The sequence below is a fragment of the Diplotaxodon limnothrissa genome, linkage group LG9 (genome assembly GCF_057381915.1).
Source record: "Diplotaxodon limnothrissa isolate DT_005_m linkage group LG9, D_limnothrissa_male_GT1.1, whole genome shotgun sequence".
Lineage (NCBI taxonomy): Eukaryota > Metazoa > Chordata > Actinopteri > Cichliformes > Cichlidae > Diplotaxodon > Diplotaxodon limnothrissa.
In genome coordinates, this window is record NC_140604.1 from 12,883,518 (window position 1) to 13,162,840 (window position 279,323).

Genomic DNA, 279,323 nt, shown 5'->3' on the forward strand with positions numbered 1-279,323 from the left:
GTATACCAGTGCGTACATTTTAAAGTTTTTTTCATAGTAGAAGTGAATGAATAAATACAGAAAATGTAGATGATAAAATCGACATTGAATAGCTTCTGATTCCATTTTATTTGCTTTCCTTTTCAGATTTTTGTAGGAATTTTGGCTTCTTCTAATATTCTGTTATCATTTTTAGTTTGCATGTCCTGCCTCTAACTAAAGAAGACCAACTATATACTGCATAGACTCATAAAGACCAAACCCTTACACTATAAAGTATATTGTGTCTCATGCTATCATCTTATGTGCCCTTGCTACTCGTTCTTTCTCATCATAGATGGGTGGTCAGCCTCCTGGAGAGCGTCGCTTCTAAGCCAGCTGGCAGATCAGATTTTCAGAGACGGCGAGAGGTCTTTCCAAAACAGATCAGAGAGATTAAACAGCAATTCACACTGAGATATGATCAGGCCACCGCTTTATGTGCCGTCACCCTTCGCAAAATATAGACCCAGCAGAAATAGTCATGTAGACTGATGAGTTTACATTAATGGAAAAATGTTTTATACCTATAATCACATCATTCAGTTAAACATCAAATTTAAGACTGTGTGTGTATTTCATTGTTTTTCTATGTACCGAGAATGAAAATCGCACCAAATGTCAGAACAGTAAGGCTGAAATAATCACTCAGTTTTCACTAAAGACCATCGCTTTATTTTCACGACTTGATTACTCAGCCACTTATTTAATTTGCTTAGTCAAGCAGCACAAAGAGACAACATCTGTTATACAACCCTGCGTATAATGGGGATTACAACGATTCATTCATATTTTAATCAAACTTTGTTTGCTTAGGTTAGCTGATAATCCTTTCTATCCGCATTTCAAGAAAATCAGTTTTCCACACATCCATTTTACAAATATGCCTCCAAAATGTGTACAGAATAGGAAACGTGGATCATTGGGGTATTGATTTGGATATAGATAAACCCAAAAAGCCTTGTTAGCAACTGTGACGGGGAATATGTGAATAATATGACACCAAGAAACCTCTAGGCCAACTAAACCCAGAGTTACATGACCTCTAAAACATCATGGAGCACAGGACGAGGACAACATGCATGAAAAAGGAGATGCTGAAATTCCTGCAGAACAAAGAAGAACGGACAGGAAGAAACTTTCAAAGTGATTCTTCAAATGAAGTGTATACATCAAGGTTGCCCGAGTCAAAACTGCTCACATCATACGTTTTTTAATCAGTTTTATTTGACATAAAATCAGGCTATAGTTAATTGCATCACACTCATCATTGAACACATCATCAATGTTGTCAGACATAACATTATTCGACCCAAGTTAATCATAGTGATAATAATTATCAGTGTATAAGTGTTAGGATTTGAGTGCAACGTACACAGGAAAAGAAAAAAGATGTACCAAAGGCTGACGGGGAAAGAGACCATCAGCTGAGGTGTGCGTCCTTCATAATTAGTGCTCAGTGCTCAGAGTCCAAATTAACCAAAACCTCCATCCTGTTTAAAATCACACACACACACAGATTCACACTCATACACACACGGTTGAATTTGTGCCATACGTGATACGGCTTCAGCCAGCATACTAGAGACTGAAAACCTCGCAGGAGCGTGCTTGAGGAGGAGGAGTCAGGGGTTAATTTGGAGCTCCGGGGCCCTCTGCAACTCCCATTCAAATCCAATGGAGTGTAATCATCAGGTCCTTTCTCCAGCATGAATAAACATTCATTTAAAAATAACAGACGACCTCCATCATAACTCCACGTTCAGCTTCAGAAAAAATAAAGTAAGTGTGCCGTTTAAAGCACGTTTAAAAACTTCTACTAGAGTTTGTGGTACCCGTCTGTTCTCTTACAGCTGAGACTGGTCATCTAGAGACGTATTGACTATTAGCTTCTGAGGACATACATAAAAAAAGCCCTTCAGTGATTTCAGACATGCAGATAGGAATGTTGTGACGGTCAACAGCTTGACTGTTATTGAATAATGACACCAGAGAATGGAAGGTTCATTCCATGTCAACCCAGTTTAGCTTAATGCTTCTGGATAATTTACTAATTAAGCTTAAGAACAACATAAATATAAACAGACATATAAACACCGCTGGCTCCAGGCCAGAGTCAGTGAGTGGATTTCCACCATTTGTTCTCTGCTCAGAGAAGTTTTAGCCTTTGTTCCAAATATTTATAATAGCTGACTTGTTATTCCCTTGATTTTGAAGACTTCAATCAAATGATTCAACATTATTTAAAAAAAAAAAAAAAAAAAAAGGAAGAGAGAAAAAAGATTCAAAGTGCTTTTCCTCACTGCATAGCATACTGTACTGTAAGGATCCAGCCACAGGGTCTGCTTTAACACAACTCAGATGCCCCAGGAAGTTAAAGAAACTAACTCTAGAGTATTTACAAGGCGTTTAACCCCAACAATCCTGTCAAGTGTTACATCACACGTCTGAGAACTGTGGTTCCTCCTCCGCTCGGAGAGCTAGACGGTTTTACGACAAAGGTCACAGAAAATGGTACAAAACTGACTTTTGTACAGCTCTGAGGACATGTTGTGTCGTCATACGCAGCAAACACACGCAAAAAAAAGAAAACAAACACATGATTCCAGGTTAAAACAAATGCTAGGAATAACAAATATGCTAAGCAGCTAGCATCTCTGTGATGGACACACTCAGGATGGAGGATGGCGTGCAGCAGTGGGTGCTGGTGTGTTTCACGCGGCGGGGGCGGGAGCCGCCGTCCGGCCAGAAAGAGATGGAGATGCGTGTGAAGATTGTGTGTCTTCACAAGGACATTAACACACATCTGAACGGCGGGAAAAAGAGAAACACGAAGATGACGGCAGCTCCACCCAATCGCTAACGTCTGTAGCGATGATATGTTAAAAAGCTGAAAGTCTGATCGCTGTCATCAGTGTCGTGGATGCTGATCGGTGATGATCTGTTGCAGCCCTTTTCTCTCCGTCGCTCTGGGTTACCTATTAGGTTTTTATATTGCTTTGTCTGTCCTCTACATGAACATGATTGATGAAAAATGTCCTGGCTGTAAAAGTGAGTGGTGTTAACAGAGTGTATTTTAGGTCTCTGGGTTGGGGGTCGCCAGCAGCGGCACATTGTCCCGTCTCCTCCTGCCCAGCGGGGGGCGTCTGTACTGCTCACCGTCGGCCAGCGTCTGGGGCAGTGGCTTCCTCTTGCTCTCGGGCAGCAGCAGGATGGACAGCACGGCCAGCAGAGCCAGAGAGGAGTAGACGACGTGGTGCAGGAAGTAGCCGTAGTGGTTTCGCAGGTCCATGAGAGGGGAGCTGAGACGGCCCACGCAGCCCAGAGCGAGCACGGCTCCTACACCGCTCCCTCTGCACACACACACACACACACACACACACAGTTAACTGACAAGATTTACTTACACTTAATACAATTTCTGCTTATCTTTTCATCAATTATCATTTTTAATAATAATAATAATAATAATAATGGATTGCATTTATATAGCGCTTTTCTAGGCACCCAAAGCGCTTTACAATTCCACTATTCATTCACACACTGGTGCAGGCAAACCACAGTTGTAGCCACAGCTGCCCTGGAGCAGACTGACAGAAGCGAGGCTGCCATATCGCGCTATCGGCCCCTCTGAGGAACACCAGTAGGCGGTAGGTGAAGTGTCTTGCCCAAGGACACAACGACCAGGACAGAGAGAGCTGGGGGATCAAACCGGCAACCTTCCGGTTACAGATGAGCTTCCCAAAACCCCTGAACCACAGTCGTCCCATTTTTCCAGTTTTCTTTAATGGTAGTTTCTTTAATGGTAAACATGGTGACTCAGTTAAGCCTTTTGTTGATGACTCTATAACTAGGTTCAGCTGTTGTGTTAGCCCAAGCTTATTGTAGTTAATTACAACTAAACTAAATGTGAAAAAAACATTTTAAGTCAAAAATAAAATAAAAAAATTTGAAAAAGAATCTAAAATTAAAATTTTGTGAACTTAAAAACTTCTTAGTTTTAGTATCTGTTAGTTTGGCCAAATTTATTATCCCACTTTGCCTCATGAGGCTGCCACGCTCGCGATTATTGAGATTTTCAAACAGTGTGTTTTTTGTTATGCCTGTACTGATGTTCCTAAATCTTGCCTCTGGTATGACACATTAATACTTGATAAATAAATAAACAAATAAATAAGCAAAAAATAAATAAAACTAAAGGCTAAACTGAAATGACTAAAGCTGCTCTGGAAACCAATTAAATTTAAGTGAATTAAAACAAAAAGTCAAAAACGAAAGAAAAAATATTTACAAAATGCAAAACGCACAGCTATAATAACTATAAAGATTTGATGAACCCAAACTCATTAAAAGTCTCAGCTTATTACATCTGTTACAAATAATGATTTTTTTTAAGGGGGGACCGATGCGTCCTTTTCAGGCCTCGGGGAGGTTTTCGGAGCAGGTCGTCCTTCCCGTCGTCTGTTGGGCGCTGATTGTTTTGCCCTCACACAGAGTTAGAAACGATGCTTGTTTGTAGATCTCACTGTACTTCAAAGTATTCTCATCTCTCTTCTCCACAAAGTCAATTATTTTCTTAGATAACAGATCGATTTTTTTATACTAAATCTGGAAAAATACTTCCATTGTTTTTGAAACTCCTCCTACTTAGAAAGACAGCTGTTGTTGTGGTATCAAATTGTTTAATTTCCTCTCTTTAACATTTGCTGCATTTCACATGTTGTGATTCATTCTGGCAGCCCGCACACGCTCTTACTGACAGAAAAACATCAACGCCTTCTACGCTGGCATTTCTTTTTCACCTACACTACAAGAAGGACAACATCGTAGTAAAAGAGCTGCAGAGTGACTGTAGAGTGCTGCTGTGTTACCTGATGATGGTAGGCATGACCTCTGCAGTGAAGAGGATGCAGAGGGAGGCGGTGGCTTGGGAAGAGAAGAGACCCAGCACTGAGAAAATCGTGATGGCCGTCTCACTGAGATCTAACAGGGGGGAGGAGAGCAGGGATAACCTTTGAGGTGTAGCATTTCTACCATGCATCTATTATGACATTAGTTTTTCTAATTTATGAATCAAACTGCAACATCTTGCTTCCATGAGCCTTTGCAGATCATAGGGACCAATAAACATCCACTGAGAGGATCCACAACACTCACCACTGTCCTCTCAGGCTTTGATGCATGATTAAAGCTCAGGGCCGGACACAGCTTTGACTTTGCTGTCACTGCAGTGTCCTACATAAACTGAACGCCATACTCGGTTTCAGCCACAAGGGGGAGACCAAGATTTGGGCAACAGCAGATTTTCCATAGACAATGTTGTCGAGGGGGAGCAAAAATTAAAAAACACAGGTCGGGTTTTTCCATTAACAGGGCTGAGTGGTTTGCTCCTAATACACTTCATAATGCCTGAAGTGAGAGCAGTAGGATGTGTGAGAGGGATGGATCCAACATGGCCCCAGAATCAGCATCAATTTAAATTCCAGTCAGGATTTGAACAAACAAAGATTTTAATCTGAACATAATGGCTCTCTAACAGCAGGGTACTGAAGTGAAACTGTGCCCACCTTGACTTTTATTAATAGCCTTCCTTACTTGACTCTAGATTTACTTGGAGAAAACTATTCTGCTACCAAGTAAAGCCGGCTTACACTCCATGAGTCCCAGGAGGATCAAAGAGGCCAGCCCCGTCATCGTCATGGAAAGAAGCAGGATGCCGCGGCGACCGCACCTGTCTACGGTCATCCAAAGCAACAGCCAGGCCCCACCGCCTGCACACACAGAGAGCAGGTACGTCCAATAGAAGCTGGGGGCGGTGCCCCTGACGTCACCTCGGAAAGAGCTGTAACAGTGACTAATGCCGTGAGAGATGAATCTGAGGGAGGAAGGGCAGAGAAACAAAAGAGTAAGCACTCGTGTTTCCAAACAGGTTTTAAATAGAAAAGATGAGCGAGCAAAGGTGAGTCTCGCAGCACTTTAAGCATGAAATATGAGGCAGCGGCAGCCAGAGCTGTAAATGAGACACTGCGCAAACACAAAGGAGTGACTCCAAACTGCTGCGTTGCTGAAATAATGTCAGGAGTGTGAGATGACTTACGAGGTGAAGCCGAGCACGCACATGTTCTTCCAGATGTTCCTGCTGTGGAAGAGCTCAGGGAAGGACAGGTGGGGCTTTGAGGAGGGGGCTGGCTCTGAATCCAGCTCTGCAGAGGAGAAAAGAAAAATGACAGTCGGGTAACACAGACGAGGACGGCCTGACCTGGTTGCTCGCTGATCAATCGCTCGCTGTCAGCTTATTACTAGGGGGAAAAGAGACGTGCAGGAGGACACGCGTGGAGTCTCAATCTGGCCATAAGGAGGCCATTTAATAAACCGTACAATTACAGTAGGAACCACAGTGATGTGTTCATTACATTAGCATTTGTAAGCTGTGCAGAAATGTTTAATAAAGGATCCAGAACATGAGACAATTTAACTGTAAGTCAACAGCCAGCTGTGAGGTTTAAGAGGAAAGTCTAAGAGAAAATGTCTCGTTGATGTCAGAGATCAGAGGAGTTCAGCCAGACTGCTCTGAGTTGATATGAAGGAAACTGAAGCTCAAATAACCGCTCATTACAACCAAGGTACGCAGAAGAGCATCTGAATACAGCTAAGAGCAGCAAACTGAGATTACAATTGACAAAGCTCAGCAAAACTGCCTGCTCTCATGGGACGGGATTTCTGCCGTCACATACAGAGGGACGTGTCCGAATTTGATGTAAACATATACACATCGATCCGTCCTGCCTTGTGGTGATGATGTAATGGTGTAAAGGATATTTTCTTGGCACACTTTGGACCCCTTAGTAGCAAGTGAGCATGCCTGAGTATTGCTGCTGACCCCGTCTATTCCAGAGTGTCTGACGGCTACTGATGGCTGCTTATCGCAGGACCACGTCACAAAGCTGAGAACATCTGAGAACGTCTCAGACTGGCTTCCTGAACATGAAACATGAGTTCACTGTCGTTAAATGGCCTGCACAGTCACTGCAGTCTAACAGACAAACATGCACGTTTGGCTTGTGGTAGAACTGGAAATTCGCATCATGGTTGTGCAGCCGACAAATATGCAGTTATCAGCCAATCAGGAACACTGAGTGTGTAAAAGCATAGGACTAAGTGGAGAGAGAAATTCAAGGCCTTTAATGGATCATATGAAACAAATGAAACATGATGTTCTTCATCACCTCATACTGCTACACTTTTTCCGACTGCAGCGAGACCTCACTACAGAACTGTGTCCTTGATCTGTGTCTGCCGCTCACAGACGTCAGCTATAAAAACATACAGGGAGTGCAGAATTATTAGGCAAATGAGTATTTTGTCCACATCATCCTCTTCATGCATGTTGTCTTACTCCAAGCTGTATAGGCTCGAAAGCCTACTACCAATTAAGCATATTAGGTGATGTGCATCTCTGTAATGAGAAGGGGTGTGGTCTAATGACATCAACACCCTATATCAGGTGTGCATAATTATTAGGCAACGTCCTTCCCTTTGTCAAAATGGGTCAAAAGAAGGACTTGACAGGCTCAGAAAAGTCAAAAATAGTGAGATATCTTGCAGAGGGATGCAGCAGTCTCAAAATTGCAAAGCTTCTGAAGCGTGATCATCGAACAATCAAGCGTTTCATTCAAAATAGTCAACAGCGTCGCAAGAAGCGTGTGGAAAAACCAAGGTGCAAAATAACTGCCCATGAACTGAGAAAAGTCAAGCGTGCAGCTGCCAAGATGCCACTTGCCACCAGTTTGGCCATATTTCAGAGCTGCAACATCACTGGAGTGCCCAAAAGCACAAGGTGTGCAATACTCAGAGACATGGCCAAGGTAAGAAAGGCTGAAAGACGACCACCACTGAACAAGACACACAAGCTGAAACGTCAAGACTGGGCCAAGAAATATCTCAAGACTGGTTTTTCTAAGGTTTTATGGACTGATGAAATGAGAGTGAGTCTTGATGGGCCAGATGGATGGGCCCGTGGCTGGATTGGTAAAGGGAAGAGAGCTCCAGGCCGACTCAGACGCCAGCAAGGTGGAGGTGGAGTACTGGTTTGGGCTGGTATCATCAAAGATGAGCTTGTGGGGCCTTTTCGGGTTGAGGATGGAGTCAAGCTCAACTCCCAGTCCTACTGCCAGTTTCTGGAAGACACCTTCCTTCAAGCAGTGGTACAGGAAGAAGTCTGCATCCTTCAAGAAAAACATGATTTTCATGCAGGACAATGCTCCATCACACGCGTCCAAGTACTCCACAGCGTGGCTGGCAAGAAAGGGTATAAAAGAAGAAAAGCTAATGACATGGCCACCTTGTTCACCTGATCTGAACCCCATTGAGAACCTGTGGTCCATCATCAAATGTGAGATTTACAAGGAGGGAAAACAGTACACCTCTCTGAACAGTGTCTGGGAGGCTGTGGTTGCTGCTGCACGCAATGTTGATGGTGAACAGATCAAAACACTGACAGAATCCATGGATGGCAGGCTTTTGAGTGTCCTTGCAAAGAAAGGTGGCTATATTGGTCGCTGATTTGTTTTTGAATGTCAGAAATGTATATTTGTGAATGTGGAGATGTTATATTGGTTTCACTGGTAAAAATAAATAATTGAAATGGGTATATATTTGTTTTTTGTTAAGTTGCCTAATAATTATGCACAGTAATAGTCACCTGCACACACAGATATCCCCCTAAAATAGCTAAAACTAAAAACAACTAAAAACTACTTCCAAAAACATTCAGCTTTGATATTAATGAGTTTTTTGGGTTCATTGAGAACATGGTTGTTGTTCAATAATAACATTATTCCTCAAAAATACAACTTGCCTAATAATTCTGCACTCCCTGTAGTTCAGTCTTATTGTTAACTTTGATATGCCAATCATGTGTAGGTGGTGCCGTGAAGGATTATTTTATAGCATGTCCTTACAGCACATCTTTATCATCTTGTTGTGATAAATATAGGTCAGAGTTATGTAAGCCTCATCTAGCCTCAGGTGCTGAGATACTTCTCCAGGAGAGAAACACGGCCAGCAAATACATTCACACCATTTCTCTTTAAGACTTGTTGCTACATGAAACATTTCCGCACGTCATCAGTATTCCTGAGTGTCCTTCCTGCTAGCGTGACAGCATTACAGTAACCACCCAAATAAATCCCCATTTTAATTTGATCTGAACTGTAATCACAACAAAAGGGGATGTTCTTTGATCACTTTATCTGTGAATGAGAGCTCGACATAAAAGAATATGGACAAATTTAGGTTAAAAGCTTTGTGGGGGGGTTTAATACACTCAGAATGGAAACATAAAATGTAGATTTTGCAACTATTAACAACTATCAACCTCAGTACAGCTAATGCTAGCAGAACACAGAGGTCACTGAACAGTGCAAAGTTGACACTACGTAGCTGGAAACATTTGACATGTAAACAGTGGCAGAGCTCAGTGGTCGCCTGGCCTTAGGCCACCTTTTAACAGCAAGTCATTACGTCCCATTATGTTTCCATTTTAATGCAGGAACCATCCGCTCTTAATAAATCATGAATAGTAATTGAGCATCATTACCGCTCTTGGAAGTGGTGCGTGAGAGGGTCATATACATTGAAACACACGGCCGCAGTTATTCCATGAATAATGCAGGCTTCGTAAGCCGAGCGCCTGGCGCTGAACCCTGCAGTGAGGTAAAGTGGGAATTTGTTCTCCGTTTACAGAACGAGGATCTAACGTCAGTGCTGCAAACACACCTGTGAAGCTCTCGTCGTCCCTCACGTCTCTGTTGGAGTTTCTTCTCTCGCTGAATGCATTCATGTCTGAAGATCGCTCCGACAGAAGGAGCCAGCGAGGAGATTCTGGAAACACCCCAGGAACTCTGCAGGAGGAGGAGGAATATACTTTAACTCTTTGATCTCAGGTGACCTTTACTCAGCACTAAAACTATTTAGAAGCTTTAAGGTTTTGTTGCTTTCACCTGAATTTGCTGCTTCAGTATAAAAACTAACCAGCACGGGTCACAAAGAAGCAAAGTTCTATAATCCTCTTTTATTAAAACCTGCAATTCGCTGCCAGTAATCTTTTTATAATCTCTGATAATGCGGTATGTTACCCAGATCTGAGAGGGACTGCGGACCTTAAACAAAGGAGCTCTAATATGTTCTGACACCAGCTCAGTGTGAAAAGGGGATTGGAATCAATACCATCTAACAAAGCTTTTAATAAGTCAGCTGGCATCAAGGCACTACGCAAAACCACTCCCAGGTTCCTTCATGATTCAGAAAGTAAAAGCCTGAGTAAAAATAACAAGAGACACATTCCTACCCGTAGCTGAGAAAGAGTGTTAGTGGGGCGGACCCAGCTCCCAGCAGGCCCCTCCAAGATTGGCACCCGAGGGCCACGGCCAGCAGCAGCAGCTCCCCGGCTACAGTCGTCAGGCCAGCCAGTGTGGTGGCCATCAGCCTGAGAGACGGCTCACACAGCTCCAGACCTGAACAAACAACACAATGTCAAAGCTAACTAATCTTTTATTTACACTTTTCAGATTCTGAAAGGTTAAACATTAAAAAAAAACAAGAGAATATAAATATCATGTGCCCCAAAACTTGGTTCCATTGAAATATAATGCAAGCTAGAAGAAGTAGATTTGATCACTAGGCCTCATTAGCGGCACAAGGAAAAGGAGAGAGGAATTACTGAATTGAGACTCTCTGAGATTTCAGGTGAAGTTCAGGTAGGTGACTGTACTGTGGAGGAAACCATCTGTGCATGACTGTTTGCATATTACAGTGTTTGTTCCTGTGTGATGATCCGTGGGTTCTGATGAAACAAATGACGCCCATCCTTCAAGGCTGAAACACTCACGGGTGATATACAGAGTAAGATAGACTCCCGCGCTGGCCGCCGCCAGACAGAAACGCATGACGATGAAGACAGAAGGATACGGGGAGACACACACGAGCACCCCGAACACCACCGAGAGGGTCAGAGAGGTCAGAAGGGTCTTGGACCTGCCCAGCCTGCAGGGAAGCACAGAGATACAGACACACGATTAAAACTCAGCAAAGTAAGCAAACACAGATTCAAATTAACAGGGATAAATTAAAACACATGTACAGGAGCAGATGCACAACAACAAATCACACTGTACATGCTGATAATGCAGCAGCTGCTCGTGTGCTTAAATATTAACACGGAGAGGGAATAGAACAGAAAATAGGACAGGAGTCTACTGACAGAGTTTAGACACAACAGGGAGCCACCCTTTGAAGTCTACACTTTTACAGCATCATTAAGCATTAATGCTGCCATTATACTTCCAGTTTCATGTAGTTTACCAGACAAACAAATTAATCAGAACAATTTAGAGCTCGCGAAGAGTTTAGAATAAAAAAATTAATAAAAGAAAGAGCCTAAGAAATGCTGCAATCACAGAGGCTTAGGGAAGCTGCGTTTCCAAAAACAGCTCAAGTGGAAAGCACGACTGTTCACTAATGAACGATTAGCCAGTTTTTGTTTGCTTGTTTAGTTTCTAACATGCAGCTTAGCAATGCTCCCTTTTCTTCTTCATGTGCCCCCAAGGAGGCACCATTAATTCACCGGTCTAAACAAACAAATGCTATGCTCAATTGGTCAGCAAATTAATGAGAGCTGTTAGCTGTGGCATCATCTCCCTCGCAGTTGCCCCCAAAAACTAGAGCTTCCCCTTCAAACGACACACACTGGTTCACTTGTGTGACTCATCCGAGGCCACTGAGCAAAATAAAGCATGCAAATTTAGCATAAATGTATTTGCCATTAATTGCTTGTGGGAGGTAAATTGTTTGTAATACAGCCATGAGATTTTCTTGAGTAAACAGCAGTATTTTTCCTCCATCACAAATTATATCTTACTGTGATAAATAAAAAGAGTTTATGAAATGGCATTTGGGCTGTTTGATAATAAATTTCTCTTTTGGCCTGAGGCCACAACTTGCTGTTGGATAGAGGAAGCACTGGCAGGCCACAGTAAATCTATAGAAAATTTCATTCTGCAAACCGTGCTACTTTTTCTGAGTGTGTCTCTGTGTGCTGCATGACGACTGTGAGGTAATGAAACTGCAAAGTAAGAAGAGGACAGAGAATAATGAGGAACAAAATGATCTGACAGCACAGATGTCTGCACACAGACGGGCTGGCTTTTATTGGAACATGTTCCCAGGAAGCATGCCCATGTGGGCCCACGGAGGGTAACTGTGGGTGAACTGTGGGGCTGTGCACAGAGCACGCTCACATTTATTGTGCACAGATGCCACAGCGGTGTTGTCCTTCAGGCTAGTTCATGGAGGTCACGGTTCAGTTTTGTCCTTTTGGGTCCCCACTATGGACACCCCACAGAAATGGGCCCCTTGTAGGTTAGCCCATAGCAGTTTGGGGTCCCTGTAAAGGGTTTTCTGTGGGAAACCCATAGTGGGCCTACAATGGGTCCCATTGGATGCTCCTCTCTGCTAAATGTGAGCAGCCCACAGTCAGCCCGCACTATGGGCTGCTTCACGGTGTCCAGATGTGCCCTACTAATCACCCCAGTACTCAGCCCACAATGGGCTGCCATTGTGTGCCGTGTGGGTCTGTCCACAGTGACCAAACAAGAAAGGCACAAACAGTCTCTCCAAACTGCCTCAGTAACTTATTAACTCACTTTTTGGCTGTATGTGTTGTCCTTCCGGCTGCTGAGTGTTCATTCCTGATGTTTGCTTGCCATGAAAAACAGACCTGCAGGAAACCCTGATGGGGGTGTGTGTGAGCATACATTACCTGTCAGCGGCGTAGCCCAAGCAGAGACAGCCAGTCAGGACGCCCAGGATGAAACACACCTCCTCCACTGGGACCAGCCAGTACTGACCACACACCAGATCCCACTGTGAAGGGAGAGAGGTCTTTCAGTTAATATCCAATCAAGTTAGCAACAAGCAGTTTCATTTTCTTTGTAGATGGTTGGTCTTCCATCATTTCCAACAAAATCTGCAAAGCTTGTGACTGTTTGGTAACTTGTAACATTTCCTAATGGGCGTGACAGTAGACAGCCTAGCCTCCACTGAACTGCAATAAGCCTTCTCTGCTTTCTTCACATGCATTGGGTAAAAGGCCAACTTTAAACAACATCCTGCAGAACTACTCAAAATGTGGGACAGGGAGACAAGAAATAAAAATGGTGACATCTGGTCAGCCTGGGCAGAGGTGCAGAATCGCCATGTAAAATTACTGAAATAAACTGTTAGAAACAATGATCCCATTATTGTCCATTTTGAACCCAACTCCGAAGCAATATATTTATACACCTCACAAGTTCAGGGACTGGTTGAATGCATCAGTTGTCAAAGATTGCTTCACTGCTGATATTTTGGGGGCATTTAGCAACAAGACACCTTGTTAATTATACTTTGCCCACTTAGTGCTTTGTCGCTTTTACAGTTTCATTTGGTAAATAATTGGCGTATTCAGCAAAACTCTGCACAAGACAGTACCTCCTTTTTTTCCTCCTGTCCAGTTGAGCTAAAGATGAATTAGGTTTGATTAATGGTTAGTACTGTACAACATGGCACCAGTGTGGAAGTCTCCATTCCTGTGTCGGACAAATTTATAAGCTGAAAAGCAAAAAAGATTTTTGCTTGTATAAAAGTCTGTTTCTGTGTAGTTTAGAGAAATCAGCCTTTGGCTCCTTCAACTCTAACATCACTAAACACTTTCGTAATTATTTGATGGGCTCACTCACTAGTTTCAGGTCATTAGAGGGAAAAATGCTCAGCTCAGGGATTAATAATTAACCTCACTAACCAATGGATGACATCGAGGTGACTGCCACCATCTTGTTTGTGATCTGTGTTTTTCTTTAACCCCCTGATCATTTAACAGCATGTTATCCCCACATTTGTTCATTTAGAGGCTGCATAGTGTCTGCCATCTACTGCAGTGTAAGTATAAAAATAAAGAACATCAGCTAAAGTAATTAAATCTAAATTGTTCACATCCCTCGGTAATAACCACCACACAGCAGTGGAGTTAAAAGTGGCTACACCACCCTCAAAAGACAGCTCAGTAGCACAGTCTAATAAAGGGAGCCAGTACGCTTGACTTACTAATTAATAAATGTGTTATTTGACTAATTAAATTAACAAAGTCAGAGATTTTAGTTTACAAAAAAAAACAAAGTTTTTTTCTCTGACATTAGTTCTGGCCCATTTATGCATTTATGCAAAAATGATATATACACTCCCTGGTGTAAACACAGCTGTCTTACAATAGGGATGAAAAGCCCATTAGACAAATACTAGAAACACAGGAAGATGTAACGACATTACACACATGCATGTGTGTGGTCACGATACATATAGTGGGTGTATTGCTATAATCACTCGTTAGCACCGCAACAATAAAATGGTACGAGGTTCACTGAGTGGATTAGAAAACAAATGCCCGTGTGACTGCATGAGTTAGCCACACAGAAAGTCAGCACATCTGTTAAAAAGGAAATAAAAAAATAAAGATCTCTGCTCTCAGATCCGAGTTTAATCACATTAAGCCGACCCACTGATTTGCATTTACAGCTGAGTCCTGCTAACGTCGCTTCCTGTTGGCTGCTGAAAGCAAAATGGTTTTAATGATCTAGAGGGAGACTGAGCAGAGGGCCGTGATTTTTTTTGTTATTTAAGCGGCCTTACATAATTGGAACCCGTGCACAGAAACATTAAAGCCCGTCACATAACATCAGCTGTCCCGTTGCTGAGACACGCAGTCACAACAGTGAACACCATGCAACCCGGAGCGCTCGTACGCGTGGAATGCTGTGGAAGACGAGGATGAGGCGAAAATGCGCACAAACAAGTCCTGAAAGCTACCAGGCTGGTTTAGAGAGAGAGAGAGAGAGAGAGAGAACCAGAAAGCAGCAGGTTTGTGCCTCCAGTAATAAACAAAACCTGCAAGCATGTCCTCATAATATCAACATGAACAACCGCTCTAACAAACTCGCAGCTCACACGTCACAAATTCATAGTTTTACATTAAACCAAAGACAAAGGATGTTAAATATCACTGTTTTATATTTCAACAGGCATGGCAGTTTGTGTGCATTAGTTTACAGATCTACAGCATAGAGGTGGTAAGTAAAGTTTGCCTGTATTAAAGTGATGGTCTTTATTGACCCGTGGAAGCGATGAGGCTGATCAGAGGCGGTCCTGCTTCCTGCTTGCCAGACTGCCAGCAAAGCAAAGCAGCTCTGGAGGAACGCTCAATCACCCTCCAGCTAGCTGATGAAATATGTTAGCCTGACTCTAAAAGCTCAGGGACAGAGAGGACTACAGGCAAACACTTCTGCTAAAGTCTTCCAGTGTCTTCAGCTTGCTGCAGTGGTATGGGGTGGGTTACAAGCAAGCTGCCCTTACACCATAAATTAGAGCTGGGTGTGGTTCCCCACATGTGGGCACAAAAAAAGAAACAGGCCAAATAGTGATCAGCCTGGTGAGAAAGGTTAGCTGCCATCAAGGACTGGGCTGACAGTCTTTGAAACAGAGGTCTGGGTGAAAACGCACATCAGCGTATGTCAGAACATCACACACAGAGTGCCTGATATCAACAAAAACAACCGAGACAGGTAGAAAACAGCAGTGGTGCCGATGACTGGCTTCATTGTTGTGAACAAAACGAGCGACGTCAGTGAGAAACAAACCTCCACTAGCATAATGAGCCACAGTTCTTTTTAAAGGACAAATATTATCATATTCCACTGAAGATAATCTTTCAGCCTGCCTGCTGGCTGTGTACACACAGATTACATGAGACACAAACTGCAGTGTAAAGACTGGAAGTTGTTCTCACAGCAGTGAAACAAATGATCAAGGCTACTCAGTTTTAACATCATAAACACTTAGAAAATGCACTCCTGTGCTTGTGCACGGCTTGTTCCGTCAACTTAACACTGGATTATAATGTTACAGCATACAATACGCTGTAATAGCCTTAGTTTCCAATCATTTTCTTCTCCTTCTGTGGCAGAGTTAATGTGATTGTAAGCAGGGTCTGTTCTCCTTTAGCGAGGTGTTGATCTCTGACATTCTAGGCATGGTTCTCTGAAGAAACATGTCTTACAACATGCCAATATGACGTGGGTTAACACACATTTCTGAATGAGTCACCGGATTGTCGAAACTCACTTTGCAACCATCATGTCAAGCAAATTGTAAAAACCAAAAACATCAAGGTGCTCTTCTCCTCATGGCCAAACTGGTCAAATGAAAGAGGAATAAGCACTGGGTGCTTAAAGATCCACAAAATGGGCTTTGATGTGTGAAATTAGCACCTTTGAGGTCTGACCTCTGACAATTCAGACAACACATCCCTGAAAGCCCTCTCTCTCTCTCTCTCTCTCTCTCTCTCTACCTTGATGGCATCGATTGAACTCACATTTGTCAAAGACTCCGTGTCTATTACCCATCTTGGCTCAACAATCCTCCACACGGCCAGAGCTGAATGAAAGTCTGATGATGCTGTGACATCATAGCAGTGGCCAAAACTCATCCCTAGCAGAGCTGCGAGGGCTTCGAAATGATACCAAACTACTCAGCTTTACCAGTGATTCAACCAGAGAAGGATAAAGACCCAGAGAGTGAAAGTGCTGTACTTGAACACGAAAGAATCGGTTAAGCAGTATTGCATAAGGAGCAAGAGCAGACTGGGATATGCTGTACACAGGTTATGGTTACAGTTATGACCAATCAACAAGCTCTGATTTCTTCACACACATGCATGAAGAAAACCTGTGGTGAGAATAAAGCAGACCTCTGAAGGGTCAAAGTTTCTGCTCCGGGCTCTACAACCTTCTGTTTGGCATTTTTTCAGAACTAAGCTGGTTCAAAGGGAGCGGTGCTAAAAGTGTTTGTTCTAGATAGAAGATAAACTGCACTGAGGCCAAGTATAAGATACGGAAGGCTTCTTTTTTAACATAAACCATGCAAAGCTACTTGAGGAGGCCCAGTAAAAAAAATCCTCCGAGCATAACCGATCCATTTAAGTGTGCAATGCTGTCAACATCATGCTTTGAAAAACGGTGAAGGTAAGAAAACAGAGGTGCCATTTAAAGTTAACAAGACGACACATTTTAAAAAAAAAGTGATCCTTCAGAGGAGCTGGCAGGAGACTTTTTGTCCAAGTCGTTAGTATATGTGCAGCTGTATCATAGTTCTGCAGGGCATTGCAAAACAGTGAGCGTTCATGATCTGCAAGGCTATGGTGAAACAATATAGTATAAAAAAGTTTTTTTATGATTTTAAGGCTCTTAAGCTACACCTGAAAAGAAGTTCATCTTCCCTTCACCAAGCTAAAACAATCATCCAGGCCAAGACCATAATTAGAGAGCTTCAAAGGATCCCACAGTAAAGCTTTACCTCAGTGACGATGTTGTTCTTCAGCCCCTCTGTGACATTGTAGTCCCATCCATTCTCGCAGTCCACCACAGCAGACTGACTGCTATTGGTATACTGCTTACACTGGGACGGGCCCCCGCTGTCCCCGGGCCGTCGCCCTTTCTCCCAAGGTACTGAGGCGTTCAGCACTTCAGGCGATGGCACGGGGCCCGGCAGGTGGCAGTGGTGGTGAGGGGGGAGGGTGATGAGAGGGTCCGAAGAGAGCAGGAAGGCCAGGAAGAGGTTGGGCAGGATGGAAAGCGCAATCAGCACTCTCTGCTTCTTCCGGCCCAGAGCCAGCACCATCACTTCACCGGTGGGGGGCAGCGAGGGCGGCGCGGGGATCGAGGAGGAGGATGGCGCTGGGGAAGAGGGCACAGGGGAGGAGGGGAGGGATGGAGGGGGAGCTGGGCAAGGAGATGGGGAAACTATCGGCGGGGAGTCCGGGGATGTCATTGCCGCTGGAGTACTGAAGGCAGAGGACCAGGATGGAGGACGGTGAGCAAGCTGGTCCCCGGGCAGAAGAGTAGAGCTTCGGTAAAACTGTGTGAGCAGAAGGTTACTCGTCATTATTACAGATCAAGCACCAATATGGGACACAGATATGACGCTCTGACATGTCAACACCACACAGTCCACTTAGCTGCTTCAGTTTCAAAGCTAAGCCCATCTTAATAGAACAAACGCATCCACTGTTTATAGATAATAGATAGAGATAATGTTATCTGCCAGTGCTGCTGTGATATCGGAAGAGACTTCCTTTCCTGTGTTACAGATCCTCTCAGAGCTCTCTGCATCACGCAGCAGAGTAGCCACCACTTTGATATCATTAATATGTAATATTCACCCAATTTTTCAATATCCTGCCCTAAACATTAGCATCAGCTCAAGAAATCCAGCACTACTCAGGCTCTACCAGGAATTCTTCATCAATTCAATTTCCAACAAAACGAAAGAGATCCTACATTTCCCATGATGCAACTCGTAGCTGCTCTCATCGCACCTCCAACTTTCTGTTTCTGTCTTTGAACACAGGCCCAATTCATGACAACCCCTGAAGGTATCACTGCATGCTAGTTTTGAAGTGATCACAATGTGTCTGAGTGAAACAGCAGCTCTGGTGGACTGCACGCTGCATAAGCTTTGCAAAGTTTTACGATGACAGGTCAGTGAGGCAGTGCACTTACTCCAGCCACTGCATTCGTATTTATGTGACATCGTCAAACAAAACCTAAACGCTCCGTTTAACCTGATACAATCAGAGCTGTGGGTGTGTGTGTGTGTGTGTGTGTGTGCAAACACCTGTACAGGAAAAGAACGAGATTCTTTCAAAACAAAGCCTGATTATCACGAAGCCAAGTATGTCTCAGTGTGGGATTTTTAGACAAAACCACCAATTTTAATAGCATCACATTGAGCTTTAGGGAAGTATAATATATATACTCATTACTATTATAATCCATAGCATAAGAAATGTCAACATAAGCCTCTAATTAGTGTGTAGAAACTGTCAGCTACTGGCTATAACACATTTCACAGGCTTTGTGATGCCAGTCACAGCCTGACATGTTGTTGTTTACCCTGAGCTAAATGGAAAAGCGGTGGGTGTTCTCAGGGACCCCACTAGCAGCCCTGAGTGCTCCCCCTCAGCAGCAGTCTCCTCTGCAGGTGCACATGGTGCCCCTCCGTGGGTCAACGTCATCGTGTTTTCCTCGCACAGGGCCAGGAAGTGTTGCTAAGAAAAAAAGGAATCCCACAGGGTTATATAAGAGCTTTCGCGCGAGGAGGGGAAAGGACACGGGGGGGAGGGGGGTGAACAAAGAGGGAGGGGGCTGGCTGGGCTGTACGCCGGACAGAAGAGCAACGAAGCAACGAGGGAGAGAACAGCAGCGTGATGTAGGGGCGTTAGAGCAGCTGGGCCGGGCGGACTGAGCAGACACCTGCCCCGGCACTCTGGACCAGCACACACAGCCAGTGTTACACACCCCTGTGCGGCCTCAAAACAAAGCGCACACTGTTACTCACCCTTTAAAGCGACGCTAACTGTGAGCCAAAATCCTGCCACCCGTCGTCTCTCTGAAACATCCCAAACATCGCGGGCTTAAGAGAGGAGGACAGCGGATGAGTTTCACCGCGTTCACACCGTCTCCTCCGCTCTGTCTGCCACACAAACAGACATGTCTGTCCCGGAGAAGTACCGCAAGGCTCGGATGAACACAATCGTTTGCCTTTGACACAGGCAAGGACACCGGACTCTCCGTTAGTCCCTAAACACAGCCAACGTCCCTCCGCCGCGTGAGCATATGATGATGCCGCCGGAGGAGGGGTTGATGCTCCGCTTGCTCCTTCACTCCCACCGTCGGTTGCTGTGTAACGGTGTTGTTTAGTCCAAGTTTATCCCTGCCGACATGACACAGAATAATTCAACAATAACGCACAACTGTGCCCGGCATCACCTTAAAGGGGCAGGCGTCGGCAGGAAGTGGAGCGAAGGACAAAGACCGGGTGGAAAACTGCGGAGAGCCGTGTCTGTTTAAAGGGCAGTAGCTCCGCCAGCGGCGAGTCTCACTTCGAGAAGAATCGGCAAACATCGCCAGAGCGACAGCCCCCCTCCCTCCGCCCGCGCCACTCAATCAAAGATCGTGTACAAGGAATGAGGCGATGACTCAGCAACAGATTTAGCCACATTGGAGAAGGATTAGTTTTATTAACAAATGATTTTTTTTAAGCAAAAGCATGAAATTATTAGAATCAGTAGTTGTTTTAAACACTTCTGTTAGGAATTCATTTATTACAGGGTTAATTAATGAATCACTCGGATAAAAGTCTTACCGGGAGGAAACTTGTTGCTCAGTAAAAGTAGCATACAAAATCAGCAGCGGAGTGAGATATCTGTTTATGATTGCTCTCTCTCTGTCTCCTGCAGAATGCCTGCATGGAGCTGCCTGCCGCATGGTGGAGCCATAAATCATAGAGAAGAGGCAGGTGTGAGACACGAGAAAAACGCTGCTTTCAGGTGAAAAAAAAACGAGAGACAGTCCATCATAACTTATTTATGATATAATTTAAATGTGCACTCACTCTAATGGTTGATAGTCCAGAAGAAATCAGTGATCCACCATATTATCTTATCCTATTATCTTATCACAACAGATTTCATTAGTGCATCCACATGTTTCATCATGACTCCTGATAGTTTTAATCTGCAATAGAGGACAAAATATCCATTGGCACACAGAGATAACAGCACTTTGTGCTGTGTCAGCCGGTAATGACTGAAAGGCTACACATGATGGCACCATCACGGTTTGTTCCTCTGGTGATGCAGCAGCAGCAGCAGCCCGCCATTAGTGCAAGAAGTGTGACTTCTTTACATTTACAGTAGCATCAAGTGACATTTACTGAAGTCTGTGGCGATGCTTTAAACAGCAGGGGTTCCGCTTTATTCCAAGTCACTTATTCATGCCATGCATTTGAGCTGCGAGTCCTCATTAGGTTGTGTTTGTTTTAACCAAAAATGGCGACAGCTTCCACTTTCCCTTGAAGTGTTGCATGTGAGCTTTTCAACAGTTAGAGGGCCTCTGTTGGAAGCTGTGAATGATATCAAATAAAAACAAATGGTATAAAGTAGAAAAATTAGCCTTCGCGTCATAAAAGCACCTTCTCTTATTGATTGTCTTAGTGAGACCAGTAAAACAATAGATCTCAGCCCTTAGAGTCTTTCTAAAGCTAAGAAACAGCATCTCTGACTGCAGCGCTTCGCAGCGAGCGGAAGTACTGCAACAAGTGGTGAAACACTCATCCTGGCCATATTTGGACTACAGATCATACTGCTTTGTGTGTGCGTGCGTGTTGTTGATCTCTGGAGACAAAAGTCCAGCCAAGCCATCCAGAAAGCACACACACACCTTTGATCAGCAGCAGCTTTGAGATTGGAGCTACTTCAGTGGGGCTGTGCGGTTCGTATGGTCTGCAGCTGTTGAGTAACGCGATAGGGATTAGGTGAAATACGGTCTTTCTTCACTCTGTGGAGATGTTGCAGTCCTGGGACCACAGATTGCCCCACACAACGCTGTGGGACATTTCAACAGACATGGTCACACAAGAAATCTTCATATGCCTCTGAGGACGCAGCAGGCTTCATGAAGCCCCCATCACACTTTCACTGTCCTTTCTGATTAAAATCCAAATACATGAAGATAGTTCTACACATCTCCCCCCCGCCCCCTCCCCCCCCCTCCCAGGGGGCATATATTTACACAACTGCTCTTTTGAAATCGTTTTAGTGGGAAACAAGCAAAATCAGGGTACCAAAGTTGGGTTACTTGTATAATCTGTGTCCACGAGATACGATCTTAAAATGATGCCGATATAATTTTTCTGCTGCCCTTATGTGTCTAATAAAGCCTTCAAGTGCTGAACTGAGGTCAGCCTCTACGAGGAGGTTATTGACACATGTCCTATTGTGTAAAAATCTTTTCCCATACCACTTCATTCGGTCCCACTTATCAGTCGTGTTTTGCAAGTTTTGAATATGTGTAAAACATAAAAATACATCTGAATTTCTTCAGGGGGAAAAAGCAAATGGTTTGTTTTTACTATTGAAATGTTATACAGGACCATGAAAAAAATTAATACATTTTTTTAAGGGTCTGGCTCGTCACCCCACCCCCTCCTCCTCCTCCTCTCTGGCTCCTATCTCTGTGTCCCTTCACTACCATCACAGCCACAGGAAGGCCCTGGCAGCCCAAAACACTGATACTATCTCTGCGCTCCTCATCTCCGTCCTCCGCTGTGTCGAAATCTTTGCCCATCCCACAAAGGGAAACCGCTGGTGCACAACGGTCCATGGCAATGACGTCCGTTTCTGTGGGTAGACAACTTATGGTAAATAATGTGACAGGCGTACGCCGTGTCCCCGGGTGAAGGATGCCCCGGAGGACCAATGAGACGCATCATTTACACAACTCGGTGTTAGATAAGGCAGAAGAGGGTGAGGAGTGGCTCTGCAACTATTGCACAGAGTATCTGAGGAACCCCTCAACCTACAACCCGTGTGTGTGTGTGTGTTCAGATAACATGACACATAGAGGACAATGACTTCATATAGGCACAAGCAATCATTTATTTATTTAAAAAAAAACATTTGGCAGCACTGCAACTTTTCACTTTAACAGTGTATTACTCGCTACACATTTGAAAACATTTCAAGTAGTCACACATGTATTTAGTCACAGCTATTCTATTTACTGGTGATTGATGCTGTATTTTAGAAGAGAGAGGCTCTTTTCTCTGTTTCATCGAATCCTCTTCAAACCACAGGTTGTTGTGCAACTCCGTTGGGCAACAACACTTACAATCAGCTCTGACGAAGACGGTAAAAGTCAGGTAGATGATTAGGCAATGTTTATTAAATCAAATCATATCCTTCCGGTCCAACGCACATAGCGGGACTCTTCCCCCCCCCGTTGTTTAAAGGGGTCCACGAGTTATACCCATATGTGAACAGGAACCACCATTTCCAATCTGGAGATAAACAAATGACCAGGTTGTGTCCTTCAGCGCACTGTTTTACCTTTTATTATATCTACACCTGCATTTTAGTTTAAACTCAAGTCCTCCATCACATGACTAAAATTCGCTATTGACTCTGTCTCTTTTTTTTTCTTTTTTTGCTGTGTGCCTCAAGTTCCTGCATTAGAAAATAAATAGCCTCTACATTCAGACCAAAGAGTAACAGTACCTAAAAACGCTGCTGTGCAGCATCATAGCTACTGAGGCTATTTACTAGCCAAACTTTTATTATTCCAATTGATTTCATTTTTCTACTGATCTAATTTCCAACAAAACATGCTGTTTTCCTACACTAAACTACACTCACTGACTTTGATTGTCCAATCACAGGAGGTGTATCAGTAGCCAGTGTATCTACATGTTCTATATTCAATAAAAATGGAGGATGGTATAATATTATTTCTGTGAAGGTTCTCAGTCATCCAGGTCATCGTAGTCAAAGGAGCTTGGAAAGAAAAGCGTCTGGACTTCTTTAAGTTGCTTGAAGACGTTTCACCTCTCATCCGAGAGGTGAAACTGAAGAAGCTTCTCGGATGAGAGGTGAAACGTCTTCAAGCAACTTAAAGAAGTCCAGACGCTTTTCTTTCCAAGCTCCTTTGACTATAATATTATTGTTGTTATTATTATCATTATTAGCCTTTACAACCCCATAAACTCTCATTTTAAAGCAAAGGTTTGGTAAGGTTTAGCTAACTAACGCTTAGCTTAGCTACCAAAAGTACAACAGGATGCACTTTAACAGTAGCATCAGGTTAGCAGGTTAGCATTAGTTACATACAGATCATAAAGCCCACCTCCTGCAGCAGTCATTATAATTCACTTCAGTTCATTTTATTTATATATCACAAAACGAGTTGTCTGAAGGCGTTAGTCTACTTCAGCAGATAATCTTGGGTGCTTGTCATGAGAAGCTACATTTAGTGCTCCTTTTGTGTGACCCTGAATGTGTCAGAGTGTATCAAAGCTCTCAGCAGATTGGAAGTGTTCATTTTGCCATTTTGAATCTTTTACGCTCAACATGTGAGGTGCAGAAATGTAAAGTTTGGGGGTAAGAGAACAATTAAAAATGTGGACATCAGTGTACTAAATAGTAGCTACAACACTGCCAGTAAGCTATGGTTTCCTTTACAATATAAAACTACAGTTAACCACTTTTATACCCAGCATTACCTCCTCTAAGTGACTTTGTCATGATCACAAATGTTTGTTGGTGAAAATGCTCGAACAGGTGCTTCACTGTGACTCTCGCAGGCCTTACTGAGGCACACTGTGAAGCCTGTAATCAGACGTTAACATCAGGTACAAACGAGGCTTCGGGCTGTGCTCAGATGCTGGACTGCCCGGCTGCTCCCTCCTCGGCTGCCTGCAGGTGCCGCTGTGACAGGATGTGTTTCAGAGTGTCCAGCTCCTGTGTCAGCTGTGCTATCCTCATCTGCAGCTTCTGGTTTTCCTCCTGCAGCTGGCCGGCCCTCTGCTGGGTCATCAGGATCCTCCTGCGGGCTTTGTCCCTGCTCTTCCTCACCGCGATGTTGTTTCTCTCACGCCTCAGGCGGTACTCTGCGCTATCCTTGCTGATGCTCCTCTTGGTCACCGGGGCCCGCAGAGTGGGCAGGAGGAAGGGGGAGAAGTCCTGGAGTGAGCAGCACACATGCGTTAAAGCCGTGGGAGAGTGGGGTGGGTGAGTGTGGTTTGTATGAAACACTTCGTGACCTGCTGTTAAATGCTTCTCTCACCTGCTGAGTACTGGCGTGGCTCTGGTGGTGGTTTGTGCTCACCGGGCTGGCGGCGCTGCCAAGGCAGGACGGCGGGTACGGCAGGTACGATAGTCCCATCATCTGCTCGGCCCCTCTGTCATCGCCACCCCCCCTTATCATCCCCTGAGACTGGCCGTACGAGATCATGTCCATCTGCGTCATCTGATTGGTGGAAGCAGCCGAGTTGGAAGCAACAGAATTGAGGGTCTGGCTGTGCACCTGACCTGGGAAGGAGCTCACCCACTCCTGGATGACCGAGGACACCCTGGAATCAGACATCTGTAGAAGAAGACAGAGGAAGATTCGGTTTACTTCCAACACTCATTTAATACTTTAAGCATTAAAAAATACATATACTGCTTGAATGTTGCTGTCAATTAACTACAATATATAAAACAAACTTTCAGCAACACAAAACATTGACTTGCTTAATTACGCGGTCACACATTCTGTCCTGATGCTACACGTTGAACATGCTCGTTCGTTCAACCTTACACTGCCTGCTTGCTTTTTTTTGAGTGATGTAAGACGGATAAAGAAGTTATTTAGGTGTGGCATCTTCAGAAAGAAGATTTCAGTGTTTCTTCCACCGCTGATGGTAAATGGGGATGTTTCTGCCACAGTACACACGTTCTTCTATTTTAAAGGTTACTACACTCAGATACACCCTAACACAAAATCAAACAGCATCATAATAAATTAAACTACAAATAAACCGTGGAAACACTCTGACAGCACTGCTGTGAGCCTTAGTTTGTAAGCTGCTATTGCCATCTTCTCTTTACCCTCCCTCTTCTCTTTTAAACGTACAGTCTTTGCATCATAGACTACAAACTATATTGAAAGAGTAAATTATTTCATGCCACTGTCGAGCTCTTCTTCCTCATGATTTCAAAGAAACGTCGAATCTCTTGCGCGCTTCGTCTTCCCTGACGCTTCGGTAAGGTTGCATTTCTCACCGATTTGCTCAAATTTCTCCACAAATTCACAAAGTTACAGTTTCACTTACCATGACCGATTGCTCCACAAACTCTCAGGATACTCTTTAGGTCCTCCTCAGGCTGTGTGGCTGACAGTGCTCTGAAAGACAGGAGATAGACAGGTGGCCCTCAATTATCACAATCACTTCCCCTCTCTCTCTCTCTCTCTCTCTCTCCCTGCCTCTCTCTCTCTCTCTCCCCCTCTGTCACACACACACACACACACACACACACACACACACACACACACACACACACACACACACTTAAATTAACAAAAAGAAACAAAGAAGTGTTCCCATTTCTTTTACATTTACACCATCTCCTCTGTACAGATACTTAAGTGATCCCATAAGGTTAAATTATTGTGTTACAGCAGCTGGATAAAGAATAAAATACTAGTGCAAAGATTTCACACATATATACACATACATAGTACATAGTATGACTGTGATTGTGCAAGAGAGTAGTGCAAATTGGATTAAGAAATAATGTAAACACTCTAAATCTAAGAAACAGCTGAATGAAGCTGTAATGCAGAAGTTTGTGTGTGGATTCTTGTGCCGGACAGGTGAGTTCATCCGTCACAGAAACAAGAGTTATTGCAGAGTTTTATGGAGAACAGCAGGAATAATTTTCTGAAGCCTTCTTCACAGCAATAGACAAGCTTCTCTGAAGTAACTTCATCAAAACCATCAACATTTAAGGCTTTGAGGCTGGTGTTGTTTAACTCCTTCTTATAAGCCTGTTTTTGTTTTAAAGTGCTTTATAAATAAAGGCGATGATGATGATGATGATGATGAAGCCTTGATGCAGTTGCAGATCATATCTGATGGGTTTCCATCAGGAATTCTAGGTCACCATAACACGGACACAGCACACTGGACCTCAGCACAATGTCAAACCACTGGTCACAACACAATGAGAGCACAGAGAGTGGAACGTCACTGGGATTAAAGAAAATGTGTGGCACTTGTTTGAATAGATTCTAAATTGTTTATAAAGACGATGAGCCTTCTTTACACCTTAAAGTTACTCATGGTGGTTCTCAGGGTCCTGTGCTGGGCCCGGTGCTTTTCATGGTATACATACAACCCTTAGCCACTCCAACACTGCATACTAGGGATGGGTACCGGTGGCCGGTGCCATGATGGCACCGGTTCTGACATAAACGGTAGTAACCAGACCGAAAAGCAGCGCACATTTCGGTGCTTTATTTCGGTGCTTTTTTTTTCCTGAGCTGTGATACACTTCTAGCCAATCATTTTACGTTTCCCAGGATAGTAGGCGGGGCCAGGTTAGAGCAGAGCTACAGATTAAAAATGTCCAAGGCGAAGCGGTCAAAAGTCTGGTTGTACTTCACAGCAAAATATGCAAACTCAGCAGCAACAAGTGCTTTAAGCTGATACTGTGATACTGTCAAAGGAGGTAACACCTCGAATCCGATGAAACACCTGGCGACGCATAGCGTTTTTTTTAAAAGCCGAGAAATGTGCCGTATTTGATAGCTTGCTGCGAGACCTCACACTGTGCACGTTGGGTGGGTTGCCAATTATCGGACCCGGAGCAACATCCCCCAAAAACCCGAAGAATAGAGTCCTGGCCCCTAGCCCTGCCAGTGTAGCAGAAATGATGAGGATATTGATGCAGCAGCAGCCGTTCTTCTCTGCGTGAGTCGCTTAATGTTGTTCGAGTGTAATTTACGTTGAGTAGGCTAACCACGTTATTACATTAATGCATGTAAGGTGAACTAGCAAACATCATCATAGCTACATGCGGCTGTCTTCTTGTTTGATGGCAGATACTCCCTTCACCCTGGCCAAAAAGGCTAAAATGACCAAAGAAAAAGTGGGAAACAGTTAAACATGAGAGGTTTTTGGACAAAGTTTGTGTTTTTTTCCCATTGTTTAAGCACTGCTTCCAGCCAAGAGTCATACCATATATGCCCCATAGCTGCAGAAAAGGCTAACATTGTTATCTTTTTACAAAAAAACAAAACAAAAAACAGCTGAACATGAGAGGTTTTTGGACAAAGTTTGTGTTCTCCATTCTTTAAGCACCGGTTCGAGCACCGTTTAAGCACCGGCACCGTTTCAAAAGTACCGATTTGGCACCGGTATCGGATAAAACCTAAACGATACCCATCCCTACTGCATACAGATGACACCCAGTTATATTTATCTCCACGGCCGGAGAGAAACCCAAATCACTAACATCCAGTTAAAACCATGAAATCCTGGATGACTGCTGGATTGCTTTTATTCCATATTATGTTGTTCTAATGGCTCTCTGAAAAGCCTTCAGCGGATCTGAAATGCCACAGGGAGAGTATTAACTGGGACTAGAGCGATAGATCATACTGGTCCCCTAGCTTTATTCAGTTCTGTGAAAATCCTCACATATGCTCGTAAATAACCAATCTCCATCATATCACGATTACCTAATCATATCCTATTTTCAGTCAGAGCATTTTATTTGAACTTAGCGGGCTTCCTTGTGATGCCATTTTGGAATCAGCTCTCGTGTGGGGTTGAGGAGACAGACACTTTCTCCACTTTTAAGATTTGATTCAATTTTCTGATTGTGATCAAACTTGTGATTGGGCTGAATCAGAGAACCCTGAACTATTGCTTGGTTATGCTTCCCCCAAGGATGCTCTGCAGACTCACAGGGCACAGCAAATCTAACAAGTTCAAATTTCAGCAGCTGTTTATGTACAGACACCAAACTTTGCACCTTTACCCGATCTCCTCAAAACAAATACAATCATGTGTGCTTTAAAAATGATTACATCAATTTGCCACTGCTGACGGGCCCTGTTGAACACCCAGGCCCGTTCAGTATGTAAAACACTACACGATGGATAGATGTAATATAGAAGTGATTTAAGCTACTGGTGTCCCATTCTTTTGCCTCACTCAGTAGTAACATCTGTAACCGTTTTAGAGCTATCACTGCTGTCCCGCTGCGGCTTCCGTAGGGTACAGTGGCGTTAAAATGGCTGCTCCTGTTGACAACGTGAGTGAAATTGAGTTACCTCCTTGTTATATATTAAGCCGTTATATCGTGTTTACATACAGAACATTATACTTTAGTATGTACAAATATACGAAAACGCTTCTCGGTGCTTTAAAGAGGACCACAGCGGTTTGTTAGCTCGTCAGGCTAGCCCGTCAGGCTAGCCTGACGAGCTAACAAACCTTTATGTCGAACAGCTGGTATTTCAGTACGGACACTGTTTACAAATTCGGATACTGTATCTCTTACATGTAATTTAACTGCTTTCTAGGATTTGATTGAAAGCGATTTGCCCAAAGCTGTAGAGCTGCTGAATAATCTCACTGAACAGGTAAGAACTTAAAAACAAAAAGAATAATCCCGTAATGTTTAGTTTAACTCAGAAATAATGTGTTTGTGGCCGTAATAAAGAGATAAATCTAAGTTTTGTTTTTAGGTGGCCTCGGTGACGGGTCTTGTCCGTGAGCTGCTGACTAAAGTCAAAGATGGGGCATTGGAAACGTCGAAGGTGCGTAACGACTATTTGAAATGCTAGTTCTCCTCAGGTCCAGTCTTTACGGTAATCTGACCAAAGTGCAGTTTGGTTTGAAAGGAGCAGGCAAGACTGATGCATCCTCTTTAATGAGGCTGTGTTAAATAAAAGTATTGACACACTTCCTGCAGGATTTCTCATTTCTCTAGATCAGGGAAAGAAGTGCAGTCTGTAGGCCTTTCTGACCATCTGTCCGCCTTCTCCTCCTGCAGGGTTTGTCTTTTTTGGACCTTCGGTACCACCTGCTGCTCTTCTATCTCCAGGACCTCACTCACCTGATCAGCATCAAGACGGAAGGAGGCAAAATAAAAGACAGTGATGCCTTAGACCGAGTGGTCACAATCAGAACGGTAAGAGGCTGTAAAAGTGACGCTGTTCGATTTCTCTGCAGTCAACGTGTTATTTTAATCTTGATTTGTTGTTTATTTGAAGATCCTGGAGAAGATGCGACCTCTAGACCACAAACTGAAGTATCAGATTGATAAACTCGTGCGCACGGCTGTTACCGGCAGTTTAGGTAAGACCGAAGTGATCAGATTTTCAGAACTGTGCAGTCTAAGAAAGCTTTGACTGAAAGGATGCGTATCAGATTCAATGCACAGCAAGATTTGCATTTATCCACTTATGGTAGGCGTAACCGTGTCTGATGCTTTTGTTGATTTCAGCTGAAAATGACCCACTGCAGCTGCGTCCCAATCCAGAGAATCTCGTCAGCAAAGTAAGACCAGAGTAACACGACGGCTCCGGTTCCTTCTTTTCCAGTCACATTATCAAACTGTAAACACATGCATCCAAACATCAGCTTCCTGTATTAGTAGGAAAGATAAATGCTTGTTTGTTTTTTTGCAGCTCAGTGAATCTGAGTCTGAAGACGAAACAGAGAACGAGGCAGCTTCAGAAAAGAAAGCAGCCCACTCTAGTGGCAAGAAATATATACCACCAAAGATTGCCCCAGTGCATTATGGTAATGTTACCGGTCTGCTTTATAAAGTACTTCAATACTGCTTTGGGGTTTTTTGTTAGGTTCTTTTTTGTTGTTGTTGGGGTTTTTTGGGTGGGGGGTGGGATTGTTATAGCAAGCTTATAAAAAAATTTTTCTTTCTCCTGCTTGTTTGTTAACCAAAAAATAAACCCGTTACATCCAGATGGTGACATGACAGAGGCAGACAAGAAGAAGGCCAAGCTGGAGCGTCATCGACAAGCAGCACTCCGGAGTTCTGTGATCCAGGAGCTGAGGCAGCAGTACAGCGACGCCCCAGAGGAGATCAGAGACAAACGGGACTTCCAGAGCGAGCGGGAGAGCCGCGAGGAGCTCCACAGGTTCCTGCTCATTTACTTTACACACAGATGGGTGTTAGGTGGTCATAATGTCTGCTACTTGATTTAGATGGGAAGTGTTGTGAGATAAACTTCTAATTGAATTCAGTTTTATTTATACAGCAGAATATCCCACCAGTCACTTCAGGGTACTTCATATTGTGATTTAAAGACCCTACAATAATCCAGAAAAAAACCCGGTAGTCAGAGAAGGCCTTGTGAACAAGCATTTGGCAACAGTGGGAAGGAAAAAATCCCTTAAAAAGGAAGAACTCTCCAGAAGAACCAGGCTCAGAGTGAAGGGAGAAAGACAAGTCAAAATACATTAGAGATTAATAACAACTAATAATTAAATGCATAGAGGTGGATAATCACATAAAATCTAGACTGGGAGCTGGTTTCACAGAAGAGGAGCCTGAAAGCTGAATGCTCTGCTTCCCATTATACTTTTAAATGTCCTGGGAAGTGCAAGTAAACCAGCAGTCTCAGAGTAAAGAGCTCTACTGGGGTGATACGGTGCTGAGGGGTCTTTCAGCAAGACCTTGCAGCATCATCTTTCTTTTTTCTTTGCTTGGTGGTTTGTGTAAATGGTATGTGTTTACCTCAACACAGGAAGAACTACGAGGAGTCGATGATGGTGCGTCTCAATGTGCCGAAGCATCAGAGGAACACCAAGAAGAGGGGCATGATGGCCATGTCCAACCAGCTGAGCAGTATAACACACTTTGGTGACATCACAGCTCTGACCGGTGGTGAGGCGATGCAGGTGTGTTTGCGTTATTGTATTTTGATTTTGAGCTTCTGCCTTGTTTATTGGTTAATCTCTAAACCGAACTGAGACTTCATCATTTATACTGACTGGGATTAAACCTGAGCTGCTACCAGCACACAATCGGACAGAAGGCTCCAGTTGGATATTTTCAAGAGGTTTGGAATGTTTACCTTAAAATGCTGAGTGCTGTGGTGACTCAGTTGTCTGGTGCAGTACTGCTGGCAACAGCTACACTTCGTGCCTACATAGGTTTGGCATGCTGTGGCTCTGTTCTGTTTCCTGTCTTAACTGTCTGCTGTCATAAAAAGCACTAATAAGTCAGAGTAATGGCCGCTCAGCCTCTTGCCGATAGTCTTCTCTCCTGCCTGCAGATGTGGAAAAACCCCTGTGTGTATTTAGGAAGTCTTGGAAAATCGATGTGCTATGTTTAGATTTTGTCCTGGGCACCATGAGTAGCTACAAAGTGTTGCTAACAGGCCCATCTTTGTACAGTATGAATGGTAGCTTTGTGGCTCAGTTTTATTTAGATTACAGTCTTAATGTGGTTTTGATGCATTTTCTGTGTACGTGCAGGATGGGGATAACCCACGACCCAAGAAAAAGAAGAAAATCATGAAGAAGAAAACCAAAAGAAAAGGTAAGGACTTTGAAATACCACGAGACCAAATTAACCTGTGAACTAGTATTATTAAAAATTTCTCTTTATTCAAATAAAATGCAGCAGTCCTTTTTTTTCTCCTCAGCTTTCAAGAAACGCAACTAGACCTGAGGACAGCATGTCAGAGGATGTTACCAGCAGCTAATTGTTATAAAGTCTCTGTAAACATTGTAATAAAGAAACCATTCCTCATGACCTGTATCCTACAGTGAATGCATTGTAAGACCTTTTTTCCTCATGTCAGCAGTAGAGGGCAGTCATGTTGCCCACTCAAAATAAACTGGCCCTTGTAATGTTAATTGGAACAAAAATATGACGTTATTCTTGTGCCACTATTCTGAGCGCACGTAAAAAAAAAAAAAAATTGCAGTTGCGACTGTTGCATTTTGAGGAGAAATTTATTTTGAGCGAAGAAAAGCTAAATTTGAGTGAACAAACTTCATTGCTGCGTGCAAAAAATGTATTTCAGTGTTTGCTATTATCCCCACACACACACACACGCAGCCCCTCTCGCTCAGTTTTTGCATTTGCGCTCGCTCCAATGTGTTGCTTGCGCTCTCAACATTTCTGCCCGTGCGCGCTCAACCCTTTCTGTACACAGTTATATTTGTGCCACAAAACCAGTCAATCACAGACTTGGATGCAAAAAAAAACGTGTTTGGCTGTTTTGGTCTCCAATCAGCTCGACGTGACGAAATGCAATATCCCAGAATCCATTTCGTCCAAAACTCAAACGAGGCAGTGGCGCAGGAGCACAGAGTGGCAGAGTTTGAAATATTACTCTTTCTGGGTCACAAAATAAACTTTTAAGATATTTTCATGCGAGAATGGTGCTGTGTAAACTTTAAATATCTGCTCGATTCATCAAGACATCACATATTTGCACAAGTGCTCTAAACGTTTTCAAAATAAATTTCTCCTCAAAATGCAATACTTGCAACTGCAAATTTTTTTTATTATTTTTTTTAACGTGCGCTCAGAATAGTGGCACAAAAATAACGCCATACAAAAACAGTGGAACTTTTGTAGTAAACCCCTACTGAGGGACCTGTGATGACATGGGGGAAGTAGTATGCAGTCAACTTGGGTCTAACAGAAAGCCCAGTCAGCCTGGACAAAGCTGCACAACTGCTGGACATTATATATACACAGTATATTATACACCCAAGTAACGTCACGCCTCATAACCTCAAGAGCTGTTGGTATTTTAATGACTGACTAGAATGAAATGATTCATTCTGAAAATAAAGCCACACCTCCCATTACTTCCTGGAAGTACCACCTAAATGATGCATGCTGAATACTGTTAATTACATTTAAATACCTTGAATTGGTGTAAAATTCAAATAAACGCACACATGCACACTTACTTTTTACACAATTTTTTTATTTTTTTTTTCTAATTACAGACTCATGGGTTAAAAATAAAAATAAAAAAGAAGCAAAACATTTGTTCAAACCCCCTTCCCCTTTTCAAAAAGAAAAAAAAAAAAAAAGTCTCCACACAAACCCCACCCCTGACTTCCCCCATTCTAAAATAACAACTCCAGCCCACTCCTTTCATTTAATTAATAATCGATGCTGTTAGCTCGTCGGCCTTCCTCAGACAAGCCGTGACTGCACTGCGCGTAGTCAGAGAAAGGGGGCGCCCCAAAAAACACCCTCGTCTCTGGTCCTGCCTTCCTCGCTCTCAAGCAAACCTGCCTGCCACTCAGCTATGTTGGCTTCAGCTCTCTGTATATAAATCATGTGTTGGGTTGGCTGCCTGTTAAGTGCCATCTGTACTGCCGTGTGCTGCGGTGCATGTTGAACAGGTGTGTGTGTGTGTGTGTGTGTGTGTGTGTGTGTGTGTGAGAGACATTTGAAGTGTGAAAAGGACTAAAAGCGTCATCAGCGTTTGCTGTTGTAGTAAATGCCCCCCGCGGCGGGCCTGTGGTCGCCCTGTCCCCCTCCCCCGCCCCCCCACACTGACAGGATGGGGTGAGTGTGCATAGCGGGAGCAGAGAGAGAGAGAGATGCTGCAGAGACAGTGGGAGGGGCCGGCGCCACCTGGGGAGGGGTTGTCAGCCTCCACTGGTCCTGAAACCTGAAACGACAAGAAGTGGTCTAATATACAGAGAGAGGAGGGGGGAGGGGACAAGGTGCACAAAGGGAAGGAGGGGAAGAACAAAGGGGCGGGAGGGGGAGGGATTGCACGAAAATAAAGAGTAAAAACAGTAGATGCCTGTCAAAAGAATTTACAAAAAACAACAAAAAAAAGGAAAGAGAAAAAAAAAAAAGAAAGAGCTGTAGCCATGCCTGAGTTGAAGGTGACAAGGATGGACGAGCGGCAAGGATGTGGCAGCACAACCAATAACCCCCCACAAAAAAAACACCCCAAAACAAAAAGAAATACAACTCCACTGAACACTGAAGGTCCATCACTGTCCACAGATCAAGCTGACAGCACACAACATAATCCATGTTGTGATGAAAGGAAGAGAGGTTGGAGGGAAGGAAACGTTAGAAAAAAATAAAATAAATCAAGGGTGGGGGGAGGAGGGTTAAGAGGGGGCAGAGAATGGGAGACACACAAGGGGTCGGAGAGGGTGCGAGCAGGTAATGACAAACTCCAAACCACAAACGTAACACAAATATTTGATAGCTAAAGTAAGTTTCACATATCTATGTTACATTAAAAAAAAAGAAAAAAAAGAGAACAATGTGTATTCTTGTGTATGTTTTTTTTTTTCTCTCTTCCCCCCCCTGCTGTGGAGGCGGTGGTGAGTGGGTGGGCTGTGTTGATGATGGTGTGAAAGCAGGAGGTCACAGCCAGACCAAAGGAGACACATCTGCAGCCTGAGATTGAGATACCTCATCCCCACCTTTCCTCCCTCTTCCAAAAACAAAAAACAAAACAAACAAACACTGCCATAGTAATCCTCCCCTCCCTCCCCCAAGAGGCCAATGTATACCTTACCAGGGGTGACCGCATCAACCTCTGCACAAGCACGCTCACACACAATCTCACACTGCGGCCAGCCAGTCTCTCTGTCCAGGAGAAGTGTGTTTTTGTTTTTTTTGTTTTTTTTCCTTTTTTGTCTTTTTTTCTCTCTTCTGGGGTTCTCTTCTTTTATTGTTGGGGAAAGGGAAAGGACTTTTTCATTGTGTGTGTTTGTATTTTTTTAATATGGGAACAGAAATAGGGGGAGAGGTTTGATAGTAAGGAAGTATTTGGGATGGGGGGGGAGGGTGTTTAGTAAGGGGAATACCACGATGTTGTTCGCCCTCGGCCCCTGGAAAAGAGAGAGAAAAAGAGGGTGAGTTTTTTCTGTTTGGCTTAAGAAGACGGACACCAATTTCCTGGTGCGATGTAGTAAATAAATATGTGCATGTGTGCGACTGTGGGCAGAGGAAGGGTCTGAATTTCAGTCCTGGAAGTAAAGTGAACGGGGAATGAATATATTGACCTACGTCAAAAATAAAAGAAAATAAAGAAAAACAGTGTGTTTAGGACAGTGTTCACAAATCACTAAATAGACATCTTTAAAAAAAAAAAAAAAAAAATGTGCCTTTGATCTTAGAAACAAATCAGTGTGGAAGAATAGTGGTGAAAGAAGCTGAAAGCAGCTTTGTCAAGAGAGGAAAAGTGTTTAATTTCCAGATAAAATGATTAGTGTGTGGGTGTGAGGGGACAGCAAAGGCACTCTCTCGCCCTCTTTCTCTCTCTCTGTGTGTCTCTCTGTACGAGAGCCGCCTCTGGGGTCACTGTGGGGAAAGACCTTGAGGACAAACAGCACCACACATATACCCCCAGCAACACAGTGCACACAAACATTCACAGTTAAAAAGCGACATAAACTGCACTATTATTCTGCACGCATCACCACCCGATACACAGCCAGGCGGCAGTGGCAGTGACACACACACACACACACTCGCGCACGCACACACACACACACACACACACACTCAGCAGCACAAACACAAAGAGGTCACACTGGGACTCAAAAGTCCAGCGGTTGATGGGCTAAATGCTGAAGTCAGGCTGCAGTAATGAACCTTCGTTTCTGGGAGTGAACGCTGGAAGGCTGAAACTGAGCTGGAAGGTGTGTGCCATGTCTGAGGAGGAGGTGGTTAAGGAGGAGGAGAGGGGGAGGTGGGGGGTCATGTACATGCAAGGACATCCACAACAAAAGGCACAAACAACAGGTTCTTCCACATCATCTACTCAGTACGTGCGTCTTCTGGCTCACATCAAGATCTTGGCTTTTCACCACAGCAGCTTGGGAAGATGAGGATGATGTTAATGGAGGCAATATCAGAGAAAAGACTTTGTGCAGCCAGAGGTCAATTAAGTGCACGTTAGCATGATTGATCATCTTTGTGCTCTGGCTTTCTGTCGGGGTTTCAGGTGCAGATTAGGAACAGAACACAAAGCGGGGCTTTGATAAAATCTCTGCTTCTTCTAAAACAAAGCCAATCGAAACACGCGTGACTTACAGACGTCACACGGGCTGTGAAATCTTCCCAAGCTTACAACAGGTCAATGCAAAGACTTTTAGCTACGCGTTTGTTCACCATGGACCTTTCCCACAGCAATACAAGGCACCAGTGAAACTTGGTAGGATGACTATGAACTGCAGGCTAGTGATGAATTCACAATGTAGCAAACGCACAGCTCTTCAGCTCGCCTCTGCTATCGAGGCCAGTTCAGCTGCTCTGTGGCTGATTGTTACACGTGAACCAAGGCTGTAAGATAATAAGATGATACACTGTAGTATTACCAGTAATACCCAAGAGGGGGGTTTCTATCACTCTGAGTCTATTAATTACATCAAATCACAGATGGAAACCACAGAAATATTTATACATAGTTAATGTGAGTCAAAATGAGCAGCATATTTAAAACCTCAGATAACGTGACTGGAACGACTGGAGGCCCAAGCTCACTTAAAGCTTTTAAAGTCAAATAACGTTTACAGGCTCCTTTCACTTTTTTCAGCTTGCAAACACTTCATTATGAGTGCTTTCAACTTCAGGAGACTTCATCTAACATACAATCCTCTCAGTTTCTGCCCAAGTCTTTGTGTGCCTTGTCGTGCAACGCAGGCCAAATCCCAGTGAGTAAACTATCAGGGTTAGGGTTTCTTGGTATGTGTGGGAGTGGCTCGAGTGAGTACACAGACTGATTAGAGAGATTCTGACCTTGAGGTTCAGACACTTTCTCACACACAGGAACAAATCGAGATGGAATCCTTTCCTGCGGTTATTTAAAAGCAGCCTTGCTGAAATGGGGAATCATTTCACAAATATCCCAGTTAAGTCCAAGGGCAAAAATGAAACAATAGAAAAATCACATGATAAAATAGGCTAAATAGGGCCTGTCAGAAGAACTTGGCAAATGGATTCATTGTTACAGCAGCTTTCTACTGGAACATGTTGTTTGTTAAACATCTAGTATTAAGAAAGAGCCTAGGCCCTCAAGGTTCCAGATGATTTGCAGAGGCAATCAAATCAGAATCTCTCAGTCTTAAATCTGAGTGGATGTGAAGAAGTTGGCATGCTGATCAGCGCGTTTGGCACCACACCTCCTTTCTCAGTCTCAACAGAAAAGAAAAAAAAATACAAGATGGCTCCAGACTGAGCTCTACTCTACTCCGAGAAGCTTCTTCAGTTCAGTTCAGAACTGAAGAAGCTTCTTGGATGAGAGGTGAAATGTCTTCAAGCAACTCAAAGAAGTCCAGACGCTTCTCTTTCCAAGCTCCTTAGACAACACTCAGAATGAACTCATTACTTTTGCAACACTAGATCTTAAAGACTTTCGCCCCAGGTGGAAAATGGTAACTACAAAATGCTGCAAACTTGCACTGTGACCAAGTCTGCAGAGACTACCTCCATGTGTAGCACAAGATGCACAACAACCCACTGACAGGACCCCAAAGCAGAACTCTGAAGTGGAGCTCATCAAAATCATGATGTTGTGTGCAACTGTGAAAATACTGCATGTAGAGAGCCACCAGAATCCCAGTGCACAACACACTGATCAACACCAGGCTTTTTCTCTCATTCTTTACAGAGCCACATAACAGTAAACTGACTTTGCTGGATTTTCCAGACAACACAATCATCAGTGTGTTCACTACACCACTGCTGATAAATGCTGTGTTTAAGTAAACCAGTGCTACAGGTGAGCGAATCAACCATCACAAAGCCCAAACATCAATTATTAAAAATGGTTTGCATGCTGCTGCACAATTAGTGGCCCAAAGAAGTTAAAAACCTCACCAGTGCAAGTAATGCAGCTTTGCACCAGTAACTTTCCACTACAGTCAAGTTTGCAGAAACTTCATTGGCAGCGGCCCAAACAGATCCAATTTATGCAGAGTGCATGTGCAGCCTGGGAGGAAGAAGGTGGTGTGCAGCGAGTCCGTAAGCCTGTCTTGAAATGGTCGTAATGTGATGCAGCATGCAATGAATCCCACAACCAGTTAGCCCTGCTACATGTTGTGTTTTTGCCTTTATTATTACAGAATACATCAATGTGTGACCGTCATTCATTTATTCTATGAATGTAACCAAATAAAATAAAGAGGAAAGGGGGGGGGGGGGGTATAGCAACTGATATACAAGTAATAATATCATGATGAGTGTTTCTAATTCTATGCCACAGCTCGCACAGTTTTTACTTCTGTATCAGATAGGGGTGGGCAATCTGATCAAACTTTGTTACTGCATTGCGCGGACTTAATCCCACATGATCGATCACATGACTAGCTGTTCATATGGTTGCCAGGATACACAGCGTATATGTACAATGCAGTTGTCAGCTCTGGTACTGAGAAAAGCTGTAATCGTGAGGGGAAACGATAGTTAATGATGTCATCTTCACTAAATTAGATTTGTACATGATAATCTTTTCAAATTGGCCACCTCTGTGTACAAGGGGCTTTTTGCCCTTTCTGTACTTACCTTCTCTATACTAATCAATTTTAATCTTAAAGACTTAAACACTGGACAAGCACATGCTCAGATTAAGAGGGACGTGACAAGTGTCACCCATCAGCCCTCTGTCCAGTCAATCATTATTTTCTGATTTGCAAACTGAAAATCTGCCCCAAATTAATTAGGCAAGTTGTCTATTTACTTTATTAAAATCCCTGTCCTCTGCCAGACTACCGGTGCCTTCTCTAACGGGGCCTCCTCAGGAACTCTAAATTCCAAACATTACAAGAAGCTGTAATCCATCTTTAACAGTAGTGTCAACTCTGGCTCATCATGACTGTCTGCCTTGCTTTTCCTGTGCTCCCTTTCAGTGCAAACAGTGAGTGGGATGCATGCAGGTGATGTGCTCTCCCCTGGTGTCAGACATGACGATGTCTCTGTGTCAGCTCACCTGAAGGCCCGTCCTCTGCCTCTAGGTGGCGTGTAGCCACTGTAGTAGCGTGCACGCAAGGAGAAATTTCCTCCCCGTGATCGGAACCGAGCCCGTGGAAAGCCACGGTCTGTGGTGCTGATGCCTGGTCTGTTTGTTCTCTTAGCGCCCACCTAAAGAAAAAGGGGACCTTGCATAAACCACAACATCCAAACAGTCTCCTGTGCTTTCACACTGAAAGAAATTTGTTTCCTCTTAATTCGTAGTAAAAACTCAACAACCTTGCCTTTTAGCTTCAATTTTGTGTTTTTGTATTTTTAAAATCAGTGCTTTTAATCATCTGCCACAGCAAGAAAAACAGAGAACCTTCTAGTTTAGACTGGCCAGTCTCAATATTGGGGAAACTCTGACCAGAAAAGAGCCAATAAATTGAAGGTCAGACACTAAAGCCACATTTCTACAAAACAAAAAAAACAACAAACACATTAAAATCTTCTTGTAGACATGCAACCAATCAGGACAATCCTATCCATGACAGGCAGAATGGCCAGTGACTATTATGACCACATCAGCTAAATGTAGTCAACCGTACTCCTGTTACTGCACTGGTGAGGTAGCTGCTAATGTTGCTCCCATTAAGTTCATGCTGCAACTGCGAAGTGTTTTGAGATGGACGATCATCATGTTTCTGTGAGAAAGTCTCAGGTTTAAACTGACACTTCTCAGATCCACACACTGTAAAAAAAACCACTACCACCTCATTCAAGGAGCTGAGATATTTAACCTCAAAAATGTCTCACCTTTATCTGCCTTCCTCTGAAAAGTGACTCATCCAAAGCCATGGCTGTCCTAACAGACTCTTTGTCTGCAAACTCAATATAGGCAAACCTGCAGGGGGGGAAATAAAATCAATCACTTGGCTACAGTAAAACTAATCTATAAACAAAGAAAGCACTACAAAAAAACCCTTTTGTAATTACTAAAGAAAAACATATTTTTCCAAGGATAAAACTGATTTGCAGGTGATTTATATGAAATGAATAAAAGGAATCATAATCAACTTTCCAGCTCTAGAGAAGCTTTTAAAATGTGCTCATACTCATAATTGTACTGTGCTCATAATTGACTGATCCAGCTACCAATATGCAATAATATCATTTCACTGTAGAATTTCTGATCATTACCCCTTGGGATGCCCTGTGTATTTGTCACATAGGATGGTGACTCTGTTTACTGAACCGCAGCCATGAAAGTGAGCTTCGAGCTCTTCTGCTGTAGCACCGTAGTCCACCTGCAGACAGAAAAATATATTAAAAAAAAGTGTTAGCATCAAGACAGCTGCGTCACCAGCGCTGTATTATACATTAAAAACACAACAACAACAAAAATATTAAAGCACAAAAGTAAAAACTAACTCTGAATGTATTTACAATGTGACACAAAACCAGGTCAAAAGTAAAAAGCTGCCTTAAAATTGTCTGAGATACCAGTGAGGCATACGCCCAAAGGATTCCCACAAACCACCAGACTTGGGCTACGTTCACACTGCAGGTCTCAATGCTCAGTTCCGATTTTTTGATCAAATCCGATTTTTTTGTCTGCTTGTTCACACTACAAATAAAATGTGACAGCAAAGGCGCTTTAGTGTGAACGCTCAAAGCGGCCCGCATGTGCAAAAGAAGACTTCACACACAACGCGCTCTGTTTAGACCCAGACCAAAGTTGCAGATTTCTGTCAGAATCTGCAGATTATACAGTACAAATAAAATGTTCATGTTTCTCCAACGTTGTCTTCCCAACAGTTTCACTAACATCTACACTGGATGGCCAGGAAGCATTCACAATGTCTTCTCCAGCACTGATAATTGGCATCTGTTTTATGTCAGTGATGTAAAAGACTGATTTAATGCGACGTGACCATTCAAAAAGCAGTCGCTTTCTAAAACATCAGATATGTATCGGATTCAGGACCACATACGAAAGTGACCCAGATCGGATTTGTGCTGTTCACACGGTCATACCATGATCGGATATGGGTCAAAAAAGTCGGATTTGATGCGCTTTCGCCTGCAGTGTGAATGTAGCCTTATTGTCCGAGATTGGAAACAGAAGGTGTTCCCTAAACCCTGAAGAAGAAGTAGCAGCTCTGTCCCAGAATTCATAGCGCAGCCCAGCTCAGTTTCCAACAATCGCAGCAGCCAGTTAGTTTTAATATTATTCTTATTATTCTTTCTGGGTCACAAAATAAACATTTAACATATGTTCAGGCGAGAATGTAGCTGTGTAAACTTCAAATATCTGCTCGGTTTATCAAGACACCACATATTTTCAAAGGCGCTCCAACGTTTTCGGAGACGTCTGTTACCCACTAGCTCGATAGCTAGCCGGGGGCAAGGCTCACTAGAGCCCGTAAGAACACCGGACACCCGGCAAACAGTTTTCAAACCCACCGCGGTCTTTCGCTACTCGGGTTAAACATGATATATAAGTCACTTAGATAACTTAAAAATGTTATTGTTTGGCTTTTTTTTGTATTTTATTTGTTCCTGAGTAAATCGGTTTGGCTGAGATTAAAGTTATAGTTTTTACACAGCTGAATAAACGTCAAGCAGACAGCTGATTATCAGAAGTGTGAGATGCTGGAGAATAAACTCCGGTGTCCTGTTATATTTTAGATAGCAAGGAGTTTATTAAACTCCACCGAAACAATCTGCAAATTTCATTAAAATTTAATAAACTATCATCTTGTCTTTATTATTAGTTTGCACAGATCTTAAACACTAGCTGTAAGCTAATGATAGTTATATAAGAGCAGATGCATGCTGGTGCAATAAGCTGTACATCCAATGGATGCATGATCTGATTAGTCGACTAATCGCAAAAATAATCGGTGACTAGTCGACTATCAAAATAATAGTTTGTGGCAGCCCTAGTTTAAAGACTCTTCAGAGTATCACGAATGCTTAAATACTTAGTAAGAGTCCAAAGTGATAACACCTTGAATAAAGTTTGTACTGGTTGCAGGATTGATCAAAGGCACAAAGTGATTTCTATGCACAGACTCTAAAAAAAAAAAAAAAAATAGGAAACCCACGGGAGCGTGATTTTAATAGGGCCAGTACTTATGATTCAGTGTCACAACTGGTTTTCCCCCCGTCATATTATTTCCATAATGTTATGTCAGACACGACAACAAGAATCAAGATACAATGTGGCCAAAATAGAATCTGCATGACACAAAGAGTTACTCACATTTCCGACATAAATAGATCTGCCATCTGCCTCCATCTTTTCCTCGATGGACATGATGACAGGGCCAACTGCACAGAGGAGAGAGTACAGAATAAATCTACATAGGAAACAACATTGAAATGAAACACATATTAGGACAAATTACTATTTTTAACTCCAAATGTGAGATGTAGCGCACCTACAATCGAAAAGTCCATGAAAAGATGAGATCAAATGGATGGTATAAAGTAGGGCTCGGCGATATGACCCAAAATTCATATCTCGATATTTTTTTTAGCTGGGTGGCGATATAAGATATATATCTCGATATTTTTTTAAAGCCATAAGTTAAGAACAAAAAGAGAGTTCTTAGTCAAAGCTGTGTCCCAGATGTCACACAGGCATTTTTATTTACATACAGCATAGATTTACATGAAGAAATTACTCAAAAATAAATTATGAGCATTTATTAAATAATAATGCTCCATAAATAAAAGAAAACAATGTTGTTTTTGTGCATAACAAAAAGCTCATAATTGTGCCGTCAAAATGTAAACTAACAGACGCTGAGCATAATAACAAAGACAGATTTCACAGCTGCTCTGTTCCCAACTTCTACTGCGTGACTGACAGCCTTGAGTTTGAAATCCACTTCGTAACCATGTCTCTTATGGTCCTTATACACATAATATTACGTCGAAGCACAGTACGTATCACTCCGCGAGGCTCCAGACTACGGTAGCCGTAATGCTCCGCCAATTCATCAAGCGCTGCAGCTCCGTAGCTTACCAAAGTCGTAAAACATTTTTTTGACAGATTGCTGAGCGCTGTGTACCACCTAAAATCAGTTCGCGGCCATCAAGCACAACCAGAATTCATACATAAGGCGCGCTGTCAACTTTTGAGAAAATGAAAGGATTTTAGTCCGTGCAACCCCTGTGGGCTGCATGTCGTTAGCGTGGTTAGCTCGTTAGCTCGCTAACACGTTGACGCCGTCCACCCCCACAACTCGCTAACAGAGATTTGCCGTGTCCATCTGCTCGCTGCCTGCAGGTGAAGCTATGGGGGAGGAGGAGTTGTATTCAGTGAAGGAGAGGCGAGGCCGAGTAACGTTGCGTAGAGACAAAAGTGGACGAAAGAGAGGCAAACTTGTGGCTCCACAAGTATAATTATAACGTAACATAGACTATATCGATATAAACGATATTGTCACATCTTATATCTCGTATGAAAATATATCGATATTTTTTAAAAACTCGATATATCGCCCAGCCCTAGTATAAAGGCAAAAATGGAGTTGACAATTGATTCACGAGTTTTGTCATTACACAAGAATGACAAAATCATAGTTTCTTCTTCACATGGGGCAATTAAGCAACATAAATATACTGACACAGACACGCATTCAGATTCGTGCATTATATAAAGTTCTGATGGATGTAAACTATTTTATCATTTATTTAGATTTAACCTTATAAAATTGGACATAAGAGCATTGCAAACTGGGACTGAACATAAGTTTTTTTGTTTGCATTTAAAAAAAAAAAATCATCTCTGAGGGTTAAAAACATGGAATTGAATATTAAAATAATGTACTTTAACCAAGCATTAAAGTGAACCCATATTTTAATGCACATCCTAAACTGGTATGGGGTTACTGCTTGAAAATGAGTGTAGCATTTACATTTACTAAGTGAGATTATTTCTAAGCGAGCACACAACAGACAATAAGACAAATGATTATGGGGCTTTCCCCTCACTGGATAATGTGACAGCAGAACGAGACGAGAAGGCAAATGTGGACAGATGGGGGGAAAATGAAGGCGTCTGCCTTGGAAGGGGAAAAAAAGAAGACGCACCTGGTGGGGGGCTCAGATTCATCTGTTTCTCCACCTCGTTCTGTAGCTCCTTCAGCTTCTCTGCCTCTTCCTCCATCTCTCTCACTCGGGCTTTGATTGCCTCCAGCTCCTGCAGCACAGACACAGATTCCATCAGAGCCGTCAGTCCATCATGTGCACAGCTCAACACAATATCACAATGCCAGTTACTGCTGGATCCATCTTCACCAACTTCCAAATCCAAAATGATTTAATGAATAAATCAGAAAGAGATCTAGTGTGTGCACACCCTGGAAATATTTTTAGGCACCCATTTGGCAAAATAGCAAAAGAAATGGTGCCGTGACCGTGACATGACCTCAGTATAAAGAGAGACTTTATATCAGCTACAAGTCGTAAAATCCATATGTGCAAGATTTAGGCAGAACCACAAAAAGTCTTAGGGAAAGAATGCAAGTAGCTCCGAGGACGCTGTAAGCCAAACAAATGTAAAGAGAGGACTTGGAGTAAAAGTAAAAACGTTAGCAGCATGAAGTGCTTCCCCACATGTCAAAAAGGAATGTCAGTGTTTCCAGGTTCAGTGGGAGGATGAAGTAGATACTGCAGTGCATCACTGTCCAGCTTGTCTTGATAACCCAGGTATACATGAGGCTACATTTAAAAACGCCAAAAGGGCAACTTTGTTTATAAACTACAACTGGGAGAAGATGTGTGGGAGGTTGTGTGTGTGTGTTTGTGATAACAAACCTGCACTTTCTGAATAGCAACATAATACTGTTTGGACAGCAATACATATCAGGCAACAGAATCAAATCTCGGTGTGTATTTAGTTCCTGCCTATTGCAGGAACTAAATACACACAAAGTTGGTATTCACCCATTCTATAGACAATCATCATATGAAACAAGCTGAAACATGGTGGGAAATTAGCCTCAAAATAGTCACCAATCCATATGACCAGGTTAACCATCTCTGTGTTAATAAACTCTGGTTGTGATGCAATTGCAAAATACTGCTTTACATAGCTTCAAATTAATTGGTCTCTCTGTGTGGATTGCTGCATTTTTAAACACCTACATCATAATTCCCCTCTATAAAGCACTGTAGCTGGAACTGTGTAATAATTCACATTTAAAATGGCTCACAAGTTTCTGGCTCCATGGAGGTCAGGACCAGCTCTGGGTCAAACTAATATTAACATGTGTGACCGACAAGAATTACCAGCTTTAAAATAAATAAATAAATAAAAATCCAAATATGGTAACAACAACAGTCAAAAAACATAATCCAGACTTTGAATAAGACCAACATTCCAACCCCAGATCCCAGACAGGATCTAAGCCCCTTAGATAATCTCAGGGAAAACCCTGTACTGGGACTTCTTCCACCTTTAAGTGCACCCTCAATCTAGTCCTGCACTGCTGCATGCGCACTATAGTTATTCTCATGCCCCACATTTTGCAGTATACCCTGCCATCCTGCCTAAATTTAATAGTAGGTACCTCCCCCAAGTCAAAAGCAGACTTTAAAGCCACTACAAAGAGGACCGCCAGGCCAAGATATGCGTGAGCAGAAATAAATATATATATATATATATATATATATATATATATATATATATATATATACACACACACACACACACACACACACACACACACACACATACATACACACACAAAACGAAAAGGTTACCAACGAAGGTTAAGTATCCAGCCCGAAAGCAGTGTTGGCAAACAGCACTTCAAATGTCCACATGATTAAAAACATCATGTCCAAACATGGTAACATTCACTGTTTAAGTGCTTACAACGCAAAAATATATTTATAACAAAAATGCCACCTTAGCCTAAAAATGAACTTCTGTTATCAGTTTATGTTGGAACAGCATACATCACTACATGGTCATATGCATATTAATTTCCAAGAAAATGTGTTTATTTTTGCTGGAGAGCCATTTTGGAAAGATGAAGCAGCGAGATGATGAAGAGATCTGCGGTCAATCCCGCTAAACTAAATAATGCCAATAAACTTATATTATTATTATTATTAGATAAACAGTGAGCTGGCTGTGCCCTCATGTGGAAGTGGACCCTCCTGTCTGACAGTGGTGCACTGCAGCACAGTGGGAGTCACTCCAGCTCGATCCAGAACTACTGACAGGATTGTAATGAAAAAGCTCTTTGTGAAACTGGGTGCAGCGACACAGACGGACTGTAATAAATTCAGATCTTCTCACCGCAGCGGGCTATAAAACTGCACAGCGACTCGCTGCACACGCTAATAAAGACATCATTTCTCGGTCGGCGTGTATTCACGCGACTGATGCTCTGACACATATCACCAACACTGAGATGATGGATGGATGGGAAGTGATCAACATTCAAAGCAGGACCGCTGGGATGAGCCATCCACCGCTGGCACGTTGCGACTCCAATTTTTCTCTCTCTGTCCCTTTTTTTGTCTCGTCTTGTCGCATATTCAGTGCAAGCTCTTTCACTCCCCTCCCTTCTCTTGCTCTCCTTGCTCTAGCCAAACACTGAAGGATGCAAACCCAGCCCCTCAAATACCGCAGCCCCTTTCTTCTGCGTTGTACGCCACGCTTTCACTGGCCGACATCCTCAAAACCCTCACCTGGTCACTCAAGACAATCCCAGCCATTGTGCACTCGTGTGTTAGCTGCACGAGGGAAAAATAATAATAATAATATATATATATGCATGTTTAAAAAAAACCAACTAACTGGGCTGATTAATGCAAATTTTACATTTTCAACAATTACACAGGGTGTGCACCAACAAGCAGCGATTCACGACTCTACCCCCATTGTCGGCTGAAAAATAGGCGACAAAGATGGTCAGGTGCACGTCTGCCACTGCCACACCAGCTTTGTTAAAATCCGCTAGCATGTTAGCCCGTTATCACATGCTTAATATTCACGGCTACTAAGCCAGCTGCTGTTAGGCCCAGCAGCTTGAGGTGCAAATGCCGCATTTCATCTCGTGACTGCTGATTACGGCTGACAGGTCCGCTGGTCATTTTATCCGCAGCCTTTAATGGTCGGGCTTGCTAAGCTAACGATAACCTGCGGCCGCTCGCTCGCGTGTGCGCAAACCGGCGCTTGAAATGCAGCAGCCACAGCCGGTTAAATGATAAAGGTAAAAGGGAATAAAAAGAGGTCATTACCGTTAGCAGGTCGCCTTCTTAAGGAGGTAGACTCGCACAGCGGCGGCGGCTAATGGCGGCGGCCTGTCCTACCCTCGCCCCTTACTGTCTCCTGCATCTCCGTCTCGCATTTTTTCGCGACAAGGACCCCCCCCACCCCCAACAAACGGCTCGAGCTGCTCTCTGGCGCAGAGAAACTGGCGTCGCTGTTGCGCCAAGATGGCTGCCGACACCACGCATGTCACCACCCATTTCTACTGCACTGCGTGAACCACAATGGCGGTTAACACAGACCTGGCGATAGCAGTAACGCACACGGCATGTGACCCAAGATTCGTGTGGAGGATGAAAAAAAAATCAACAAATTGTTCACCTGCTTTTACTAGCTGCTCCGCCACGACCACAAAGTGTCTCGGTATTCATGTGGGTTTCCACTTTAGAAACAATGCCCTTCACTTACCGGATCTTCAATTGCGGCCTCTCCCTCTTCTAATCCCGGCTCTTCGTCACCGACACCCGGGTCTTCCAGCTCGGGATGTCCGGGGTCTGAATCTAGCAGAGATTCCTCCGCCAGTCCGTTACCGAACTCCGCCATCGCCCTGTTCCAACTGTACCGACGCGCCTCGTGGCCAAACCAACGTTGCAGGCCCCTACTCACACACAAGGGGGTAGAGTGAGCGGGGCGGCGAAAAGAAAAAAAAACGGCGGAAAACGCCGCTTAGTAAAGTTAAAATGGGGAATAAAATGCTAGCTTCACTTCTAGCTACTACTCAAACAGCATACCACGATGAACGGGGACTACTGATTTACGCTACCTTTAGGAAATGGTCCTAACTTACGACAGATAACCTAGTTTATTTACTTAAATGTGTGTATAAAAAAAGGCGAGGGCTATACGCGAGAGCGGCGGCGTCCCTTCAGTTCAGAAATGGAAGCTAGGGGTGGAGCCATGGATCACTGCAGGCGTAAGAATCTCCCTCCCATTCGCTAACCGAGGATTCTAGACCAACCTCTTCGGTCTTAGCCGCATTCCTATTGGTTAATGAAACAGGACGTTCCGGTTCCGAAATCGCATGTGTGCCTCTAATTGGATTACGCTTCTGCCCATTATATCGAATCAATCACAAGTAAACTGGCAAAGGTAGTTGAGCAAATTAATTCCAATCACATCTGAGTGTGTCACATAGATTGTCTCCCCCAGAGTGACCTTTGTTTTAAATATGCCACTCAAACAAAGCTTCTTAGATGAAGTAATTCTTCCGTTAGGAGAATTAAACCTTAGTGACACACAAATAAATGCTTCAGCTGCACTTCAATCATTCGAGATATGCTTTGTTCTTCAATGATTTTATTTTCTGTATATCAAAGAAAGCATAATGGAGACCAAACACAAAAGGCAGGTACAAGTGAGGAGGAAAAATAAGCTTAATCAAAAATCTAACAATTCAGAACAACACTGCCACTATTATTGTTCAATATTCATAGGAATACCATACTCTTTCTGAGCAGAGTGGTGGCATTTAAAACCATTATGAATCAATAATCAAAAACAGTGATGAGTAGTAATAATAAATCGTATAAGTAGTAGTACAGTTATAACAATAGTGATAATCAAAGTGACAATGAAACATAAGAGAATAAAAAGCAGATCTCCATAAAAACGTATCTAGTTTGGACAGTGCAACACCATGTCTATGTGTGTGCGCGTGTGTAATCCCAGTCTTGAGGATCAAGCACTCCAGTCCCTGCTTTACACACAAGATACAGTTTCCAACAGGAGTAAGAAATTATTAGTTGTCAAAGGACAGCATTACCCTCCTTGTTTCAAAAAAACCACACCGAGTGACTCTTAAATGTTGTGGTGATGGCTGTGTTCATTTGAAATGCCTGTAGCTTGTGCAAAAATTGTGGACTAGTGCAAGTGTCAAGCCGTGGGACGTCCTTTACAGTTTGCATTTGCGAACACCTCTCCTGCTCTCTGTCAACCTAAAGATTGCTTTTTGGTTTTTGAATGACAGAAAGCAAAGGGAGGATTACTTTGGAATATCAGGTTTTTTTTTTTTAATATATTTCTTTACAAAAAAAAAAGTTCATGTTTAGTTTTGCATTTTGTTAAAACTATCAATAGTAACATTAATATACAACTTAAATTGAAGGAAAACATCTTTAGTATGTTAAGTGTCCTTCAACACAGCACCATCTTATTAGCTCTCACTCCACACACTTTTTTTTTTTCTTTTAGGTTTCCTAATTTGCTTCCTAGATTTGAATATCTGTTTGTCCCTTAAGGATGCTTGTAATACCCAGCTGTCTCCCTTGTTGTGGTTTCAGATATTAGCTCTCGTTTCACAGCACAAACATTACAAGAATCACCCACTCTGCTTCAAAACTGAGGGGGGAGGAGAAGAAAAAAAACAAAAACCCAAGAGGAAAACAAGTATGGGGAGGAGGGGGACAAACCATTTCAAACCCTGCTGTCTCAGTCTAGAGTTTTGGCTTTTGACCTAAAAAAATCTTTTAAAAAAAAATTAAAAATAAAAAATAAAAAAAAAAGAATAAAGATCTGTTATGCCAGATTTGAATTGCTTTTTGTATCATTTGTATAAATATTGAAATGATTACAGAAATTCGTAACTTTGCTGTCTAAAGCCCCTTTCAGTGGTGACGGCATCCGTCGGCTCCTTGTCCGAATCGACATGCAGGTCACCTGTGTGTAAAAGGTAGTGCGCCAGCCTGGTTAACACTCAGGTATCACTTTGAGCGCGCGCGCGCGCGCGCACACACACACACACACACACACACACACACACACACACACACACACACAGCATGCTGTTGGCAAGTTTTCTACACAGTTTGTAATCTGCTATACATTGAAAATATTCTTCTATGGTGCATTTTCATTAATCCCAAGTCAGAAGGGATGTGTTTCGGAGCCTGTGTAGGAGGGATGGGGAATCATCAGTCTTAGCAGCACCATGCAGCACACAAAAGTGACCTACAAAATGGGGGGTTAGCCATCCTTTTTTAAAGAGACTAGTGAAGCCAGGAATTTTAAGTCTGAAAAGGGCTTTATACATAGTATTCGCAAAAAAACCAAAAAACAAACAAACAAAAAAAAAAACCCAACACACACACACACGGTGAGGAAATCAGCCCAATTTGTCAAATTCAGACTGAATTCTCCAACAGGAATCTCCTGGACTTGGACGTGTATCCCACAGTAGCAGTTTAAAAAAAAAAAAAAGTAATCTTCACCCACCAGTCTGAAGAGCTAAATTCCAAAATGAGACGCACACATTTGGGTAGGAAGTGAAATTTACAGCAAACGTGTGAAAGCATGATAGTTTGTAATTCTACACCTTGGCCAAGAGATTGCTGACAACTTTATAAACATGTGACATTCACAAATATTCTCCCAAAAACAAAAAAACGTTAATGTAAAAGCATTTTGGAATAAAGCTCTTCTTCAATACGCCCAAGTATTATACTCACACCTAAAGCATGTTTCATTTGATTAGGGAAAAAAAAACAAAAATCAAAAAAAAAACCAAAAAAAAAAAAACAACAAAAAAAAACTATTTCACTTTATATTAAGGCATCCAACATGCATCAGCGTATCCTTCCATAAAAGACACCTGCATTCGAATGCTTAAAAACATTTCAAAACAATGTAAAATGTGTCAAAGTGCGGTATGCCAAAGATTCTACTTCCCTCAGCCTCTTTTTGCGCTGCCTATTTGGATTGTCGTGAAACTATGAACATGAATATGGGAACAATTCAACAGCCCTATTCTCTCCAAAGTACCTCCTTTTATATCCCAAAGTAGTGAGTAGACAAAACTCTTCATTTCACCCTTCTGTGGCAATTAAAAAGGGTGGCGGTTAAGACCAGTTCTTTCTCTCCCAATGATTTAGTCCAGTCGTATTTTATCCAAGCAATCTTTGCCCTAAAAGTGAAAGTAGGCGTGAGAAAAACAATTCCACAGGAGCAAAGTGGGAGTTATACATGTCAGCATTTCCATGTTATCCCAAAAAGTGTTTCCCAAAAATCCCCCCATGGCCTCTGCCAAAAAAAGAAAGAAAAAAGAAAAAGGAAACACTTGCATCAGTTTTTAGGGTACAACAGCTCAAGCGTGGCAAGCTGAGTGCCTTTACAAATTATAGGAAGGTCATAGAAGTAAGGTAATACATAACCACAGGGTTAGGACCAAAAATGTCTGGATAAAATGAGGATTAAGGGAACTCTGAGGAGGGTGGGGGTGTTATCACTTATCAGACAGCAACTGATTATGTGACAAGCAGCAAGAAAAGAGTCTGCTGTTGTATTTGATACCAGGTGAGCTCTACAGATAACGGATATCAAGTCAGTGTAGGTTGAGCAAAGGATAGCGGGTGCAAGGGGGGAGCAAACATCAAAAACTAAAGAATATTAGTTTTTGAGGATTAGTGCTCAAATCTGTTTATTAAAATCTGAGGAGCCCAAATGGGTCCAACAATAGTCAGTGTGCAGACCAATCCTGATCTGAGTCTTTAACTGTTGCTGGTGGCCATCGCTGGAGGCAACTCGATTATTATCTCCCCTTCAGAACCACCGCCAGAGCTGGTTACAGTAGTGGAAAGAGCAGCACTGCTGGTTCCGCTCTTGTTGACGAGCGCCGTCGGCTGGCCAAAGTTAGTGGTTCTCAGGGTTGCCAGGTGACGCGGAGAGAAGACGTGGGCCCTTGCTGCAGCCCGGGATTCAAATGAGACGTTGCAAGCATCACAGCGCCCCGTCAGGGTCTCCTTTGGCACCGGCTGACCGGGCACTGGGGAAGCTGGAGGTTCGGTAACCATTAGCTGAACAGGCTTGGGCAGGATGGGTCGATTGGCCTTGAGAGCGCTGTACTGCAGGTAGCTTCCTGAGCTCATGTCTACCTTCCCGCCTGAAAGAGGAGACTGAGAATCCCACATTGGAGTGTGGAGATGCAAACAGAGAAGGAAAGGAGGTATGTTTAATGTTCAGAGTTTTAAAATGAACAAAGCAAAATTTAGGCTGTCTGGATATTTGCTGAGGACAAGTTATCAAGTTTCCTTAAATTTGAGCAATATTACCGAACTCAACCATATCAGCAACCTTATGTGTATAAAGTGGTAATCCCAAAAGACAAGAGTCAAGCAAGCTTGTCATTAAAGTAGTGAAAGCTAGTGAGGGAATTTGGAGCTTTTATTTGTCAGATATTTTTAAGTAGGATTACTGAAATACATGCCCATTGCTTTACTTTATCCATTTATGTCTCAACTGATTTTCCAGGGTAGAAATGGTTGAATGTAATACTCCAACACCACCTCTAAAACCGCACAGCAGACCGAAATAAAACTCTGATTCAACATATTTTTAAAGAAAAGCATGTGTTCCTACTCTCTGCATTACATTTGCAAATATAAACAGTAAGTTTGTATTTTTAACGATGTATCAATAAAAAAAAGAGGGAAAAAAGTTGTTTGTTTTTTTAATGTCATTCTCATAGAAAAACTTGTCAGCTTACCATTTTCTCCTGCTGCAGCCTCCAGCGCTTCTCCTTCGCTCTTGTGTTTTGGAACCAAATCTGCACCACCTTGAGCGGCAGGTTGAGCTCAGTGCCAATTGCCTCGCACTCCATGGCGTTGGGATGGGCACAGGTCTCGTAACATGACTGCAGAATGGACAGTTGTAGGCAGGACAAATGAGTGCGTGGTCTACGGCTGGATGAGTGGGGCAGAAAGCTGCTTTCTGTTGGGCTTGATTTAGCTACACATGGGGTGGAAGGGCTGGCCACTTTGGCAGAACTAGGGGTGTTAGGGCTGACTGGTGCAATGCTGGGGGTGGGAGGAGGGGGGATGGTACGAGGAGCTGTGTGCGTAGGAAGAGCCAGTTGTTCTCTTGATAGAGTGTTGATCTTAATGGGGACTTTGGAAGTCCAGTAGTTCAGCCCATTCTGTTTTTGTGGCACCACTGCTGTGGCTGAAGGCCTGTTGTTGATGGGAGTTGTGGGGAGCTTCGGCACCATGCGGTTAGTGGTTCCTGGTCCAAGACCAATCTCATTTTCGTTATCCCGCTCCTCATCGGTCTTTTCTTCCTCACTCTCGTCTTCTAGCTTTCGTTTCTGGGCTGGTCGTGGGGCAATTGGAATCAAATCCTTGGGTGGCACCAAGAGGACAGGGGTATTTGCTTTGGGTGCAACTTTAACCATGGTGATGTTGCTGGTGGTTTCGAGCGTGGTCTTTGGCACTGCAGAAGCAATGCTGCTCACAGGAGATGCTGTGGTGGAAGAAACGATCTCCTTCGGCTTTATAGGAACGGGGGATATTTTTTTCATCACAACTGGCGCTTGTTTGGCCAGTTCATTTACAGGCTCCCTCTCTGTCTTGATGAGGGTGCGAACAATCGGAGTAGTTGTAATTCCCCCGGTATTGTTTGTAGCAGGCTTGTTAGTGAATATGGGTTTGGAAAGAGGCCAAGTAAATTTGATGAGAGGTTTGCCAACTGCCGCCAAGGTCCCGTCGCCGATGAATCTGACCTCGCCTTTTCTTTCCCTTGCCCTCATGTTCTGGAACCAAATCTGAACCACCTTCTTTGGAAGGTGAACCCACTCTGAGATCTGTTCAAACTCATGTTTCCCAGGATTTGGGTCTTTGAAATAGCAGCCATACAGAATATCAAGTTGTTCTGCTTGTATGATGGTCCTTGAACGACGCATATCCCGGTACCTTTTTCCTTTGGACTTCCTCTGCTCCTGTTCTTGCTCCCTCTCCTTTTCTCGGTCCCTTTCCAATAGTGTGGTGTTCATTTTTTCTCCAGGCCTCATATAAATGCTAGACTTGGTCACATTACTGCAGTTGACCATGTTTGTAACATTGTTAGAAGAGGGCATGGCAGTAAGAGATTCCGGCTTAACCTGGACGACTACCAGACCTTTGGATGTGGGCCTCAGGCCAAGTCCGTCCAGCAACTGTCCCTTCTGTGCTGCAATTGTATCAGCCAGAGATGAGGACAGAGCAGACTTTGAGCTGTTTTTGCCCATGCTGAGATCAAGAGCTGACTCACAGTCGTCACCATTGGACAGGTAGTGGGAAGTTTGGTTTTGTGAGAAGAGAGATTGCGAGAGAAGAGAGTTGGAGAAGCGTGTGATGGTTGGTGGGTTGGGAAAGATGGGGACTTTGCTTCCATCCCCAACCACCGAAGGAGTAAGGGAGAGAACATAGGGGCTAAGAAATGGAGTAGAAAAGGGAGTGAATGACAAGGGAAGTGAGTGGAGAGCACCAGTTGGGATTTCAGAGGGATCTGCTGCATTGGACTGTGAGCTTGGAGGATCACCTTGGGCCTCCAACTCTAGATCTACATCTGGGTCTTGCCTTTCCTTTTTTAGCTCCAGATCATGTTCAAACTTCTCTCTCTGTTTTTTTCTCTTGGCCCCTTGACTACCTCCGCCATCCTCATCTTCGTATTCATCCTCTGCATCGGAAAGAAACACAGTTGTGGAGCGCAATACCTTTCCTCCAACTGAACCCTTATCGCCGTGGACCTCCCGCTGTGCTTCGTCTTTAGCAGGGCTTTCAGGATCATCTCTTAAAGACCCATTCTGACTTTCCTCATCTGAAACAATGACAGAAGTGTAGACCTCATTCTCTGAATCCGATGTGAGACAGGAATCTCCCTGACCCTCCCTTCCCAACTCCCTGTGTTTGCGTTTCCCTCTTGTACTAGACAAATCCATGGCCTGATTACTAAATGGTTCAGCATCATCCTCACCTTCTGCTATTATGAGTGAGCTTTCCTCGTCATCATAGTCATTATCAGAACTCTGACAATTTCTTGTAACACCGGTCAGCTGTTCCAACTCTGTCGCCCTCTGTCTTTGTTTTGTGTGTCTAGCTTGGGTCAGCCACCTTCGAACCTCTTCTTCAGAAAGACCCACCTCTCGGCCCAGCGCTTCACAGTCCTCATGGGGAGGACTTGCAGCATCAGCCTCACTACGTGACTCAAAGAAGGCCCAGAGAACCTCTGACTGGAACTCTGAAAGCACTGGAAGGTCTGGATAAATGGAATCCACTGTATTACAATGAAGACGATTTTGGCTGTTAGTTAAGGCATTGGTACTTGAGCTGGATTTTGGAGTGCCAAGAGAGCCACATGGGCTTGTGCCTGATTGGGATTTTTGAGGAGTAGAATCAGGACTAAGGGTAAGGTTTAAATTTACAGGACTGAGGCTCGAGTTGCTGGGCACAGATGCAGAAGGGGAGAGGTTGTTATTGCGGAGGCTCTTCTCTGTGCCCGCTGGGGAGAGATTCAGGCTAGCTGCTTTATCACCTTCCAGGTCCAACTGATTTGTTGAGCAGTCTCCATCTGTTGTGCTGTCTTCATGTGCCTTCCCATTGTTTTCATTATTCTCAACCTTTATGTTACTTTCTATATCAGAACACTGTGAAACGTCTGTACTGTTCTCCTCCTTATGTTTCTGGGCAGTACGGTTATGCTCATCTTTGACCTGATCAGAGATCTTTTCTTCAACAGTCTCATTTCTAGCCTCACTTTTTTGTTCTCTCTCACTCTTTAAAGTCTGTTTTTGCTCTTCCCCACAGAGCTGTATGTTTGTTGGAACTCCTGCAGAGGGCCACTGGTTCTGTAAGCTGTTAAGTCTTTGGGTTAGAAGGGCTTGCTGGGCTGTGCTGAGACCTACGAGTGGCACGCACTGGGTAAGGAGCTGGCCCTGCTGGTTCTCTTGGTGCTGCTGGGTTTGGGCTTGGAGCCCATTTAAGATCAAGGGCATGACCATTTGAGGCTGAGGCACAAGCTGAGGTGCAGCGGCACCAGGAGCAGCACTAGCTGCAAACAGGGAGGGGAGGAGGGAGTGTGACAGCGTGTTGGGACTGGAAGTGAGGAGGGTGAGAAAGGCCGAGACCGCCTGAGCTGAGGCCACAGGGGAAGTGAGGAGGGAGGGAGCCACTTGTGAAGTTGGAATCTGCTCGCCTTCTTTCGCAGCAGTCACCATCAACGTCCCAGGAGCAGCACAGTTGGTGGAGGTAGCTGACTGACTGCTTCCACTTTCCGACGTGGTAACTACTGGGTTGGCAGCGCTGCCTCTCAAACCAGCAGCAGCCACTGCGCTGTTTGCAGCATGTGCAGCAATTCCAGCATTTCTGCTGCGGGTCTGGTGCAAGACAGATTTCATATGGCTCTCAAGGGTGATGGCATGATTGTAGGAGACTCGACATACAGAACACTGGTAGGGTTTGTTTGATATATATGGCCGAGACAGGATTGGAACTGAAGGAGTTTGGGGACTACTTTCTGCACCTTGTTTTCCAGAGCCTGTTGTCATTCTCTGAATGTGGGATGCAGAGTTGTAATGAACACTCAAGGCAGTTCTGCTGGGAAAACTTTCCAAGCAGGCATTACATTTGAATGAACGGGTGTTATTTTCAGCTGGCACACAGTTTTTACCAACTGACTTTTCACTAGCGTCTGGGATTTCTGTGTTTTCAGTTGCATTTTGCTGTTTGGCTCCTGTAAGTGGATTTCCCTCCTCTTCTGGCTCGGCTTCAGCTTCACCTCCCTCCTGTTCCATTATTCTCTCTTCCTCCATCTCTTTGTCTCCAAGCGTCTGGGTAGCGTCTGAACTCTTGATAGATTTGCAGGGGTCTGAAGTGATGTCTTCAGCAGGCTTCAGTTGTGAAGACTCAGCATCTGATAAGATAAATACAGTGGTGTAGTAAACAATAAATGTACATTTACATACGGCATGTAATTTGTATAAGTGAGAGGATTTTCCACTCCAAAAGCATGCTCTAACCTTACTCTTCGAGCCTCCTTTTGTCTTTACATAGTTTTAAAATAGATTATCACCATCAATCAGTAAAGGTCAACCAAGTTAAAGTTGTTGAGATATCCAATTAGTGCGGTTACGACAACAACGGGCATGTGTTATTATCCTTTCAATTTTATAGTTTACTTCTCATGTGTTAATTACAAAAACAAGCACCACTCTCACCTGAGGACTTGTGAGCGCCTTTGTCCTCGTCTACACGGGCAGCCCGTTTTAGAACAGCCTGATAACAGAAAAGGAGAGAGTCAGCAAAATTTCCATAGCAAACTTGACTGCGGAATGGCTCTTTCGAGATGAGCTGAATGCTATAATGTAGCTTCTGTGAAGCACAACATTTGGGTGTGACTCATTGATGTGTGGTTATATTACACATAGCGAGCCTGCCTTTAATTTGCAAATTACCCTTCAGGCATAAATTAAGTAGTCTTTGATCAATTGAGCCACCAGTAAAATTCCCTTCATTTCTTAACATTATACACAACTAAACCATCGTGGTTCTTTACAGACTGTTCACAGAGATGCTTACTTTTTCAAATGTGATGGCTACTTAAATACTTTCAAAGTGACATACTCGGTAACAGGCTAAGCCAAACAATGAGATGTTCAAACTATTTAAACAACGATCACAGTCCTGACTACACAAAGGGGATATGCACAAACAAGTCATGAAAACAGAAATTACTTCAATCACATTTTAAACTACTATTAATTACAGTAGTGTGCAAAAGTCTTGCGCTAACACAGATGAAAATATCAGTTTAAAGCAAGTTTACACAATTCTAAAAAGTTTTAAAATCAATATTTGGTATGACCACTTTTAACCAGTAACACAGCCTGAACCCTTATCATTGCTTTAAGTAGTATTAAGAAATAGTTCTCCAGGCATCTCGAAAGACATTCAAAGCATTTCTTTGGATGTTGTCTGACTTTTTTTTCCTGTTATCTACCAAGATGATCCCACACAGCTTCAATAATGTTGAGGTCCGGGCTCTGGGGAGGCCAGTCCATGACTGAATGTTTCTTTGTGTTCTTCTATCCAAATATTACTTCACCGGCAGTGTGTTTGGGATTACTGTCATGCAGCAAAAATTAACCGCTTCTTAAAATATATTGCATGGTAGCTCAAAAATCTGACATTGCTTTTCATAATTCATCATTTTCACAAGATCCCCAACACCAATGACTGAAATGCAGCTCCAAACAATGACAGGGCCTCCACTGTGTTTTAAGGATGATCACTGTTGTACTGTCCTAGCCTCCTCTATAAAATACTGATAATAATTTCAGTGAAAAAAAAAAAAAAAAAAAAAAAAAAAAAAAGTGGATTCTTCATTCCTTAAGATCTGTTGACACAGATTTACAGTCTATTTGTGTACTTTGTCATACCTCAGCTTTTTCTCTCAGTTTCCTTTACTCAATGATTTTTTTTGACAGACACCCTTCCACTGAGACCATTTCAGATGAGGCTTCAGTGATGGATCAACTGAAGGGCCAGATGCACCTCTCAGGTTCTGTGTCAGGTCTTTACTAGATTGTCCCGCCAATTTCCTAAGGACATGACTTTCAGATGCTATTCATCATAGTTTTAGAAGGCTACCACTTCTTTTGTCCTCCACTTGTCCAGTTTACTCAATTTTTTAAGGGCACACTGCACACCATGCCATGAAGGGCTCACCCTATCGGTGAAAAATAAATAAATAAATAAAGCTGGTTCCTGTTATCTTTGATCTTGGACATTTTTAAATAGTCACCTAAAGAAATGAGAACAAGTGTGTTTTTGTGACAAGCTGCTAGTAACAAAGTGTCTAAAAATACATTTTAAAAATGGTTCTTAGTCAAGTTCTCCGTTGTGTAGACAACATTCAACACCGTTTCATCCCTTCAGTTAGGTGCTATAACAAACAAACAAAACATTTGTTTGTCCATGTACTGACCATTTCCTCTGAAAATGGTCAGTATATAAAAAAAATGACACATACACAGAGAGGAGTGACTCAATACTTTGCACGGTACTGCATATACTACTGAGATCTATGTATCACCAATGGTTGTATAGAAATACATTTTTCCTCTTGATTTTAAGTAAACGGTATTACAAATTAAGAATTTAACTGGCTTAGTTGTGTTTTCCATTGCTTAACAATGCCAATTTTCTAATGCATTTCATACTATGCCAGCTACAACAGAGAGGAAACTACAATACCTCAGCACTAAACACTGGCGCACTGGTTTTATTTTAACAGTAGATTACAGTCTATCTCTGACCACTGTTCCTCTTTGACAATGTATTTTTCCTGTTTTGCATTCATCACCATGACTTCTGATACTTCTGTGCTTGCCTCGTCACTTAATTAATCATGCATTTGTTACCCCAGCATTTATAGCATCGACACTAAGGCTTGTGTAACTTTCCTGCCTCAAAGGCAACTATTAAGTTGGATAAGCATCACAGGAAAAAATTTTTTAAGAAGTTGTGAATTTGATTTAAGTTATTATGTCTAATCCCTGTATAACAGCCAGGAAGAAGTGAGATCATTAAACATTATGCACGTAACTGATATATTACCCAATATAATCAGGCTGTATAACAAGAGGAAGGAGGGGGGAAAAACATGAACTCAGCCATAATTTGACATACTTTGGCCATAATGCCATGCCACACTTACAATATCCAGCAACCTGTCGACACACGATGAAAGCACGCTGTGTTGTTGGGTGAGATGTAGAGATAGGGAAGATCTGTCTGATTGCCCTTTTTGGCACAGGGGGCACAACCACTCTGCCACCCCATTCCTTTCACTGCACACCGCCTCTCCAGACTCCTCCTAACAAACACAAATAGACGTTTGAGAATCCTGCCCTTCAGGAGTGGTTTCTTTGGGAAAAAGAAAAACAAAGCAAAACAAAACAAAAATAAATGATGCATAAAGTATTTCATAGAAAAAGAAAGAAATTAAGATGTGATGCAATAACTGCAGTTTATGAAAGGGACTGACCAAGCTCAAGGAGGGAGTTAGATACAGACTAGAGCTGGGCGATAGAACGATAACGATATGTATCGCGATATAACTTTTACTCGATAGAGAAATTAAGCTATCGCGATAGACCTCACCGCTCTTGTCCTCTTTTAAAAAAAAAAAAAAAAAAAAGGTCAGCCAATCCAAATTAAGCAGCGCAGAGCCGAACCAATCACAGCCGCAGCGTCACGTCGCGTGACTTGTTATGTACAGCACAAGTGCCAAGCCGCACGTGTGTTTGTTTGGGAAACAGCCAGCGGGTAATGGAGCCAGCGCGTAATGGAGGAAATGAGTGTGCCGACTAGAAAAATCAACCGAGCGTGACCGAAGAGAAAACAGATGATGGTTCCAATGCCGGAGAGATTGTCGAACGGAAGAGCCATAGAAGTTCCGTAGTGTGAAGGTATTTCGGCTATTTCAAGTCTGACAAAAACAGAGTAGCGTGCACTGTAAATGTGCCGAAAGCAAGTCACACTGTGCGCCACGTTATTGTTTCGGTGAAATGAATTTCTACAATACTGTTACTGTTAATTCTACTCTCTGCAGTGTTTAAATGCTTACATATACACACAGTTACTGTCCCTCCACACATACGACTCGGTTCTGCTTCTATGCCCCAGCTTTGTTTACTTTTTCCCACCGAGGCTTCTAGACTTCTGATTGGCCAACATTTCTGCACGGTTAGGAATCTAGCGCCACCTGCTGCTTTGGCATGTTCATAGCAGCGTTTTCCTTCATTTCTGCCTTTATGTGTGGACGGGATTATTTTTTAAAACGAAAACGGAAAATCTCCGTTTTCAAAAATACCCGTGTACGTGTGGACGTAGCCTCAGTCTCTGACTGGAAGCGCTAATTCGTCATTCGGCTTTTGTCAGACTAAAGTAACTGTTAAAACTGTTTGAAAAGCTCAGCTATACAACAAGGAGAGATTGAGAATTTCCTTTTAGTTCTCAGTTTATTTGATATTGACAAAGGTTAGTCAGTTTTGTCTGTTCTTCTGTAAAACAAACTAGGATTTATTTTTAGAATTAATATTTTGTTTCTAAGTGGAATTGACAATTTAGTCTGTTTCGTTTGTTCTATTTTGAAACTTAAACGCTTTAGCGGCTGCCTTTTGTGTAGTTTGCAATATTTGCCTTTATTTATCTGAAAAAGTCTCATGTTCCTTAAGTACATCCACCCTGTTGAACTTATTATGGGAAATAAATATTTAAATAAAAACAAGCTGCTGATTATTTCACATTTTACTTGTGAGCAACGGCACATTTAAATCTTACAAATATAGTTATTTGGCTTATATCGTGATAGATATCGTTATCGCCTGAAATGAAAAAAACATATCGTGATATGAAAAAGTCTCATATCGCCCAGCTCTAATACAGACCAAGACAAACTGTTACTGGATGAATATCCACGTCAATAAATCTAATCACAAATAAGTACCTCAGTGTCACAAGAGTTGCACTTCTAACTTTCTAAAGAGATTGCTATTATTTGTCCACAACGACCAATTACACATCAACTCAAACTGTTTAAGTGGCAGCTTTGTAATGTAAATGAGTACACCTCACACTCGTAGATGAATTTACAAGGCACTGATGCGAACTCAAAGTTGCTCCTGGATACAAGATCGACTTAATAAACATATCTTTGTTGCCATTCTGACAATAAATCCGTACATACAATACCGAAATAAATGCAGAATAACCAGAGGAGCACACTCGATGCAAATCATAACATGCACTGCCCGAATTTACAAGTACACTGTCTCTCAGATCACAAATATCCCCACTGGTTTTGACTAATACGAGGAACATGTGCCCAGCATACTGCATATATTCTGATACCACACTGTACTCGCTCACCGTGCAGGATTAAAAAAAAAAAAATGAAATACTCGGGCTCCCATACAGTCTTAAGGAAACCAAACAAACCGCTGGTAGTGTGAATATTACCACAGAGCTTTCATGTATACTTCGGCTAAAATTCACAATCAAAGGTGCAGCGGAAAAACACGGGAATTCGTGCCCATGAGGAGAAATACCAACACAGCTCCCATCCTCACTTCCTCGTCATGCCAATTAGCAAGCTAGCAGGGTTATATGACCAGATAATATTTCGACGAGTCTACATCTGCAGAGTGTATCGCGTTTAATAGCTCCTAGTCACGAGTTTAATCATCAAAAGCAGAAGACCTACCTAAACTGGCATCTTCTTGGCCGTAGTTGGCTAATTAACGAGCAGCCTAATTAGCTATGCCGAGCAGAGACGAATCAATTAGCTAGCAAGCTAGGCGCTGTGAAGCCCCCCCTGTAACGTCGCATTACAGTGGTGTTTCTGGAAACGCTGGCTGCCAGTTAGTTTACTGAAAATAAAAACCTGCAGTCACAGCCACACTTCTCCGAAACTGTACAAGACAAGGCAGGCGTCCGCGTAATCTCGCTCCTGGCTCTCTCGGTTAAGGCTGAGCGATGATTAAATTAATAAACAAAAAGGAGGGGGTGGGGGGCTGTGCTATTAACAGTCGTGTCACTTTGCTAGCTAGCCTGTTAGCAGGCAGAGATAATTAACCGCTCCTCAAACTGTCTCCCAACTGGCCGCTCTACACTCCCTACAAAACTCTGCCTCGGCCAGGTGGGGAAACTGCAGCTTCAATAACCGAGCGAGTTTACCCAGGATAGACGATAGACTCATAGGCTTCATATTAAAATAAAAAACAAAACCTCGGCCTCGAGTTATTTCCTTACCCCTCTGATTATAGGCTGCCAGTCGGGCATCTAGTGTTGCACTGCCCGCCGCCTGCTGCTCAACAGCGCAAATTGAGGCCTAGCCGGACTAAAGCCATTTAATTAATGAACGTGGGCTCCGCTTACAGATGTGTTAGAAGCACTCGCACCCCCTCCTCCCTCGCCGCCCAGCAAGACCCCCTTTTTGGACGCGTCCTAGCGCTCAAATCCATACCTTAAACACTCACGGTGCAACACATGGCCATTTAAACTAGCGTTTTAAGAGCTTCGAGCCGTAATTGGCGAAAGAATTAGACACCGAAAAGCGAGTTAAAAAAGCAGAGTACGTGCGCGGCGGTCGCCTCGACGATGGGGGTGGTGTAGGGAGAGCCAGGCAAAAGAGAGAGACGAGAGGCGAGAGAAAAAAGTTTGGGATTTAATGTTGGATTTCTATGAGGGATCGGATTAGTATGGGGCACGATCCGTCGTTTGCTCGATCCTGTAGCAGTCGCAGGCCACTCTCCCCGCTCAAATCGGCACAATTAACCGATCGCGAATGGCGTTTAATTAAGTTCGGAGCAATTAGCTAATGCGTTTTTTTTTACCTGCATGGTCGCCGCTCCAGCACACGCACGCACACACACACACGCTTCCTCTGTGGCTCCTCAGAAGTGAAAAGTTTTCTTGCCTGCCCTCCCTCCCTCTCTCTCTTTCTCTCTCTCTCTCTCCTGTTCTCCCCCTCCCTTCATTCGCCCTATCCCTCTCTCCTTCCCCTCTTCCCTCTAGTAAACAGACCACAGCTCCCCCCGAGGCTGATTGCTGACATTCAGAGGGTACAGACACGGCAATCAAATCCCTTATGTAACCCCGCAGATATTACAGATAATTAATGTATGTTGAAACACTGATCGCTTATTATTGGGTAATAGAATTAATTAAGACAAAGAGAAAAAGGGGGAAATGGAGGATGAATGATATATTCATTTAGAGAGGTGGTGGGGGGAGAAAGAAATATCTTAATGCTCAAATTACACGGAATGCCCCTTAAATGCGAGAGCTCTTCCTCATTTTCACATTAAAAGGTGAATAATAAATGAGTCCCCATTCTGCCAACTTAGATTGTCACAAAGAGTGTGACGACTTAATTAAAGCTGAATAATGGAGATGTGACCGCGGAGCTTCCCTTCGCCGGCCTCCTCACACCCTCCTCCGCACGAATTCTGACATGTTTTCACTCAAACTATAGGTGTGGCGCACATCAACAGCCGACTATGTGGGATAAATATTTATGAAGCGGAGCGGATTAAAACTGCACCATCTGTATGTCCCCTGCGTTTCTGGGACAGGAAGTGATTTTCCTGAATATACCAATAGGTGTCCTTAATTGCGCCTGTGCGAAATCAAACGTTGCTGACGTGTAGAGGTCGCACGGATTGAGCTTTTTCTCTGATTTCAAAGCCGAATTGTTTGGAGTGAAGGAGCTGATGCGTGAAGGTGTGTGACGGTACACTTGGTGTTTTTTTTGGAGACTCTGTGGTTCATATTGTTGATTTTGACATGTAGCTCCCGCACGATTCCACAGCAGCTGCACCGCCTGGGCTGAACGGCTCGAGTGTGATAATTAGACCGGTGTAACTTACTAATGGAGATACGTTTTTTGTTATTTTGTAACATACATAGGTTACATTATAACATTTAAGGACAGTCAATAGTAACTGGGGTGGCTGTTTAAGTGGAAGAAAGTTAGCATATCATTAGCAATAGCACAATGTAAACAACCTTTTACGAGGAAAGACATTTATGTATATAACCTAATTTTAGTCAAAATATAGAAAACTAAAGGTTATATAATTTTCTTAATATTATTATATTAGTATAACTGTATTATTACTGATGCTTGTACTGTATTTCAGTGTAGAGCAGGTTAAATTACAGGCTGAATTTTGGCAGTACTTGCCAGCCACTTAGGTATACCTTGCTAGTACTGGATTGGATTTTTTACATTTAGAGCTGCCTTAATTCTTCATGGCATACATTCAATAAGCTGTGGAAACATTCCTAAGAGATTTTGCTCCACATAGACATGAAAGCATCACACAGTTACTGCCGTTTTGTCCAGCTGCACTTGCGTTCCCCCACATCCCAAAGGTGCTCTGCTGTATTGAGATCTGGTGAGGGCATTTGAGTACAGTAAACTCACTTTTATTAAGAAAAACAAAAAATAACACTTGCTAGCTCGTTGTTCACGCTAAATTCTGACCCCACCATCGAGCAATGGAGGGTCATCAAATTAGTTAACATTTTTCCCGTAGTACTCAGGTAGGCTGTGGTGTTTAAGCCATGTTCAGTTGCTACTAAGAGGTTCAAAATGTGGCAACAAAATGTTCCCTTCACCATTACACTGCCAGCAGCAGCCTGAACTGTTAATATAAAGCAGGATGGATCCATGCTTTCTTGTTTACACTAGTTTCTGACCCTACCATCATGATGTCACAGCAAAAATCGAGGCTCATCAGACAAGGCAATGTTTTTCTAGTCCTGTTCTTAGCTTGCTGTAGCCTGTCTGCTTCAAGGTTTGACTTGTTGTGCATTCAGAGATGCTCTTGTGCATACCTTGGTTGTAGCAAGTAGTTCTTTGACTTTTTCCTTCCTATTAGCTCAAAGCAGTCTAGCGATTCTCCTCTGACCTCTGGCATCACCAAGGTGTTTTCACCCAGTGAACTACTTCCCTCTGGATGTTTTCTCTTTCTCAGAAGGTTTTTTTTTTTGGAAACCCTAGAGATGGTTTTGTGTGAAAATCCCAGCAGATCATCACTTTCTGAAATACTCAAAGCAGCCTGTTGGCTAATTAACAATCTTGTCACATTCAAATTCACTTTAGTCACCTTCCTTCCCGTCTGTTGCTCTGTTTGAACCCCCAACAGGTCATCTTCACCACCACTCATCAGCAGTGGTGTTACAGCAACATAACAAAACATTTCCCATAACACAGTCAGTCTGTGCTTTCTGCCCACCAATGAGAGCATTAACTCATCATATACAACATACACCATTCTATTTATATCACTCCTACAGTGACTTTAAAGTAGACGTGGGCGTATTTGCAGTGCATTACACTATCACTTTGGATCTCACCATGTTTTCTTTCTTGTTTTTCTTGTTTGTTTTCTTTTAGATGAGTGTTGAAGTGGAAAGGAAATTTTTATGCAATGCCGACACCCTGAAAAAACTGGAGGAGATCGGGGGTATGTGTTTAATTTGTCCGCCACACATTTACACATGAATCCAGTCAGATCGGAGGCATTTATCTGACGCTCTGATCCACGACGAATTATAAACGGCCACTGAAAGGCTTTTCCAGCATTTAATGGCACTAATTCCTGTGGTTGTTGTCTAACTGTAGTGACACTGGCCATCTGTCTTTGGTTAATGATGAAGTTTAATTATCTGTATCAGCCTTTTTACATTTTATTTATTAAATTATCTATTTTAAAAAATCCCTTTTTCCATCAGCAGTTTGCGTTGGCCAACAGCAGATTCACGACCAGTATTTCGATACTCCTGAGTTTCACCTGACTTTGAGGGACATGTGGCTGCGTAAACGTAAAGGATGCTGGGAGCTCAAGTGCCCGACAGCAGAAGCGCAGAGCGGGAAGCAGGGTGAAGCAGCAGCATCGCTGTGCACCCGTTACAAGGAGATAACCAGCCTGCCTGAAATTCACCTGAGAGTCAAAGAGGTCATAAAACAGGACAGAGAGTCAGAGGCGGGCTTCTCACAGGAAGATGAGTCGTGGCTGAGCAAACTGGACCTGGTGTGCTTTGCAGAGTTTACAACAGCACGGTGCTCGTTTACTTTAAAGGAGGAGGGCGTGCAGATCGATCTGGACCAGGCTGACTTTGGCTATCATGTGGGGGAGATAGAAGTCCTCATATCAGAGGGAGGAGATGAGCAGGCTGCACTGGAGAAGATCAGAAAAACGGCAGAAAAGCTGGGTATACGCTCTCAAACATTTAACACATCCACTGCCTTATACTGTGTATTATTAAGCGTACCTGTGAAGTAGTGAAGACTTTTTTCTCTTCTTTTTCACAGGGCTTACTGGAGATCAGCGAGTTAAAGGAAAAATGGATGTTTACCTCAAAAGAAATCACCCTGAGCACTATGCAAAACTGCTTAGTGAACACATCCTGTAAGAGATCATACTGCATCTGTACAAATATGGGAACAAAAAAAGGTCTTATTTACTATAAAAGGTAATATTCTGTAATAAAGTATAGATTTATAAACTCAATTGCTACGTGAACTTTTTGTATGTGAGGTTATGTTTTAGGGGGTTTGGGGATGGGTTTGGGCATTCGATCAGAGTTTATATTAATTTATCGCTAATGATGACAATGTTTTCTTACCGAGAGTAAAGATGTGTACTCACAAAGAGGAGGAACTGGTTTGTGACATGTGGCAGAGGATCTTCTGATTGCTCGGCACACATTTATAGAGTGATGAAACCGTCCCATTGTCTTTTCAAAGAAACTTTCTTCACAGTATTTAAATCTGAATGTCTCACTAAAAACATTTGCACTTGAATGTTCTAGCGTTCAGAATTTGACTTGTTATATGTAGATACATATCTTTTGACGTATGCCATGCTTTGCAAGCAGTCACCTTTACGAGAGACTGTTTTTGGAGGCACTAATTAGTTTGTCATGTCCACGTCGTTATTAAGTAACTATTAAGTAATTACACAATGATAAATGAATACCTACAGTTGGTTGTGTGTATGTGGGCGGCGGGTGCAGCTATGTTTGTATTCCTGTCTGTATGAGAACATTTAGTGACATTAATCCATTGTCCATCCTCTTAATCCTAAAATAAACCATCAGGTGCCAAACCCTACCCAAATCCTAGTTTTAACCCTTAAAACCCAAATTATAACCCCAACAAAACAAAAGCCTCCTGTGCACAGCCACATCTCAAACAGGCACAATCACACACATTTAGTGAGTGTATCCTTGTAGCTGCACTCCTTCCAAAACAGTAACTTCCCTGCATGTTGCACGTTCAGGTCACACCTGTAAGTTGGAGCTATGGATAAATAGGGTCCAAATAGCCTGTTTTAGATCCAATTTAAGACCCAGGAAGCACAGAACAGGTTGCAAAGAACAGAGTGAGGACTGCAACCTTTCAACTAAACAAAAACATGTTCTGCTACTTAAGTCAAAATAGCTATTGCGCAGCATCTTGATTGTCCCAGAAATATTTCCTCCTTCAACCTATTGTTTACATTTACAGTTACATGCATTGTTAGAGTTATTATCATCTTAAATCTGATCATGAGAAAATGTTTGCCTGCTTCAGAGACACACAAGGGGCTGCACTGAGCGTGTTGTTCACGGTGAGAAAAAAAAGTGCTCCAGTGATGTCATTAAAAAGCTTCCCGCCTCATGACTATCTGTTTGTTTTCTTCAAAAAGATTTCTTTGTTATGATGTGTACCAGAGATTAGATAGAAATCAGTCAGTTCAGTGATGGTTACAGAAAAAGGAGGGGAAACACACAGTTAGAGGACAAACTGTGACTTTAAGTTTGGCTCTTTAAGCTCCATCACTTCTGTCTGTTAACGACAACATTTCTAATAGTCCTGTGCAATATCTACTTAATGGTGATATATTCATTAGCAAGAGGAAAACACTGTATATTTTAAGCTACAAAGAAAAATTCATGTTCTTGCACGTCAGCTTGTATCAATGATAAATTACCAGAGTCATCCATGGATAATCCTCTTTCGTTTTGGGTCATGTCCAGTCAGGTGGATGCAATGGAGGAGGATTCTCAGAGGTGTAGACTGGTTCTCCTGCTGATTAGGTCTCTGCACCTGTTGTAGGCAGATCCACCTGGACACCTGGAATTCACACCACACACACCATGGCTTCTGCTGTGCACAGACAGCTGGTCTTGTTCACAGGAAGACTGCACAGGAGGCCAACTTCATGCAGGAGTTGTTACACAGGCAGTCCTGTGTCATGCAGAATGTAGATGATCCCTTAATTTAAAAAGAAAACAACCCATCATCATCTACCAATCAGACATGCAGTGGATCGATTCCCAGCTAAAAAAGTATCCTTGAGCAAGTACTAGCCCTTTGAGTTTCCCCTGATTCATCCATCAGAGTGTGAGTGTGTGAAAATGTTAGCTAAAGGTGTGTAGGTATAGATGAAAGCACTGCATGACGCTGTATGTGACTGGGTGAATTAGATTTATTATACAAAGCACTTTGAGTGCTCAAACTGAGTAGAAAGTTGCTGTATAAGCACCAGTCCTGTTATCAGGGGCGGATCTAGGGGGAGGGGCTTTGTTTTCTTAGAAGAGATAACGATATAATAATTAGTTATTATACCTCTGTACCATTTACAGAGGTATGTGCTACCCTGTGTAGATCTCTTGCTCCTCCTTTGTTCTCACATGTAAAATTTTCTAGATCAGTCACTGCCTGTTACCACTTACAGTTTCCATGTACAGTGATCACAACAGAAGTCTGAATGTTTCAAACTGCAACAACACTTATTTAATGGACACCACGGCCCATAAGTCAGGAGGTCATACTTGTAGCAAAGGAAACACAGAGTAAACCTAAGGCAGTCTGCATACGCTTACAATGTGATAGATGTTGGAGCAGAAATTTATTAGCCATACATCAAAACCAAGAGTAAATTCTGCTGAGGTTGTTTGCATTTTATATCTGGTGAAAAAATATGAGTGGTTCACTCCTATAGGCAGTTTAGAGTCACCAATCATCATTTAAAACAATAACTCTTAAAGCAGTGATTATTAAATAATGGATGATTCCTAACAATATTATAGCCTGTATCCGAGGCTGTTTTGTGCCTATAAATGTCCCTCCTCAGATATAACTTGCATGATATCCACTGGTGTTTGGTAAATAATAAAATAAATGTACTGTAAAACATGTAACACATGAAATGAGTCCGTTTTCAGCCCATGGCCCATCTGTAAGTGAGAGGCCCTGGATTAGTGGTTCAGCTGTTGGTATGTTGTTTGAATCTTCCTGTACGCTGTCAGCAAATTGTTTAGCGATAAAGAGCTTGCAGACATGTCATGAATTCAGAAGTCACATGTTGTGGGCTTTGATGACTCAGACCTTCTTCTCTTCATATTCACACATTATTTGTTGTGACACCCTCTGGAACACATTCCAAAATGTAGATTTTAGAGGCTAAGGTAGTTCGGTTAGTTGAGCCCCACGTCCACACAGTGGCCCTGGCAGCCAAATCCTGGGGGACTGGTAGACTGTTTTGTAGGACCTAAATAACGCAGGTGTCAAAAAATAGACGGGTTATTAAATTATAGGACCCCCGCCCTTCGGGAATAGATGACAAACACCTTCTTTACCATGAGCAACCTCAGACTTGATTCATTACGTTGAGGTGACACAGGAATGAGCAGTACAGTCGTTCACAATAAATAAAATAGATTGCTTAGTGGCACTTTAAGTTGCTTAGCTTGACATGTTATCATTTTTAGTTTCCTTCCACTTTACTCTGTGTGCTGTTTTCATTTTAGTTTGAAGAGAAGAAGGTCCCCCCCCCCCCCCCCCACCACCACCACCACCAGACACACACACCCAAAAAATAAATACATAATAATATGAAAAACTAAATTTACTAGCCAGAAGAGTCCAAGTCCATTCATTACGAGCGCCTTCAGTGTACGACTACAGTCTAATGTTTATCGTTATGTTAAAGTTATGTGAAGCCTATATGGGCTGTACATGCTCTGGACATATAAATATACGACATACATTACGAAATATTCTAATTATATATTATATATATTCTAATTATATTATATAATCCATATAGATTATATTTATTATATTTCTTTCACAAAATAAAATAATACAATTATAAAATAATATATTTGAGTAAAAATTCCTGTAGATGGCCAAAAAAAAAGCCCCCCAAAAAACATCTGGTTTATCTTCTACTCTAAACTTTATTTAAACCTGTCAATAAATATTTTTATTTTTTTAATAGCTTCACGGTAAACTGTTGCTGGCAGCTGGTCACGTGACGTTGAAAGGGCAAGCGGGGGGGCACGCGCAGGGTTTTTTCATACTTTTGTAAACAACATGGCGATTCACGGACCTGCTCTGCTAGCAGACTGATCAAACACCGTGTTCTCAGACCTCCGGCTCTCTAGCTTTGTGAGGGGTTTCTGTTAGACGGTGCGGAAGTTGCACACCGAGCACACGGTCCAGTACGCGGAGAAACGACAAAGAGGTGGACCGACGAGCTGTCAAGAAGATCGTTTGACAGTCCAACGGTAGCCAAATGTTATCGTTAGCATTATCAGCTAGCTCGAACTAAATCTTCCCCAAGCATTTTAAACACGACGAGCTAATGTGCAATACACGGATGGTTAGTTTGTATTGAAGGAGTGGAGAGGTTTGCGCCAGTAACTTTAGCTGTTATAGGGCTTACGCCGTATCCAGGAAACATTATTTCCTAGCTGCTGTGCTTCTCGTCCCTCTCCAAGGTGTCTGGGATCACGTGACGTTGTCAGGTAACCCTGAAATTGTTGTTACACGTCTCGTTATTCTCTCTGGTAGGCCATCTTCAGTCTATGGGCTCACAGTCCAGTTCTGGGATGTCTGGTGGAAGGGGCTCTTCCAGTGGCAACCCAGGAGAGCAGTCTGAAGCGACAGAATCAAACCAGGGCGGCAGCAGCAGCCGAGGCCGCAGGACGGACAGGCAGTCTTCATCAGAGGAGGACGTTGACTTAGCAGAAGTGCTGGCTTACTTACTGAGAAGGTGAATTTCACAGTTAAAAACGCTCAAACTGATACCACGGAGGGCCTAGGTTTGTAGCAGAGGTACTATGGAGTTGTTTTGGTGAAAGTGGGCCATAACTAGCAGAAGTAAAAATGAGCAATTAATACATAAAAACACAAGTGCAATAAAGTCAAAGTCCTTCTAGTAGCAAGTCATACCATCGATCCACCACTTGTCTGAGTCATGGAGGCAGCAGTCTTAAGCAAGCGCTCCTCTTTCTAGCCGAGAGACGTAATCGTTATTAAAGACGATGACACTCAAAGCATTCCACAATTAAATCTGTGGGAGAGTTCTGTAACAGCCAAAATGTTGATAGAAGAAAAACTTGTTGGGGGCGAGGGAAGAAAGCTTTTTATTAACACGTGGCTGGTGATTCTGTGTGTGCAGTTTATACGTCCTGCTGACAACTGAAATTAAATTGGATAATTCTTCAAAATTACTGCCCAGAGGCATTTCGTGGTGAGGACTACATGTTTTTGGACTGCCCCGGGGACTTGTAGCATTAGTTCATTACTTTCTAATTTCTTGAACTCAGAACTAGGACAGAAGTCTTTGTCACATATGTGTGTAGTTGCTGCAGAGAAAATGACTTGTGTGTGGTGAGCGTATCGGGCACTTATTAAATGACATTTAGAGGCAAATAGAAGTAATGCATGCAGTATTCTATCTCGCTGCCAAAGAGCAAATAATTGAAACGTCACATCACATTCCAGCGCTGCAAAGCTAAGTGGGGGTTAAGGTTTTCCCATTTCAGTTTGGATAAGCTTGGAATTTTTTTGTATATCCCTCTGTAATAGTTTCTTTAGTGAACCGTGACATTGGCAGGGCCTGCTCTTGTGACCAGAGGGAACCGAGATCTGCAAGAAAAAACATTTGACATTTCTCACTTCTTTAGCGTTTAAATGTTGTCATTGCTACATGTTGTACAGCTGGACCATTTAGCTTTGGTTTCCACCTGTCAAGTCTTTTTTATTTTCTAGGTACATCTTTGCACTAGGGCAATAGATAATTGGATTAATCATAACTGATTAATTGACTGGTTGCTTGCATGTGCAGGGGTCAGGTAAGACTGGTCCATGGCAGTGGAGCCACAGGGCTGCAGCTGGTCCAGTCATATTCTGACTCTGATGAAGACAGCGATGGAGCCTGGGATGGACGGCTGGGTGACCGCTATAATCCACCAGGTAACCTCCCACTGACACAGGGCAGGAAAATAAGCAGTTTTTTTACTTTGTTGGTTTACTCTTCATTTATACCCTTAAATACATCGTTACAATGATCACATAATATGGAAAGCTAACAGATCTATTTAGAGTGCAGCCACTGCAGTGCAGAAATACACGTAATTACGTTAGGATGATGTCTTCTCTTTCCAAGTAGTGAAGCAGTGAATGAATGTCAGTAAGGTTTCATTTAGAGACATAATCGTGTTACAGTAATGTTATTGTCTTGTTTTCACTGCCATCCCAAAAATGTTATTTATGGAAACCTCAATTCAGTTTTTTTGTTTTCTAGAACTAGTGAGGCCTAAATACTGTTTCTTCTTCCTTTTGTGTGTTTCATCTTTTGCTCTCGTTGCATGTCTGTTCATCGTCTGTCAATCAGTGATGGATCAAACATAAAACAATGTTTCAGCTGTCAAATATTTCCATGGATTGTTCTCTCAAATATGTAGGACGGCTAATCAGAGCATGCCTGAAGTTCTGAGAGCTTGTTGTTGAATGTGAGCTCCTACTGAGGCTTGTTCTTTGTGTTCTGTCTTTAGTGGACACCCAACCTGACACACACGAAGTGGACCGGAGTGAGATCCGCACTCAGATCCTGCTGGCCACCGCCTCCTCTTCCTTGAAAGGCTATCGCAGTTTCACCCACATGCTAGCAGAGGTCAGACCCCAGAAATAAAATCTAAATGGAAAATAATTGCGGCAGTGCAGTCGTATTAGTTTTGTTTATAGAGTTCAATGAAGTTATGAAACTGCAAATAAATGTTTTTGTGTGCAGAGAGAAAAAGGCAGATGTAGAGGCTCCAGTTTTTCCCACGGAGAGTGCAGTCGTATCCGTACGCAGTAAGTAACTTTGGAGTATTTAAAATCTAAATTAGAATTAAATAGCAATTAGTTTAGCGTGATTAAAGCCTTGATTGGACCATTGTGCTCTGTTGGAGCAGAGGGATAGCTGCACAATTGCTGTGAAAATATACAATGCATTGGACATGAAGAAGACGAAATATTAAAATTGTGACCCCAGTGTTCTTCTGCAGTTTCCTGCCAAACTATGTGTCCCACAAGGATACATACCAGCAGAAAGCCTTCTGTGGAGTGTACAGCGAGGATGGCAACATGTTCCTCTCCGCCTGCCAAGGTAAATAGGACGATGTCCAACTTGAGGATCGAGAGGGGCTGAATCAGGTCTGATTTTTATTCTGAGTGTTTGTTTAAAGCTGCTGCGTGGATCACCAAATCATGCTGTGTTGTGTACAGACTGTGTTCAGGCGGAGGGGAGTATTATTGGACTTTTCTCATGTTCTAAAAAACAAATATCAAGCGCATCATCAGTTCCTATTTCCTGATTTAATGATTAATGAATGAAGTTACTGTTTTGTAAGCAAACTAAACAAGCGGAGGACAACATGTCTCACCACGTCTCACCTACGCTTGCCTAACTGTCACGACTATTCTTCTTGTATTATGTCTGTGTTAGTGATCAGCAGCAAGCCCTGAACAACAAACCAGAGGCTGGTGACATACACGTGTAAATGAGTCCTTATGTTAGTTCAAACTGATTAGTCTTACAGACAAAATGGAGAAAGTGAAATAAATCACTCTGTTTGTACCCAAGGAATAAATTAAAAAACAAACAACCTCTGAGGGACCTGTAAAAAAAACCCAAACAAAAACAAATGCGAGTCTTTGTATTTTGTTTAGTTTTGTTTTTTTTCTTGCTACAGACCAGAACATCCGCTTGTACGACACCAGTAGGGGGCGTTTTCACCTGTGGCGAACAGTGAAGGCCCGTGACGTGGGCTGGAGCGTGCTGGATGTCTGCTTCACCCCCGATGCACACCACGTGCTCTACTCCAGTTGGTCTGACTACAGTAAGGCTATGGGACTAGTAAAATTTTACGTGATGAAATGAGGAAAACAGTTTGCCATCATTAGAAAAACTAATTCTGTAAAGATTCAGCAAACCTATAAATCTTCAAGATTGGCTCTTTTCTTTTTTTTCTTTTTTTAGTTGGGATTATAAATCCACTTTTCCTAAAAAAAAAAAATAAAATCTGGGACTGTTCGTGAACTGTAAATCAAACACATAAAAGGATATTTGTACCATTAGACAGAGCAGACACAAAAAATCTGAATATTAGGCTGGGACAGGTGCAGGTTTTTGTTTCTTTCTTATTTTTTAAACAACAGAGGGAACTTTTTAGAACTATAAAGCTAATCATTTTGAAAAAGTATTGTTTTATATTCTTGTTCAGTACAGAACTGTCATATTTTTCCCTTCCTAATGCGGCAGATGTTTATATTATATTATAGATGTGTGCAGAATGTGGTTTAATATTGATTCGCTGAAATCAGCAAGGTCTTTGCTGAAAAGCCCATGGCTACATAGCAGCATATATTTTTCCAAACCCTTACTGTTAAGCATTAATGGTGCCTTCACAGATGTGTAAGTTATCCAGTATTACCATCAAAGATGTTGCTTTTTGAACTGCCAAGGCAGATGATCCCTCTCCTTTGTGTCGTTGATATCCAGAAAGACTTTCAGAATCTGATTTGTTAGACCACAGGTTGTTTTTGTGGCTTTAAAGAAGAAATTATATTACATTTATTTTTAAAAATGTTCAGAAAAGAAAGTATTTTAAGGTACTAAATAAGAGTAAATAACACTTAGCTTTGCTGTATACACAGCTGCTTATTGTATTGGTGTGTCAAAATACATTCACCCACCACTTCATAAGCTATGCCTGTTCAGCTGCTCATTAACGCAAATGTCTAACCAGCCAATGACATGGCAGCAACTTGGTTCATTCAGGCATGTAGACATGGTCAGGGTGACCTGTTGAAGTTCAAACTGAGCATCGGAATGGGGAAGAAAGATGATTTCAGTGAGTGAACGTGGCATAGTTGTTGGTGTCACGCAGGCTTGTCTGAGTGTTTCAGAAACGGCTGATCAGCTGGGATTTTCCCACACAGGGTTTACAGAACATGGTCTGAGAAACTGAAAATGAGCAGCGGTTCTCTGGGTGAAGATACCTTGTTGATCTCAGAGAAGAGTGACCAGACCGTGATTCAAATAACCACTCATTACAAACAAGGTGTGCAGAAGATCATCGCTGAATGCACAACATGTTAAACCTTGAAGCAGATGGGCTACAACAGCAGAAGACCCTACTGCGTCAGTGCTGTCAGCTAAGAACAGGAAACACAGACTTACCAAATTTGGACAGTACAAGATTGGAAAATGTCTTAATGAGGAGTTTCACTTTCTGCCATCACATTTGTACGGCAGGGTTAGTATCATTGGTTCAAGCTGCTGGTGCTGCTGTAATGGTGTGTGGAATATTGTCTTGCTACACTTTGGTCTTCTTCCAGCAGGATAACATGCCACGTCACGAAGATTCAATAATGTCAAACTGGTTTCTTTAACATCACAATGAGTTCATTGTGTTCAAAATGGCCTCTACAGTTACCAGATCTCAATATGATGAAGCACCTTTGGGATTTGTGACAAATCCGCAGCAACTGTGTGATGCTGTCATATCGAGATAGACCAAAGCTTCTGAGGAATGTTTCCAGTATCTTGTTGAGTGTATGCCACAAAGAATTGAGTCATTTTTGAAGGAAAGATGGGATCCAACCCAGTTCTAGTAAGGTATATCTAATAGGGCTGCCACAAACGATTATTTTGATAGTCGACTAGTCACCAATTATTTTTGCGTTTAATCGACTAATCAGATCATGCATTCATTGGATGTACAGCTTATTGCACCAGCATGCATCTGCTCTTATATAACTATCATTAGCTTACAGCTAGTGTTTAAGGTCTGTGCAAACTAATAATAAAGACAAGATGATAGTTTATTAAATTTTAATGAAATTTGCAGATTGTTTCGGTGAATTTTAATAAACTCCTTGCTATCTAAAATATAACAGGACACTGGAGTTTATTCTCCAGCATCTCACACTTCTGATAATCAGTTGTCTGCTTGACGTTTATTCAGCTGTGTAAAAACTATAACTTTAATCTCAGCCAAACCGATTTACTTAGGAACAAATAAAATACAAAAAAAGCCAAACAATAACATTTTTAAGTTATCTAAGTGACTTATATATCATGTTTAACCTGAGTAGCGAAAGACCCCGGTGGATTTGAAAACGATTTGGTGTTCTCACGGGCTCTAGTGAGCCTTGCCCTCGGCTAGCTATCGAGCTAGTGGGTAACAGACGTTTTTGAAAATGTGGTGTCTTGATAAACTGAGCAGATATTTGAGGTTTACACAGCTACATTCTCGCCTGAAAATATGTTAAACGTTTATTTTGTGACCCAGAAAGAATAACAAGAGTAATATTTAAACTAACTAGCTGCCGCCATTGTTGGAAACTGAGCTGGGCTGTGCTATGAATTCTGGGATACAGCTACTTCTTCTTCTTCTTCTTCTTCTTCGGGGTTTAACGGCAGCTGGCATCCTTGTACATGCAGTGCTGCCATCTTCTGTTTCAGTCTGTTATTACACTCTTAAATTCTACTTATTCCTGCGTCTTTTGTGATCTTACAAAGCTTCAAACGACGCGTTGACTACTAAATCAGTCGTCGATGATTTTGATAGTCGATATCAAAATCGTCGACGATAGTCGACGTAATCGTGACTAGTCGACTAATCGTGGCAGCCCTAATGCAACTACAATTAGGGGTGGGTTTTAATAATCGATTCATCGATTAAAATTGATTCTGGCTTGGACAACGTGATATCGATTCATTAAAATCCTGAATCGATTTTTTTAATATAAATGTATTTTGCCCAAAATTCCAGAATCTCAGGTGAGACATCACAAAATTTTGACAACCACCAAACATTTAAAAGAGTAAATGAGAGCAGGAACACGGCTTCTGCACAAAGACGTAAACACAAAGCGCAGACCCACGGATCAGAATCAGTGAGATGTCGCCTTTCTCACCCGACGGCAGGGACACAGCCGGGGCTGAAAGCCGACAGCTCGCTGATTCTGATGTTTCGGCGGGTCCGCACTTTGTTTTTACGCCCATTTTGCGCTGATTCTAAAGCTGTTAGTTTCATCTCTCTCCAAACAATATTGACCAAACCAGCAGCAAAAGAATATCCAAACTACGCTTCACATAAACATCGTCATGGACTCCCTCTTACTTTCACTGTTTTGCTTCTACCACAATAAAATCACACTTCATGCACAGCTCTCTCTCTCTCTCTCTCTCTTTCTCAGTGTTCAAGAACAGTTTCCCGTCTATCCCTGAAATCTGTTTTCTGCATTATTTGCTTGCTTGTTACGCACAAGACTACCGTTGTTTACAGCGCTGTCGGCCGATGTTTTTTTTCTCCTTTTACTTCCGAAAAGAGAACCTAATTTCTGCCGTTCAATAGGCTTCTGAACAAATTTTTAAACTTTTTAAAATTATACAAAATGCAAAACGCTTAGCCGTGTCTCTAATAAAACCGCTGTAACTTCAGAGGTAATGTTCATATGTTGATTAATGGTTTTCTTTCGTTTTTGATGTACTGCAGAATATTTTTATAAAATCCCAGGCCAGGAAAAATCACCTTCATGTTTTTCTGTTTTATCTTCAGCTCCTTTGACACAAAGGCATCTGCTGTGATGCTCACACCTTTGATAAAGTCTGGAAAGTGTCAGCTTCCTTTTTATAGATACAAAAATATGTAAATGTCCTGATCTGAATTATAATATTTCTGACTGTCTGAGGCAAAATTTCCCAGATTCAAATCGATTTGAATTGAATTGAATCGAATCGTGGATCGACTCGATTCTAGAAATCCGTGACGATATTCAGCCCTAACTACAATGTAGTGTCTAAACATTTCTACAATAGAACAATGAAAGTAGAGCCTTTAACAGCATCACTTGTGAGAAATGCGAAGAAGTGAATAAATGAATCAGGAAGTGATTTCTTTCATATTGAAAGTGCTTTTACATTGGCCACAGCTTCCAGGAGTTTTTGTTTTGTTTTTAAGCAGCATATCAAACACGTTTTTAGCTGCGATGTTTTAGTCATACGTGTCTCTCTCTGTTCCTCCCCCACAGTTCATATGTGCAGTATAGATGGAGACAGTGAAAACCACACCGCCCTGGACCTCAAGTTAGTGTTTCCCCTCATAGTAACTTATAACATTACGGAGCAGGTAATCTATCATTCCTTACCAGCAGGCCCTCCTCTCCCTTCATTACCACCTGGATGAATGATGCTGTCAGAACTTGTCACCCCAACATCCATCCTCTCGCTCTGTGTGCGCTCCTTTTGTTAAACATAGATCATTAATTCAACAAAGCACTGCCATTAAACTCACAGCTCTCCTAACAAAAACATTGTTTAAAAGGTGATGCTTGGTTTCATAAAGCCTTTATGTTATCCCACACCAAAAAAATAAATAAAGTAGATAGAGTGTGGTTGTAAATCAGCAATTGTGCTCTTACTGCAGTGTCCAACCTGTGTGTGTGTGCGCTGTTGTGCTTTGTAGTCCAGATGAGAGGAGGTTCTGTGTGTTCTCGCTGGCTGCGTCCACAGATGGCAAAGAGATCCTGGGAGGGTGAGTACAATTTGCTTTTATGTTTCAAGGCAGTGACTGACAGGGTTGAAATGAGTACTGAAGGCTCTTTATGAAATTTGAATTCAAGCACAACTCTGCTTTTCTTCCATTTGTTGGCGGTATATTCGAAATATGTTTATTAGAGCCTCAATTTAGGGGAGTTGTTTTATTCTTTTCTCAGCCTCTCTTCTCTCTCATTTCAGAGCAAACGACGGCTGCCTTTACGTTTTTGATCTTGAGCAGAATAAACGAATGTTGAAGGTTAGTGTGTCTTTGTGTGCATTTATGTCTTTTTGCTCGCGCGTCGCCTTGGCCGTGCCCGTTTCAGCGTCACGTCTGTCTGATTTGCGCTTCATCCTTCGGTCAAGGTTAGCCAGATGCAGCGGAGCAGAAACTACATAAAGTTTTACACCATCCTGTAGTCTAATATAGCAGCGAAGAGTCCAGCTCCGCCACACAGTGGGACGGTGGGGGTTAAACCTACCGCCCTCCCTCCTCCCATAACCGCCCCGTGCGCAGAAGTCAGCATTCGACCTCGACCATCTGCTTCGTCTCTGTCGTCCGCCGTTTCTCTGTCTGTCCCTCCTAATTACCTCAGTGTTGTGGTGTGTTTCTGTGCTTTTATCTCTCAACTTTTTATTAGTTGTTTGTACTTTCACTGTCACTTCCTCATGTGCAGCACTAGACTTTCCACGATTCAGTGCAGTGATGGGAAACTGAAGTCGGGGCATTTTGCTGCTGTGGTTCCGGTTAGTGTTTTTGCCCATTGGAGGGAAGGATTTCTGCAAATCAATAGAAAGCTGTTGAGGCTGATCTGTGTCTCACAATGAGACTGAATGGGTTTAGTGATTATAAAATGATGTGAATCACACGCTGTGGCCTTCATAGTAACCTGTTAGAGATGGCCTCCACATCATTAAAACGGTAAATAATGAAATGTCTTATGAAAGAAAGCAGTTCAGTTGTTCTGCTAGAACCGCTCATCACCATGCTTCATGTTGAGTTATCCTTTCATTTGTGACACATCCTTTTATCTTGCGATTTATTTCGTCTTCTTGCACATATAAAGGACAAAACTAACAAACACTTGTACTGCTGTAATTACTAACAGCTACATCTTTGCATTTGGAGACTCACAACCATGCCGTGTGTATAAAGCCTGTTTGTAGCACAGCCTTTGAGGCTTATGTACTGAAAAGTCTGAGTTTCAGTGCGCAGCAGCCTTGAAGAAAAATGCTCCTTTCATTACTTCTGCATAGGCACAGACATGCATAAGTGCGCACACACACACACTTTTCACAACAACATGTAAATAGCCCACTTGTAAATAGCACATTCTTGCACACATGTGCACACGCTCCATACAGTAAACACTGACTCTTTCTTTTGCTGCCATCCTCATCAGATTGATGCCCACGAGGACGACGTGAACGCGGTGGCGTTCGCCGACAGCTCGTCCCAGCTGCTGTTCTCTGGCAGCGATGACGCACTGTGCAAGGTGTGGGACAGACGGACGCTGCGGGAGGACAGACCGCAGCCTGTTGGACAGCTGGCCGGCCACCGAGACGGCATCACCTTCATCCACAGCAAGGTGGGTGCGAGTGTGTGTGTGTCTGTGAGGGGGGGTCTCTCAGTAAAAAGTTTTCCAGTTACTTGGAAATGGTTTAAATGAGAACATTAATCGTACAGGATGTTTATTCAATCACATGTATTGTTCTAACTCTCAGATCTCGGTCTCTTTTTTTTTTCCATTTTGTCACGGTGCCAGGGTGACGCTCGCTACCTGATCAGCAACTCGAAGGACCAGTCCATCAAGCTGTGGGATGTCAGGAAGTTCTCGCCCAAAGAGGGGCTGGCAGCTTCCCGTCTGGCTGTCACCCAGCAAAACTGGGACTACCGCTGGCAGCAGGTTCCCCAGAGAGGTGAGGAGGGGAGGGGCCGAAGAAGGGCGAAAGGGAGGTACTCGTGGTAAATGAGTCAGAGGGGAAGTTGGAGGACGAGAGGAGGAGAGGTCACACAGAGGAGGAGATAAAGATGAAATGATGATATTAAAAAAAGAGAGAGAGGAGGCAGTAACAGGGAAGGGGGGTGTGTGTGTGTGTGTGTGTGTGTGTGTGTGTGTGTCGTGAGGATAAAAAGACTCTAAAGCCACACGTAGGGAGAGTGATTACCATTACAAGCCAAAGAGGAGGGAAGGAGTGGAGGAGAAGTGAAGGATAGGAGTTTGGATAATGAGATAGAGGAGGAGACGAGGCGGTAAAAAACTAAACAAAATGAAACGATCTAGTTCAGGGTGCAGTTTCTTCTAAGCTTGATATAAATCTACATGGTCTTTTGGATTAAAGTTGAGGACAAGTGTGAGGAAAGAGCATAAACAGTAAAAAAAAAAATTTATAAAATGGAGAAATCCTTGTGCATCTTTTTGTTATTTAGCAGTTTTGTGTTTGTTTACTTGCTCCTCGCAGCCCTTAAGAGACACAAGCTGACAGGCGACACCTCAGTAATGACCTACCGAGGTCATGGCGTCCTCCACACCCTGATACGCTGCCGTTTCTCACCAGAGTTCAGCACTGGGCAGAGATTCATCTACTCCGGCTGTTCCACGGGCAAAATCGTCAGTAAGTGACTGTGTGTGTCTGTCAGTGTGTAAACGGCAACAAAGTCTGCGTGAGCTGATGCACAAAGTAATATTTGAAGAATCGAAAATCAGTTGAACCCTGTGTGTGTGTGTGTGTGTGTGTGTGTGTCCAGTCTACGATGTGCTGACCGGCACAGTGGTAACCAGACTGGTGGGCCACGACGCGTGCGTGAGAGATGTCAGTTGGCACCCGTACGAGGACAACATCATCAGCAGCTCTGTGAGTGCGGTTAATGCAGAAAGTGTCCTGCTGGAATCAGCGTGTGAAAGCTCGTCATCATAAATATCACATTAAACCCAAAAGAAAGCCCTTTCCAGAAGTTGTAAAACGATTTAATAGAGTGGCGTTAATCCCAGACACTGTTTCCTCTACTAATGGAATAAGGCATAATTTAGAAAAGTCTGAGACAATTTGATACGTTTTCTGGTAATTACGGGGGAAAAATGACCATTTGCAGAAATAAACCACTGTTTTTCCCCCTCACATATTCCATTAAATTAGACTTTTTAGCAATTTCACTACTACCACTACTTGATAAAATGGAAAACAACATTAAAGCAGTGCAAATGAACTGAGCTGTTTCGACTAGAAGAAGGAAGCAGACATGAGATGCAGAGTACTTTATGTTTATACTTTACACCGCTGAGGCCTGGACCTAATCACACACAAGCAAAGCTGGATTTATGGTCGTGCAGTGCTGCTTCCAAGCGTAGCTCTTTGGGTGTGCAGAGAGGAGGATTGTGGGAGTTCAACCAGCAGAGAGGCTACAGCAAGGGTGCAGTCCTGCAGAAAGTAAACACAGCTTTGCCCCCGAGCAACGCGTCAGAGGAAAAAGTGAATTAAAAATCCCAAAAAGCAAAATAAGAAGCGCAGAAATTGGAGGTTTTCCTACATATTTTGACTCGGCCACTAAGTAGGTCTGCAGAACTCTGTGTAGCACATATGCGCTATTGATGTAGTAGCATATCAAGACCATAAATTAGCTCTTTGCTTGGCTAATAAAAATGCTGCTTCTTTTCCATTTGTGGTTAAAAGCTGCCGCTTGTTTTGTTGGCATAAAGCATGAATCACGTCACCGTTATTTAACAGAGCAGACAGGCTCAGCAGCTGTTTTAAAAGTGATAACAAGAGTCCATCCAGCTTAAGAACATTAAACTACGGGGCTTAGATGGCACAGTTATTATTTTTTAACCTCTGATCTCCATCCTTTCTCTACAGTGGGACGGAGCGGTTCGAATGTGGGAGCACAGACAAACCCATCCCCTAGACGAGGAGCGAGACACGGCAAGGGGAGGAGGAGGAGAGGAAGGGAGCTGTTGGAGGAAGTGATGTTAGCACAGAGGAAGGCAGTGAGCTCAGAAGGCCTGGGAGAGACTTGAGTATCTGCTAACGTTAGTGCGGGATATTAGTGATTCAAATGAAAGCGTGGCTGAGAAAAGTTCACTGGGAAGGCGCCTGAGCCTCGTGCTGTCCAGTGCCGATCAGAACACGGCGGGACGGCTGTTGCCACCTGCAGCTGTTTTTCTGTTTTTTTTCTCCCCTGTTTTTTTGTTTATTGCCTCATGTCTTGCACAGAATAAGGAGGCCAGAGCTTTTTCAATCCAGCCTGGGACATTTTACTCAAAATGCGCTGAAGCTGCACTTAACGAGCTGTTGGAATGAAACAATAAGTTAGTGATTTTATACACATATATATATATATATATATATATATATATATATATATATATATATATATATATATATATATATATATATATATATATATATATATATATATATGGAAAAAACAACTTTGGATGTTGCAGGGGAACGTAATGATGATAATTTTGTAAAAATGTATAGAATTTTAATTTGTGTTTGTGTGTGTGTGTGTGTGTGTGCGCGCGTGTGTGTTCCGGGAGTGTATTTAGATTGTCGTCAGTGTCCTGAGTCTGTTTGGACTCTGCTGTTATGAATAACACAACACAGGCTGTGTCCTATTTTAGGGAACATCTACCTTTACAGACTCAACATATAATCATAAACATTTTTTTTCCAGTTGGCAAACTCATGAAGCTGATAATTGCGTTAGCTTTCCTGAGTTTATTCAAAACTCGACAGGCTCAAGGAAGTTTGTCATTATTCGACCTGGTCTGCCTCATCAGAAAGAGTTTGAAAGTTTTCGCTGTTATTCTGAATCCTCTGTAGGCTTCCTCAAGGCTAATGTTAACTCCCTGTCCCTCAGACACAGCAATATTCTCGTTCCAGGGTCAGCACTCAGTGTAATTTTTGGCTAAATGTAAGCCTGTGATTTGATTCAAAGATTTGATTGTGTGTGATTAATGTGTTCAAGTCAGCACTTTGGGGAAGGGGAACACGCACATGGTTTCAAAATGATCTGTATATGCAATTTTTAGGTGTTTATATCAAAGCTCATATTTCACTCTCAGACTTTGCAGTTATAATAAAAACCTTTCTTCAAACGTATCACGAAGGGGCTGTTGGTCATTGATCAGATGTTTCAGGCTTTAAAAGTGTGGGAGCTGCAGGAGAAACTAGAACGACACTTCAAACAACACACATGACTCACGGGATGGGATTTTTAAACATTTGTCATTGAGCTTCTCTGTGTGTTTTATAGAGCTAACTGCAGCTGCCAGATATGCACACAGTTGACAATTAGCTGCTACAGGAGCCATAGCAAAGTTGTCTGAAGGTCATTGTAATGTCAGCAGTGCACTTACCGGCCTAAAATTAGACCTAACATACTTTGGCGTGCCTGGTTTCATTTACACCTACTGTTCTGACTTCTTACAAAAGACTCCAAAGCTCTGCTGGAAAAGTGCATCATCACAGTGAATTTCAAAAGTTTGCACTCATCATTTATTATTTACTACACTGGAAAGCTTTCTCTGAATAACTTTGAAGACTAACGAGAGAAACCAAAAATCCACCACCTCATGGAAGTTAGCAGTCCGTCTGCCATTAGTCTGCACTGGCTTGTGAAAACGGCATCAGTGTGCTTTATGTGAGCATGAGTACCACGGAAAGACTAAATGCAGTCCATTTGGCTCAGACGGTTGAAGGGGGGCTTTAAGAAGCTCCAGCCTGAGTACTGAGCCTGGAAATAAAGCAGACTGAACGTGCTGTGAGAAATGCAGCTGTCCATGGCGCCAAATGCAAGCTGGCAACCGCTTATAACTTAAATTAGTTTTGGCTCCAACAGCTCATTCTTAGACTGGAGAGTCCTGAAGGAGAGAACCGGAAAAGGAGCTAAATGATCCAAGGTCAGAATGAGACTACTATTATTATTACTTTTCCCAATGCAGGAAATGCAAATATAAGTGAGCAGCATCACGAGAGCTATTTTAAAAGAACTGGGATTTTTGTCATGAACTAAAGATTCATTTTGTTTACTTTTGAATTGTGTTTGAGCATTGCTGTGAAAATAATGGGGTCAATTACAGCAGCAAGCATTACTGCATCTCCTCTTTCTGCCTACGGGGGAGGGGTTTTGAGGGTAAAGGGGACATGGAGGGGGGGTTGTATTTTTGTAAACCATGTGTTCTCTCGCGTGCCTGACAGTGATAGAATAGAAAGGTCCTGGAGTGGGACGGGTGTCCTTTTCCCAGACAAAAGCAAGCGAGGCAGACTCCACAGAGAGGGAGGACGAACGCGGGTCGAACAACATGAATCTAAAGACAGGAAACTCCTCAAATGGCTTCACACCAGAGATCAGTTTGGATAAACTACACCGGATGGCTGCAGAGCTGATACTGCCTGGACGATCCATCTTGAGGCTCCTGAACACTGTTCTGGAGTTTGTTACAAACTTTCTGGCCCGAGTTTTAGGAAGCAGCCTGATCAGAAGACACTTCCACCTGCTGCTGTCTGGATTGGTCCTCTTTGGGCCTGTGCTCAGCTTCTGGGTATCAAAGTATAGCATCTTTGCAAACAGCAACCACTACCTGTACAGGTGAGGACTCCGGGAGACAATGAATTACTGCTTATAGTGCTTTGCGTACACCAGGGGTATCAAACATAAAGCACAGGGGCCAGAATTGGCTATTAGGTGGAGATAGGTGGAGGACCTGTTTGTGGAGAGTTTAGCAATGATTTATCATGATTTAATTGGATGGAAATAATTGACTGAAATAGCTGTAGTAACTGCTGTCATTGCTAAAGGAAACTGTATATCTTTGATAAAGACACTGCTCCTTTAATAAACTCTTGACTCGGTAATAAAACCCAGCGCACCCTTGCTCACTGTAGTGCTCGCTGGGCTTTTACTGCTTCAGCCCTACTTAATCTGTTTTGATGGCAAACTTTCACTGAGTCTTTATTCTGAGTCAGCTTGTGGAACAATACAGTTCAGCATTTACAATCATCATAATGTCATTTGGCCCACTGTTTTAGGTTCATATAATCCATCACATATTTTTAAAATCCAGTTATGATATTAAATTATTCCTCATTTATTTTTGTGGATGCTTTGCTGCCACTCATTTGTCACATACACTGAGTAAACCCCCACCCAAAAACCAATACAATATTAATATACCACTTTTGAAAAACAAAAGCAGCACATAAATATTGTATGATAATGTCATTCTGAGGTATGATGATAACTATGAGGCAGTAGCAGAATTAAAGTCTTCCTCAGACTGTTCAGTGCACTTACATGGAACTAATTAAGTGAAACCACCGGCTCATCAACTTTGATACCTCAAAGCAAGTTTGAGTGAACTGAAAAAGTTAAAAAGACTCAGCTTTGCTGTAAAGCTTGAATTTTTATGCATATCAAAAATAGATTTACTTTCTGAGCACTGTGTTAGCAAGAAGCTCCTGGATCTGACCTGCTGGCTGCCTGAAGTCTTTGTGTGTTCTGTGTGGAGTCTGGATGTTCTTTCTCTGGCTTTCTCCGCCAATTCAAAGACATAAATGTCAGGGTAACTGGCGAATCTAAACTGCCCCAAATTGTGAATATGAGCATGAACGACTGACTTTCAACCTCCCCAGGATCCTCCTGTTGCTGTGACTGTGAGGAAAAAGTAATTCTACACATATTTCATTACTGCGTGTGTTTTGCTCATATATATGGTGTGTACTGATATCCTTATTCATCACGCTCTCACAGGAAGTTCCTGAGGTCCACTTGGGGTTGGACCTGCATCTTTACGAGCGCTTTCATCATCCTTCTCTCCCTCTCAGTCCGTCACTCCACCTCTCTTTCCCTCCGCCACCTCTCTCGAGTAGGCCTCACGGGTTTGCTCTGGTGGAGCTGTCAGCGCCTCCTGACCCTGCTGGAGGATGCAGCGGGGACCTGTTACGAGCCCATGACCCCAGGCCAGGACGGCCAGAGCCCGGCCTCCCCAGTACAGCCTCTGCTGCTCCTGCATGAAGACCAGAACAAGGCCTCCTGCCTGAAAGCCCACATGCTGTGGCGAGGCTACGAAGTCTCCCAGGACGTCCTCATCCTCTGCTTCTGCGGTCTGCTGCTTGTTGAGGAAATGTGTGTCTTTGGTCATCACTTGGAGCGACAAAAGCCTCTGCAGAGGTCACCCGGGACCCCGCTGAGAGTCGTCTTCCTCCTGTGTGTTCTTCTCCTCCTTGTTTGGATGTTTCTGCTGCTGTGTTTGCTTGCATACTTCCCAAAGTTTCCCTCCCAGCAGCTGGGTGGAGCTCTGGGCTACCTGGGGTGGAGAGGACTCTATCACGGATTGTATAGACTCGGATCGAGATGGGGTTGTCCTGGTTTGCCCAGAGAGGGACTTTCTACCACGGTGCACACCAACAAACAGCCTTAGTAGTGTGGCACCCTTAATGAAAATGGTTAGATTTTGGCACTGAAATGTCCTTCAAAGCTCAGGAACAAACTTCCAAACCCTCTTTTAAGACTGCATGCTGTAAATGTGACATCACGTTAATAGTTTGCTTTCTTTAGAGGTCAAAATTAGTCCAAAAAGAAGCTTAGAAATCTCATTCAGACAAAGTAAGTGAGAAAAACTGCTGCTTTATTGTGTAATCTGAACCAAAATGCAGGCACAGTTAGAAAAAGATTTCTGGGAGCAGGTGTATCATTACTTGATGAAGAGTGTCATTCTACACTGGTTGTTGCTTATTAAAAAAAAAAAAAACGAGCCTGGAGTCTGCCTCAGTAGATGAGCGCTTTCCCATCTCCTCTGGGTCTCTTAATCTTGTCAAAGTTCTTGTTAATGATGTCAAACAACACAGCCTGGAGAGAGAAATAAAGACACAGAGTGTGATGCAGAAGCAGGATGATATAGGGAAGACAGACAGTTTACAGGGAGTCATAAAAGAGAGGGACGTCCAGATATGGAGCTGTAATCACGTCAAACAGCTCCTTTCATCATCGCCCGCAACGCCTTGTTCATTAGCGGCATCAAACACGGGAGGACAATGGCCGAAGGAAAGAGACGAGCTGATTAATGGACGGGAGACGGAGCGCCAATCAATTTAACACAAGCACTGCAATTAGTTTAATTACCCTCCTATTAAGAAGGAATGGATTCCATTTAAGCTGCCGCTCCCGCCGGTGGACACGACAGGCATATTTTACACCCAAGCCGCTCAATTTAAAATACAGAGCATGAAAACAGCAGATGGTACACGGAGTGTGGATCATGAGATTCAGGATACACGCAGTCAGAGAGGGCCAACTGTAAGCAAGAGGCAGTGGGTGTCTTACGTATGTATTGCGGATGTCCAAGACCACAAGGCGGAGCTCGCAGTATTGATATTGGTCCAGCTCGTGGACCAGCTGTCTGTAGTCTCCCTGCAGCAGAAAACCCACACCACAAACAGCGAGCGTATTAGCAAAACAATGTGTAGTATGATAAGCACATGACACAACAGCAACTAATTTATGCGGGAGAGAATGTCCTCATAAGTTTTTTTTTTCAGCGCACCGGCACACATTTTTCTCATTCACACATTAATATGCTTATTAGGATGCACAGCGGGAGACACTGACCACGTGGGGCGACTTGGAGGCTTTGGCCACAGCGTCACCCCTCTCGTTGTAATACCTGCCAAAACAAGGAGAAGAGAGGAGTTACAGTACCACCCACCTGTTTTAAAATAGCCCCCAGCGTTTCGCTAAATGTCACATCCAATGCCATATTCAACACATCAGTCTGGTTTTTAATAAAAAGACAAAGCAGAAGACTGCCTCTCATTATCTCTGTTAAGATTTTCTCACTTTTAAATGTGGAATTGAAGCCTTTCTGATTCTGCTTATATCTATATGACTTTTTTTCTGTTTGACTTCACTAAATAAAGATGGATGAGACCCTCTGAAAGCCTGAATTGCTGTTTATATGTATAGATTTCTCAGTAATTGTGGATATTCTTATGATACTGAGCGCAGCAGGTTTTGTGGTTTTCTCTGCCAAATACTTTTGATGGAGTAATGTCAGGTCTGTTTTCCTGGCTACGTCAGTGCAGGCTCTTACTTTGAAATCTGAGTCTGGAATCCTTCGATCTTGGTGCGTGTGTTGGTCAGCAGCTCAAACACTTTCTCCTGGTGGACACGAAGGAAGATTTAAAATGCAGCTGGATAAATTTCACCCTAAAGATAGACTCCACATGCGATTGTTTACTAACCTGGACAGCCACTCCGAAATTGTTCCCATCCTCAATTTTAGGAATCTGGAGTTGCACCCACATTGACACCTTCCAGGAAAATAAAAAGAAAAAAACCCCCACTAGTACAATATACAAGACTTTTTATCACATTAATATTTTCTGCACATAAAACCCGACAAATTTTTCTCCACATAAAGTTCTGAGACTGACCGTGTTGAGCTTCTCCTTCAGTGTCTGGATCTCAGTTTTGACCTTCGGCAGGAGGCTCTCCACCTTCTCATTGGTGCAGATGGGACCACATGGAGGGCCTGGAGGACAGAGGATAGCACTCCTTCACTTAGTGAGCTGCAGATTTGCTTTTCTAATATAGAAAAAGTTCCTTATGCCCTTGCTTTCTTCCAGTTAGCTAATCCGTGTGTAAACGGTGTTTAAACTTTGTATCATCAGCTCATGAGCCACAGTAGACTCATCAGTTTGTTACAAAGGAGCCAGAAAAGCAGTGATGTGTTTCATACATGGGTTTGGAGCCTTTCTTCCTGCAGTATTTATTGTCCTTATTTACAGGAATACGGTTACTGCTAAACGAATGCATCTTTCTTTCTATTTTCCCCCCATTTACCTGCGTCTTCATCCTCTTTATCACTGTCCTTGTCTTTCTTCCCCTCCTTAGCCTCCTTCTGTAAAATAAGAATAGAAGGCATCGGGTCAGAGTTTTTGCTGATGATTAATCTCCAAGACAGCTAGGCTGCACGCCTTTTTCTCTTCTGGCTTTTCAACCTTGGGATCTCTGTTGGATTCTTTTTCTTTGCTTAAGACATGTAACCCAGTTGCAGCAATCTGTGCCCCTTGATATTCTAAGGAGACTCCAGCAGCTCCCGAAAGTTGTGCAACCACCCCAAATATTCTCCTAACCCTCGTTAAAAAAACCCAGTGGCATTAGCTACACGGCTCTCTGCCCTCCTCTAAATCCCTGCATGAGTATTAGTTCAAGACACACAGCCTTTGTACGGTTTATAAAAATCTGAAATTCACAGCCGACTGAAGTAACATAAAAGACCCGCTCGCTGCCAGTTTGTAAAACAGCCCTTGGAAATTGCACTGTGATTGGTTGTCATGGTAACTGGGGACTCAGCATTGTGTCTTTATATAATGAAACACTAAATATAAACCCTGAGCCGAGGACCCCAGTTGAGAGGAGGCTCTATGAAGAAATTCAAAGGTTAGACAAATAAAACACAGATGTGAGGCTCCTCGATATGAAAGCCATTACATCTGGGTAATGGAAAAACAGCCGTCCTTCATAAATCACCCCGAATGCTCCTTTATTGGATTTATATCACAGTTTTAAAGAACAGTCTTCTGGGATGGAGTCCCCACCTGCTCTTTTTTCTTGCGCTTGGCCTCCTCTTTCGCCGGATCGGGTATCGGGATGTCGAGTGGAGCCTTCAAAGAAGGCAGATCGTTGCATCTGAAAGACTGACGCACAAACACAAGTCACCCAATGTGAGAATCAAGAGCCCAGTGGTATGTGCCCACAGTCACACAGGTGGATACCTTCAGCAGCTCCTGCAGCTCTTCAAGCTTCTGTGGGAAATATGTTGACACCAGCACCTCCGCCTGTTAAAACCAAGTAACAAAATCCACATTAACTATTCAAACTTGTGAAGCAGAGCTGGGAAAGATTTCTGATTTTCGTTTGAGTTACCTCCTTGGTGAGCTTTTGGCAGAAGTCGTCCACCTAGAATAAAGTCACAGATTTTAGGCTTGCTTATAAATGACCGTTTTATTTAGCCCCTGCTGCTGCTCACCTCCCGTGACCCCTGCTGTCCGTAGACAAACCCCATGAAAACAAACACTTATGTGGACACTAGCTCGCCTGCTAGCATCACTGACACACTAACCATGTAAGTGAAGGGAAAGGAGAGTTAGCTTGCTGCTACATAACACTTTGTGCTAGCGGACTCACCTGTTTCTTCGACTTGAGGCGAATATCCACAGCAGCCATGTCGTCTTTGGAGAGCAGAAGTTGTTTATTAGAGTTTAGTAAAGGCTTTGACTTCACAGGAGGCGGTTAGAAATAAGAATATGCTCTCTTTCTGTGTAATTCAATTCCGTGCACGACACGGACAAATACTCACAGTTACTCAGCATAAAAAGCGAAAATGAAAGTAAAGAGTGTTTTAGACAGTTCCGTACTTTCCTGCAATAATAGCGAATGGACGTGTTGCATTGTGGGCCGTGTAGTTTTATTTGACTTTATTTTATAAGGAGCAGTCGACTTCTCATTTCCCAGAAAATGGGGCTGTGATGGGAACAGAGTGGGGAAGTCTACAAGCAAAAAAAACCACTCAGAGAAATGCGTTTCTGTGTGGCAGTAGTTATTTCTTTGTCTTCGAAGGGCTAACCCTCATCCAAGAATAAAAAAAAAAGTCACCTAACTCAAGGGATGAACCAATGTTGAGTCTAAACATACACAATTTAGCCTCAAAAACCAATTCTTAAGGCACTTTAGTACGAGCAGCCTATCACAAAAACATATTTCGCCCCCTCATCGTTAAATCTGCAAAAATACCAAATATAACTCAGACAGGCATAAAATTATATTTTTGGACTAACAAGTTGATTCCTAAAAAGCTATTAGTTGAAACCCTGACATTTATCTGAGAATTTTGCAGTATGTCCTTAAAGAATTGAGGAACCTATCCTCAAAAACAGGATGATAAACCTAAAAATAGATAGACCTAAAAACTGTCTACAGCAGCAGAACAGTATCTGAAAGTCATGTCCTTAGAAGCAGGAAAAACAATACATCAAAAACCTGACACAGGACCTGAGAGACGCATCTGACCTTTTATTCATCTATTGCCTGTCCCGTTTGGTTCTTTTGCCATCAGAATTATTGTCTAAAGGCGAGGAAAGATGCCCAACGGATTTACTTTACCAAATGGACCATCCCAGCCTTGCCGTAATGGTCTATTTGATTCACCTTTTATTGTTTATTTTATTTTTTTATTTTCACTTGCAAGATACGGGACAGACTTGAATGAGGAAAAGAAAGGGGAGAAAGGAAGAGGGGGAAAAACAGCGGAGAAGAGGGACGGGGATAAAGGGCAAAAAACAAAAACCAACTAAATAAGCAGACAAAAAAAATACATATCAATCACCTGGATCACCTGTTGAAAAAGAAAAAAGAAAACAAGCAGAAGAATACGAGAGCAATACAATAAACAACATCACGATGATCTATGGGAATATAACAGTAAATACAAAATAATAAACATTATTGTGCAGCACGTAATATCGACAGCGCACAGTGTGCTTTGAGGAAGGAGCCAAAAAGGGTGTAGTTTGTGTGTGTGAGTCCCCGTGTGTACACCTGTGAGCATGAGCGCGCTTGTATTTAAAAGGTTCCTTCATGTAATGATCTGCTAGAGGGTGTGAGGAGCCACAGCCCCGTCCTCCAGGGCATGAAGCAGGTATGGAGGAGATCAAAACTCCAGACATCCAGAGGCCCCCAGAACTCAAGAGACCAAGGAAGACCAACAGAGGGGCAGCCGCGCCACTGTCCCAGAAAGAGCTGAGGAGAGTCCCAGATGAGGGCTCACTCAGCAGCCGCGGAGCAGAAGCCAGGGGGAGTTGCAGTGACGTGCTCGTGAGCTCCGCCGGCAGCCAGCTGTGCCTGAGTGACCGAGCCCCAGGCCGAGAGGCCGAGGACACCCCACCCCCAAAGTGGCCCGAGCGAGCCCCAGGCTCCAGGCCCCGATAAGCGGCCACCAAGGAGTGAGCCGGTGTGTACCTGGATGCCCATCCCCGGGCGCACCAACGCACTGATGTCTGAGGGCGTCTGCCACCGGCAGGGGGAGTGATGGGGGGAGATAGGCCTCCATACCTTGGAGGGCCTGAGATGTCCCCAGAGAGGTGGCGTCTGACACCCAACCTGACATATAGACACAGACATACAGGCACACACATATACAAACATCCATTCCCACCCTCATGCTCTCGTATGCACTTACTCAACACTCAACCAACGTGGAGACAGACATAAAGAGACGCTGTACACACGATCACACTCCCCAAGCGTACTCTAGGAACCGGGTCTAGGTACCCTTGCCCCTGGAGGGGGGAACTGCACCCAGACCCAGGTGGTGTTACCCTTTTCCCTGCGGTGGGGAGAAGCAGACCGCCCAGACTCCGCAGCAGCAGGGAGGCCCCACACTCCAGACCCCAGTTGGACGGCCAACTCCTCCTCCTAGCCCCCCCGCTCCAGCAGGTCGCAGAGAACGGGGGGGTGAGAAGACTCCAAACCTCCCTCCGCCCACTCATATGTAGTGTTGATGCATGTGTGTTCTAAGGTGCATTTAAAACTCAGTGTCTACGTGTATTTAGAATTGAGAGGTGGGCAACAACGCCAGGGGTGAGGTGTACACCCTGATGGTCTTTTGGAGTCCGTGTAGCGTGCCCACCCCCAAGATGCTATATGTATGTGTTATGAGAGTGTGAGTAATGTAAATGTCTAAGCTGTGAGATAAAATTGAGGCACAAGAAGCCAGAAGGGGACAGAGGGGGATGCCTCCCCTGCACCCTGGTGACACACCTTTACCCCAAGGCCCTGCATGTGTGGGTGATTGTGGTGGAGCGGGAAGAGGGAGGCAGCTGGAGATGGGGAGGGAAGGAAGGGAGGGGCAAGTGACCCCTCCCTGGGGCCAGCTTCCCCGCTGACCCCAGTAGGAACCCCCATACTCCGCAACCTGCCAGGGAAAGGGGGCCCAGGCTCATCCGGACCGGGGCCCAGAACAGCAACATCAGTAAGCCTTTCTTAAAGAAGGGGGAAGAACGAGGAAAAGCTGAGATTACACAAAAATTAAATCACAGTGATGTCCTTCAAAGCACCCGGACAACTATTCCTGAAGACTACAGAAGAAAGCTGTCAAATAGAATTCAATCAAACTTTATTTATAAAGCACTTTTCATACAAAAAAAAAAAAAAAGTAGCACAAAGTTCTTTACATGGTTAAAAGCAGCCCACCCCACCCCAATTCAGGCTGTGTGGATCTTACAAATGCTGACTAAAGCTCGTTAGATTGCACAAACTCTGTTTTTGTCTCATATTCTGATATATTCTGTATTTATGAAGAAACATATGAAGAAATGGCTCAAGACTTTTGCATAGTACTATATATCAATTTTTTGTCCATAACTATTATATATATTGTAATATTTAATACTCGGTTTATTTTATTTTATTTTGTCTTCTTTTTTCCTCTTCTTTATGTTTTTGTAAAAGCAAAAATCTTTGCATGTCACGGCTGGCGGAGTGAGCCATGTGGAGTGGAGGAAAAGGAGGACCCAAAATGCAGCAAACTGATGATACGAGTGAAGTTTATTTACACGGTGGCAGTGGCAAAAACAGGCAATGAAGCATGAGTAATGACAAACCTAAACTGGGAGAAACTAAAGAGCAAACCTGAACTCTTACAAAACGGAGAGCGCAGCAGAGAGACGCAGACCAAGGACCAGGATACCAAGAAACACAGACGAGCCGACAACGAACACAGACCGACACCCACTATATATACACACACACAAGGTAATCGGGTAATCGCACACAGGAGGGAAGAACAGCTGATCTGAATACACATGATGACTGGAGGACACAAGCTGAACACAATGACAACAGACACAGACTTTCAGAACAAAACAGGAAATCTAGAACCCGAACCGGACACAAGGGGGGAGGACACAGAATAACTAGAACAGAGGGAAATAATCACAAAACACAAAACGCTGGGTCAACGACCCAGGACCATGACATTGCACCCATTAACCTAACCTAAAAATCAGAGCAATATCTGAAAAATAATTTATAAAAAAATCAATCTTAAATCAAGTTTAATGCTCAGATTGACCCTAAGACATATTCCCGTCCTCTCAGTTATGTGTGTTAGATGTTAGATGTGTGAACAAATTCTGTATCAGTCTGTGAGTTATGGGTGCTTCCACTGGTGGGTGCTGTTGTTCAGTGTGGAGTAAAGAAAAAGGATTATGAAGACAAACGACAGCTTTATGTTCCTCTAACCATTGGAAATTGTGTAAAGTGTCTAAACTACAGTCTTGTCTATATGCAATTAGGGACTGGTTATTGGATAATTTCCTGCTCCTTAATACTGATAAGCCAGAGTTGATGGTCATTGGACCACAAAAATTTCAGTACTTATCCCAAAATTTCAACTTGAAATTGCAGGGACAAGGTTGAAAACTTGGGCGTGTGGTTTGACAGGGTGCTCTCCTCGAGTCTCATGTAAAAGAGACAACAAAGACCGCCTTTTATCATTTAAAGACGTTTTGTCAAGCGACACTGCAGAGGTTCTTGTCCATGCATTTGTGTCTTCATGTATCGATTATTGTAACGCTCTTCTTTCTGGGCTACCAAAGAAAAGTTTTAGAGGTTTACAGATGGTGCAAAATGCAGCTGCTCGCATTTTAATGAAAACTGGGGAAATTTGAGCACATTACCCCTGTACTGAGACCTCTTCATATGCTACCTTGTCAGGTTCAACAGATTTTAAGGTCCTGCTGCTCACCTACAAGGTCTTAAATGGATTGGCACCTTCATAACTCTCTGACCTTTTGCACCTTTATGTTCCACCCCGTGCTCTCTGATCTCAGGATTCTGGCCTTCTAAAAGTTCCTAGAGCCATGAAAAATCTACATCAAATCATTAAATAAAGCTCAAATGAACCTCAAAGATGCTTCTAAGATTTGATTTTATGTTTTAAATCTTTGCTGGATTAAACTACAGGAATAAAAGGAAAAGTGACAAACTTTTGAAAAGAAAGAAAGAAAAAGAGCACTACTCATTATTGATAGGTGAGCGTCCCTGCTGCTACACCAATATTCAGCTGTTACAATAGCTCTTTCATCAGGAGCTGTGTGGACAGAGGCATGGGCTGCTGTAAAGAGTAAAGCAAATAAAGATACCTGAGTGAAGTGACGACACGTCAGAGCCTCCCACTGTAAACAGGATACCGTCCAACTACAGGTCATCCTGTGCCAGCACAGTCTGAGTTGGGACATTATCAGGTAAACCTATCACGTCTAATGACAAAAAGACAGTAAAAACACCACACAGCTTTAACTACTTTGTTAAATCCTTCTCTTATTTCCTGCCCACTGTTGTAGTGTTGGAGCGTACATAACTATGTAGTTGTTTTCTTTTCACCTGTAGTATATGGCACCATAAAATGTAACACTAGAAAAACAATCACTCAGCAGACACGAGGTGACAGTTCAGAGCAAAGGGCGGCTGCACTCGACTGAACTCCATTAGCTATTGCAGCTTTGATTTTGACTGGGTGAGCGATTAAAGGTCTGCACTGTGTTATTCAGTTTGGGGAGGACGTTGAGAAATGATCCAGACAAAGTTCATGCGACTGAACAGGAGTGTAGAAAGAGAGAGGTGGCTTCATGAGTGGCTGGCGTGATGTAAACGACTTTATTTACAGACCTGTCATATTAACACTAATGGTGTATGTGTGTCAGAAAGAAAGCATGCAGCGCTGAGCCTTTGAAGTTCTTGCAAACCATTATTTATGCAGACTGAGAAGAGTAAAGGATTATGGTTTCAGAGATTTCAAATAAATCATTGTAATTTTCTTAATTTACTTTGCCATCCCCTCACAACCCTAAAAAAGAAACCACGCCATCATCCCAGCCTGTCCTTGTTTTTTTGGACTTTGAGTTTACTGGTGAGGCTTTTGGGCCACAACAACATGATGAAAACACCTTAGCAGGACAAAATGTGCCTGACAGAAGTTACAACACACTCGTGTACACATATAATTGATGCTGCAGCTCTGAGATGCCGTGCTTCTAGCATGTTACAGATGTCACAACTTGAAATGGTTTTGTGTTTGCATGGGGAGAGCATACCTGTAATCCACAGGAAAGGTGTGTGTGTGTTATATCAGTTGTCTGCTGACTCTGCAAGCCCTATCAGACAACATGAGACATGAGGGTCGAAGTTTAACCAGATATATTGGATTGCTGTGTCTCTCTTTATCTCCCAGTGTCTAACCCCACCCTTTTACTTGCCCCTGTCTCACAGTTTCATTTGTGTGTGTGTAAGTTCCCAGAGAGAGGGAAATGTAACAGGATAACATCTACAGCTGTGCCGTGTCTTATAAATATGATCGGTGTAGTGAAAAGTGATAATTACAGCCATATTCCATTAAACATTATAAATAAAACCTAAAAACTTAGCAGCTTTGAATTTGTCGCACCACTCAAATAACATTTATTATAAAGTCATATCTGCAAATCCTTCATTTACATTTCTTTCAGAGATAAATGATGTCATGATTTTCACTTCTTGGTTTGAATGAAATCCAATTTTGTGCCCTGTTTCAGGGTGTTGAATCTCAAACCTGCTAACTGCTCTTTGTATTCACCAATGCTGACAGAAAGTTAATTACCGAGTGTCAGGTTTTCAGCCTGAAAGGTTATGGCTTTTCTTTATTTCCTACAATGGTTCTTTACTTTAACATGGACCATTGTGGGAGGTCTTTATCCTTCAAAAAAAGGCTTCTACCAGAGGCCTGGGAGCTTGAGGGTGCTGCCCAGTATCTGTTTCCTAGGACTGTGCTCTTCTGGACGGAAATCTTGGATGTTCCAGGGATCTGTTGGAGCCACTCGGCCAGTTCTGGGGGGTCATTACACCACCATACCACTGGAACCACTGTTGCCTTCACCCTCCACATCTTCTCGAGCTCTCCTCTGAGCCCTTGGTGTTTCTCAAGCTTCTTATGTTTCTTCTTCCTGATGTTGCTGTCTTTTCGTATTGCTACATTTCTAACCCTATCACTACAGCCGTCTTCCTCTGCTTGTCCACCACTAATATGTCCGGTTGGTTAGCCATCATTATTTTGTCCATCTGTATCTGGAAGTCCCACAGGATCTTAGCTCAGTTATTCAAAATCACCAAAAGTCAAAAGGTCTCCCATTTTGACCTCGGGACTTCCAGGCCACACTCAGTACAGATGTTCCTGCATACTATGACTTGGTTATGGTCCTGCCTGCTAGCATCTTGCACCCTGCTGTTATTTGCTGGATTGTCTCAGAAGAATCTTTAATGTCTATCAATCTTGTGCTTATACCTTGTTCCTGTGCTGGCATGGTTAGTGCCTTTGTGTTGTTTTTCAGTCCAGCTCAGTGTGGTTCACTGGAGTCCCAGAGCCTTAGAAATGGCTTTGTAACCCTTTCCAGACTGGCAGATGCCAGTGACTTTGTTTATTGGCTGTTTCTTTAGATCCTGGTGTGATGTGTTGCGTTTTGAGATCTTTTAGCCTACTTCACCTTTCTAGTCTTTTTTTTTAATCTTGATTCAACCAGCCTGGCAGTAATTAGGCCTGGGTGTGGCTCATGAAGCTGAACTCATGTTTCCAACAATGTGATTGGAATAAAATAGAATAGCCCTTTATTGTCATTGTACATGTACAACGAGTGTGAGTGGCCTGAGTTATGGGGTTTCTCTAACCATGGCTCTGATTAGTCAGGTGAGTGGCCGTTGGTGTTGTGGGTCCAAGTGAGATCAGCGGAGATATGGGTGCCCAGACACCCAAGAGGTGGAGAAGATTCCACCCATTCTCCATTTATAATCGATCGAGTGGGCCCGTGGAAAGCCTTATATATGTAGGAAAACTAAAGGTGCCTGGCCTCGTGAGAAATGAGCTGTCACTTGAAACCTATTTCCAGCATCAGCAGTTTACCTTTAGGGCGTTCTGCAGTTGTTTTTCTTTATGTTGTTTTCAGTTTTCATTCTCAGTTTTGTGTAGGCTACTTCCACAGGTTTACACCAGGAATGTGAAACTCATTTTACATGGTGGGCCACATACAGCTCATGCTGATCTTATGTTCTGTCAGTGTACAGAAATTTGGATACAAACCAAATCAATTACGTTAATATAACAAGAAGAAGCACAATTTCAATAGTACATCTCAGTTTATCTACGTGATAGATAGAGGTGCAGAGAAGTACACACCCCCATCACCATCAACGGCGCTGCTGTGGAGAGAGTGAGCAGCTTCCGGTTCCTTGGCGTACATCTGGCTGAGGATCTTACGTGGTCAGTACACACAAACAAAACAGTGAAGAAGGCGCAGCAGCGCCTCTTCTTTCTCAGGAGACTGAAAAGATTCGGCATGAGCCCCCGCATCCTCAGGACCTTCTATCACTGTGCCACTGAGAGCATCCTCACTGGATGCATCACCACCTGGTATGGCAACAGCACCGCCTACAACTGCAAAGCTCTCCAGCGAGTAGTGCGGTGCTCTGAACGGATAATTGGAGGTGAGCTTCCCTCCCTCCAAGACATCTACAGGAAGCGGTGCCTGAGGAAAGCGGGGAGGATCATCAAGGACTCCAGTCACCCCAGCCATAAACTGTTCAGACTACTTCCATCAGGAAGGAGGTTCTGCAGCATCGGGTCCCGTACCAGCAGACTGAGAGACAGCTTCTTCCATCAGGCCATCAGACTGCTGAACACTTCATAGACACCTCAGCTTCACTACTGGAACTTCAACATTATGCACTACATACCGTACAGTAATGCCGCTGTTTTGCACATATTCAACTCTGTATATTTTTATATATTTTATTTTATTATTGTTTACTATTTAATTTGTAAAAATGTGTATACACACACACACACACACACACACACACACACACACACACACACACACACACACACGTAGAAAAACATTTAGTATACACATCCAGAAATGCATACACTATTATATATTGTACATATATTTATTAGTTTCAGGTTGGCCATTCTTGTATTTTGCTCGTTTGTGTTGTTGTGTTTTGCACATCTCTGTTGCTTGTGGGGCTCGCACACAAGAATTTCACTTGCATGTGCTGTGCCAGTGTGCCTGCACATGTGATGTGACAATAAAAGTGATTTGATTTGATTTGTGATAAACAAATACTGCTTTATTAAATGAATGAAATATGCCAGCATCACTCTTTGTGAAATAAATATGTAATAAATCTATTAGTAATTACTTTTGTAGTATGAATGGACATGGTGGAGGTATTTATCAGTGGGGAAAACTGTTAAACTTGTGAAAATACAGTTAAAATTCAAAAATGTATGTTCTGCATCAAATTTTCCAAACTCCTCCAATTGGCCGGATTGGAGTCTTGACCGGGCCGATTCTGGCTCGCGGTCCGTATGTTTGCCACCAGTGGTTTACATCCTTTCCATAAGTCTTGCGCTCCCATCTAAACGAAGTGAGAATCGGTGAGAATGTATTTCCGCGCCCTCGCTCGAACTTCCGGTTACTCCCCTCCACGCTGGTACTCCGTGCCTGTTTGTACTCAAGCACTGTGAAAACTTGCATCATCCAGGAGGGGGGACAAAACAGCAGCCGAACATAAATGGGCACGACAGAAGTAACCTATATGATATTTAATTGTTCCAGAGGAAGCGCCTCCCCCAGATGTGAGTCGGCCGGTCACAGTTGAGTGTACAAAGCGGCAGACGGGCGGAGGACTCGGGGGGACATCCAGTTTGCCGGTGTGGAGGTGTCTCCGTGTAAATGTACACGTTGAGCAAAGTGCAAGGTCCCCTCAGTGCACGTACAGATATGAGCTCTGACCGACTCTAGCGACTGCTGCTCCTCGTGTCTCCCTCTCAGCTAGCTTTTATGTGCCTTTTTACACTGTGATTTTTTTTTTTTTAAATATAAGCTAGTTTAACTTTTAAACCAAATATGTCGTGCCTTTTACTGGGAGTCATACGAAGGTGAGTTATCGCGGCTTTCTAGTGTTTCTGCGATTTAAATGTGTGTCTGCTTTATTCTAACTTCTTTTGTTTTAAAAGTGTTTTGCTGTTTAAGTTACGATAAACGCGCGGGCAACAGTCACCCCTTCACTGTATTTTCGATGCTTTTATTTTGAAAAGAAAATGACACTAAGCATGAAAACTGAATTCGTTAAGACCATTTTTTGTATGAAAACTAAAAAAGAGACCATTTTGAAGTAAGAGTTTAGACACTGTAGCAGTCTTCATTTATTGTAACAGATTTACATATTCCCAAACTATTCTACTATTCTAAGGAGTTCCTGGAAACAGTTTCACCTTACTGTGACTCTTCCTGTTTGACAGCTGTTCTGTTACCTGCTGAAAATTGTCGTTTGACCTGATAGTTGATACTGGATAATGAAGTTATTTGCTGGCACTCATGACACAAATATAATTTCATGTCTTTATGACTGAAGGAACACATCAGGATAATTTGCCATCTAAACTTTGCTGCTTTTACCCCTCCAGGATTTGTGATAAGCCAACATCACACAAGACTGAAAGTGAGCACTCGATGACATTGTGTGTGTGTTTGCGCATTTATTTTGCTATCATGGATGCATGTTAGAGAGTGGGTGAATTAGTGACTCAGTGACCTGTGGATTTTGTTTGTATTTCCACTTGAGAGATTGCTCATGCCCGGAGGCATGTCCCAGAGTATTTTACTGTGTATTCACCACAGTAGGAGGAGTACTAATGCATGCAGCATGTGTGCATGCTCCTTGAAGTGATGTGCTGGCTTGTCTTTGCTTGACGATTAGACTCCTCCTTAAAGAGGCCTTTGACCAGGATCTGTCAGGGCTTTGAAGGTGGACTGTAGGCGTGTCGGCCTGTGGTGTGTGAGGATTGGCTTACTCACTTGGAGGTGTGTTAGGGGAACAAGTTGTTTATCTAGGATAATCAATAACAGAGCTTAGTGATGAGTTCTTTGAAAGTGTTTGGTCGGAAAAATATTAATCCTTAAACATTAGACCAGGTCCTGCTGAATAGTTGTTCCCTTGATGGCTTATGTCTGGATAAATCTATGCAACAATATACCAAGCAGGAGGCAAAGACGTGGCATAATCAGATGGTTGACTGCAGGGAAAGTTGGATGAGTCATCAAAGTCTTTACAGGATTTCTAAAAAAATGTAAAAATATCACAGTTTCTCTGTTGCAGACAAAGAAAAGCAAAGCTGCTAATCTCTTCTCCCAGCTCCCATGAGTTCCTTAGCAAGAAAATGAACAGTTAAAACATTTGCTCGTGTTTAATTCACTTCAAATTCAATCCAGCTCATCCTAATCTCAGTCACACTGGAGATAATATTCAGCACCACCCTTGTTAATTATCAGCAGTGTGACAATGATGATGTTTTGGAGCATAGGTAATTGATTTACTGTGGAGGGGGTAAAGGGTCTAAAAGTCTGCAGAGCTGACCAAAGGGACCGGTTTATCGGAAGTCACAGATAAGCCTAAACAAAGTGTCGTCATTTTTGGGTCAAAGGTCAAATAATAGTTGTCTGTTACCGTTGCTGTAGAGCCACAGCCTTGTTGCCCAATAGAACGACAGCCAATCAGTCAAAAGCTGCAGACACAGTGTTGTTTGTAGATGATTATCTCGTCAAGAAACGGGTTTAGTGTCTTTCTCAAATACACCAAATGAGCTGCAGCTGCTCCAAACTGTGGGTACAGTTTACTGGTAAGAAAATGTAAATTCAGTTGAAAAGTCAGCTACAGCCCTAACGCACTGTGTCTGAAAGCTGCTTTAAAGTTGGCCTTGAGTGTGACAGTAGTTCTTACTCCTCAGCTCTGTGCCTTCACACTGCTGGGTCATGTGATGCCTTGCTCATCTTGAACTTCTTGTTGTGCCTGCTGCTCACACCCTTTGTACATTCAGACCAGACTAATGTGTATGTGTGCATGCATCAGTGAAAGCGAGCACATGTGTGCGTGCGTGTGTGTGTGTACAGGATGTATGTATAATGAACCACCGACTGCTGCCAATTGGAGCCACGTGCCTGCAGCTGACTTCATGTATTGATCTTTGAAACAAAGTGAATGTGTGTGATTTGTTTTGGCAGTTATTAGCTGCTCCTTTTAAAAAAACGGGCCTCTCATGCGACCATAAAGAACACGAATTTCACTTTTTTCTAAAGAGGTCATGGGGTTCAGCCATAGTGTCCACAGACACAAAGCACATGCATTGTGTGTTCTATTGTCAGAGACAGGCAAGGGACACGCATGCAGACACCCATAGGCTTGTGTTGTAACTGCATACATGATGACTCTCAGTGGCTTATGTTTGTGAATATCAAGCTGCTAACAAACAGAGGGCCCTGCACCCACCCACAGACCTCTCAGCATATGTGGAAAGGTCAGCTTGAGGCTTTTAGGTTTCTCTAATAACAACAACAAAGACACCTCATTATCACTGCTGCCGCAAAGTGATACTTTGAGGCTTTAAAAGGTGTTTTAGCTTGTCTGTGGCACTCTAAGTACAATAAGGTGGATTAAACTTTGACACTTTTTAACTTGCTTTTTTTCAAGTGTCATATTTGAAACCATCCTGTGTCCTTTAAAGGTTACATCTTGGAAAAATGTCATACATGAAGATACTAAAGGTTATACATAAAAATAAAAACAAAAAAACAAGTTGTTTCTGAGGGGGCCGTACGGAGTGACTGAAGACCAGAAACAACAACAAATATTTAAAAATGCTGCCAACAGACAAAGAGCACCACACACTTCAGTATTACTGTCAAACATCAAACAACAAGGACACCTGTCTGTACATTTACAATGCACTGCAGCATTTGGTACATTTAGACTGGGAGGGCACTGTGGTATTGTGGCACAATTGCGTCATAGCAAGAAGGCCCTGGCAAAAAATCCAGGCTTTTGCATGTTCTCCCCACATCTCAGTCCAAAGACACGAGTTTGGGTTAACTGTTCATTCTACATTGGCCATTGGTGTGAATGTGAACGTGAACGGTTGTTTGTCTCTTTGTGTTAGCCCTGTGATAAATGGTGTACACCCTGGACACGTCATCTATCTTACTCCCTGTAACATCTGGAATACAGCGGCCCCTCATTTATGGCGGGAGTTATTTTGAAAGTTTAACCAAAAGGCATTTCAAGTAGAAATGGGCTGACATATCCTGAGTATAACCATGTATAATATCCACTGAAGTTAAAAAGAGGTGCTTTGCAACATTATACTGCGGTGTGTCAAATAAAAAAGTCAAATATGTAATTTTCAGACCATAAGGTGCACGGGATCATAAGGCACGTTAAGCGAAACAAAGCACTCAGATAAATCAAACTTTATTCAACTCATTCTTCTTGCTTCCTCCACTTCTGTACCATTGATTCATTAATGCTGTATTCTATAACAGCTGCTCTATTCCCATGTTGTTGCAGTATATTAATGACTAACCTCGTATTGTGGATGGATTATCTCAGTTATTCTCCTGACTGAAGTTTGGTCCGTTTACAGCATCCTGCCATGCGATTGCATTTGTCTCTAACCATGAAGAACCTTAACGTTAACTTTTATCAAGTGGAAAAGTGTTAGTGTTCGTCCTCCAGCTTCACTGTTTATGTTATGCTAACATAGCTGTGTCGCTAGCGATCACGTAGCACATCATTATATACCAGCTAGCCCAACTTCAGTAACACAACAAACGTCACTGCTGTTTAGTTTCCTGTCTTCATTTATGTTGGAAGTGATAGCAGAGCTTTATGTTTGAATTTTTTCAGAAATCTTAGTTAGAACATGCTATGTCATGCTTAGGTAACTAGCGAAACTAGCGAGCTAACTTCCTGCTTGCTTCTAACTCCGTTAAGTGTAATAAATTCTGTTTTCATGGATGCCTGGATGTTAAACTTCATAGTTACATCTGGTAAAGCAGCAAAGCGGAACGTTTTATTAAAGATGAAAGAATCTAGACAGTTTTTCTCTCAGTGATGCTGCAGTGTTCGTTTGACTTTGGGACATGAAACGGACAGAGCACCTTAGTCCAACAAATACGGTGTTCTGGGAATCCATCCTACCTGACAAACCATCCTACCCATTGTTTCTGCGCGGAAACTGACGGACAAACACCAAACTAGTTCCGCATCACTGCAGTGGCACCATTTTTACAAACTAATTCTGGTTCATCCATTTCACTCAACGATCCGCTTTCTCCCTTCTCATTCTCCGTTGCCGCCATGCTTTTTCGGCCATGTGCGTATGAAAACAAAGGCACTGCGCATGCGCGTTTTACCCATATTCTATCGTGATATTTCATTTTCTTATCGCTGCCTGACATTGTACCGGTATTACCGTAAACGGTATAATATGGCCCAGCCCTATCCAGTATTATAGAATGAAACCAAAGATCAAAAATTGTTTTCTGGTCCAGAACATGGGAATAGAGCAGCTGTGAGAGAATTCAGCATTAATGAATCAATAGTACGGAATCAGAATCAGAATACTTTATTGATCCTTAAGGGAAATTAAGTAGAGAAAGGAAGAAGAATGAGTTGAGTAAAGTTTGAAATGTCTGACTGTTTTGTTTCGATTAATGCGCCTCATAATCTGGTACGCTAACTTCTACCTTCCTTTAGCATGTCCAGAAGTCCAACTTTTTGTGGGATGGTTAGCATCTTCCTCTGCCTTTTTGGGTGCTACTGCAGGCGCCTTTGACGGTGCAAAATGTTTTGTTGACATTGTTGTGTTTGTTTGGGAGAAAACATACAAACATACAGTACAGCACTTCAGAGTCACACTACTAGCCATAGAAGATTTATGTAAATTTGACAAGCTGAACGTATTCTGTACTGTACAGGAGACACAGACATGGAGATTAATTGACAATGGTCTACAGCCAATCAGGACGCAGAACACAATGCACTGTTACAAAAAAAAGCATGCAAAATTGCACACACAAAAAAACCCGCAAAACAGGGAGGCTGTGAAAGGTTAACCGGGATATAGCGAGGGACCACTGTAGTTCGCCCCCATCCCCTGGATCATTAATTGGGTAAGCGGAAGAAAATGGATGAATAGCTAGATTACATGAGGAGACTCGCCTTGTATTAGTCTCTTGTGGCAGGTTTTTGCAGGAATTTACTCTAAAGAATGAAAGAAGGAAGACGTTTGATTGCTTTATAGATATGTCTCTCAGCTGTCCCCTGGCAAATTCACTGCTCTAAGCTTGGTCAGTTATTTATTTTATGCGTTGTATGGCAAAAGAAAAAACATTGGATTTCAGTCCAACAAATACTATTGTTAAAGAAGTTCTGATCTCTTCAGGTTGGAGTTGTGTTTAGTCTGTTTTGTTGGATTTTTCTTCTAGTCGCCAGTAGAGTGATTTTAAATTGTCCTTCTCTTTCAGGAAGGGTGGTTTCGGGGCGAGCGTCGGGGTTCGATCTCTGGCCTCAATCCCGTCGCTGCCACCCGCGGTGGCCGACTTTGTGAAGGGGGCTGTGGAGGAGTGTAAGCCTACCAATGTACACGTGGTGACTGGGACGCCGGAAGAGACGGCCAACATCCTGGCAGGTCTGGAGAGGGATGGCATGGTCAAGAAGCTTCCCAAATATGAGAACTGGTAAAGATAATGGAACAGCATACAAAACAAAGCAATCACCTAAAGTAGTTATTTGGAAACATGCTGTGAGAGCTTTCAATAATAAACGTTTTATTTGGCAGTTGGTTGGCACGTACAGACCCAAAAGATGTGGCCCGAGTGGAGAGCAAGACTGTGATAGTGACCAAGAAGAAGAGAGACACGATCCCCATCCCTGCTGCAGGGGTGAAAAGCCAGCTGGGTAGCTGGATGAGTGAGTCTGACTGGCAGAAAGCCAGAGAGGAGCGTTTCCCTGGCAGCATGGCCGGTACGTAATTGGACGGAAGTCAAATGTTTGTTCATTGTTGCCAGGAGACCGAGCATTTTCACCTTTCCTCTGTTTTAATTGACTGTCACGTTCACCTCGTTAAAGGATTCTATTTAAAAAGGGATATTTTCATTTTAATGCTAATAAAATGTTTTAAGAATAGTTTGAAAAATGGTTTTAAAAAACAGGAAGGATTTTAAAAGCAACTTAACATCAGGAACTTTAAATAAGCTGAGGTGTTTTTAAAAAATATATATATATTGTGAGGCCTGCTTCAGTTTTTTTTTTTCTTGTCACTGTTGAGTTTGTTGCCTGTTAGAACAGGATTAGCTTCCACGTTTGTTGCAGTGTTATAAATCCTGCTTTTAGGTACACACCTTAACCTCAAGGTTTAGGTGAGCTTTGAGAAACAGTCATTATTCTGTGAGGTAATAGGCGAACATCTGTGATCCATATATATTTATTTATTGTTTAGGGCTTTTTAGTCTTTATAGTGGTGTGTGATTGCTTGCTCACTCTGTGTGCTAACCTGCAGCTGACCCATAAGTATTTATAAGGGGAGGGGCTACTTTAAACACCTGCAGGTCACTAAAAACATGTTGTACTCTTTCAGCTAGTGTGTGCTTGGATTCTTGGCCAGTGTAACAACTTTTCTTTGTGGTATAGAAAAGTGTACCTTATTGATCATATTAGACATGCAGTCTGCATAGCTCCCAATTATTATCACAAAGATCTCAAGGAAAATGTGTTTACAACCTTTAACTATATCGGTGCTGTTGCTTGATCTACTTGACCTTCAGCTTTTAGATTTGAACCTTGTTTTCTACATCAGCTAAAGTAACTGCATCAATGTGTTGTTTTTAATCTGTGTCCTCACTGTAGGCCGGACTATGTATGTGATCCCCTTCAGCATGGGTCCCGTAGGCTCAGCTCTGACCAAATATGGTGTCCAGGTAAAAGCTATTGTTCTCTCACTAGTTCATACTCAGCAAAAACCTGCAGTAAACACGTGAGCCTGCTGTGCTGCTTTCTTCCAGTGAATTGCTGTAATTTATTTTGTGTGTACTTTTTATTTTTATTTTTTTTAATCACTGGGCTTCCTAAGTTATAGGTCAGCGTAATAATCAGTTTATTTTTTCTTCCAGGTGACGGACTCCCCGTATGTTGTGGCCAGTATGGGTATCATGACGCGTATGGGCACTCCTGTTCTCAATAAACTGGCTGAGGGAGTGGAGTTTGTCCGCTGTCAGCACTCCGTGGGGCGACCTTTACCTCTCAAAGGTGCAGATTTCAAGAGCCTGAATCGAGTTTTATTTGTAATTTCTATCCGTTTTTGCAACATTTTATACATTTTCCTGCCTTTTATTTGTTCCCTCCTTTTTACTACTAGCTCCTCTGGTGAACTCGTGGCCCTGCAACCCAGAAAAGGTGCTGATATCCCACCTGCCCGACACCAGGCAGATCCTCTCCTTCGGCAGTGGCTATGGAGGGAACTCTCTCCTTGGGAAAAAGTGCTTTGCCCTGCGCATCGCCTCCCGCATCGCCAAAGATGAAGGCTGGCTGGCTGAGCACATGCTGGTTAGAATGCTATGTAATGATTATGACCTGAGTCTGAATTAAAGAGGGTTTATTTTAATTAAAAACATTAACACTACAAGCCTACACCTTCTACATTTATTAAAAACGTGGAGTTATATTCTTGCTAATATTAATATTTCCCTCTTTCTTCTCTCTTCAGATCCTAGGAATCACCAGTCCTCAGGGTGTGAAGCGATACATTGCAGCTGCCTTCCCCAGCGCTTGTGGTAAAACCAACCTGGCCATGATGAAACCAGCTCTACCAGGCTGGAAGGTTGAGTGTGTAGGCGACGACATTGCCTGGATGAAGTTTGACAGCCAAGGTGAGTGAAGCACTCACTTCATTTTAGTAATCCAAAAATAATCTGTAGTTACAAAAAGCCCTCTAATCTTTCTGTAGGTAAACTGAGGGCCATCAACCCAGAGAACGGGTTCTTTGGCGTGGCCCCGGGCACCTCCAACAAGACCAACCCCTACGCCATGGCTACTATTGTTAAAAATACTGTGTTCACCAATGTTGGTGAAACCAGCGATGGGGGGGTGTGGTGGGAAGGACTCGACCCCCCTCCTGCTGACATGGCGCTCACAGATTGGCATGGCAAAACCTGGAAACAAGGTGACATCAGTTGTTGTGTATCAGTATACTTAACAGTCAAAGTGTATACAGCACCATCTGCTGGTGAACCAAAGCAAAGTCACAAATTTAGAACTGGGTGGAAGTAGTGATTCCCGGGCCCCCTGGTGGTCTGCAAAGGTACTGCAGGTGGGCCGCAGTATTAACTGACATTCAGATTCAAAATACTTTAATAAGATTATTATGTGGGTTACAGTTACTCCAAGAAAGTAACAGCAACAGACTAAACTAATTAAATAATACAATTTACTACAATGTTTACAAATTTAAGAAATAGCACAATGTATATATGTATACAAACTGCTCAATTATAAATATCAAGAATATTACAGAGGTTAAATTTATATGATTGATATTTAACTCTAATCTGTGAAACGTCGTAATTTGTTATTTTACCGTAGAGCACGTGCAAAAGGGTGTAAGTATTGGAGTTGTACGGGGAGATTTCCTGTGTCATTCAGTGGTGTATTTGAGTAATCTCGGTCTGTCACTGAATGTGCTTCTGTGATTAGCCAGCAAGCCATGGAGTGGGTGGGAGGTTTTATCCAGCATTGTCCTTATCTTGGACAACATCAGCCTCTCAGAAATTCAGTTTGAAATTACTCACAAATCTGTAGAGTGACACATTTATAAAAAAAATGTGAATTCAAACTGGTAATAGGAGACGGCTAGTTTGTGGGTCCTTAGGGACTAGAAAAGCGCTATACAAATACAGGCCATTTACCATTTTTTACCATTACTCAGTTGCAGGTGGATCGCATATTGGTGTTATACTACTTTGCATATGACTGTGCAACAACATGTGTTCTGTTTAGGTTTTTAATGCAGTTTTCAAGGAAATGCATGGCTCTCTTTGTTTGAGAGTGAAGATTTATAATTGGGTGTCCCCATGAGATTTTCAGTTTTTTTCCAGGGGTTGCAGTACTCTTGACTTTGGTAGGTCAAGAGTACTGCGAGAGTCAAGAGTAGACGCAGTTAACCATTAACCATGACATTAAAAACACGAGCTGTTAACAAACAAGCAGTTTGTCTTCTTTGTACACAGGAAGCTCAACACTCTGCGCCCACCCCAACTCCCGTTTCTGTGCACCAGCGGCTCAGTGTCCCATCATTGACCCCCAGTGGGAGAGTGAGGAGGGTGTCCCCATTGATGCCATCATCTTTGGTGGGAGGAGGCCAGAAGGTTGGTGCCAAGTTTAAACACACTTTGTACCCCGGTGGATTCATATTATCACATTTTGGCTGTTCATCCACACAAAAACACCCACAACACATTTAAAATGAAACGGTGCAGTCTTGATGTTCATGGGCAACATGAACAAATATACAACATATACAATATACAGCATATACAAATACAGGCCATTTACCATTCATCAATAACATTTTCAGCTTTAGTGAAATGAAATGTTTTTTTTTTGAGAAATTATAGATGTATTATATATTACACTCCTGTCTGTTTTGTTGGATCAGTCGGGGTACATACTGACTCAAGATGCCATATGTAAATTAAGAGAATATGGTGGCTCTGTATTTTACTGGTTTACACTTATTGGTAAATAAAAGCGGGTACATGGGTCTGGCCTGTGTGGGTACATTGACTTAAAAGGTTGGGAGTCACTGTTTTAATAGAGACACAAGATAGGACTCGCAGTGCTTGAAATAGTCAAGCATTGATTGCAGTTTATGGTTCATGAAGTACGATGTATTTTCTCTTTTGAGTGTATTACAACAGCATGAAGTTTTTAAAAAAATAAATAATTGGAGCGCAGTATAACTTGTAGCAGAAAGTAGGCTTGCACCGAATCTGATCACATGATGTTGATGTTGTCAGGAGTCCCATTGGTCTACGAGTCTTTGAACTGGCAGCACGGAGTATTTATTGGAGCTGCAATGAGGTCTGAGGCCACAGCAGCTGCTGAGCATAAAGGTACGGATCCTCACATGTTTCTGAGATGCAGTTCTGTGAAACTCTCCGGAGCGGTCTCTTTACTTTTGCTGTTTTTCACATAATGAAATAATGAGGAAGTTGCTTTTCCATTTTCCCTCCAGGCAAGGTGATCATGCACGACCCCTTCGCCATGCGGCCGTTCTTCGGCTACAACTTTGGAGACTACCTCGCTCACTGGCTGAGCATGCAGAGCCGTAAGGCCCCCACTCAGCTGCCCAAGATCTTCCACGTCAACTGGTTCAGAAAGGACCCGGCAACCGGCGCCTTCCTGTGGCCTGGCTTCGGTGAGAACGCCCGCGTGCTAGAGTGGATCTTTAAACGCTGCGGCAGAGAGAGAGAGGACGAGGCAGCCAAAAAGAGCATCATCGGCTGGGTGCCACAAGATGGTGCCATCGACACTAAAGGTCTGGGCAGCAAGGTAGATATGGGCGCACTGTTTGACGTGCCCAAGCCTTTCTGGCAGAAGGAGACCCAGGAATTGAAAGCCTACTTTACTCAGCAGGTTGGCACTGACCTGCCAGCGCAGGTGGAGGCTGAGCTCAAGGCACTGGAGGATAGAGTACACAATTAAAAAGCCTCCTGACAGGAAGTAAACAAAGAAGCAGGGAGGGAGGTACTCAGGAAGCAGAATTCACATCATGAAGGTGTAATCAGAACTAGTGACCCGAGTTTACATACACAAAAATTTATAAATGAATAAATAAACAAAAAATGGGTAGAATGAATCTTATGTTGAGGATTCAGTCATAAAACCAGCAATAATGTGAATATCAAACTTTCCCTGTGTATGAAAACGCATTCAGTGACTCCTGCCTGTCCCTTTGCAAAGAGAATTGAGATGTGAGATTATCAGTACAACACCTTCTGTTTTTGGACATCATTTTACACTGTTGCTATAACATTTGAGGCTGCTGCTGGGTTGGTAGGTGGAACATCATACTGAAGTGCAACCAATGGTGCCTTTTAAGCGTTTTAACAATAATGAGTTCAGGCTGCAAATGTTTACAGGCTGAAGCCCAAAGATTTTTTTTTTTTTTTTTAGAAAGAAGATGCAGTCAGAACATTTTTAATTCATTAAAATAACATTTTAAAGGATTATTTTTATCACCACTTTTTAACACTTAACATCCCTTCCAGGACTGACTCATGAATCACTAATCATTCAAGACATCCCATAATAGTTTTGTTATAAAAACACGTCTATATATATATATATATATGAATATATATGTATACACGTGTACACATCAGAAGAAAGGATTTTGTTTTATACATGATTTGAAACACTGACTGCTCGGTTATTTAATCATTGGCGGGGATGGTGTTAAATACACTAAATGCACATACATTATCCAGCTCTCATGAAATGTCATTTTAATGTTAAAATGAAAGAAAAAAAACCTTAAAAATGCATTAGCTGTTCAAAAGTGAAAAGTTTAGCGGGTTTTCACTGAGGCCAAAGATCATCTCGCCAATCGCATGATTTGATTTCAAGCGACGTTTACTTGCAGTACGTGAAACGTTGGACCAATTCAAGTCACTGAGATTATAAGGTATTTGTAGAAGTTGTACGCCGAGGATTTTATTACAGTGCAATGAATAAACCTCTTTTAAGGCAGACACAATGGCTGGTGTATTTTTTCCCCCACAGTACACAAGTCTAACACTTAAAAAAATGTTGACAAATATTACATGCAGAGTATTTCACACTCACAATGTCAACACAGATACATTAGTGTGATAACGTAAGTGACAAAACCACATGAGAAGTAGAAAGTTTGGTCACTGAACTGTGAACAGCATGAATAACGCTGGATGCATACACTTCAGACGTGATAAAAGTACTTACCACAAAAGGTAACATCATCTTTTCAACAGGACTGAACTGAATGCGAAATAGCAAAGAACTCTTTACAACTGACAGTTCAGTTACACACCGAAGAGCTAAAAATAACAGGCAAAATATTCAAACGTAGAAAGTAGTATCAGAACTAGGATTCAGCTATGAAAACACCATGTTACTAGTAACAAGTCTTTATATTTGCTGTTTTTCATATATTTTATTTAGAGTCGGGCCCTTTAGGCTCCAGCCTTGTCAGGTCTGAGGTACGTACTTTTAGCACTTCAAAGCTCCTCGCTTTAGAAGCCGTCTCCATCTGTAAACACATCTGATGCAGATTACACCTCTGATAATACTGTGTCATTACAATGTAATAAGAGGAACATTGTCCATTCCTGTAAGATACCCTAAAGGTTATTTTTACTAAATAATATTTTTCTTCCCTTATAACCTCCTGTTACTTCCCTTGCTCTACTGTATCTACCGGGAAGTACTTTTAGTTGGTAAAAAAGTACACGTGAAATTCAATAAATGTCGGGAGGCAATAAAACGGGTTAGGTAATAAGGTACGGGCTTATTATGAAGTCCTACAACAAACACATACAATATGAGGAGGTTTTGAGTTTCTCCTTTTCAGAAATACTCGTGTGGCCCAGTCAACTAGTTCCTTGACTGGTGCAGCTGGTGCAGTGGTGCTCATGGATTTAATGTGAACACAGGAAATCCTCTGCAAACGGCTGCCTGAACATGGTACAGAAGCATGGACATAAAACAGACTGCACAGAGTAATTGGTTCTATTTCAGTGAACTCGTTGCTCCACGTTTCTTTCTTTGTTCAGAGGTTGTTAACTGATACTTCTCATTTTTTCTTCACTTTAGCATAAAGTTCCTCTTGGCCATGAGCACTCTGTGTTAAGCTGTTTTCTGGCTTGTTGACTTTCACCTGTGCGTACACCGTATCCTGCTGCTGTCCTCTGTCCTGCATTGAGCCAGAGGGCACTTCATATCCCAGTGTGGAGAAGTTGATCTCTCCATAGTGGATGTTTTCTTCCTCTTCTTCTGTTTTACCTGTGGACTCTTCGACAACCAGCTCTTCAGTCTGTAAAACGAATCAAATAAAAAGTTCTGTGACATATAAATCTGGTAAGCAGACTGCACGGATGCAGGTACTACTGTAAATAATCACCTGAACAGTCAGGTAATCTACAATTAGTTTTTTTTTTTTAATTTTTATTTTCTTACCTGAGTCTGTTGTTGAGTTTCATGTTTTGACTTTAAGCACCTGGAAGACATGAGTGACATTTAAATATTAGATAACTTTAGGTTAAATACAGTGGGGCAAAAAAGTATTTAGTCAGCCACCGATTGTGCAAGTTCCCCCACTTAAAATGATGACAGAGGTCAGTAATTTGCACCAGAGGTACACTTCAACTGTGAGAGACAGAATGTGAAAAAAAAAAAATCCATGAATCCACATGGTAGGATTTGTAAAGAATTTATTCGTAAATCAGGGTGGAAAATAAGTATTTGGTCACCTCAAACAAGGAAAATCTCAGGCTCTCACAGACCTGTAACGTCTTCTGTAAGAAGCTTTTCTGTCCCCCACTCGTTACCTGTATGAATGGCACCTGTTTGAACTCATCATCTGTATAAAAGACACCTGTCCACAGCCTCAAACAGTCAGACTCCAAACTCCGCCATGGCCAAGACCAAAGAGCTTTCGAAGGACACCAGGAAAAGTATTGTAGACCTGCACCAGACTGGGAAGAGTGAATCTACAATAGGCAAGCAGCTTGGTGTGAAAAAATCAACTGTGGGAGCAATCATCAGAAAATGGAAGACATACAAGACCACTGATAATCTCCCTCGATCTGGGGCTCCACGCAAGATCTCATCCCGTGGGGTCAAAATGATCATGAGAACGGTGAGCAAAGATCCCAGAACCACACGGGGGGACCTGGTGAATGACCTGCAGAGAGCTGGGACCAAAGTAACAAAGGTCACCATCAGTAACACACTACAACGGCAGGGAATCAAATCCCGCAGTGCCAGACGTGTTCCGCTGCTGAAGCCAGTGCATGTCCAGGCCCGTCTGAAGTTTGCCAGAGAGCACATGGATGATACAGCAGAGGATCGGGAGAATGTCATGTGGTCAGATGAAACCAAAGTAGAACTTTTTGGTATAAACTCAACTCGTCGTGTTTGGAGGAAGAAGAATACTGAGTTGCATCCCAAGAACACCATACCTACTGTGAAGCATGGGGGTGGAAACATCATGCTATGGGGCTGTTTTTCTGCCAAGGGGACAGGACGACTGATCCGTGTTAAGGACAGAATGAATGGGGCCATGTATCGTGAGATTTTGAGCCAAAACCTCCTTCCATCAGTGAGAACTTTGAAGATGAAACGAGGCTGGGTCTTCCAACATGACAATGATCCAAAACACACCGCCCGGGCAACAAAGGAGTGGCTCCGTAAGAAGCATTTGAAAGTCCTGGAGTGGCCTAGCCAGTCTCCAGACCTCAACCCCATAGAAAATCTGTGGCGGGAGTTGAAAGTCCGTGTTGCTCGGCGACAGCCCCAAAACATCACTGCTCTCGAGAAGATCTGCATGGAGGAATGGGCCAAAATACCAGCTCTATATATATATATATATATATATATATATATATATATATATATATATATATATATATATATATATGTGAGTAAAGTTGAGCTTGATGGGAAAGCAGATCATGTTTCTTGCTTTGATGTGTGATATTTACCAAGCCAAGATAACCAAACAGATCAGTAAGATGAACCCAAGGATGCCTCCAAGAAGTGGACCCAGTGGTAAAGAACCATTATTCTGTTGTCCTGATAGAAAAAAAAAGAATGATATTAAACAGTAATCAAAGATATGATTTAATGTGTGTTGTGTGTGTAAAACGTTGGTGATGTGGTTTGTCTTTACCAGCACGAATCTCTGCTGATGTCTGATTACCCAGATCATTAGTTGCCACACAGTAATAAACTCCTCCATCTGTTACATTGAAGCTGTAAATCTCTCCTTCAGATACTTTCACAGCTCCATCTCTGCTCTTCTTGAACCAGGTGAAGCTGCTGACTGGAGGTTTGGCTCTGCTGGAGCAGGTCAGGTTCACCCAGCTGCCTGCTGACACCAAACCTGATGGACTGATGGATGCTGAGGTGTCTTTAGGAGCATCTGGAGAGAAAAACATAAATATGTTGTCCGATGGGATTCAGTTCAACAATAAACTCTGATTGTCTTACATGAAACACTGAGAGTCTCTTCTGTTTCTGCTGTCTTGGTGTCTTTTCCTTGGTTCACAGGATATCTGGCAGAGCAGCTGATCTTCTTTCCATCATGTGTGTCTGACAGAGTGATGTTCTGCTGGATTTTAGTTGTAAAGCTTCCATCTGTGTTTTCCTCTGTTTTGTTGTGAGAGTCTTGTTGGAGATTCCAGGTGAGTTGAGGAGGGAAGTGTGGACAGGGAGTGAGAGCTGAGCAGGTTATAGTGACAGACTCCTTCTCCTTCAGATCACCTGGGATTGTAATATTGGGCCTCCAAGGAGAATCTGTGGTTTAACATCACAGACACAGTTTGCACACTGATAATACAGGAAATACAGTAGAAAAAAAAATCATAATTTTTTACTCTGTTAGAAAAGAAAAAATGGATCATTAATGTTGTTTGCTGTTTTTTAAACGGTCAAACATCAAACAAGATGTAGTATTTGATTCTCTCTGTGATATCATTAGGGTAGTACAGACATTCTGGGATAATAATAAATACAGAATAATCAGACTGAATTCTGTAATAATTGACCTTTTAGTTCTTTCTGTTGATTAACCCAAAGCTGCATCTGATTACTCATTTTAGTTTTCAGAAAACCTGGACAATAAAAAGAAAACTTTCTCACCTTTAATTTTTATTTTAAGAGGATCACAAACAGCTGTTGCTCTGAACGGCCAGTTCATAATTCTGAAGTAATATGTGTTTGAATAAGTTGTGGTTAAGTTGGAAAACAGAGTGGTGCAGTTTTTCTCCTTCAGGTTTCCTGTAATATTCATTGGATAGATGTTAACTGTCCCACTGCTGTTGAAGATCACGTTTTCTGGATAACGTTTAAAATTAGTATGACTTTTAATCCACACTGCAAAAACAGGTTGTGTGCTGTCAAACTTTACTGGTCCAGTTTCACTAAAGTTACATGGGATTTGTAAACAAGATCCACTCAGAGCTTCCATCTCTGTTGGTGCAGTGATGAACAGGTGTGTGTTTGGAGGACAAGCAGCCAAAGTACCTGGAAAAAAAGATAAATACACAAATACACATGAGCAAAAACATAATTATGATAAACTAAGTTTAGCAGATGTGTTTCTTTTTTCTCAACAGCTTTAGTATAAACTGTGTGACTTTGTAAAGTTTCTCTATCTGCACTGATCTGTCAGACTGTAAATGACTGAAATGAGACGACTCACTTGGAATAAAGAGGAGACTCAGTAACATGATGTCTGTCATGATGTTCACAGACTGGACTGTCACAAAACTCATCACCTGGAAAAAAAATATAACATCACTTAAAGGTTTGATCAAATCAGGAACTTGCATTGTTTTATAGAGCAATACAAAATTTACATGTATTTGAAATCAGATTAAAAGTGTGTGATATAAAAATTTTGTAAAATATAAAAAATGTTTTCTTACCAAATGATCACACAGCTACAGAGAGAGACAATGTGTGATTTCAACAGAAACACAGTGAGTGAAACACTTCTGTGTTTAGATGTTTTAATGTCAAAGCAAACAGACCTGCGGTGCTTTTGGTTTTCTGCCTTTCTGTATTCAGTCAGTCAGTCTGCTTTTTATGTTCCCCTTGTGCACTCTGCTTTCACTTCAGATGCTGCCAGTCCCACCCGCCTGCCTCTAGATTCACCTGACCTGAGCCTCCACTCACACACTAACCTGTTCTTCATTCTCTCATTAACATTTTTGCACATAGAGCAGCTCGTTTCCCCCAGAGACTGTGTCTCAGCTTTCCACAGTTTTTTTCTCCTGCCTGTTTTGATCTGGATTTTTGTACTTTACTCACAAAAATGTCTTCTTTGCATTTTTATATAACTCCTGGTTTTCGCTCTCGGTTTTCAGACTTGCACTCTCAATACTGTAAAAATACACAAAGTTGTCTGGATGCATGCTCAGTCATCTAGATAAATAAATCCAAAAAGGTTAATTCTGTTCTGTCCAGATAAATAGAATCAACCTTTTGGAACAGACAAACCTTCGTGTGAATAAGAAAGTCAGCTCAGTCTCATCACGGTGCAAATAAATTAATTAAACTAATGATTACATTTTCAATTTCACATTTTCATCCAGGCCTTCAGGTTTTATCCTATTTGCCTGTTATATTTATCAGTATTTTAACTTTACAAATATATAGTACAATTCATTTTTTTAAATTTATAAGCACAAATCTAAAGCAAGATGCAGCCTTACATCATGCAGAAAGGTTTTCTGTTCAGCACACAACAGTAACACTGAAGTCACAGCTACAGTGAAGTAAATAACACTGATCATCTTGTTACAGTGTGATGTTCTGCCGGCCCCTGACATCCATATTGATGTTACTCCTGTAACATCAATATGGTTAGGTAAGGAGTGACATCAATGTGACATTTAGTTATCATTTCAAACCAAACAGACACAACAGCAAATATGACTGATGCAAATATTATAAGAGGTACTAACAAAAAGAATGCCAGACCACGTGACTGAGTAATTTTATTACAGAAAGCTGTCTGTACTCACACAGGTTGTGGAAACTGTGTCCGCAGCTTCCTGTTGACCAGCTTCCTCAATTTGTTTAAACATTTCTTGTTTTATTTAATGACTCATTTATCAGTTGAGCCACTTGGCCAAAAGCAGACATCTAAATATATTTCTCTTTCATCATATCTGGAGTTTTCCCTCTGAAAAAAAGTATCAAAAGTAATCATGTATCACGAGAAACTTCAGAGTAACACCACAATAAGCACAGTTAGGTTGTTGGGCAGGAACAACCTAACTCTGCTATGTTATCTGCTATCAGGAAACTTTAAGTCACATCACAGATTCCAATGTTAGTCAACTTAAAAAGTAAATATTATGCATGTTTCATGACTATTTCTTATTTTATCATCAATATTTGAAAATCATACAACCATACAACACCAAAGTGTTCCCAGGCCAGGTAAAAGAAATAATCACTCTGTCATGCCCTGAGCCTACCCCGGAGATGACTGAAACATCTCACAGAGGCTACGTTCACACCAATGTGTTTTTGTTTGAAAATGCATTGTTTTCTCTCTGTTTGGGCCTCCCGTTCACACTGAGATGGTGTTTTCGCTGATGGAAAATGCAGCATTTTGAAAATGCTCTGAAATACGCATACATTTCCAAACGGTGCTTTCGCGTCGCAGTGTGGACAGCGAAAACGGAGACTTTCTAAAACAATGACGCATGTTAGTCATATGATGCAGTCATGTGGCCAATTAAACTAAGATAGCAGAGGGCATTAAACAGCAGTTGCTTTGTTTGCTCGCAATTTTGACAGCCCTATTAAAGATTAATATCAGGTTGTACATGCTCCAGATAGCTTTTCTTCAAATTCTTTAAATCTCACTCGCTTTTGCAACTTTGTACTTTTCTGTTATTCGCAGCAACAACTCCACCTCATTGTTAATCTTGAAGATTTGAAAACAGCGTTGTCGTCTGAAAACGCTACATGTCCACACTAGCATTTTCAGTCACTTTCACAGAGTTGCGTGTCCAGGGAGCAAAATTAATTTTTCAAATCTGGGTGCATGATCTTATGAGTGTCCTGTGATTGAAATCAGGCATCAGAAGGCTGAGGACTTGGAGGCAGAGGGACCTCACATGCAGGCTCCCTTTCATTGTCTAAAACAGAGCTTCCCAAAGCGTGGGGCCCGCGGTATGAAAAGGGGGGAAATAAAAGAAAGAATGCTTGGACACTGCTAGCATAATGGACAGGTTTTTGACGGGACTCCCACACAAATGCAAAGCAGGAGATGAAGCATAGCTGAATATGTTTCCAAACCAACTTCATTCTAAGCCAAAGACTAGAAAATATAGTGAAGCATATCTTCCCTTTGGCTTCACCTGCACAAGTGCCAAGGTAGGTCTCCCCTGCAGAATTGGTTTTCCCTGCGTCAGGAGCAGCGCTGGGCTCTCCAAATCAGGGGCAAACAGTATCCCACAATCTTGATTTTTATTTCACAAACACTTGTCGTAATGACTAACTACTCCTGACATTTTGGAGATGTTACTTCTTTATATAGTAAAGTTACAGCGGGATACAAATAACATCAGGCCGTTCTGCCACGATTTGTTCCAAACAGTACAAAACAGTATCCCACAGCTGTTTATGGTTTTGAACCCATTTTGTACAAAGAGGCATTTTTTGAAAAATGTTTTGATAGCAATGTCAAATATTATTACACAGGAAAAAACAACTACACGTAAAATAATTACACCGTGACGCATCTGACTTTCTAAATGGAGGGACAGTAACTGTGTGTGTATATGTAAGCGTGTAAAAATTGCAGATAGTCAGATTAACAATTCATCTCATGTAAACAATAACGTGAGCACAGCGTGACGTGAAAAAAGGCACATAGCTTTGACGTTGCATGACGAACTCTGTATTCCTTGTCCACATGTAAACGCAAAAAAGAAGTTTTAAAAAATCTTAGTTTTCGGGAATTCGAAATGCTGTTTACGTGTGGACGAAACAGCTGCTTTTTCAAAAGTACCCGTGTAGGTGCGGACGTAGCATAAAAGAGTTAGTAGTTTATTAAGATGTGATTGTACGGGGACGGTGGGAGGTGCGCCTGAAGGGGCCTAGCAAAAAAAGTTTGGGAACCACTGGTCTAAAAAACAATGAAAGGGGGAACTTGATCATCCAAAGCAGAAAAGTCTTAATTTTATGAGTCTGTTTCTGTTAAGGAGGTCGATTCATTCCTTTTTCGTTTTCTACACTTTGCTTCCTACAACCTGCAATACAATACCCAGCTCGTTTTGAATCACTGGAGAAGAGAAGAATGCAGATTAAATTTTATGTAAGAAGGTATATGTATGAGGTGATAAAACATAAAACCCTTTCATATAACAGAACTATAATGATTTACAGAGAGAGCAGAGTTTTACTGGTTTTGTGTAAACCCGCATGATTAACTCATTCGCAAACAGCACTGCGAGTGGCAACTGCGATGGCCGGGAATCGAACCCGGGTCAACTGCTTGGAAGGCAGATATGCTCGCCACTATACCACCATTGCTGTGAAAGACTACAACATCACTGATTCATTGTCCGGCTTATACAGATTTTCAGGACAATTAACAAGGTGGGCATTGTGATTACTCGCTTGTCAGGTTCTAACCTGGTCAAAAGGTAGATCACTAAAAAGACTAGTGCTTTCATGCAACTGCACATTTAATCTCATCAGCAAAGCTTCTTTGCTACTCAAGTGTGGCCTCTCACGCATTTAAACTCTTGCGTGATTTTTAGCACCTTGAGAGTCGCAATGGTCACGTGAGTTCTTCAGGTCACAGCAGACAAGGTGAGAATAGGTGTGAATCTGTCTTGGGACGAATCTGGGACGAGGACGTCTTTGGCTCCTCTTTCAAGTTATTGGACTTTGGCAAAAAGGTTTTACGCTTAATTCAAAAATGAGAGCAAGTGTCTGTGTCCCGAATACAAAGTGGGAGCTGGTTCCACAGAGAGGGGCCTGAAAAGTGATGGCTCTGCCTTCCATTGCACTTTTAAATCCCCTCGGAAGCCATCAGTCTGAGAGCAAAGCACTCTGTTGGGATGATATGGCACTGTGAGATCTTGTAGACAAAATTGGTGGTGATTATTCAAGACCTTGTGTGTGAGGGCAAGTATTTGGATTTTTATTTGGGATTTAATTGGGAGCCAATGAAGAGAGAAGTCCATATGGGGGAAATCTACTCTGTCCTTCCAGTCCCTGACTGTGCTCTGGGTGCAGCGTTTTGGAAAACAGTGTAAAGGCTTTTCAGGAAGCTTTTAGGACACTGTGAAAATACTGAATTTGAATAGTGGAGGCTAGAAGTAGTGAATGTATCCTTCCTCTCTATCATTAGATGGAGAGAGTGTACAAAGGCCGGCATAGTGGGTCTGTGGCCACTCTTGCTTGCGCTTTTGCGTGTCTGTCAGCCAGCTGTGGAGAAGAGCAAAGTTTTTACATGCAAAGAGCTGTAGTGAAAAGCAGTGTTCCAAACAATGAAATGTGTCCACTCCTTGTGCTTTTCATGCAGTAATGTTTGAAGCTATTTCTGCTGTTGTCCCATTCCCGGTGAAATCCGCTGTGCCTCCAATCCCGATCCCAGTCCTCTTGCAAAGCAATCAGCATTTGTCAGACGCATGAGTCATTGGCGGTACTCAGATTGGATCCTGGACGACTACACGGGGGAACGTGTGGGGTGGCTAAGAGACCAATTGAAGGATGCCATGTTTACTGAATATGTGCCTAATTTTGTCAGGACATAGCTGGGTCCATTGCTTCTGCGTGCTCTATTTTCACAAGCAAAGGCCTGGCTCTTTCTCCTGGCACCTTCTCAGGTGATCTCCATGCTTTCTTATCAAATCAACGTCAGGACTTCCGCAAAACAGCTGACCGTTGTCGACAGGATTCGAACCTGTGCGGGGAGACCCCAATGGATTTCTAGTCCATCGCCTTGACCGCTCGGCCACAACAACCACATTGGGCTGTGGAACTACATACTTGAAAGACATACGTCTTCCAAGTCCTACGCCACACATCTTTCAAGTAGGATGTGCACAACAACGGCCACGCTGGATTGTAAATGCGGTAGCTGCATGACTTTGGTGCGAAAGCTTGTGGTTTTGCAGTTCCGTGAGATTGGTGCAGCACAGCTGCGGTTGAAGCTAGCTGGCTGACATTAGCTTGCTTGTTTGCATGAACAGTAACACACACAGCTGATGATTTTGCCACCGCAAAGAGCTGATCAGTACATGGTTAGTAAAATGTTATCTTCATTCCAAACATTCAGCACAATATTTAAAGTGGGACTGGGTGTCTTTATGAAGAAGTAGCGTGTCCAATCCCAGTTTCATGTAAGAAGGTATAGGTATGAAGTGATGAGAACTCAAAGCCTGTGTGAACAGTGTCTTTCCACAGCAAACGGTAGCAGCGAGGCCGATGAAGAATGCACCTGGCCTGACATTGTAAGCATTTGCAGAAAGAGCGGAGAACGTTTTTAGTGTAAAATAGTACACAGGCCACATGCTTGAACAGCACTGCGAGTGGAAACTGCGATGGCCGGGAATCGAACCTAGGTCAACTGCTTGGAAGGGAGCTATGCTCGCCACTATACCACCATCGCTGTGAAAGACTGAAGCATCACTGATTCATTGTCCGGCTTATACAGATTTTCAGGACAATTAACAAGGTGGGCATTGTGATTACTCGCTTGTCAGGTTCTAACCTGGTCAAAAGGTAGATCACTAAAAAGACTAGTGCTTTCATGCAACTGCACATTTAATCTCATCAGCAAAGCTTTTTTGCTACTCAAGTGTGGCCTCTCACGCATTTAAACTCTTGCGTGATTTTTAGCACCTTGAGAGTCGCAATGGTCACGCGAGTTCTTCAGGTCACAGCAGACAAGGTGAGAATAGGTGTGAATCTGTCTTGGGACGAATCTGGGACGAGGACGTCTTTGGCTCCTCTTTCAAGTTATTGGACTTTGGCAAAAAGGTTTTACGCTTAATTCAAAAATGAGAGCAAGTGTCTGTGTCCCGAATACAAAGTGGGAGCTGGTTCCACAGAGAGGGGCCTGAAAAGTGATGGCTCTGCCTTCCATTGCACTTTTAAATCCCCTCGGAAGCCAGCAGTCTGAGAGCAAAGCACTCTGTTGGGATGATATGGCACTGTGAGATCTTGTAGACAAAATTGGTGGTGATTATTCAAGACCTTGTGTGTGAGGGCAAGTATTTGGATTTTTATTTGGGATTTAATTGGGAGCCAATGAAGAGAGAAGTCCATATGGGGGAAATCTACTCTGTCCTTCCAGTCCCTGACTGTGCTCTGGGTGCAGCGTTTTGGAAAACAGTGTAAAGGCTTTTCAGGAAGCTTTTAGGACACTGTGAAAATACTGAATTTGAATAGTGGAGGCTAGAAGTAGTGAATGTATCCTTCCTCTCTATCATTAGATGGAGAGAGTGTACAAAGGCCGGCATAGTGGGTCTGTGGCCACTCTTGCTTGCGCTTTTGCGTGTCTGTCAGCCAGCTGTGGAGAAGAGCAAAGTTTTTACATGCAAAGAGCTGTAGTGAAAAGCAGTGTTCCAAACAATGAAATGTGTCCACTCCTTGTGCTTTTCATGCAGTAATGTTTGAAGCTATTTCTGCTGTTGTCCCATTCCCGGTGAAATCCGCTGTGCCTCCAATCCCGATCCCAGTCCTCTTGCAAAGCAATCAGCATTTGTCAGACGCATGAGTCATTGGCGGTACTCAGACTGGATCCTGGACGACTACACGGGGGAACGTGTGGGGTGGCTAAGAGAGCAATTGAAGGATGCCATGTTTACTGAATATGTGCCTAATTTTGTCAGGACATAGCTGGGTCCATTGCTTCTGCGTGCTCTATTTTCACAAGCAAAGGCCTGGCTCTTTCTCCTGGCACCTTCTCAGGTGATCTCCATGCCTTCTTCTCAAATCAACGTCTGGACTGCCGCAAAACAGCTGACCGTTGTCGACAGGATTCGAACCTGTGCGGGGAGACCCCAATGGATTTCTAGTCCATCGCCTTGACCGCTCGGCCACAACAACCACATTGGGCTGTGGAACTACATACTTGAAAGACATACGTCCTACAAAGTCCTACTCCACACATCTTTCAAGTAGGATGTGCACAACAACGGCCACGCTGGATTGTAAATGCGGTAGCTGCATGACTTTGGTGCGAAAGCTTGTGGTTTTGCAGTTCCGTGAGATTGGTGCAGCACAGCTGCGGTTGAAGCTAGCTGGCTGACATTAGCTTGCTTGTTTGCATGAACAGTAACACACACAGCTGATGATTTTGCCACCGCAAAGAGCTGATCAGTACATGGTTAGTAAAATGTTATCTTCATTCCAAACATTCAGCACAATATTTAAAGTGGGACTGGGTGTCTTTATGAAGAAGTAGCGTGTCCAATCCCAGTTTCATGTAAGAAGGTATAGGTATGAAGTGATGAGAACTCAAAGCCTGTGTGAACAGTGTCTTTCCACAGCAAACGGTAGCAGCGAGGCCGATGAAGAATGCACCTGGCCTGACATTGTAAGCATTTGCAAAAAGAGCGGAGAACGTTTTTAGTGTAAAATAGTACGCAGGCCACATGCTTGAACAGCACTGCGAGTGGCAACTGCGATGGCCGGGAATCGAACCCGGGTCAACTGCTTGGAAGGCAGCTATGCTCGCCACTATACCACCATCGCTGTGAAAGACTGCAACATCACTGATTCATTGTCCGGCTTATACAGATTTTCAGGACAATTAACAAGGTGGGCATTGTGATTACTCGCTTGTCAGGTTCTAAACTGGTCAAAAGGTAGATCACTAAAAAGACTAGTGCTTTCATGCAACTGCACATTTAATCTCATCAGCAAAGCTTCTTTGCTACTCAAGTGTGGCCTCTCACGCATTTAAACTCTTGCGTGATTTTTAGCACCTTGAGAGTTGCAATGGTCACGCGAGTTCTTCAGGTCACAGCAGACAAGGTGAGAATAGGTGTGAATCTGTCTTGGGACGAATCTGGGACGAGGACGTCTTTGGCTCCTCTTTCAAGTTATTGGACTTTGGCAAAAAGGTTTTACGCTTAATTCAAAAATGAGAGCAAGTGTCTGTGTCCCGAATACAAAGTGGGAGCTGGTTCCACAGAGAGGGGCCTGAAAAGTGATGGCTCTGCCTTCCATTGCACTTTAAAATCCCCTCGGAAGCCAGCAGTCTGAGAGCAAAGCACTCTGTTGGGATGATATGGCACTGTGAGATCTTGTAGACAAAATTGGTGGTGATTATTCAAGACCTTGTGTGTGAGGGCAAGTATTTGGATTTTTATTTGGGATTTAATTGGGAGCCAATGAAGTGAGAAGTCCATATGGGGGAAATCTACTCTGTCCTTCCAGTCCCTGACTGTGCTCTGGATGCAGCGTTTTGGAAAACAGTGTAAAGGCTTTTCAGGAAGCTTTTAGGACACTGTGAAAATACTGAATTTGAATAGTGGAGGCTAGAAGTAGTGAATGTATCCTTCCTCTCTATCATTAGATGGAGAGAGTGTACAAAGGCTGGCATAGTGGGTCTGTGGCCACTCTTGCTTGCGCTTTTGCGTGTCCGTCAGCCAGCTGTGGAGAAGAGCAAAGTTTTTACATGCAAAGAGCTGTAGTGAAAAGCAGTGTTCCAAACAATGAAATGTGTCCACTCCTTGTGCTTTTCATGCAGTAATGTTTGAAGCTATTTCTGCTGTTGTCCCATTCCCGGTGAAATCCGCTGTGCCTCCAATCCCGATCCCAGTCCTCTCGCAAAGCAATCAGCATTTGTCAGACGCATGAGTCATTGGCGGTACTCAGACTGGATCCTGGACGACTACACGGGGGAACGTGTGGGGTGGCTAAGAGAGCAATTGAAGGATGCCATGTTTACTGAATATGTGCCTAATTTTGTCAGGACATAGCTGGGTCCATTGCTTCTGCGTGCTCTATTTTCACAAGCAAAGGCCTGGCTCTTTCTCCTGGCACCTTCTCAGGTGATCTCCATGCCTTCTTCTCAAATCAACGTCTGGACTGCCGCAAAACAGCTGACCGTTGTCGACAGGATTCGAACCTGTGCGGGGAGACCCCAATGGATTTCTAGTCCATCGCCTTGACCGCTCGGCCACAACAACCACATTGGGCTGTGGAACTACATACTTGAAAGACATACGTCCTACAAAGTCCTACTCCACACATCTTTCAAGTAGGATGTGCACAACAACGGCCACGCTGGATTGTAAATGCGGTAGCTGCATGACTTTGGTGCGAAAGCTTGTGGTTTTGCAGTTCCGTGAGATTGGTGCAGCACAGCTGCGGTTGAAGCTAGCTGGCTGACATTAGCTTGCTTGTTTGCATGAACAGTAACACACACAGCTGATGATTTTGCCACCGCAAAGAGCTGATCAGTACATGGTTAGTAAAATGTTATCTTCATTCCAAACATTCAGCACAATATTTAAAGTGGGACTGGGTGTCTTTATGAAGAAGTAGCGTGTCCAATCCCAGTTTCATGTAAGAAGGTATAGGTATGAAGTGATGAGAACTCAAAGCCTGTGTGAACAGTGTCTTTCCACAGCAAACGGTAGCAGCGAGGCCGATGAAGAATGCACCTGGCCTGACATTGTAAGCATTTGCAAAAAGAGCGGAGAACGTTTTTAGTGTAAAATAGTACGCAGCCCACATGCTTGAACAGCACTGCGAGTGGCAACTGCGATGGCCGGGAATCGAACCCGGGTCAACTGCTTGGAAGGCAGCTATGCTCGCCACTATACCACCATCGCTGTGAAAGACTGCAACATCACTGATTCATTGTCCGGCTTATACAGATTTTCAGGACAATTAACAAGGTGGGCATTGTGATTACTCGCTTGTCAGGTTCTAAACTGGTCAAAAGGTAGATCACTAAAAAGACTAGTGCTTTCATGCAACTGCACATTTAATCTCATCAGCAAAGCTTCTTTGCTACTCAAGTGTGGCCTCTCACGCATTTAAACTCTTGCGTGATTTTTAGCACCTTGAGAGTTGCAATGGTCACGCGAGTTCTTCAGGTCACAGCAGACAAGGTGAGAATAGGTGTGAATCTGTCTTGGGACGAATCTGGGACGAGGACGTCTTTGGCTCCTCTTTCAAGTTATTGGACTTTGGCAAAAAGGTTTTACGCTTAATTCAAAAATGAGAGCAAGTGTCTGTGTCCCGAATACAAAGTGGGAGCTGGTTCCACAGAGAGGGGCCTGAAAAGTGATGGCTCTGCCTTCCATTGCACTTTAAAATCCCCTCGGAAGCCAGCAGTCTGAGAGCAAAGCACTCTGTTGGGATGATATGGCACTGTGAGATCTTGTAGACAAAATTGGTGGTGATTATTCAAGACCTTGTGTGTGAGGGCAAGTATTTGGATTTTTATTTGGGATTTAATTGGGAGCCAATGAAGAGAGAAGTCCATATGGGGGAAATCTACTCTGTCCTTCCAGTCCCTGACTGTGCTCTGGATGCAGCGTTTTGGAAAACAGTGTAAAGGCTTTTCAGGAAGCTTTTAGGACACTGTGAAAATACTGAATTTGAATAGTGGAGGCTAGAAGTAGTGAATATATCCTTCCTCTCTATCATTAGATGGAGAGAGTGTACAAAGGCCGGTATAGTGGGTCTGTGGCCACTCTTGCTTGCGCTTTTGCGTGTCTGTCAGCCAGCTGTGGAGAAGAGCAAAGTTTTTACATGCAAAGAGCTGTAGTGAAAAGCAGTGTTCCAAACAATGAAATGTGTCCACTCCTTGTGCTTTTCATGCAGTAATGTTTGAAGCTATTTCTGCTGTTGTCCCATTCCCGGTGAAATCCGCTGTGCCTCCAATCCCGATCCCAGTCCTCTTGCAAAGCAATCAGCATTTGTCAGACGCATGAGTCATTGGCGGTACTCAGACTGGATCCTGGACGACTACACGGGGGCACGTGTGGGGTGGCTAAGAGACCAATTGAAGGATGCCATGTTTACTGAATATGTGCCTAATTTTGTCAGGACATAGCTGGGTCCATTGCTTCTGCGTGCTCTATTTTCACAAGCAAAGGCCTGGCTCTTTCTCCTGGCACCTTCTCAGGTGATCTCCATGCCTTCTTCTCAAATCAACGTCTGGACTGCCGCAAAAAAGCTGACCGTTGTCGGAAGGATTCGAACCTGTGCGGCGAGACCCCAATGGATTTCTAGTCCATCGCCTTGACCGCTCAGCCACAACAACCACATTGGGCTGTGGAACTACATACTTGAAAGACATACGTCTTCCAAGTCCTATGCCACACATCTTTCAAGTAGGATGTGCACAACAACGGCCACGCTGGATTGTAAATGCGGTAGCTGCATGACTTTGGTGCGAAAGCTTGTGGTTTTGCAGTTCCGTGAGATTGGTGCAGCACAGCTGCGGTTGAAGCTAGCTGGCTGACATTAGCTTGCTTGTTTGCATGAACAGTAACACACACAGCTGATGATTTTGCCACCGCAAAGAGCTGATCAGTACATGGTTAGTAAAATGTTATCTTCATTCCAAACATTCAGCACAATATTTAAAGTGGGACTGGGTGTCTTTATGAAGAAGTAGCGTGTCCAATCAAAGTTTCATGTAAGAAGGTATAGGTATGAAGTGATGAGAACTCAAAGCCTGTTTGAACAGTGTCTTTCCACAGCAAACGGTAGCAGCGAGGCCGATGAAGAATGCACCTGGCCTGACATTGTAAGCATTTGCAGAAAGAGCGGAGAACGTTTTTAGTGTAAAACAGTACGCAGCCCACATGCTTGAACAGCACTGCGAGAAGCAACTGCGATGGCCGGGAATCGAACCCGGGTCAACTGCTTGGAAGGCAGCTATGCTCGCCACTATACCACCATCGCTGTGAAAGACTACAACATCACTGATTCATTGTCCGGCTTATACAGATTTTCAGGACAATTAACAAGGTGGGCATTGTGATTACTCGCTTGTCAGGTTCTAAACTGGTCAAAAGGTAGATCACTAAAAAGACTAGTGCTTTCATGCAACTGCACATTTAATCTCATCAGCAAAGCTTCTTTGCTACTCAAGTGTGTCCTCTCACGCATTTAAACTCTTGCGTGATTTTTAGCACCTTGAGAGTCGCAATGGTCACGCGAGTTCTTCAGGTCACAGCAGACAAGGTGAGAATAGGTGTGAATCTGTCTTGGGACGAATCTGGGACGAGGACGTCTTTGGCTCCTCTTTCAAGTTATTGGACTTTGGCAAAAAGGTTTTACGCTTAATTCAAAAATGAGAGCAAGTGTCTGTGTCCCGAATACAAAGTGGGAGCTGGTTCCACAGAGAGGGGCCTGAAAAGTGATGGCTCTGCCTTCCATTGCACTTTAAAATCCCCTCGGAAGCCAGCAGTCTGAGAGCAAAGCACTCTGTTGGGATGATATGGCACTGTGAGATCTTGTAGACAAAATTGGTGGTGATTATTCAAGACCTTGTGTGTGAGGGCAAGTATTTGGATTTTTATTTGGGATTTAATTGGGAGCCAATGAAGAGAGAAGTCCATATGGGGGAAATCTACTCTGTCCTTCCAGTCCCTGACTGTGCTCTGGATGCAGCGTTTTGGAAAACAGTGTAAAGGCTTTTCAGGAAGCTTTTAGGACACTGTGAAAATACTGAATTTGAATAGTGGAGGCTAGAAGTAGTGAATATATCCTTCCTCTCTATCATTAGATGGAGAGAGTGTACAAAGGCCGGTATAGTGGGTCTGTGGCCACTCTTGCTTGCGCTTTTGCGTGTCTGTCAGCCAGCTGTGGAGAAGAGCAAAGTTTTTACATGCAAAGAGCTGTAGTGAAAAGCAGTGTTCCAAACAATGAAATGTGTCCACTCCTTGTGCTTTTCATGCAGTAATGTTTGAAGCTATTTCTGCTGTTGTCCCATTCCCGGTGAAATCCGCTGTGCCTCCAATCCCGATCCCAGTCCTCTTGCAAAGCAATCAGCATTTGTCAGACGCATGAGTCATTGGCGGTACTCAGACTGGATCCTGGACGACTACACGGGGGAACGTGTGGGGTGGCTAAGAGACCAATTGAAGGATGCCATGTTTACTGAATATGTGCCTAATTTTGTCAGGATATAGCTGGGTCCATTGCTTCTGCGTGCTCTATTTTCACAAGCAAAGGCCTGGCTCTTTCTCCTGGCACCTTCTCAGGTGATCTCCATGCCTTCTTCTCAAATCAACAACTGGACTGCCGCAAAACAGCTGACCGTTGTCGACAGGATTCGAACCTGTGCGGGGAGACCCCAATGAATTTCTAGTCCATCGCCTTGACCGCTCGGCCACAACAACCACATTGGTCTGTGAAACTACATACTTGAAAGACATACGTCTTCCAAGTCCTACGCCACACATCTTTCAAGTAGGATGTGCACAACAACGGCCACGCTGGATTGTAAATGCGGTAGCTGCATGACTTTGGTGCGAAAGCTTGTGGTTTTGCAGTTCCGTGAGATTGGTGCAGCACAGCTGCGGTTGAAGCTAGCTGGCTGACATTAGCTTGCTTGTTTGCATGAACAGTAACACACACAGCTGATGATTTTGCCACCGCAAAGAGCTGATCAGTACATGGTTAGTAAAATGTTATCTTCATTCCAAACATTCAGCACAATATTTAAAGTGGGACTGGGTGTCTTTATGAAGAAGTAGCGTGTCCAATCCCAGTTTCATGTAAGAAGGTATAGGTATGAAGTGATGAGAACTCAAAGCCTGTGTGAACAGTGTCTTTCCACAGCAAACGGTAGCAGCGAGGCCGATGAAGAATGCACCTGGCCTGACATTGTAAGCATTTGCAAAAAGAGCGGAGAACATTTTTAGTGTAAAATAGTACGCAGCCCACATGCTTGAACAGCACTGCGAGTGGCAACTGCGACGGCCGGGAATCGAACCCGGGTCAACTGCTTGGAAGGCAGCTATGCTCGCCACTATACCACCATCGCTGTGAAAGACTGCAACATCACTGATTCATTGTCCGGCTTATACAGATTTTCAGGACAATTAACAAGGTGGGCATTGTGATTACTCGCTTGTCAGGTTCTAAACTGGTCAAAAGGTAGATCACTAAAAAGACTAGTGCTTTCATGCAACTGCACATTTAATCTCATCAGCAAAGCTTCTTTGCTACTCAAGTGTGGCCTCTCACGCATTTAAACTCTTGCGTGATTTTTAGCACCTTGAGAGTTGCAATGGTCACGCGAGTTCTTCAGGTCACAGCAGACAAGGTGAGAATAGGTGTGAATCTGTCTTGGGACGAATCTGGGACGAGGACGTCTTTGGCTCCTCTTTCAAGTTATTGGACTTTGGCAAAAAGGTTTTACGCTTAATTCAAAAATGAGAGCAAGTGTCTGTGTCCCGAATACAAAGTGGGAGCTGGTTCCACAGAGAGGGGCCTGAAAAGTGATGGCTCTGCCTTCCATTGCACTTTAAAATCCCCTCGGAAGCCAGCAGTCTGAGAGCAAAGCACTCTGTTGGGATGATATGGCACTGTGAGATCTTGTAGACAAAATTGGTGGTGATTATTCAAGACCTTGTGTGTGAGGGCAAGTATTTGGATTTTTATTTGGGATTTAATTGGGAGCCAATGAAGTGAGAAGTCCATATGGGGGAAATCTACTCTGTCCTTCCAGTCCCTGACTGTGCTCTGGATGCAGCGTTTTGGAAAACAGTGTAAAGGCTTTTCAGGAAGCTTTTAGGACACTGTGAAAATACTGAATTTGAATAGTGGAGGCTAGAAGTAGTGAATGTATCCTTCCTCTCTATCATTAGATGGAGAGAGTGTACAAAGGCCGGCATAGTGGGTCTGTGGCCACTCTTGCTTGCGCTTTTGCGTGTCTGTCAGCCAGCTGTGGAGAAGAGCAAAGTTTTTACATGCAAAGAGCTGTAGTGAAAAGCAGTGTTCCAAACAATGAAATGTGTCCACTCCTTGTGCTTTTCATGCAGTAATGTTTGAAGCTATTTCTGCTGTTGTCCCATTCCCGGTGAAATCCGCTGTGCCTCCAATCCCGATCCCAGTCCTCTCGCAAAGCAATCAGCATTTGTCAGACGCATGAGTCATTGGCGGTACTCAGACTGGATCCTGGACGACTACACGGGGGAACGTGTGGGGTGGCTAAGAGAGCAATTGAAGGATGCCATGTTTACTGAATATGTGCCTAATTTTGTCAGGACATAGCTGGGTCCATTGCTTCTGCGTGCTCTATTTTCACAAGCAAAGGCCTGGCTCTTTCTCCTGGCACCTTCTCAGGTGATCTCCATGCCTTCTTCTCAAATCAACGTCTGGACTGCCGCAAAACAGCTGACCGTTGTCGACAGGATTCGAACCTGTGCGGGGAGACCCCAATGGCTTTCTAGTCCATCGCCTTGACCGCTCGGCCACAACAACCACATTGGGCTGTGGAACTACATACTTGAAAGACATACGTCTTCCAAGTCCTACGCCACACATCTTTCAAGTAGGATGTGCACAACAACGGCCACGCTGGATTGTAAATGCGGTAGCTGCATGACTTTGGTGCGAAAGCTTGTGGTTTTGCAGTTCCGTGAGATTGGTGCAGCACAGCTGCGGTTGAAGCTAGCTGGCTGACATTAGCTTGCTTGTTTGCATGAACAGTAACACACACAGCTGATGATTTTGCCACCGCAAAGAGCTGATCAGTACATGGTTAGTAAAATGTTATCTTCATTCCAAACATTCAGCACAATATTTAAAGTGGGACTGGGTGTCTTTATGAAGAAGTAGCGTGTCCAATCACAGTTTCATGTAAGAAGGTATAGGTATGAAGTGATGAGAACTCAAAGCCTGTTTGAACAGTGTCTTTCCACAGCAAACGGTAGCAGCGAGGCCGATGAAGAATGCACCTGGCCTGACATTGTAAGCATTTGCAGAAAGAGCGGAGAACGTTTTTAGTGTAAAACAGTACGCAGCCCACATGCTTGAACAGCACTGCGATGGCCGGGAATCGAACCCAGGTCAACTGCTTGGAAGGCAGATATGCTCGCCACTATACCACCATCGCTGTGAAAGACTACAACATCACTGATTCATTGTCCGGCTTATACAGATTTTCAGGACAATTAACAAGGTGGGCATTGTGATTACTCGCTTGTCAGGTTCTAAACTGGTCAAAAGGTAGATCACTAAAAAGACTAGTGCTTTCATGCAACTGCACATTTAATCTCATCAGCAAAGCTTCTTTGCTACTCAAGTGTGGCCTCTCACGCATTTAAACTCTTGCGTGATTTTTAGCACCTTGAGAGTCGCAATGGTCACGCGAGTTCTTCAGGTCACAGCAGACAAGGTGAGAATAGGTGTGAATCTGTCTTGGGACGAATCTGGGACGAGGACGTCTTTGGCTCCTCTTTCAAGTTATTGGACTTTGGCAAAAAGGTTTTACGCTTAATTCAAAAATGAGAGCAAGTGTCTGTGTCCCGAATACAAAGTGGGAGCTGGTTCCACAGAGAGGGGCCTGAAAAGTGATGGCTCTGCCTTCCATTGCACTTTTAAATCCCCTCGGAAGCCAGCAGTCTGAGAGCAAAGCACTCTGTTGGGATGATATGGCACTGTGAGATCTTGTATACAAAATTGGTGGTGATTATTCAAGACCTTGTGTGTGAGGGCAAGTATTTGGATTTTTATTTGGGATTTAATTGGGAGCCAATGAAGAGAGAAGTCCATATGGGGGAAATCTACTCTGTCCTTCCAGTCCCTGACTGTGCTCTGGATGCAGCGTTTTGGAAAACAGTGTAAAGGCTTTTCAGGAAGCTTTTAGGACACTGTGAAAATACTGAATTTGAATAGTGGAGGCTAGAAGTAGTGAATGTATCCTTCCTCTCTATCATTAGATGGAGAGAGTGTACAAAGGCCGGTATAGTGGGTCTGTGGCCACTCTTGCTTGCGCTTTTGCGTGTCTGTCAGCCAGCTGTGGAGAAGAGCAAAGTTTTTACATGCAAAGAGCTGTAGTGAAAAGCAGTGTTCCAAACAATGAAATGTGTCCACTCCTTGTGCTTTTCATGCAGTAATGTTTGAAGCTATTTCTGCTGTTGTCCCATTCCCGGTGAAATCCGCTGTGCCTCCAATCCCGATCCCAGTCCTCTTGCAAAGCAATCAGCATTTGTCAGACGCATGAGTCATTGGCGGTACTCAGACTGGATCCTGGACGACTACACGGGGGAACGTGTGGGGTGGCTAAGAGACCAATTGAAGGATGCCATGTTTACTGAATATGTGCCTAATTTTGTCAGGATATAGCTGGGTCCATTGCTTCTGCGTGCTCTATTTTCACAAGCAAAGGCCTGGCTCTTTCTCCTGGCACCTTCTCAGGTGATCTCCATGCCTTCTTCTCAAATCAACAACTGGACTGCCGCAAAACAGCTGACCGTTGTCGACAGGATTCGAACCTGTGCGGGGAGACCCCAATGAATTTCTAGTCCATCGCCTTGACCGCTCGGCCACAACAACCACATTGGTCTGTGGAACTACATACTTGAAAGACATACGTCTTCCAAGTCCTACGCCACACATCTTTCAAGTAGGATGTGCACAACAACGGCCACGCTGGATTGTAAATGCGGTAGCTGCATGACTTTGGTGCGAAAGCTTGTGGTTTTGCAGTTCCGTGAGATTGGTGCAGCACAGCTGCGGTTGAAGCTAGCTGGCTGACATTAGCTTGCTTGTTTGCATGAACAGTAACACACACAGCTGATGATTTTGCCACCGCAAAGAGCTGATCAGTACATGGTTAGTAAAATGTTATCTTCATTCCAAACATTCAGCACAATATTTAAAGTGGGACTGGGTGTCTTTATGAAGAAGTAACGTGTCCAATCCCAGTTTCATGTAAGAAGGTATAGGTATGAAGTGATGAGAACTCAAAGCCTGTGTGAACAGTGTCTTTCCACAGCAAACGGTAGCAGCGAGGCCGATGAAGAATGCACCTGGCCTGACATTGTAAGCATTTGCAAAAAGAGCGGAGAACGTTTTTAGTGTAAAATAGTACGCAGCCCACATGCTTGAACAGCACTGCGAGTGGCAACTGCGATGGCCGGGAATCGGACCCGGGTCAACTGCTTGGAAGGCAGCTATGCTCGCCACTATACCACCATCGCTGTGAAAGACTACAACATCACTGATTTATTGTCCGGCTTATACAGATTTTCAGGACAATTAACAAGGTGGGCATTGTGATTACTCGCTTGTCAGGTTCTAACCTGGTCAAAAGGTAGATCACTAAAAAGACTAGTGCTTTCATGCAACTGCACATTTAATCTCATCAGCAAAGCTTCTTTGCTACTCAAGTGTGGCCTCTCACGCATTTAAACTCTTGCGTGATTTTTAGCACCTTGAGAGTCGCAATGGTCACGCGAGTTCTTCAGGTCACAGCAGACAAGGTGAGAATAGGTGTGAATCTGTCTTGGGACGAATCTGGGACGAGGACGTCTTTGGCTCCTCTTTCAAGTTATTGGACTTTGGCAAAAAGGTTTTACGCTTAATTCAAAAATGAGAGCAAGTGTCTGTGTCCCGAATACAAAGTGGGAGCTGGTTCCACAGAGAGGGGCCTGAAAAGTGATGGCTCTGCCTTCCATTGCACTTTTAAATCCCCTCGGAAGCCAGCAGTCTGAGAGCAAAGCACTCTGTTGGGATGATATGGCACTGTGAGATCTTGTAGACAAAATTGGTGGTGATTATTCAAGACCTTGTGTGTGAGGGCAAGTATTTGGATTTTTATTTGGGATTTAATTGGGAGCCAATGAAGAGAGAAGTCCATATGGGGGAAATCTACTCTGTCCTTCCAGTCCCTGACTGTGCTCTGGGTGCAGCGTTTTGGAAAACAGTGTAAAGGCTTTTCAGGAAGCTTTTAGGACACTGTGAAAATACTGAATTTGAATAGTGGAGGCTAGAAGTAGTGAATGTATCCTTCCTCTCTATCATTAGATGGAGAGAGTGTACAAAGGCCGGCATAGTGGGTCTGTGGCCACTCTTGCTTGCGCTTTTGCGTGTCTGTCAGCCAGCTGTGGAGAAGAGCAAAGTTTTTACATGCAAAGAGCTGTAGTGAAAAGCAGTGTTCCAAACAATGAAATGTGTCCACTCCTTGTGCTTTTCATGCAGTAATGTTTGAAGCTATTTCTGCTGTTGTCCCATTCCCGGTGAAATCCGCTGTGCCTCCAATCCCGATCCCAGTCCTCTTGCAAAGCAATCCGCATTTGTCAGACGCATGAGTCATTGGCGGTACTCAGATTGGATCCTGGACGACTACACGGGGGAACGTGTGGGGTGGCTAAGAGACCAATTGAAGGATGCCATGTTTACTGAATATGTGCCTAATTTTGTCAGGACATAGCTGGGTCCATTGCTTCTGCGTGCTCTATTTTCACAAGCAAAGGCCTGGCTCTTTCTCCTGGCACTTTCTCAGGTGATCTCCATGCCTTCTTCTCAAATCAACGTCTGGACTGCCGCAAAACAGCTGACCGTTGTCGACAGGATTCGAACCTGTGCGGGGAGACCCCAATGGATTTCTAGTCCATCGCCTTGACCGCTCGGCCACAACAACCACATTGGGCTGTGGAACTACATACTTGAAAGACATACGTCTTCCAAGTCCTACGCCACACATCTTTCAAGTAGGATGTGCACAACAACGGCCACGCTGGATTGTAAATGCGGTAGCTGCATGACTTTGGTGCGAAAGCTTGTGGTTTTGCAGTTCCGTGAGATTGGTGCAGCACAGCTGCGGTTGAAGCTAGCTGGCTGACATTAGCTTGCTTGTTTGCATGAACAGTAACACACACAGCTGATGATTTTGCCACCGCAAAGAGCTGATCAGTACATGGTTAGTAAAATGTTATCTTCATTCCAAACATTCAGCACAATATTTAAAGTGGGACTGGGTGTCTTTATGAAGAAGTAGCGTGTCCAATCCCAGTTTCATGTAAGAAGGTATAGGTATGAAGTGATGAGAACTCAAAGCCTGTGTGAACAGTGTCTTTCCACAGCAAACGGTAGCAGCGAGGCCGATGAAGAATGCACCTGGCCTGACATTGTAAGTGTAACCCACCTAAAATCTGCCTCATGAAAATGAACTGCTGTTCCCCAAGAATGTCAGTAGGTGGCACTATGAGATTGTTTAGTGCTTGTGAACTTGAGTTGAGAACTATAGAGAAGGAGAATAGCGCTAAGGCTACGTATGCTGGTCGGAGCTACTCACAGAGTTTTTCCTTAACCTTTTTCTTGAACAAGGATTGTGTGTGAAGACACAAATTGGATTTTACTTTTCCGCTTGTTGGGAAACGCGGACACTTTTTGTTGATGCTGATGTACCTCTGTTTTTGTGTTTTTTGTTCATTTCCGGTTGGTTTTTTTGTTGGAGTCTAAAGTTGCGAGCCAGGATTCCGGATCCCCAGCTGCGATGCAGGAAAGATTTCCAGCCTACTTAGAAGTGACAACTGCGTTACTTCTTGACAGATAAGCTTATGAGATCTCAGAACAATACACTACCCGGGTAGTACTACTAACATTAACACTATACACACACACTCACACACCTGAACTGAAAAGACTGAAAAGAACTCTGAACACTGAACTCTGAACTCTAAAACTGAATACACAGACTGACAAATATGGACAATTGGAACTGTTGTGAACTGTTGAATGACTGTTTTTGGTTTTGTTTTGAATAAATGTTGACTGTTCTTTTAGCTGTGTGTCATTCGCTCCTTAGTCGATTCCTAGAGGCCATAAGCCTAAGATCCTAACTTTCTCTACATTCAGTAGTGGTAAAGTATCGTGTGTTACATAGTACCTTTTCGTGGCGAGCCAGCCAGGAGCGATTAAGACACAGCTAATATTGAAATTACAGCATTCTGCAATAGCATAGTTAATTTTGAGATTGTGATTTATTGTGATAAGCTTTCAACTAAGACAACATTGAAAAGAGATGGATTTGGTACAGAATTACGGGGTGGATTTTAAACGGTCCATCAGTATTACTGGAGTTACTAGTTTCGATTCTGATGCTGATATTATTGCTTCCTTAGAGAAGTATGGGGTGGTAACAAGGATTCTGAGGGTCCCAAATGCACAACCAGATTGTGGGGAAACTGTTATTGCTGAGTTTGAGTCAGAGATTACAATGGGGGATAACGAGTCAGATTTTCCCCTTGAGATTGAAAATGTGACCAACAAGAATGTAAAATGGCAGGCTAGTCGCATTGAAATGCCAGCACTCCATCAAACTCCAGACCCTGTTTTGGCTGACTCAAGTGATGAAAGTGTTGACAGTTATTCTGACCACAGTACTACACCCTTGATAAAGACAGCAAAGTTAAAGTACAACCGCAGACGGCCCCTTACATCCCAGCCAGTCACCCATTCAACTAAATCTCAGACTTGTAGAGTTGTTAAACCAAAGACTACTCCAACCAGACTTCCAGTGGTGACAGATGAAGTAACAAACCCACCAGAGATACAGCGTATAGTAGTGGAACATGTAATCAGAAATGACTCTGTCGCTACACATGGCCAATCCAAATGGTTACGCTCATTCTCAGGCCGTGTGCCAAAACCCCCCGGAGAAGTGGATTTTGAAACGTGGTGTTTACATGTTGAACTAATGTTCAATGATGGCACTCCAGTTGACATTCAGCGGAGGAAAATACTAGAGAGTCTTCTTCCCCCAGCATCAGATGTTGTGAAGCAACTTGGTTATTCAGCACATCCACGAGAATATGTCAGGCTGTTAGATTCTGCATATGGTCTTGTGGAGGATGGTGAGGAGATATTTGCAAGGTTCCTGAACACAAATCAAAATCCAGGTGAGAAAGCTTCTGATTACCTACAGAGGCTGCAAGCTCTCCTTAACACTGCTGTAAGCAGGAATGGTGTGATTCCAGCAGATGCAAGTCGACATTTGCTAAAGCAGTTCAAACGGGGTTGCTGGGACCATAACTTGGTCCTGCAACTGGAACTAAAGAAAGAGACCACGCCTGAGTTTGCAGAGCTTCTGCTAGAGCTGAGGACTGAAGAGGACAGAAGGGCTTCTAAGCTGGACCGGATGCAACGTCATTTTGGGCCTACCAAGATAAAACCAATTGCACACATGCATTCTGTCCCTGACTTCCCACATCACACTGACCCAAGTGCAAGTGTATTGCAGGCCTATATCTCTGAAACTGAGAGTCTAAAGAAGCAGGTTGCAGAACTGCAATTGCAACTGATGACAAAACCATCTAAAAAGCAAAGAAAGCGACAAGTTAAAGCAATGGAAACAACACAAGAGCCACCCGTACCTGTAATTGAAACTCTGGTACACCAAATTCCACCACGAACCCAAGTGAGAGCTGAGCCCAAGGCTTGGTTCTGTTTTAGGTGCGGTGAAGACGGCCACATAGCCAGGAACTGTGAAAATGCTATAAACAAGGCTGTGGTTGATCAAAAGTACAAAGAACTAAAAGCCAGACAGGAAGAATGGAAAGCCCAGCAGCAGGGTCAAGCTTTAAACTGGAGCAGGTTCCGGTAAGGGGACATACGGGAACCAAGAACATTCACAATAGTCCCAAGTCAGAACAGAGATGTCAAAGTAAACAACAACATGCTGAATCCATTCCGAATCACCTTCCAAATAGATTAGTTGGATCAAGATCTCTTGCAGAGGTTAAGATTGGGGAACTATCACATGGTTGCCTCATTGATTCAGGGTCTCAGGTTACCACAATTTCAAAATCATTTCAGTTGACCCACTTACCTTCTCATCCTCTTTTGCCATTAAATGATCTGTTAGAGGTTGAAGGTGCTGCAGGCCAAATTGTCCCTTATCTTGGGTACATTGAAGTTGACATCACTTTCCCACAGAGTTTCACGGGGAAGGACAAAGTTGTAACTATTCTAGCTTTAATTGTCCCAGATCACAGAGCAAATTCGGAAATTCCAGTCCTCATTGGTACAAATGCCCTTGACGTCTTGTATGAGGACTTCAATGAGCAAATGACCATTCCTGAGCATTGTGCTTACGCCCCTCTCATTAGACATTTGCATGCTATCTACAGAAGTAAAACAAAAACTGATAGTTTTGTGGGGACAGTCAAGTCACAATGTAAAACCAACTTAGTAATTCCAGCTGGTCAGAAAATAGCCTTAAATGGTCGTGTCAGAAATGTCTGTGCAGGCCCTGGATCCACTCTTCTAGTCGAACCCCACAGCCAGTCCAGCCTACCAGGTGGCTTGATATTTTCCAGCTATGTAATGTCAAAGCCACGACAGACATCCTTCAAAGTTCCCATTCTCCTAAAAAATGAGACAACGCATGATATCATTCTGCCAGCTCACCGTCCTTTGGCAGCGATATCTGTCCCACTTTCAGTTTCTCCTGCGAGGTCTGAATGTATGAATCGAACTGGAAGTTCAGAGCAGAAACATGCTCAGTGTTACACCACCCACGAAGTACAACCAAGTGACAAAATCCAGTTCGATTTTGGTGACTCACCCCTGTCAAACGAGTGGAAAGACAGGATCGCCGAGAAGCTGATGTTTTTGCTAGGGGTGAACTTGATTATGGTCACACCACAGTGGTGAGACATAAGATTCGGCTCTCTGATCCAACGCCTTTTAAACAAAGGCCAAGGCCCATTCATCCCTCTGATTATGAAGCTGTCCGCCTTCATTTGGAGCAGCTGTGCAATAGCAACATTATTAGAGAGTCCGAGAGTCCATTTGCTTCACCAATTGTAGTTGTGAAAAAGAAAAATGGGCAGATCCGCCTTTGTGTGGATTACAGAAAGTTGAACAACCAGACGATCAAAGACGCTTATGCCTTGCCCAATATAGAAGAGGCATTTACAGCTCTGTCAGGATCCAAATGGTTTTCTGTTATGGATTTAAAGTCTGGATATTACCAGGTAGAGGTGGAAGAAGAGGATAAACACAAGACGGCTTTTGTCACACCCATGGGGTTTTGGGAATTCAACAGGATGCCCCAAGGAGTCACTAATGCTCCAAGCACTTTTCAAAGAGTTATGGAGAAATGCATGGGCTCCATGAACCTCAAGGAAGTACTGGTCTTTCTTGATGATCTTATAGTGTTCTCCAATACTTTGGAGGAACATGAAGAAAGGCTCCTGCGAGTTCTGAACAGACTAAAAGAATTTGGTCTCAAACTTTCACCTGAGAAATGTCACTTTTTCCAAAAGTCAGTGAGGTATTTAGGACACATTGTCTCAGAACAGGGAGTGAAGACTGATCCTGATAAAATATCTGCCCTCACCACATGGCCCAGACCCACAAACCTGTCAGAACTGAAGTCATTTTTAGGCTTCACTGGCTATTATCGCAGGTTTGTCAAAGACTATTCTAAAATTGCTAGGCCATTGAATGATTTGACAGCTGGTTATGTCCCTGCCAGGAAGCTGAAACACCACAAATCACCGTCAAACGGCGACTTGAACAGTCCTTTTAATGAGAAATGGACTCCCTCATGTGAGGAAGCTTTCACGACCCTCATTGAGAAGTTGACATCTGCACCAGTGCTTGGGTTTGCTGACCCCAGAAAAGCCTATGTTTTACACACCGATGCCAGTTCACATGGACTTGGTGCAGCCCTATACCAGGAAGAAGATGGTCGGTTAAGAGTCATTGCCTATGCTAGCAGAGGGCTGTCTAACTGTGAAAGAAGGTACCCCACTCACAAACTTGAATTTCTTGCGTTGAAGTGGGCAGTTACTGACAAGTTTGCTGATTATTTGTATGGAGCTGACTTCACTGTCATGACTGACAATAACCCACTGACCTACGTGTTAACATCTGCTAAACTTGATGCAACTGGACATCGATGGCTTGCTGCTTTGTCGAATTTCAATTTCAACATACAGTACAGAGCCGGAAAAAGAAATCAGGATGCGGATGGATTATCGAGACGGCCGCATGTTTCTGTTGAAACTGATGACAGTACAACTGCTGAGGATGAGAGAGTAAAGCAATTCATTGCAAAGTTTACGGAAGAGGGAAATAGTGCAACATTTCCAAAGGATGCTCTAAAAGCTGTATGCGAGAAGCACCAAGTACACATATCTCCTGACACTACTTACCACTACTGCCACTACTTACCTGCTGCAGTGGAGTGTTTGGCAGTGGATGCAAGTGCGATACCTGACGAGTTTGTTCAAGCCGACATTCTGACTGGTACTAGCACTCTTCCTCAACTCTCCCAACAAGATTGGGCTGCAGAACAAAGGCGTGACCCTATAATAAGCAGAGTCATAGACCTTGTCCATACAGGAAAACGCCTTTCCTATCGTCTTAGGCAAAAGGAGGAAAGGGAAGTCCAACTCATGTTAAGAGTACAGGATCAGTTGTCCCTAATAGATAATGTCTTGTACCGGAAACGAGTGAGCCAGGGCCAGACTCTTTTTCAACTAGTGCTTCCGAAGGAGTACAGGGAAGTAGCTCTTGAAAGTCTTCATGATGCAGTAGGTCACATGGGATTGGAAAGAACTGTTGACCTTGTGAGAACACGTTTCTTTTGGCCCCGAATGTTCCTAGATGTTGAAATGAAAATCAGAACATGTGAAAGATGCATCCGCCGCAAGGCTAGAGCTGAGAAATCTGCCCCACTGGTAAATATTAAAACCAGTCGACCACTTGAGTTGGTGTGCATGGACTATTTGTCTCTAGAACCTGATAGCCGAGGAACAAAGAATATTCTGGTGATAACGGATCACTTTACGAAGTTTGCTGTTGCAGTGCCAACTCCAGACCAGAAGGAAAAGACCGTTGCCAAGGCCCTGTGGGACAAATTCATCATTCACTATGGCATACCAGAGCGGTTGCATAGTGATCAGGGCCGTAATTTTGAATCTGCAGTCATCAAAAACTTATGCCAAATGTTAGGCATAAAAAAAAATCAAGAACAACCCCCTATCATCCCCGTGGTAATCCAGTAGAACGGTTTAACCGTACACTGCTAGGGATGCTTGGAACACTCCAAGAAGACGACAAACTAAAATGGCGTGATCATGTGCAGCCATTGGCTCACGCCTACAATTGCACAAAAAATGACACAACTGGGTATTCACCCTATCAGCTCATGTTTGGGAGACAGCCAAATCTTCCAATTGATGTGGCTTTTGGACTTAATGTGAGTAGGCAGGACAGTGTAACTCACAGTGAATATGTGAAGAAGCTCAGGGAAAGCCTACAGGAAAGTTACAAACTTGCTGTGGAACATAGCGAGAAAGCTGCCCTACGCAATAAGTCAAGATATGATCTAAAAGTGAGAGAATCCACCTTGGAGGTTGGAGATCGTGTTCTTGTCAAGAATGTTGGAATACGAGGGAAACACAAACTAGCTGACAGATGGAGTCAGACGGTCTACAAAGTTGTAAAACAGCTCAATGACTCTCCTGTATATGTTGTTGCTCCACTCAAGTCAGATGGGCCTGAGAGGACACTGCATAGAGACTTACTGTTACCGTGTGGGTTTCTGTCATGCTCAGCGCCAATCGAACCCAGTCATGGAAGCCAAGAGAAAGAGACACCCAAAGGCGACACCTCCAAAGAGAATCCATTTTCTGAAGTTGAAGGAGACTATCATTATCTGGGTGATAATGACATTGTGGATTATGACTTTCCAGTAGTTTACGAAGAAGTCAATTACCCGGCTTTCATTACTGTCAGTGAAATCCCCAAAGCAACTGAGTCTGTGTCAGAACAAAGTGTGGACCGGGACGAGTCTGATCTAAACCCTGCAGTAAAGGAGTTTCATTCTGCACCCGTGGAGCTGGATGAGGGCGATGGTTCACTTCAAGGTTCTAGTGGAAATGACATTGGAAATGACCCTCCAATGAAAGAAACAGGTGTTATTGTTAATGAGGAATATTCATCTGTTCATGATTCATGTGCTGATATAGATCCAGCTACAGAAAATGATGTTGAACCTTTGGAAAAGGTTATTGACGTAACTCAGGAGCAGTACCAAACTGAAACAACCGGGTTGTCGGATGGAAAAGAGGGGAGTGATAGATATGGATTGGAGGCAGAAGTTGCTAAAGATGAAAAACCTCCAGAAACAAGAGAAATCAGGCGGTCAACTAGGAACAGGACTGAACCTAGCAGACTAACCTACAACACCTTGGGAAATCCCTTAACATTAGTGATGCATTCTCTTTTAAACAGTCTTGATCAGGTTTTTTCACATGCCTTTGACTCAAACCCTTCCCCATGTGTTGGTAGAGTAAAAACCATTTAAAGTGACTGCTGTCATGCAGGGATGCATGCCCATTTAGGGGGGGAGGGATGTAACCCACCTAAAATCTGCCTCATGAAAATGAACTGCTGTTCCCCAAGAATGTCAGTAGGTGGCACTATGAGATTGTTTAGTGCTTGTGAACTTGAGTTGAGAACTATAGAGAAGGAGAATAGCGCTAAGGCTACGTATGCTGGTCGGAGCTACTCACAGAGTTTTTCCTTAACCTTTTTCTTGAACAAGGATTGTGTGTGAAGACACAAATTGGATTTTACTTTTCCGCTTGTTGGGAAACGCGGACACTTTTTGTTGATGCTGATGTACCTCTGTTTTTGTGTTTTTTGTTCATTTCCGGTTGGTTTTTTTGTTGGAGTCTAAAGTTGCGAGCCAGGATTCCGGATCCCCAGCTGCGATGCAGGAAAGATTTCCAGCCTACTTAGAAGTGACAACTGCGTTACTTCTTGACAGATAAGCTTATGAGATCTCAGAACAATACACTACCCGGGTAGTACTACTAACATTAACACTATACACACACACTCACACACCTGAACTGAAAAGACTGAAAAGAACTCTGAACACTGAACTCTGAACTCTAAAACTGAATACACAGACTGACAAATATGGACAATTGGAACTGTTGTGAACTGTTGAATGACTGTTTTTGGTTTTGTTTTGAATAAATGTTGACTGTTCTTTTAGCTGTGTGTCATTCGCTCCTTAGTCGATTCCTAGAGGCCATAAGCCTAAGATCCTAACTTTCTCTACATTCAGTAGTGGTAAAGTATCGTGTGTTACATAAGCATTTGCAGAAAGAGCGGAGAACGTTTTTAGTGTAAAATAGTACACAGGCCACATGCTTGAACAGCACTGCGAGTGGCAACTGCGATAGCCGGGAATCGAACCCGGGTCAACTGCTTGGAAGGAAGCTATGCTCGCCACTATACCACCATCGCTGTGAAAGACTGAAGCATCACTGATTCATTGTCCGGCTTATACAGATTTTCAGGATAATTAACAAGGTGGGCATTGTGATTACTCGCTTGTCAGGTTCTAACCTGGTCAAAAGGTAGATCACTAAAAAGACTAGTGCTTTCATGCAACTGCACATTTAATCTCATCAGCAAAGCTTCTTTGCTACTCAAGTGTGGCCTCTCACGCATTTAAACTCTTGTGTGATTTTTAGCACCTTGAGAGTTGCAATGGTCACGCGAGTTCTTCAGGTCACAGCAGACAAGGTGAGAATAGGTGTGAATCTGTCTTGGGACGAATCTGGGACGAGGACGTCTTTGGCTCCTCTTTCAAGTTATTGGACTTTGGCAAAAAGGTTTTACGCTTAATTCAAAAATGAGAGCAAGTGTCTGTGTCCCGAATACAAAGTGGGAGCTGGTTCCACAGAGAGGGGCCTGAAAAGTGATGGCTCTGCCTTCCATTGCACTTTTAAATCCCCTCGGAAGCCAGCAGTCTGAGAGCAAAGCACTCTGTTGGGATGATATGGCACTGTGAGATCTTGTAGACAAAATTGGTGGTGATTATTCAAGACCTTGTGTGTGAGGGCAAGTATTTGGATTTTTATTTGGGATTTAATTGGGAGCCAATGAAGAGAGAAGTCCATATGGGGGAAATCTACTCTGTCCTTCCAGTCCCTGACTGTGCTCTGGGTGCAGCGTTTTGGAAAACAGTGTAAAGGCTTTTCAGGAAGCTTTTAGGACACTGTGAAAATACTGAATTTGAATAGTGGAGGCTAGAAGTAGTGAATGTATCCTTCCTCTCTATCATTAGATGGAGAGAGTGTACAAAGGCCGGCATAGTGGGTCTGTGGCCACTCTTGCTTGCGCTTTTGCGTGTCTGTCAGCCAGCTGTGGAGAAGAGCAAAGTTTTTACATGCAAAGAGCTGTAGTGAAAAGCAGTGTTCCAAACAATGAAATGTGTCCACTCCTTGTGCTTTTCATGCAGTAATGTTTGAAGCTATTTCTGCTGTTGTCCCATTCCCGGTGAAATCCGCTGTGCCTCCAATCCCGATCCCAGTCCTCTTGCAAAGCAATCAGCATTTGTCAGACGCATGAGTCATTGGCGGTACTCAGATTGGATCCTGGACGACTACACGGGGGAACGTGTGGGGTGGCTAAGAGACCAATTGAAGGATGCCATGTTTACTGAATATGTGCCTAATTTTGTCAGGACATAGCTGGGTCCATTGCTTCTGCGTGCTCTATTTTCACAAGCAAAGGCCTGGCTCTTTCTCCTGGCACCTTCTCAGGTGATCTCCATGCTTTCTTATCAAATCAACGTCAGGACTTCCGCAAAACAGCTGACCGTTGTCGACAGGATTCGAACCTGTGCGGGGAGACCCCAATGGATTTCTAGTCCATCGCCTTGACCGCTCGGCCACAACAACCACATTGGGCTGTGGAACTACATACTTGAAAGACATACGTCTTCCAAGTCCTACGCCACACATCTTTCAAGTAGGATGTGCACAACAACGGCCACGCTGGATTGTAAATGCGGTAGCTGCATGACTTTGGTGCGAAAGCTTGTGGTTTTGCAGTTCCGTGAGATTGGTGCAGCACAGCTGCGGTTGAAGCTAGCTGGCTGACATTAGCTTGCTTGTTTGCATGAACAGTAACACACACAGCTGATGATTTTGCCACCGCAAAGAGCTGATCAGTACATGGTTAGTAAAATGTTATCTTCATTCCAAACATTCAGCACAATATTTAAAGTGGGACTGGGTGTCTTTATGAAGAAGTAGCGTGTCCAATCAAAGTTTCATGTAAGAAGGTATAGGTATGAAGTGATGAGAACTCAAAGCCTGTGTGAACAGTGTCTTTCCACAGCAAACGGTAGCAGCGAGGCCGATGAAGAATGCACCTGGCCTGACATTGTAAGCATTTGCAAAAAGAGCGGAGAACGTTTTTAGTGTAAAACAGTACGCAGCCCACATGCTTGAACAGCACTGCGATGGCCGGGAATCGAACCCAGGTCAACTGCTTGGAAGGCAGCTATGCTCGCCACTATACCACCATCGCTGTGAAAGACTACAACATCACTGATTCATTGTCCGGCTTATACAGATTTTCAGGACAATTAACAAGGTGGGCATTGTGATTACTCGCTTGTCAGGTTCTAAACTGGTCAAAAGGTAGATCACTAAAAAGACTAGTGCTTTCATGCAACTGCACATTTAATCTCATCAGCAAAGCTTCTTTGCTACTCAAGTGTGGCCTCTCACGCATTTAAACTCTTGCGTGATTTTTAGCACCTTGAGAGTCGCAATGGTCACGCGAGTTCTTCAGGTCACAGCAGACAAGGTGAGAATAGGTGTGAATCTGTCTTGGGACGAATCTGGGACGAGGACGTCTTTGGCTCCTCTTTCAAGTTATTGGACTTTGGCAAAAAGGTTTTACGCTTAATTCAAAAATGAGAGCAAGTGTCTGTGTCCCGAATACAAAGTGGGAGCTGGTTCCACAGAGAGGGGCCTGAAAAGTGATGGCTCTGCCTTCCATTGCACTTTAAAATCCCCTCGGAAGCCAGCAGTCTGAGAGCAAAGCACTCTGTTGGGATGATATGGCACTGTGAGATCTTGTAGACAAAATTGGTGGTGATTATTCAAGACCTTGTGTGTGAGGGCAAGTATTTGGATTTTTATTTGGGATTTAATTGGGAGCCAATGAAGTGAGAAGTCCATATGGGGGAAATCTACTCTGTCCTTCCAGTCCCTGACTGTGCTCTGGATGCAGCGTTTTGGAAAACAGTGTAAAGGCTTTTCAGGAAGCTTTTAGGACACTGTGAAAATACTGAATTTGAATAGTGGAGGCTAGAAGTAGTGAATGTATCCTTCCTCTCTATCATTAGATGGAGAGAGTGTACAAAGGCCGGTATAGTGGGTCTGTGGCCACTCTTGCTTGCGCTTTTGCGTGTCTGTCAGCCAGCTGTGGAGAAGAGCAAAGTTTTTACATGCAAAGAGCTGTAGTGAAAAGCAGTGTTCCAAACAATGAAATGTGTCCACTCCTTGTGCTTTTCATGCAGTAATGTTTGAAGCTATTTCTGCTGTTGTCCCATTCCCGGTGAAATCCGCTGTGCCTCCAATCCCGATCCCAGTCCTCTTGCAAAGCAATCAGCATTTGTCAGACGCATGAGTCATTGGCGGTACTCAGACTGGATCCTGGACGACTACACGGGGGCACGTGTGGGGTGGCTAAGAGACCAATTGAAGGATGCCATGTTTACTGAATATGTGCCTAATTTTGTCAGGACATAGCTGGGTCCATTGCTTCTGCGTGCTCTATTTTCACAAGCAAAGGCCTGGCTCTTTCTCCTGGCACCTTCTCAGGTGATCTCCATGCCTTCTTCTCAAATCAACGTCTGGACTGCCGCAAAACAGCTGACCGTTGTCGACAGGATTCGAACCTGTGCGGGGAGACCCCAATGGATTTCTAGTCCATCGCCTTGACCGCTCGGCCACAACAACCACATTGGGCTGTGGAACTACATACTTGAAAGACATACGTCTTCCAAGTCCTACGCCACACATCTTTCAAGTAGGATGTGCACAACAACGGCCACGCTGGATTGTAAATGCGGTAGCTGCATGACTTTGGTGCGAAAGCTTGTGGTTTTGCAGTTCCGTGAGATTGGTGCAGCACAGCTGCGGTTGAAGCTAGCTGGCTGACATTAGCTTGCTTGTTTGCATGAACAGTAACACACACAGCTGATGATTTTGCCACTGCAAAGAGCTGATCAGTACATGGTTAGTAAAATGTTATCTTCATTCCAAACATTCAGCACAATATTTAAAGTGGGACTGGGTGTCTTTATGAAGAAGTAGCGTGTCCAATCACAGTTTCATGTAAGAAGGTATAGGTATGAAGTGATGAGAACTCAAAGCCTGTTTGAACAGTGTCTTTCCACAGCAAACGGTAGCAGCGAGGCCGATGAAGAATGCACCTGGCCTGACATTGTAAGCATTTGCAGAAAGAGCGGAGAACGTTTTTAGTGTAAAATAGTACGCAGCCCACATGCTTGAACAGCACTGCGATGGCCGGGAATCGAACCCAGGTCAACTGCTTGGAAGGCAGCTATGCTCGCCACTATACCACCATCGCTGTGAAAGACTGCAACATCACTGATTCATTGTCCGGCTTATACAGATTTTCAGGACAATTAACAAGGTGGGCATTGTGATTACTCGCTTGTCAGGTTCTAAACTGGTCAAAAGGTAGATCACTAAAAAGACTAGTGCTTTCATGCAACTGCACATTTAATCTCATCAGCAAAGCTTCTTTGCTACTCAAGTGTGGCCTCTCACGCATTTAAACTCTTGCGTGATTTTTAGCACCTTGAGAGTTGCAATGGTCACGCGAGTTCTTCAGGTCACAGCAGACAAGGTGAGAATAGGTGTGAATCTGTCTTGGGACGAATCTGGGACGAGGACGTCTTTGGCTCCTCTTTCAAGTTATTGGACTTTGGCAAAAAGGTTTTACGCTTAATTCAAAAATGAGAGCAAGTGTCTGTGTCCCGAATACAAAGTGGGAGCTGGTTCCACAGAGAGGGGCCTGAAAAGTGATGGCTCTGCCTTCCATTGCACTTTAAAATCCCCTCGGAAGCCAGCAGTCTGAGAGCAAAGCACTCTGTTGGGATGATATGGCACTGTGAGATCTTGTAGACAAAATTGGTGGTGATTATTCAAGACCTTGTGTGTGAGGGCAAGTATTTGGATTTTTATTTGGGATTTAATTGGGAGCCAATGAAGTGAGAAGTCCATATGGGGGAAATCTACTCTGTCCTTCCAGTCCCTGACTGTGCTCTGGATGCAGCGTTTTGGAAAACAGTGTAAAGGCTTTTCAGGAAGCTTTTAGGACACTGTGAAAATACTGAATTTGAATAGTGGAGGCTAGAAGTAGTGAATGTATCCTTCCTCTCTATCATTAGATGGAGAGAGTGTACAAAGGCCGGTATAGTGGGTCTGTGGCCACTCTTGCTTGCGCTTTTGCGTGTCTGTCAGCCAGCTGTGGAGAAGAGCAAAGTTTTTACATGCAAAGAGCTGTAGTGAAAAGCAGTGTTCCAAACAATGAAATGTGTCCACTCCTTGTGCTTTTCATGCAGTAATGTTTGAAGCTATTTCTGCTGTTGTCCCATTCCCGGTGAAATCCGCTGTGCCTCCAATCCCGATCCCAGTCCTCTCGCAAAGCAATCAGCATTTGTCAGACGCATGAGTCATTGGCGGTACTCAGACTGGATCCTGGACGACTACACGGGGGAACGTGTGGGGTGGCTAAGAGACCAATTGAAGGATGCCATGTTTACTGAATATGTGCCTAATTTTGTCAGGACATAGCTGGGTCCATTGCTTCTGCGTGCTCTATTTTCACAAGCAAAGGCCTGGCTCTTTCTCCTGGCACCTTCTCAGGTGATCTCCATGCCTTCTTCTCAAATCAACGTCTGGACTGCCGCAAAACAGCTGACCGTTGTCGACAGGATTCGAACCTGTGCGGGGAGACCCCAATGGATTTCTAGTCCATCGCCTTGACCGCTCGGCCACAACAACCACATTGGGCTGTGGAACTACATACTTGAAAGACATACGTCTTCCAAGTCCTACGCCACACATCTTTCAAGTAGGATGTGCACAACAACGGCCACGCTGGATTGTAAATGCGGTAGCTGCATGACTTTGGTGCGAAAGCTTGTGGTTTTGCAGTTCCGTGAGATTGGTGCAGCACAGCTGCGGTTGAAGCTAGCTGGCTGACATTAGCTTGCTTGTTTGCATGAACAGTAACACACACAGCTGATGATTTTGCCACCGCAAAGAGCTGATCAGTACATGGTTAGTAAAATGTTATCTTCATTCCAAACATTCAGCACAATATTTAAAGTGGGACTGGGTGTCTTTATGAAGAAGTAGCGTGTCCAATCACAGTTTCATGTAAGAAGGTATAGGTATGAAGTGATGAGAACTCAAAGCCTGTTTGAACAGTGTCTTTCCACAGCAAACGGTAGCAGCGAGGCCGATGAAGAATGCACCTGGCCTGACATTGTAAGCATTTGCAGAAAGAGCGGAGAACGTTTTTAGTGTAAAACAGTACGCAGCCCACATGCTTGAACAGCACTGCGATGGCCGGGAATCGAACCCAGGTCAACTGCTTGGAAGGCAGATATGCTCGCCACTATACCACCATCGTTGTGAAAGACTACAACATCACTGATTCATTGTCCGGCTTATACAGATTTTCAGGACAATTAACAAGGTGGGCATTGTGATTACTCGCTTGTCAGGTTCTAAACTGGTCAAAAGGTAGATCACTAAAAAGACTAGTGCTTTCATGCAACTGCACATTTAATCTCATCAGCAAAGCTTCTTTGCTACTCAAGTGTGGCCTCTCACGCATTTAAACTCTTGCGTGATTTTTAGCACCTTGAGAGTCGCAATGGTCACGCGAGTTCTTCAGGTCACAGCAGACAAGGTGAGAATAGGTGTGAATCTGTCTTGGGACGAATCTGGGACGAGGACGTCTTTGGCTCCTCTTTCAAGTTATTGGACTTTGGCAAAAAGGTTTTACGCTTAATTCAAAAATGAGAGCAAGTGTCTGTGTCCCGAATACAAAGTGGGAGCTGGTTCCACAGAGAGGGGCCTGAAAAGTGATGGCTCTGCCTTCCATTGCACTTTTAAATCCCCTCGGAAGCCAGCAGTCTGAGAGCAAAGCACTCTGTTGGGATGATATGGCACTGTGAGATCTTGTATACAAAATTGGTGGTGATTATTCAAGACCTTGTGTGTGAGGGCAAGTATTTGGATTTTTATTTGGGATTTAATTGGGAGCCAATGAAGAGAGAAGTCCATATGGGGGAAATCTACTCTGTCCTTCCAGTCCCTGACTGTGCTCTGGATGCAGCGTTTTGGAAAACAGTGTAAAGGCTTTTCAGGAAGCTTTTAGGACACTGTGAAAATACTGAATTTGAATAGTGGAGGCTAGAAGTAGTGAATGTATCCTTCCTCTCTATCATTAGATGGAGAGAGTGTACAAAGGCCGGTATAGTGGGTCTGTGGCCACTCTTGCTTGCGCTTTTGCGTGTCTGTCAGCCAGCTGTGGAGAAGAGCAAAGTTTTTACATGCAAAGAGCTGTAGTGAAAAGCAGTGTTCCAAACAATGAAATGTGTCCACTCCTTGTGCTTTTCATGCAGTAATGTTTGAAGCTATTTCTGCTGTTGTCCCATTCCCGGTGAAATCCGCTGTGCCTCCAATCCCGATCCCAGTCCTCTTGCAAAGCAATCAGCATTTGTCAGACGCATGAGTCATTGGCGGTACTCAGACTGGATCCTGGACGACTACACGGGGGAACGTGTGGGGTGGCTAAGAGACCAATTGAAGGATGCCATGTTTACTGAATATGTGCCTAATTTTGTCAGGATATAGCTGGGTCCATTGCTTCTGCGTGCTCTATTTTCACAAGCAAAGGCCTGGCTCTTTCTCCTGGCACCTTCTCAGGTGATCTCCATGCCTTCTTCTCAAATCAACAACTGGACTGCCGCAAAACAGCTGACCGTTGTCGACAGGATTCGAACCTGTGCGGGGAGACCCCAATGAATTTCTAGTCCATCGCCTTGACCGCTCGGCCACAACAACCACATTGGTCTGTGGAACTACATACTTGAAAGACATACGTCTTCCAAGTCCTACGCCACACATCTTTCAAGTAGGATGTGCACAACAACGGCCACGCTGGATTGTAAATGCGGTAGCTGCATGACTTTGGTGCGAAAGCTTGTGGTTTTGCAGTTCCGTGAGATTGGTGCAGCACAGCTGCGGTTGAAGCTAGCTGGCTGACATTAGCTTGCTTGTTTGCATGAACAGTAACACACACAGCTGATGATTTTGCCACCGCAAAGAGCTGATCAGTACATGGTTAGTAAAATGTTATCTTCATTCCAAACATTCAGCACAATATTTAAAGTGGGACTGGGTGTCTTTATGAAGAAGTAGCGTGTCCAATCAAAGTTTCATGTAAGAAGGTATAGGTATGAAGTGATGAGAACTCAAAGCCTGTTTGAACAGTGTCTTTCCACAGCAAACGGTAGCAGCGAGGCCGATGAAGAATGCACCTGGCCTGACATTGTAAGCATTTGCAGAAAGAGCGGAGAACGTTTTTAGTGTAAAATAGTACGCAGCCCACATGCTTGAACAGCACTGCGAGTGGCAACTGCGATGGCCGGGAATCGAACCCGGGTCAACTGCTTGGAAGGAAGCTATGCTCGCCACTATACCACCATCACTGTGAAAGACTGCAACATCACTGATTCATTGTCCGGCTTATACAGATTTTCAGGACAATTAACAAGGTGGGCATTGTGATTACTCGCTTGTCAGGTTCTAAACTGGTCAAAAGGTAGATCACTAAAAAGACTAGTGCTTTCATGCAACTGCACATTTAATCTTATCAGCAAAGCTTCTTTGCTACTCAAGTGTGGCCTCTCACGCATTTAAACTCTTGCGTGATTTTTAGCACCTTGAGAGTCGCAATGGTCACACGAGTTCTTCAGGTCACAGCAGACAAGGTGAGAATAGGTGTGAATCTGTCTTGGGACGAATCTGGGACGAGGACGTCTTTGGCTCCTCTTTCAAGTTATTGGACTTTGGCAAAAAGGTTTTACGCTTAATTCAAAAATGAGAGCAAGTGTCTGTGTCCCGAATACAAAGTGGGAGCTGGTTCCACAGAGAGGGGCCTGAAAAGTGATGGCTCTGCCTTCCATTGCACTTTAAAATCCCCTCGGAAGCCAGCAGTCTGAGAGCAAAGCACTCTGTTGGGATGATATGGCACTGTGAGATCTTGTAGACAAAATTGGTGGTGATTATTCAAGACCTTGTGTGTGAGGGCAAGTATTTGGATTTTTATTTGGGATTTAATTGGGAGCCAATGAAGAGAGAAGTCCATATGGGGGAAATCTACTCTGTCCTTCCAGTCCCTGACTGTGCTCTGGATGCAGCGTTTTGGAAAACAGTGTAAAGGCTTTTCAGGAAGCTTTTAGGACACTGTGAAAATACTGAATTTGAATAGTGGAGGCTAGAAGTAGTGAATGTATCCTTCCTCTCTATCATTAGATGGAGAGAGTGTACAAAGGCCGGTATAGTGGGTCTGTGGCCACTCTTGCTTGCGCTTTTGCGTGTCTGTCAGCCAGCTGTGGAGAAGAGCAAAGTTTTTACATGCAAAGAGCTGTAGTGAAAAGCAGTGTTCCAAACAATGAAATGTGTCCACTCCTTGTGCTTTTCATGCAGTAATGTTTGAAGCTATTTCTGCTGTTGTCCCATTCCCGGTGAAATCCGCTGTGCCTCCAATCCCGATCCCAGTCCTCTCGCAAAGCAATCAGCATTTGTCAGACGCATGAGTCATTGGCGGTACTCAGACTGGATCCTGGACGACTACACGGGGGAACGTGTGGGGTGGCTAAGAGACCAATTGAAGGATGCCATGTTTACTGAATATGTGCCTAATTTTGTCAGGACATAGCTGGGTCCATTGCTTCTGCGTGCTCTATTTTCACAAGCAAAGGCCTGGCTCTTTCTCCTGGCACCTTCTCAGGTGATCTCCATGCCTTCTTCTCAAATCAACGTCTGGACTGCCGCAAAACAGCTGACCGTTGTCGACAGGATTCGAACCTGTGCGGGGAGACCCCAATGGATTTCTAGTCCATCGCCTTGACCGCTCGGCCACAACAACCACATTGGGCTGTGGAACTACATACTTGAAAGACATACGTCTTCCAAGTCCTACGCCACACATCTTTCAAGTAGGATGTGCACAACAACGGCCACGCTGGATTGTAAATGCGGTAGCTGCATGACTTTGGTGCGAAAGCTTGTGGTTTTGCAGTTCCGTGAGATTGGTGCAGCACAGCTGCGGTTGAAGCTAGCTGGCTGACATTAGCTTGCTTGTTTGCATGAACAGTAACACACACAGCTGATGATTTTGCCACCGCAAAGAGCTGATCAGTACATGGTTAGTAAAATGTTATCTTCATTCCAAACATTCAGCACAATATTTAAAGTGGGACTGGGTGTCTTTATGAAGAAGTAGCGTGTCCAATCACAGTTTCATGTAAGAAGGTATAGGTATGAAGTGATGAGAACTCAAAGCCTGTGTGAACAGTGTCTTTCCACAGCAAACGGTAGCAGCGAGGCCGATGAAGAATGCACCTGGCCTGACATTGTAAGCATTTGCAGAAAGAGCGGAGAACGTTTTTAGTGTAAAATAGTACGCAGCCCACATGCTTGAACAGCACTGCGAGTGGCAACTGCGATGGCCGGGAATCGAACCCGGGTCAACTGCTTGGAAGGAAGCTATGCTCGCCACTATACCACCATCACTGTGAAAGACTGCAACATCACTGATTCATTGTCCGGCTTATACAGATTTTCAGGACAATTAACAAGGTGGGCATTGTGATTACTCGCTTGTCAGGTTCTAAACTGGTCAAAAGGTAGATCACTAAAAAGACTAGTGCTTTCATGCAACTGCACATTTAATCTTATCAGCAAAGCTTCTTTGCTACTCAAGTGTGGCCTCTCACGCATTTAAACTCTTGCGTGATTTTTAGCACCTTGAGAGTCGCAATGGTCACACGAGTTCTTCAGGTCACAGCAGACAAGGTGAGAATAGGTGTGAATCTGTCTTGGGACGAATCTGGGACGAGGACGTCTTTGGCTCCTCTTTCAAGTTATTGGACTTTGGCAAAAAGGTTTTACGCTTAATTCAAAAATGAGAGCAAGTGTCTGTGTCCCGAATACAAAGTGGGAGCTGGTTCCACAGAGAGGGGCCTGAAAAGTGATGGCTCTGCCTTCCATTGCACTTTAAAATCCCCTCGGAAGCCAGCAGTCTGAGAGCAAAGCACTCTGTTGGGATGATATGGCACTGTGAGATCTTGTAGACAAAATTGGTGGTGATTATTCAAGACCTTGTGTGTGAGGGCAAGTATTTGGATTTTTATTTGGGATTTAATTGGGAGCCAATGAAGAGAGAAGTCCATATGGGGGAAATCTACTCTGTCCTTCCAGTCCCTGACTGTGCTCTGGATGCAGCGTTTTGGAAAACAGTGTAAAGGCTTTTCAGGAAGCTTTTAGGACACTGTGAAAATACTGAATTTGAATAGTGGAGGCTAGAAGTAGTGAATGTATCCTTCCTCTCTATCATTAGATGGAGAGAGTGTACAAAGGCCGGTATAGTGGGTCTGTGGCCACTCTTGCTTGCGCTTTTGCGTGTCTGTCAGCCAGCTGTGGAGAAGAGCAAAGTTTTTACATGCAAAGAGCTGTAGTGAAAAGCAGTGTTCCAAACAATGAAATGTGTCCACTCCTTGTGCTTTTCATGCAGTAATGTTTGAAGCTATTTCTGCTGTTGTCCCATTCCCGGTGAAATCCGCTGTGCCTCCAATCCCGATCCCAGTCCTCTCGCAAAGCAATCAGCATTTGTCAGACGCATGAGTCATTGGCGGTACTCAGACTGGATCCTGGACGACTACACGGGGGAACGTGTGGGGTGGCTAAGAGACCAATTGAAGGATGCCATGTTTACTGAATATGTGCCTAATTTTGTCAGGACATAGCTGGGTCCATTGCTTCTGCGTGCTCTATTTTCACAAGCAAAGGCCTGGCTCTTTCTCCTGGCACCTTCTCAGGTGATCTCCATGCCTTCTTCTCAAATCAACGTCTGGACTGCCGCAAAACAGCTGACCGTTGTCGACAGGATTCGAACCTGTGCGGGGAGACCCCAATGGATTTCTAGTCCATCGCCTTGACCGCTCGGCCACAACAACCACATTGGGCTGTGGAACTACATACTTGAAAGACATACGTCTTCCAAGTCCTACGCCACACATCTTTCAAGTAGGATGTGCACAACAACGGCCACGCTGGATTGTAAATGCGGTAGCTGCATGACTTTGGTGCGAAAGCTTGTGGTTTTGCAGTTCCGTGAGATTGGTGCAGCACAGCTGCGGTTGAAGCTAGCTGGCTGACATTAGCTTGCTTGTTTGCATGAACAGTAACACACACAGCTGATGATTTTGCCACCGCAAAGAGCTGATCAGTACATGGTTAGTAAAATGTTATCTTCATTCCAAACATTCAGCACAATATTTAAAGTGGGACTGGGTGTCTTTATGAAGAAGTAGCGTGTCCAATCACAGTTTCATGTAAGAAGGTATAGGTATGAAGTGATGAGAACTCAAAGCCTGTTTGAACAGTGTCTTTCCACAGCAAACGGTAGCAGCGAGGCCGATGAAGAATGCACCTGGCCTGACATTGTAAGCATTTGCAGAAAGAGCGGAGAACGTTTTTAGTGTAAAACAGTACGCAGCCCACATGCTTGAACAGCACTGCGATGGCCGGGAATCGAACCCAGGTCAACTGCTTGGAAGGCAGATATGCTCGCCACTATACCACCATCGCTGTGAAAGACTACAACATCACTGATTCATTGTCCGGCTTATACAGATTTTCAGGACAATTAACAAGGTGGGCATTGTGATTACTCGCTTGTCAGGTTCTAAACTGGTCAAAAGGTAGATCACTAAAAAGACTAGTGCTTTCATGCAACTGCACATTTAATCTCATCAGCAAAGCTTCTTTGCTACTCAAGTGTGGCCTCTCACGCATTTAAACTCTTGCGTGATTTTTAGCACCTTGAGAGTCGCAATGGTCACGCGAGTTCTTCAGGTCACAGCAGACAAGGTGAGAATAGGTGTGAATCTGTCTTGGGACGAATCTGGGACGAGGACGTCTTTGGCTCCTCTTTCAAGTTATTGGACTTTGGCAAAAAGGTTTTACGCTTAATTCAAAAATGAGAGCAAGTGTCTGTGTCCCGAATACAAAGTGGGAGCTGGTTCCACAGAGAGGGGCCTGAAAAGTGATGGCTCTGCCTTCCATTGCACTTTTAAATCCCCTCGGAAGCCAGCAGTCTGAGAGCAAAGCACTCTGTTGGGATGATATGGCACTGTGAGATCTTGTATACAAAATTGGTGGTGATTATTCAAGACCTTGTGTGTGAGGGCAAGTATTTGGATTTTTATTTGGGATTTAATTGGGAGCCAATGAAGAGAGAAGTCCATATGGGGGAAATCTACTCTGTCCTTCCAGTCCCTGACTGTGCTCTGGATGCAGCGTTTTGGAAAACAGTGTAAAGGCTTTTCAGGAAGCTTTTAGGACACTGTGAAAATACTGAATTTGAATAGTGGAGGCTAGAAGTAGTGAATGTATCCTTCCTCTCTATCATTAGATGGAGAGAGTGTACAAAGGCCGGTATAGTGGGTCTGTGGCCACTCTTGCTTGCGCTTTTGCGTGTCTGTCAGCCAGCTGTGGAGAAGAGCAAAGTTTTTACATGCAAAGAGCTGTAGTGAAAAGCAGTGTTCCAAACAATGAAATGTGTCCACTCCTTGTGCTTTTCATGCAGTAATGTTTGAAGCTATTTCTGCTGTTGTCCCATTCCCAGTGAAATCCGCTGTGCCTCCAATCCCGATCCCAGTCCTCTTGCAAAGCAATCAGCATTTGTCAGACGCATGAGTCATTGGCGGTACTCAGACTGGATCCTGGACGACTACACGGGGGAACGTGTGGGGTGGCTAAGAGACCAATTGAAGGATGCCATGTTTACTGAATATGTGCCTAATTTTGTCAGGATATAGCTGGGTCCATTGCTTCTGCGTGCTCTATTTTCACAAGCAAAGGCCTGGCTCTTTCTCCTGGCACCTTCTCAGGTGATCTCCATGCCTTCTTCTCAAATCAACAACTGGACTGCCGCAAAACAGCTGACCGTTGTCGACAGGATTCGAACCTGTGCGGGGAGACCCCAATGAATTTCTAGTCCATCGCCTTGACCGCTCGGCCACAACAACCACATTGGTCTGTGGAACTACATACTTGAAAGACATACGTCTTCCAAGTCCTACGCCACACATCTTTCAAGTAGGATGTGCACAACAACGGCCACGCTGGATTGTAAATGCGGTAGCTGCATGACTTTGGTGCGAAAGCTTGTGGTTTTGCAGTTCCGTGAGATTGGTGCAGCACAGCTGCGGTTGAAGCTAGCTGGCTGACATTAGCTTGCTTGTTTGCATGAACAGTAACACACACAGCTGATGATTTTGCCACCGCAAAGAGCTGATCAGTACATGGTTAGTAAAATGTTATCTTCATTCCAAACATTCAGCACAATATTTAAAGTGGGACTGGGTGTCTTTATGAAGAAGTAGCGTGTCCAATCCCAGTTTCATGTAAGAAGGTATAGGTATGAAGTGATGAGAACTCAAAGCCTGTGTGAACAGTGTCTTTCCACAGCAAACGGTAGCAGCGAGGCCGATGAAGAATGCACCTGGCCTGACATTGTAAGCATTTGCAAAAAGAGCGGAGAACGTTTTTAGTGTAAAATAGTACGCAGCCCACATGCTTGAACAGCACTGCGAGTGGCAACTGCGATGGCCGGGAATCGAACCCGGGTCAACTGCTTGGAAGGCAGCTATGCTCGCCACTATACCACCATCGCTGTGAAAGACTGCAACATCACTGATTCATTGTCCGGCTTATACAGATTTTCAGGACAATTAACAAGGTGGGCATTGTGATTACTCGCTTGTCAGGTTCTAAACTGGTCAAAAGGTAGATCACTAAAAAGACTAGTGCTTTCATGCAACTGCACATTTAATCTCATCAGCAAAGCTTCTTTGCTACTCAAGTGTGGCCTCTCACGCATTTAAACTCTTGCGTGATTTTTAGCACCTTGAGAGTTGCAATGGTCACGCGAGTTCTTCAGGTCACAGCAGACAAGGTGAGAATAGGTGTGAATCTGTCTTGGGACGAATCTGGGACGAGGACGTCTTTGGCTCCTCTTTCAAGTTATTGGACTTTGGCAAAAAGGTTTTACGCTTAATTCAAAAATGAGAGCAAGTGTCTGTGTCCCGAATACAAAGTGGGAGCTGGTTCCACAGAGAGGGGCCTGAAAAGTGATGGCTCTGCCTTCCATTGCACTTTAAAATCCCCTCGGAAGCCAGCAGTCTGAGAGCAAAGCACTCTGTTGGGATGATATGGCACTGTGAGATCTTGTAGACAAAATTGGTGGTGATTATTCAAGACCTTGTGTGTGAGGGCAAGTATTTGGATTTTTATTTGGGATTTAATTGGGAGCCAATGAAGTGAGAAGTCCATATGGGGGAAATCTACTCTGTCCTTCCAGTCCCTGACTGTGCTCTGGATGCAGCGTTTTGGAAAACAGTGTAAAGGCTTTTCAGGAAGCTTTTAGGACACTGTGAAAATACTGAATTTGAATAGTGGAGGCTAGAAGTAGTGAATGTATCCTTCCTCTCTATCATTAGATGGAGAGAGTGTACAAAGGCCGGCATAGTGGGTCTGTGGCCACTCTTGCTTGCGCTTTTGCGTGTCTGTCAGCCAGCTGTGGAGAAGAGCAAAGTTTTTACATGCAAAGAGCTGTAGTGAAAAGCAGTGTTCCAAACAATGAAATGTGTCCACTCCTTGTGCTTTTCATGCAGTAATGTTTGAAGCTATTTCTGCTGTTGTCCCATTCCCGGTGAAATCCGCTGTGCCTCCAATCCCGATCCCAGTCCTCTCGCAAAGCAATCAGCATTTGTCAGACGCATGAGTCATTGGCGGTACTCAGACTGGATCCTGGACGACTACACGGGGGAACGTGTGGGGTGGCTAAGAGACCAATTGAAGGATGCCATGTTTACTGAATATGTGCCTAATTTTGTCAGGACATAGCTGGGTCCATTGCTTCTGCGTGCTCTATTTTCACAAGCAAAGGCCTGGCTCTTTCTCCTGGCACCTTCTCAGGTGATCTCCATGCCTTCTTCTCAAATCAACGTCTGGACTGCCGCAAAACAGCTGACCGTTGTCGACAGGATTCGAACCTGTGCGGGGAGACCCCAATGGATTTCTAGTCCATCGCCTTGACCGCTCGGCCACAACAACCACATTGGGCTGTGGAACTACATACTTGAAAGACATACGTCTTCCAAGTCCTACGCCACACATCTTTCAAGTAGGATGTGCACAACAACGGCCACGCTGGATTGTAAATGCGGTAGCTGCATGACTTTGGTGCGAAAGCTTGTGGTTTTGCAGTTCCGTGAGATTGGTGCAGCACAGCTGCGGTTGAAGCTAGCTGGCTGACATTAGCTTGCTTGTTTGCATGAACAGTAACACACACAGCTGATGATTTTGCCACCGCAAAGAGCTGATCAGTACATGGTTAGTAAAATGTTATCTTCATTCCAAACATTCAGCACAATATTTAAAGTGGGACTGGGTGTCTTTATGAAGAAGTAGCGTGTCCAATCCCAGTTTCATGTAAGAAGGTATAGGTATGAAGTGATGAGAACTCAAAGCCTGTGTGAACAGTGTCTTTCCACAGCAAACGGTAGCAGCGAGGCCGATGAAGAATGCACCTGGCCTGACATTGTAAGCATTTGCAAAAAGAGCGGAGAACGTTTTTAGTGTAAAATAGTACGCAGCCCACATGCTTGAACAGCACTGCGAGTGGCAACTGCGATGGCCGGGAATCGAACCCGGGTCAACTGCTTGGAAGGCAGCTATGCTCGCCACTATACCACCATCGCTGTGAAAGACTGCAACATCACTGATTCATTGTCCGGCTTATACAGATTTTCAGGACAATTAACAAGGTGGGCATTGTGATTACTCGCTTGTCAGGTTCTAAACTGGTCAAAAGGTAGATCACTAAAAAGACTAGTGCTTTCATGCAACTGCACATTTAATCTCATCAGCAAAGCTTCTTTGCTACTCAAGTGTGGCCTCTCACGCATTTAAACTCTTGCGTGATTTTTAGCACCTTGAGAGTTGCAATGGTCACGCGAGTTCTTCAGGTCACAGCAGACAAGGTGAGAATAGGTGTGAATCTGTCTTGGGACGAATCTGGGACGAGGACGTCTTTGGCTCCTCTTTCAAGTTATTGGACTTTGGCAAAAAGGTTTTACGCTTAATTCAAAAATGAGAGCAAGTGTCTGTGTCCCGAATACAAAGTGGGAGCTGGTTCCACAGAGAGGGGCCTGAAAAGTGATGGCTCTGCCTTCCATTGCACTTTAAAATCCCCTCGGAAGCCAGCAGTCTGAGAGCAAAGCACTCTGTTGGGATGATATGGCACTGTGAGATCTTGTAGACAAAATTGGTGGTGATTATTCAAGACCTTGTGTGTGAGGGCAAGTATTTGGATTTTTATTTGGGATTTAATTGGGAGCCAATGAAGTGAGAAGTCCATATGGGGGAAATCTACTCTGTCCTTCCAGTCCCTGACTGTGCTCTGGATGCAGCGTTTTGGAAAACAGTGTAAAGGCTTTTCAGGAAGCTTTTAGGACACTGTGAAAATACTGAATTTGAATAGTGGAGGCTAGAAGTAGTGAATGTATCCTTCCTCTCTATCATTAGATGGAGAGAGTGTACAAAGGCCGGCATAGTGGGTCTGTGGCCACTCTTGCTTGCGCTTTTGCGTGTCTGTCAGCCAGCTGTGGAGAAGAGCAAAGTTTTTACATGCAAAGAGCTGTAGTGAAAAGCAGTGTTCCAAACAATGAAATGTGTCCACTCCTTGTGCTTTTCATGCAGTAATGTTTGAAGCTATTTCTGCTGTTGTCCCATTCCCGGTGAAATCCGCTGTGCCTCCAATCCCGATCCCAGTCCTCTCGCAAAGCAATCAGCATTTGTCAGACGCATGAGTCATTGGCGGTACTCAGACTGGATCCTGGACGACTACACGGGGGAACGTGTGGGGTGGCTAAGAGACCAATTGAAGGATGCCATGTTTACTGAATATGTGCCTAATTTTGTCAGGACATAGCTGGGTCCATTGCTTCTGCGTGCTCTATTTTCACAAGCAAAGGCCTGGCTCTTTCTCCTGGCACCTTCTCAGGTGATCTCCATGCCTTCTTCTCAAATCAACGTCTGGACTGCCGCAAAACAGCTGACCGTTGTCGACAGGATTCGAACCTGTGCGGGGAGACCCCAATGGATTTCTAGTCCATCGCCTTGACCGCTCGGCCACAACAACCACATTGGGCTGTGGAACTACATACTTGAAAGACATACGTCTTCCAAGTCCTACGCCACACATCTTTCAAGTAGGATGTGCACAACAACGGCCACGCTGGATTGTAAATGCGGTAGCTGCATGACTTTGGTGCGAAAGCTTGTGGTTTTGCAGTTCCGTGAGATTGGTGCAGCACAGCTGCGGTTGAAGCTAGCTGGCTGACATTAGCTTGCTTGTTTGCATGAACAGTAACACACACAGCTGATGATTTTGCCACCGCAAAGAGCTGATCAGTACATGGTTAGTAAAATGTTATCTTCATTCCAAACATTCAGCACAATATTTAAAGTGGGACTGGGTGTCTTTATGAAGAAGTAGCGTGTCCAATCACAGTTTCATGTAAGAAGGTATAGGTATGAAGTGATGAGAACTCAAAGCCTGTTTGAACAGTGTCTTTCCACAGCAAACGGTAGCAGCGAGGCCGATGAAGAATGCACCTGGCCTGACATTGTAAGCATTTGCAGAAAGAGCGGAGAACGTTTTTAGTGTAAAACAATACGCAGCCCACATGCTTGAACAGCACTGCGAGTGGCAACTGCGATGGCCGGGAATCGGACCCGGGTCAACTGCTTGGAAGGAAGCTATGCTCGCCACTATACCACCATCGCTGTGAAAGACTACAACATCACTGATTCATTGTCCGGCTTATACAGATTTTCAGGACAATTAACAAGGTGGGCATTGTGATTACTCGCTTGTCAGGTTCTAAACTGGTCAAAAGGTAGATCACTAAAAAGACTAGTGCTTTCATGCAACTGCACATTTAATCTCATCAGCAAAGCTTCTTTGCTACTCAAGTGTGGCCTCTCACGCATTTAAACTCTTGCGTGATTTTTAGCACCTTGAGAGTCGCAATGGTCACGCGAGTTCTTCAGGTCACAGCAGACAAGGTGAGAATAGGTGTGAATCTGTCTTGGGACGAATCTGGGACGAGGACGTCTTTGGCTCCTCTTTCAAGTTATTGGACTTTGGCAAAAAGGTTTTACACTTAATTCAAAAATGAGAGCAAGTGTCTGTGTCCCGAATACAAAGTGGGAGCTGGTTCCACAGAGAGGGGCCTGAAAAGTGATGGCTCTGCCTTCCATTGCACTTTAAAATCCCCTCGGAAGCCAGCAGTCTGAGAGCAAAGCACTCTGTTGGGATGATATGGCACTGTGAGATCTTGTAGACAAAATTGGTGGTGATTATTCAAGACCTTGTGTGTGAGGGCAAGTATTTGGATTTTTATTTGGGATTTAATTGGGAGCCAATGAAGTGAGAAGTCCATATGGGGGAAATCTACTCTGTCCTTCCAGTCCCTGACTGTGCTCTGGATGCAGCGTTTTGGAAAACAGTGTAAAGGCTTTTCAGGAAGCTTTTAGGACACTGTGAAAATACTGAATTTGAATAGTGGAGGCTAGAAGTAGTGAATGTATCCTTCCTCTCTATCATTAGATGGAGAGAGTGTACAAAGGCCGGCATAGTGGGTCTGTGGCCACTCTTGCTTGCGCTTTTGCGTGTCTGTCAGCCAGCTGTGGAGAAGAGCAAAGTTTTTACATGCAAAGAGCTGTAGTGAAAAGCAGTGTTCCAAACAATGAAATGTGTCCACTCCTTGTGCTTTTCATGCAGTAATGTTTGAAGCTATTTCTGCTGTTGTCCCATTCCCGGTGAAATCCGCTGTGCCTCCAATCCCGATCCCAGTCCTCTCGCAAAGCAATCAGCATTTGTCAGACGCATGAGTCATTGGCGGTACTCAGACTGGATCCTGGACGACTACACGGGGGAACGTGTGGGGTGGCTAAGAGACCAATTGAAGGATGCCATGTTTACTGAATATGTGCCTAATTTTGTCAGGACATAGCTGGGTCCATTGCTTCTGCGTGCTCTATTTTCACAAGCAAAGGCCTGGCTCTTTCTCCTGGCACCTTCTCAGGTGATCTCCATGCCTTCTTCTCAAATCAACGTCTGGACTGCCGCAAAACAGCTGACCGTTGTCGACAGGATTCGAACCTGTGCGGGGAGACCCCAATGGATTTCTAGTCCATCGCCTTGACCGCTCGGCCACAACAACCACATTGGGCTGTGGAACTACATACTTGAAAGACATACGTCTTCCAAGTCCTACGCCACACATCTTTCAAGTAGGATGTGCACAACAACGGCCACGCTGGATTGTAAATGCGGTAGCTGCATGACTTTGGTGCGAAAGCTTGTGGTTTTGCAGTTCCGTGAGATTGGTGCAGCACAGCTGCGGTTGAAGCTAGCTGGCTGACATTAGCTTGCTTGTTTGCATGAACAGTAACACACACAGCTGATGATTTTGCCACCGCAAAGAGCTGATCAGTACATGGTTAGTAAAATGTTATCTTCATTCCAAACATTCAGCACAATATTTAAAGTGGGACTGGGTGTCTTTATGAAGAAGTAGCGTGTCCAATCACAGTTTCATGTAAGAAGGTATAGGTATGAAGTGATGAGAACTCAAAGCCTGTTTGAACAGTGTCTTTCCACAGCAAACGGTAGCAGCGAGGCCGATGAAGAATGCACCTGGCCTGACATTGTAAGCATTTGCAGAAAGAGCGGAGAACGTTTTTAGTGTAAAACAATACGCAGCCCACATGCTTGAACAGCACTGCGAGTGGCAACTGCGATGGCCGGGAATCGGACCCGGGTCAACTGCTTGGAAGGAAGCTATGCTCGCCACTATACCACCATCGCTGTGAAAGACTACAACATCACTGATTCATTGTCCGGCTTATACAGATTTTCAGGACAATTAACAAGGTGGGCATTGTGATTACTCGCTTGTCAGGTTCTAAACTGGTCAAAAGGTAGATCACTAAAAAGACTAGTGCTTTCATGCAACTGCACATTTAATCTCATCAGCAAAGCTTCTTTGCTACTCAAGTGTGGCCTCTCACGCATTTAAACTCTTGCGTGATTTTTAGCACCTTGAGAGTCGCAATGGTCACGCGAGTTCTTCAGGTCACAGCAGACAAGGTGAGAATAGGTGTGAATCTGTCTTGGGACGAATCTGGGACGAGGACGTCTTTGGCTCCTCTTTCAAGTTATTGGACTTTGGCAAAAAGGTTTTACGCTTAATTCAAAAATGAGAGCAAGTGTCTGTGTCCCAAATACAAAGTGGGAGCTGGTTCCACAGAGAGGGGCCTGAAAAGTGATGGCTCTGCCTTCCATTGCACTTTAAAATCCCCTCGGAAGCCAGCAGTCTGAGAGCAAAGCACTCTGTTGGGAGGATATGGCACTGTGAGATCTTGTAGACAAAATTGGTGGTGATTATTCAAGACCTTGTGTGTGAGGGCAAGTATTTGGATTTTTATTTGGGATTTAATTGGGAGCCAATGAAGAGAGAAGTCCATATGGGGGAAATCTACTCTGTCCTTCCAGTCCCTGACTGTGCTCTGGATGCAGCGTTTTGGAAAACAGTGTAAAGGCTTTTCAGGAAGCTTTTAGGACACTGTGAAAATACTGAATTTGAATAGTGGAGGCTAGAAGTAGTGAATGTATCCTTCCTCTCTATCATTAGATGGAGAGAGTGTACAAAGGCCGGCATAGTGGGTCTGTGGCCACTCTTGCTTGCGCTTTTGCGTGTCCGTCAGCCAGCTGTGGAGAAGAGCAAAGTTTTTACATGCAAAGAGCTGTAGTGAAAAGCAGTGTTCCAAACAATGAAATGTGTCCACTCCTTGTGCTTTTCATGCAGTAATGTTTGAAGCTATTTCTGCTGTTGTCCCATTCCCGGTGAAATCCGCTGTGCCTCCAATCCCGATCCCAGTCCTCTTGCAAAGCAATCAGCATTTGTCAGACGCATGAGTCATTGGCGGTACTCAGACTGGATCCTGGACGACTACACGGGGGCACGTGTGGGGTGGCTAAGAGACCAATTGAAGGATGCCATGTTTACTGAATATGTGCCTAATTTTGTCAGGACATAGCTGGGTCCATTGCTTCTGCGTGCTCTATTTTCACAAGCAAAGGCCTGGCTCTTTCTCAGGTGATCTCCATGCCTTCTTCTCAAATCAACGTCTGGACTGCCGCAAAACAGCTGACCGTTGTCGACAGGATTCGAACCTGTGCGGGGAGACCCCAATGGATTTCTAGTCCATCGCCTTGACCGCTCGGCCACAACAACCACATTGGTCTGTGGAACTACATACTTGAAAGACATACGTCTTCCAAGTCCTACGCCACACATCTTTCAAGTAGGATGTGCACAACAACGGCCACGCTGGATTGTAAATGCGGTAGCTGCATGACTTTGGTGCGAAAGCTTGTGGTTTTGCAGTTCCGTGAGATTGGTGCAGCACAGCTGCGGTTGAAGCTAGCTGGCTGACATTAGCTTGCTTGTTTGCATGAACAGTAACACACACAGCTGATGATTTTGCCACCGCAAAGAGCTGATCAGTACATGGTTAGTAAAATGTTATCTTCATTCCAAACATTCAGCACAATATTTAAAGTGGGACTGGGTGTCTTTATGAAGAAGTAGCGTGTCCAATCCCAGTTTCATGTAAGAAGGTATAGGTATGAAGTGATGAGAACTCAAAGCCTGTGTGAACAGTGTCTTTCCACAGCAAACGGTAGCAGCGAGGCCGATGAAGAATGCACCTGGCCTGACATTGTAAGCATTTGCAAAAAGAGCGGAGAACGTTTTTAGTGTAAAATAGTACGCAGCCCACATGCTTGAACAGCACTGCGAGTGGCAAATGCGATGGCCGGGAATCGAACCCGGGTCAACTGCTTGGAAGGCAGCTATGCTCGCCACTATACCACCATCGCTGTGAAAGACTGCAACATCACTGATTCATTGTCCGGCTTATACAGATTTTCAGGACAATTAACAAGGTGGGCATTGTGATTACTCGCTTGTCAGGTTCTAAACTGGTCAAAAGGTAGATCACTAAAAAGACTAGTGCTTTCATGCAACTGCACATTTAATCTCATCAGCAAAGCTTCTTTGCTACTCAAGTGTGGCCTCTCACGCATTTAAACTCTTGCGTGATTTTTAGCACCTTGAGAGTTGCAATGGTCACGCGAGTTCTTCAGGTCACAGCAGACAAGGTGAGAATAGGTGTGAATCTGTCTTGGGACGAATCTGGGACGAGGACGTCTTTGGCTCCTCTTTCAAGTTATTGGACTTTGGCAAAAAGGTTTTACGCTTAATTCAAAAATGAGAGCAAGTGTCTGTGTCCCGAATACAAAGTGGGAGCTGGTTCCACAGAGAGGGGCCTGAAAAGTGATGGCTCTGCCTTCCATTGCACTTTAAAATCCCCTCGGAAGCCAGCAGTCTGAGAGCAAAGCACTCTGTTGGGATGATATGGCACTGTGAGATCTTGTAGACAAAATTGGTGGTGATTATTCAAGACCTTGTGTGTGAGGGCAAGTATTTGGATTTTTATTTGGGATTTAATTGGGAGCCAATGAAGTGAGAAGTCCATATGGGGGAAATCTACTCTGTCCTTCCAGTCCCTGACTGTGCTCTGGATGCAGCGTTTTGGAAAACAGTGTAAAGGCTTTTCAGGAAGCTTTTAGGACACTGTGAAAATACTGAATTTGAATAGTGGAGGCTAGAAGTAGTGAATGTATCCTTCCTCTCTATCATTAGATGGAGAGAGTGTACAAAGGCCGGTATAGTGGGTCTGTGGCCACTCTTGCTTGCGCTTTTGCGTGTCTGTCAGCCAGCTGTGGAGAAGAGCAAAGTTTTTACATGCAAAGAGCTGTAGTGAAAAGCAGTGTTCCAAACAATGAAATGTGTCCACTCCTTGTGCTTTTCATGCAGTAATGTTTGAAGCTATTTCTGCTGTTGTCCCATTCCCGGTGAAATCCGCTGTGCCTCCAATCCCGATCCCAGTCCTCTCGCAAAGCAATCAGCATTTGTCAGACGCATGAGTCATTGGCGGTACTCAGACTGGATCCTGGACGACTACACGGGGGAACGTGTGGGGTGGCTAAGAGACCAATTGAAGGATGCCATGTTTACTGAATATGTGCCTAATTTTGTCAGGACATAGCTGGGTCCATTGCTTCTGCGTGCTCTATTTTCACAAGCAAAGGCCTGGCTCTTTCTCCTGGCACCTTCTCAGGTGATCTCCATGCCTTCTTCTCAAATCACCGTCTGGACTGCCGCAAAACAGCTGACCGTTGTCGACAGGATTCGAACCTGTGCGGGGAGACCCCAATGGATTTCTAGTTCATCGCCTTGACCGCTCGGCCACAACAACCACATTGGGCTGTGGAACTACATACTTGAAAGACATACGTCTTCCAAGTCCTACGCCACACATCTTTCAAGTAGGATGTGCACAACAACGGCCACGCTGGATTGTAAATGCGGTAGCTGCATGACTTTGGTGCGAAAGCTTGTGGTTTTGCAGTTCCGTGAGATTGGTGCAGCACAGCTGCGGTTGAAGCTAGCTGGCTGACATTAGCTTGCTTGTTTGCATGAACAGTAACACACACAGCTGATGATTTTGCCACCGCAAAGAGCTGATCAGTACATGGTTAGTAAAATGTTATCTTCATTCCAAACATTCAGCACAATATTTAAAGTGGGACTGGGTGTCTTTATGAAGAAGTAGCGTGTCCAATCACAGTTTCATGTAAGAAGGTATAGGTATGAAGTGATGAGAACTCAAAGCCTGTTTGAACAGTGTCTTTCCACAGCAAACGGTAGCAGCGAGGCCGATGAAGAATGCACCTGGCCTGACATTGTAAGCATTTGCAGAAAGAGCGGAGAACGTTTTTAGTGTAAAATAGTACGCAGGCCACATGCTTGAACAGCACTGCGAGTGGCAACTGCGATGGCCGGGAATCGAACCTGGGTCAACTGCTTGGAAGGCAGCTATGCTCGCCACTATACCACCATCGCTGTGAAAGACTGCAACATCACTGATTCATTGTCCGGCTTATACAGATTTACAGGACAATTAACAAGGTGGGCATTGTGATTACTCGCTTGTCAGGTTCTAAACTGGTCAAAAGGTAGATCACTAAAAAGACTAGTGCTTTCATGCAACTGCACATTTAATCTCATCAGCAAAGCTTCTTTGCTACTCAAGTGTGGCCTCTCACACATTTATACTCTTGCGTGATTTTTAGCACCTTGAGAGTCGCAATGGTCACGCGAGTTCTTCAGGTCACAGCAGACAAGGTGCGAATAGGTGTGAATCTGTCTTGGGACGAATCTGGGACGAGGACGTCTTTGGCTCCTCTTTCAAGTTATTGGACTTTGGCAAAAAGGTTTTACGCTTAATTCAAAAATGAGAGCAAGTGTCTGTGTCCCGAATACAAAGTGGGAGCTGGTTCCACAGAGAGGGGCCTGAAAAGTGATGGCTCTGCCTTCCATTGCACTTTAAAATCCCCTCGGAAGCCAGCAGTCTGAGAGCAAAGCACTCTGTTGGGATGATATGGCACTGTGAGATCTTGTAGACAAAATTGGTGGTGATTATTCAAGACCTTGTGTGTGAGGGCAAGTATTTGGATTTTTATTTGGGATTTAATTGGGAGCCAATGAAGAGAGAAGGTGTCCTCAGGGAAATTCATGTGAGAGGCAGGGGAGACCTGATTTTCTTGACAGAGAGGTGTGTAGGGTGATGCCTGTGTGTTTGGCAGTTGCAAACACACTGGCTGCTGGCGAGGCACGCTGCTGTCATCTGGCTTTGTCTGTGGCTGCTCATGTGGCTCTGTCAGAAATGAATGAGAAGAAGAAGATGGCTGTGACTCAGCTGGCCTCATACGCAAGTTGTTGGCTTGTTGAGCTTCTTCTTCATGTACAGATGCAGATTCTGCAACGCAAACAAAAATACATTGTCTTCTTTTTTTCAACACATTTTTGTTTCGTTTTCATCACATTTCTTATGTAAGATGCTGTGATACCAAGAAATCTTCTTTCACCTTTTCTAAGTCTGATTCTCTTCCTCTTCTTGCCCTGAAAACAAACACAGAGTTTTCATTAGCTGATACAAACTCTGTGCAGTGACTGTTTCATCATTCAGTGCAGTGATGCACACATGTAGGAACTTCATGTTGGCACTTTGGACATACATAGTTTTCTTTGGTCGACCAGGCTGGATGCTCTTTGGCATGATTCTGTCTTTCTGTTTCAGCCTGCTTGAAATATCTGGCTTTCTGGTCGTTTGAAAGCGACTTCCACTGTGGACAGAAGATCATAAGAACACACTGTGAGCACTGCTACTACACATAACTACAGGACAGCTGGGACACATGCAAAAACATGAGCAGACAACATTAACAGATGCATAAATGTATGCAGAGTTACACACTTACTCTCTGTCCCACCACTGCATTTACGGCTGCACTTCCAGGGATGTTGAGTTCAGCAATGACCTTTGGCCTCTGCTCTTTGAGATAGAGCATGAAGGCATTTGGCGGCTTCTTGACGTATGGCCCATCTTCATCCTGCTGGGCTGGGCACTTTCTTTTTCTTCAGGAATAAAACACAGAGTAAGAGCACATGTTAGCACTGTGTACAACTGTGAGGGAAGCAGTTCAAAAACACGAGACAAGCTGTAAAACTGAATGAAATCAGGCACCATTAATGGATCATTACAATAATTCCTGCAGACATCTGCAAACAAATGACAGATACTTGCAGATCAGTGAACCAAAGCAGCCGAGCAAACTTACTTTGGAGTGGAGGTGTTAGGTGGAGGAGCAGGAGTGACATACTCATACATCTGTACACCGTTCCTACACAGATGAAGGGAGACAGATATGAGATAACAGGAAGAAGTTATGAATATAGAGATGTTCAGCAGCTGTGTTCACTCCAGTGTTTGTGTGTTTTACGTACAGTACTCCAACAGGACGCAGGTTCTGGAGCATGCTATCGGGAATTCTGAGCACATTTGTCTTGAAACACACAAAACACACAACAGGTGATGCGATAAGCTGCAATACTATCATCTATCCACTAGGTGGAAGAAGAAGAAAAAAACCGACAATATACGTGTGCCGTGAGAAATGATAGATAGATAGATAGATAGATAGATAAAATTTGTTTCAAATATGCAAATATAATTGAAATAACAACAGAAAAAAACCAACTTAAAAATCATCAAGTAGGTGGTAGGCCTAAACTTATTTTCAGAATAATTACATCTAAGACTTTGTTTCATTGTAAGATTATAACACTGACGGCAATATAATTGTTTGTTGTTCAGCAGAACAGTGTCCAGTATGTTGGCTGTTATACTTTGTTGTGCTTGAAAATAAAAGTTGGGCTGATTTTAACATCATTACAAAAAGTGTTGTTAATTATTTCTAATCATATTCAGGTTACCACAAATAGTTTTTTCATTTAGTTGAACTTGTTTGTCAGTAGGTAAACAATTAAAATTGTACAGTCAGAAATATCAAGTTATTCTTAATACTGCAGACTTGCAATGTGTAAGTTGTCCTAACAGTCATCTTAAGTAAGCTTTACTTAGTTTTTTTGAGGCAACGAGTTTCCTCAATTTTTTTGAGTTCTGGGAACTAATTAGATTTTACAGTGTACCTACTTCTTTGTTCATTGTAAACAATTGTACTTTCTGTAAAGTGCTTTCAATAAAACAGAAAAGAAAAGTATGTTTCGTTTTGTTTTTTTTCTTCAAGATCTGTTCACATGTACTTAGCAAGAGTGAGTACACAGCGTTAAAAATGGTACTTAGTGTAGTGAGGAAGGCGAAAAGCAAAGAGAGCGTATGAAGGTAATATTGAAGTAGGCGCAGTTTTGAAGTGGTGAAAGGCAAAGGCATGAGTGCAAGCGTAATAAAAGGTAATAGGAGAGATGTAGAGCAGGCGGAGGACTTGGCTGGAGCAGGAAAAAGCGAGTGCACGTCTCCCCGCCCCCCAAGCGAGGGCCGTGGCACTGAGTTCCTACGAGCTGTGTTGTCGGTTGCAACCTTAGATCACACCATAGGGAAGGCAAGAAGCTGGAAAATCGCCTCTCTTTTCATCCTTTCCCCTCCTGGAAGGCAGCGAAAGCGAAAAAGAGCACCCATCGGAGGTAAACCCCCCCCCAAACGTACCAAATTGCTCTCATTGTACGCTTCCGAATTTTTGCGGGAGCCGCAATCGCGGGTCATCGCGCTTTTCCATTGACTTTACATGTAAACCTGACGCTCTGTTCGCGTCTATCGCGTTCAAGCTTTTTATAGAATAAATTGCATGACTGCAGTGAGAAATCAGTAACATCACGACAATGTCAGTAGGGAGTGGGGAGAGGGTTTTAGGAAAGATTCGAGTGCCCGGTCTTACAACTGCAGCACAGATCATAATAAAATTGCTATTTGCTTGGGTATTACTTTCATGAATGACATCCATATTAATAGGAATCAAATTCTGCATCTTCAAGTTAGGATTTTAAGGGGGATAAGGGGCAGGGACACCAACTGATGTGCAACCTCTACTAAAGCTTTAGCATAGGAGTAATACTAATGATTCTTGACGCCAGCGAGGCTGACAAAGTGGTGTAACAATTTGGGTTTTTTTTAAAGATAGAATTTCCTATTACTGACAGCATTTAGAAACTAGAGTTTGACTCCTGTGTGAGACCGTAATTTTCTTTACTCTTCTTTATTTATGTAACTTTTGTTTTCACTGGCAATTTAGTGTTAGGTTAGGACAAAAAACAAATTAGGAAGGTTAAAGACAGAACATTACTAGATTGTGGTTTTAATTAAAATGTAGCCTTTGACAATGCTGAACACATGAGAAGCTACTTTAAGGCATATCACCCAATTTGTAATGTTGCTAAACATTTCTTAAGGCAGACAAGTTATGCTGGCTGGGTCAGTGTCATTTTTGTTGTAATTGATGTCTGGTTTGTTCTGTTCCCTAGTGATGGGTAGGGATGGGTACCAGTATCCGGTGTTCTGACATAATCCTTGAAATAGTAATAACACAGTATCCTCAGCAAAGATGAATTAAACAAGTTTTATTTTAATGGAAGTTTACTTCAAGTCTTCAGATTTTTACTGTCTTTTATTTGATTACTTTAAAGTATATGATTACATTAGAGTAATTAAATAAAGACAGTTTTGATGGAGCTCCTGAGCCAGCCCAAGCTCTCTATGAAGACGAGGAAAAACTCCCCTGGGGGGGCCAGACTGACGGGAAGAAACCTCGGGAAAGCCCATTCAAAGAGAGATCCCCTTTCCTGGGATGGCTGGGGGGGGTTACAGGAATTCCAAAACACTGAAATTTAAAGTGGGCCAATTAAAAAAAATTATTTCCTGAAAAAAAGAAAGGTAATTCATACATCACACATAAATGATAACGTCTGAATTGTGTGTGTTTGTGTGTGTGTGTGATAGGCTTATCTCAGCCAAGTGTGATGCTGTAGCTCCTCCAGCGTCGGCCGCGTCTCCGGGACTTTGGTTAAACACGCGTCCAAGAAATCCCGGCAGTCTGGAAAGAAAGGAAAGAGAAAAAACATGAAGATGATAGTTCCAGTGGTCCAAGCCATCAGTCAGTCTTGAAGTGTAACGTTTTCTTACTTTTGGACAGATGTCTTTTGAATTTCAGGCGCTTTTTGAGGAAGCTCGTGGTGTTAAAGTCCCCGGCATGAAGCGCTTCGTACAGAACCACTCCCATTTGCCATACCGTGGTGGGTCCACACCTGTAGCAACTGCGCCCGTACCACTCGGGAGGGGAGTAAATTTCTGTACCTAATAAACAGACACAATTGCAATTTCTTCTAAAACAAAAGGCGAAAATTGTGACATCTGTGAAGAGCAAGAGCAGAATATGTTACCATAGAAGACGCGGTACTGCGACTGCTCCTTAACAAAGCAGCTCAGTCCAAAGTCGATGATACGAACACGCGGTACATCTGAGCCGGTCTCAATTAGAATGTTCTCACTCTTGATGTCCCGGTGAAAGATGTGTTTATCCTCCAGGTGCTTCGCAGCATCAACCAGCTGCTTCAGAATGACCTGGAAATAGAGCAGGGCGATATGACCAAAAATATTTATCACGATATACATTTGAAAAGTTGCGATAACGATATAACTGACGATATAACTGACACTAGACAAAATACTTTACAACTCCACAACTTTATTAGTGCAAAAAACCCCATAAATGTATTTTCACTTAAACAAGCAGCTGTTTTTTTATGTGCATTAAAGTTATATAAAAATGTAACAGTGCAAATGCAAATTCCTTGCTGACAGTTTAACCAAAAGGCATTTCCAGTGGAAATTGGCCGACATATCCTCAGCATAACCATGTAAAATATCCACAAAGCTTAAAAAGAGGTTATACACACACAATACGGTAATATCACGTTGAGGTGCAGTACGTATCACTCCGCGAGGCGCCTGCCTACGATAGCCGTAATGCTCCGACAATTCATCGAGCGGTGCGGCTTTGTAGCTTAGCAAAGTCGCCGTGTACATAAAATCGTTTTGAGGTCAGTAAACACAACCAGAATTCATACATAAGGCACACGGGATTATAAGGGGCACTGTCGAGTTTCAGAAAAATCAAAGGATTGATTTTAAGTGTGCCGTATTTTCCAAACAACACGGTAATAACGGCGGCCCGCTAGCATGCGCTACCAAAAATCGTGCTTTGTTGTGTATCTGACGGACGAAAGCTAAACCAGTTCCACACCACTAAAGTTGCAGCATTTTTACAAACCACTTCTGGTTCATCCGTTTCATTCAACGATCCACTTTTGCTCTTCTCTTTCTGCGTCACCGCCATCTGCGTATGTAAACATAGGCACTGCGCATGCGCGTTTTACCTATTCTAGCGCGATATTTCATTTTCCTATCGTTGCCCAAAATTACACCGGTATTACCGTGAATGGTATGATATAGCCCAGCCCTACCTGGAAACGATGAAAAAGACAATAATCAATCAATGGGTTAATGTTTCTCTAATACTCTGTGCTTTGATTGAATGATGTACAGTCTAAGACTCTTCTAAGGCAAGTCAACTTGCCTTGGCCTTGTCCTCTGGCAAAAATCCTCCATTTTCTTCTATGTATTTATCCAGGTCCACAGCGGGGACAGGTCTCTCCATCACCAGGATCAGCTCTCTGCCAAAGTCAAACCACTCCAACAGAGACACTGGGGCTGATGTTTCCACTGATCCATCTGCTTCAGCTGCAAGCTTCAGCATGATGGCAACTTCCACTGACACATTCTTCCCGTTATCATCCTGAAATATTTCAACAAAGTGGATGATGAGGCACAGACGTTCCACAGGTGAACGCTGCATGCAATCCACTAATGTAAAAACAATTCAAGTCTTGCACATTTACCTTCACTTTGCAGTACACTTTCCCCTTTGGGATGTGTTTGATGGCCACCTAAAAGACACAGGGCATTGATGAGCATTTCCTCAGTATGACATCATTAAAGGTGTAAAACAGCATACATCTCAGCTTACGATATTATCCCTTATCTGCATTACTGCCTGTCTTACTACCACCATCTGAACACTTACTGGTAAATGATCCTTTATGCGGTAGCCAGCAAACACTGCTCCGCATCCTCCTTCTCCAAGCCGGTGCTCCTCCACGTATCTCGCTTGGAAGTCACCTAAACAGACAAACACAAATTGGGTTTTACTACAGCTGTCACACAAATTACTCTCTGCTGTACCCTAAATGTTCATTTTGCTCTTCACCTGAATATAAAAGCTAAGCTGCTTGCTACTTACGTTTCTGTTCAGCCACTGACTTTTTGGCAACGGTTTTGGTTTTGTCCTGGTCCACGTTCTTTTTCTTAGGTGGGTCCCTGGTGTCTCCCGCAGCTTTCCTTTTGCCAGCCTTTTTGTTTTTACTGCAGCTCTCTGAAATCTCTATGCTGCAGTCTGCAGATGTGGAAAACACCAAAAGCACGTCAGCTTATTAGATAATAGACACAAATATCTCCCAAACACTAATATCTTCAAACTAGCAACCAGATGTACACTTAATCTACCCCTCACTCAACTAATTAGCCTACCTTTACCAGTGTCCAACCAGGAAGATGCCTGCCCCTTGTCACCGCTCACATGCTCAAGAAGTTTACGCTTTTTTGCTGTATTGGTTGTCCCCGCTTCATCTTGTTGGACCTTTCGCTTAACTCCCCCGACCACATGAGCATCTGAGCTGGTGGAAGGACCAGCCTGCTCAGTGACCCTCCTTCTTTTTATGGGGGTCGTTTTTTCAGGACTGGCCTTTCTTTTAGCCATCCTGCTCTTACAATCTATAAACAACAACAACAACAACACATTAGTGAAAAAGAGCGCTCGACATCAGGACTAGAAGGATTTTGATGTCATTGAATTTTAAATTAGTATTGCTTACAATATAATAACAAGTTTATCCTTTTGATAAAAAAACACACCAACACGAGTCCATACTAGGTCTACTAAGTCTAGATACTGATGACACTTGTTGCTCTGTTTTCACTGCTCAGTCCAAGAATAAACTTGTCACATTATTTTACCAAAAGACAAAGTGCCCCAGTAACCTTTCTTTGATTAGACATGTTGCACTCAGGTTAGTTTCAATCAAAACCAGGATTTAAATCCTCTAAAAATGAATCATTTTATACACAGAGCCTCAACATTGTTAGAAATGTACATTCTGTTATTTAGGGGATTTTATTTTTTACTTACTTTGATCTCCTGGATCTTTCTTATCTGCCTCAGTCGTAACTTTTCTTGTTTCCTTTTTCATCTTAATTTTTTGAGAACTTTTAAAATAAAAAATGTCACCTTAATGAGTGAATAGTCCTTCAAATATCTGGATGCTTGACTTTTCTAACTAAGCTGTATAAGTCAGTTCTGTAAGTGAGCTTTAAAAGTAAACTCCGGAGTCTATGGCAACACAACATTAGAACCTTGCCTTTTAGTGACATCACTAAAAGGCAGTGTCCCAAGTAGTTTAAAGAAAAACACTCTGGCATTTCATATAATTCAGTAATTTCACATTAAACTTTCTTTCATTATCCTTTCATTATTTGTTTAAAGACTTGATGTGTGGATGCTACTATGAAGACTTCTAGTTGAGCAAACACTAATAAACACTGACTAGTTTATCTGAGATAAAAATATAACACTTTTTTATTAAGTCAGTGTTAACTCTGTTTTTTTCTGTTAGGATCATTCAATAGTACAAAGCGAGGGTAGGTCCACGCAGCAGGAAGTGATCATCAATTTCTATCACTTTGTCAAAGGCTGAGCGTAGGGTGTCACCAGTGGAAAATCTTCTGTGGGGCGAATCATCGGAATCGGCGTCGGACAACCCTGCATCACCGCTGAGCGCCACGCAGACACTACACACTACTTAATATCGTGATCAGAACCCCACATACTGCCTCAAAAGTTTATTAAATCCCTGCCAACGTGTTCCTAAAATTAGAGGACGCCACAGGTACAAACTGACTGCAGCCTTTATTCCATGTGTTTTGTCTGTGAATGCCCCCATGTACACATGTAACCTCCACCCACTGCAACACCAATAATGTCCCGGGGCAAAGCGGGTTTGGTGAACCAGGAGCTGTGTGCAGCCCGTGTCCACCAAAGCCTGGTGTATACCCCCTTGACACCTTATTAGAGTGCTGTACCTCCATGACTGCCTGGCATGCTCTGCTCCTTCTGCCCTGGCAACCAGATGATCCTCAGCCAGGGTGGCTTGCTGGTCAATGGCAGGGGACCCCTCGGGTGGGCCACTTTGTCCAGCAAACCAATGACTGTAGAAAACATGGATGATCTAACAGTTCTCCAAAAGTACATAAAGTACTTACCTAAAAAGCAGTTAATGTCATGTTGCATTTATTTATTGTTATTACATTGTTTTACAGCAGCTAATTAAAAACCATCATCTTAACTACATGTTTTGTTTTTTTGTTCTGTGTTGTTGTTGTTGTTGTTGTTGTTTTTGCAGTTGTCCTGTAGGAGATGGTGTAGCACAGAGACTGAACTAGTGGCTAGCTAACATAAGAAGGATGTACTTGAAATGTACTGTACTTGAAACTTGCATCTCACCTTTGCAGCGTTCACTTTGAAGAGAATGTCTTTACCAAGGACTCACAGGTTAAGTAACTTTACAATTTTCATATTACAATATATAATTTTAGTGGAATACAAACAGCTGATCGGATCGGCAAAGCGTGTTTCTGGAATATTATGTTTTTGTTCCTGCAAGCGCTTTTTATGCAATTTTTGCAAAGCTATATGTGGAAGGAAACCGTGACCTAGGACAAGCTGATGGCATAAGATGTAAGTACAACTCCTCTGGTTTCATATGCAAAAAAAAATTATTGCGCGAGCTTATGCGGTTCCCGGTTCTACAGGGATTTAAAAATAGTTACGCAAAACAGAGCGTGCCTGCTCTGACCGGCTTTAAAGGGTTAAACATGTAACAATCGAATTGCATCTTTCCATTGCCAGCCATCTCATTTTGTACAAATCCAGCCAACTCTTCCAAGTTTGTGTATTTTTTAAACCCTTACAAGAATTGAAATGTGTCCCAAATATCTGTATCCCATCAGAGGCTAGTTTCCTAAAGGAGAGGTAGTAGCTGCTCCACCATAGGACCAGTAGGACCTCCAGCACACAATGAACACTTAATTAACATTAACACATTTATTAAAACACAATTTTAAACAATAACCCTTTTCTTTTAGTGTGTTTCAATTTGTTCCTACCGCTCCATTGGAATGGTGTACTATCCAGTAACAGCATCCAGCTGGCAGAAGCATACACCTGCAGCAATCTACCAGGCAGGATAGCGCAGCGGAGTCATCAGATGAGGATGATCATGAAGTGGCTCATCCAGCAGGAACAGGATACCAAAAGGGGAGGGAAAAAACACAGAAAGCATAGTCATACTAACTCAGCGTCACTAACAGCTCATCTAGCAGTCTTAACATCATAAAGATACAGGCTGGTCCATATAAAAAATATTAACAGAAAAAAAATAAATGCTGTTAACCCAATTTTCTTAGGCAAAAACACATAATCTTGATATTTGACCTTGTATCAGCCGCCATATTGGAAAGGTAGCCAGGTTTCCTTAGCTGCTAGCTTGCTAACAGTCTGCTATCCAGCCCGGTAATAACTTCATTCACATATTTTACAACATTTAGCTTTCTTCCTTAACAAAAACATGGCAGTTGTGGATTTGAATCTCGCTGCAGCATAATAAGACCCAGAACATTCAATTTGAACATGTGCTGCAAGCTAACTCCCCAGAGGAGTTCATGCAATGGCCAATGCCTGTCGGATTCGGCTCATGACTTCTCTGTCTAACAACACATTAAAACATCAGTTTCAAGTACAAATGTTTCATAAACGTATCTACAGCGACTCATATTAAATGTACCCAAGTTTCCAGCTGGCATTGGGCACAAGAACAACACTCCTCATCAGATCAAGGGAGGAAAAGAAAATTCTAGAGCTGGGCTGGGTGGCTGCTATGCTCACGGCATTGTGACACGTTCAATGACTGCCAAATAATCAGAAATCTCACACTTAATTAATGACTATCAATTGAAGCATATTTACTATACCTCAAAAAAGTATGAGTGTACCAATTTTAATTGCCCATTGCAAATATGGTAAGTCATGAGGGTGCTAACCATGCTCTATGACTCTATGACTGTATGACTGACAGTTTTGCTATGCACCAAAATGTCAGTTATGTTTAATGCTATAAATAAAAATAACTTTACTTATATTTTAAGATAGGTATGTTAAGATGTTTAAATGTTAAAGAATGAATATTAGCTGTTGTAATTAGTATATTTTAATGAGTCGGTTTTTTGCACTGCAGGAGTCACTTGGCTGAGTGACAAAAAGGTTCTTCCCACTGAAAACGCTATGTCCAGATGAACAAAATCCACTTTTGGGGATGTACTTACCTGGATGATTGAGCATGTATCAAGACAATGAGTCATTTACTTTAGTAAAACTGTGTAATGCAACAAGAGAAGAAAAAATATCCGAACTATAGCACTGACTTTTAAATAGCCATCAAGCCCAATAAACAGTTTCTTTTGTTAAAAGAGGGGCCTAATGTCCTCCACAGTTATGTGAGATGATAAAGCCATACAGAAAATGATTACTTCAAGATATAGCTGCTAAAAGTCGTTCTACTACCGAATTATGTGTATGTATCCTCTCTTGATTTATTTCCAAAGTGTACTCACTTGATTTGGATTACTGAATGGAACCTAATCATTTTATTAATCTATACACACAGAAATAGCCACACAAACTAAATTAGTTGGTCAAATTTTATTCAGACACTTGGTGAAATAATCACACAATGTAGTCCTTCTAATGACAGCAACATAATCTTGTTAGCAGGTGGTGGGATTGTCACATGCAGTGAGCTAGCATGATTTACTTAAAGCTGATGTGATTCCCAGATTGGATGAACTATTTGCATTTTCCTCATCATTATTTTTATTTTTGTTTTCTGATTGCTGATTGGTAGTGGTTGCCAGAATTATGCTTTCGCTTAAAATACAGTGTTAGCTACTAGTGCCTCAATTTCTTGGTTGTCTAAGAAATTCATCCTATCAGAGCCTTCAAAAACAAAAAATAAAAACAAAAAATATGTTTTACAAAACATAATTCCAATTAAAATAGCTGGGTAAAATGCCACATTTTTTATGTCATGGTACAGTTAGTGCGATTCTTGATTCTTATGGGGTGTGTTCTGAGCCCCCTGCTGTACTCTTTGTACACATATGACTGTGTGGCCACTACCAGCTCCACCACCATCATCAAGTTTGCTGACGACACCGTCGTGGTGGGCCTGATCTCTGATAACAACAAGACGGCCTACGTGAAGGAGATTAGGAATCTGGAGAACTGGTGCCAGAGGAACAACCTCCTTCTAAACGTCAGTAAGACAAAGGAGCTGATAGTGGACTTCAGCACTAAGCAGGAGAGGAACTACCAGACCCCCGTCATCAACGAGTGCCCAGTGGAGAGAGTGGACAGCTTCAAATACCTCGGAGTTCACATCACGCAGGACCTGTCATGGTCCTGTCACATCAACACCGTGGTGAAAAAGGCCCGACAGCGTCTCTACCACCTCAGACGCTTGAGAGACTTCCAACTGCCCTCCAAGGTGCTCAGGAACTTTTACTCGTGCACCATAGAGAGCATCCTGGCGGGAAACATCTTAACCTGGTTCGGGAACAGCACCATGCAGGACAGACGAGCTCTACAGAGGGTTGTGCGGTCAGCTGAGCGCACCATCCGCTCCGAGCTCCCTGACCTGCACTCAATCTACAGCAGGCGGTGCTGGACCAAGGCCAGGAAGATCGTGAAGGACCTCAGCCATCCCAACAACAGACTGTTCTCTCTGCTGAGGTCAGGAAAGCGATTCCGCTCCCTGAAGACCAACACAGAGAGACTGAGGAGGAGCTTCTTCCCGCAGGCGATACGGTCTCTCAATCACACCACCACACAGTACTGACCCACACATACAGTTCTTACACACACACTGGACTTTCTGGACATTGTTTTTGCACAACACTGGTCACTATATTCTTCATTTCCAGTTAATACTTGTACAGCTGCTGTTATTGTGTATATATTTATTTATATTTAGATTTCTTCATACATTCTTATATAGTTCTATATTGTGTATTGTGTATTTTGTTGTACAGTTATTTTATTTTCAACTTTAATTTATATATTTTATCTTATTCTTCCCAGTTAAATTTACCCTTCATTCTAATTTGTGTTGTACAGTTATTTCATTTTTAACCTTAATTTATATTTTATTCCTTATTAGTTAAATTTACCCTTTTTAATTTTTCATATTTATTTCCTATCTTATTCATAGCCTTTTCCTTTTTTTGTTTTCTTTAGGTCACGAGCAGTTGTCCAAGCATTTCACTACATATCGTACTGTGTATGACTGTGTACGTGACAAATAAAATTTGAATTTGAATTTGAATTATGATAAAATGTAATTTAATTTTATTCCCACAAATTTCTTTTTTCTTTTTATGAGAGCTCACACTGTCACGATCTGGTACAGGGATTCAAACGCAGAGCGGTAAGGTATCTCCAAGGTGTAGTTTATTTACAGTGCCAGTGCAATATATGTACAGTGAAGGGATCCAAAACTCCGGGGGAATCACAGGGTAACTCGCTCACGTCTTCTTCGCTCACACTCACACACGTTCCCGCAGCAGGGAGGTTGCAGGTCCGGGGGGGGAAGATCTGAGGCAGACGAGAAGGCAGGTCACCAACTAATCACAAATCACGAATATGAAGCACAAGAGCTGTGAGAACACTAACGTTAGGGGTACAATCATCCAGCGACGAGAGGATCTGTGTTCCAGCCTCAAATAGTGCTCCCGGTGATGATGGGTGAGTGTTGTCAGGTGTGTGTGTGGGCCAAGGGCGGGAGCCCACAGTGAGCTCCGCCCAGGCAGAGAGGGAGAGAACAGAAATAGCAATTGTAGCCTTGTGGGGCCGACCGGGCAGGCACGGAGACCATGACACACACACTTAAAGGATATCCCAAAGTCACACATTTTACAATAGCAACCTCATTTTATAAATGCAATACACTACAAAACAAGGGGAATAAAAGCAAAACATTAATAATATGCTTTAGTGGAATTACTACAGTATCTTGAAATTTGCCGTTTCCTTTCGTGCTTTTATTTTGAAGGCAACCCATTGAAATGGAAATCGTTGCGCTGGGTCACGTGGCTAGCGTTTAGCGTTTCCTTTCTCTTAGCAAAGTTGTAGATTGCAAGAAGTTTTTCGCGAGTATACATTTGAGCACACCAGAACAAAGGGATTACACACATATAAAGCACGGTATGTACACCGAGTTGTTGTAAAGAAAACAAAAACAAAAACAGGCTTGTAGGCTTGTGAAATGGGACGTCTAGCCTCCCTCGCGCTACCCAGGTTGCCTATCAACCGTTATACTAAAAGCGGGAAACGTTTCATACAGCTTTGTTTGACAGAAATGGAGTAGAACATATTTTGTTCATTTGTTTCTACATGAGCTTTGTGTGATGTGATAAGTATCTGAGGCTGAGACCACAGGACTGTAAAACATGATTGTTGGGCTTCATTTTTGTACTGAACAGTCATTTTAAGATTAGCTAGTAAATTAGCTAGTAAATAACAATTAGCTCATGTTGTTCATGAGACTAAAGTCATCTTACTTTGGTAATGTAAATATAATATGACCAATATGATAGTTATTATATTAATCATTATTAGTTATCACAGCAGTGAGTTCGAACTCTGTGTCAAATACTGAGCTTCAGTAAAGATTCTATGGCGTTATTTTAGTGCCACTATGCTCAAATTTTTTTACGTGCGCTCAGAATAGTGGCACAAAAATAACGCCATAAGATTCAAGTTACAATTATTTATATTTCCTATCTCCTTAAATCTTCACTCAAAGACAAGTATCTTTGACAGTGTGTATATAGATGTATCATATAGAAGAGACAAATATTGTTCGTTTAATATGTTGGCATTACTAAATTTGGCTCAATGCTTACATATATGTGTAAAAAGAAAATGTGCGAGCTGTGGTAACTGTGTCTGATAGAATGAAGAGTAGACTGATATATGAAATATTCCTTTATTGGGTGAGAAAATCAGACCATGTCATAACTGCTTTAAGTCATACAGAATAGACATCAGAGCCTTAAACAGGCTGACTTCTACTAAATGGGTGAAACTGGGCAGGAAGTAAACAAACACATTACATCCTTATAGAAAATGATGTAACACTATAGATCAACTTAGCTCAGAATATATAAAGCATATAAACAGTTACAGCAATATGATGCAACAAACACAGCAGTGCTACTGATCCAAAATACTCAAAGCTTCATAGAACTGAAACAAACATTTATTTTAGCTCCATTCTGCTGCTGATACATACTTTAGGTTTCTGAATATTACACTTGTTGCTGCCTTTCATAGTGTGTAACTTGAAGGCCCTGAGTACTTTCTCCCACACTGAAAACACTGGGATGATAACATTATTTGAACATTACCTAATAAGACTGATTCAGGACAGACAGTTAGTTATGTTAAACTTTCCTAGCAGTCCTTCACAAACAGGGAACAGTCTGTCTATTCTCTCCATCTGTCAGCTGCTGCTGGCTCTTCCTCCTCCTCTTCCTCACACACTGCTGAGTTTGTCCTGGTGGATCAATAGGGGTGCAAAGCCTCACAGATGATGTGCAGCAGTGGGTCCCTCAGTCTGTCCTGACTTTGGACACTTGCAGTTGTCACACATGGAAATGAAATGTGCGATAAGCTGAAGGATTCAGACACAAGTGTAACTTATAAACACATGCTCATACTTTTATTCCACAATCAGAGAGAAAGAAAAAGAGAGAGTGCAGGACAGACAGACAGGTGACAGTCTCAGGTGTATACACTGCTACAAAACAGCACCAGAGAAGGAGGATTTAGTGTTTGTGTTATTACGAGTGCTCAACAAGAAGAGTTCCCAGATGGTACAGTGGACACGTGTGTGACTCCTGTGATTAAAGCATCTTTCTTTCAGCTTAAGGAGTGAACCGTCAGCTCGTTCAAACAGACGTTAAAGTCCGTTTGGCTCGACACCACTGAACAGAGGCAGCAATATAACATAGCTAACATTAACAGTGCAGTGAATCCTGCTTGTTGTGATCATTGTCACGATCCTGGGTCTTAGGACTCAGTGTTTTGAGTTCTAGTTCATTTTGATGTTTATAGTATGTTTAGCTCATTAGGCCTCCTATGTTCATTTGCTTATTAGTTCCCCCTTGTGTTTCAACCCATGTTAAGTCTCCCCTGCCCTTCATGTCTCTCTGTGCCCCCTCTGTTCTGTTTATTGTGTGTCTTTGCATGTTTGAGTTTCTTGTTTTCTGTGCTCTGGATGCAGCGTTTTGGAAAACAGTGTAAAGGCTTTTCAGGAAGCTTTTAGGACACTGTGAAAATACTGAATTTGAATAGTGGAGGCTAGAAGTAGTGAATGTATCCTTCCTCTCTATCATTAGATGGAGAGAGTGTACAAAGGCCGGCATAGTGGGTCTGTGGCCACTCTTGCGTGCGCTTTTGCGTGTCTGTCAGCCAGCTGTGGAGAAGAGCAAAGTTTTTACATGCAAAGAGCTGTAGTGAAAAGCAGTGTTCGAAACAATGAAATGTTTCCACTCCTTGTGCTTTTCATGCAGTAATGTTTGAAGCTATTTCTGCTGTTGTCCCATTCCCGGTGAAATCCGCTGTGCCTCCAATCCCGATCCCAGTCCTCTTGCAAAGCAATCAGCATTTGTCAGACGCATGAGTCATTGGCGGTACTCAGAGTGGATCCTGGACGACTACACGGGGGCACGTGTGGGGTGGCTAAGAGAGCAATTGAAGGATGCCATGTTTACTGAATATGTGCCTAATTTTGTCAGGACATAGCTGGGTCCATTGCTTCTGCGTGCTCTATTTTCACAAGCAAAGGCCTGGCTCTTTCTCCTGGCACCTTCTCAGGTGATCTCCATGCCTTCTTCTCAAATCAACGTCTGGACTGCCGCAAAACAGCTGACCGTTGTCGACAGGATTCGAACCTGTGCGGGGAGACCCCAATGGATTTCTAGTCCATCGCCTTGACCGCTCGGCCACAACAACCACATTGGGCTGTGGAACTACATACTTGAAATACATACGTCTTCCAAGTCCTACGCCACACATCTTTCAAGTAGGATGTGCACAACAACGGCCACGCTGGATTGTAAATGCGGTAGCTGCATGACTTTGGTGCGAAAGCTTGTGGTTTTGCAGTTCCGTGAGATTGGTGCAGCACAGCTGCGGTTGAAGCTAGCTGGCTGACATTAGCTTGCTTGTTTGCATGAACAGTAACACACACAGCTGATGATTTTGCCACCGCAAAGAGCTGATCAGTACATGGTTAGTAAAATGTTATCTTCATTCCAAACATTCAGCACAATATTTAAAGTGGGACTGGGTGTCTTTATGAAGAAGTAGCGTGTCCAATTCCAGTTTCATGTAAGAAGGTATAGGTATGAAGTGATGAGAACTCAAAGCCTGTGTGAACAGTGTCTTTCCACAGCAAACGGTAGCAGCGAGGCCAATGAAGAATGCACCTGGCCTGACATTGTAAGCATTTGCAGAAAGAGCGGAGAACGTTTTTATAGTGAAACAGTACGTAGCCCACATGCTCGAAAAGCACTGCGAGTGGCAACTGCGATGGCCGGGAATCGAACCCGGGTCAACTGCTTGGAAGGCAGCTATGCTCGCCACTATACCACCATCGCTGTGAAAGACTACAACATCACTGATTCATTGTCCGGCTTATACAGATTTTCAGGACAATTAACAAGGTGGGCATTGTGATTACTCGCTTGTCAGGTTCTAAACTGGTCAAAAGGTAGATCACTAAAAAGACTAGTGCTTTCATGCAACTGCACATTTAATCTCATCAGCAAAGCTTCTTTGCTACTCAAGTGTGGCCTCTCACGCATTTAAACTCTTGCGTGATTTTTAGCACCTTGAGAGTCGCAATGGTCACGCGAGTTCTTCAGGTCACAGCAGACAAGGTGAGAATAGGTGTGAATCTGTCTTGGGACGAATCTGGGACGAGGACGTCTTTGGCTCCTCTTTCAAGTTATTGGACTTTGGCAAAAAGGTTTTACGCTTAATTCAAAAATGAGAGCAAGTGTCTGTGTCCCGAATACAAAGTGGGAGCTGGTTCCACAGAGAGGGGCCTGAAAAGTGATGGCTCTGCCTTCCATTGCACTTTAAAATCCCCTCGGAAGCCAGCAGTCTGAGAGCAAAGCACTCTGTTGGGATGATATGGCACTGTGAGATCTTGTAGACAAAATTGGTGGTGATTATTCAAGACCTTGTGTGTGAGGGCAAGTATTTGGATTTTTATTTGGGATTTAATTGGGAGCCAATGAAGAGAGAAGTCCATATGGGGGAAATCTACTCTGTCCTTCCAGTCCCTGACTGTGCTCTGGATGCAGCGTTTTGGAAAACAGTGTAAAGGCTTTTCAGGAAGCTTTTAGGACACTGTGAAAATACTGAATTTGAATAGTGGAGGCTAGAAGTAGTGAATGTATCCTTCCTCTCTATCATTAGATGGAGAGAGTGTACAAAGGCCGGTATAGTGGGTCTGTGGCCACTCTTGCTTGCGCTTTTGCGTGTCTGTCAGCCAGCTGTGGAGAAGAGCAAAGTTTTTACATGCAAAGAGCTGTAGTGAAAAGCAGTGTTCCAAACAATGAAATGTGTCCACTCCTTGTGCTTTTCATGCAGTAATGTTTGAAGCTATTTCTGCTGTTGTCCCATTCCCGGTGAAATCCGCTGTGCCTCCAATCCCGATCCCAGTCCTCTTGCAAAGCAATCAGCATTTGTCAGACGCATGAGTCATTGGTTGTACTCAGACTGGATCCTGGATCAGACTGCAGTCCTATTCTAAAGGCTGATCTAAAGAATTCCACACAACAGTTAGTTATAACCTCTGGTCTCCTCCCCCTACAGTAAACACCCCCACAATGGAAATACACTGGTACAGTGGCCAGGGGTGCTGACACCCTGACCCCCATCTCCTTTTAAGGTAGTGTCCACTGGGAATTGTCGGCCCTCGCCCTCAGTAACTCGTGCTACTCGTGGGGGTTGGTTGTCCTCCTGCCCTGCACCACAGTTCTTTGTTCCCAATCCAGGCCTATTTTCTATTTTTTATTCTTACACCCATTAACTGCCATGTTATAATGTTGCAAGCAATCACAAACTACAGTGTCTCTAACTCCAATGTATACCAAGCAGTCTATTATTCTCAACACCCGTCAGCTCTGTCTCCCATTCCCTGATTGCCCTGTGTGTATTTCAGCCCTGTTTTCTGGTGTGTGTTGCTGGTTCGTCTGTGTGGTTTCCCTGCATCCTCTCTACGTCTCCCTGCATCTCCATTTAATGTCTCAAGGTTTAATCTCACTCACTTCAGAAGCTGCCTGCATCTCTGGTCCCTTGTGTGGAGAGCAGGGAAATTATTTTGCTGCTATTGTTAATAATCATCATTACCATTGCATTAATAATATAATCTACAGTATTGATATTGTAGTTAGATGTTTAAACATATTGGCACCCAATTAGCCTTTATTACAGGTGCAGTTATAACCACTTTAAACTATTGAGTTGAATCTACACTGGGAAGTAATCAGGGAATGGGCAACAGGAGGGAGACACAGCTGGGGGAAATTAGGCTAACGAGACGAGACAAGGGAGGTAAAACTGAATACACTCAAATGAGACGCAGACCTTCACAATAAAACAGGAAACAAGAAAACATCACACAAGGACGCAGACACAAAGAGGCAGACAGAATATAACACATGGAACTCAAACTATGTTAAACATGAGACAAACCCCTAAACCAGAATCACTGAAAATAGGTTAATAATAATAATAATAATAATAATAATCAACAAGGCACCAGGGAAACGATACGATCCATCATTCAAAAATAAACCAAAATATAAGAACTTAAAATGCTGGGTCAAACCGACCCAGAACCGTGACAATCTCTGAAATATAAATCATGTTTAACTCAAAGTCTCTTTCACATTCTCAACTAATACTGAAACTTTTTTTTTTTTACAGTTTTTACTAAATTTAGTAAATTGATTACATTCTGTTTTTGCATTGTTAATTTTCAATCATGCTTTTTCATTGTATATTATGTGCATCTTTTTTATAAACATAAATAACGTTTTAATTTCACATTGGTGTTTACCTCATTGTTCTTGTTTCATCATTGTTTCTAATTTACCTTGAATGACTTCAGAGCTTGAATCCTATAGAAGGCCAGGGACAAAGTACCCACCTACTCAAAACATGCACATCCAGTCATATTATTGTAACCTTAGCGGTCCAATACAACAATCTGAGTTAAAAATATTTTTACATCTTTCTGTGCATTTCACAGGTGGGAAGAAATGCAGTACAAATACTTTGTTTCTCACCTAAGTAGATCTTTCAAATATCTCTGCTTGAGTAAAGAAGTTGAATCAGTACTTGACCTTTTATCAGCGTATTTTAAACAGAATTATCTGTGCTTTTAAGTGCAGAATGTCTGTACTTTTGCCACCCTTGGTCTATATTAATTAGTCTATTAAAAAGTAATCCTTTATTATTTCAGCTAAAAAAAAACAACCATTTTTTTACTTTCTGTAGGCCCATCCGGACCGGGGCCCAGTTCAGCAGCGCTGCCCGGCCCCACAGTGCCCGGGACAGCCGTCGGTCATTCAAGTGACTTGAATGACCGCCAAAATGTTTCTCCCACTGAAAATGTTACATCCGGATGAACAGAATCAACTTTTGGGGGTTCATTTTACCTTTGTTAGCCACTTGGCTATGGTAGTAAGCAGTAGACAGATGGTTGACACTGATGTGGCTTATTGCAGTGGTCCCCAACCTTTTTTGCGCCACAGACCTGTTTATGCCCGACAATATTTTCATTGACTGGCTTTTTTGGTGTCGCGGATAAATACAACAAAATAAAACCAGTACTGGTACCGAAAAAAGAAGATTTGTTCATAACACACGTGAAAAGACCCAGGAAAACCGAGTTAACAATTAAAAACGATAACAAAATAACGCTGAAAACTGATAAAAACCCTGAAAACTACACATTTCACACCCAAGCCTCAACTCTTGTGGCCCGGTGCCAAACAACCGGTCCGGGGATTGGGGACCGCTGGCTTATTGAATGTTTTGGACCATGTTTAACATAATAATAATAATAATTAGCCATTAATTGGAAGAGATGTATTGTTGATTTGTCTGCTATTTGCATACTGTCTCTCACTATATAAAATATATAGTGTATTATTTTACTTATTTTGTATCTGTTGTATTTTATTTGTATTTTTTGTATTCTCCTTCTGCTATCTCTACCTGAGCTGAGGTAACGCACAAATTTCCCCGCGGTGGGATCAATAAAGTTTTATCTTTATGGGCAGAGGAAGGGTTCGCCAGGCCACCCAACAGACCAGGACAGGCCCTGTCTGAGCCACTCACATTCATAAATCCACTCGCGCTCACACGCTCTGCTCAGTCACACTGGCTCTGATTACTAATCACTAACTAACTACTGTAAACTACTGGAACAACTATCTCCTCAAAAATGTTTGTTAAATTAACCAAGCTTATACAGACTGTATATAACTACCAACTCTTGCCAGCTGTGACAATCAGTTATCTATTTTGGCCTCAAGTGTTCCTGACAAACAGCACAGTTTAGGTAAATGGCCTGTATTTGTATAGCGCTTTACACATTCACTCATCCACCCAGTCACACACTGACTGTAAGCTACATAGTAGCCACAGCCGCCCTGGGGCGCACTGACAGAGGCGAGGCTGCCGGACACTGGCGCCACCAGGCCTTCTGACCACCACCAGTAGTCAACGGGTCTTGCCCAAGGATACAACGACAGAGACTGTCCAAGCCAGGGCTCAAACCGGCAACCTTCCGATTACAAGACGAACTGCCAACTCTTGAGCCGCAATCGCCCCAGTAACACAAATGTAATATCCAAACTCACTATGTCATCATTTCAGAGGATTTTTAATTTGATTTATTTTCAGATAAAAGCAAAACTGAATCTGCATTAGCTGTGCCTGTACTGCATTTGACCAGACATGTCAAAAACTGCACTAACTGACATTTTAGTCTTAATATATGAAAGTCATCTATTTTTATGTATGAATGACCGTCGAAATGTTCCTGCTGTCATGAGATAAAATGCTTTCTGAAAGGAAAAACATCTGCAACTAACACCAGCAAGTAAGAGCTTATAACGTGGTGTAACCTTCCTATTAGTTTAGACAGATGGCATCGTCATATCCTCTGTGTCTGCGTGTTTGTGTGCGTGCAGAGATCAAGGCGATTGTGGGGTGAAGAGGTTACATTAAAGTGCAGTAAGAAAATCACAGTGGACACAATCTGCACACTGCATATGCAAATCCACATTTCTCCCGATACTGGCATAAATATTTTCGGTTTTATCAGTGCTGTTCAATCAAATATGCAAATAAAATGACCTTTGACCAGGATGCTGTCGTCAGGGGAGAACTACAACAGGAGCAGTCTGCCGCTCCCCGTCAGTCCAATGACCTTCTGCACCGTAATGGCTTGCATGGTTTCAAGAAATCCACGGGACTGCTGGGAGTGCGGGTGATGGGTCATATTTATAGGCCTGGACGTGCTTGTATCCATATGATATATTGTTAACGGAGTTGATTGAAGTCGTTTTTATTGGATACTGGATGGTTACTTTACAGGGCACCTCTTGTGAGAGCTGCGATGCATGCATGGAGAAACGTGAACATTCCTCTCATTTTAATAAAGTTTTGAACGATTTTAAGCTTTAACGTGGAGGGGACGATGAAGCGGTGTCTGCTTGCCCTGTCCCTCCTGAGCTTGTGGACTCTCGCAATGGAAGGTAAGAAATTTCTGCTTGTTTTTGTTTTATGGCCCAGGTCCATTCGCTTTGACTTCGTACACGATCTCTGTCGCCTTTCACAGACAATGCGGGTGGCTCCACTCCGCGGTCTGTCCCGGTAATTTATCCGGTGTCCAGTCTAGGAGTTTTAACACTGCCGGTGTTTCAAATTATCTGACAAAACGAAAAGCCTCGCTGAAGGAAAGAGAAATGGTTTTTCTACAGCTCATGCAGATGCGTGTCAATGTTATCTGTAAATAATGCAGAGTAACATTAATAATACATGTAAAAATAAATAAATAAAGGCCATCTGCCTGGATTCATTCCAGCGTGTTTCTGTGGCATAACCTATCAGCTCCCGTGGAAACTCCGGGTTCTCTGCGTACATGGTCACCCTGTCAGCTTTTTGACATTTGCTGCTGATTCTGAAAAAACCGCCCACGTTAACTAATGGTGCTGATAATTTAACCTGAATAACTGCCGCTGGACTCCGTGTCAGCTGCTATCAGAACGGGTTGTTTTTATTCCACTTCTTATGTCTCAGTGTTTCTGGGTGCAAAGAATTCCTTTATGATACGATGAATTGATGATTTTCAGCAGTTCAAAATCACACCTGTGTGTCTGACAGGGTTTCTATGAGACACACTGACTTGATGTTGATGATGAGTATGCCTCAGAGAAAGAAATCCCTTGTTTCTTTTGTCTTCTCCAGCTTCACCACAGAGATATGTGTTCTTGTTCTTCTAGTTTTAAAAAATGTTAGTGTGTAAAACTGATGAAGGAAAAAATGCATATTTGAAATAAAATGGTTGAACATATTTTCAGAGGAAGAAGTCATAAATAAACGTTTGAGCGAATTTCTGAAGTCTCGTCATGTTGCAGTATCTCTGTCAGAGAACGAGCTCGTTCAGCTAAAAGCTGTTTTTCCTGAGTTGGACCTTTCAAGTGTTACGGTTTTAAACTTTCAGATTCTGAGGAGTCCTGTAAATTTAAAACGGTGTTTATGCGTCATACAAACTCTCCAACAATCACAAATCTCTTAACCAAAATAACACTTGCTTTTTTCATCGTAACATTTAACACTAAACTGCGTGCAGCAACCCTTTTGTGCGGCTTGTTCTCATAATATTCTGTCGCCAAACCTTTGCGTTGTGAAAGAGTAAGTCTGACAAACACATGCTGCATGTCTCATTTAAACTCTGACAGAAGCTTGTTAACATCTAAATAAGGTTTTGTTGTGGTGCAGAGCATCAGTAAATCTGGCCCATGGGCACAGTTATTTCTGCCATTAACCTAATTAAAAATATATTTGCATTCCCTTTCAGAGCGCCTCAGGGGAACCACAAGATGAAGTGAATATGTAACCTAATGTGATTTTCCCCCCCCCCCCAAGTATTCTCAGTCTCTGACATTGTTAGCCACAAATCAGTCCGTGTCGAGCACAAATGCAGTCCTACAGCTCTTCAACACCACTCAGATCCATGATGCATAAAACTGTGTCAAAATACGGCAAGTAATTTGATTCTGGAAGATCAGCAGTGTTTTAGATCAATGTCTGAATCTTGCAGTATACAATAAAGAATCCGGGAGCAGCAGTGTGGCTTCATGCTGAGGGAGCACAACAGATGTGATTTTTGCTTTGTGTAGAGAAGGCCAGAAAGACTTGCATTGTGTTTTGTGGATCTAGACAAAGTGTGTAATAGGGTGTTAAGTAAGGAAGTGCAGCACTGCATGAGGAAGTCAGGAGTGACAGAAATGTGAGGCTGGTGTAAGACATGTATGAGGACGGAGAGACAGTGGTTAGGTGTGCAGTAGGCGTGACAGACTGGTTCAAGGTGGGACGTTAGATTATTTTGGTGAAAGAAGAGAGCACAGGCAGGGTGTAGTGAGTAGAGATGAGTGTGAGGAGGGGTGACTTGTGACAGAAAGAGATCTCCCAATGAGATTTTCAGTGAGAGTGATGAGGATGGACAGGATTAGAATCAAGGATATCAGGTAATAGAGGACAAAGCTAGGATAAGATGGAGGCAGGTGAGCTGCTGTGGTGATCCTTAAAGAAAGAGGTCAAAATAAAAAGACAGGTTATTAGATTTCAGTGTATTGATGAGTCAGGATCTGACAGTAAATTATATATTTTATGTATATCTTGTGTAGTTCTGCACACCGTACAAGTGAGCTATGTCAGAGATTTCAGGTTTAGAAGGTGGACTAGTCGTAATAAAGAAGCCCTCAGATATATCGATAACACTAAAGAAAGCCTTCATACATATTTAATGAGGTCAGCTGCACAAAGAGCTTAGTCCTTGGACCAAATTTCCTAGCACTCTGCACCACAGCAAAACTATCTTTAGACGTCTGTCTAACACTAAAAGGCGGAAAGTAATGGTTGATGTTACATCATACAGGTCAGCTGTTACACACAGACTTCAGTTTTCAGGATATCACCGCTGTGCTTTGGATAAATGCCTCAGCAACACAATTTCTAACAGATAAGCTCACCCTTACTAAAAGAAACATATTGATCTTCAGTCTCCTCTGCTTTAGCTTGTATGCCACACTGTTTTCAGAGAAAAGCATGTGCAAAACGCTGCAAGTTTTCAGACTCATTAGTCTGCTCAAATGATTCCCAACAGTTCAGCAACTAAAATGGCAGTTTGCTTACTCGGCAAACCACGGCAGCAGCTTTTTGACACGGTGACACTGACTGTTTCTAAATTAGGTCCTCGCACTGAAGTCAGATAAAACTGAGGCTATTGTATTTCAGAAACACTTTGTCTAACCAGATGCTTACTCTGGATGGCATTATCTTGGCCTCCAGCAAAATTGTTGCAGTCTTTGAGTTCTTTTTGAGGAGAATATGTAATTCATGCGCACATTTAACAAATACATGGGACTCTTTTTCTTGCGTTTGTCAAAGAGAGCAGTCCCACATCTATCTTTAAAGTTACAAACATCCTGTCTTAGAGTAATGCTAAAAACTAGTTTATGCATTTATTACTTCTATGCAGGACTAATTCATTGTCACGTTCTTCTAAAAGTTCATCTGGAATACTGTAGCAAGAGCACTGACAGCGACTAGGAAAAAGAATGCATATTTAGCTTGTTTTCATTGGCTCCCTGTCAATCAGGAATCACATGTAAAATTTCTCCTCACCTATAAGGTCTTGAATCAGGCCCCATCTTATCTTAAAGATCTTATAGTACCATATTACCCAATTAGAGCACTTTGTACTAACACTGCAGGCTTACATGTTGTTCGTTGAGTATCTAAAAGTAGAAGACAGGAGTAGAAGGCTAGTTTGAATCAAGGAGACAGACACTATCTCTGTCTCCTTGATCCTTGATTAAGATTAGCAAAAAGTAAAGTTTTAAGTCTAAAGCATATAGTTGGGGCTGGATCAGGTGACTCCGAATCCTCCCTCAGTTAGGCTGCAATAGGTCCAGGCTGCTAAGACATTACCATGATGCACTGAGTTTTTTTTCTTCACTCTCTTCTCTTTATTCACTGTGTGTTTCTACATCATTTTGCTTTTAAACATTAGTCATTATTAATCCATGGCTCTCTTGCACAGTCTTTGTCCTGTCTTCCTCCATCAGTCACTGCAGATGGCTTCCCATCCCTGAGCCTGGTTCTGCTGGAGGCTTCTTTCTGTTAAAAGGGGAGTTTTTGCTCATGGAGGGTCATCTGATTGTGGAGGTTTTCTCATATAAATAAGACTAAAACTAAATTGAACCCATTTTGTTTCCTCTTTTGACAGTGCAGAGAAAAAGAGGTCTTTAACACTGCCTTCCACCAGAACTACACTTGTGGTTGTGTGTTCACAGATTGTCTTCTATCTTGGATGTAAAAAAAAAGTGGTTATTTGAGTTGCTGTTGGTGTCCTATGAGCTCAAAGCAGTCTGGTCGTTTTCCTCTGGCGTCTGGCATCAACAACAACAATGCATTTTCGCCCAGAGACTGTGCACTCACTGATATGTCCTCATTTTCAGACAGGTCTCTGTAAATCCTCGTAATGGCTGTGTGGGAAGATCCCAGTAGATCAGCTCTGTATGAATCACTCAGACCAGCCTGTCTAGCACCTTTCTCCCTGAATGCTGTTGCTCATTTAAAGTAGCCATCATGTGATTTGATTGGCTGAGTAATATTTGCTTCAGGTAATTCAACAGGTGTGCAAAATCACAAAGTGCAAAATGTGTTAGGTTAGTTTAGTTCACTTTACATTTGTTTTTGTTTTGTTTTGTTTTTTTGTTTTATAGCAGAAGAGACAATGAGTTCAGGCTTTTGCCTTTTAAAGAAAGATTTTAAAGAAATGTCTCCCAAACCAGGAAAGGATTTCCTTTGTCAGTGTGAAGATCTGAACATATTTGTGAAATTTTACCAGCAATACTATTAGATTCAGAAAGCTGATTTCATTTAAACATTTAAACGTATTTTCTAATTGGTGTGTTAATTCTGCTTGCAAAATAATACAAAATAGCTTGGATGTTGTTTCTGCATTTTAAATTTGAAGCTACAGACCCTTTTGACGTTGCTCTGCCAGTTTGTCTCATTTAGCACCTTTTTCCTGTAGTTCTACATGTTTTTGTTGCTGTCTGACTGCAATAAGCTATGTTAGCAGTCAGGGATCTCACCTTCTTCAGGCATCCTGGTTGTGCATCCCCTTCAGTTCTTGTACATTATCTGTGTGCCAACCCTCAAGTGCCTTGCACAGAAATGTAAGATTTATTCATCTTCTCCTGTTTAGTTTACTGACGTTTATCAAACTGATTTAGAAAGATGCTTATTTGAAATAAAACGGGCAGATCTATTTTTAGATGAAGTCATAAATAAATGCTTGGTCTCATTTCTTAAGACGCATCATGCCAATATATTTGCTCAGAGCAGAAGCTCTTCTAGCATGCTTTTTCCCCAAATTGAACCTTTCTTGTGTTTGTCTGTTTCAGATACTGAGGAATCCTGTAATTTTATGGAGAGATGCATCTTACCATGCAGTTCCCAGATTGGGAAAGAAATCGTCATCCACTGGTTTAAGACACCAAGAGACCTTCGTGTCCACTCGTACTACCACAGCAAAAACCAGTTTGGACACCAAGACCAGTGCTTCAGAAACAGGACTTCAGTGTTCAAGGACCAGATCTCCAGTGGAAATTCCTCACTCCAGCTGACAAGTGTGGAGGTTCAGGATGAGGGCAGATATAAGTGCCACACCAGCACCATCATGGGAAACCAGGAGTCATTTGTCAACCTAAAAGTAGATGGTATGAGAAAATTGCAGTAAACATCAGCTCATTTATAAAGATTGCTCACTGCTTGTAATCTTCATTTATTTCAGCTCCAGTTAAAGAAGTCAGTCTTGATCAGGTTGAAAACTGGATCAGCTGCCGTTCAGAGGGGATCTACCCTGAACCTCAGCTCTCCTGGTCCACCAGCCCTCCATCCAACATCACCTTCACTAACACCACCACAGTTGAGAGGACTGAGCAGCTGCTTTACAACATCAGCAGTTCTCTGATGCTTTCAGCCGGTGTTTATGACCTGCTCTTTATCTGCACCATCAGCACTCGCAGGAACAGGAGGAGAGCCACTCTGCAGAGACTATGTGAGTATTTCAACCAACTGAGATTCTCAAACTTTGGTGCAGAGCAACTGTAGGTGGATCAGCTACTCAGGCCCAGTACGACATACACACAAGACGTCACTTGTGCTTTCGGTTTAAAATAACAAACTCGAGTATTGCCTGAGAAGAGCTGTGTAGTTAAGGACATGGCATCACTTGTAATAAATTCACTGTGATTATATGCATGCAGATGTTTACCTTGGATACATGTAACTGGGTCTGAATTGTGTGGGAATGTTCGGGTTAAAGTATTGGTGGGGACCCGATTGCTTAGGGCTTCCTTGTAGTTGGAGTATCTACTGTGGTTTTCGTTGTCTTTCAGCTCATATCAGTGGTCCCAGTACTGGTGTAACAATCACCTGCACCTCGCCAAACGCTTCACTCACCAACTTCAGCCTCGTCTGGAAATTCAACCAGACTCAGACCATCGTGAACCAGACTGGGACCAACTTTACCTACTCTGTGTCAGACGAGTGGAGGGAGAAGGTGAAGAATGTGTCCAAGTCAGGCAGTCTCATGCTAAAGGACTTATCTACAAAACAGGAGGGGATGTACACCTGTAAGCTCAGTAATGCTGAGGGGACTCACATTACCCACATCCACCTGAGAATAATCAAAGGTGAGATTAAGTTAACCTAAAAAGTCAGAAAATAAGTGCTGGGGGTTCTTTTTGTTTGTTTGTTTTTGCCTGTCCCGTGTGGTACTTTACCAATCAGAATTGTTGTCTGAAGGCCAGGAAAGATGCCCAACAGATTTAGTTTTTCAAGTGGAGAAAATATGGCAATGTCATATTGGTCCACTTGATTCATCTGTTTTATTATTATTATTATTATTATTATTATTATTATTATTATTATTATTATTTCTTAAGTGAGTTTTTTGGAAGTTCCCACTGCAGGGAAAACCTTTTAATGAAAAGATATCACCTTCAAACTTCTATTTGACTATTAACAATAAAAAAAAAATTTGCATTAATATTAATAGTTTTTTTTGAAATGATAATGTTTCAATATTCAAAATAGGAAATCTGATCATTGATAAAGAGAAATTCAAGATTATTAAAAATAGAGCTGTCTTTCGCAATTCTTTTTGGATTGAACCTCTTTATGCTTCTGAGTATTTCAGTTAAACAATGTAATAGGGCCCTATGAGCATCTCAACCATTCTTTTTTGTGCAGCAAATGTCACATTTTTACTGATATTGTCTGTTCAATCAAAAACAACACTCAACATTTAAGTGCATACATACAAATGTATACAAGCTTTTTAACAAAACTAATTAATGAACAAAGGTAGTTTGTGTCAGGGTCGATAGCAGGGACTCAAGCGCAGAGCAGGTTGACGTTTCCAAAGTTTATTTACAACATCAGTGCAGAATATATACAGTGAAAGGGGAAATCCAGGCAGAGAGGAGGGAGAGAGAATACAAAACGCACAGGGACCATGACCGTTTGAGGGCATTTTACAGTTCTGTTGATTTTAAAATGTCTTCTGCACTGGAAACTGTAGAATATCAGCATCATTACTGGATTGTATTTACAAAGTTTTAAAGAAAGAGGAAAAAATATAGAAACTGTATTTTAAATGCGAAGTTTTATACTGGATTTGAACTGGATTCCTTGAGGAATTTATTAGTAGAAATTGACTCTTCTGTTTCAGGACGTCACATTAACCTTGTAGCCATTGTCACAGCTTTGGGGTCTGGAATTGTACTGATCGGCCTATTGACAACTGCTGCAATCTGCAGCACACAGAGAAGGGTAAGAGGCCTGTATTGCACTTTTCATAATTTATTAGCTTGCACCATCGAAACTGAAAAGGTAAAGCTGAATGGGCTGACTGAGTAGTTGGAGTGGGGCTCAAACACAGGACTCGGAAACACAGGTGAATAAAATAAAAAGGTGTCTCTATTAAACTGAAACAAAGTACAATATAACATGAGTAACAAAACGAGGAAAATTAAAACTTCAGCTCAGCAGGGAAAATGTACTTTGATGGAGAACACAACTGTGAGGGACAATGAGACAAAGGAGAGTGAGAAACTTACACAATATTTACACATTAGGTAACTGAGGAGATGGGAAACGCTGAGCTAGTCTGTCTGCATCATTCTGCCATCATGAGGGAAACTTTGCTGTTCATGTTGGAGTTGATGATTATTGAACTACTGTTACTAAACACATTTAAGTTAGATTCACAGAGTGAAAGGTAAATTTCAGCAGTACAACAATGATTGTGACCATGCTATAATCTAACAGCTATTTTATGTTTGTCATTGATTTGTTATTCATTACTGCAGCTCTGCTCCTGTTTGTCGTTGCAGCAACTCAATACCTGTTTTCACTGCAGCGATTTTGCTTCTTTTCATCAGTCAACGCAGAGTGTTACCAACACCAGGACCATGTCTGAGACTGCAAATCCTGAGCCTGAACCTTTGCAGCCAGAGCTATAGTGTCCTTATCCAACTGATCCAGGGGCTCAGTATCCAGAGGTCCCCAAACCAGCTGATCCAGAACCCAGGAGTCTCATGTTCCCTGTGTCAAAAGAACCAAAGACCTGCACTAAGAAGATGATCTCTAGTCATGATGGTGCCACACTGTAAATTTGGCTTTTTCTTCAACCATGTCATGAAAGTCTTACACTTTGGTGTCCTCAGAAGCTCATCTTTGGTTTTTGTAGATGATGAGGTTATGTTGGTTACATCAGGTGGACACAGCAGAATGATAATTAACATCTCCTCCAGGTCTGAAACTGTGGTCCTCAGCTGGAAAGAGGTGACAAGTCCACTCAGGGTCAAGAACAAGTTGCTGCACCAAGTGGAGAAGTTTAGGTATCTCGGGGTGTTTTTCACTCGTGAGGGCAGCAGGAGATTGTGGACATGGATGAAGTGATGCAGACGCTGCATCTGTCGGTTTAGTGAAGAGAGGGTCAAGCATGAAAGTGAAGTCATGATTCACCTGTCCATCTATGTCCCTACCCTCGCCTATGGTCATAGCTCTGAATAGTGACTCAAAGACGGAGACAAGTAGCATAAATGAAGTTTCTCTGAAGGCTGGCTGGCCTCTCCCTTACAGACATGGTGAGGACTTCAGCCATCTGAAAATAATAATAATAATGGATACTTTATTGATCCCCATGGGGAAATTACTTGTTTTTCCTCTGCATTTGACCCATTCACTCAGTGAAGCAGTGGGCAGCCCACTAAGCAGGCGCCCAGGGAGCAGTGTGTAGGGACGGTACCTTGCTCAGGGGTACCTCAGGGTAGCCGTTAAGTGGATTCGAACCGCCGACCTTCCGATCATAGGGCGACCACTTTACCTACTGAGCTATCCCTGCCCCCTGCCCCCCTCTGAGCCCTGAAACGGGCTCAGAGTAAACTTCTACACTGAAAGGAACCAGTTCAGGTGATTCGGGAAACTGGCAAAGACAAAGGATAACGAGAGGATGGGCAACAGGTGGGAACACAGTTGGAATGAATTACTCCCTAAAGAGACAGGAAGAAAAACAGAACACAGGATGAAAGACTCACTGATTTAACGAAGCAGAATATGGATCCATGTCTGTCTAATGTAATATTTTTAAGGCTGTCATGGTTTGCAAATTTAAAGTGCTGGGGTCCAAAGTGATATTTTTTATGGGGCCTCAAATTCCTCGTGGCAGAATATTTGCTGCTTTTCTTATTATTGCAGGGTTGGCAACCAAAGTAAAACTTTCTGGAACAGCGCTGCCCCCTGGTGGGTAAGGTTTTAATTACAAAATAGTTTTTCAGTTATTGAATGAGAAAGAAAGGATGGACACAGTATATCCTGTCATTTCAGTGCTGTTATAAGACATTGTGAGTTTAATTGCATTACACATTAAAACAAGTATCTCTGTGCTTCTAAGGCACTTAATGCATTTCAGCTCCACCAAAGCGCAAACTAAAATGGTAAATGATAAATGGTCTGTATTTGTATAGCTCTTTACTTGGTCCTAAGGACCCCAAAGCGCTTTACACTATACACAATCATCCACCCATTCACACACACATTCACACACTGGTGATGGCAGCTACAGTGTAGCCACAGCCGCCCTGGGGCGCACTGACAGAGGCGAGGCTGCCGGACACTGGCACCACCGAGCCCTCTGACCACCACCACCAAACTACTGCACAGTTTGCAGCTTTAACAGCAGCCATCTGACAGTAGGGCGCTTCAACTGTGACTAACAGTTTCTTCCTTTAAAGGGAGTTTTTCCTTCCCACTATTGCCATGTACATGCTCATAGCACAACATAGTCCCTAAAATGAAGACATTTATGTGCATAAATCTAGTTGTAGTGGCCTCCTACGATCCTACATCCTCATATGAGGACTTTACGTTTATTTTCTCACTGCACAAATTATGTATAAAGCAATAAACAACCTACTTCCTGCCAATATTCTAAAAAAAAAAAAAAAAATTCTAAAAAAGAACAGGGATACAATTTGAAGGGGGAATTAAATTTAAAGCTTCCCTGTATCTGTATAACACTAAAGTGTGTGTGTGTGTGTGTGTGTGTGTGTGTGTGTGTGTGTGTGTGTGTGTGTGTGTGTGTGTGTGTGTGTGTGTGTGTGTGTGTGTGTGTGTGTGTGAATAAAAATACATGTTAATTACTAAACAGTGGAAAGGGGGTGGGATTAAATGAGTTTATGCTTCTAAGTTGTTTATGATTATTATTGCTTTGTTTTGCTTTTGTTTTGCTTTGTTTGTTTGTCCCTTTCTTCTCTGTTGTCGTACTATTTTAATACGTGTTATACACATGTTCAAAATAAAGAGTCAATGCAAATACATTCTGACTTTTCTGCACAGTATTGTTTATTCTGCTAATATTTTGCTAAACAATGACAAGGACTTTGTTTTATGCTGTAAAATGCAGCTATTGTCTCTATATTGTCCTTCAGACTTTTAGATAGTTGAAGCAAATGTTTATTACCCTTGTTTCTGGAATAAGAAAATAATTATAATGAAGGTATTAATTCTTTAATGACACTGAAAATTATGTTTTGGTTACTTTGGTATCTAATTTTTATCGTCTCTATTTTAGTATAATCTCTGTTATTTTTTCCTGTGTATTTGGATGTTCGCCTATGTGAGTGTGTTTATGCAGCTCCATTGATTATTTTGCTGTTGTTATTGGCCAGGATATCCTTGTAAGAAAGTCTCATGTACACGCATTGTTACTTGCAGTGTTTTAATTTAAAGCCGTAAGATCTCTCCATACGCTCCCCTTTACTACGGAAGCGTAGAGCTGCCACCCAGGCAAAAGAAAAATACAAGTGTATCACGTTATAACGTGAAAAGTTTATTGTTCTAACAATATATCATCATGTTTGTACAATATACTTTTCACGTTTGAACAACATAATATCACGTTATTACAATATACATAATTATCACGTTTGTACAATATAAATATTATATTGTACAAACGTGATGGTATATTGTTAGAACAATAAACTTTTCACGTTATAACGTGATACACTTGTGTTTTTCTTTTGCCTGGGTGGCAGCTCTACGCTTCCGTACATTTCTCACTCTCGGCAACTCACGTTTTGTTTTTTTTAAAGGAAGCCTAGTCACGTGACCGCGCAGCAACAAACCAATGTGGAGCAGGAAGAAGGGGGCGGAGCAAAGTGTCGCTGCAGGAGGGGAAGTGTTTGCACTGACAGAGCAGCTTTTTCGTGAAACGGGGGCAAAGTACTGAACCTAGAGGAAAGAAATTATAAAAAACGTCGATTCAATATCATACCTACGTTAACGTCTACATTTGGATCGATCCTCTTACCCTTGTCTCCTGGATCGTAGCCGAGATCAGCGTTAATCACGTGGGTCTCTGCTCCCTGATCGGTTTCCTGTGTTTGGAAAGAGTTCCAGCTTCATCGCGGAGTTTCTCTCGGTTTGTGGGCTCATCTAAAGGTAAGCACCGAGCTAACTTTACTGTGAGTTCAGTTCATGTTGAGTTTAGCTCCTGAATGACGTCTTCTGCTGCTCTCCTCGGTGTCTGTTCACAGTTTATTGTGAACACGTTGAGAGAAGAGCGAGAGAGTGTTTGGAGAAAAACACCAACTAATCATTAGCTCAGCATGCTGGGAGAAGTTGGAGCAGAAAAGTCTTTTCATTGTCCCTGCAGCTGTTTTTCTGCCTGCACCAAACCTCTACAGCCTCATTTCTATTTGAAGTGATAACAGGAAATGGATGAGAGCGATCTGCTGCAGTATCAGGGTCACAATAAACTTTATTATCCAGCTGCTGTGGATGAACACATGAGAGGAAGTGAACTCCTAAAATGATCTGCAGACAGCAGCTGGGCAGTAAAAGGATTGCAAAAGAGAAAAGAGGAGCATGGAGATACCAACAAGAACACACAGGACAAAAAGATAAAGACATGCAGCAGTGACTCGGTCACTGCAACATCCTTATTTACTGTTCAAGTGGGCACAAGTAAGGAATCCATGGTGCCTTTAGGTGCATCTCGTATACCCAGCAGTCTACACTCCAAAAGCCACAGGAGTTCACTCCAGGTATTTATTAAAACCACTTATTCTTATGATCTGAATATTTAACCACGTGTTAATCAGCAAGCTCCACCAGATTGTTGTTAACCCTTTCTCTGATCGCATTAATGAAACCTTTTGTAATAATTATATAACAAAGACTTGTGCATTATACATGCCCTGTACTTTGGGTATGATTACTAAACCTCCACGATATTTGTGTGTTTTTATATGATTAGCTGGTTTAACTGAAGACATGTAGTTATTAAATCCTAAAGTCAGCATGTGCCATTCACTTCTACATTAACAGATGTTACAAATTTAAAAATAAATAAATGAAAGCTCCTCAAGTACCTGTGTAATCACTTTAATAGTGGTTACATGCTCAGGTCATTTCTTTACTACAGTTCTAATTAAAAATCTCTGTCTGTGTGACATGTTGATGAAAAGGTGCTGCTGGAATCTAAATGATTCCATGTAGATATCATAATGGGCATGACTTATCTGATAATTAAAGAAATTCACAAGGTTAAATTAGTTTGTCTTTTTCACAGAGACATTTGGAGCAAGCATATGATGAAGTATACTGGTTACAACGTAATATTTTTGAGGTAGAATATAATAAGTAGAAACCTATTAAAAAATGCCTGTAAAGCAATGCATATGTTTTGTGTCACCTTAGTTTTGGCCCTGTTTAACAAACACTTTGTTGAATTAGTAATAAAAATGAGGTTGTTTTGATAACTTTAATATTGATATAATGTTAGCTCTTAATTACTTAAAATAATACAAAAAATTATAAGAAAGTAATGAGAATGTTTTTATGTCAACCAGGAAACCTGAAACTGTTTTAAAAAAACTTTTCTGGCTTGAGTTTCCGATGCACCTAAAGGCACCGTGGCTTCTCTACTGGGTCCACACATGCCTCTTTTCCAATAGTTCCTAGTCAAGTCGACTCAATTCTTAACTCATTACAGTCGAGTACCAACTCAGTGTACTTAGGACCGTTACAGTAACACGGAGAAAAGTCCCATGACATAATTCGTATACATCAAAAACAACAGAACAATGGAGAACATTGAGACGGTGGTACTTGCTGCTGAACTGAGGGTAAGCATCTGCACCTCTGGACCACAGTGTTCGCATCGACTAGGTAAAAAATTAACTACCTGGTACCAGCTAATACCTGAATGCTGAAGGTTGAATCGAGCTGAGCCAAGTAGGTGGTAGTGGAAGGGGCTAATATTGGTCAGCAACAGCAATCTATTGTCAAGAGTAGATGCTGTAGCTGCAGTCAAGGGGAGGAAGATCTTTTCAAGCAGGATTTGTAAAAAGCATTTTGACAGTCACACAAAGATGGACAGCTTTTGTTCTGAGGGTTTGGAAAGAGTTTGTCTCTGTCAGTGTCTGCATTCACTTTGTTCCTCTAATAGAAAATCAATGTGCAGATGTTTATTCATGCACTGACTGCTTCTATTCATCCTGCAGCTGCTGGAACAAATTAATGGTCTAAAAGTTGCTTTGCTCAGGTCTTTGTTTGCTCTGCTTCCTTTTTCTTCTTCCAGGGATCAAATACAGACATTCATATAATAAATGTTGTTTTTATTCAAAAATACATATTTTAGTGCACATTAGAATGAGAGTTTTAGATGCCTACCCTAGCATAATAGGCCAGAACTAGTCATATCCCACAAAAGTGTATAAACCCAAATCCATCCTTTGAGACATGAGTTTAAGGCCCTGTCATAGTAAAAAGGCTGCTTAGAACCAATGTCACAGTTACTCCTGAAGTGTTACTTAATAAGAGAGTTACCCCACTTTGCAGTACAATGATTTCTACAAAGAGTCACAGAGTAAAATTTGTACTTTTAACATGTGAGACACTTTGACTCTTCAGTGCAGTGTGGAGCCTAACGAATATCTGCTTTGTGTCCCAGCTGATCAGCAGGAGGAGAAGAGTCTGACGGAGCAGCAGAGGAACATTTTCAGCCGTCTGGACTCAGCTGAGTCACTACAGAGGAAACAATGAGCTCAACACAGAAGGTGAGGAAAATATTGCTGTTACATTTTTTTTAAACTGATGTTAAAAGACAAAATAAAAGGTCACAGGACACTGAAACAAAGTCTTTAAAAATCAAGATTAAAATTAAAACCACACATTTTCATACATTGAATAATTTTTTTCAGTGAGCAGTATTCAGGACATTTCGTTTTGATAACAAGAACTGAGAGAGTTCTGAAGGCAGGAGGAATCTAACCCTGTATTATCAACGTATACCTAAGAAAGTGTAATTCCTTATCAGGATGTTCAAATAATGCTTTGAAATTATGTTTAGGATGACCAGATAAAGTAATTAAATCATGAACTGTCACGCTGTGCTAATAAATGTTACAAACAAATAAAAGAAAACATGGAAAGTAGGAGTTCAAGCAGAGCAGCCTCCTCCTGTTCACTGAGACATGGCTCACGGACCACACACCGGACTCTGTCATAAGTCTGGATGGCTTTCAACTGGTTAGAGCGGACCGGAATGCAATGGAGAGTGGTAAGAGGAGAGGTGGGGGACTAGCAATGTATGTCAATGAGAGATGGTGTAACTCGGAGCACATCACTGTGAAGGAACAGAGCTGTACCAAAGACATTGAACTGTTGGCAGTTAGCGTCCGGCCATACCACCTGGCCAGGGAATTTTCACACGTTATTGTGCTGACTGTTTACATCCCACCCTCGGCCGACGCTACAGCAGCCTGTGATTACATTCACTCCACTGTCTCTCAGCTACAGATGGCACATCCGCAGTCCCTCATTATTATTTCTGGGGACTTCAATCATGCCTCACTATCTGTCACTCTCCCAAACTTCTTCCAGTACGTTGACTGCCATACAAGGGACAGCAAATCCCTGGATCTATTGTTTGCCAACACAAAGCAGGCTTACAGTGCATCACCCCTCCCCCCGCTTGGCCACTAAGACCACAACCTGGTCCTTCTCCACCCCACCTACACTCCTATGGTGAAGAGGAACCCCCCCACGAAGAAAGTGATATGGGTGTGGTCTGAGGAATGCACTGAGGCCTTAAGAGACTGTTTTGAATGCACAGACTGGCAGGAACTCTGCAAGCCTCACGGTGAGGACATCGACGCCCTCACTCACTGCATCGCGGACTACATTTCTGTGTTGAGAACACTGTGCCTACCAAGAAGATACAGTGTTTCTCAAACAATAAACCGTGGGTCACCCGAGAACTGAAGGCCCTGCTGTACAAGAAGAAGAGTGCTTTCTGGTCGGGAGACAAGGAGGAACTTAAGAAAGTCCAAAAGGATCTTAAATACAAGATCCGAGAAGGCAAGGAGTGCTTCAGGAGGAAGATGGAAAACCAACTCCAACAGAAAAACGTCAGAGAAGTCTAAAGGAACATGAAACAAATCTCTGGACATTTCCAGGACAATGGAGGAGCCACAGTGTCTGCTGGCCGGGGGTGGGCTAACGACTTGAATCTAGGCGATTAGAGGATCATCAGGGGGTCCTTTTGTCCCTCTGTGGGGGGTCACTCCCACTAGGTTTATATCTGGGACTCTCCACCATTTGACCTTAGAACTGAAGAAGCTTCTCGGATGAGAGGTGAAACGTCTTCAAGTAACTTAAAGAAGTCCAGACACTTTTCTTTGCAAGCTCCTTTGACATTTGAATATGGCCCACTTATCACCTCTCCCACCCCCCAGGTTCCATTAACCCCCCTCCATTTGCCACCCCCCCCCCCTCCGGGTGCAATGCCATTGTCACCTGAGCTCTCCTCTCACCACAACCCTGCTTCACCCCTATCCACACATCTATCCACAACAAAGCAAGCCCCACCCCCCCACTCCAGCCCAGCCTCACATCTACTTCACAGCTGATCAGGTGAGAAATCAGCTCAAGAGGACGAAGGCAAGGAAGTTCGCCTACCGTTCTGGAATTGGGGTGGATGACGCTGTCATCTACCTGGTACACCGATCCCTCTCTCACCTAGAGCAGGCGGGGAGCACTGTGAGGATCATGTTTTTTGACTTCTCCAGTGCTTTCAACACCATCCAACCCGCACTACTGAGAGGGAAGCTGGAGGGAGCCGGAGTAGGCAAACAGCTGACTGCATGGACCATCGACTACCTTACCAACAGACCACAGTATGTGAGGCTCCATGACTGTGTGTCCGAGGTGGTAATCTGCAGCACGGGGGCACCACAGGGCACGGTTCTCTCACCTTTCCTGTTCAGCCTTTACACTTCAGACTTCTGTTATAATTCGGACGATTGCCATATACAGAAGTTCTCAGATGATACAGCCATCATTGGATGCGTATCAGACGGGAATAATCAGGAATACAGGGGGGTCATCAGTGACTTTGTTGGCTGGTGTGAGACCAACGTACTCCAAATCAACGCCAGCAAGACAAAGGAGATGATCATAGACTTCAGGAGGAAGTCCCACCCCCTGCAACACCGGTGAACATCCAAGGGAAAGACATTGGGATAGTGGACTCTTATAAGTAACTGGGTGTTCACCTCAACAATAAACTGGACTGGACTACAAATACAGACGTCCTGTATAAGAAGGGCCAGAGTCGACTCCACCTGTTGAGGAGACTGAGGTCCTTCGGAGTCTGCAGGACTCTGCTAAGGACATTCTATGACACTGTGGTAGCATCTGCCCTTTTCTATGCAGTGGCCTGCTGGGGGAGTGGATGCACGGACAGGGACAGAAGCAGGATTGACAAACTGGTGCGGAGGTCTAGCTCTGTGCTGGGATGTCCCCTGGAGTCTGTGGAGATGGTCGGTGAGGGGAGGATGTTAGTAAAGCTGACATCCATCATGAACAACCCACATCACCCACTGCATGAGTATGTGAGTGCGCTGAGCAGCTCCTTTAGTCAGAGACTGAAACACCCTTGCTGCAGGAAGGAGCGCTTTCGCAGATCATTCATCCCAACAGCAGTTAGACTCTATAACTCCTCAATCACGATGTCATGAGTCAGTGGACACTGTGAACATCCACGGTCACCACTTCATGCATAATGGACCTTCCATGACCTTCCAAGCTATATAGTTTGTCTTCCATATTTCCAACTATATCCATAATTACATACTGTGTATGCTACCATTGTATATAGTGTATTATCTTAGTTTTTTTCATTGATTGTACTCAATTGTATTTTTGTATTTCCTTCTGATATCTGTACCTGAGCTGAGGTGACGCAAAAATTTCCCCGTTGTGGGATCAATAATAATAATAATAATAATAATAATAATAATAATGATGGATTGGATTTATATAGCGCTTTTCAAGGCACCCAAAGCGCTTTACAATACCACTATTCATTCACTCTCACATTCACACACTGGTGGAGGCAGCTACAGTTGTAGCCACAGCTGCCCTGGGGCAGACTGACAGAAGTGAGGCTGCCATATCGCGCCATCGGCCCCTCTGGCCAACACCAGTAGGCAAGTAGGGTAAAGTGTCTTGCCCAAGGACACAACGACCAGGACAGAGAGCCCAGGGATCGAACCGGCGACCTTCCGGTTACAGATACGATTCCCAACCCCCTGAGCCACGGTCGCCAAGTCTTATCTTATCTCTTAAAAGTATAGACCTGCTACATATTTAGTGCCATTCTGAGTTAATATTAACATTTGTGTATAAGGACTCATTGAGTTACTTTTAAAAAAATCAAATGGCTTATTGGCTATTTTTGATCTAAGATATATATTTTCAATTTTTTGAGCAATATAAAAGATGGACTAATCCATTGTGATGCGACCCTTTGAATTTGACCTCCACATTTTGAAGCATCAGCCACAATTATCTCCAAGTAAGGAAATGGGATGTTTACACTGAGCATACTTGTCATAATTACTGAAATATTTGATGATGTCATGTTCAGAATTTGTATATGCAGATATTTTGAAGAACATCTGCTTGCTTTACTTCTGAGAAACTCTGCCTATCTAAGATGCCCTTTTTATATTCAGTCATGTTAAGATAATTGTCTAAGACCCCTCGAGTGGCCTCTAGAAGAACTGCAGGATTTGGCACTTCTGTGCCAGCTTCAATTTTCAGCCCATTAAGTTTTGTCTTGGTTTGCACTCGCACTTGGTGGGATTTCATGTGCTACTACCACATACTAAACATTTCTACATATTAAACAAATATCTAGGACTGCCTTCTTCCACTTGTACAATATTCCTAAAATTAGAAATATGTTGTCTCAGAGTGAGACTGAAAAACTAGTACATGCATTTGTTACTTCTTTGTTGCACTTTTGTAATTCATTATTATCAGGATGTCCTTAAAACTCCCTTAAAAGCCTTCAGTTAATCCAAAATGCTGCAGCAAGAGTACTGACAGGGACTAGAAAGACAGAGCATATTTCTCCTGTTTTGGCTTCCCTTTATTGGCTTCCTGTTAAATCCAGAATTGAATTCAAAATCCTGCTCCTCACATACAAGGTCTTAAATAATCAGGCCCCATCTTATCTTAATGACCTTGTAGTACCATATCACCCTATTAGAGCACTTCGCTCTCGCTCTGCAGGCCGTCAGGTTCTCATGTTGTTGCTAAGGATTGTCTTATTGCACTGGAGTCACACTGGGTTAAATATTTACACTTGGGTTTTAAGGGGTATTTATTATTTTCTTCATTATTTTATTTACGGGTTGTACGGAAGCCCCAAATGCAATTTCATTGTTCTCTGACAATGACAATAAATAAATAAATACTAAAATACTAAAAATACTACTTGTTGTTCCTAGAGTATTTAAAAGTAGAATGGGAGGCAGAGCCTTCAGTTTTCAGGCCCCTCTTCTGTGGAACCAGCTTCCAGTTTGGATTCAGGAGACAGACACTATCTCTACTTTCAAGATTAGGCTTCAAACTTTCCTAGTTATGCTGCAATAGACGTAGGCTGCCGGGGATTCCCATGATGCATCAAGTTTTTCTTCTTCAGTCACCTTTTTCATTCACTATGTGTTAATAGACCTCTCTGCATTGAGTCATATTCCAATAAATAAATAAATTATTATCAATCTCTGTCTCTCTTTCACAGCATGCATTTCGTCCTGTCTCTCACAGGTGGTTCTCCTGGAGGTTTCTTCCTGTTTAAAGACAGTTTTTCCTTCACCTGTCACCAACGTGCTTGCCCATAGGGAGTCATATGATTGTTAGGTTTTCGGGGGGGGGGGTTGTATTACTGCAGGGTCTACCTTACAATATAAAGCACCTTGAGGTGGCTGTTGTTGTGATTTGGCGCTGTGTTAATAAAATTGAAATAAATGGAACTAAAAATTGATCTGCTTGAAATTCTCTTTTCTATTAAGCAGCCTTGTTGCTAACATGACTGCATATTGTTGTTGTTGTTACTATATTTCAAACATGTAAACAATATATAGGTACATTTAGTAAAGAAAATAAGAGAGAGAAAAAATACTACATAAAAGTCAATATATTTCAATATAGCTACCATTCTGATTCCTTTACATGTTCAAAGGGAGTGGGAAGAAGTACACACTTATTTAATCCCACCCCTTTGCCATAAGTTATCAGTTAATATTTAGTCAGCTTAAATAGTGAACAGATTTCTGATATAATATATACTCTAATATCACATCATGACATTTTTTTAAATAGAGACATTCACTTAATTTCAATATTTTTCCCTTTCTTTATAGTTCGAGAAGATCATATTTTTATAACTCTTTTTGAACTGGTTTATGTTCGGACATGGCTTTAATTCCATATTCAAACTGTTCCACAGTTTCACTCCATGCACGGAAACACAAAAGCTTTTTCTTGTAGTGCGTACCTTCCCTGTTTCGAAGTTACAAAAAACCCTTAAATAATAACTTCCTTCTTTCAAAAAAAACATGCTCTGAATATTATGTGGCAGTTCTTTATTTTTTGCTTTGAATAGACTTTGTGCTGTTTGGAATTTCACTAGATCGTCAACTTTCAATATTTCAGACTGCAAGAATAGTGAGTTTGTATGTTCCTGTAACCTGCATTGTGGATGATTTGAGCTGCTTTTTTTTTTTCTTTTTTTTTTTTTAAGAGTAAAAAGTGAATGTAGTGTGGTTATATAGTTGTTGCCCCAGGCCTCTGCACAATAGCTTAAGTATGGTGAAACCGGTGAACAGTAGCGAATATGAAGTGATGTTCTGTCTAATACCTGCTTTAGCTTGTTTATTATTGCAATGCTTTGTGATACTTTGTAATGAATATATCTTACGTGAGCTCTCCAGTTAAGTTTTTCATCTATTATTACCCCCAGAAATTTATTCGCACTGACTCTTTCAATATCAACACCCTTTATATGAATCTTAGCATTTGTATTTAAACTACTATTTCCAAATAACATACGTTTAGATTTATTCAAATGTAATTATAATTTCTTTTTATCAAGCCTTCGTGCTGTTTCATCCTCGGATTTTAAACTAGTATTAATTTACGGCTCATTTTGTTCCACGACTGCATTTCACTCATTGCCTCTGTTTGTATCTCTGTCATTGCAGGACCAACATGGAGCAGGAGGTCCGAGCACTCAGGAGGCCGACAAGCCTCAAAGAAGAAAGGGAGAGAAAAAATACACCTGTGACGAGTGTGGGAAGGCTTTTACTCGGCCTGGAAACTTAAAAACACACCAACTCATCCACAGTGGTGTTAAAGCATTCAATTGTGACTTGTGTGGAAAGTCTTTTACTCAAAAGAGTGCCCTAAAAACTCATCAAAGCCTCCACAGTGGAATTAAAGCACACACCTGTGATCAGTGTGGGAAAAGTTTCACATGGAAACAAGGCTTAGAAAGGCATAAGCTCATCCACAGTGGAGTTAAAGCATACACTTGTGATCAGTGTGATAGAAGTTTTACTCAAGGTAGCCACTTAAGGATTCATCAAGTTTCCCACTCAGGAATTAAAGCATACAGCTGTGACATCTGTGGGAGAACCTTCAGCCATATAGAGAATCGAAACAAACACCAGCGGATTCACACGGGACAGGATGTGTACTGCTGTGATCAGTGTGGCAAACGATTTGTAGCATACAAACATTTACAAATCCACAAATTTTCTCACACTGATGAGAGACCCTATAAGTGTGACCTGTGTGATAAAGCTTTTAACGCTCCATATTCCCTGAAAGCACACCAACAGATCCACACCAGAAAGAGACTCTTCAAGTGCAGTTACTGTGAGGTATGTATTTGTATTCTCCTCTCCTCCTCTCCTTTCGATGCGACAGAGTATCTAATCAATTCAGGTTATTTTTTTGTCACCAATGTATCATCCACAGTTTTCATGATGTCGTTTTCAAAGTTTGTGTGATGGTAGACACTGATAACTGCTTGAAAAGTTTTAGTTTTGTAAAAATTGGGTCATGGTCACAACGAACATGAAAACCAGTGAAAACTTTAAATTGTGCACAATTTGTATTATCCACAATACTAGGCCTTGGAGGACATGAGCGTCTAGGTTGGCTAAGCATTTGAACTTGACCTTCATTCTTTGTGCCTAGGGTTAAAGTTTCAAGAAACTATATTGAGTATTATATCACATGCTAGGGCATGGAGAGAGCTGTACATCACACTTTCTTTTCTTTTTTTTATATGAAAACCCTTCGCTATGATTTGCTACCTTATCATGGTGAAGGGTTTTGTGTGTCCTGGAGATCCCAGGTGCTATGTTGGTAGAGTCTCCCATGGCAAATTGGTCCTTGACTGAGGGACAGGCAAAGAGTGATTCAAAAAACCTGTGTGAAAGAAAAATCTAGGGAACAGTTCACCTTGCCCTGGGATAGGGTTACCGGGGCATCACCCTGGCCGAGGCCTGGGGAGGGTACCTGAGGGTTAGCACCTGGCGTCCAAGCCTTAGTTCAGGGGTGGCCAACTCCAGGTCTTGAGAGCTGGTGTCCTGCAGGTTTTAGATAACACCCTGGGTCAACACACCTAAATCAAATGATTAGTTCATTACCAGGCCTCTGGAGAACTTCAAGAAATGTTGAGGAGGTAATTTAGCCATTTAAATCAGCTGTGATGGATCAAGGACACATCTAAAACCTGCAGGACACCGGCTCTCGAGGCCTTGAGTTGGCCACCCCTGCCTTAGTTGCTGGGACCCAACAGGCCACAGCTCAAAGAACGGCCCACCACCTGCAGGAGGCACCACACTGCATTTGGGTTTAGTGCACTCTGGTGGACTGATCCCCGGCTACCCAGGCTAGTGATTGGGACATTGAACAACACCTCTCTGGTTATAAAGGAGCCTTAGTTATTGCATTTGGTTCAGAGGTACCAGCTACATACAGTCAGGCTCATCTGAACGTGAGGCTTGGGCTTGGAACCAGTCTGGATTTGCCCTTTGTGTGAGGTGTCGGCCTTGGCTGGGTACCTTAGTATCCCTTCGGGTTGCTGCCGGTATGGTGGAGTTTCTCCAGAATGAGAGGGTTTGTTCCCTATTCCTTTGTCACTGAATAGGTCCCGACAGTCGTCTGTGCTTATGGGCCGATTGGCAGCTTCAAGCATGGGTGTCGAACTCCAGGGTTTGAGGGCTGGTGCCCTGCAGGTTTTCCATAACATGAATTATGTGATTACCGTATTTTCTGCACTATAAGTCAGACTTACAATTCTTTTTAATTTTCTCAAAAATCGCCAGTGCGTCTTATAATCCGGTGTACTTTATGTATGAATTCCGGCTGTGTTTACTGTTACGGTAAACACTTCAAGACATGTTGAAGTAATTTAGCCATTGAAATCAGCTGTCTTGTATCAAGAACACATCTAAAACCTGCAGGACACCACCCATCGAGCCCTGGATTTCGACAACTGTGGTTTAAAGTGTTCAGCCTTCTTGGAGTCCGTGGTTGGGGTGCTTGAGGGTGCTCCCCCTGTGGACTCATCCTATTGGGAGACTGGAAGTTTTTACAGCTTGGCAAAAGTCTTGAGCCAATACTTCTCCAATTATATGGTAAAGATAATAAAATACACAATTTTAGTATGTAATGCATCAAGGTCCTAGGTCAAAGGTCAAGGTGACACAAAATAGTAAGAAGCTTTTGCTTTAGTTTCCAATGTGTCATCTGCAGTGATGGGAATAACGGCGTTACAAGCAGAAAAAGAGAGAGTGAGTTTTGAGTCGTGAGAGATTTGTGATGTTTAGCGTGTTTGGAGTGTGTAGTTAATGTGTTGAATTGTGTAGTTAGTGTGTAGTGTTGTGGATAGTTTTGTGTTGTGTGTCAGAACAATGAGGTGACTACTGTCTCCAGGTAGAAACAGGAGTGATACACCTGCTGTCAGACCTGCAGGTATCAGGCTGTGATGTTTCCTTTATAGTGGACAGAAATTTTTGGAGTGGCACAAATAATTTGTGTGGCATCTTATTGAAGAACAGCTGATTGTTCTGTAAATAGTTTGAAGTGGTTATTTAAAAAATCAAGATAAAAGGTAAATGGATGCAAATAACTTTGTTGTTTGCAAAACTTGTGCGTATGATTTTAAAATTGACAATTTATATTTGCATTTAAAGTTATGAAATATGATTCATTAAACATGTTTGTGGTTGTTACAGTAAAAAATCACTTTTTCTACTCTGATTTTATGTTTTTTGTCTGATTTTTGATCAGTTGTGTTAATACAGTATGTCAAAATGAAAACATAACTGTAAATTCAGACACGTGAGGTTGTGCTGAAAAGGATGATACCAAACAAGGCAAAGTTTTTCAAGGTGAAATGTGGAGGTAAAATCAAAAGTTAGAAAAAATGGCCAATTATACCCTGGACCCCAGAGGGTTAAACGTTTTTTTGTTTGTTTGTTTAAGTAATGCAATAGTTACTTTTCAAGTAATTAATTACTTTTAGAATATTGTAACTCAGTTACTAACTCAGTTACTTTTTTGAAGAAGTAACTAGTAACTATAATTAATTACTTTTTCAAAGTAATTTGCCCAACACTGTTCATCTGCCAGCTTTAAAGCACTATATTAGTCTTCATTCTTTATTTAGTGAGTCAAACAAAATTCTGTTCTGGATACAAATTTGGGGTAACATTAAGTTAAGCGCGTGTGCCTCTTGAATATGACGTGCTTATACTTTTTTGTATAATTTTAGTTATAGTAGTTCAGTAAGGTAAGTGCTATGATCCAAATCAGGGGTGTCAAACTCCCCTGATTTGGATCAAGGACACATCTAAGGCCTGGAGTTCGACACCTGCGCTCTAAACAGTAAAATGTAATTGGACATCTGCAGAGATGCTCTTTATTTCAGGCAACGTTGAGGATAAAAATGTTGAAGTGACTGACTGACACTGTGTTTGTGTCTTTGTTTAGAAGCAGAGCGACACAGATGGATGCAGTTCTCAACTCTGTCGTTGCTGTGGTGGCGGGAAAGAATTTTTTTGTGACTTTTGTGGAAAAATGTTCAGTCAGCAAACAAGCCTCAAAACACACCAGCGAAGACACACTAGACACAAACTGAACTACTGCAACAAATGTGGGAAAGGCTTCCCCACTCCAAGTACATTAAAACGCCATGAACTCATTCACAGTGGGGTTAAAAAGCACCTCTGTGATCAGTGTGGGTCATCGTTCATCAGTACAAGTCAGCTTAAAAGGCACAAGCGAGTCCACACAGGAGAGAAACCATACAAGTGCAGACACTGTGACAAAAGCTTCTCACATTCAGGTAATCGTAACCTTCATGAAGCTACACATTAAAAAAAGAACTATAGCTGTGACCAGTGTGACAAGAGCTTCAGGAATCTCATGTGGCAAATGAACGGTTTCACTGTTACCAGTGTGCTAAAACATTCACTTCATATTCTGCTCTCTGCAAACATCTGCAGGATCATGAAGGGCTGAAATCATTCCCATCACTGGATCACAGTGAATCAGAAGAGAGAGAAAGAACAGAGACTGAGAACCCTTGAGATCAGGCTCCACAGAGTTCAGATAGAATCTCCTCCTCCCCCTTTTGTGAGTGTGGACGCTTCCTGTCTTTGCTCTTTAAATGCTTTGCTTCTTTTATTGATTTTTATGCTGGTTTTTCCCTTTTTTCCGTATGAGCTTACCTGCGATAGCTTCTGGAAACTTATAGATCATTAGGACTAAAGCGTTCTTAACAGAAACAGCAACATTTTTATAGTTACCGTATCTTCAGCGCTCCGTGTGTCTGTGGCCTAGACACAGCTAAAGCCTGATTACAGCGTCTGGGCACCGAACAGCCTCAATAGCCTGGAAAGGTGCTAACCGCATTATAATAAATCCTCAAGCGATAATCCCCCCCCTTATGCGCGTCTTAAAACCAAGACACAAATCATGTCTCAAGAAAGGGGGAGGACGTATCACAGGCAGGGCACAGCGAGCTGAAATCTCTGAAACCGACTGGCCTTCACTTCCTACGAGACAGAGAAGCTCTTCTACCCCTGTATACGGGAGGAAACAGGACTGGACAACCGTGAATAGGATGGTTAACAACAAACCTCCAAAACAACTGAATGTGAAACTGCAGAACAGATTTGCTCCACTATCAAAGGACCCTGGATCTATATCGGACAACCATCCATCTAAAAGCAGCGAAGTAAGGTCTGAAAATCTGTTGAAAAGTAGAAGACCACAGGGAAAGCTAAAGGCTAGGCCTGAAACTCTGATTGTGGGTGACTCTGCCGTAAAGGATGTACAAAGCATGTGCAGTAAGAACTCTTAAGTCCTCTGCTTTCCTAAGGATATGGTCAACAACCTGAAGGAGAGAATTCTTCAAATTGCAGTTGAATATCCAACTGTGACAAACATTGTTCTGATGAGGCAGCTATGAATGAAAATGTTCTGCTCGTCACATTTTACGCTTTCTAAACTGTTCTGCTTCAGTGTTCATGTCGAGTGGTTCGCTTTGTTCTAGCAGTTGAATGAAGAAATCTTTTGTCGTGTTATCAAGTTTTTATTGAATGTATTTAAAAACGTGTTCTGCAGATGTTTTCTTGTTAAGGTTGTTGGTGTTGTGAAATTCTGCAACAATTAAATAAAAGTTTAAAATGTTAAATTAAGAAACAGTTTGAGCCTTGATTTCACTTCCTGTATTTCAGAGTAAAGACTGAAGTGACAGTCAACCTGATGTAACAGCCAAGAAAGATTTAGTTTGTCTATGAACAGTGAACACCTGTGTGGATCAACGCGCTTGTTTTCAAAAGGTTTCTCCAGGCATGGAGAAGATCCAGGCCCCAGACATCCAGAGGCCCCAGAGTGTGAGAGCCCAAGGAGGACCACTGGAGGGGCATCCGTGCCACCCTCTGGGAAGAGCTGAGGATTCCCAGACGAGGGGTCACCCAGCGGCCACAGAAGCCAGAAGGGGCTGCAGTAGCATGCCCGCCAGCTCTGCCGGCATCCAGCTGTGCCAGAGTAAACCTTTTTTTTTTTTTTTTTTTTTTTTTTGGCCTGTCCCGTTTGGCTCTTTTGCCATCAGAATTGTTGTCTAAAGGCAAAGAAAGATGCCCAACGGATTTACTTTACCAAACTGACCATCCCAGCCTTGCCGTAATGGTCCATTTGATTCACCTTTTATTGTTTATTTTATTTTCACTTACTGAATACGGGACAGACTTGACTGGGGGAAAGAAGGGGAGAAAGAAAGAGGGAAAGAGAAACAGCTGAGAAGAGGGACGGGGGAGAAGGGCAAAAGACAAAAACCAACAGAACGGGCAGAGAAAAAAAAATGCATATATCAATCACCTGGATCACCTGCTGAGAAAGAAAAAAGAAAGCAAGCAGAAGAGAACAAGAGTAATAGAATAAACAACATCACAATGATATATGGGAATATGACAGTAAATACTAAATGTTAAACATTATTGTGCAGCACATAAGATCAACAGAACACAGTGTGCTTTGAGGTAGGAGCCAAAAAGGGTGTAGTTTGTGGGTGTGATCACCCGTGTGTACACCTGTGAGCATGGACGCGCTTGTTTTTTGTTTTTTAAAAGGTTCCTTCATGTAATAATCTGCTAGAGGGTGTGGGGGGGCCACAGCCCCGTCCTCCAGGGCGTGAAGCAGGTGTGGAGGAGATCAAAACTCCAGACATCCAGAGGCCCCCAGAACACAAGAGACCAAGGAAGACCAACAGAGGGGCAGCTGCGCCACTGTTCCAGTAAGAGCTGAGGAGAGTCCCAGATGAGGGCTCACTCAGCAGCCGCGGAGCAGAAGCCAGGGGGAGTTGCAGTGACGCGCCCGTGAGCTCCGCCGGCAGCCAGCTGCGAAGTGGCCCGAGCGAGCCCCAGGCTCCAGGCCCCGATAAGCGGCCGCCAAGGAGTGAGCCGGTGTGTACCTGGACGCCCATCCCCGGACACAAAGAACCACCAACGCACCGATGTCTGAGGGGGTCCGCCACTGGCAGGGGAAGTGGTGGTAGGGGGAGATAGGCCTCCAAACCTTGGAGGGCCTGAGATGTCCCCAGAGAGGTGGCGCCTGACACCCAACCTGACATATAGACACAGACATACAGGCACACACAGATACAAACATCCATTCCCGCCCTCATGCTCTCATATGCACTTACTCCACACTCAACCAACGTGGAGACAGACATAAAGAGACGCTGTACACACGATCACGCTCCCCAAGCGTACTCTACAAACCGGGTCTAGGTGCCCCCGCCCCTGGAGGGGGGAACTGCACCCAGACCCAGGTGGTGTTTCCCTTTTCCCTGCGGTGGGGGGAGGCAGACCGCCCCGACTCCGCAGCAGCAGGAAGGCTCCACACTCCAGACCGCAGTCGGACGGCCAACTCCTCCTCCTAGTCCTAGACCCCTGCTCCAGCAGGTCGCAGAGAATGGGGGTGAGAGAAGACTCCAAACCTCCCTCCACCCGCTCATTGTAGTGTTGATGCATGTGTGTTCTAAGGTGCATTTAAAACCCAGGAGGGCTTGGAGCTACCTGCCAGAGAGCAGCAGGTAAGCGCATGGTCCCTCCTGCTAGCCCTCAATGTCTACGTGTATTTAAAATTGAGAGGTGGGCAACGATGCCAGGGGTGGGGTGTACACCCTGATGGTACTTTGGACTCCGTGTATCGTGCCCACCCCCAAGATCCTATATGTATGTGTAATGAGAGTGTGAGTAATGTGAATGTCTAAGTTGTGGGATAAAATTGAGGCAGAGGCAGCCAGAAGGGGACAGAGGGGGGGGTAGCCTCCTCTGCACCCTGGTGACATACCCCTACTCCAAGGCCCTGCATGTGTGGGTGGTTGTGGTGGAGCGGGAAGAGGGAGGCAGCTGGAGATGGGGAGGGAAGGAAGGGAGGGGCAAGTGACCCCTCCCTGGGGCCAGCTCCCCCGCTGACCCCAGTAGGCACCCCATACTCCGCGACCCGCCAGGGAAAGGGGGCCCAGTGCAGCAGCGCCGCCCGGCCCCACAGAGCCCGGGACAGTCCACCCAACCCCACCACAGAGAAAACTGCACCCACCCCACCATCCACTCATCTTCCAGACTACATAAGACAATAAACACCCAGGCTGAGATCTTCCTCCACCTCTCCTGTATCTCCCCCTCCTGCAGAGGGAGCTCCTGAGGAGAGGAAAGCTCCTGCAAGATGTGACAATCTCCCCCACCAGTTGAAGAGCCCCCCAGGTGGCTCGACGCACCGGCGGCACCCTGCTCCAGGGCTGGGCCCCCATGCACCCACCCGCCCACAACCCCGGCAACACACCAACCAGGACCCAAGCCCCCGAGGCCCGGTCCGGGTCCCAGCCCAGAGACGGAGCGCCCCCAGAACCTCACGCCCATCCCGGACCCACCCAGGGGCAGCCAGGCTACCAGGTCAGTAACCCACGTCCGTCAGCACAGACCCTCCCCTAGCCCCGCTGCACGCAGCCGCGAGGAAACAGTCACCTGAGAGCCAACAGAGCCCCAGAGTAAACCTAAGGGTCCCCGCACTCCCCAGAAGAGGCCTGACCAAGCCCCGGACCCAGGCCCTGCTGAGCAGCCACCGGGAGTGATCTGGTATATATCAGAGCGCCCAGCCCCGGACACGAAGAACCACCAAGAACCACCAACGCACCGACACCTGAGGGCATACCTCCCTCATGTGTAGTATTGCTGCGTGGAGCCCAGAGGGATGAATGAATGAATGAATCAAGGCTTTATTGGCAACATGCAGGTTGCCCCGCAGTGGAATAGAACCCCCCCCCCCAACTTACACACACAACATAGACATCACATGGGAATACAGGTCGGAGATCGGCAGCGTTACAGAAAAACACGGAAAAAGTACACGACAATGGGAAAGTAGAAGAGGAAAAAGAGACCTCTACTCGTGCTGGGCTCCTATAGAGGACAGCATGAGAACAGGAAACAAAAAAACTCCTCTACACAGAGAGCACATAAATGTCCACAGTACAACATTATGGAACACATGACAAGCCACAGGGTTGGGTAGAGGGTGAGGACTAATCCGAAGGAAACACAGCAGTCATCCTGCCCTGCGCTATTATTCCAGCGTGGACCCAGACCCGCCGTGTTCTCCAGGAGAGGACAAGCATCGAAGGCATTTGGAAAGGGAATGAGTGAGTGCTTATTAGTGTTAGTGTATGTGTGTCCAGAGTTCAGCTGAGACAGTGTCCTCTGCCCTATCAGGCTAAGTAAACAGTCTGCCAGCCAACCCAGGTGGCCTTGCATGGAGTGGGAAGAACAGTCAACACACAGTCGTTATCAGGGTGTTTTTGTTCGGCTCCAGCCTTGAGCCCACAGCTGGCGCCGAGGAGGTAGCCGCATTATGATGTTGATTTTTCTTTTATGCGAAAAGCTCAGGAGAATTTCAAAGCTGTTCTTTAACACTCCGACACTGGTCTCTCAATCTCCCGTTGGAGAGCCTCCCCATGATGGTATCAAACTTCCGTTCCGTGGTGTTGTCATTCTTTTGCTCAGATAGCCGATTCTGAGAACTCACAACTGCAGTGTGAGTGAGCTGTTCTGCGATGTGATCCAACTTTTGCTAGAAGGTGTCATTTTGAGCACGCCTCTCCTTGATGTAACCCAGTATACACTCGGAGGTGTTATTCTGAGTCTTCAGGGCAGCTGTAAGCGTCTCCAAGGTCTTAACCATGCTGCTTTCAATGAGCCCGTTCTAAGAAGTCGCTCCTAGCATATCTGCAATAGAGCGTTTTCAATGCGTACTAAAAACCGTCCTGGGACTCACCTGAGTAGCTCACTAAAAAGTTATGTGCACCCCTGGTTAGAGTCTGACAGCTGCTGGTAAGAATGACCTGCAGTAACGCTCCTTCCTACACTGTGGGTGTAAAAGTACTGCTGAACGAGCTGCTCAGTGCTTGTACCGTCTCATGCAATCATAACAACCTTTGCAGATAAGAAAGGTCTGGTACATGTAGTTCGTCTTCACACAAAAACAAACGTGATTGAAAAACCTGTAACAAAAATTACTTTTGTTATGTGAAGCTACAAACTGATGAACTAGATTACTGGTAGAAGGATGTATGAATGAAACATGGTCTGCCCTCTTATGCATATTGTATGAATGTATCATGACTTATTATGGCTCCTTTAAGTTAAAAACCACTCCTGCATGTTTTAGTAATAAAATCTTTGATCAGTTTCATAAATTGTAACACTGCTCATTTTAAGTGTTTTTCATTTAGTGCAACAGCTGGATATTAACCTCATATGTTTGTTTTCATTAGTGTGTTTTCACTATCTTGACAAAACAGAACATAAAAAACTTAATATAGCCATGAGATGTGATTTGAGAAGTATTTTGTATATTGTGTAGGAAAAGCTGCTCTGTACCGTAAACGCTGAGCATCAAAGTTCGTGTCCAGCCAGAGACGTCTACCTCAGATAAAACTGACATATTAGATATCAAATAACTGAAACTTTAATCCCAATGTAAAACAAAACAAGTGTGCGTATGGAGAGAAATAACAGAGTAACAGAGACTGATGAAACATTGCACAGACATACAGAATCCCATTTTTAAAATCAGTCACTCCTGTTAAAAGATGAGATATTATTAGAATACTTTCAAAAAGCTGAAAATGACCTTTACCTTGCAATAACACACCTTGGAAACTCCTATTGCAGCGGTCCCCAACCCCCGGGCCTCGGACCGGTACCGGTCCGTGAGTCGTTTGGTACCGGACTGCGAGAGTTGAGGCTCAGATCTGAAATGTATGGTTTTCAGGGTTTTTATCGGTTTTCAGCGTTATTTTGTTATCGTTTTTATCGTTTTTTCCTGGATCTTTTCACGTGTGTTATGAATAAATCTTCTTTTTTTCGGTACCGGTACTAGTTTTATTTTGTTGTATTTATCCGCGACACCTTAAAGGCCGGTCCGTGAAAATATTGTCAGGCATTAACCGGTCCGTGGCACAAAAAAAGTTGGGGACCTCTGTCCTATTGTGATTAAGTGCTATATATAAAAGGAAATACATTAATAAAAAATCATCTAAAATCAACTAATCAAACTCAGCCAGCACAATAAAATGCACTTAAATTGATCAAAAACTGAATTGATAAATTCTTATTTAGAGATCTCTTCAGTTCAGTGATGGTGGATTATAATCTCTTTTCAAATCATTCAAAAAAGAGAAAACTGTAGAACATGTTATATTACACTGTGAGAAGGTAACTGATCCAAAACCTCAGTAACATAAAAATGAAACTGGATCTTATTGATTTACTGCAAAAGGGCTCAAGAAGTGAAAGTTATCAGGCCTTATTCCAGTTTTTAAAAGAGAAAATAGTTGCTGGTCGACGTTCCAGTTCACACTCCACACCAGTTGGTGGCGGTAATTCACCATTTTGTTGTTTGACAACCACAAATACAATTTCTAAGAAGAAGAAGAAGAAGAAGGGGCGGAGCAAAGTGAGGACGCTCCACGAGAGGAGGCGTTTGCAGAGAGAGCTGCTTTTTCATTCAAAGAGAATAAAGTAGCACCAACGTTTGGATCGATATCTGCATCGATCTGCCCACCCTTGTCTCCTGGATCGTAGCTGAGATCAGCGTGAACCACGTGGGTCTCTGCTCCCTGATCTGTTTCCTGTGTTTGGAAAGAGTTGCAGCTTCATCGCGGAGTTTCTCTCGGTTTGTGGGCTCATCTAAAGGTAAGCACCGAGCTAACTTTACTGTGAGTTCAGTTCATGTTGAGTATAGCTCCTGAATGAGGTCTTCTGCTGCTCTCCTCGGTGTCTGTTCACAGTTTATTGTGAACACGTTGAGAGAAGAGTGAGAGAGCGTTTGGAGAAAAACACCAACTAATCATTAGCTCAGCATGCTGGGAGAAGTTGGAGCAGAAAAGTCTTTTCATTGTCCCTGCAGCTGTTTTTCTGCCTGCACCAAACCTCTACAGCCTCATTTCTATTTGAAGTGATAACAGGAAATGGATGAGCGCGATCTGCTGCAGTATCAGGGTCACAATAAACTTTATTGTCCAGCTGCTGTGGATGAACAGATGAAAGGAAGTGAACTCCTACAAAGTCTCATTTTAATGAGTGTGGCTGCTGTAAAGTGATGCACAGGAAGATGTTAACAAAAACTAATGAAACAGAGATGAAAGTAAACAGTGTTCATATTTGAAAGCACAGAGAATAAAATATATTGTGCTGGTTAATGTGCAGCTCTTGGTGATTTGGAGAAATCATGTTTTTAATCATGTTGTGGATTGAATTTTTATTTTATTTTATCTACAGAAGTTTTTCCCACTTGTGATTGTTCAAATTGATTTGTTGGGTTGACTTGAATCATGTGAAGGTTTAAAGCTGCACTTCCCCCAAAAAGAATAAAGTATAATCAAGAAAAATGTAATAATGTCTTCCTGTGTCAAACACAGCTGCAGTCAAAGCAGGAAGGAAAGCACTGAAACCACTGATCAAAGCTCATTAATCAAAGACCGCTGATCAATGGCCATGAGTACCATTCCCGCTGCAAGGGATCAGTGGTTGTTGATCAATGATCATGAGAATTTGCATATTAATGCTCAATAACTGACCTCCCAGCCCATTGTTCCTTCAGTGGTTCTAGTTTCAGTCATTATGCAAATGCACTGTTGAAGATTGAGGAAACCTGCAGTCGGCTGAGACTGAAGAAGTCACTTGGATGAGTCACGAAATGTTTCTCCCACAAAAAGCTACGTCCAGATGAACAGAATCAAAGTTTGGGGAATGGTGGAGTTTGGAGAGCGGCACCATGGGGGCTGGAGAGACTTGTACGGCAAGCGCGTACGCTAAATTGGATACGATACAGAGAAGATTAGCATGGCCCCTGCGCAAGGATGACACGCAAAATTCGAGAGACTTGTGAAGTGGTGATCAGGTGTGGGCCTCTGTTATTATGAATGGTGGGGGTGGTGGGTGGAACTGGGGGGCTGAAGGAGTTGAAAGTGTGGGGTGGGGGAGTAACAGGTCTGTCCCTGTTTGTGGAAACCACAGGAGGAGCTGTTCAGGCTGTTGCTGGGTGTGAATTGTTGATGGAGTCTTTAAACTTGTAGTTGCTGTTTTCCAGACTGAAGCAGAGTCGTTAGCTGAAAACTGGTTTTAGAGATTCATTCAGGACACCTTCTCAGGCTCTTACAGCCTTACCTGTATCATAACAAAGTGTATAAACCCCAATCCACCTTTAACATGGTCCTTCTCCCAAACCTTCAAATAGGACTTTCTGGCCCTGTCATAGTAAAGGGCTGCTTAGAATATTAGAGCCAATGTCACAAAGTTCCTCCTGAAGTATAAGTGAGTGAGAGAGTTTCCTCACTTTGCAGCACAACACGTCTCACAAGATTTCTACAAGCAATCAGAGTGAAATTTGTACTTTGTGTTGTCAGATGAACATATGAGACACTTTGACTCTTCAGTGCAGTGTGGAGCCTAACAAAGATCTGTTTTGTGTCCCAGCTGATCAGCAGGAGGAGAAGAGTCTGACGGAGCAGCAGAGGAACATTTTCAGCCATCTGGACTCAGCTGAGTCACTACAGAGGAAACAATGAGCTCAACACAGAAGGTGAGGAAAATATCACAGTTTCACCAAATAATCAGTCACGTCTAAAACTCTCATCCTCCCAACCTGTTATATGACTGTGTTGTATATTATTGTGTATTTTTAAATTATGTTTACAAACACAAAGAAATCACAATCAATTATCCTTCTTTAATATTAGTAGTATTATTATCAATTCAATTCTCAATACAATGTTATTTATACAGTGCCAAATCACAACAATAGGTGCCTGAACGTGGTTTATATTGTAGGCAGACCCTACAATAATACATACAGGGGGGGGGGAATCCAACAATCATATGACCTCCTATGAGCAAGCACTTTGGTTACAGTGGGAAGGAAAAACTCCCTTTTAACAGGAAGGAACCTCCAGCAGAACCAGGCTCACTGAGCCTTCTTTTCTCAATTAACAGTGAAAAAGTACAGGCTCTGGAATGTAATCAGAGTAAGAAAGTAAAAGTAGCTCCTTGAAGAACATTTTAACCACATGTTTTTATCCAAAGTTAACTGAACCTTGTGCTTTATTAATGTAATAATAAAATAATATTAGTAAATGAAGTACAAACAATTTCTTTCTAATAAAGGTTCTCTGTTTTATCAGTTAAGTAGAAAATGAAGGAAAATAAAACATATGTGTATTTTCTGTTGCCTACACTGTAGAGGGTGACTTTGCCTCTAAACAGGAACATGAGCAGGGAAGAGGTTAAAGTGGGATTGAGCAGGTGGGAACCCTAAAATCAGCTGTAGTGGCTCAGCGTGGGGAAAAGAATCACAGCTCACAATAATTTCTGTTGAGAGCTCCAGTAGATTTTCTTCAAGTACAGGCTGTGATCAGCTGACCTGCTGCTCTCTGTGGATGTACACAACTGAATTCAACCAGATGTCAGCAGATGTTTCATGAGCTGTCCTGGCTGATTTTCATCCTCTACACTGACAGTACACTGTCTTTATATTAGACACTATACTGTTGGTATGAAGGTGGAACTCAGTGAATGAATGTCAGCATCAAGAGCTTCAGTTTAAATGAATCTCTGCTACACTTGATGTAATCTAACTGTGACATGAGCACCACAGTCACTGTGCACCAGTCACACACTGTTCTTTACTTTAAATCCATCACAGTTCAGCAAACGTATGGAACGCCAGAACTGCCATAATGAATTAATTAAACACACCATTAAATAATTAATTAAATGTGGCAATAATTAATTAAAATTGGAATTAATTAATTAAATAAATAGTTATGACACATGTAATTAATTATTTATGTATTTCACATTTTAATTAATTATTGACACATTTAATTAATTATTGACACATTTAATTAATTGTTTAATGATATATTTATTTATTTCATTTTGGCAGTCCTGGCGCCTGGCTCTCATCTTGAAATAATTTTATCTGTCAGCCTCACCCATCAAACTCAGGGGGCGGGGTTAACGCTGATCGAGTCAAAACCATTGCTTTGGCCTGGTGGCCATTGTTTCTAGCACACAACAACCGGCATGTGGAAGCTAACAGAACTGAGCTTTGAAAAACCCTGTTTGTGTGTCACCAAATACCGTTTTAATATTTTTTTTAGCCGAGAATGTAGTGGTTTAATCTTCATGTGTCTGGTCGGTTTGTCAAGATACAGCCTCTTTGCAAAAGTGTTTCGATGATTTCGGAGATGTCTGCCCAGTCTCACGGCAAAGCGTGGGATAGACCCGCTCGCCTCGCAAGCAATCCCACCGACAAAGCGCAGGCCCCGGTACACAGCTGTAGTAACCCCCGCTGACTTCTTTTACTGAGTTTATATTTATCGGTGTTTTATTTCCTGATGTTCTTATGTGTCCTACGTGTTTCAGTCGCCAATTCTGAATTATAACTAACATTAAAAACATGTTTAAGGAGGAGAGAGAGCAAATAAATCTGTTTAACATCTGATCTTTGGGTTTTTGTTCAGTAATCAGCGTGACCTGTGTATAAACACATAAAAGAGATAACGTTGGTGTTTCCGTCATGTAGTAACTGCTGGCTTTAACTGTACAAAGGTTGTTCGACACTATGAAACACATACAGACTTCATGATGTTCGGCTAATATTTTTATTGTGAATATTAATCATGCTGACCTCGCTCTGTACACCACGCAGAGAGGTCAGCATATCCACGATATCCACGATATCCTCAGCTCCATGAGTTAACACAAAGTTTCCCAGCTGACTATCTAACTGCCAACTATTCCAGAGACGTGAAAATATACAGCATAAAGAAAAGTGTAAGAGACTCAGCAGCAGATTAGAATAACAGTTATAGATTTAATAAATCACCAAATGAATCCAAGAAACGAGCAAACCTGTTCCGACAATTTGAGTTTGTATTCCCTCAGCTGCAGACTCGCTGCTGTTTAAATGTTTGAAAAGGAAGATTAGATATAAAAAACGTCAAACATAGACTCAGTCTGCCTTCACATTTGATATGAGGCCAGCACGTATAGTGGCCTCAGCAGGCTATTACTGAAATACACATGCTATATCATAAACTATGATATAAACAGGGAGGTCCTATTAACATGTTTAGTTTTAAAGGACACCTTCCTGCCTTTAGTCTCATTCATGAGCAGTATTAGTTTTCTTCTAACATCCAGAAGTCTGCACAATGTGTTTCATAGTTTGTAACAAGCCTTTGACAGGTAAACATAACATGACCGAAAAAGCAAAAAAAAAAGAAAAAAAAAAGAGAGAGAGAGTTGACATAAGAAGAGAAAATTCTCTCAATTATGGAGACAGGCAAATGGTTCATTTATGTTTGATGTGTGTTTATTCCTCCCTAAATATCGTCGGTGAAGTTCGCCATGCACGTCAGATTTTCCTGCGCATTTTTATACCTCTGCCAACAGAGAGAGAAAAAAAATCACATTCTAACAGACAGCTGGTGCTTAGAATACAGTTGAATAACTATTAAAAAACAGATGATATTTAGATGATAGTTCAGTCTAACACATGTGCCAGTGAACCGTTAAACGTCTGTGAAACTATGCAGTTATGAAACGTAACTTTAACCTCAGCCAAACCGATTTGCTCAGTTGTAAATAAAACAGCGAAGTAAACGTGACCCGACAGACAGAACCTGAGTGAATGAAGTCCAGCGTTTAACCACTGAGAGCTAAAACTCAGCTGAGGTTTCAAAGCTGTGTGCCGGTGATTGGACATCAGCCGCTGATGAAGCTGTTCGCCTATAAAGTGCTCTGTAAGGAAACGAGCTCCAGCAGCTCTGCGCTCGGGGAAAACACTATATTTACTTATCTTGTGCAGAAAAATGCGCTGACATTGCGTTATATCGAGCACCGGCTGCCCAGTTAAACTGTGACTATCACCAGGTAACGTAGGCGTGTTTCTTGAATTAGCAGCAGGTGTTAAACAGCTGACAGATGAGGAGGAGGATGCATGCAGGTAAACTGAGGGTCTGTTGAGCTGATCGCTGGTTTCGTGAGAAAAATGTCAGCTCGTTCTTTATGTTACAGAAGCACAGAGACACAAGACCATGCGGAAAGAGACGATCGTTCGGTGAAAATGAGAATCTGCGAATGCAACATGTGGAACACGGAGAGTGGAATATGTAAACAAACCGGTTAACGTAACCCCCTCGGTGCACTCTGCATGCTAACTGTTAGCAGAGCTAGTGAAATCTCTGAAAACATCTGAGCACTTTTGCAAACATGTTCTATGTTGACAACCTGACCAGACATACGGCGCGACATTCGCGGCTAAAACACTGTTAAAAGTGTAGCTGGTGACAGAAAAACGGGGTATTTTAAAACTACACCACCACTGCTGCCTGTGATTTGATCTGCATTCTGGGATACCTGGCTGCCCCAAGTCTACACAAGCAATCGATTATCTATGTGATGGCCAAACCCGTGGCCACACTCTAAAGTCGGTAACTTTTGTATTTTCATTCTTCATTTGAACATAGTAATACATTTTAGTTTCCAATAACTTTATTGATTGGTTTGGATACATTTGTTCTATTTGTAAGCGCGCACATTTAGTTTACTTATGTATTCATACTACTTCATTTCTTTGCTTTCTGACTAACCTTTGTCTTTTTATTTCTTACCTGCCATCATCCCTGGGAGTTGCCGGACAAAAGATGGTAGCCAGGGTTTGAAACCATTAAATATGAAGGAAGATAATTGGACCACACCACCACTTCCTGCTGAAGGGGGGAATGTGTGTTTTCTTTACTTTAAAAACAAAGTATTTGTATTTAATTAAATAGTTGAGTTTAGGGTTTAATGGGGTTTTTTGATTTTCTTCTTTAGTGTTTAGTTTATTAACAAACTAGATTGTACTGCATCGTTTGTGATTTATGATTGTGTTTTGTTTGTTACCCCTCATGTGTCACAATGGTCTGATCAGCCATTATATATACCCTTGTATGTCATTTCATGTTTAGGTCAATTATGTATGTTTGGGCAGTCATTTGGTTTGTTAAGGTTGCAGTCGTTGCATGAGTTCAGTTTTGTTTCTTTGACCTCTTTTATGAGCTCAACATTATTAGTCTTGTAAATATAATTTTTGGGGGTTAAATAAATGGAAACTATATTTTTCTAATAATTCCTGGGCTCCTCCTGTTCTTCAACGCGGTCCATCACAATCTAGGATCGACCTGTTTTGACTTACTTTGCACGGCAACCAATCAAATGTTAGAGAAGCTGCATGGGCAGCGTTAACCCCGCCCCCTGAGTTTGATGGGTGAGGCTGACAGATAAAATTATTTCATGATGAGAGCCAGGCGCCAGGACTGCCAAAATGAAATAAATAAATATATCATTAAATAATTAATTAAATGTGTCAATAATTAATTAATTACATGTGTCATAACTATTTATTTAATTAATTAATTCCAATTTTAATTAATTATTGCCACATTTAATTAATTATTTAATGGTGTATTTAATTAATTCATTATGGCAGTCCTGGCGTTCCATACAAACGAACCTGTTTATCCTGCACTAACCTGCAGAGGATCTTCATGCAGTCTTTAAATAACACAGTTAATCTGCCTCAGATTGTTTTGCAGCATCTTTCACAACCTGAAAAAACACAATGTCACATGTACAGACCCAATATCTGATTTCAACACATGAGGACTTACATGTAAGCTTTAATCTCCAGTTGATCAAATCCCACTGAGCAGTCCTTCCCTTTAAATCTAACCTCTCTTCTTCCTCTCCTGTCCTGTGTGTCTTATCTTTCTCCATCTCTGAGTGAAGTTAGCTCTCTTTCTTTTCTCTCCCTGTGATGTACAGCAGCTGGACCTTTAGCCAGCAACACACTGTGAGACAAACTGCACACAAACAGTTTGTGTGTTTGCTGATGTTTGTTGATAGAAACGCTGCATTTGAAATTACCTGTTTGTTCAGGTGCTGTGCAAAAAAGAAAGAAGAACAACGTCTCACTTTAACTCCTGACTATGACTCACAGTTTTGCCTCTTTCATCTCTTTTTATGTTTCAAACCCTGGTGATTAGTACACGATCAGGATTGTCTTTCATGTGTTACTGTTTAGGTTCATATTGGTTTGATGTTTGATGCCTGCAGTGATGAAATAACTCTCCTTAAATTCCTCAGACCAAAAGTAACTCATCTGTTTTTTAAATGTAAGGAGTAAAAGTAAAAACCCTCAGGTTACAAACAGATATTTTACTTCATTAATCCAAAATAGTAACTGTTACATTGAGTTTATTATCATTGAAGAAATTAGAAATTTATGGAAATATATAAAAGGAAACATAAAGAATAAATGAATCCACAGTAACCCTGTGATGAATATGATTAAATATTTTAATTGTTTGACAGCACTCATATATATTATATATTAATGTATACTTACATATTAGTAAATAGGCTTTTTAAAAAGTTGTATTTCACAGGAGAGAACCTGTGTTAAAAGATTGACGCAAATATTCTTTATTTATTTCATTATATTGCATGAATGTCTGTTACATGCTTAACTATAAAGTTCAAAAAGTGTAATTGCATTCTGGCATATTGATCAATGATTGCAATTAAATACAGAAAATTGAGTGATTTATTAGATTATCTATTAGGTTATTATTTTTAATCTATTGACAGCACTACTTGTATCAATAAAAGAGCTGCAGCTTTCACTGACAGCACATCATGTGGTACTTTAACCTTTGTACTGTTTTCATCAATTAATTTTGCAGTTAACATGTGAACATGTTGGATGATCTGTCTGCTGTCACTGGGTGGTGCTGAGGTCTGAATCTGAGGGCAGCTCCTGGAATCACAAAGACAACAGAACCATCACAAACTGAAAAATAAAGTTTATCCCTCAAATCTGAAATAAAGCTGATCCTCTCTGTCCTCACACACTCGGGATCTGAAGTTCTTCTCTTACATATTTTCCTTTCTACAGCTCTGCTGACAGCTGACATATGAGCTGTTTATTAGATAAGGACAAAGCCTTATATACTAACAGATTTTGCAATATGTTTACCTTTGAGTTGTAGGTGCTATGTAAATTGATAAAAATGAGATGGAGCAGGTTTCAGTCCTTGTTCAGTCTGCAGCTGCATTGTGGTCACCAACATACGCAGGCATTATAACTGGTGTTTCAGCGGTTGCCTGGGTATTGGACAAGAAATATTAAAGCTTCAAATTATTTCTCTCAGAGCATGTAAGCTGTACAGAGTAATGTCCATGTAACTGTGAACAATAACTTATTAAGAATCATCCAGACTGTTTCTTTTAACCAGAATATTTGAAACAAACTTTATTTTAACGTAAGCTACCAAACAGCTGTAGCTGGTTTCATGCATAAATATTGGGCTTTACTATTTTAATCTATAGTTAATGATTGAAAAGTTATCTGAGCAGATTTCTTTATTTTTTGTCTGACCCCACTCCCGTCTGCTAACATAGAGGAGGCGGGGCTTATGATCTAGCCAGACACTAGTGAGCGATAGAGACAACGTTTTCTACAGTCATTGGTTTGAACAGTCATGAATTATTTTTAACACCAGGTTGGATGTAATGTGTTAGAACTACCAGCAGGTGGGGATAAGAGACCTTTAAGGTGTTTGGTGCCACACTCCACCTTCAGGTTTAAAACTAGTGTTAATGGAGGAAGTTTGAAGGTTGAGTTTGTTCCACGACTGCATTTCACTCACTGCCTCTGTTTGTATCTCTGTCATTGCAGGACCAACATGGAGCGAGAAGTCAGCGCTCTCAGGAGGCCGACAAACCTCACAGAAGAAAGAGAGAGAAAAAACACACCTGTGACAAGTGTGGGAAGGAGTTTGCTAGGAAGTCTACACTAAAACAGCATCAGGTCATCCACACTGGAGAGAGACCGTTCAGCTGTGACTTGTGTGGAAAGTCTTTTTCCTGGAAGCGTTCCCTAAAACAACACCAACTCATCCACAGTGGAGTTAAAGCACACAGCTGTGATCAGTGTGGCAGAGCTTTTACTCACAGTAGCAGCTTACAGAAGCATCTAGTTACCCACTCTGGAATTAAGGCATACAGCTGTGACATCTGTGGCAAAACTTTCAGCCAGATACGGAATCGAAATAGACACGTACGCATTCACACCGGACATGATGTGTACAGCTGTGAACAGTGTGGCAAACCGTTTATAACACATACAAAGTTACAACAACACATGTTTACCCACACTGAGGAGAGACCTTATAAATGTGACCTGTGTGAGAAGACTTTTAAATCTCCACATGACCTGAGACGACACCAACAGATCCACACCAGAAAGAGACTCTACAAGTGCAGTTACTGTGAGGTATGTATTTATATTGTTATCTTGTCATTTTAGCCTGACTGTTTGGAACAACTCTGCTCATTAAACTGTGTTAGCATGTTAGCAATTCTACTGCATGGAAAAGCAGCTCTGAGTGATTATTCAGATTTTCATTTCAGTTATGATTTTAGTATTACTGTAGTATTATGGTGGTAGTATTGTAGTTATTGCAGCCCAGTAAACTGTTAACTGAAACAGTAAAATGTAATTGGACGTCTGCAGAGATGCTCTTTATTTCAGGCGACGTTCAGGATAAAAATGTTGAAGGACTGACTTACACTGTCTTTGTGTCTTTGTTTAGAAGCAGAGCGACACAGATGGATCCAGTTCTCAACCCTGTCATCAATGTGGGAAAGGGTTTCATTGTGACCTTTGTGGAAAAACTTTCAGTCAACGATGCGCCCTAAAAAGACATCAACGTAGACACACTGGAGAAGAACTGAAAAACTGCAAAGAATGTGGGAGAAGCTTCCCTACATCACATCACTTAAAAGAACATGAACTGATTCACATTGGGGTTAAAAAGCACGTCTGTGATCAGTGTGGGTCATCTTTCATTACTGCAGGTCAGCTTAAAAAACACAAACGTGTCCACACAGGAGAGAAACCATACAAGTGCAGACACTGTGACAAAAGCTTCACACATTCAGGTAATCGTAACATTCATGAACGTACACACATGGAAGGAAACTACAGCTGTGACCAGTGTGACAAGAGCTTCAGGAATCTCAGTTCATACTCCGAACACAAACGATCCCACGTTACTAATAAACTGTTTCACTGTTACCAATGTGCCAAAACATTCAATTCATTATCTGCTCTGTGCAAACATCAACGTGATCACTCAGGGCTGAAATCACTCCCATCACAGGATCACAGTAACTCTGAAGAGACAGAAAGATCCTTTTCTAGTTTGAGGGTCAAACTTAAAATCCTTGAGATCGGGCTCCACAGAGTTCAGATGTAAAAATCTGATGAGACAGCTGTGAACAAAAATGTTCCTCTAGTAACATTTTAACCCTCAGGGGTCACCGGCATGTCAAAATCACATGACCAATTTAAAAGCAACAAGATGCAGTAACCCAGAGTCTCCATTTCAACTGGAGTCGAAAGTGTGGACTTCAAACTATGTACCAGTTTTTAAATTGTGTTGACAGGCCATGTAAAACCAGATTTATGTTTAAAAAAAAATACACGCAATTTAAAAAAAAAAAAAAAGAAATAAAACAGCATTGTATTTAGAGCACGAAGAAAGGGTATAAGCGGCATGTTCTAAGGAAGGCACTAGCAAACACTCTCCGCTTGCAGGCAAAGAAATGAATAAATAAAAAGAACACCCCTTCCCTATTTGTGTTAAAGTGAACCACGTCAATCAATAAAAAACTATATGGCAACATGTGGCATTTGGTTGTTTAGGAAGATGGGGAAGTTTTAGGAGTGACGCCAGCAGTCACTGTCAGAAGAATGAGGCAACTGCTGAATGCAAAAAAGCCATCAATGACAGTGTTGTGGACTTTTTATGACATATTAGAGCTGGGCGATATAAGATTTTTTTCATATCACGATATGTTTTTTTCATTTCAGGCAATAACGATATCTATCACGATATAAGCCAAATAACTAATTTGTAAGATTTAAATTTGCTGTTGCTCACAAGTAAAATGTGAAATAATCAGCAGCTTGTTTTTATTTAAATATTTATTTCCCATAATAAGTTCAACAGGGTAGATGTACTTAAGGAACATGAGACGTTTTCAGATAAATAAAGGCAAATATTGCAAACTACACAAAAGGCAGCCGCTAAAGAGTTTAAGTTTCAAAATAGAACAAACGAAACAGACTAAATTGTCAATTCCACTTAGAAACAAAATATTAATTCTAAAAATAAATCTTAGTTTGTTTTACAGAAGAACAGACAAAACTGACTAACTTTTGTCAATATCAAATAAACTGAGAACTAAAAGGAAATTCTCAATCTCTCCTTGTTGTATAGCTTAGCTTTTCAAACAGTTTTAACAGTTACTTTAGTCTGACAAAAGCCGAATGACGAATTAGCGCTTCCAGTCAGAGACTGAGGCTACGTCCACACGTACACGGGTATTTTTGAAAACGGAGATTTTCCGTTTTCGTTTTAAAAAATAATCCCGTCCACACATAAAGGGAGAAATGAAGGAAAACGCTGCTATGAACATGCCAAAGCAGCAGGTGGAGCTAGATTCCTAACCGTGCAGAAATGTTGGCCAATCAGAAGTCTAGAAGCCTCGGTGGGAAAAAGTAAACAAAGCTGGGTCATAGAAGCAGAACCGAGTCGTATGTGTGGACGGACAGTAACTGTGTGTATATGTAAGCATTTAAACACTGCAGAGAGTAGAATTAACAGTAACAGTATTGTAGAAATTCACAATAACGTGGCGCACAGTGTGACGTCAAAAAATGCGCACACCTTTCACGCTGCGTTTTCTCCGTTTTTCTAGTCCAACACGTAAATGCAAAAACGGAGTTTTTAAAAATCTTCGTTTTCAGTGACCAAAAACGCCGTTTACGTGTGGACGAAAGGTGCAAACGCATAGAAAAATCTGCGTTTTCAAAAATACCCGGGTACGTGTGGACGTAGTGCATGCACCAGTTTATTGTATTTCCAGACTTGCTTTCGGCACAATTTAAAGTGCACGCTACTCTGTTTTTTGTCAGACTTGAAATAGCCGAAATACCTTCACACTACGGAACTTCTATGGCTCTTCCGTTCGACAATCTCTCCGGCATTGGAACCATCATCGGTTTTCTCTTCGGTCACGCTCGGTTGATTTTTCTAGTCGGCACACTCATTTCCTCCATTACCCGGGCGGTACGGTGGCTGGCTGCTTCCCAAACAAATACACATGTGCGGCTTGGCACTTGTGCTGTACGTAACAAGTCACGTGACGTGACGCTGCGGCTGTGATTGGTTCGGCTCTGCGCTACTAAATTTGGATTGGCTGTTTGTTTTTTGTTTTTTTTTGTTTTTTTTTAAGAGGACAAGAGCGGCGAGGTCTATCGCGATAGTTTAATTTTTCTATCGAGAAAAAGTTATATCGCAATACATATCGTTATCGTTCTATCGCCCAGCTCTATCATATCACATTAGTTATAGTAATATCACTTTCTCACTTTACCATAGTAAGAGCACTCCTGTCACTAGTTTACATGCATGTGGAAAGTTAACACAGTGAGGCCAATGTAATGGGAGACATTAAACAGATAGTGAGACTCCTTCTGCTTATCAGGGATGTAAATTCTTAGGTGAAGGCTAAGCAGAAAACAAGGTCATAATTCTCTCTGTGAGGAGGAGGTATAGCCCCCCCGTGAGAGGGGCCAACATGTAAGAGTTTGTGGAATGTTCTTTGTCTGTGTCTCTGTATATAAGATGTAAGGACGGTGGCCACAATTCAGAGGTGGTCCTGATGTTTCACTGGGATGCTCTCTCCACATTGCAATGTGTTTATTAAACCCACTTCAAATCAAGCTCACTGGGTGTGTTGAAGGTTATTGTTAAATTTTCCACAACAAACAATTCAGGGAACTGACATGTACATCCTCTACCTAATCACCCAAAACCTCGGCTGATTGTGACCCACACCCGTTTTCACACCTTGGCTCATGTGATTAGGTAGAGGATCATCAGGGGGTCCTTTTGACACTCTTTGGGATGCTGTGCAAGACATAAAGCTAAAATACAAAGGTTTGGACACCGTTTTGCATGTTTCCCTACTGTAGGGGTCTCTGCAAGCATACAGAGCTCTGAGAGGGTACAAGTTGACAACTTTGGAATTCTACTAGAAACAGTCGATCATATTTGTTGTCAAAGCTGAATTCAGGGCAAACTACGCTAAATTAGCGTTTTTAGCTAACAGCTACAATAAGCATAAAAGTTACCTTACGGCTATCATTTGTTAACATGACGCTTGTTCTTATACATGTAATACATTTATTACCAACCTGAGAGTTTATCCGCTGGTCATTCGACATGACGAATGACTTCTGAAGTCTTAATTCAGCTCAAGATGCTGTAGATTCCCGTCAGTAACACTTTCGGTCCGCTAGTAAAACGTTGTTCTATTAATCTGCGCTTGAACCGGAACCGGATGTAAGTTCCAAAAAACTGAATTTTGGAACTGAAATTGAATTGTAGAACTGAAACTGAATGGTGAGAAACGAAACTGAAATTATTCGAGAGCTGAATTTTTAAAGGATAAAATGCAGTTTCAAAGCAAATCAATTCATTTTCAAAATATAAAATGCAATTTCAATTTAGTGATGATCATTTTCAAACCATAAATTCAATTTCAAATTAGACTAATTCAAATTCAGTTTTCAAAAGCATTTATTCAAGTTACAATTCAGATTCAATCTGAGGAATTCAAATTCAAATTTAACTTATTCAAATTCAGTTTCTGATGGCACAGATTTCTGCCCATAGGCCCTGGTCACATAACCTCAGAGACCTGCTGGGATGATAAGGAAGAAGATCAAATTCAAATTTTATTTGTCACATACACAGTCGTACGCAGTACAATATGCAGTGAAATGCTTAGACAACTGCTCATGACCTAAAGAAAAAAAGACTATGAATAGGATAGGAAATAAATATGAAAATTAAAATGAAGGGTAAATTTAACTAGTAAGGAATAAAATATATAAAAATTGAAACCCAAAATCCTACAGGGAGCACACTTAATTCAAACTGAAAGTCCAGTAAATATTCAGGAAATTTATGTTAAATTACACTTAAAATCTAAATTTACATGTGATATTATGTAAAATTAACACTGAATTGTAATTTTAAAGCAGAAAGTGCTACTGCTGTAAGTAAGCCTAACAGCTTCCAGATCACTTATAGTTCTGGAAAGATGGCAGAAGGGCATCACTGCTCATTTCTACAATCTCTCAAATGTTGGAATACAAGCCTTTGTCCCATAAAAATGTCTACTAAAACCTACAAATGAAGAGTTATCCTGGAAAAATAGGGCGCACACTAGTTACCTCAACAATTGCAAGACAGCCTTGTCCCAGATGGTCATATGAAAAAAAAGGATGCCATTAGGACTTAATCACCATTTTATCTGAAAAGTTATATATAGCCTAACTGGCATCTAAAAAGTAAAAAAAAAAAAATGTAGATAAAATGTTGGTTTTGATGAAAAAGGCTGGTGCTAATTTAAAGAGTCAAGTCGGTAAAAGTAGATAAATGTTTTAATAAATATACATTTTACAGCATTTTGTGAACATACACAAAAGTGGCCATTTTTGACAACAAACAAGCTGAGAGAGAGTTTTATATTTTTTTCCTCTCCATGAACAAAAATAATAGTGCATGATAATGTTGATGTTAATCAATTAGATGTGCCAGACTCTACTATTAATAATACAGCAGTCCCTCGTTTATCGCGGGAGTGACTTTCTAAAAATAACCCGTGATAGGTGAAAGCTGCGAAGTAGCAAACTGTATTTTTTACTATTATTATAGATGTTTTAAGACCGTAAAACCTCTCACTACACACTTTATACACTTTTCTCAGACAGGCACGAACCTTTTCACACATTTCTCTTTTGTTTAAACACTCTTAAAGTTCAAACCTTCATAGAAACATAAGTCCAGTATTACCAAATGAAACCATGCAAAACGTTTCATCGGCATTGTTGTGTTGAGGAGAAAACTTACAAACATACAGTAGGCCACAGCACTTCAGGGTTACACTGCTCGCGATCCAAGATTTATATGAATTCGACAACCTGAACGCATTTTGTACTGTACAGCAGCGGTCTCCAACCTTTTTTGCACCACGGACCGGTTTAATGTCACAAAAAATTTTCACGGACCGGCATTTAAGATGTCGCGGATAAATACAACAAAATAAAATGATACAGACAAAGAAAAAAACTGTGGTATTTTGTAAAGATAATAATAAACGCACATTCACTGTGTAATTGTGTAACTTTATTAGCAGCGTACTCCTGTATTGTATGCACTTGTATTCAAACAAGTGCATTGTACTAGAAAGAGGCTTTTGAAGGATAAAAAATGTAAAAAGTAATGACTATTTTAAATTTATGAAAAAGCCTTTATGTAGAAAAAGTAACAAAAAAACGAAAAGATAAAAAATAACACATGGACACTTTTGGCCATGAACAAGCTGAAGGGATGGTGATGTTTTTTAAATAAACTCAGAGTATTAAAAACACTTAGAGCCAAATTTATTTATCAGCAGCATCACTAGTAAAAAAAAAAACACAATTTAGTTTTCGCTGTAAAAATCGATTAAACTGAATTTACGTGTTTCCTGTTACTGTGGAAGTCACGTGTTTCCAGTTAGTGTGGAGGTCGCAATATGGCGCTCCCCGGTGGTTGCAGCCAGGTGCTCCTGTGGTTTGCGCAGACAAAGCTGGATTTTCATTCAAAGAGAATAAAGTAGTAGCGACTTTTGGATCGATATCTGCATCGATCTGCCCACTCTCGTCTCCTGGATCGTAGCTGAGATCAGCGTGAACCACGTGGGTCTCTGCTCCCTGATCTGTTTCCTGTGTTTGGAAAGAGTTGCAGCTTCATCGCGGAGTTTCTCTCGGTTTGTGGGCTCATCTAAAGGTAAGCACCGAGCTAACTTTACTGTGAGTTCAGTTCATGTTGAGTTTAGCTCCTGAATGAGGTCTTCTGCTGCTCTCCTGTTCACAGTTTATTGTGAACACGTTGAGAGAAGAGTGAGAGAGTGTTTGGAGAAAAACACCAACTAATCATTAGCTCAGCATGCTGGGAAAAGTTGGAGCAGAAAAGTCTTTTCATTGTCCCTGCAGCTGTTTTTCTGCCTGCACCAAACCTCTACAGCCTCATTTCTATTTGAAGTGATAAAAGGAAATGGATGAGAGCGATCTGCTGCAGTATCAGGGTCACAATAAACTTTATTGTCCAGCTGCTGTGGATGAACACATGAGAGGAAGTGAACTCCTACAAAGTCTCATTTTAATGAGTGTGGCTGCTGTAAAGTGATGCACAGGAAGATGTTAACAAAAACTAATGAAACAGAGATGAAAGTAAACAGTGTTCATATTTGAAAGCACAGAGAATAAAATATATTGTGGTGGTTAATGTGCAGGAGAGTGTGAAGAATGTAATAATGTCTTCCTGTGTCAAACACAGCTGCAGTCAAAGCAGGAAGGAAAGCACTGAAACCACTGATCAAAGCTCATTGATCAAAGACCGCTGATCAATGGCCATGAGTACCATTCAGAGAGTTGGGGAGTCGCTGCAAGTGATCAGTGGTTGTTAATCAATGATCATGAGAATTTGCATATTAATGCTCAATAACTGACCTCCCAGCCCATTGTTCCTTCAGTGGTGCTCGTTTCAGTCATTATGCAAATGCACTGTTGAAAATTGGGGAAACCTGCAGTCAGCTGAGACTGAAGAAGTCACTTGGATGAGTGATGAAATGTTTCTCCCACAAAAAGCTACGTCCAGATGAACAGAATCAAAGTTTGGGGAATGGTGGAGGTGGTGGGACTGGGGGGCTGAAGGTGTGGAAAGTGTGGGGTGGGGGAGTAACAGGTCTGTCCCTGTTTGTGGAAACCACAGGAGGAGCTGTTCAGGCTGTTGCTGGGTGTGAATTGTTGATGGAGTCTTTAAACTTGTAGTTGCTGTTTTCCAGACTGAAGCAGAGTCGTTAGCTGAAAACTGGTTTTAGAGGTTTATTCAGGACACCTTCTCAGGCTCTTACAGCCTTACCTGTATCATAACAAAGTGTATAAACCCCAATCCACCTTTAACATGGTCCTTCTCCCAAACCTTCAAATAGGACTTTCTGGCCCTGTCATAGTAAAGGGCTGCTTAGAATATTAGAGCCAATGTCACAAAGTTCCTCCTGAAGTATAAGTGAGTGAGAGAGTTTCCTCACTTTGCAGCACAACACGTCTCACAAGATTTCTACAAGCAATCAGAGTGAAATTTGTACTTTGTGTTGTCAGATGAACATATGAGACACTTTGACTCTTCAGTGCAGTGTGGAGCCTAACAAAGATCTGTTTTGTGTCCCAGCTGATCAGCAGGAGGAGAAGAGTCTGACGGAGCAGCAGAGGAACATTTTCAGCCATCTGGACTCAGCTGAGTCACTACAGAGGAAACAATGAGCTCAACACAGGAGGTGAGGAAAATATCACAGTTTCACCAAATAATCAGTCACGTCTAAAACTCTCATCCTCCCAACCTGTTATATGACTGTGTTGCATATTATTGTATATTATGTATTTTTAAATTATGTTTACAAACACAAAGAAATCACAATCAATTATCCTTCGTTAATATTAGTAGTATTATTATCAATTCAATTCTCAATACAATGTTATTTATACAGTGCCAAATCACAACAATAGGTGCCTGAACGTGGTTTATATTGTAGGCAGACCCTACAATAATACATACAGGGGGGGGGGAATACAACAATCATATGACCTCCTATGAGCAAGCACTTTGGTTACAGTGGGAAGGAAAAACTCCCTTATAACAGGAAGGAACCTCCAGCAGAACCAGGCTCACAGAGCCTTCTTTTCTCAAGTAACAGGGAAAAAGTACAGGCTAGTAAATGTAATCAGAGTAAGAAAGTAAAAGTAGCTCCTTGAAGAACTTTTTAACCACATGTTTTTATCCAAAGTTAACTGAACCTTGTGCTTTATTAATGTAATAATAAAATAAGATTAGTAGATGAAATAAGAACTATTTATTTCTAATAAAGGTTCTCTGTTTGAATCAGTTAAGTAGAAAATGAAGGAAAATAAAACATGTGTGTATTTTCTGTTGCCTACACTGTAGAGGGTGACTTTGCCTCTAAACAGGAACATGAGCAGGGAAGAGGTTAAAGTGGGATTGAGCAGGTGGGAACCCTAAAATCAGCTGTAGTGGCTCAGCGTGGGGAAAAGAATCACAGCTCACAATAATTTCTGTTGAGAGCTCCAGTAGATTTTCTTCAAGTACAGGCTGTGATCAGCTGACCTGCTGCTCTCTGTGGATGTACACAACTGAATTCAACCAGATGTCAGCAGATGTTTCATGAGCTGTCCTGGCTGGTTTCCATCCTCTACACTGACAGTACACTGGCTTTATATTAGACACTATACTGTTGGTATGAAGGTGGAACTCAGTGAATGAATGTCAGCATCATGAGCTTCAGTTTAAATGAATCTCTGCTACACTTGATGTAATCTAACTGTGACATGAGCACCACAGTCACTGTGCACCAGTCACACACTGTTCTTTACTTTAAATCCATCACAGTTCAGCAAACGAACCTGTTTATCCTGCACTAACCTGCAGAGGATCTTCATGTAGTCTTTAAATAACACAGTTAATCTGCCTCAGATTATTTTGCAGCATCTTTCACAACCTGAAAAAACATAATGTCCATGTACAGACTAGGGCTGCCACGATTAGTCGACTAGTCACAATTACGTCAACTATCAAAATCGTTGACGACCAATTTAATAGTCGACGTGTCGTTTGAAGCTTTGTAAGATCACAAAAGACGCAGGAATAAGTAGTAGGATTTAAGAGTGTAACAACGGACTGAAACAGAATATGGCAGCACTGCATGTAAAAGGATGCCAGCTGCAGATTTCATTAAACTTTAATAAACTATCATGTCTTTATTTTTAGTTAGCACATACCTGAAACGCTTAAAGCTGTAAGCTAATGATAGTTATATAAGAGCAGATGCTGCTGGTGCAATAAGCTGTACGTTTTATGTCCAATGGATGATGATCTGATTAGTCGACTAATCGCAAAAATAATCGGTGACTAGTCGACTATCAAAATAATCGTTTGGCAGCCCTAGTACAGACCCAATGTCTGATTTCAACACATGAGGACTTAGAGTGGCTTGCAAAAGTTTTTGGCTCCCTTTGACTTTTTTTTCACATCTTGTTACATTACAGCCACAAACATGAATCAATTTCATTGGAATACCACGTTTTCCATGTATTCGAAGACATTTCTTCAGCTGAGAATCAGAGAGGAGAAACACACAGTTTTACTTGCAGCAAGGGCAGTCACAGAGCACTCGCACGGGAGTGAGGGCTCTGAGACTGCCCTGGTGTGTGCGTGTGCGTGTGTCGAAGGAACGACTCCTCTGCCTGGTGGGAAGAAAATTTATAACAAGTCTTGTAGTGAACAACAAGTCATCAAAAGGTCAACATGCAGTACTCTACCATATGCAAACTTATATCATTAAAAGATTACACTGACTACTAAGTACAATTTTCTGTTGACACATGTGAAAGACCAATACAAAGTGGTGTAGATGTTAGAAGTGGAACGCAATCATATATGATTCCAAACTTCTTTTTTTTTTTTTTTTTTTTTACAAATAAATCATCTGTTTTGTAAATTAAGCAGATGTTTGTTTGTTTTTTTCTTTTTTCTATGTCGTCAGTATGTTTTATAAAAAAAAATCCCTCGGGTTGCAATCAGACTCTGACATTTTCCTTCACTAAACCAAGCTAGTAACTGTTACGTTGGATTTATTATTTTTTTAAAAATGAGAAAATTATATAAATATCTAATAGGAAACAACAACAGGAAATATAAAAATAAGTATAGAGCTGATAAGCATTCATTACTTTTCTGAGTGTGTTAGCATGCTAGTATTAATATTTGTGTACAGCAGGAGGGATGGGCATGATATAAGTGTTTGAACAGTCATGAATTATTTTTTTAAACAATGTCTTTTTTATTAAGAGGTTTCCTTTTATACACATAAACATCAATGTATACATTATACATATAAACAGAAAGAAAAAAGAAGGATTACAGATGATCTGTACATTAGGGTTAAGTAGTACATTTAAGCTGTGAAATGAGTTCAAAAATGTATCTTCGGCTGTGAAATAAAAGAAAAAGAAAAAAGGGAAAGAAAGAGGGGGAAAAAAGAGAATATAAACAAATGTATAATATATCCCAAAGTAACAAAATCCCTGCAAAACAATCCCATTCATTCCCACCCAGGTCACTGCCTGCACCCGCACACTGTATTTCCACACCTGACTTAAGAGAGTTTGCTGAAAAATTCTTATAGATTTTGAAAAGCATCAAGGAAGGGTCCCCACATGTCTTGAAATTTCCCAGTGGAGTTCTGAAGTGAGTGTCTTATCTTTTCCAGTTTTAGACAGGCCATGAGGTCATATAACCACTGTTTGTGAGTGGGAGGGGCAGCATCCCGCCACCTCAGTAGAATTGCCCTCCTGGCCAACAGGGAACAGAATGATAATGCCTGTTTTTTAGAGGCCGGTAGAAGCACCTCATTCCCACTGATGCCAAACAGAGCAAGAAGGTGGCCGGGGGCCAGCGTCACACTGAGAATTCTGGACAGGGTACGAAAAACCTCTGACCAGAACTGAGTGAGATTGGGACAAGACCAGTACATGTGGACCAGTGAAGCTTCAGCAGTTTTGCATCTGTCACAATATGGAGAGATTTCAGGGTAGATACGGGATAATCTGGATTTTGAGAAATGGGCTCTATGCACCACTTTGAACTGGATTAAACAATGGCGGGCACATAGTGATGTAGTGTTGACATGTTTGAGTATAGAGGCCCATGTTTCGTCAGAGATTGTCATGTTGAAGTCTTCTTCCCACAGTGTCTTGAGCTTGGATGAAGAGGTATGTGTCAAATTTAACATTTTATTGTGAAGCAAGGAAATCAGCCCTCTATTGGTTGGATTGAGTTGCAGGATAGTTTCTAGTAGTGTAGGCTCTGGTGGAGGGCTTGAGCCTGAAATCTGGGAACAAATAAAGTGCCTGACTTGCAAGTATCTGAAAAAGTGTGATGGTGGAAGAATATATTTATTAGCAAGTTGTTCAAATGATGCTAGTTTGTTGGCTATGAATAGGTCCTTGAAGCAAGTTATTCCACTTCTGTGCCACTCCGCAAACCCACCATCCTGGGTAGAAGGTTTAAAGAAATGGTTAGATGCAATGGGGCTGAGAAGGGAGAAGTCACAAAGTTTAAAATATTTCCTAAACTGGCCCCATATTTTTAATGAGTGCACCACTACAGGGTTGGGAATGAAGTTGAATGAAGAGGATGAGAGTGGAGAACAAAGTGCAGCTGCTAAGGATATACTGTTGTCACTATGCAATGCCATAGTGACCCTGTCAGGACAACCACTCCGATTATGGTAAAAATACCAAAACACCAAACATCGTATGTTAGCAGCCCAATAATAAAAACGAAAGTTGGGAAGTGCAAACCCACCCTCAATTTTAGATTTTTGAAGATGCATCTTATTGAGCCTTGGGCGTTTACCCTGCCATAGATAAGATGAGATGACAGAGTCCAGCTTATTGAAAAAAGTGTTGGGAATGAAAATGGGTACAGCCTGGAAAAGGTATAGAAATTTCGGTAGACTGGTCATTTTAATCGAAGTGATACGTCCTACCAGAGACATAGAGAGTGGTGTCCAGTGGGTAAGGGACCGCTTCACTTGGTTCAGCAATGCACTCACATTTTCTGTGAAAAGGTTTTTATGTTTTGTTTTGTTTTTTTTGTCACTGTGATTCCCAAATATGTAATTTTTGTCCTTTCAACTCTGAAGGGCAAGCAGGTGAAGTCTAACATACTGGCTTTGCTACTTAGCGGGAAGAGCTCACTTTTATTCAGTTCATAGTTCAGTTTATACCCTGAAATCTGACCAAATTGACTAAGCAGATTCAATGCAGATGGTAGTGAGGCTAAGGGCTTAGAAATAAAGAGCAGGAGATCATCTGCATAGAGCGAGACCTTATGTTCTGTATTGTTTCTCCAAATGCCGTGTACCTCTTTGCAACTGCGGAACGCAATGGCAAGGGGTTCAAAAAGCAGGGGGCTGAGGGGACATCCCTGGCGTGTGCCTCTGTGAAGTTTGAAAGGTTTTGACAATTGGAGGTTAGTTCGTATTGTAGCAGATGGTTGAGAATAGAGTAATTTAATCCATGAAGTAAATTTCGCTCCAAAGCCAAATCTATCAAGGACTGCAAAGAGATAATCGAACTCAACTCGATCAAAGGCCTTTTCAGCATCAAGCGAGACCATACATTCATCAGAGTCTGTAGAGCTGGAGTAGACTATGTTAAATAGCCTCCTTATGTTAAAATATGAATGACGACCTTTATTGAAGCCTGTCTGGTCTTTCGAAATAATTTTTGGAAGAACTATTTCTAGTCTACGGGCAAGTATCTTGGCTAATATTTTAGCATCTGTGTTCAGTAGAGAAATGGGTCTATAGGAGGCACATTCCAACGGATCTTTTCCTTTCTTTTTAATAAGTGTAATACAGGCTTCATAGAATGATCGAGGAAGAGATCCTTGTTCCTTGCAGTCTGTGAGGGTTGCACTAAGCTGCGTGGACAGTAATGAAGAGAAGTGTTTGAAAAATTCTGACGGAAAACCATCCAGACCCGGACACCTACCAGAGTGCATCGAAGCTATAGCCAAGGAAACTTCTAACTGGGAGATGGGTTCATCCAGCCTTGTTTTAAGTTCTGGTGGAATTTCAGGAATGTCAAGTTTAGCTAAGAACTCATTAATTGCATTACAGTCAGTTTGGGACTCTGAGGTGTAAAGCTGTGAGAAAAAATCCCTGAACACTTCATTGATTTTTTTTCGTGATCTGTGACTATGTCGCCATCTTGTTGTCGAATTTTAAGAATACTTTGCCTTGCCCGAGAACCTTTTAGAAGGCTCGCCAGTAATTTTTCAGGTTTGTCACCATGCATATAAAATTTGGATTTGTCATGTAAGAGTAAACGTTCAGTCGAGTACGTTGTGAGTAGGTCAAGTATTGTTTTAAGTTCTACACGCTTTTTAAATATTTCATGACTCTGTTTGAGAGCATACTGTTGATCAGTCTCCTTAATTTGTTGCATTAACTTATTCCTTTCATGGGTGGACTGTTTTTTAATTCTTGCCGAATAAGCAATAATCTGGCCTCTGATATACGCCTTAAAGGCATCCCATACGACAAGGCTGGAAGTCTCTGGGGAAAAGTTGGTGGCAAAGTAAAAGCGTATCTCATCCTGGATAAACTTTACAAAATTTTCATCCGACAGGAGGGTCGAGTTGAAACGCCATTGTGCAGCTTTAACAGGAGGATGTGGAAGAGACAGAGACAAAGTAAGAGGGGCGTGATCTGAAATAACTATGCTATGGTAGGCACAGGAGTGGACCTGCTGCAGACAATTAGTGTCAATGATAAAGTAATCAATTCTTGAATATGTATGGTGCAAATGTGAAAAATAGGAGTAATCTCTTTTATGAGGATTTAGAGTACGCCAAACATCACACATTCCATATTCTGATAGAAAGGCATGAATGACAGATGCAGATTTGCTTAAAACATTGCTCTTAGTGGATGAGCGATCCAGGGCTGGGTCTAACCAGCAGTTAAAATCACCCCCCAGAAAAAGAGAGTAGACATTTAAGTCGTGTAAAGAGGAGAATAGTTGTTTAAAGAAATTTTCGTCATCTGTATTAGGAGCATACACATTTACTAGAGCAACAAGACTGTTATACAGTTTCCCACTGATTATGACATATCTACCATATTTGTCTGCTATGACATTGTGGGCCTCAAAGGGAATGTTCTGCCTGACTAATATAGAGACCCCACGTGCCCTAGCTTGGAAAAGTGAGTGAAAACACTGGCCGCTCCAACGGGAGAAGAGACGGACATTATCAGAGGCCCTGACGTGGGTCTCCTGCAGGAAAGCCACGTCAGTGTTATGGTGTTTAACATGTGACAAAACCCTCCTTCTCTTGACTGGATGATTTAGACCTTTAACATTCCAGCTTAGAAAGTTCAATTGCAGACTCATCTGATTTGTAGAGCAAAGAAAATATGCACAGTGGCCTTAGATGATAAGAACAGAATAACTTTACAATGGGTGGAAATTAGTTCAGAACAAGTTAAAAAAAAAAAAAAAAGAACAGTGTATGAGGTTCATAGCAGTGACCCTTACCCTCCCCAAGCCCTCCCCACAACAGAAAATGGCTGCCAAAAAAAAAGAACAAGAACAAGCAGCGAGCTCTTCAAACTTAGCATATTTAGAGTGTTACTCCTCCTGTCTATGATACCAATAACCTAGGCATTGAAGCAGTCGAATCACTGCTCCGGTGGCCATAGCATAGTAAGCTGAAACCCCTTATAATACTGTTAAGTTTTGAAACTGTATCAGCCACCAAGTCCAAATGTAATTGCTGGAGTGTTTCAAAGCAGAGTCCAAGTACGTAAACAAACAACCAAACACAAAAAAGATGATGTAGTGTTATGACCCAGGGTCATTATTTGCGGTATGGTGTTGTTATTGTTTGTATTTGTATTCAGTGACGCTTGTTTCCAGGTGGAGGCCGCCCATTGGTGGAGGAAGGAAAGAGGCCAGCTACAAAAGGGGTTGGACTGGGCCGGCGAGCAGACTTCCTGGTTTCCCGTGAGCTGTGTGTCTGGGGACCGTCGTGGTGTGTGACTGCACGGGGCTGCAATATAAATGTTGAAAAAGGGTGTACCTGAGCTTGGTAGCTGTAGGGGTGGGAAGCCGTTTTCTTTCATTCCCCTCTTTTCTCCTGTTTCGGGTAGGGAGACAGGTTAGAGAATTGTATTTTGTTTTGGAATCGTGGGAGGTAAGTTAGCTTTGTTTTTCTTTCTAGTGTGTTTTGTTTGTTGTTTTGGCATCGCCCACCCTGAAGCTCGCTACCTGTTCAGTAAATAAATTAACTAATTCTCGTCAATCTGCCGCGGTGTGATTTATTTTGTCGTTACTATGTGTAGGGTTTATCTTTTTGTTGTGTTGCACCCCGGCCTCGGGCCGGTGTGTAACAGTAGTTCAATAAGTACTACTGGTATAACTGAATTATTGAATAAGAACAGACAGAAGGCTACGAGTAGATAACAAAACTCCCCGTCTCCGTGCAACAGGTATTACGTCATTAGCCAACGGGTAGAAGTCAATGAGGTTGTCTCCTTATTTTTCAAAGAAAAAAAAGAAAAAGATTATCGAGTTAAATGAAAGTAATAATCAGCATTTCAGTACTATAGCATTCAGACTATATCGCTACACTCGGAGGGGAAAAGCGACGTCTTACGTGGATCCCGACTGCGCCTCCATACCTATATGGAATGTTTGGTACCTGCATTTAGTGCCATTGTTTTATTGGTAATAATTCTTCACGGGGCTTCCGGAGCCTTTGGGAGCCTCTCAATGTACTGTTGAGCCTTGTCCACGGAGCTGAAAAACTTTCTGGCGCCGCTGGCCTGCGTTATGCGAAGCCGTGCTGGGAAGAGGAGAGCCGGCCTCAGGCCTCGCCCGTAGAGCTCCGACATAATGTCCTTGTACTGCGCCCGCTGATTGAGGACCTCGGGGCTGTAGTCCTCCACAATTCGGATAGGCACGCCTCGGTAGTCGAATTTCCCTCTCCTCCTAGCTTCTCGGATGATGAGGTCCTTGATCTGGTATCGGTGCAGGCGGATGATCACCAGGCGAGGTGGGCGTCCCACGGGCGGCTTCGCTGCGAGGGAGCGGTGCGCTCTATCGAGCTCCGGTGGAGACTGAAGTATTTCTTTGCCCAACAACTCATAGAGAAGGTTGGAAAAGAAGTGAGTGGGGCGCCCACATGTTCTGACGCCTGCTACGGCTCTCCAGGTCGGTGACTTTGTTCTTTAGCTGGTTGTTGTCTTCGCGAAGAGCGGCACACGTGTTTTCAAGGTCAGCGACACGTTGGCTCAGGTCTTCAATTGCAAGCTCCAAGGATGAAACTCTCGGCCTGTTCCTCTTGGGATTGTCGTACCTGGTCCAGTTTTGAATCGAGGGCGTTAAATGAGGTCTTAAATTCAGATGCCAACTCATCTCGGTGCTGCTGGAGCAGCGTGGTGATAGCCTCCAGTGTTAAGCTAGCGTCCTCCTTTTTGTTCGCTTTTGCACTCTTAGAAGCCATTGGAAAGGGTTAAAAGTGTTCAGAACACTAGAAAAGTAGTTACGAGTGAAAGCGAGTTGAAGGGGTGAAACTGGTCAAAGCGGAGTTAGGTTCACCGGAGCAGCTCGTTCCTGCGTCTATTCGGGTCGCATGCTGACCGGAAGTCATGAATTATTTTTAAGACCAGGTTGGATGTAATGTGTCAGAACTACCAGTAGGTGGGGATAAGAGACCTTTTAGGTGTTTGGTGCCACACTCCACCTTCAGGTTTAAAACTAGTGTTAATGGAGGGAGTTTGAAGGTTGAGTTTGTTCCACGACTGCATTTCACTCACTGCCTCTGTTTGTATCTCTGTCACTGCAGGACCAACATGGAGCGAGAAGTCAGCGCTCTCAGGAGGCCGACAAACCCCACAGAAGAAAGGGAGAGGAGAAACACACCTGTGACGAGTGTGGGATGGGTTTTAATAGGAGGGATTCACTAAAACATCATCAGTTCATCCACACTGGAGAGAGACCGTTCAGCTGTGACTTGTGTGGAAAGACTTTTTCCTGGAAGAGTGGCCTAAAATCACACCAACTCACCCACAGTGGAGTTAAACCGCACAGCTGTGATCAGTGTGGCAGAGCTTTTACTCACAGTAGCAGCTTACAGAGCCATCTAGTTACCCACTCTGGAATTAAGGCATACAGCTGTGACATTTGTGGAAAAACTTTCAGCCACAAAGGGAACCGAAATACACACCTACGCATTCACACCAGACATGATGTGTACTGCTGTGATCAGTGTGGCAAAGAGTTTGCTAAACACACACACTTACAACGCCACATGTTTACCCACACTGAGGAACGACCTTATAAATGTGACCTGTGTGAGAAGACTTTTAAAGCTCCACATCACCTGAGACAACACCAACAGATCCACACCAGAAAGAGACTCCACAAGCACGGTTACTGTGAGGTATGTATTTATATTGTTATCTTGTCATTTTAGCCTGACTGTTTGGAACAACTCTGCTCATTAAACTGTGTTAGCATGTTAGCAATTCTACTGCATGGAAAAGCAGCTCTGAGTGATTATTACGTCCCGTATTAATTACTGTAATTCCCTCCTATTTGGTCTCCCTAAAAGGTCCCTTCATAAACTCCAACTTCTTCAAAATTCTGCAGCTCGGGTCATAACTTGCACTCTGTCAAGAGCTCATATTACCCCAGTTCTTCAGCACCTTTACTGGTTGCCCATAGAAGCCAGGATACATTTTAAAATGTTACTTCTTACATACAGGTGTATCCATAAATCTGCTCCTTCATATTTATGTGACCTGCTCCATATCACCACTGTTTCCTGCCTTCTCAGATCATCATCTGCTATTCATCTTACTGTTCCATCCTCACACCTTAGTACTATGGGGAACAGAGCTTTCAGTCGCTCTGCATTCAGTTATGATTTTAGTATTAATGTAGTATTATGGTGGTGGTATTGTAGTTTTTACAGCCCTGTTCAAAAAAAGCGCCCGTCCGACAGCCAAACCCATCTGTTCTCTGATTGGATTGTTACATTTCTGATTGACATGACATTGACCAATCAGACGAAAGGAAGAAAAATAGGGTCAAAATTCGTACTTGTAACGTTTTTTGGTTGTTTTGTTTTTTGCTAAGTCTACACACAAATTCTTTTTACACATACAAAACTGATTTACAAGTACAGAATATTAATGACTACACTTTGAGCCCATAGATATTAATTAAATTTTCAGTTCAATTCAGTGTTATTTATACAGCACCAAGTCACAACAATAGTCGCCTCAAGGTGCTTTTTATTGTAATGTGGATCCTACAATAATACATACAGAGAAAAACCCAACAATTATATGACCCCCTTTCAGCAAGCATGTTGGCAACAGTGGGAAGGAAAAACTCCCTTTTAACAGGAAGAAACCTCCAGCAGAATAAGGCTCACAGAGGGGCGGGGCCATCTGCAGAGAGCGGTTTGGATAAAAGACATGCTGTGGAAGTACATTATCATTATTATTATTATTATTATTATTATTGTTTTTATTATTATTATTATTATTATTATTATTATTATTATTATTGTTGTTATTATTATTCTGATTACTATTAATAATAATATTATTATTATTGGTATTATTGTTGTTCGAACAGACTTAATATTGGTTTATCACTGCAAAAAAAACACGTTCAAAGCACCACAACGGTAGCCCGATATCAGGCAGTAAACACATTAAGTGTGTATATTTTCCTTTTTTTTTTTTTTTTTGCTCATACAAATAAAATGTGATTAATATAGATTGAAAATGAATGGCACTTAATTGCCTTTAATCAAAAATTAATCCAATGTTTTCTACAGTGAAACGTTTGAACAGTCATTAATTATTTTTAACACCGGGTTGGATGTAATGTGTTCCTACTACCAGCAGGTGGGGATAAGAGACCTTTAAGGTGTTTGGTGCCACACTCCACCCTCAGGTTTAAAACGAGTGTTAATGGAGGGAGTTTGAAGGTTCAGTTTGTTCCACGACTGCATTTCACTCACTGCCTCTGTTTGTATCTCTGTCACTGCAGGACCAACATGGAGCGAGAAGTCAGCGCTCTCAGGAGGCCGACAAACCTCACAGAAGAAAGGGAGAGAAAAAACACACCTGTGACGAGTGTGGGAAGGAGTTTACTCTGTATGACCTAAAACATCATCAGGTCATCCACACTGGAGAGAGACCGTTCAGCTGTGACTTGTGTGGAAAGTCTTTTTCCTGGAAGGATGCTCTAAAAAAACACCAACTCATCCACAGTGGAGTTAAAGCGTACAGCTGTGATCAGTGTGGCAGAGCTTTTACTCAAAGTGGCCACTTACACAGTCATCTAGTTACCCACTCTGGAATTAAGGCATACAGCTGTGACATTTGCGGAAAAACCTTCAGTCGGATAGACAGCCGAAATACACACGTACGCATTCACACCAGACATGATGTGTGCTGCTGTGATCAGTGTGGCAAACAGTTTACAGGAGACGCACAGTTACAACAACACATGTTTACCCACACTGAGGAGAGACCTTATAAATGTGACCTGTGTGAGAAGACTTTTAAAGCTCCACATTCCCTAAGACGACACCAACAGATCCACACCAGAAAGAGACTCAACAAGTGCAGTTACTGTGAGGTATGTATAGAGCAGGGCGATATGGCCAAAAATATTTATCACGATATATATTTGAAAATTTGCGATAACGATATAACTGACGATATAATTGATGCGAGACAAAATACAACTCCACAACATTACTAGCGCAAAAAGACAACCTATCATTTATTTTCACTTAAACAAGAAGCTGGTTTTTATGTACATTAAAGCTTTATAAAAATGTAACAGTGCAAATGCAAATTCCTTGCTGAAAGTTTAACCAAAAGGCATTTCCAGTAGAAATGGGCTGACATATCCTGAGCATAACCATGTATAATATCCACTGAAGTTAAAAAGATTAAACTGCAGTGTGCAGTACGTATTTTTCGGACCATAAGGTGCACGGGATTATAAGGCACATTAAGCGAAACAAAGCAGTCAGATAAATCAAACTTTATTAAACTCATTCTTCTTGCTTCCTCCACTTCTGTACCATTGATTCATTAATGTTGAATTCTCTGGCAGCTGCTCTATTCCCATGTTGTTGCAGTATATTAATGACTAACCTCGTATTGTGGATGGATTATCTCAGTTGTTCTCCTGACTGAAGTTTGGTCCTTTTACAGCATCCTGCCATGCGATTGCATTTGTCTCTAACCATGAGGAACCTTAACGTTAACTTTTATAAGTGGAAAAGTGTTAGTGTTTGTCCTCCAGCTTCACTGTTTATGTTATGCTAACATAGCTGTGTCGCTAGCGATCACGTAGCACATCATTATATACCAGCTAGCCCAACTTCAGTAACCCTACAAACGTCACTGCTGTTTAGTTTCCTGTCTTCATTTATGTTGGAAGTGATAGCAGAGCTGTACGTTTGATTTTTTTCCGAAATCTCTCAGTCAGAACATGCAATATCATGCTTGGGTAACTAGTGAAACTAGCGAGCTAACTTCCGCTAGCTTCCTGCTAGCTTCTAACTCCGTTAAATGTAATACATTTTGTTTTCATGGATGCCTGGAAGTTAAACTTCATAGTTACACCTGGTAAAGCAGCAATGCTGATCGTTTTATTAAAGATGAAAGAATTAAGACAGTTTTTAACTCTTAGTGATGCTGCAGTGTTCGTTTGACCTGAAGCATACGGAGTTTAGGACCCAGATTACTCCCAGATTTAAGGGCATCTTAGTCCGACGGCCGCTTGCATGTTCTGCAAAAAAATGTGCTTTGTCGTGTATCTGACGGACAAACACCAAACCAGTTCCACATCACTGAAGTTGCACCATTTTTACAAACCAATTCTGGTTCATCTGTTTCACTCAACAATCGGCCATGTGCGGCCATTCTATCGCGATATTTCATTTTCCTATCGTTGCCTAACATTATACCAGTATTACCGTGAACGGTATAATATGGCCCAGCCCTAGGTATGTATTTATATTTTTATCCGTGTTAACTGAAACAGTAAAATGTAATTGGACGTCTGCAGAGATGCTCTTTATTTCAGGCGACGTTCAGGATAAAAATGTTGAAGGACTGACTTACACTGTCTTTGTGTCTTTGTTTAGAAGCAGAGCGACACAGATGGATCCAGTTCTCAACCCTGTCATCACTGTGGTGGTGGGAAAGAGTTTCGTTGTGACCTTTGTGGAAAAACTTTCAGTCGAAAACGCACCCTAAAAGTACATCAATGTAAACACACTGGAGACAAACTGAAATACTGCAAAGAATGTGGGAGAAGCTTCACCACATCAAGTTACTTAAAACAACATGAACTGATTCACAGTGGGGTTAAAAAGCACGTCTGTGATCAGTGTGGGTCATCCTTCACCACTGCAAGTCAGCTTAAATCACACAAACGATCCCACGTTACTAATAAACTGTTTCACTGTTACCAATGTGCCAAAACATTCACTAAATTATCTGCTCTGTGCAAACATCAGCGTGATCACTCAGGGCTGAAATCACTCCCATCACTGGATCACAGTGAATCTGAAGAGACAGAAAGATCCTCTGGTTTCAGTGTCAGACTTAAAACCCTTGAGATCAGGCTCCACAGAGTTCAGATCGAATCTCCTGTAAAGATCTGATGAAAATGTTCCACTGGATGGATGGATTGATGTAAAATCTCTTTTTCTGAAGGTTGCTCTCTTCCTGTTTCTGCCAGTGCTGACTGCACAGATGTAATATAGATCCATGTCACTGTTTGGAAGTATCAGAGAACTGCTGATGCTGTAAAGCTGCTGCTCAGTCTGATGGGCTGTTGTGTTGTTGTTAGTGATGCTGGATGAAGGGCTGGTGGACCAGGTGAGCTCAGGTTGAGGGTAGATCCCGTCTGAGCTGCAGGTGATCCTTTGTCCTATTTGTTGGAGACACAGACTGGAGCTTGAAAAAATCTAAGAATAAAAAAAACAAAAGAAAAATATATTTCTTTTTTTTTTTTTTTTTTTTTTAAATGACATCAGAAACAGCAGTATGCGACATTACGTGATGGAGGAGCTTCAGTTCATCCTTTGTCATTTTTTTTTTTTTTTTTTTTTTTTTTAATAAATAGGACAGGGGGAATGAATGAGAGAAAGAGGGGGAGAGAAAGAATGAAAACCAAAGGGGAGAAGAGACGGTGAGAAGGGGGGGGAAGAGAGAGAAAAAAAAAAAAAAAGAACTCCTGGGTCACCTGTATGGAGAAAAAAAAAAAACAAACAAAAAAAACAAACAGAGGAGACAGCAAACAACAAAGAGTAACATAATAATAGAGAAAACAAAGCACCATCACAATAAACTAGCTAGTCATAGATATCAATATTTACTAAATAATAAACGATATTGTGCAGCACGCAAGATAGACAGCGCACAGTGTGCTTTGAGGCAGCAGCCAAGAAAGCTTTAGTCTGCGTCTGTGAATACCCATGTGTGCATACCTGTGTGGATCAGCATGCTTGCATTCTAAAGGTTTCTCCATGTAATGATCTGCTAGGGAGTGTGGGGGGGCCACAGCCCCGTCCTCCAGGGTGTGAAGCGGGTATGGAGGAGATCAAAACTCCAGACATCCAGAGGCCCCCAGAACACAAGAGACCATGGAAGACCAACAGAGGGGCAGCCGCGCCACTGTTCCAGTAAGAGCTGAGGAGAGTCCCAGATGAGGGCTCGCCCAGCAGCCGCGGAGCAGAAGTCAGGGGGAGTTGCAGTGACGCGCCCGTGAGCTCCGCCGGCCCCCAGCTGTGCCTGAGTGACCGAGCCCCAGGCCGAGAGGCCGGGGGCACCCCACCTCCAAAGGGGCCCGAGCGAGCCCCAGGCCCCAGGCCCCGACAAGCGGCCGCCAAGGAGTGAGCCGGTGTGTACCTGGACGCCCATCCCCAGACACAAAGAACCACCAACACACCGACACCTGAGGGAGTCCGCCACCGGCAGGGGAAGTGGTGGTGGGTGGAGATAGGCCTCCAAACCTTGGAGGGCCTGAGGTGTCCCCAGAGAGGTGGCGTCTGATACCCAACCTGACATATAGACACAGACATACAGGCACACACAGACACAAACATCCATTCCCACCCTCATGCTCTCATATGCACTCACTCCACACTCAACCAACGTGGAGACAGACATAAAGAGACGCTGTACACACAATCACACTCCCCAAGCGTACTCTACAAACCGGGTCTAGGTACCCTTGCCCCTGGAGGGGGGAATTGCACCCAGACCCAGGTGGTGTTACCCTTTTCCCTGCGGTGGGGAGAGGCAGACCACCCCGACTCCGCAGCAGCAGGGAGGCCCCACACCCCAGACCGCAGTCGGACGGCCAACTCCTCCTACTAGCCCTCCCGCTCCAGCAGGCCGCAGAGAATGGGGGTGGGAGAAGACTCCAAACCTCCCTCCACCCGCTCATTGTAGTGTTGATGCATATGTGTTCTAAGGTGCAATTAAAACCCAGGAGGGCATGGAGCTACCTGCCAAGGAGCAGCAGGTAAGCGCATAGTCCCTCCTGCTAGCCCTCAATGTCTACGTGTATTTAAAATTGAGAGGTGGGCAACGACGTCAGGGGTGAGGTATACACCCTGATGGTGATTTGGACTCCGTGATTGTGCCCACCCCCAAGATCCTATATGTATGTGTAATGAGAGTGTGAATAATGTGAATGTCTAAGAAAAATATATTTCTAAACAAGTCAGAACACAATTTTCCTTTTCTGTTTATTTCATGTTAACATGATTTAATTTAACAAAAATCATGTAAACATGGTGAATTGACTGCTGAGGACTGGGGCAAAGTCATTGTTGGGTTTAGATTTTATTATTGTCATTTGTATATAGGAAATATTTAACCATATATGCTTAGAGGTGTATAATCAATTGTGTAGTGATAGGATGTGTGATCTTTAGCAGGCTGTAAAGGGAGCATGGGAAGAGGTCGTACCTTGTTTTATTGTTTTACGGTAGGATTAACGTAGCTATGTCTGTTTTAGTCTAAGTGCTTTTTTACATATAGATGAACTGTTGGATTTTCCAGACCAGCAGGTTAAGGGAAGTCGTTTATGGACACACACACACACACACACACACACACACACACACACACACACACACACACAGTATTCTTTGTTCACATGTATACCTATGTAAGATGTTATATGTTAATGACCCTATGCATATTCATGTGACCACAATAAAATGAGTGCTATGGGGAACCTGGCTGAGAGTCTGACGAAGATCAAGTGGTGGAACGACACTTGGCTCCAGGCAGGTCTCCCTCATGCATGAGTAACACGAAGAACTTTGGTGCCTTGTGTCTTGTTTTTTGCTGTGTAGCAAGTTGTCCTTAACGTTCCAGCGAATAGGTTTATGCTGCAAACCTATCAGTCATATTCTCAGATGAAGCCTCTTTCCGATTGTTTGAAGCATCTGGGGAAGAGGCTTGTGCGGAGAAGAAAAGGTGAGCGCTACCATCAGTCCTGTGTCATGCCAACAGTAAAGCATCCTGAGACCATTCATGTTAGGGCAGGGATAGCTCAGTAGGTAGAGTGGTGGCCCCATGATCGGAAGGTCGGGGGTTCGACTCCACTGAACGGCTACCCTGAGGTACCCCTGAGCAAGGTACCGTCCCTACACACTGCTCCCCGGGCGCTGCACTGGCGGCTGCCCACTGCTTCACTGGGTGAATGGGTTAAATGCAGAGGAACTATTTCCCTATGGGGACTAACACGCACACTTTACTTTACTTTTACTTTACTTTGGGGTTGCTTCTCATCCAAGGGAGTCTGCTCACAATTTTGCCGCAAAACACAGCCATGAATAAAGAATGGTACCAAAACACCCTGCAACAGAGCTACAGATTAAAAATGCCCAAGGCGAAGCACTCAAAAGTCTGGCTGTACTTCACAGCATCTGATGAAGCACCTGGTGATTGATAGCTTGCCGCAAGACCTCACACTGAGCACATCTACTGCGGATGTGGTGCCTGTTATCGGACCCAGAGTTAGCAATATCCCCCAAGAACCCGAAGAGTGGAGTCCTGGCCTCTAGCCCTGCCAGTGTAGCACCGGTTCCAACCAAAGGAGGTATGTTGTATTGTTACGCCCCTAGTCTAGGCGTGTAGGGACGCACATAAGGTTGGAGGAGAGAGAGACAAATCCCCGCCCTGGTTCCCAAGCCAAACATCCAAACCAGTTGTGAGTAAAAAAAAGGTGATTTTATTTAAGGACAAGAAGCATAGCTCCAGGGTGAGCCCAGGCCAAAATAATAAACAAAACCAACTAAGTCCCACCAGAAAAGACTAACTAAACCCTAGGAAAGAAATAGAACAAACAAATGACAGAGCTATCCCTCGCTCCCTGACCCAGAAAACAGGAGAAAACGATTCCAAAAGAAAAGGCAGCTCACCCCTTCCGCTTCAGCCCACGAGTGCCTAAGCTCTCAGCTAATGCACTAGGAGCGGCTTTCACAATTCACACTCACACAAATACACAATATAAGCACAGGCTGGGAAAACCAGGGTCAGGACCGTGACGACTGTCAGGCTACTCGCTCGTTCCACTCTCTCTCTCTCTCTCTTCCTCAGAGCTGTCAGAGCGGCTTTTTGAAGGTGGTCAACCGCTCCATGGTCCAATCAGTTGCTCACGACTCCTCATTAGGGGAGTGTCGGGAGAAAACTCTGCAAAAAACCCAGGAGAAATAAAGACACAATGAGACAAAGTTACTTTCTTTGCTAAACGTGTACACGGGTGAGCTGCTGAGAACAACTCACACCATGGACAGTGGCTTGGCATTTTTTATAGGCACAGAGCACAGAGACAGTGAGAACAGGATAAGAAAATAATAAACAGATAAAATAAAACAACTCCATATATGGTGCTAGTCTCGTCAGCAGAGAGCTGGGAGAGATAAAACAATCTAAAACAATATGTCCCAGAAACAATATGTCTTTGCTGGGAAAGTCTAAAAAGACACTTCTAAACTAATCTAACCACAGACAAAGGGCATCTTTGTACATTTAAAAGAAGGTAAAGAAACATAGAATCATTTTTCCTCTAACAGGGAGGGACCTGGAAAAAGTCTTAAGCACAGTACAGAAAACACAGACAGAAAACAGCCCACACAGTCCTCATGGCCACAGCCGTAACACCCTCCTTCCCAAAATCAAAGACATCTCCTTGATAAATGGCCTGTATTTATATAGCGCTTTACTAGTCCCTAAGGACCCCAAAGCGCTTTACATATCCAGTCATCCACCCATTCACACACTCACACACTGGTGATGGCAAGCTACATTGTAGCTACAGCCACCCTGGGGCGCACTGATTGATAGATGTTTTGAACAGTTACTTTTAAAGGAAAACACGGGATAAGGCGTACGCTAGCACGTTCTCAGTGCCCTTTTTATGACGGATTTCCAAATTGAAGTCCTGCACCAGGAGGGACCACCTCATCAGCCTTTGGTTCGAGTTCTGCATCCGCATTAGGAATACCAAGGGATTGTGGTCGGTATAAACAATTACAGGCCAGGGACTGCCACCGACATACACCTCGAAATGCTGCAATGCGAACAGCAGAGAGAGAGCCTCTTTCTCAATCGTACTGTACCCCCGCTGATGGACATTAAATTTCTTTGAGAAATAGCCGATCGGGTGATCCACACCATGACGGTCCTCCTGTAGCAACACGGCACCTGCCCCGTTTGCACTGGCGTCCACTTCCAACTTAAAAGGGCGTGCAAAATCAGGGGCAGCCAGCACTGGCGCACTGCACAGGAGAGTCTTAACTGCTAGAAACGCACTCTGACACGTAGAGGACCACACAAAAGGTTTCAACACACTAGTGAGGCTAGTGAGGGGTGCGACCACTTCCGCGAAGTTTTGACAGAAACCCCGGTAGTAGCCCACCATGCCGAGGAAACGGCGAAGCTCACGCCTAGTCTGAGGGGCAGGAAAGTCCAGGATGGCCTGGATTTTGGCCGAGATAGGGCGCACTTGCCCCCGACCCACCTGCTTTCCTAAGTACGTCACCATGGCTTTACCAAAATCACACTTGGCGAGGTTGAGGGATGCCTTTTCCAAGTGATGGAACACATCAGTGAGTGTCTCCATATGCTCTGACCAGGTGTCGGAATAGACGACAATGTCATCTAAATACACTTCACACTTGCAGACGCCGCCCAGCACGATATTCATGAGCCGTTGAAATGTGGCGGGAGCGTTGCGCAACCCGAAAGGCATGACAGTGTACTGGAGAAAATGGTCAGGAGTAACAAAAGCAGAGATTTCGGCCGCACGTGATGTTAGGGGAACTTGCCAATAGCCCTTTAACAAGTCCAGCTTAGTAACGAACGTCGCAGAACCGACCCTATCGACACAATCCTCCATTCTGGGAAGAGGATTGGAGTCAGGTTTGGTCACGCTGTTCACCTTCCGAAAATCCGTACAAAACCGTGGGGTCTTATCCGCTTTAGGCACTAGGAGACACGGGGAACTCCACGCACTAGAGCTAGGGACAGCAAGAGAATTTTCCAACAGATAAAAGACTTCTGTCTGGAAAAGAGCACGCTTAGTTGGATTCACCCGGTAGGCATGCGGTTTGATTGGAGGATGGTCCCCCACATCGATATCATGCTCCAACACGGTGGTACAGGATGGAGTGTCCGAGAAAAGATTAGGATGATTTTCAATCAACCGACACACGTCATTTCGGACATCATCGTCTACCCCAGTGAAATGTGACCTTAAATCACGTAGGATTTCAGAATTCCTAAGTCGTGCGCAGCCCACAGCACAACCGAAAACCAAATCGTCATCCACTGGGTCATACCGAGTTTCAAAAACTGGCACCACAGTCGCAACTGTAGAATTTTTTATTAATATCTTTAAAACGATAGCAGCACAAACGTTTGATAACACTTTTGTTGGATTTGAAGAAGGTGGGGGGGCCAACTTCACTCACATGAATAGGGAGGATGGAGTAGGTTGAAGTTTATTATATTGATCATTTTTGCTGAACTATGAAATATTTTGGGTGCAGTGTATTTTTTGCATACAGGTATAACAATAATAATAACTTTACTGTTTTTTTTTAAACTTGAGTATGAAGTTATACAAAAAGCAGCAAGATATTTAAAAAACAGTTTTATTGATTAAAAAGCACACTATCGGATTCATATCGGTATTAGCAGATATCCAAATTTATGATATCGGTATCGCACATAAAAAAGTGGTCGACCCCTCAGGGTTAAAATGTAACTAGGTGGATATTTTCATTGACATCATGTGTTTACATCACATAAGGTTTCTCCTCAGTGTGGGTGATAGGGTTGTAGCTTGAACCTACTCGCTGGAACGTTGAAGACAATATAATTACACAGCAAGCAAGACACGAAGTAGGCAAAGTTCTTCATGTTTCTCGTGCACGGGAGAGAACCGGACAAACACCGTTCCTTCGCTTGACCCCAGTTGCTCTCGACCGCTCCCTTGTAACACTGCTCTTTTATTGAGGTTACATGAATATGCATAGGTTCATTAACATACGACGTCTACATACAAACAAAGAGTACCGTGTGTGTGTGTGTGTGTGTGTGGGGTCAGAGTGTGACCCCATAAATGACTTCCCTAAACCTGCTGGTCTGGAAGTCCAGCAGTTCATCTAAACAAAAGGCACTTAGCCTAAAACAAACACAGCCACGTTTATCCTACCATAAAACAATAAAACAAGGTACGACCTCTTCTCATGCTCCCAGGATGTAGGTGTGCATTCCAGTGTGGAATACACACCAAGTCTTTACAGCCTGCTAAAGATCACACATCCTATCACTACACAATCGATTATACACCTCAAAGCATATATGGTTAAATATTTCTAAGCATAAATGACAATCAACAATACAAAACCTAACAGTGGGTAAACGTGTTGTTGCAAGCTTGAGTCTGTTGTAAACTGTTTGCCACAGCAGTACACAAGATGTCTGGTGTGAATGCGTAGGTGTCTATTTTGGCTCTCTATGTGGCTGTATCACACTGATGTTTGCACAGAGCAGACAATGACGTGAATGTTTTGGCACATTGGTAACAGTGAAACAGTTTTTTAGTAACGTGGGATCGTTTGTGTTTGGAGTATGAAATGACATTCCTGAAGCTCTTGTCACACTGGTCACAGCTGTAGTTTCCTTCCATGTGTGTATGTTCATGATTGTTACGACTACCTGAATGTGAGAAGCTTTTGTCACAGTGTCTGCACTTGTATGGTTTCTCTCCTGTGTGGACTCGTTTGTGTGTTTTAAGCCCACCTGCAGTAATGAAAGATGACCCACACTGATCACAGAGGTGCTTTTTAACCCCGCTGTGAATCAGTTCATGTCGCTTTAAGACAGTTATTGTGTGGAAGCTTCTCCCACATTCTTTGCAGTTTTTCAGTTTGTCTCCAGTGTGTTTACGCTGATGTACTTTTAGACTGTCTTTTCGACTGAAAGCTTTTCCACAAAGGTCACAACGAAAGTCTTTCCCGCCACCACAGCGATGACAGGGTTGAGAACTGGATCCATCTGTGTCGCTCTGCTTCTAAACAAAGACACAAAGACAGTGTAAGTCAGTCCTTCAACATTTTTATCATGAACGTCGCCTGAAATAAAGAGCATCTCTGCAGACGTCCAATTACATTTTACTGTTTCAGTTAACACAGTTTACTGGGCTGCAATAACTACAATACTACCACCATAATACTACAGTAATACTAAAATCATAACTGAAGTGAAAATCTGAATAATCACTCAGAGCTGCTTTTCCATGCATTAGAATTGCTAACATGCTAACACAGTTTAATGAGCAGAGTTGTTCCAAACAGTCAGGCTAAAATGACAAGATAACAATATAAATACATACCTCACAGTAACTGCACTTGTAGAGTCTCTTTCTGGTGTGAATCTGTTGGTGTCGTCTCAGGTAACCTGGAGCTTTAAAAGTCTTTTCACACAGGTCACATTTATAAGGTCGTCCCTCAGTGTGAGTAAACATGTGGCGTTGTAAGTGTGTGTCTTTAGCAAAGTGTTTGCCACACTGACCACAGCAGTACACATCTTCTCTGGTGTGAATGCGTAGATGTGCATTTCGGCTTCCACTCTGGCTGAAAGTTTTTCCACAGATGTCACAGCTGTATGCCTTAATTCCAGAGTGGGTAACTAGATGCCTCTGTAAGCTGGCACTGTGAGTGAAAGCTCTGCCACACTGATCACAGCTGTACGCTTTAACTCCACTGTGGATGAGTTGGTGTTTTTTTAGAACATCCTTCCAAGAAAAAGTCTTTCCACACAACTCACAGCTGTACGCTTTAACTCCACTGTGGATGAGTTGGTGTGATTTTAGTGAAGCCTTCACAGTAAAACCCTTCCCACACTCGTCACAGGTGTGTGTTTTCTCTCTCTTTCTTCTGTGAGGTTTGTCGGCCTCCTGAGAGCGCTGACTTCTCGCTCCATGTTGGTCCTGCAGTGACAGAGATACAAACAGAGGCAGTGAGTGAAATGCAGTCGTGGAACAAACTCAACCTTCAAACTCCCTCCATTAACACTAGTTTTAAACCTGAAGGTGGAGTGTGGCACCAAACACCTTAAAGGTCTCTTATCCCCACCTACTGGTAGTTCTAACACATTACATCCAACCTGCTGTTAAAAATAATTCATGACTGTTCAAACACTAAAATCAAGCCCATCCCTCCTGCTGTACACAGTTATTAATGCTAGCATGCTAACACACTCAGAAAAGTATAAATGTTTACCAAGTCTATACTTTTATGTTTCCTGTTTCCTATTATATATTTCTATCATTTTGTCATTTTTCAATATTAATAATTACAATGTAACATTTAAAAGTTGATTCAGTGAAGGAAAATATTTTACTTTTGCTCCCTACATTAGAAAAAGAAAATTGTATTTTGTACTCCTTACATTTACAAAACATGTGTTACTTTTAAGGCATCTGAGGGGTTTATTTCATCACTGCAGGCATCAAACATCAAACCAACTTGAGAAACGGGAAAAGTAAGACATGAAAGACAATCCTGATCGTGTACTAATCACCAGGGTTTGAAACATAAAAAGAGATGAAAGAGGCAAAACTGTGAGTCATAGTCAGGAGTTAAAGTGAGACGTTGTTCTTCTTTCTTTTTTGCACAGCGCCTGAACAAACAGGTAATTTCAAATGCAGCGTTTCTATCAACAAACATCAGCAAACACACAAACTGTTTGTGTGCAGTTTGTCTCACAGTGTGTTGCTGGCTAAAGGTCCAGCTGCTGTACATCACAGGGAGAGAAAAGAAAGAGAGCTAACTTCACTCAGAGATGGAGAAAGTAAGACACACAGGACAGGAGAGGAAGAAGAGAGGTTAGATTTAAAGGGAAGGACTGCTCAGTGGGATTCGATCAACTGGAGATTAAAGTTTACATGTAAGTCCTCATGTGTTGAAATCAGATATTGAGTCTGTACATGTGACATTGTGTTTTTTCAGGTTGTGAAAGATGCTGCAAAACAATCTGAGGCAGATTAACTGTGTTATTTAAAGACTGCATGAAGATCCTCTGCAGGTTAATGCAGGATAAACAGGTTCGTTTGCTGAACTGTGATGGATTTAAAGTAAAGAACAGTGTGTGACTGGTGCACAGTGACTGTGGTGCTCATGTCACAGTTAGATTACATCAAGTGTAGCAGAGATTCATTTAAACTGAAGCTCATGATGCTGACATTCATTCACTGAGTTCCACCTTCATACCAACAGTATAGTGTCTAATATAAAGACAGTGTACTGTCAGTGTAGAGGATGGAAATCAGCCAGGACAGCTCATGAAACATCTGCTGACATCTGGTTGAATTCAGTTGTGTACATCCACAGAGAGCAGCAGGTCAGCTGATCACAGCCTGTACTTTAAGAAAATCTACTGGAGCTCTCAACAGAAATTATTGTGAGCTGTGATTCTTTTCCCCACGCTGAGCCACTACAGCTGATTTTAGGGTTCCCACCTGCTCAATCCCACTTTAACCTCTTCCCTGCTCATGTTCCTGTTTAGAGGCAAAGTCACCCTCTACAGTGTAGGCAACAGAAAATACACACGTGTTTTATTTTCCTTCATTTTCTACTTAACTGATAAAACAGAGAACCTTTATTAGAAAGAAATAGTTTGTATTTGATCTACTAATATTATTTTATTATTATATTAATATAGTACAACATTCAGTTAGTTTTGGATAAAAACGTTCTTCGAGGAGCTACTTTTACTACTGTTCCTCAGCCCTCAGCCTTAACACTGGCTCTCCACAAGGCTGTGTACTGAGTCCCCTACTGTACACTCTGTACACACATGACTGTGTTAGTTTCCACCCAGACAACGCAGTCATCAAGTTTGCAGATGGTGTGGTGGGGCTCATCAGAGCTGAAGTTCAGAGGCTTTCAGATTGGTGTGTAGATAACAACCTGGACCTCAATACCACCAAGACAAAAGAACTGGCAGTTGATTTCAGAAGGAGGAAGTCTGAGCTGCAGCCTGTCAGCATCAACGGGGAGTGTGTGGAAAGGGTCTCCAGTTTCAAGTTTCTGGGTGTGCACGTAGACACAGACCTCCAATGGAGCTCTTACATCTCTGCAGTTTTAAAGAAGGCCCAACAGCGTCTCCACTTTCTGAGAATCCTCAGAAAAATGGACCCGAAGAAGGAGCTGCTGACCGTCTTCTACCGCTGCTCCATTGAAAGTGTGCTGACATATTGCATCGGTGTGTGGTTCTCCAGCTGCACCACAGCACAGAGAAAGGCACTCCAGAGGGTCATCAATATGGCCCAAAAAATCATTGGACATCCTCTTCCCTCCCTGAAGGACCTGTACAGCACTCGCATCTCAAGAGGGCACGCAGCATCCTACGGGACGGTACACACCCAGGACACGGGCTGTTTAAGCTGCTACCATCTGGCAGGAGGTTCAGGCTGCTGAGGTCCCGAACAAATGGACCCAAGGACAGCTTTTGCAACAGGGCGATAGCCCTAAACAGCGCTAACAGCTGACCTGACTGACTACCTACCTGGACTTTTTTTTTTTTTGGAAAGGGGGGGGGGGGGGGGGGGGGGGTTACAACGGTAAAATCAATATCATATATATTATTATATTTATAACAAGGTGCAATAATAACAGTGTGCAATACAAATACACTTGTTCTTCTTTATTATACTGTGTTGTGTTGTTTGTGCTGCGTTGTGATGTGTCAAATCTTGTCGTGTTGTGTTACATGTAGTGCAGATGTAGGACAGTTTTCCAATTTCATTGTACTATTGTACTATGTATGACTGTGCAATGACAATAAAGAGTTAACTTAATAGTAAAGAAAAACAATTGCTTGTGACTTCTTAATGTTTGTAAACACAATTTAAAAATATATAATAATATACAACACAGTGATATAACAGGTTGGGAGGATGAGAGTTTTAGACGTGACTGATTATTTGGTGAAACTGTGATATTTTCCTCACCTCCTGTGTTGAGCTCATTGTTTCCTCTGTAGTGACTCAGCTGAGTCCAGATGGCTGAAAATGTTCCTCTGCTGCTCCGTCAGACTCTTCTCCTCCTGCTGATCAGCTGGGACACAAAACAGATCTTTGTTAGGCTCCACACTGCACTGAAGAGTCAAAGTGTCTCATATGTTCATCTGACAACACAAAGTACAAATTTCACTCTGATTGCTTGTAGAAATCTTGTGAGACGTGTTGTGCTGCAAAGTGAGGAAACTCTCTCACTCACTTATACTTCAGGAGGAACTTTGTGACATTGGCTCTAATATTCTAAGCAGCCCTTTACTATGACAGGGCCAGAAAGTCCTATTTGAAGGTTTGGGAGAAGGACCATGTTAAAGGTGGATTGGGGTTTATACACTTTGTTATGATACAGGTAAGGCTGTAAGAGCCTGAGAAGGTGTCCTGAATGAACCTCTAAAACCAGTTTTCAGCTAACGACTCTGCTTCAGTCTGGAAAACAGCAACTACAAGTTTAAAGACTCCATCAACAATTCACACCCAGCAACTAGGGCTGAACGATATATCGCATTTGCGATAATATCGCGACATGATCAAGTGCAATTTTCTAACCGCAAAGGCTGCGATTATACTCTGGACATGTCCAAATTCATGGGCTGCATCCTCCTGAGGCCGCATTTGTAGACCGATTACGTCACAGCGACGTGCCGAAGGCTGTCCAAATTACTACCATATCCCAGAATTCATAGCGCGGCCCAGCCAAACTCCAGTTTCCAGCAATGGCGGCCGCTACTAAGTTTTAAAATTACTCATACTAATCTTTCTGGGTCACAAAATAAACTTTTAACATATTTTCAGGCGAGAAAGTAGTTGTGTAAACATCAAATATCTGCTCGGTTTATCAAGATATCCCATATTTGCAAAAGTGCTTCGACGTTTTCAGAGGCGTCTGCTACCCACCAGCTCGACAGCTAGCCGGGAGCTCGAGGGTTACTGATGCGGCCGAGAACGGCACAACTCCCGGCACATCATTTTCAGATCACCGCGGAGTTTCGCTGCTCGGGTTAAACGTAATATATAAGTCACTTAGACAACCTAAAAATGTTATTGTTGGGCTTTTTTCAGTGTTTTGTTTGTTTGTGAGTAAATCGGTTTGGCTGAGATTAAAGTTATTAGATTAGATAAAATAAAACTTTATTAATCCCCCGGGTGGGTTCCTCCTTGGTTTTCACACAGCTGACTAAACGTCAAACAGAAAACTTATTAAACAGAAGTATGAGACAGTCGAGAATTTACACCAGTGTCTGGTTATATTTTAGATAGCAAGAAGCAGACGGCCGAGTTTATTAAACTCCACCGAGACAGCGGTGACGCTAATCAGAACTAGACCGTCCAATTTCATGCCTTTAAATTTTAAAGGCGTGTTTGTGTGTGTGTTTATACAATTGCTATTATGTTTGCACTTTATGTGTAATGTTACTGACTGCAGAGATCAGTAAGATGTGTGTATTTTTTATTTATTAGTTTTATTTATTTAATATTATTTTTTAATTGAATGACTGTCTAGTAGTTCACAGATGTCGAAAAACTGAGTGTGGTAAAGCCACTGATTTTTTTTATGTATATTTCTGCAATCTGCACATTGTACTGACTTTCATTTTAATGTTTACACCAGGGTTCCTTGTCAGCACTTTATGCTCAGATGTTTGTAAGCTAAAAATAAACTATTGTGTATGTTCAAATATACTGTTGTGATTGAAGAAGTTAAATAAAAATGTCAGTCATCAATTCATGCATCACCTCATGTCATCATAACAGAGGTCTGTCTTCCAGGAAAGAACAGTTTAAAATTAATGTAATATAGTATTGGCCATACTATATGATGTATTGCTTGTCTTTGTTTAATAATACAGAAGACAAAGACCTTAAAAAATAATCGCATATCGCATCGCAATCGCAATATTGGGGCAAAAAAATCGCAATTAGATTATTTTCCATAATCGTTCAGCCCTACCAGCAACAGCCTGAACAGCTCCTCCTGTGGTTTCCACAAACAGGGACAGACCTGTTACTCCCCCACCCCACACTTTCCACACCTTCAGCCCCCCAGTTCCACCCCCCACCCCAACCATTCATAATAACAGAGGCCCACACCTGATCACCACTTCACAAGTCTCTCCAGCCCCCATGGTGCCGCTCTCCAAACTCCACCATTCTCCAAAGTTTGCATCTTTTCATCTGGACGTAGCTTTTTGTGGGAGAAACATTTCCTCACTCATCTACGTGACTTCTTCAGTTTCAGTTGACTGCAGGTTTCCTCAATCTTCAACAGAACATTTACATAATGACTGAAACGAGCACCACTGAAGGAACAATGGGCTGGGAGGTCAGTTATTGAGCATTAATATGCAAATTCTCATGAACATTGATCAACAACCACTGATCAAAGCTCATTCATCAAATGCTGTGATTGCAGCGACTCCCCAACTCTCTGAATGGTACTCATGGCCATTGATCAGCGGTCTTTGATTAATGAGCTTTGATCAGTGGTTTCAGTGCTTTCCTTCCTGCTTTGACTGCAGCTGTGTTTGACACAGGAAGACATTATTACATTCTTCACACTCTCCTGCACATTAACCACCACAATATATTTTATTCTCTGTGCTTTCAAATATGAACACTGTTTACTTTCATCTCTGTTTCATTAGTTTTTGTTAACATCTTCCTGTGCATCACTTTACAGCAGCCACACTCATTAAAATGAGACTTTGTAGGAGTTCACTTCCTCTCATGTGTTCATCCACAGCAGCTGGACAATAAAGTTTATTGTGACCCTGATACTGCAGCAGATCGCTCTCATCCATTTCCTGTTATCACTTCAAATAGAAATGAGGCTGTAGAGGTTTGGTGCAGGCAGAAAAACAGCTGCAGGGACAATGAAAAGACTTTTCTGCTCCAACTTCTCCCAGCATGCTGAGCTAATGATTAGTTGGTGTTTTTCTCCAAACACTCTCTCACTCTTCTCTCAAAGACACCGAGGAGAGCAGCAGAAGACCTCATTCAGGAGCTAAACTCAACATGAACTGAACTCACAGTAAAGTTAGCTCGGTGCTTACCTTTAGATGAGCCCACAAACCGAGAGAAACTCCGCGATGAAGCTGCAACTCTTTCCAAACACAGGAAACAGATCAGGGAGCAGAGACCCACGTGGTTCACGCTGATCTCAGCTACGATCCAGGAGACAAGGGTGGGCAGATCGATGCAGATATCGATCCAAAAGTCGCTACTACTTTATTCTCTTTGAATGAAAAAACAGCTCTCTGTGCAAACGCCTCTCGTGGAGCATTCTTACTTTGTTCCGCCCAATGACTGTAGAAAACATGGACGACGCGACAGCGCCTTCTTCTTATTCTTCTGTATAGGGTTTATTGGCGGTTGGCAAACAGCAAAATGGTGCATTACCGCCACCAACTGGTGTGGAATGTGACAAAATAAAATAAAATAAAATATTCAAATTCTCCCGAATTCTTCCCCTGGAGCATCTTCCTTGGAGGGTTCAACCCGGGGTTGTGGTCATGGCATATTAAGGGCTCTGTTGGCTCTCAGGTGACTGCTTCCTCGTGGCTGCGTGCAACGGGGCTGGGGGAAGGTCTGTGCTGACGGACGTGGGTTACTGACCTGGTAGCCTGGCTGCCCCTGGTTGGGTCCGGGAGGGGCGTGGGATTCTGGGGGTGCTCCGTCTCTGGGCTGGGGCCCTTGCTGGGCCTTGGGGGCTTGCGTCCTGGTTGGTGTGTTGCCAGGGTTGTGGGCGGGTGGATGTATAGGGGCCCAGCCCTGGCGCAGGGTCCACTAGTGCATCAATTCAACTGGTGGGGGAGGTTGTTACACCTTGCAGGAGCTCTCCTCTCTTCAGGAACTCATTATGCAGGAGGGGGAGATACAGGAGAGGTGGAGGAAAATCTCAGCCTGGGCGTCGATTGTCTTGTGTAGTCTGGAAGATGAGTGGATGATGGGGTGGGTGCAGTTTTCTCTGTGGTGGGGTTAGGTGGACTGTCCCGGGCTCTGTGGGGCCAAGCGACGTTGTTGAACTGGGCCCCGGTCCGGATGGGCCTGGGCCCCGTTTCCCTGGCGGGTTGCAGAGTATGGGGGTGCCTACTGGGGTCAGCGGGGGAGCTGGCCCCAGGGAGGGGTCACGTGCCCCTCCCTTCCTTCCCTCCCCATACCCAGCTGCCTCCATCTTCCTGCTCCACCACAATCACCCACACATGCAGGGCCTTGGGGTAAAGGTGTGTCACCAGGGTGCAGGGGAGGCATCCCCCCTCTGTCCCCTTCTGGCTGCCTGTGCCTCAATTTTATCCCACAACTTAGACATTCACATTACTCACACTCTCATTACACATACATATAGGATCTTGGGGGTGGGCACGATACACGGACTCCAAAAGACCATCAGGGTGTACAACCTCACCCCTGGCGTCGTGTCCCACCTCTCAATTTTAAATACACGTAGACATTGAGGGCTATCAGGAGGGGCTATGCGCTTACCTGCTGCTCTCTGGCAGGTAGCTCCATGCCCTTCTGGGTTTTAAATGCACCTTAGAACACACATGCATCAACACTGCATATGAGCAGGCGGAGGGAGGTTTGGAGTCTTCACACACCCCGTTCTCTGCAGCCTGCTGGAGCGGGGGGCCAGGAGGAGGAGTTGGCCATCCGACTGGGGTCTGGAATGTGGGGCCTCCCTGCTGCTGCGGCAGTCTGCTTCTCCCCACCGCAGGGAAACACCACCTGGGTCTGGGTGCATTTTCCCCCTCCAGGGGGACCCGGTTCTTAGAGTATGCTTGGGGAGTGTGATCGTGTGTACAGTGTCTCTCTATGTCTGTCTCCACGTTGGGTGAGTGTTGAGTAATTGCATATGAGAGCATGAGGGTGGGAGCTCACGGGCACGTCTCTGCAACCCCCCCTGGCTTCTGCTCCGCGACTGCTGAGTGAGCCCTCATCTGGGACTCTCCTCAGCTCTTTGTGGGACAGTGGCGCGGCTGCCCCTCTGTTGGTCTTCCTTGGTCTCTTGTGTTCTGGGGGCCTCTGGATGTCTGGAGTTTGATCTCCTCCATACCTGCTTCATGCCCTGGAGGACGGGGCTGTGGCTCCTCACACCCTCTAGCAGACCATTACATGAAGGAACCTTTTAAATACAAGCACGCTCATGCTCACAGGTGTACACACGGGTGCTCACACACACAAACTACACCCTTTTTGGCTCCTCAAAGTACACCGTGCGCTGTCGATCTTACGCGCTGCACAATAATGTTTAATATTTAATATTTACTGTTATATTCCCATAGATCATCATGATGATCGTCACTGATCCTTTTCCCCACCTTGATATTAAATCCAGGAACTATAAATGCTATCCCACTTTGGTTGGCTGTATTCTTTGATGCAACTGTGTAGATTTTGACATAAATCTACACAGTTGCAGGAATATACTGATTAATATATTCCTGCACTGTATGTGAATTTAAGATAACACCCTTCTCCTTGGTCTTTTTGTTTAACAATGTGAAATCTACTACTGCATCAGGGAGCATCCATGGTGGTATTGTAGGCAACGGTACTGTTTGATGTATGTTTATCTTGTCCAGATTAAGTTCAGCTGTTTTCTGTCCCACTGTCCACCCAAAGCTCTTCAATTGCGTTTTCTCTTTTTCCCAGCATGGTTGGAAAACAGGTTTTGTCAGATGATCGTGACCATGTCCTTGTAAACTTGCCCAGTAATTCAATATCAGTTGCTCTCTTCTTATTTGAAATGGCATTTCCCCCATTTCAGCCCGTACTGCTGCTGCAGCTGTTGTTTTGAATACAACTGAGCAAAGTCTAGTATTTTAAAAGGTAATGAAATCTTTCATCAGCTTCATAACCTTTAACCCTGTATTAGTGTTATTGTTTTTGAAACTGACCTGTAATGTTGTCTGTCATCACTGTCAGTGCTGTATGTTTAATATCATTGTGGCTTCTGTGAATCTGTTTTACTGTTTCTGAACTCTCGCGTCTTCTGTTTACAGTCTTTGGTTAGAGAAGCGCTTTTAGCTGCTTATCAGAGGAAAATGTACTTCCTGAACAAAAATGCCCCCTAGAGGCTGAAGACAGTAATGCATATATCATGTTTTAGATTTTTTTTTGTTTCTGTTTATGCATAACAGTAAAATGTTTAGGATGTTGTGGGGATAAAAACAAACACTTCAGTCAATCCACACTGGGACCCTGAAATGTGTGAAGATCTAAATATTTGTCAAAGTAAGATTTATAATATTTGATGTATAACTGTGTTTTATAGGGGAAAAACCAAAACAAGGTTGAGTATAGAGAGAAATAACAGAGTAAAAGAGATTAATGAAATATTACACAGACATAAAGAATCCTATTTTAAAATCAGTCACTCCTGTTAAAGATATTATTAGAATATGTTTACAAAGCTCTAAATAACATTTACCCAGCAATAACACAACTTGGAAACTCCCATTGTAAATTAGTGCTATATTTAAAAGGAAATACATACATGCATTAATAAAAAATAAAAAACAATTTAATGACATTAATATAACCACTAAGAAAACCTAACTCATCGAATCAAACTCAGCCTGCACAGTAAAATACAGTCAAATCGATCAAAAACTGAACTGATGACTTCCTACTTAGAGACTCATTTCAGTTCAGTGATGGTGGATTATAACCTCCATTCAAATCATTCAAAAAAGAGAAGAAGAAACTGTAGAACATGTTATATTACACTGTGAGAAGGTAAATGATCCAAAACCTCAGTAACATAAAAATGAAACTGGATCTTATTGATTTACTGCAAAGTTAAGAAGTGAAATTGATCAGGCCTTATTCCAGTTTTTAAAAGAGAGTAAATTGTTGCTGGTCGACGCTCCAGTTCACACTCCACACCAGTTGGTGGCGGTAATTCATCATTTTGTTGTTTGACAACCGCAAATACAATAAACGATGTAAAGAAGAAGAAGAAGAAGAAGGAGGAGGTGGAGCAAAGTGTGAATGTTGCACGAGAGGAGGCGTTTGCACAGAGAGCTGCTTTTTCATTCAAAGAGAATAAAGTAGTACCAACGTTTGGATCGATATCTGCATCGATCTGCCCACCCTTGTCTCCTGGATCGTAGCTGAGATCAGCGTGAACCACGTGGGTCTCTGCTCCCTGATCTGTTTCCTGTGTTTGGAAAGAGTTGCAGCTTCATCGCGGAGTTTCTCTCGGTTTGTGGGCTCATCTAAAGGTAAGCACCGAGCTAACTTTACTGTGAGTTCAGTTCATGTTGAGTTTAGCTCCTGAATGAGGTCTTCTGCTGCTCTCCTCGGTGTCTTTGAGAGAAGAGTGAGAGAGTGTTTGGAGAAAAACACCAACTAATCATTAGCTCAGCATGCTGGGAGAAGTTGGAGCAGAAAAGTCTTTTCATTGTCCCTGCAGCTGTTTTTCTGCCTGCACCAAACCTCTACAGCCTCATTTCTATTTGAAGTGATAACAGGAAATGGATGAGAGCGATCTGCTGCAGTATCAGGGTCACAATAAACTTTATTGTCCAGCTGCTGTGGATGAACACATGAGAGGAAGTGAACTCCTACAAAGTCTCATTTTAATGAGTGTGGCTGCTGTAAAGTGATGCACAGGAAGATGTTAACAAAAACTAATGAAACAGAGATGAAAGTAAACAGTGTTCATATTTGAAAGCACAGAGAATAAAAATATATTGTGGTGGTTAATGTGCAGGAGAGTGTGAAGAATGTAATAATGTCTTCCTGTGTCAAACACAGCTGCAGTCAAAGCAGGAAGGGAAGCTGGTTAAAACTGTTGAGTGTGTGAGTTTAAAGGCCCCATCATTAAAGCACAGGTAGATCTGAGTGTAATTGCAATTCTTCATTCTATGAAATGAATGTTTAGCATCGAGTGAATTCAGATGTTCTGTTCAGTTTTCTTTCTATAGTGAAAGTTCACAGCAACAGTCGTCTTAAACTGCTTCATATTGTGATCCACTGTATGGTTTATGATGGAGACACTGAGTCTGGTTCAGCTGCTTTGTTGGGGTCTGTATGTTAAAGAGTCTGTTTACATGGTGGAGTAGAGCAGGGCGATATGACCAAAAATATTCGTCACGATATACATTTGAAAATTTGCGATAACAATATAATTGACACTAGACAAAATACTTTAGAATCAGAATCAGAATCAGAATGGGTTTATTGCCAGATGTTGAGGTTTACAACATTAGGAAATTGCTGCGGTGCTTCAGTGCAGACAATAAGAATTAAAGTGCTATGTAGAAAGAAAGATATGTGCATGAGATATACATGAGATATATACATGAGAATAAGAATTATGAGTGCTACGTAGAAAGATATATACATGAGTGCAGGTGGTGATCAGTGCCAAACATGAAATGATGCAGTGACACAGCGTAGGGTCATGTGTTAGTGGCGGGGACAGTCATGTGGTTATTGTTCATGTGTCCCACAGCAGAGGGGAAGAAACTGTTCTTGTGGCGAGAGGTTCTGGTGTGAATGGACCAGAGCCTCCTGCCTGAGGGGAGCAGGTCAAACAGACTGTGTCCAGGGTGAGAAGGGTCAGCTGAGATCCGAGCTGCACGCCGCAATGTCCTGGAGGTGTACAGGTCCTGCAGAGATGGGAGTCTGCAGCCAATCACCTTCTCAGCAGAGCGCACAACACGCTGCAGTCTCTGTTTGTCCCTGATAGTGGCTCCAGCGTACCACACGGTGATGGAGGAGGTGAGGATGGACTCGATGA

The 279,323-nt window shown here is 42.8% G+C and overlaps 17 protein-coding genes, 38 non-coding genes and 1 pseudogene across 61 annotated transcripts; 10 read left to right on the forward strand and 46 right to left on the reverse strand.

Annotated features, from left to right (window-relative positions):
• Positions 1-2,338: 2,338 nt before the first annotated feature.
• On the reverse strand, positions 2,339-20,066 carry slc22a17 (solute carrier family 22 member 17). 2 transcript variants are annotated; one of them, XM_085362727.1, is made up of 10 exons: positions 19,932-20,066; positions 17,458-18,018; positions 12,836-12,939; positions 10,907-11,061; positions 10,367-10,532; positions 9,796-9,920; positions 6,116-6,221; positions 5,670-5,893; positions 4,890-5,001; positions 2,339-3,371 (listed from the first exon to the last, which is right to left on the reverse strand). In XM_085362727.1, the coding sequence occupies exons 1-10, from the start codon at positions 20,064-20,066 to the stop codon at positions 3,095-3,097; spliced, it is 1,965 nt and encodes a 654-aa protein (XP_085218853.1). In that variant the 3' UTR covers positions 2,339-3,094. The 2 variants fall into 2 exon arrangements, with proteins under 2 accessions (XP_085218853.1, XP_085218852.1); XM_085362726.1 differs by lacking the exon at positions 19,932-20,066 and adding an exon at positions 19,501-19,885.
• Positions 20,067-24,373: 4,307 nt separating this feature from the next.
• Positions 24,374-25,082, reverse strand: cebp1 (CCAAT/enhancer binding protein (C/EBP) 1). Its single transcript, XM_085361976.1, has 2 exons — positions 24,783-25,082; positions 24,374-24,679 (listed from the first exon to the last, which is right to left on the reverse strand). The coding sequence occupies exons 1-2, from the start codon at positions 25,080-25,082 to the stop codon at positions 24,374-24,376; spliced, it is 606 nt and encodes a 201-aa protein (XP_085218102.1).
• Positions 25,083-28,750: 3,668 nt separating this feature from the next.
• On the forward strand, positions 28,751-32,418 carry ngdn (neuroguidin, EIF4E binding protein). The gene is made up of 11 exons (XM_085361977.1): positions 28,751-28,801; positions 29,073-29,132; positions 29,238-29,309; positions 29,546-29,683; positions 29,766-29,850; positions 29,999-30,051; positions 30,183-30,297; positions 30,479-30,653; positions 31,263-31,416; positions 31,996-32,059; positions 32,166-32,418. The coding sequence occupies exons 1-11, from the start codon at positions 28,781-28,783 to the stop codon at positions 32,183-32,185; spliced, it is 957 nt and encodes a 318-aa protein (XP_085218103.1). The 5' UTR covers positions 28,751-28,780; the 3' UTR covers positions 32,186-32,418.
• Positions 32,419-33,545: 1,127 nt separating this feature from the next.
• Positions 33,546-48,579, reverse strand: pabpn1 (poly(A) binding protein, nuclear 1). 3 transcript variants are annotated; one of them, XM_085362728.1, is made up of 7 exons: positions 48,129-48,579; positions 44,525-44,633; positions 42,687-42,754; positions 40,619-40,725; positions 40,235-40,322; positions 39,456-39,607; positions 33,546-34,166 (listed from the first exon to the last, which is right to left on the reverse strand). In XM_085362728.1, exons 1-7 carry the CDS (start codon positions 48,261-48,263, stop codon positions 33,971-33,973), a joined length of 855 nt encoding a protein of 284 aa, XP_085218854.1. In that variant the 5' UTR covers positions 48,264-48,579; the 3' UTR covers positions 33,546-33,970. The 3 variants fall into 3 exon arrangements, with proteins under 3 accessions (XP_085218854.1, XP_085218856.1, XP_085218855.1); XM_085362730.1 differs by lacking the exon at positions 48,129-48,579 and adding an exon at positions 47,690-47,789; XM_085362729.1 differs by having other exon boundaries at positions 34,101-35,355.
• Positions 48,580-51,272: 2,693 nt separating this feature from the next.
• Positions 51,273-63,952, reverse strand: zfhx2 (zinc finger homeobox 2). The gene is made up of 5 exons (XM_085362731.1): positions 63,862-63,952; positions 60,180-60,338; positions 57,679-57,736; positions 53,197-57,374; positions 51,273-52,606 (listed from the first exon to the last, which is right to left on the reverse strand). Exons 1-5 carry the CDS (start codon positions 63,865-63,867, stop codon positions 52,202-52,204), a joined length of 4,806 nt encoding a protein of 1,601 aa, XP_085218857.1. The 5' UTR covers positions 63,868-63,952; the 3' UTR covers positions 51,273-52,201.
• A 699-nt stretch (positions 63,953-64,651) lies between these two features.
• Positions 64,652-67,504, forward strand: thtpa (thiamine triphosphatase). 2 transcript variants are annotated; one of them, XM_085361978.1, is made up of 4 exons: positions 64,652-64,750; positions 66,432-66,501; positions 66,770-67,249; positions 67,350-67,504. In XM_085361978.1, the coding sequence occupies exons 2-4, from the start codon at positions 66,432-66,434 to the stop codon at positions 67,448-67,450; spliced, it is 651 nt and encodes a 216-aa protein (XP_085218104.1). In that variant the 5' UTR covers positions 64,652-64,750; the 3' UTR covers positions 67,451-67,504. The 2 variants fall into 2 exon arrangements, with proteins under 2 accessions (XP_085218104.1, XP_085218105.1); XM_085361979.1 differs by having other exon boundaries at positions 66,773-67,249.
• A 3,890-nt stretch (positions 67,505-71,394) lies between these two features.
• On the forward strand, positions 71,395-84,246 carry dcaf11 (ddb1 and cul4 associated factor 11). Its single transcript, XM_085362733.1, has 15 exons — positions 71,395-71,596; positions 71,883-72,084; positions 73,162-73,289; positions 73,871-73,989; positions 74,107-74,171; positions 74,366-74,466; positions 75,053-75,199; positions 79,401-79,455; positions 79,835-79,903; positions 80,107-80,164; positions 81,309-81,494; positions 81,672-81,825; positions 82,369-82,521; positions 82,655-82,761; positions 83,761-84,246. Exons 2-15 carry the CDS (start codon positions 71,897-71,899, stop codon positions 83,869-83,871), a joined length of 1,641 nt encoding a protein of 546 aa, XP_085218859.1. The 5' UTR covers positions 71,395-71,596; positions 71,883-71,896; the 3' UTR covers positions 83,872-84,246.
• A 1,866-nt stretch (positions 84,247-86,112) lies between these two features.
• fitm1 (fat storage inducing transmembrane protein 1) lies at positions 86,113-89,834 on the forward strand. The gene is made up of 2 exons (XM_085362734.1): positions 86,113-86,500; positions 87,662-89,834. The coding sequence occupies exons 1-2, from the start codon at positions 86,214-86,216 to the stop codon at positions 88,329-88,331; spliced, it is 957 nt and encodes a 318-aa protein (XP_085218860.1). The 5' UTR covers positions 86,113-86,213; the 3' UTR covers positions 88,332-89,834.
• psme1 (proteasome activator subunit 1) lies at positions 88,537-92,333 on the reverse strand. The gene is made up of 12 exons (XM_085362735.1): positions 92,271-92,333; positions 92,099-92,142; positions 91,838-91,870; positions 91,687-91,749; positions 91,510-91,608; positions 90,752-90,809; positions 90,343-90,440; positions 90,151-90,219; positions 90,000-90,067; positions 89,519-89,573; positions 89,234-89,320; positions 88,537-88,759 (listed from the first exon to the last, which is right to left on the reverse strand). Exons 1-12 carry the CDS (start codon positions 92,281-92,283, stop codon positions 88,679-88,681), a joined length of 768 nt encoding a protein of 255 aa, XP_085218861.1. The 5' UTR covers positions 92,284-92,333; the 3' UTR covers positions 88,537-88,678.
• Positions 92,334-101,511: 9,178 nt separating this feature from the next.
• pck2 (phosphoenolpyruvate carboxykinase 2 (mitochondrial)) lies at positions 101,512-113,640 on the forward strand. The gene is made up of 11 exons (XM_085362737.1): positions 101,512-101,942; positions 107,365-107,577; positions 107,679-107,863; positions 108,746-108,816; positions 109,009-109,144; positions 109,254-109,441; positions 109,602-109,764; positions 109,842-110,057; positions 111,121-111,258; positions 111,910-112,005; positions 112,128-113,640. Exons 1-11 carry the CDS (start codon positions 101,911-101,913, stop codon positions 112,595-112,597), a joined length of 1,908 nt encoding a protein of 635 aa, XP_085218863.1. The 5' UTR covers positions 101,512-101,910; the 3' UTR covers positions 112,598-113,640.
• A 1,085-nt stretch (positions 113,641-114,725) lies between these two features.
• Positions 114,726-118,428, reverse strand: LOC146625236 (myelin-associated glycoprotein-like). The gene is made up of 7 exons (XM_085362738.1): positions 118,356-118,428; positions 117,794-118,177; positions 117,143-117,448; positions 116,829-117,074; positions 116,635-116,725; positions 115,109-115,148; positions 114,726-114,965 (listed from the first exon to the last, which is right to left on the reverse strand). Exons 1-7 carry the CDS (start codon positions 118,426-118,428, stop codon positions 114,726-114,728), a joined length of 1,380 nt encoding a protein of 459 aa, XP_085218864.1.
• A 3,709-nt stretch (positions 118,429-122,137) lies between these two features.
• trnag-ucc (transfer RNA glycine (anticodon UCC)) lies at positions 122,138-122,209 on the reverse strand. The gene has a single exon. It is a non-coding gene; the product is annotated as a tRNA-Gly (tRNA).
• A 1,360-nt stretch (positions 122,210-123,569) lies between these two features.
• trnas-aga (transfer RNA serine (anticodon AGA)) lies at positions 123,570-123,651 on the reverse strand. Its single transcript has one exon. It is a non-coding gene; the product is annotated as a tRNA-Ser (tRNA).
• A 2,007-nt stretch (positions 123,652-125,658) lies between these two features.
• trnas-aga (transfer RNA serine (anticodon AGA)) lies at positions 125,659-125,740 on the reverse strand. Its single transcript has one exon. It is a non-coding gene; the product is annotated as a tRNA-Ser (tRNA).
• A 576-nt stretch (positions 125,741-126,316) lies between these two features.
• trnag-ucc (transfer RNA glycine (anticodon UCC)) lies at positions 126,317-126,388 on the reverse strand. Its single transcript has one exon. It is a non-coding gene; the product is annotated as a tRNA-Gly (tRNA).
• A 1,360-nt stretch (positions 126,389-127,748) lies between these two features.
• Positions 127,749-127,830, reverse strand: trnas-aga (transfer RNA serine (anticodon AGA)). Its single transcript has one exon. It is a non-coding gene; the product is annotated as a tRNA-Ser (tRNA).
• Positions 127,831-128,406: 576 nt separating this feature from the next.
• On the reverse strand, positions 128,407-128,478 carry trnag-ucc (transfer RNA glycine (anticodon UCC)). The gene has a single exon. It is a non-coding gene; the product is annotated as a tRNA-Gly (tRNA).
• A 1,360-nt stretch (positions 128,479-129,838) lies between these two features.
• trnas-aga (transfer RNA serine (anticodon AGA)) lies at positions 129,839-129,920 on the reverse strand. Its single transcript has one exon. It is a non-coding gene; the product is annotated as a tRNA-Ser (tRNA).
• Positions 129,921-130,495: 575 nt separating this feature from the next.
• On the reverse strand, positions 130,496-130,567 carry trnag-ucc (transfer RNA glycine (anticodon UCC)). Its single transcript has one exon. It is a non-coding gene; the product is annotated as a tRNA-Gly (tRNA).
• A 1,360-nt stretch (positions 130,568-131,927) lies between these two features.
• On the reverse strand, positions 131,928-132,009 carry trnas-aga (transfer RNA serine (anticodon AGA)). Its single transcript has one exon. It is a non-coding gene; the product is annotated as a tRNA-Ser (tRNA).
• A 575-nt stretch (positions 132,010-132,584) lies between these two features.
• On the reverse strand, positions 132,585-132,656 carry trnag-ucc (transfer RNA glycine (anticodon UCC)). Its single transcript has one exon. It is a non-coding gene; the product is annotated as a tRNA-Gly (tRNA).
• Positions 132,657-134,016: 1,360 nt separating this feature from the next.
• Positions 134,017-134,098, reverse strand: trnas-aga (transfer RNA serine (anticodon AGA)). The gene has a single exon. It is a non-coding gene; the product is annotated as a tRNA-Ser (tRNA).
• A 562-nt stretch (positions 134,099-134,660) lies between these two features.
• On the reverse strand, positions 134,661-134,732 carry trnag-ucc (transfer RNA glycine (anticodon UCC)). The gene has a single exon. It is a non-coding gene; the product is annotated as a tRNA-Gly (tRNA).
• A 1,360-nt stretch (positions 134,733-136,092) lies between these two features.
• trnas-aga (transfer RNA serine (anticodon AGA)) lies at positions 136,093-136,174 on the reverse strand. The gene has a single exon. It is a non-coding gene; the product is annotated as a tRNA-Ser (tRNA).
• Positions 136,175-136,749: 575 nt separating this feature from the next.
• Positions 136,750-136,821, reverse strand: trnag-ucc (transfer RNA glycine (anticodon UCC)). Its single transcript has one exon. It is a non-coding gene; the product is annotated as a tRNA-Gly (tRNA).
• A 1,360-nt stretch (positions 136,822-138,181) lies between these two features.
• trnas-aga (transfer RNA serine (anticodon AGA)) lies at positions 138,182-138,263 on the reverse strand. The gene has a single exon. It is a non-coding gene; the product is annotated as a tRNA-Ser (tRNA).
• Positions 138,264-146,827: 8,564 nt separating this feature from the next.
• trnag-ucc (transfer RNA glycine (anticodon UCC)) lies at positions 146,828-146,899 on the reverse strand. Its single transcript has one exon. It is a non-coding gene; the product is annotated as a tRNA-Gly (tRNA).
• Positions 146,900-148,259: 1,360 nt separating this feature from the next.
• Positions 148,260-148,341, reverse strand: trnas-aga (transfer RNA serine (anticodon AGA)). The gene has a single exon. It is a non-coding gene; the product is annotated as a tRNA-Ser (tRNA).
• A 562-nt stretch (positions 148,342-148,903) lies between these two features.
• trnag-ucc (transfer RNA glycine (anticodon UCC)) lies at positions 148,904-148,975 on the reverse strand. Its single transcript has one exon. It is a non-coding gene; the product is annotated as a tRNA-Gly (tRNA).
• Positions 148,976-150,335: 1,360 nt separating this feature from the next.
• On the reverse strand, positions 150,336-150,417 carry trnas-aga (transfer RNA serine (anticodon AGA)). Its single transcript has one exon. It is a non-coding gene; the product is annotated as a tRNA-Ser (tRNA).
• A 562-nt stretch (positions 150,418-150,979) lies between these two features.
• On the reverse strand, positions 150,980-151,051 carry trnag-ucc (transfer RNA glycine (anticodon UCC)). The gene has a single exon. It is a non-coding gene; the product is annotated as a tRNA-Gly (tRNA).
• A 1,360-nt stretch (positions 151,052-152,411) lies between these two features.
• trnas-aga (transfer RNA serine (anticodon AGA)) lies at positions 152,412-152,493 on the reverse strand. The gene has a single exon. It is a non-coding gene; the product is annotated as a tRNA-Ser (tRNA).
• Positions 152,494-154,487: 1,994 nt separating this feature from the next.
• Positions 154,488-154,569, reverse strand: trnas-aga (transfer RNA serine (anticodon AGA)). Its single transcript has one exon. It is a non-coding gene; the product is annotated as a tRNA-Ser (tRNA).
• Positions 154,570-156,576: 2,007 nt separating this feature from the next.
• Positions 156,577-156,658, reverse strand: trnas-aga (transfer RNA serine (anticodon AGA)). The gene has a single exon. It is a non-coding gene; the product is annotated as a tRNA-Ser (tRNA).
• A 2,007-nt stretch (positions 156,659-158,665) lies between these two features.
• trnas-aga (transfer RNA serine (anticodon AGA)) lies at positions 158,666-158,747 on the reverse strand. Its single transcript has one exon. It is a non-coding gene; the product is annotated as a tRNA-Ser (tRNA).
• Positions 158,748-159,309: 562 nt separating this feature from the next.
• Positions 159,310-159,381, reverse strand: trnag-ucc (transfer RNA glycine (anticodon UCC)). The gene has a single exon. It is a non-coding gene; the product is annotated as a tRNA-Gly (tRNA).
• Positions 159,382-160,741: 1,360 nt separating this feature from the next.
• trnas-aga (transfer RNA serine (anticodon AGA)) lies at positions 160,742-160,823 on the reverse strand. Its single transcript has one exon. It is a non-coding gene; the product is annotated as a tRNA-Ser (tRNA).
• Positions 160,824-161,398: 575 nt separating this feature from the next.
• On the reverse strand, positions 161,399-161,470 carry trnag-ucc (transfer RNA glycine (anticodon UCC)). Its single transcript has one exon. It is a non-coding gene; the product is annotated as a tRNA-Gly (tRNA).
• Positions 161,471-162,830: 1,360 nt separating this feature from the next.
• On the reverse strand, positions 162,831-162,912 carry trnas-aga (transfer RNA serine (anticodon AGA)). Its single transcript has one exon. It is a non-coding gene; the product is annotated as a tRNA-Ser (tRNA).
• A 575-nt stretch (positions 162,913-163,487) lies between these two features.
• On the reverse strand, positions 163,488-163,559 carry trnag-ucc (transfer RNA glycine (anticodon UCC)). Its single transcript has one exon. It is a non-coding gene; the product is annotated as a tRNA-Gly (tRNA).
• A 1,360-nt stretch (positions 163,560-164,919) lies between these two features.
• trnas-aga (transfer RNA serine (anticodon AGA)) lies at positions 164,920-165,001 on the reverse strand. The gene has a single exon. It is a non-coding gene; the product is annotated as a tRNA-Ser (tRNA).
• A 2,007-nt stretch (positions 165,002-167,008) lies between these two features.
• trnas-aga (transfer RNA serine (anticodon AGA)) lies at positions 167,009-167,090 on the reverse strand. The gene has a single exon. It is a non-coding gene; the product is annotated as a tRNA-Ser (tRNA).
• Positions 167,091-169,084: 1,994 nt separating this feature from the next.
• Positions 169,085-169,166, reverse strand: trnas-aga (transfer RNA serine (anticodon AGA)). Its single transcript has one exon. It is a non-coding gene; the product is annotated as a tRNA-Ser (tRNA).
• A 575-nt stretch (positions 169,167-169,741) lies between these two features.
• trnag-ucc (transfer RNA glycine (anticodon UCC)) lies at positions 169,742-169,813 on the reverse strand. The gene has a single exon. It is a non-coding gene; the product is annotated as a tRNA-Gly (tRNA).
• Positions 169,814-171,173: 1,360 nt separating this feature from the next.
• Positions 171,174-171,255, reverse strand: trnas-aga (transfer RNA serine (anticodon AGA)). The gene has a single exon. It is a non-coding gene; the product is annotated as a tRNA-Ser (tRNA).
• A 575-nt stretch (positions 171,256-171,830) lies between these two features.
• Positions 171,831-171,902, reverse strand: trnag-ucc (transfer RNA glycine (anticodon UCC)). Its single transcript has one exon. It is a non-coding gene; the product is annotated as a tRNA-Gly (tRNA).
• Positions 171,903-172,170: 268 nt separating this feature from the next.
• LOC146625272 (protein pop-1-like) lies at positions 172,171-173,878 on the reverse strand. The gene is made up of 7 exons (XM_085362145.1): positions 173,847-173,878; positions 173,681-173,743; positions 173,321-173,477; positions 173,078-173,185; positions 172,928-172,961; positions 172,658-172,818; positions 172,171-172,260 (listed from the first exon to the last, which is right to left on the reverse strand). The coding sequence occupies exons 1-7, from the start codon at positions 173,876-173,878 to the stop codon at positions 172,171-172,173; spliced, it is 645 nt and encodes a 214-aa protein (XP_085218271.1).
• A 2,476-nt stretch (positions 173,879-176,354) lies between these two features.
• On the reverse strand, positions 176,355-181,726 carry LOC146625273 (serine/threonine-protein kinase pim-1-like). 3 transcript variants are annotated; one of them, XM_085361980.1, is made up of 10 exons: positions 181,690-181,726; positions 180,607-180,732; positions 178,999-179,241; positions 178,712-178,864; positions 178,496-178,590; positions 178,311-178,358; positions 177,989-178,207; positions 176,793-176,973; positions 176,536-176,706; positions 176,355-176,446 (listed from the first exon to the last, which is right to left on the reverse strand). In XM_085361980.1, exons 1-10 carry the CDS (start codon positions 181,724-181,726, stop codon positions 176,355-176,357), a joined length of 1,365 nt encoding a protein of 454 aa, XP_085218106.1. The 3 variants fall into 3 exon arrangements, with proteins under 3 accessions (XP_085218106.1, XP_085218109.1, XP_085218108.1); XM_085361983.1 differs by lacking the exon at positions 180,607-180,732; XM_085361982.1 differs by lacking the exons at positions 180,607-180,732; positions 181,690-181,726 and adding an exon at positions 179,657-179,717.
• A 6,845-nt stretch (positions 181,727-188,571) lies between these two features.
• trnas-aga (transfer RNA serine (anticodon AGA)) lies at positions 188,572-188,653 on the reverse strand. Its single transcript has one exon. It is a non-coding gene; the product is annotated as a tRNA-Ser (tRNA).
• Positions 188,654-189,228: 575 nt separating this feature from the next.
• On the reverse strand, positions 189,229-189,300 carry trnag-ucc (transfer RNA glycine (anticodon UCC)). The gene has a single exon. It is a non-coding gene; the product is annotated as a tRNA-Gly (tRNA).
• A 5,126-nt stretch (positions 189,301-194,426) lies between these two features.
• Positions 194,427-202,554, forward strand: LOC146625276 (CD276 antigen-like). Its single transcript, XM_085362752.1, has 6 exons — positions 194,427-194,484; positions 199,429-199,743; positions 199,818-200,084; positions 200,425-200,721; positions 201,762-201,862; positions 202,426-202,554. Exons 1-6 carry the CDS (start codon positions 194,427-194,429, stop codon positions 202,552-202,554), a joined length of 1,167 nt encoding a protein of 388 aa, XP_085218878.1.
• A 3,218-nt stretch (positions 202,555-205,772) lies between these two features.
• LOC146625277 (uncharacterized) lies at positions 205,773-237,524 on the forward strand. The gene is made up of 7 exons (XM_085362146.1): positions 205,773-206,038; positions 208,554-208,659; positions 215,158-215,253; positions 215,338-215,838; positions 235,829-236,425; positions 236,745-237,009; positions 237,469-237,524. Exons 2-7 carry the CDS (start codon positions 208,642-208,644, stop codon positions 237,522-237,524), a joined length of 1,533 nt encoding a protein of 510 aa, XP_085218272.1. The 5' UTR covers positions 205,773-206,038; positions 208,554-208,641.
• On the forward strand, positions 209,189-210,126 carry LOC146625278 (uncharacterized; annotated as a pseudogene).
• Positions 227,831-227,936, forward strand: LOC146625279 (U6 spliceosomal RNA). The gene has a single exon (XR_014906530.1). It is a non-coding gene; the product is annotated as a U6 spliceosomal RNA (small nuclear RNA).
• Positions 237,525-242,997: 5,473 nt separating the features above from the next.
• Positions 242,998-258,920, forward strand: LOC146625280 (uncharacterized). Its single transcript, XM_085362744.1, has 6 exons — positions 242,998-243,062; positions 244,506-244,611; positions 251,837-251,923; positions 253,767-254,363; positions 255,989-256,582; positions 258,108-258,920. Exons 2-6 carry the CDS (start codon positions 244,594-244,596, stop codon positions 258,627-258,629), a joined length of 1,818 nt encoding a protein of 605 aa, XP_085218870.1. The 5' UTR covers positions 242,998-243,062; positions 244,506-244,593; the 3' UTR covers positions 258,630-258,920.
• Positions 258,921-265,960: 7,040 nt separating this feature from the next.
• LOC146625281 (uncharacterized) lies at positions 265,961-270,529 on the reverse strand. Its single transcript, XM_085362749.1, has 3 exons — positions 270,512-270,529; positions 266,891-267,487; positions 265,961-266,569 (listed from the first exon to the last, which is right to left on the reverse strand). The coding sequence occupies exons 1-3, from the start codon at positions 270,527-270,529 to the stop codon at positions 266,012-266,014; spliced, it is 1,173 nt and encodes a 390-aa protein (XP_085218875.1). The 3' UTR covers positions 265,961-266,011.
• Positions 270,530-279,323: the final 8,794 nt, after the last annotated feature.

Bases quoted from the DNA above. Each gene is read 5' to 3' on its own strand.
- pabpn1 (XM_085362728.1), bottom strand. From the start codon at position 48,263: ATGGCGGAGTTCGGTAACGGACTGGCGGAGGAATCTCTGCTAGATTCA. The intron at 40,323-40,618 runs GTAATGATCAGA...CCCCCCCTGCAG, and splicing joins TACACAGGGCATCCCAAGGG to GTTTGCCTATATTGAGTTTG. The intron at 39,608-40,234 runs GTGAGACATTTT...CTTTTTCTTTAG, and splicing joins TCAGAGGAAGGCAGATAAAG to GTGGGCGCTAAGAGAACAAA.
- LOC146625281 (XM_085362749.1), bottom strand. The intron at 266,570-266,890 runs GTATGTATTTAT...GTCTTTGTTTAG, and splicing joins ACAAGTGCAGTTACTGTGAG to AAGCAGAGCGACACAGATGG.
- ngdn (XM_085361977.1), top strand. From the start codon at position 28,781: ATGGCTGCTCCTGTTGACAAC. The intron at 29,310-29,545 runs GTGCGTAACGAC...CTCCTCCTGCAG, and splicing joins GGGCATTGGAAACGTCGAAG to GGTTTGTCTTTTTTGGACCT. The intron at 30,052-30,182 runs GTAAGACCAGAG...GTTTTTTTGCAG, and splicing joins CAGAGAATCTCGTCAGCAAA to CTCAGTGAATCTGAGTCTGA.
- LOC146625236 (XM_085362738.1), bottom strand. From the start codon at position 118,428: ATGAGTTTTGTGACAGTCCAGTCTGTGAACATCATGACAGACATCATG. The intron at 117,449-117,793 runs GTGAGAAAGTTT...GTTAAACCACAG, and splicing joins TCTTAAAATAAAAATTAAAG to ATTCTCCTTGGAGGCCCAAT. The intron at 114,966-115,108 runs GTAAGAAAATAA...TTCGTTTTACAG, and splicing joins AAACTCAACAACAGACTCAG to ACTGAAGAGCTGGTTGTCGA.
- LOC146625273 (XM_085361980.1), bottom strand. From the start codon at position 181,726: ATGCTGTTACTGGATAGTACACCATTCCAATGGAGCG. The intron at 180,733-181,689 runs GTAGGAACAAAT...TGTTTTCTACAG, and splicing joins TACACCATTCCAATGGAGCG to TCATTGGTTTGCTGGACAAA. The intron at 176,707-176,792 runs GTAACATATTCT...TCTGTTTATTAG, and splicing joins GCAGTACCGCGTCTTCTATG to GTACAGAAATTTACTCCCCT.
- LOC146625277 (XM_085362146.1), top strand. The intron at 215,254-215,337 runs GCTTTTACTCGG...TTGTGTGGAAAG, and splicing joins CCTGTGACGAGTGTGGGAAG to TCTTTTACTCAAAAGAGTGC. The intron at 215,839-235,828 runs GTATGTATTTGT...CTGTCATTGCAG, and splicing joins TCAAGTGCAGTTACTGTGAG to GACCAACATGGAGCGAGAAG.
- pck2 (XM_085362737.1), top strand. From the start codon at position 101,911: ATGTCGTGCCTTTTACTGGGAGTCATACGAAG. The intron at 107,864-108,745 runs GTACGTAATTGG...TCCTCACTGTAG, and splicing joins TTTCCCTGGCAGCATGGCCG to GCCGGACTATGTATGTGATC. The intron at 108,817-109,008 runs GTAAAAGCTATT...TTTTTCTTCCAG, and splicing joins TGACCAAATATGGTGTCCAG to GTGACGGACTCCCCGTATGT.
- dcaf11 (XM_085362733.1), top strand. From the start codon at position 71,897: ATGGGCTCACAGTCCAGTTCTGGGATGTCTGGTGGAAGGGGCTCTTCC. The intron at 72,085-73,161 runs GTGAATTTCACA...TTGCATGTGCAG, and splicing joins CTGGCTTACTTACTGAGAAG to GGGTCAGGTAAGACTGGTCC. The intron at 74,467-75,052 runs GTAAATAGGACG...TTCTTGCTACAG, and splicing joins GTTCCTCTCCGCCTGCCAAG to ACCAGAACATCCGCTTGTAC.
- LOC146625276 (XM_085362752.1), top strand. From the start codon at position 194,427: ATGAAGCGGTGTCTGCTTGCCCTGTCCCTCCTGAGCTTGTGGACTCTC. The intron at 199,744-199,817 runs GTATGAGAAAAT...CATTTATTTCAG, and splicing joins TGTCAACCTAAAAGTAGATG to CTCCAGTTAAAGAAGTCAGT. The intron at 200,722-201,761 runs GTGAGATTAAGT...CTTCTGTTTCAG, and splicing joins CCACCTGAGAATAATCAAAG to GACGTCACATTAACCTTGTA.
- psme1 (XM_085362735.1), bottom strand. The intron at 90,810-91,509 runs GTGGGGACTCCA...CTTATTTTACAG, and splicing joins AGCGCAAGAAAAAAGAGCAG to AAGGAGGCTAAGGAGGGGAA. The intron at 89,574-89,999 runs GTAAGAGCCTGC...TTGTTTTGGCAG, and splicing joins TTCCAGACTCAGATTTCAAA to GTATTACAACGAGAGGGGTG.
- zfhx2 (XM_085362731.1), bottom strand. The intron at 57,737-60,179 runs GTAAGTGTGGCA...TTCTGTTATCAG, and splicing joins TCGACAGGTTGCTGGATATT to GCTGTTCTAAAACGGGCTGC. The intron at 52,607-53,196 runs GTAAGCTGACAA...TGGGATTCTCAG, and splicing joins GGCTGCAGCAGGAGAAAATG to TCTCCTCTTTCAGGCGGGAA.
- fitm1 (XM_085362734.1), top strand. From the start codon at position 86,214: ATGAATCTAAAGACAGGAAACTCCTCAAATGGCTTCACACCAGAGATC. The intron at 86,501-87,661 runs GTGAGGACTCCG...ACGCTCTCACAG, and splicing joins AGCAACCACTACCTGTACAG to GAAGTTCCTGAGGTCCACTT.
- LOC146625272 (XM_085362145.1), bottom strand. From the start codon at position 173,878: ATGCTCCAGAACCTGCGTCCTGTTGGAGTACT. The intron at 172,819-172,927 runs GTGAAAGAAGAT...TTTGCGTTGCAG, and splicing joins GAGAATCAGACTTAGAAAAG to AATCTGCATCTGTACATGAA. The intron at 172,261-172,657 runs GTGTGTTTGCAA...TTTTTGCCAAAG, and splicing joins GCGTGCCTCGCCAGCAGCCA to TCCAATAACTTGAAAGAGGA.
- thtpa (XM_085361978.1), top strand. From the start codon at position 66,432: ATGAGTGTTGAAGTGGAAAGGAAATTTTTATGCAATGCCGACACCCTG. The intron at 66,502-66,769 runs GTATGTGTTTAA...TTTTTCCATCAG, and splicing joins AAAACTGGAGGAGATCGGGG to CAGTTTGCGTTGGCCAACAG. The intron at 67,250-67,349 runs GTATACGCTCTC...TCTTTTTCACAG, and splicing joins AAAAACGGCAGAAAAGCTGG to GGCTTACTGGAGATCAGCGA.
- cebp1 (XM_085361976.1), bottom strand. From the start codon at position 25,082: ATGTCTGATTCCAGGGTGTCCTCGGTCATCCAGGAGTGGGTGAGCTCC. The intron at 24,680-24,782 runs GTGAGAGAAGCA...TGCTCACTCCAG, and splicing joins GCCACGCCAGTACTCAGCAG to GACTTCTCCCCCTTCCTCCT.
- slc22a17 (XM_085362727.1), bottom strand. From the start codon at position 20,066: ATGTTTGCCGATTCTTCTCGAAGTGAGACTCGCCGCTGGCGGAGCTAC. The intron at 18,019-19,931 runs GTGATGCCGGGC...CTGCTCACACAG, and splicing joins CCGACGCCTGCCCCTTTAAG to TTTTACCGAAGCTCTACTCT. The intron at 5,894-6,115 runs GTAAGTCATCTC...TTCCTCCCTCAG, and splicing joins TGCGTGCTCGGCTTCACCTC to ATTCATCTCTCACGGCATTA.
- LOC146625280 (XM_085362744.1), top strand. The intron at 251,924-253,766 runs GTGAGCTGTGTG...CTGTCACTGCAG, and splicing joins AGCAGACTTCCTGGTTTCCC to GACCAACATGGAGCGAGAAG. The intron at 254,364-255,988 runs GTATGTATTTAT...CTGTCACTGCAG, and splicing joins ACAAGCACGGTTACTGTGAG to GACCAACATGGAGCGAGAAG.